The sequence below is a fragment of the Channa argus genome, chromosome 3 (assembly GCF_033026475.1).
Source record: "Channa argus isolate prfri chromosome 3, Channa argus male v1.0, whole genome shotgun sequence".
NCBI classification, from domain to species: Eukaryota; Metazoa; Chordata; class Actinopteri; order Anabantiformes; family Channidae; genus Channa; species Channa argus.
The window spans coordinates 6,735,406-7,000,335 of NC_090199.1; the positions used below are offsets into that span (position 1 = coordinate 6,735,406).

A 264,930-nucleotide genomic window follows, 5' to 3' on the forward strand; every position below is an offset into this window, starting at 1 on the left:
TAAACTTGTGGGAACATGCCTTTCCTCCTTTTTACTGTTTCTTCTTTGGGGTTAGGGTATGTTTGGAGTAAGGGTATGTTTGGGGTGGGGATGCATGTCTGTTGTTCTGTCATCTTCTCTGGCCTGCAGATGTTTGGTTATGACTGCAGCACAAAGCAGAGCAGCCGGAGGACTGGACGAAACATTTGGTGCTGGCTGCGTTTCTCTACACAGTCTTATTGATCTTGGCTCCAAATGGCAATGGGCGAATTCGAGCATTTCGCATGTTTGGACTCTGAGAGAGAAAGTTAGACTCTCGTAGGCAGCCAGAAGAACAGGCCTAGAAAAAACTACAACCCTGTTTCCAAATAGTATGTTAAATATCAACAGAGTTTTTATTTCATTTAAAAACTTGTCTTTTTTTAGTCAAACAATCTGTTTTGCTCAGGAAAAAAAAAAGGGTATTTTCAGTTTTATTATATATTAAAGTTTAAGTTGTCTAAATTAAGAAAAAGACGATCAAGCACTGTGTGTTTATCTACAGTGTAAATAAGTAGAACATTGAATTTTGATTGACTTGGTTTTTTTTATTTAAATTGCAGTTTTGCTTCACAGTGAGTTTCAGCTCTTGCTAACTAGTTAGCTACACACATTCTTGGAAGCTGATGATATGTCAAGTGTTTTGCAAAAACCTATTACAACACAGACAATATGAGTTTATCATAAATTGCAATAAAGGGGCAAAAAGAGACCAAATAGTTGCACAATTATCCAAAAGAGAGAACCAACACACCACAAAATACACACAAATGACAAATAAAGGCCTCGTTTGTAGTTGCCTTGCGTCTCTTACATGGAGGCCATGCAAAGGGGTGGGGGGTGGGGGGGACATTTTTACTTGTTTGCTCTTTTTACCAGTTTTTTATAATAAATCATGTGACTCACTTCTCATGTTCAATTTCCATCCCCAAAGCAAATTACGACTTTCATCATTTAGACCATTATTTCATTCATTGAATTCCCAATTATACTGTTCAGCTGAGTTTAGATATCATCAACACGTGTGTTGTGTTATGAATTCGAAACTTAGCTGCAGTTACTTAACGAGGACACAAGGTGGCTGTGACGTGTAAGAGGGGGAGAAGGAGCTTTTCAAGGCCTGTGATAATGATGCAGTGTCACACATCTGTCAGGATAATGATGTTGGACGTCCAGCAGTGATTGTTTATATTTGGTTTATGGCTAATTGCTACTTATGCACAGTGCATTTATGTAACAACCGAATTCCAATCTATCGGATTAGTTATTTTTAGATGAGTTTCTCAGGTGTGAACAGAAGAACTGGTATGTGACACACACAAAAAAATCATCCTCCTCGTCTCAGATTCTTAGCGTCTGTACGTCTGCCAGAAAGCTGAAGATGGGGAAAAAGGTTCATGTTTCAATATGACAATGAACCCAAACAAAAAGCCGAACTGGTCATACAGTGGCTGAAGGTGAAAAGGTGAATGTCCTGTCGCCTAGTCAGAGCCCAGACTTGAATGCTACTGAAAAGACCACTAGTGGTCACCATCCAATTAGACTGAGCTTGAACGGTTCTGTAAGGAGGAGGTCAAACATTACTCAGTGTAGAAGTGCAAAGTTGGTAGAGACATTTATAAACTGACTCGAGGCTGTAATTAAAGGGAAAACTGGTTCAAAAAGTATTAACACATGGGGAGGGGATCAGTAAAAAAAAATTGTTCCAGTTTTTTTATTCTGGTCAATTTTCAGAGCTGTTGCTGTTTTTTTTTTTTGTTGTTGTTGTTGTTGTTTGTTTGTTTTTTTATCCACTTGTCTGTTATAATCTGCATTCAGTAAATCAGACTGGAACAATTCAGTTTTGCTGTTTATTTCAAAGTGTTGCATTGCAGAGCCCACAACAATGGAAAGAATATTAGAGTGGAAATCTGTCTATTGACACTAAATATGATATATAACATATGACAAAGGAAGGAAGCTGCTTGCTGCTCGCTGCTTGCTCACCTCCACCGGTCTGCGAGCATTTTCTTTTCAGCCTTTAACTCTGAGTATATTTGGAATAAAAGCAAGGAAGGAAATGAACAACAAAATCCCTGAACTTAAGCTGACAGGCTGATGAACTAAAGAAACTAAACATGAAACTTGGACAGGAGGATTAAAGTGTCCGAAAATAAACCACAAAAACCTGATCTCATAGAATGTCAACCGGGATCAGTGAAACAAAGGATCTGAACATGAACTCAGAAGAAACCAAGGCGAGTGATACTAAGGCTCTGAGTCAAAGTGTGAGTATGAATGCAAAAGCTAGGAAATAGCATTGCATAGCATTAAAGATTTTATTGCTTAGCATCTCAGGTATGTTCATCTTTCAATATTCATATTGATTGAAAACCAAACGTATACAATATTTGTGATAAATAAAGGAAAAGAACGACACATATTGTGTTATTACTGTTATTTTGTGATTAGAAAGCAATATATTTACATTTGCTAATGAAAGCTGCCCAATGTTTTATTGTTGCTTTTCTTGCTCTTTTCTTTTCTCTCTCCACTTTCCACTCAACCCAACCCGTCAAGGCAGATGGCTGCTCACCCTGAGCCTGGTTCTGCTGCACGTTTCTTACGTTAAAGGGAGTTTTTCCTCTCCACTGCTACCTATGGCTTGTTCAAGGAGGGATTGTTGGGTTCTCTCTATGCATCTTTATAGTCGTGACTTTATTCTGTAAAGTGCCTTTAGTTGAATTTGTTGTGAATTGACGCTGTATAAATAAAGTTGAATTGAATGTGAAAAAAGGATGTTGTATTAAGAACTTGACACCCTGTAGACCACAACCCATGTAAAAACTGCACACATGCACAGATTATCTTTGACATTCTCTTCTCAGAAAACGTTGTACCAGATATCAGACCCTAACTGATTCATATCTCTGTGACTCGTGCAAATATAACATTTAGAAAAATTCCTATCTAAAATTATTTTTTGATTAGCTATAGAGACGTGTGTAGTGGTTTTTTTATACGGGAACTGGTGCAAGGAAAAAATTGTTCTTTGTACTGTACTAAGTCTTGTGTTTTGACATGAACCTTTTTAAAAGTGTTTCTGTGCACTTTGGCCGACGAAGTTGCTACTCAATCAACAAATGCTTTGAATTAATCTTAATGTGGAGAGGAGCTGTCAAAGTCTTCTGAGACCAAGCCTCACTCAACAGCATAAGTGTTCGTGAGTGAGGCTCGTCCTTCCGAGCAATCAGAGAACAGCGTCCGTTTCTGCTTGATTCTTAGTTATTGTAATTTCATTGAGGACGACTAACTGAAGGGCTGTGGAGAACAAAGAGTAAAGCAAAGCTGTATTAGAGCCGAGGGGGCTCATTCTGACTGTCGAGCTAGTGCTAGTAGCAAAAGGAGCTTTTTACTTCAAGGATAAACATTTAACGCACACACGGTTTCATGCATGTACCTAAAGTGCAGAGTCTTTCTGAAGTACAGTCAAAATTCAGAAAACAGTCTACGTGAAAATATAAAGGAGCTATAAAGGAAAGAGATAAATGTGTTTGGGTTTTTTTTTGTGACTCTTGTATTAGTATACAGATTACATTCCAGGCCTCCTGCTTTTTTTTTGTTTCTGCACTAAAAACCAACCGCAGATAAAACTGGTGACTTCTGTGTTCACCCTGAAAATACTGACATAATTATGCAACACTTCAATACTTCTGTCAAACTTTCAAAATGACAAAAAAGTAAGAAAAAAAAAATATATATATATATATATATATACAATGAGATAAAAATAATGACACCCTGTAAACTTTAGATTTAACGTTTTAAAAAGTGATATATGTTATTTAAATATATGTTTTCTGTAAGTCTGTTAATGCACTTGTGTTAATCTCAAAAAGAGGAAGGAAGACTTTGATGTGATATCTTCACGGTATTTGTCTATCATTTTGATAATTCTTTCCTCTTCAGCATTCGCCTTGGCTTTTTAGAAAGACTGTTGTTCGTTTGGTGGTGAGGTTTATTTTTAATATTTTAAAAATTGCTTTTATGCAGTTGCTGTGAAAAAGCAGATGCAATCAATTAATTAATTTTATGAGTAGAAACTAAAGGACCACAAGAGCCATGTTTCCAGAAACTGGATGCATCTTTATGGGTTTCATTCTCTACATGTCAGGTACGAACAATTGTAAGTATCTTATTTTTTACAACACTAAGTTATACACACATGTGTAACAGGTATCAAACAAAAATTCAATTGTCAGATGTAAATTAGAATAAAAATAATTCAAAACTCAGGGAATGAAAACAATTTTTTACACATGTAGGACTCAAATTACACAATTGTGTAATTGTAGGATTAGTATGTATCCTAATATTTACACATCAGACTATATGATTAATGTCTAATAACATCTTTCATTCAAGGGGTTTATGGACAATATGGACCGGGAGTGAACAGCATCTGTGCTTTAAAAGGTTTATCAGTGGATCTGCCCTGCTCCCGTAAACTTACTTCAAACCCAAAATGGTACATTCGACACAGCAATGACGATTATGTCTGGAAAGAGCTGTATGCAGATGGAGAGAATACACTATATAATTTGACTGAAGAGAGTAACTTCACTTTAAGGATCAACAACCTGAGTGAAAGTGATACTAAATTTTACTGCTGCAAAGAAAATACAGATGACGATTTTTACTGCAAGTCCAAAAGAACTGAGCTCTATGTTACAGGTACAGACACTGCCATTTATTTATCGTTATTATTGTTGACTAGCATCAGCTAATGGATTATTGTTTTAAACACGCAATCATCTCAGACCTGCAGGTGAAGGTGATTCCCACCACAGAGAATCAGACAGTAACACTGATGTGCAGCACCAGCTGTGCTCTGACTGAAACACCTGCAGCCTACATCTGGTACAAGAACAGAGAGTTTCTCTATGAGGACTGGTCTCCCTGGTACCAAGAGCTGGTCCACAGTGAGGAAGGAGTCACATACTCCTGTGCTATCAAAGGCTACGAGGATCTCAGAGCACCTGACGTCTCAGTGGGTGAGGGGTGATATCACAAAATCTTTGGCTTCATATGTTGCACATGTAGGAAACACTTAACAACACTCAACCAGAACTAAATTGTATTTAATGTTCAACATTTATTTTAAACCAGATTCTGTCTCATCAACCTGCTTCACTGTGACCTACGCTAAAGGGAGAATGTGTTCTTATCAGCAGAAATCAGAGGATGAATCCTGCTCCATCACATATCCTACAGGTTCAGTCTTTACAAACCTCCACAGATACACATACACACCACACACATCACAGAAAATAAAACATGTTTTTGTCGTCTCCCAACAGAAGTATATGTCGTAGAGACTCCTATAGGGACGTCCTTAAAGCTGAGCTGCAACAGCAGCTGTCTCATGGTTGACCCTCAAACTGCCTATAGGTGGCACTGGAACAAAGAATTATTGACTGTTTGTGAGAAGCAAGACATAATAAGTTTTGATACTCATTCTGAAACCGTCTCCTGTGCTGTAAAGGGTCATGAAGACCTGTTCTCAGATGAAATCTGTGAGTATGAACCATCTTATGGGTGTTTTTAACTTATAGAACAGGGCACTTGTATCATTAGTATACATGATTATAGGGGAGTAAGAAACCTTTGAATAATATTCATACCAGTGAAGGTGGATAACAGACAACAGATCAGCATCTGGTGTTTTTACTCATTTTCTTTTTACTTTGACAGCAAATGACAGAAGTGATAGAAACTGAGGAGCGAGGTCATTTACTAAAGGTCACCTGGTTAATTACATGGCCAGCATGTTAAAAGCTCTGGAGTTCCCAGTTAATAAATAAAGTCAAATCCAAGGTCTCCGATGTCCATTAAACTTATCATATGTGCTTAGACAAGTGTTGGTGTTCGACTTGCTGGATTTGTAAAGATTGTACAGCTGTAACTAAAAGGTTCCACTCTGAATTTCAGGCACTGATAACAACTCATGTTGGACGGTGAATTATCCCAGCAGGAGAATCTGTGCTCTGGAAGGTTCATCTGTGAACATTTCAAGTAATTACTATGTCAATGGCCAGAACACCAGAACTAAAAAATGGCATAAAATAAAGAGACATGGTGAGGTCACAGATGGAGGTTTGACTGAGGATGATAATAGAGTGGAGAAATATGATAACATGAAAGACGAGCACACGCTGACAATACATGAGCTGAAGAAGAGCGACTCAGGAGAATATGCATTTGTGTTCAACAACTTTGAAGTCTGGAAACCATTTCATGTACCTGGGGTGATTTTATTAGTCACAGGTAATTCGTATTCTTAAATAAGCGAATATGTTTTTTTAAAGAAAGAATTAGTTTTGTTCACCATATTCCTGCAGGTGATAATCACTAATGTCAGTGCAAGACAGTTTAAGGCTGCTTCACTTTTCATGAGATAGCACTTGGATCATACTGATGTATTTTTGTATGAACACAATCTGATATTATTTATGATATAAAACTCAGTTTTCAAAATGTGCCTGACACTTGCTCAAATGCATTCGGCATTTTGCTTTGGTTGATTTAAATTCCCATGTATCTTATATGATCTCTAAAATAAATTATATTCAATTTAAGCACATAAATGCTTAAATGATGTCTAACCATCTTTCAGGCCTGAAAGTGACAATGGCTCCTTCTGCAGAGGTGACAGAAGGTCAGAGAGTCACACTGACCTGCAGCACCAGCTGTCCTCTGACTGACAACAACATCTACATTTGGTACTTGAACGGTCGACGTCTGACGCTGCCAGAGAGCCCAAACAAACACCTGATTCTAGACCCAGTCGGCTTTCAGCATGCAGGGAACTACTCCTGTGTGGTCCCAACTCCCCAAAACATCAGTTCATCTGAGGAGAACCTCACTGTCAATGGTGAGTGTGTGCTGTTACATTCGAATTGAATAGTTGTCAAATTTCACCCAGGCTGTAATCAGAGTCTCCTTTCACGTAAAAATGCACATATGACTTTTCAGCTAAATAGATTCTATAACTAACTGTATTTAACTTGTAACTCACATCACACATCGACCTCTTTCCAGCTCGAGATAAATCCGTACTGATAATGAATGCAGTAAGGCTGACTTTGCTGTCATTTCTACTTCCTGGTGCTCCATTAATACTCTGTCTGTGGATGAGGTAATTGTTTTAATTTTTATAGTTATATTCAAAGTCTTCTTGATTTTAGACATTAATTTGCATAATATGAATAAAATCCAGGAAGAAAAAAAGTCTGACCTCCACTGTTGTACGAACTGGACAGGTGAGTACAAAACTTTATATGTGGAGATTGGTGTGTGTGTGTGTGTGTGTGTGTCCTCTCAGTCATCTGTTTTCTCTGTCCTGAAGATGGAGATGCTGTATGAGACAATCGCTCTCCCCCCCAAGGATCCTGAAGCAAAGGCAGGACCAGCAGGGCAGCAGGAAAACACAACTGGCAGAGCAAAGATGTAAACATTTAACCTCATCCTTTGTTTCATTTACTTCCTGTTTCATAGGAGCCAGTTCAGTTTTCACACGTATTCACACATTCACAGTCCCGGAGCCACTGACAGAAAAGAAAGATCCCCGAGTTTTAAAATGGTTTTTAGGGACCACAAGTAGATTTTGACCTGATGACCTCAATGCTCTAGAGGAACCATAAGGAGTCAGCAGGTCAGAGACGTAATCAGGAGTCTTGTCATGAAGGGCTCTATAAGTGAGCACCAGAAAGTTTTTATTCAATTCTATATTTTAATGCTAACCAGTGAAGAGAATATAAAACCGGTGTGATGTGGACTCTTCTACTGGTTCCTGTTAACAGCGTCACTGCTGAGTTTTGAACAATCTGAAGGCAATTTCTAACATGTTTGTTAAGACACGTAAAGAGCGAATTACAATAGTCCAAATGGTTGTTCTCGATTGTCCTTAGGTTTGAATGAATTATTGTCTGTCTCTCTGTCAGCTCTGTGATAGACTGGAAACCTGTCCAAGGTCTTTATGCTTCTCACCCAATAAAGCAGAATACAGAATGGATGTATTTCAAATGTAATGAATTCATATTCTTGTTTTTCTGTTGTTGTTTTTTTGATATAGACTGTGATGTGATCACAGGTCTTTTTATATATTTTTAATACACAGGGAAAAGTTTGTACAAGCACATTTGCTTAAGTCTATATTCAATTGTATTATTGTGTGTGTTTTACTATTATTTCTTTTTTCTGCAAAAACATTAAAGACTAAATAACAACAAGCTGATTTCTATATTAACCTTTTTTCAGAACCAAAACAAACCTATGAATAAAATAAATTGTCATATGTGACATGCAAAACATTCAAGGTTACAAGGTTGAATCATATACTTGAATCGTAGTCAAGTTTATGATTCAAGTATAATTTGCCATTGATGGTCAGAAACATTAGGGATTTCTACAGTTTCTAAAGTCTTTCTTGCAGCAGAACATGTCGGCTAAGACAGGACTTAGAAATTAGGCTCCACACGTCATCAAAATACGCAGACAATGCAAATGCTGTGAAATCAAATGCCAGAGACTACCAACTTCTCCTCCTGCAAAACAATAACTGCCTTGAAGAGACTCTCATTGCCAAAAGGGAGTGTGGCTTTAAATTGTGACTGAATGTATAAAACCCATTCAAACTTACAAATCAAACAAATGTTAAACATTTTAAATACTTTAGAACATAAACTCCACAATATTCCCAATGTATGTGTTACAGATACAAAGCACATTCTCAGGGTTTGTCTTTAAATCCATAGTGTTTTTCCAATCTAAGCCAACCTGTGTGCAGTAAAACTGGCTTTCGTTTTGTCTTCACCAGATTCACTTCCTAGTTTGGACTTTTATTTTGTAGCTCCTTTCCCCACTTCCTGCTCCGTAGTTAATTCCGCCATCTTCACCAGTCATTATCAACTCTGATTATTTTCACCTGTTCATTTGTCTATTTGTAGCCAGCTCTCTCCACAGACCCTGGCCAGGTTCTCGGCCTTCCTTCCTGCTGTGTGTCCAGTTCCTGATTCTAGGTCAAGGACTCTGTTAGGTGATTTCTTTGGTCTGAGGTTCGGTTTATTGTGTTCCCTGATGTAGTACGCACAGTTTGACTAATCGTTTATTCCTGTTTTTGGTTTGTGTGTACGCTCTCTGTGTCGGCTCTCCCCTAGTAGTTGTATTTGTCTTATTTTGAGTCTTAGGTAGTCGGGTCTGTCTTTGGTTACATCCCTTAAGTCAATATGTGTAGTAAACCGGTTACTCCTGAACCTGTTCCTAGGTTGGCTGACACACCGCCTGTTCCTGTCCTATTGTAGCTCCAGACGCCGGCCCCCTGCCCGGCCCCCTGAGGGCTTCATCCTGCGGTCTCCAGTACTTCCTCTGGCTCCCTTCCTCAGCCTGCCTGCCTGAACCCCCTTATTTCCTTCTCAGGGTTTCTCATCTGGACTGTCTGCTTCCACCCATAGATTTGCCCAAGCCCGCCTCCAGACCCCGTCCACCCAACTCTGTCCCTTCCGTCAAGATGTGCAGTAGGGCCCAGTTTTGGGGTTTTGGTTACATTGTCTGTACTGTTTTTCCTTCTAGCAGTAACTGTTGGACTTCTTCCCCCTCCTGCTGTTTATTATAAAGTTTACTTTGTCTGTTATAGTCCCTCTCTCCGTGGTTGCATTTGGGTCTAACTTTAATACAAATCCTGAGAGTGGTAGAGGATGACTCCTCTCATGTCACTTTGGACACTTTAGACACATATTGGAGCGGCCCATGTCCAACCCCCATTGCTCACAAGTGACTCAGACCTGTGTATTTCTTTTCATATAATTATTTGATTAATATGTGATGTCCAACAATGTGACCACAGTTGTCATATTGGAGGTTACGTGTTTTCTTTTAGCTTCTCACCTCTTTGTGCATGTGCTCATTGCCTGTTGACATTAGCCAGGTAAGCGTATTGCGTCACTTCCTGTTTCTGCACACTCTTGGGTTTCTACCCCAGGACTGTTTACTGATTAATTGCAGCTCTTATTTTACTTAAATAAGTGATTTCTTCACACAAGAATTAATACTTGAGTCGTAACATTGTGTATCACACAAGCACCTGCTCTTGTAAAACATAACCAGCTAAAGTTTACAAAATTCCACATTTCACCTTTTATTAGCTTCGTTAGCTTAGCAGCTATCCGTTAGCAATGGCTTCTCTGTCTCGCTCTGTCTCTCCTTCTCTCACTTGCTCGGTGTGTCTCATGTTCCGTTTTTCCTCTGCCTCCTTAATAATGGTATATTTAATAAGTGTTACCGAGCAGCCGGGAAGCCAGTCCGGCTGGGTGACGGTTCGTAAGAGATCTAATGCTAAACAGACACCCAAGGTTCACCACCAATTGGCAGCTCTATAGTCTGAAACGTGAAGTTAGACTCCAGCGGCCGTAGTCAAATGTCTTCCTGGGGCCAGAGCGGGCGACGTTGAATCATATTTGAAACTCCTGGCTAAACATAAACGTAAATACAGTAAGATTATTATTCACGTGGGAGTTAATGACGCCTGATTACGCAAATCGGAGGTCACTAAAATGAATGTTGAATCGGTGTGTAACTTTGCCAAAACAATGTCGGACTCCGTAATTTTCTATGGACCCCTGCCAAATCTGACCAGTGACGACATGTACACCCGCATGTCGTCATTCAACCGCTGGCTGTCTAGGTGGTGTCCAGCAAACGATGTGGGCTACATAGACAATTGGAAACGTTTTTGGGGAAAACGTAGGCTGATTAGGAGAGATGGCATCCATCCTACTTCAGATGGTGCAGCTTTCTTATCCAGAAATATGGCTGGTTTTATTAGACAACCAAAAGCAGGACGATCCAGAGTTGAGCCTAGGATGCAGAGATCCAGTCCTACACGCCTCTCTGCCGTATCCTTACAACCGTCACCCCCCCACAACTCCCACATACATACAGAGACTGCGTCTGTTCCCCGACCAACTAAATTACATAAACTAAAAACGACAACGAGAGGAGTTACTAATGATAACCTAATAAGTTAAAACTACTCCTCTTAACAAAACCCCAAAACTATGAAATGTGGATTATTAAATATCAGATTTCTCTCTTCTAAATCTCTGTTAGTAAATGACTTGATAAATGATCATCAAGTCGATTTATTTTGTCTCAACTTGGTTGCAGCAGGAAGAATATGTCAGTTTAAATGAGTCAACCCCCCCAAGTCATATTAATTATCATGTTCCTAGAAGCACAGGCAGAGGTGGACGAGTTGCAGCAATCTTCCATTCTAGCTTATCAATAAACCCTAAACCTCAACATAGTTATAACTCATTTGAGAGCCTTACTCTTGACCTTTCACACCCAAACTGGAAAACTCAAAAACCACTATTTGTTATCATGTACCGTCCTCCAGTCCCTTACTCAGAGATTTTGATTGAATTTTCTGATTTTTCTATCTGATTTAGTGCTTAGTACAGATAAAGTCATTATAGTGGGTGACTTTAACATTCATGTAGATGCTGACAGTAACTGCCTGAGCACTGCGTTTAATTCATTATTAGATTTAACTTTTTTTTTCCCAAAATGTAAATAAACCCACTCACTGTTTTAGTCACACGTCAGACCTGATGGAATTGAAGCGGATAATTTAACAATATTTCCGCTCAACTATCTCTCTCTGCTAGAATCATCGGTAAGGCCCCAATCCCTGTTAGACTGCTTTTTACCCATAGATCTCTCTGAGCTACCTTCAATTATTACCTCATCTAAACCAACAACCTGTCTGCTAGACCCTATTCCAACTAAGCTGCTCAAGGAAGCTTTACCTTTAATAGAAACGTTCATATTAGATATCATCAATCTATATTGAGAAACCTGATTTGTACCACAGGCCTATAAGGGAGCTGTAATTAAACCACTACTTAAAAATCCCTGTCTTGACCTTTTAGGCAATTACAGACCAATATCTAATCTCCCCTTTATTTCTAAAATAATTGAAAAAGTAGTTGCAAAACTATTATTTGATCACCTTTTATAGGAATAATTTGTATGAAGACTTTAAGTCAGGGTTTAGAGATCATCCTAGTACAGAAGCTGCACTGGTAAAAGTCACCAACGATCTTCTCATGGCCTCAGATAATGGACTCGTCTCTATACTTGTTTTGTTAAATCTTAGTGCTGCATTCGACAGTATTGATCACAACATTTTATTACAGAGACTGGAACATGAAATTGGGATTAAAGGAACTGCACTAGGTTGGTTTAAATCTTATGTATCTGATAGATTTCAATTTGTTAATGATGAATCCTCCATGCACACAAAGGTTAGCTATGGAGTTCCACAAGGCTCTGTGTTAGGACCAATACTTTTTACTTTATATATGTCTCCTTTAGGCAACATTATTAGAAAACACTATGCTGATGATACCCAGCTATATTTATCTATGGAACCAGATAAAAATAATCAGTTAATAAAGCTTCAAGCAGCACTACAAGGGATAAAGTCCAGGATGTTTTTTACTTCTAAACTCAGACAAAACTGAAGTCAAAGTATTTGGGCCCACAAATATATTGTTACTCTAGATGGCATAAGTCTGGCCTCCAGTACTACTGCAAGGAACCTTGGAGTTATTTTTGACCAGGATTTGTCCTTTACCTCACATATAAAACAAATCTCTAGAACAGCCTTCTTCCACCTACGGAACATTGCCAAAATTAGGAGCATTCTGTCTCAAAGTGATGCTGAAAAACTGGTCCATGCATTTGTTACTTCTAGGTTGGACTACTGTAATTCCCTACTTTCAGGATGCCCCAGTAACTCACTAAAGAGCCTGCAATGAATCCAAAATGCTGCAGCAAGACTGCTGACTGGATCTAGCAAGAGATCATATTTCACCTTCACTAGCTTCTCTCCATTGGCTTCCCATTAAATCTAGAATAGAATTTAAAACCCTGCTTCTTACATATAAAGCTCTGAATGGTCAGGCTCCATCATATATAGAAGACCTCATAGCACCATATCATCCCAGTAGACCACTTCCATCTTAGAATGCAGACCTTCTTGTGGTTCCCAGAAATTCCAAAGGTAGAATTAGAGGCAGAACCTTTAGCTATCAAGCTCCTCTACTGTGGAACCAGCTCCCAGTTCGGATTTGGAAAGCAAACACCCTCTCTACTTTTAAGTCCAGGCTTAAAACCTTCCTCTTTAATAAAGCATATAGTTTATTATAGTTTTGCTGCCATAGGCTTAGACTGCTGGGGGACCCACCACCCCGATGCATTGAGCTCCTTTCCTCCTCTTGACCCTCTCTTTCCTCTCATCCCACAATTGTCACAACTGTATGTCATTAACTCTGTGTGTTTTCTCCCATAGTTGTCTTCGTCCTTCTGTCTCCCTCTCTCTCCCTTTCTGCAGGTGTCCCTGGCTTTAAAGCTGTGTGTCTTCCCGCGTACAGCTACTGGTTCTACCAACCTGCCCGTTGTTTTTTTTGTTGCTCTTTTCTTTTCTCTCTCCATTTTCCACTCGCCCCAACCGGTCAAGGCAGATGGCTGCTCACCCTGAGCCTGGTTCTGCTGGAGGTTTCTTCCGTTAAAGGGAGTTTTCCCTCTCCACTGTTGCCTATGACTTGCTCCAGGGGGAATTGTTGGGTTCTCTCTATACATCTTTATAATCTTGACTTTATTCTGTAAAGTGACCTGAGATGACTTTGTTGTGAATTGGTGCTATATAAATAAAGTTGAATTGAATTGAATTAGTCAGTCAGTGTTGGCATCTCGTAGGTTGGCAGAAATTAAAACCAAAACTGTCAACAACAGAAACAGAGCTAAATAGGTAGATGGTGAAGACTTGTTCGATTTATAGAGTGAAGCTTCTGTTGGAGCTGGAAAACCTCAGAACCAAGCAGTTTTTGAAGAAATGTGCACAACTTGACTTTTGCACATGTGAAGTTGTTGTAATTGTACACACACGACTTACTTTTCAGGTTAATTCATTCACATTCATGTCAGTTTAAGACAACAACTGTGTGCTCAATAAAGCTGGATACAAGTCCATTACAAACAGGAACTTTTAACAAAAACAGGTTGTGGCCAGCAAAACAATCAGAATGAAGCATTATATCAGTTATTGGAAATGTAGCCTTAGATCTGTTTGTCATGTTACTTTGCATGTAAGTTGTAATATTACCAATGGTGCACTTTACAGTTTTCCCTTTCATTCACCAATACACACACTGAGAAAATTTACAAAGTGCCCTTTATTTCTGTTTGGTCCGGTTGATATAGAGCCAGTAGTAAACAGATGATTCTCATATTAGAGTGTTAGAAGTGAGACGACATCCAAAGTTTTTCTTTATTTAATTATATTTTTCTGCACTGAAAACCAACCACAGATAAGACTTTTGACTGCTCTGCTGTTGTCCTCACAACACGGACAATATTGTGTAACGGTTTAAAAAATTTTTAAATGGTCAAAATGGCAAAAAGTTTTTTAACAATGTGTGACAATGAAATAAAAGCAAAGACAGCCTGTAGATTGAGATGTTACATTTCAAAACATAATATTAAATGTTAAATGTCTGTAAGTCTGTTAATGCACTTGTGTTAATCTCAAAAAGAGGAAGGAAGACTTTGATGTGATATCTTCACGGTATTTGTCTATCATTTTGATAATTCTTTCCTCTTCAGCATTCGCCTTGGCTTTTTAGAAAGACTGTTGTTGGTTTGGTGGTGAGGTTTATTTTTAATATTTTAAAAATTGCTTTTATGCAGTTGCTGTGAAAAAGCAGTTGCAATCAATTCATTAATTTTATGAGTAAAAACTAAATGACCACAAGAGCCATGTTTCCAGAAACTGGATGCATCTTTATGGGTTTCATTCTCTACATGTCAGGTATGAAGAATTGTAAGTATCTTATATTTACAACACTGAGTTATACACACGAGTAACAGGTATCAAACAAGAATTCAATTTTCATATATAAATTAGAATAAAAATAATTAAAAACTCAGGGAATGAAAACAATTTTTTACACATGTAGGATTCAAATTTTGTTAAACTACTGTTTGTTGATTAAAGAAAGAATATATTTGACGCCTGGTGGTTTGAAAATTGAGGTGGGATATGGGAACATTTTATTGCTTACAATGCAGTTTGCGGTGTGGGGCCACGTAGCTGTAGACAGTGTGCCATGCTCACCCCTGTCCACCACATGTAGGATTAGTACGTATCCTAATATTTACATATCAGACTATATGATTAATGTCTAATAACATCTTTCATTAAAGGGGTTTATGGACAATATGGACCAATGTATCCGGGCGTGAACAGCATCTGTGCTTTAAAAGGTTTATCAGTGGATCTGCCCTGCTCCCGTAAACTGACTTCAAACCCAAAATGGTACATTCGACACAGCAATAACACCGATTATGTCTGGAAAGAGCTGTATGCAGATGGAGAGAATACAGTATATAATTTGACTGAAGAGAGTAACTTCACTTTAAGGATCAACAATCTGAGTGAAAGTGATACTAAATTTTACTGCTGCAAAGAAAATACAGATGCCAGTTATTACTGCGATTCCAAAAGAACTGAGCTCTATGTTACAGGTACAGACACTGCCATTTATTTATCGTTATTATTGTTGACTAGCATCAGCTAATGGATTATTGTTTTAAACACGCAATCATCTCAGACCTGCAGGTGAAGGTGATTCCCACCACAGAGAATCAGACAGTAACACTGATGTGCAGCACCAGCTGTGCTCTGACTGAAACACCTGCAGCCTACATCTGGTACAAGAACAGAGAGTTTCTCTATGAGGACTGGTCTCCCTGGTACCAAGAGCTGGTCCACAGTGAGGAAGGAGTCACATACTCCTGTGCTATCAAAGGCTACGAGGATCTCAGAGCACCTGACGTCTCAGTGGGTGAGGGGTGATATCACAAAATCTTTGGCTTCATATGTTGCACATGTAGGAAACACTTAACAACAGTCAACCAGAACTACATTGTATTTAATGTTCAACATTTATTTTAAACCAGATTCTGTCTCATCAACCTGCTTCACTGTGACCTACGCTAAAGGGAGAATGTGTTCTTATCAGCAGAAATCAGAGGATGAATCCTGCTCCATCACATATCCTACAGGTTCAGTCTTTACAAACCTCCACAGATACACATACACACCACACACATCACAGAAAATAAAACATGTTTTTGTCGTCTCCCAACAGAAGTATATGTCATAGAGACTCCTATAGGGACGTCCTTAAAGCTGAGCTGCAACAGCAGCTGTCTCATGGTTGACCCTCAAACTGCCTATAGGTGGCACTGGAACAAAAAAATATTTACTGACTGTGAGAAGCAAGACATGATGAGTTTTTGTAGTCAATCTGAAACCGTCTCCTGTGCTGTAAAGGGTCATGAAGACCTGTTTTCAGATGAAATCTGTGAGTATGAACCAGCTTATGGGTGTTTTTAACTTATAGAACAAGGCACTTGTATCATTAGTATACATGATTATAGGGGAGTAAGAAACCTTTGAATAATATTCATACCAGTGAAGGTGGATAACAGACAACAGATCAGCATCTGGTGTTTTTACTCATTTTCTTTTTACTTTGACAGCAAACGACAGAAGTGATAGAAATTGAGGAGCGAGGTCATTTACTAAAGGTCACCTGGTTAATTACATGGCCAGCATGTTAAAAACTCTGGAGTTCCCAGTTAATAAATAAAGTCAAATCCAAGGTCTCCGATGTCCATTAGACTTATCATATGTGTTGGTGTTCGACTTGCTGGATTTGTAAAGATTGTACAGCTGTAACTAAAAGGTTCCACTCTGAATTTCAGGCACTGATAACACATTTTGTTGGATGGTGAATTATCCCAGCAGGAGAATCTGTACTCTTGAAGGTTCATCTGTGAACATTTCAAGTGATTACTATTTCAATGGCTGGAGGAACACACCTAAAAAATGGCATAAAATAAAGAGACATGGTGAGGTCACAGATGGAGGTTTGACTGAGGATGATAATAGGGTGGAGAAATATGACAACATGAAAGACGAGCACACGCTGACAATACATGAGCTGAAGAAGAGCGACTCAGGAGAATATGCATTTGTGTTCAACATCTTTGAAGTCTGGACACCATTTCATGTACCTGGGGTGATTTTATTAGTCACAGGTAATTCGTATTCTTAAATAAGTGAATATGTTTTTTTAAAGAAAGAATTAGTTTTATTTACCATATTCCTGCAGATGATAATCACTAATGTCAGTGCAAGACAATTTAAGGCTGCTTCACTTTTCATGAGATAGCACTTGGATCATACTGATGTATTTTTATTGGAAAAACTTGTAATATTTAATATTTGCTGTTTATTTTCATGTCTGAAATGTTACCTGTTAGATGACATTATATGAACACAATCTGATATTATTTATGATATAAAACTCAGTTTTCAAAATGTGCCTGACACTTGCTCAAATGCATTCGGCATTTTGCTTTGGTTGATTTAAATTCCCATGTATCTTATATGATCTCTAAAATAAATTGTATTCAATTTAAGCACATAAATGCTTAAATGATGTCTAACCATCTTTCAGGCCTGAAAGTGACAATGGCTCCTTCTGCAGAGGTGACAGAAGGTCAGAGAGTCACACTGACCTGCAGCACCAGCTGTCCTCTGACTGACAACAACATCTACATTTGGTACTTGAACGGTCGACGTCTGACGCTGCCAGAGAGCCCAAACAAACACCTGATTCTAGACCCAGTCGGCTTTCAGCATGCAGGGAACTACTCCTGTGTGGTCCCAACTCCCCAAAACATCAGTTCATCTGAGGAGAACCTCACTGTCAATGGTGAGTGTGTGCTGTTACATTCGAATTGAATAGTTGTCAAATTTCACCCAGGCTGTAATCAGAGTCTCCTTTCACGTAAAAATGCACATATGACTTTTCAGCTAAATAGATTCTATAACTAACTGTATTTAACTTGTAACTCACATCACACATCGACCTCTTTCCAGCTCGAGAGGCATCAGTACGGATAATGAATGCAGTAAGGCTGACTTTGCTGTCATTTCTACTTCCTGGTGCTCCATTAATACTCTGTCTGTGGATGAGGTAATTGTTTTCATTTTTATAGTTATATTCAATGTCTTCTTGATTTTAGACATTAATTTGCATTATATGAATAAAATCCAGGAAGAAGAAAAGTCTGACCTCCACTGTTGCACAAACTGGACAGGTGAGAACAAAACTTTATATGTGGAAACTGGTGTGTATGTGTGTGCGTGTGTGTGTGTGTGTGAAAATGTCTGTCTTTTTAATTTAGATTTAAGTTGGAAAGACACGACTGGCATATCAATATTCAGTTTTCACACATATTCACACATTCACGGTCTCGGAGCCACTGACTGAAAAGAAAGATCCCCGAGTTTTAAAATGGTTTTTAGGGACCACAAGTAGATTTTGACCTGATGACCTCAATGCTCTAGAGGAGCCATAAGGAGTCAGCAGGTCAGCGATGTAATCAGGAGTCTTGTCATGAAGGGCTCTATAAGTGAGCACCAGAATTTTATAATCAATTCTATATTTGATTGGTAACCAGGAAAGAGAATATAAAACCGGTGTGATGTGGGCTCTTCTACTGGTTCCTGTTAACAGCGTCACTGCTGAGTTTTGAACAATCTGAAGGCAATTTATAACATGTTTGTTAAGATAAGTAAAGAGCGAATTACAATAGTCCAAATGAGATGAGATAAAAGCTGATCATCTCTAAAACTACAGCGGAAAACATTTTCCTCACTTAGAGATTTTCTGTACATGATAAAAGCAGCTTTTGAGTGTCTGACCTAAATTTTGATTTTAGGAAATGGACTGATCAAATACAAATCCGAGGTTCCTGAGGCTCGACTGAACGGAGGAGCCCAAAGACCCGAGTTGTCGCCTGATCTGAGTCTTTTCTCTGTGGACCTTTCATGTTTTCCCAGGGCCTTTTAGGGTTTCCTCCAGTTTCTCCCACAATCCGAACACATCCCCCTTGATTGGTTGTTCTCAATTGTCCTTAGGTTTGAATGAATTATTGTCTGTCTCTCTGTCAGCTCTGTGATAGACTGGAAATCTGTCCAAGGTCTTTATCATATTCTTGTTTTTCTGTTGTTGTTTTTTTGATATAGACTGTGATGTGATCACAGGTCATAAAGTCTTTTTATATATTTTTAATACACAGGGAAAAGTTTGTACAAGCACATTTGCTTAAGTCTATATTCGATTGTATTATTCTGTGTGTTTTACTATTATATCTTCATTCTGCAAAAACATTAAAGACTAAATAACAACAATTTTGAGGTTTTGGTTAAACTCTATGTCTCTCTGGAGCCCCTTACCAGGTTAGCCACTTTATGGAAGCGTGATCCAGACTTTGGCCTTCTTTAGGGGAAGTTTACTCCCAGCCCAGTCACTTCATTTCAGCCTGCTAACCTTCGGTCTGCTCCTGAGCCCATCACCGACATGTACTCTGTCCCTGGTCTTGAGCATGTTTCTGGGGTGGCTGGTGCCCCCATTTTCCTGTGTCAATTCCTTGTTCAACCACAGTCCACGACTTACTTTTCAGGTTAATTCATTCACATTCATGTCAGTTTAAGACAACAACTGTGTGCTCAATAAAGCTGGATACAAGTCCATTACAAACAGGAACCTTTAACAAAAACAGGTTGTGGCCAGCAAAACAATCAGAATGAAGCATTATATCATTTATTGAAAATGTAGCCTTAGATCTGTTTGTCATGTTACTTTGCATGTAAGTTGTAATATTACCAATGGTGCACTTTACAGTTTTCCCTTTCATTCACCAATACACACACTGAGAAAATTTACAAAGTGCCCTTTATTTCTGTTTGGTCCGGTTGATATAGAGCCAGTAGTAAACAGATGATTCTCATATTAGAGTGTTAGAAGTGAGACGACATCCAAAGTTTTTTTCTGCACTAAAAACCCACCGCAGATAAGACTTTTGACTGCTCTGCCGTTGTCCTCACAACACCGACAATATTGTGCAACGGTTTAATATATTTTCAAAATGCCAAAAAGTTTTTTAATAATGTGTGACAATGAGATAAAAGCAAAGACAGCCTGTAGATTGAGATGTTATATTTCAAAACATAATATTAAATGTTTTCTGTAAGTCTGTTAATGCACTTGTGTTAATCTCAAAAAGAGGAAGGAAGACTTTGATGTCATATCTTCACGGTATTTGTCTATCACTTAGATAATTCTTTCCTCTTCAGCATTCGCCTTGGCTTTTTAGAAAGACTGTTGTTGGTTTGGTGGTGAGGTTTATTTTTAATATTTTAAAAATTGCTTTTATGCAGTTGCTGTGAAAAAGCAGTTGCAATCAATTCATTAATTTTATGAGTAAAAACTAAATGACCACAAGAGCCATGTTTCCAGAAACTGGATGCATCTTTATGGGTTTCATTCTCTACAATCACAGGTACGAACAATTGTAAGTATCTTATTTTTTACAACACTAAGTTATACACACATGTGTAACAGGTATCAAACAAAAATTCAAGTGTCAGATATAAATTAGAATAAAAATAATTAAAAACTCAGGGAATGAAAACAATTTTTTACACATGTAGGATTCAAATTGTGTTAAACTACTGTTTGTTGATTAAAGAAAGAATATATTTGACGCCTGGTGGTTTGAAAATTGAGGTGGGATATGGAAACATTTTATTGCTTACAATGCAGTTTGCGGTGTGGGGCCACGTAGCTGTAGACAGTGTGCCATGCTCACCCCTGTCCACCACATGTAGGATTAGTACGTATCCTAATATTTACATATCAGACTATATGATTAATGTCTAATAACATCTTTCATGAAAGGGGTTTATGGACAATATGGACCAATGTATCCGGGCGTGAACAGCATCTGTGCTTTAAAAGGTTTATCAGTGGATCTGCCCTGCTCCCGTAAACTGGCTTCAAGCCCAAAATGGTACATTCGACACAGCAATGACGATTATGTCTGGAAAGAGCTGTATGCAGATGGAGAGAATACACTATATAATTTGACTGAAGAGAGTAAGTTCACTTTAAGGATCAACAACCTGAGTGAAAGTGATACTAAATTTTACTGCTGCAAAGAAAATACAGATGACGATTATTACTGCAAGTCCAAAAGAACTGAGCTCTATGTTACAGGTACAGACACTGCCATTTTTTATCGTTATTATTGTTGACTAGCATCAGCTAATGGATTATTGTTTTAAACACGCAATCATCTCAGACCTGCAGGTGAAGGTGATTCCCACCACAGAGAATCAGACAGTAACACTGATGTGCAGCACCAGCTGTGCTCTGACTGAAACACCTGCAGCCTACATCTGGTACAAGAACAGAGAGTTTCTCTATGAGGACTGGTCTCCTTGGTACCAAGAGCTGGTCCAGAGTGAGGAAGGAGTCACATACTCCTGTGCTATGTAAGGCTACGAGGATCTCAGAGCCCCTGACGTCTCAGTGGGTGAGGAGTGATATCACAAAATCTTTGGCTTCATATGTTGCACATGTAGGAAACACTTAACAACAGTCAACCAGAACTACATTGTATTTAATGTTCAAGATTTAATTTAAAACAGATTCTGTCTCATCAACCTGCTTCACTGTGACCTACGCTAAAGGGAGAATGTGTTCTTATCAGCAGAAATCAGAGGATGAATCCTGCTCCATCACATATCCTACAGGTTCAGTCTTTACAAACCTCCACAAATACACATACACACCACACACATCACAGAAAATAAAACATGTTTTTGTCGTCTCCCAACAGAAGTATATGTCGTAGAGACTCCTATAGGGACGTCCTTAAAGCTGAGCTGCAACAGCAGCTGTCTCATGGTTGACCCTCAAACTGCCTATAGGTGGCACTGGAACAAAGAATTATTGACTGTTTGTGAGAATCAAGACATAATAAGTTTTGATACTCATTCTGAAACCATCTCCTGTGCTGTAAAGGGTCATGAAGACCTGTTCTCAGATGAAATCTGTGAGTATGAACCATCTTATGGGTGTTTTTAACTTATAGAACAGGGCACTTGTATCATTAGTATACATGATTATAGGGGAGTAAGAAAGCTTTGAATAATATTCATACCAGTGAAGGTGGATAACAGACAACAGATCAGCATCTGGTGTTTTGCGTGAGGTCATTTACTAAAGGTCACCTGGTTAATTACATGGCCAGCATGTTAAAAACTCTGGAGTTCCCAGTTAATAAATAAAGTCAAATCCAAGGTCTCCGATGTCCATTAAACTTATCATATGTGCTTAGACAAGTGTTGGTGTTCGACTTGCTGGATTTGTAAAGATTGTACAGCTGTAACTAAAAGGTTCCACTCTGAATTTCAGGCACTGATAACAACTCATGTTGGACGGTGAATTATCCCAGCAGGAGAATCTGTGCTCTGGAAGGTTCATCTGTGAACATTTCAAGTAATTACTATGTCAATGGCCAGAACACCAGAACTAAAAAATGGCATAAAATAAAGAGACATGGTGAGGTCACAGATGGAGGTTTGACTGAGGATGATAATAGAGTGGAGAAATATGACAACATGAAAGACGAGCACACGCTGACAATACATGAGCTGAAGAAGAGCGACTCAGGAGAATATGCATTTGTGTTCAACAACTTTGAAGTCTGGAGACCATTTCATGTACCTGGGGTGATTTTATTAGTCACAGGTAATTCGTATTCTTAAATAAGCGAATATGTTTTTTTAAAGAAAGAATTAGTTTTGTTCACCATATTCCTGCAGATGATAATCACTAATGTCAGTGCAAGACAGTTTAAGGCTGCTTCACTTTTCATGAGATAGCACTTGGATCATACTGATGTATTTTTGTATGAACACAATCTGATATTATTTATGATATAAAACTCAGTTTTCAAAATGTGCCTGACACTTGCTCAAATGCATTCGGCATTTTGCTTTGGTTGATTTAAATTCCCATGTATCTTATATGATCTCTAAAATAAATTGTATTCAATTTAAGCACATAAATGCTTAAATGATGTCTAACCATCTTTCAGGCCTGAAAGTGACAATGGCTCCTTCTGCAGAGGTGACAGAAGGTCAGAGAGTCACACTGACCTGCAGCACCAGCTGTCCTCTGACTGACAACAACATCTACATTTGGTACTTGAACGGTCGACGTCTGACGCTGCCAGAGAGCCCAAACAAACACCTGATTCTAGACCCAGTCGGCTTTCAGCATGCAGGGAACTACTCCTGTGTGGTCCCAACTCCCCAAAACATCAGTTCATCTGAGGAGAACCTCACTGTCAATGGTGAGTGTGTGCTGTTACATTCGAATTGAATAGTTGTCAAATTTCACCCAGGCTGTAATCAGAGTCTCCTTTCACGTAAAAATGCACATATGACTTTTCAGCTAAATAGATTCTATAACTAACTGTATTTAACTTGTAACTCACATCACACATCGACCTCTTTCCAGCTCGAGAGGCATCAGTACGGATAATGAATGCAGTAAGGCTGACTTTGCTGTCATTTCTACTTCCTGGTGCTCCATTAATACTCTATCTGTGGATGAGGTAATTGTTTTAATTTTTATAGTTATATTCAATGTCTTCTTGATTTTAGACATTAATTTGCATTATATGAATAAAATCCAGGAAGAAGAAAAGTCTGACCTCCACTGTTGTACGAACTGGACAGGTGAGTACAAAACTTTATATGTGGAGACTGGTGTGTGTGTGTGTGTGTGTGTGTGTGTGTGTGTGTGTGTGTGTGTGTGTGTGTGTGTGTGTGTGTGTGTGTGTGTGTGTCCGCTCAGTCATCTGTTTTCTCTGTGCTGAAAGTGGACATGCTGAATGAGACGATCGCTCTCCAGCCCACGAATCCTGAAGCAAAGGCAGAACCAGCAGGGCAGCAGGAAGACATTTTGTAATGACTGTTTTGGCTTTCAGTCCAGGACAAAATGTCTGTCTTTTTAATTTAGATTCAAGTTGGAAAGACACGACTGGCACATCAAAAGCAGATCTAAACATTTCTCCTCATTCTTTGTGTCATTTACTTCCTGTCTTATAGCAGCCACTGGGGGTGGACAGCTTTCACACGTTCACACACTTAAACGTGCTTTTTTTTTTTTTTTTTAGTCTGACACATGAAGGACTAGAAAGTATAATTTTCTTGTTATATTTTATATGCTTAAGCAACATATATATTTATAGGTCATATTTTTGTTGTTTCATAATATAAACAATAATATTTGGCTTCTCTATTTATGTATTGTAATAATGGATTTACACAATCTATAACACCTTAGGGCAGAAAGTTTAAATGGGGAAGCAATGTTTTTGTTTTATCATTGTTTCATTGTCTTTTTCACGGCCCTTCGTGATAATCAAATCACGACTGTGGTGCAGGAGGTAGAGCGGTCGTCTACCAATCCCCCAGTTGCTGGTTTGATCCCCATCTCCTCCGGTACACGTCGAAGTCTCCTTGAGCAAGACACTGAACCCTAACTTAGTTCCTCCGGGTGAACAAAGACCAGCTGCTATGCTCCTCCATAGGTGTGTGTGTGTGTCTGTGTGTGATTGTGAGTGTGAATGGGTGAATGAGAGGCAACGTAAAGAGCCTTGGGTACCAATACGTAGAAAAGTGCTTTATCAGTGCAGACCATTTACCATTTAAATGATACACACTGATACACCACAAATGAAACAGAAAGCAATCATTATAGCAATACTGCAAATTTAGATTTATTTATTATTTTGTCCTTTCGGCTTATCTCATTGTCCACATGTTGATTTGGCACAGTTTTTACGCCGGATGCCCTTCCTGACGCAACCCTCTCCAGTTTCTACCGGGCTTGGACCGGCACTGCACAGTTGGGGAGGGGAAAGGGCTGTTGGGGTTTTGGTGTCTTGCCCAGATACACTTCGACCTACAGTGGGGATCAAACCACTGACTCTATGGTCCGTGAGCTACAGCCGCCCCATCATGATGTAAAATAGCAAAGAGGAAAAAAGACTGGCAACATTAATTTTTTGGCTATAAAAAGAAGTTGCTATCAAAGTAATACTGCGTCTTCTACTTTTTCAACTACAATCAAAACATGTAAAAGGTTAAAAGGTCTCTTCTCATATTCTGACTCGGATTATGGAAGAGCTGTAGGGCCTGAAAGATTATGGTTTTTCAAAGAATGCTAAAAAAAGAGCAAAACGTTGGGTGGGTTTGGGCAGAGAAAATAATTTACATAAACCCTTATATATCATGCAATTTTGATGATGAGTTTGATTTACCCATTTATATTTGTTTACTCTTTTATTTTTGATTACTTATGGTTAACTGGTTTTATTAAGTTTTAGTTCTTAAAATAATAAATGTTTTGTGCTATTAATAAAGAGTGATGAGTTCCTCTCTTTCCTACACAGAAGCAAACAGCATGCTGTATGTTAGTAAATCATCTGTAAATCCCAATGTAAGGCCAACAAATGCCCTTATTCACTGCTCTTATTATTTTTGGCAAAAACATTCATCAGAATAAACTGACTGTGGTTTACGACCACAATTCAGTTTGTCCTCTAGACATGTCTTTCACATGTCCTGTGTAACAGCTGTGCTTTAAAAGTCTCCTTTTATACGACGACCCCTGCTGACCGATTTTTTCCATTGGAAAACCATGTAATGTGACACCACTGATTTTTCTTTTGAGCATCCACGAATGGAATGAAAATCAGCACTTTTACTTATTTTTACTTTTGATTATATTTTAACAAAAAAAAAACAACAAAAAAAAAACAGCATTTATAGAAAAAAAATGAAATAGGTATATAGGTAATAGGTTTTTTTAATTGAATTTAATTTTATTTCTATTTTTATTTTACTTTACTGTATGACATTTAGTGTGGACGGCAAAGTAAGAATTTCATTGTGCAGGGAAACTGTCTGTCTGTGTATATGACAATAAACACTTTGAATTGAATTGAAATAAAAGAAAGAATTAGATCTAGCTTTTGAGCTATTTGTTATTTTCTTTATGGATAACAAAGTGATAACAAGCCAAAGAGACACTTAATTACATGCTTGGTTCATAAAGAAATACCAAGAGAAAAAAAAAAATCCTATTTCAATATAGAAATAGTGGGCTAGAATATGCGTCCATGTTACGTGCGAAGTGATGGCGGTGGTCACGTGACATCCGGTCGCTTACGCTGTTGCTGCTTTAAAGAAGGACTCTCGAGGCGTAGCTGTAGTAACCTCCGCAGCAGCTATCGAGGCTTCTTTTATTCGGATCTTCTCAGAAGAGCGTTATAAAACTATATAATGGACGGCAGAAGCTACGGTTCTGGTAAATACGCACAGGCTGTAAGATATCGCACTGTAGCTATGTGGCCTTGACGTTACTTGTCGTGTAGATATTTTTATTTTATTTTTATTTATTTTTTTACAGCTGCGGTTATTAATTCGTTTTCTGCTCAGCCTTAATGCATTGTGTGACTGGGAAATGTAGCTATCTCTGGACTGTTAGCTAGCTAGCTAGCTAGCTTAGACGCTTAGCCTTTGAGCATCAGCAACCATCCATTGCTAAATGTACGTCAAACACGCAACGTTATTCTTGGCAAGCACTGGCTAGCGCTATCTGTTAATTGCCTTCTTGTCCAGCTTACTTTCGTAATGAATGCATTTTAGAGGAAGCTAAACTGCTTAATTGCACCCAGGATCCTCCAGCTGACGGTCATGAAACAGCGCTAACCTTAGCACTCTTTGCCCACTCTGCTACCTTAGAAGGCCGTGCGGCCTATTGTTGGGGTGCTGCAAGGCGTGGATCAGATGGATGCTTTGCCCCATAGTTGAGTGGTTGTGTTGACGTTGAGACGGTGTTGGATTAACCTTCCTAACCTTGACTTCTGGCTCTTTTCACAAACGTGTTTTTTTTTTTTTACAACCAATCTTTGACACTACCATGCCAATAATAGGCTATCGCTACTGTTGTAGTCTTTTTCAAAGTTGCAAACTATAATTTATGCTAAAATGCCTAAAACGTTATACGGTTCGTTGTGTAAAAGCCGAAGTCGAATAATTGGGACCAGACAAGTTTGCGTTGACGATTTTACTGCTTGGGTGATGAAAAGAAATCAACACAGCCCGACGAGCTCTTCAGTGACCAAATGTCTGATCTAGATCTTTTATAACTTCTTATGCTTGCAATGTTCTTATAACAATGTGTTTTCGTCTCTCGTAGGTTACTCCAGCTGGGGAGGTGGAGGGTCAGGCAGCAGAGGTAAATGAGGCGATGAGTGAATACACTCCATGCTCGGACACAGGGTGGTAGCACTGGGCAATAGTGATAAAATTCGATAGCACTGTTTGTGTTATGGGTCTTATTTCTAACTTAACCTTATTTAACATGCTAATGCATTCACCAGATAATTAGTTTAATATCACAATAGCTGAACTTTTATAAAAAAAATGTATTTTATTTGTGCTAAAACTATGCAAAGGTAATTTAATTATATATTTTTTTAATTTAAAAAAGTTATCTCTAAGAAGGTAGGAAAGGACATGATGGTGGTCTTAATTTTTCACCTATCTAGGTTCAGGTAGCTTTGACCTTTTTGGGGGAAGTTATAAGGACTCGGTGTCTGGACTTGGGGGCTATGGAGGAGGAGGAGGAGGTGGCCACATGAAGAGAGGTCTGTCCGGTGCATCCCTGCTCTCATCTACAGGAACCCATGCAGATGCAGTCATTGCCAAGATTAACCAGCGCCTGGACATGCTCACGCAGTTGGAGGGGGGGTTGAAAGGGGCTCGGGGTGACAGGTAATAGCTTTTCTTTTCCTGCACCATGGTGTCTTCATCAGATATGACAACCACACATCCATGTATCTTAAGGCATTGCATGTAGTGCCTCTCATTTTCCAAGTTAAGTTACATGTTATAAAGTTTGAGTGATACCACTTGCATGGGCTGTATCTAAGCAGTTCAATGTGGCTTGTATTTAAATTCAGCACAAAGGGGAATTTCAGTAAGTTCCTCGATTCACATTTTGCAGTGCTGGTGGTATCTAGAAGTCTGAAATTTTGCTGTGAATTAGGACCCTGAAGCAGCCTTGTAACAGAATGTGTGTTGTGTAAAACATGCAAAGCACTAAAGCTTTGCCAGTCAGTGTGTTTGGAAACGACGCAGTTTTAGGATGATGACGTTGCTATAGTAAATTTAAGCTGTAAAAATCAGCTTCGGTTTAAAGAAAGAAGTATGTATACATTAATTTATTTTTTGGGACGTAAAGATTGCTGCACACAAGTTGCATTTGAATGCCTCAACACTCTGGGAAACTTTGATTGCTCCTTGTTAGTCACGTGGTTTGTGTGATTTGCTGGGAAGAAAATGTTGTCATCCCTTACAAAGCTTAGACACTGAAAATGCATGGCCTCTTTTATAGACCCAACTTTCTCATTTATTGCAGATTAAGGTGCTTGCACATGAAGCCAGTCCATCTTTACATGTCACGTCTTGACTCTTTGTTTATTTGTTCATAGACTTTGGTTCTCATTCTCCATGTGACCTAACCCTGTGTTCTGGCTTTAGGTTACACAGATGAGTTTTCACGTGTTGCTTGATACTGCTTTATCAAGCTGAAATGTTACGTAAAAGATAAAGGTTACCTGCAGTACTTTTAAAAATACCTTTTTTACTCTTGCGGGTGGGGGAGCCCAATTTACATTTATCCCCTTCCCTCAGAATTCAGTGTAATTCAGCCACCTTTCAGGATATTTCACCTCCTGCACCTGTCTCAGGGCATTGCTGGTTCTGACAGACTTTTTCTGGTCTGGGCAGGCTTTCACAGCCTATCCTTTAACATAGGATAGTGGTTGAGAAACTGCATTTCCCTTTTCTGCGGAGTACTGTCTGACCTCCCACAGAAAATGTGGTTGGATTGAAGTTTTTGTAAACTTAAAAGAAAAACAATATTGTAACAGAGCACAAGCAGAGCATTTACTTGTTTTGGATCAACATTGTCTGCTCTAATGTGGTTTATGAAATGAAGCTGGGAGTGACAAGAAAATATGGAGAAAGCAAGACCATGGAGGAGAAGGAATAGCAGGTGGAGAAATCCAAACCTGATACCCTCCCTGCCTACCTTGCTCTCTGCTTTTCTCTATCAATCCTCTCCCTCCCTCCCGCAGGTTTGACCAGTATGAGTCATTCGACTCGCGCACCTCTGCTTTCACCTCCTCCCGAGATCTCTACAGATCTGGCGGCAGTAGCTATGGTTATGGCGATGGCCGTGGGGATACCATGCTGATGGGTCAGCGAGGAGGCTCAGGCTTCGGAGGGGGAATTGGGCTAGGAGGAGGAGGAGGCTTTGATAGTCCTTCCTCTTCCTATGGAGTCGCTAAAATGCGACAGAATATGAGGGAGTCCTTCAACAGTGGCCAGGGAGGAGGTTCTGGAGGTGGAGGATGGGCTGGAGCTGGCCGACGTTCCCCCAGAAGGGGTGGAAGTGCCGGGGGTCGAGGAGCTGGAGGAGGGTTTGGAAGTCGCAGGTCTGATCCCACTCCATTAGGCGGAGGTGGGCGGGGAGGTGGTAGCGGTGGCCAGTCCCTCCGCGGCCACTCTCCAGGAGGTGGTAGAGGCAAGCTCCCATCTCTCCTGTCCAACCGCATGTACCCTGAGAGTGGGGGCTTCCATCAGGGTTCCACCCAAGGGCCTCACGACTTTCCTGGGAGGCATTTTGGAGGGGGCCCACGGGCTGGCCGCCAGCGGGGCCGCAAGAGACCCCTCAACAAAGTAAGTACCTCCAGCCAAATAAGACCTCCTCAGACATTGGGCAAAACTTTAAGCCCTTTCTGGTTCCCTCCTTTAGCACCCTCAAGAAACTGGCAAGTCAGCCTTAAGTGCTAATACCTGCTATGTGCCATCTAAAGCAGTTTGTCATAAAAAAACCAAAAAAAAATCCCCGACACACATCTGACACATCACTTGTTTTTTTTAACTCCGCCCTGCTCTGATTTAATATGGTCACAAATTCCTCATGGAACTGCCATTTTTGTACAGTAAAGCTAGGTGACACTTCTCCCTTCCCGATGTATTATTATTATTTTTTTTTTTTTTGTTTAGTTGTGGGGATGGTGAGTTCACATTGTGGATTTTAGTTTGTCGTTTCCCTTTTCTTTTGCCCCACCACCTGGATAGTGTACCGATAAATCTTACACTGCTGTTGAGGAAATGCCCTGCGAAAGAAGACTTTAAGTGTGACAATTGTCTTCGACAAGCATGACGTCTAGAATTCAGGAGCAGGCAGCTGTGGTTGTTTGTCTTTGGTGAGAAATGAGATGTATTTGGGAATGCACAATTGTTTCTGTTGACTGTAGCAGGTCAAACCACAGCGTGATGTCCAAAAGAAGAGAAAACAGACACTTACCGCAGCTGACGAGCCAGAGTCAAAGATAAACAAGACGGAGAGTGTGGGGCCAGAGGCTACCCAAGGTACTTCATAGTTTCTGTGTTTTATGTATTTGTTTTAGACATTACTTGGCAGATGAGGTTTCTATTTCTGCCCTGGTCTTATGTTTATATATGTTTTTCATAGAGCAAACTGAGAAAAATGGCGATGACACTGAGCCAAAGACTGCAGCTGTGGTGAGCATATTTTGCTTATTTGACAAGAACACCGTAATGAAGTATTTTTGCAACATCAGTTGAATCACTTTGAATAATTGATTTTGTGTTTTAAATAAACCTTAATGAAATTGGCGAGATTAAACTGGAACACTGATTTTTGCATAAATGCATTTAAACAACACTATCAATAAATAAACACTATTATAAACTAAACACATTTTTTTTGCTTTACAGGATACAAAACCTGCTGAAGATGGAGATAACGGTAAGCTCAGCTGCAGTTGCTCCTCATAGTCTTTTTATTATTTTTTTTCTCTGGGTATATGTTGTTGATCAGCATCATTTATCTTGTATCACAACTTTGTCCTTAAAATCCTGAAGTTCCTAACTTCTGCTCTTGCTCTTTTTAGCTGCAACCAAACAGGAGGAGAAGAAGCAGCCACAGGGCAAACAGCCCCTAACCCAGGGCCAGGACAAGCACCCGAAAATGAGGAAGAGGAGGGGCTTCCTGGAGCGGTGAGAGGATAAGCCAAATCCCCCCAACACTTGCATTAGAATTTACTATACATTTCTCTTTAGCTCGTTTCTTTTCATTCTCATCTATTTTTCCTACCCTTTTCTCCTTATTCACAAGATTGCAGTGATTTATTTTATCTTTTATTTATTTTTTATCATGCATGATTTTGGCACGTTTATAATTTCCAGTTATTAATTCACATTGATTTTCATCTCACTGTTCCTTTTGTTATGGGCTGTAGCATTATCTCTCTCTCTCTCTCTCTCTCTCTCTCTCTCTCTCTCTCTCTCTCTGTCTCTCTCTCTCAGGGTTATGTTTGCATGCTCTGTGTGCAAATTTCGTTCGTTCTACAAAGAGGAAATGGAAGCTCATCTTGAGAGTCGCTTTCACAAGGACCACTTTAAGTTCCTTTCCAGCCAGCTTTCCAAGCCCACTACAGACTTCCTACAGGTGAGATTTGTTGCTAATTGCATTTACAGCCACAGCTGTTCTAATATGAACATATACACAGGATGTTTTCTATCATTTCAAGAGGAGGATAAAATTACAAATCACAATATTGTAAAATTTGCTTATTGTAAATTTTAGAACTTTATTTGTTCATTCCGTATTTAAAAGGACGGGCTGCTTAACTCCTAATAAAACTGCTATTTAGAGCAGATTATGCACCAGAAATTACACTTAAATGAGTACAAACCAAAGTTTTCTACATTGTGCAGCTTGAACTAGAGCTAATGTGAGACTTCAAAATCAGTTGTCTTTGCTCTGCCCAGCTTTCCCTCTCCTCCTCTGAAACAGCTTTGCTTCAGTCTTTGCGCTGCACAGTACTCAGGCAGTTGTCTTTATTAAATAACAAATAAAAATGCTAAACTTACTGAAAAGGAAGAAATTGTTGCTTCTTTCTGATTGGGCGAACCTCCCTCAAAAAAACTATGAATATCTTTGCACTGCACTGCCAGTGCTGTTCAGGTGAGTCTGTCAAAACTGACCTCTCCACATTAACATTAAGCTTTGTTAAAAAAATAAATAAATAAATAAAAGGAAAATGTTACTAATACAGTGATATCTGATGTTTGTGTATATGTAGCAGAATGAATGTGCAGTTAAATGAGGTCAAAAAGGTGTTGTTTTTTATAGGAGTACTTGCAGAATAAGTTCAAAAAGACAGAGCAAAGGGTCAGCCAGTTGGAAAACCACAGTGCTGCCATCTGCCAAGTGTATAAAGAGCAGGACTTGACCAGAGGTAAGAAACAGTGGTTGTGTTTATGCCCACAAGCCTGAAAAGGAGAAGTGGTTGTTAATTACACATTCCTCACATCTGTAGATCTTGGTATGGAGCACTTCATGAGGAAGGTGGAAGCTGCACACTGTGCAGCTTGCGACCTCTTTATTCCCATGCAGCCCCACCTGATACAGAAACACATAAAGTCCGCTGACCACAACTACAACCGCAAGGTAGGACCGATAATTCTTGTGTAAAATAAACAAACTAAATGTACTGATATGATTTTTGCAGACCTATTTATGACATTGCGCTGTTCTTTTGTGATTCAAGGGTATGATGGAGCAGTCCAAGAGAGCCTGTCTGTCAGTTGCTCGTAGTATCCTCAACCACAAACTCATTGGCAAGAAGCTGGAGAGTTATCTCAAGGTATACTCTTTGCTTTGCAAACATGAATATAAGAAACAATTATGTATTTTCTAAAATTGTCCCAGATACTGCTAATAAAATGGTAGTAAGAATAATTTTAATATTTTAAAACTGTTATTTTATGTTATAACATCCGCAACTAAGTGCATTTTAAATGACGACATGCATGTACAAGTTACATCAGGTAACTGTTGTGTAACTGGTGTGTGTGTGTGTGTGTGTGTGTGGTTCCAAGTAAGAAATGGGCTTTTGAAGTCAGAATTCAGGACTAATTGTGTACGTCTTGGGGGTTGTAATCAGCTTTTCCCAATTGTGTAAGACTGGACAAGGAGTGTAGTGAAAGGAGACATTATTGCATGGAGTGAAGCCTTTTCTTATATAAATCACATTGGCTCAAAGTTTGACTTGAGTGAGACTGAATTATTATGTATGCTTGTATCATTTTTAGTTTAATATTTTAACTGATTGATCTTGAATGCATGAGGTCACATACAATCATCTTTCATTGTCAGGGTGAAAACCCATTCACTGGTAACCAAGATGACCAGGATCCAGAAGACTCCATGGTGATGGAATGTTCAGAGGTGGAGTTGACTGGTGAAACAGCCGACAGCCAGGCGGAGTCAGCCGAGGCAGCGGCTCAGGATGAGCCAGTGGCTGAGGGAGGAACAGGCCAAGAGGCAGTGGAAGGCAAGACAACGGAGGGGGAAAAGATGGAGGAGGAGGAGCACCGAGTGGGGGAAGAGGAAGAGCAGGGGAACCCGGAAGAGGAGGAAGGTTTTGAAGTTGGAGAGGAGGAGGAAGAGGGCTATGTGGTGCATGATGAAATTGGTGAAGAGGGATTACAGGGTGATCTGGACGAGGGGGATGAAGGAGTAGAAGCAGCAGAGGTTGAAGAAGACAAGAATCATGAATCATGAACGACTTTTTCCATTGCGGGGTCCATGTGATTGATTCCCATGATCCCATTAAACCCACTTTCATTGACAGACATATTACAAAATGTACATCCCTGCTTCCACCATTTTTCACTATCTAATGACTCTAAGCTTCTAATTTTAGTTTTTGTTCCAGAAATAGTTTGATGAGCTCTTGGGGAAATACTTATTTGCTTACTTAGATTAGATTGAGAACATTGTAAAACAAAATGGTTGAAATGGTAAACTGTCTTGTTTCTGCATGCATTCTTGAGGTTTTAATAGGCTCTTTATTTTTTATTTTTCCCACCCAGTTTCTGGTTTTTGACAGTAGGCTATTTTGATTTTCTGCGTTAGAAACGTATTCTTGAGTTGTATCAGTTTTCTTATTTAAAAACTCAAAGCAAATGTATTTCCTAATGTGTCAAACTACCTTCTGATATTTTTTTGTGCCTTTTTCTTTTTTTTTTTTAAGATTCTTATTTGAGATCTAAATCATTTGCATTTGTCATAAGTGTTGTGAAGTTATTTAACTTTGTTTCTTAGTTTACACAATGCTATAGAATTGTTTCAGTATTGATGAGGCCGAATAGATTATTTTCCCAAGTTTTGGTAAAATATAGAAAGGGGTGGACTTTTTATTCTACAGTTGGAAAAAACTATTATAGGTCTGTGTCTAGAATAAGCATGAGTTCTTCAGAATGGATATGAGACATGTAAATGTTTTCACTCTAAATAAGAAATGTGTTGAATAAATCATTGCTGCAATGTCTTCTGTTCTTAAACTGTCAATTGCTTACTAAAGTAAAGGCAGGAAAAGTTTAATACAGCAGCACGATTCTTAAATTCATAAATCAGCTGGAAGTATCGCCAGTTTGGATGACTGGCCACCTTAGTGTTGACAGCTTGGTGTAGTAATTCTTTCTATCGCCATAACAGCGGCGCTGTTCTCCACACTGATGCAGTTTAATTCTAGGCACAGGAGCCCGTTAATTGGAAACGTGGTGTCTTCAGTCTCCAAGGTTTGGCCGTTGCCATTGTTTTTTTTTTTTTTTTTTTTAACCGGTAGATAATATTTTTAGTAATTTCTGTAATAAAACATGGTAGCCACATGTAAGATTTTTGCTCCACTACAACCAAACACGCAAACGTAAACCCCATACATGCAGTGTAATAAACTGGGCTAACAACAAAATATGTTAATTTTGTTGTTTGTACAAAGTGATAAGTGACACAATACCTGCAAAACTACCAAAAAAGATTCATAAAATTACCAAAAACAGACGAGTAAAAGACTCGTAAAGACTGTATCCATGGGGACACAATTTCATTGCCTACAACAACACTTGTTTGTTGAAGTGGAAGACAAAGAACGTGTAATGAGTTAAACTGTTTTACACAATTATTTACTTATGCAATATTTATTCAAGAAAGCCAGATAAGCACCGACCTGCGTGTTGCATCGACAGTGAAATCATTACAAACTATTGCGTGATGTGACCCGGAGGAGGGGTGGAGTCGGAAGGGGACATTTCGTCTGACAACCCTTCGGCTTGCCTCCGTGCGTCTGACGTCATCAGCGTCAAACGGGACTGTTTGTTCTGGATTTGGGGCGAGGAAGGTCTGCGAGCGCTGACAACCGACTGAAGAAGGTAAAAATAAGATTTTACGCCTATGTGGAAATGACAGCGGTATATCAAACGAAAGCATACAATCCCCGTGGTCCGGTAAAAGGTTTACAACCTGCATCGGTGACGTATTTCGCGCGCTGTCAGTGTGCGCGTCGGCAAGCGGGGCATGAGCTGTCTTCGCAGGCCTTGCACCGGTTCGGACTATGGTTCGGATACACAAGATAGAGACATTGTGGCTCTTAGATTAGCGATATTATATGTTCATGTGCATATTCTGTGTTGTATCTCTCTTCCTCCATTATTCTTGTTAAGGTCCGTTTTGTGGTATTGGACACCCCGTGCCGATAGTGTCCATGTTAGCTGCAGGTCGGTAACATGCTAGCTAGTTAGCTGCTAGGCTGTTTGTTTGTAGCACCGTAGGCCGTATTGGTGACATAACGTACGTCCTCTTGGCTGCGTAGTTTACGCTCAGTGGCGCGGAAACGCAATTGAAGTGTGACGTTCGTCATTTCGAGAATAGCAATCCCGACCAAGTCGTATTCTGAAAGTCGGTTTACGTGCGGAGCTGTCAGTTGCTCACGGTGGATATGGCGGCGTACTGACATGGAAGGTTAGCAAGCCGAAGGTGTTCTAGGGTAAAATGTTTCCGTGTTTGCAGTTGATAAGTAACGTTGTTCATCGCTTTCAGCTTCACTTGCTTTGACGATTTATTTGGACAGGTTTAAAGTGCCTCATACGAAATACTAGCGTTAGCAAAATGGCTGATACATATTGCGGAATGTTTCATTCCAGGGTGAAATTACGAGTAGCTTAGTCGCTACGCTGTCTTTTATTCACACAAACTGCAAAGGGGATTGTCCCAGTGTGTTATTTACATTATTATGTGAATGCAGTTACATGCTGCCTTGACTAGATTGTCAAGATGTTTTACAAACATTCAATACATGTGTTAACTTGCATAAGCTTGAAGTAAAAAAATAAAAATCTGCATGGATGTGAAACTTGGAAGTCATTAGGGTAAAATAATAAAATGTCAGTTCACACTCCACTAAGCATTTTTCACTGATTGATTGTCTCACTTCCAAAACAGTACCTAAGAGTAATATTGAAAGGCATATAGAAACCGCTGGGGTTCAGTCTGTTCATCCATAACAGCTCTTACAGTGTAGTAGTAACCCTATCATTGAAAGGTAGCTGGACATACGGTCACATAAGGAAAAATGATCAATGGTCCACATTAAAGATCTTAGAAAAAGATCTTAAAGCTTATTGTACCATCAACTCATTGGGAAAAAGAATGGACCAATAGATTTTCTAAACATGGACTGTAATGCACGCATGTGGCCTTTTTTAGTCCCGCAACACATATTTGCACCATAATTAAAAACAACATGTCCATATGCATGTTATACTTGCAGAGCAGATGCATAAATGGCTGTAGAAATCGCAAACAGAGAATAAAACCTTTATTAAGACATTAGGACTGTGCTTATAGGCATTATAGTATAGTCATTTGGAAGGCTCAGTTCACTTGGACAGTTAAGTTAATTTCAGGGAAAGAAAAACAGTCTTACAAAGGCGCAGCTTTAAATGAACTGGTTAGAAAACGAGGAGAACATGACGTCAAAGTACCATCACATGGGGCATGACATTAAGCTTTCAACCACTTGCCCTTTGCACAAGTAGCTGATAGATGTTTTACATGCCTGATGGCCAAACTTACTTTACCAAAATGGAAAATGTAGGCGTATTAAAGATACATTTAATAAATAGGGATTTGGACAGCTATTTTATTAACATAGAATTGCGAGGTAATCCATGATCTCAATTCTAATTCTTCAAATTAATTAAGTCAAACTTAATGTTATGGGTCAGCTAGTAGAAAGGGTCGTCCACTAAAATAGGGGTCCTAAAAAAGTATAGTGTGTTGTTTAGTTTTCTTACCAATTTGAATTTTTCTTTAGCTTATTTCATAGTGAACCTTTTACCAGTCCAAAGATCAGGTAACAATGTTAATATAATTTACCCTTCTCATATTTTTTCTGAAGGCCATTTATGAACTTTCGTAGTTTTTAAGTTTTGGTAGAGTTGACAAAGCTTTCAATCTGAAGATCTGCTGTCCTTGGTCATCAATTCTCCTCACATCAAGACAAGATGATAAGTCTTACTTAATTCACTAGTTAGAACACTAGTGAATCACTAGTTAGTGATATTTAAAGTAATTTTAATGTCATACACTGTGTATTATTAATGCTGGCAAAATTCTGGTTACAACTCATTAACTTTAACTGGGGCACAGCTATACCTGTGTGGCATTTTAATTGAAAATTGTCTTCTTAAGGAAAATGTTCATTCAGCGTTTTTAACTGCAGCAGTGTTTTGTCTTGTCAGAAGGGTTCTAAAGTTATGGCCCCCTCATTCCTTTTAAATAGGGAGGCAAAAACTTTACAACCACAATTTCTTTTAATGCACTCCAGTACGACTCCACTACCTACTATGGCCTCAGTAATAAACAGAGAGTAGAATTATCACCTTTCTGACTGTTTCTACTTCAAAAAGGAGAAATTCTAACATTGTAGGAGTATTATTCGTAGCAGAGCTGCTGTATTGTGTTGCATTAGATTGTACAGGTGTATCTAATAAAGGGGCCAGAGACACTATATTACAATAGTGCGGGATGACGAATTCTTATCATTGGGAGGAATTGCAGGCCTACCCAGTAGAGTATCTGATAGTTGGGAATAACCTTGTGGTATATTGACCCCAAGTTGCATTTGGCATCCATGTCTCTATCACAGGTGTGACACTGTGACCTCTGAGTGTGTTTTGCTTTCCTCTTCCCCCCCACCCCAATATTTAACTGTGACTAACCTTCCGTGTTCCACCAGGAAATCGCAGCATCACCAACTGAGATATGATCACACAATTTGATTAGACCACAGCTGGACAGCAACCAACATGTAAGTCCCTAGAAAACTGGTAAAAGTAGAAATTTTCAACTGCATATTCTAATGTTATTGCCAAAACAGTTATAATTTTTCCCTTTCACTTGCTTACTCTCCATATAAGTGTTTTGCAGTACATCTGTAAAATGCTATATGCATTAATGCACAAATTATGTTATGACACTATTTATTTCATGTCAGTAGTTCTGATTGGTCATAATCTAATTCCTTATTTTAAAAACATTCCTAGACTTTGTGCTAATAAAGACAGTACCAGATATTAACTGCAAACTCCGAAATTTGAACATGGTAACATAATGGATCTTCTGGCCTATAATGTCCGAAGTGAAATTCCAGATATCGGACTGTAAGTAACAGACAGCACGATCACAGTGAATGATCACTACTTCTACTACTTCTTACCTATCACAGCATTTCCTGAGCGGTCTTTGTTGCAGCTACAATGCTATATATAAAGATGTGTTGATGTGTTTGTTTCTTGAGAGTAAGATCTACTCTCCCAGGTTTTTCTCTCACAAACTGATGCCATTAAAAGTCAAGGTACAATGTAGCGCAAAATAATTGAGACAGGGATTGGTACAAATAGCTTGATACTCAGTTGATGTGATTCAGATTGGGGAAACAACGCTGGAAGTTTAGTTGGATTGGGTTTCACTAATGAGTGGAGTAATGCAAGCGGCAGCGCTGGTGATGTTTTTGTTGATTATCCTTCCAGTGAGTCAAGTGAGGAGTGTAATGGCCTGAGGGGGATTCCCTCTGGTCACACCTGCCCTTGCCAGGTCCAATCTGCCTAACCTGTGTGGTCAGTCACTGCAACCCTGCACTGCGATGGGAGACGGACTGGAGGCCGGCAGCAGCCAAAACCCACCCTCGGCACCCCCACCTCTTCCCTTCAACCCTCCACCCCCTGAAACATGGAATCCCTCCAGGCCCAAGCGACAAACCAACCAGCTACAGGTAGACATTTTTCTTTTTGTTCGCACACATAAACTGTTTGTTGTAGTGGGACTATAGTTTACGGTTTTTATGATTTTTCTCTTTTTTCAGTACCTGCTAAAAGTGGTGTTGAAGACATTATGGAAGCACCAATTTGCATGGCCATTTCACGCTCCTGTCGATGCCATCAAGCTCAATTTGCCTGTAAGTTGTGTGTGTGTGTTTACATGTTTTTAATACAATTAAAGAATGAAAGAAATATAAGATTCAAAGCACACTGAGGCTTGTAACTGCAGCCACCCAGATATGCCGGTGGACAGGCAGCTCAGCAGCAACATATGCATTGTTATGCTGTTTCCCTTTTAGTTGTACAGGCATGCCAGTGACATATCCACCACATGTCTACATGACAGGCTAATTTACAGATGTAGTTAATTTTAATATTTTATATGGCTGTAAAATCAATCAAACTTTATTTATGAATATGGCTATTGGCTTGTTTTAAATGGAAATATGTCCATGTTATATTTTTGTTATAATTTAGGTTTTTGATGATTATCATGTCCTTTCTAACCGATATAATTGATTCAGAGGAATATTCTGTTGTATATGCAGTCAGGAGAAACAGCCAGTCAGAAAAGGAACATCCCAGAGGGCTTTCATTGAGGCTCCCTATAAGACATACAGGAGAGATTGTTTGTGTGCAATGAGTGCATCATATTAATACTCATGTTGTTTTACTTGATCTTTACAAATAAATAAAGGTTCATCATATCTTATCTTACATAATAAAAATTCTTCAAGTCTTGTGTTGGGTGACAAATGAATAACCAAAAATCTTCACACCACATTTGCAGTGACTGTGACCTTTGAGACTCCAAATCTAATCACTCTACATTTGAGTGCAGCTACGTTATTCTTCATAATTTTTACAATATATAAAATCAGAACATTATTTGTAATCTTTATCAGTATTGCCCATATGGTCTCAGATAGTGTGGAACAACATATAGTTTATTGTATTTTTAATTGTGTTTTTTCTGGTGTAGACAGAAAGTAATATGTGGCCAGGGGGGAGTAGGAGAACAAACTGCTGTCTCTAACAGCTGAGCCCCTGCTGCCCCCTACCACACAGCCATAAATCCAGTTTATCATTCTTGATTGGAAATGTAATAACTCATTAACCAGCCAACATTTGAAATGTTTACTCTTTCAATGGAAAATTAATCCATATGTTCCCATAATCAATTCCATAATCCACCTAATTTGACTCCAGATAAGCTACACACAGACAAATACCAAATATACATCTCAAATTCACTTTGCAGGTCACAGGTGCCAGTTTTCCATAAAACATCTGCCAGGGCCCAGAATTAATAGTATCCTGTTATCTTGGGGATGGTAAAGTTAACATGCAACAAAAAAAGGCAAGAGTAAATTATCAAAACACGATTTAACAATTTTCAATGTGCAGAACAGAGCTAGTTTAAGCTCTGCCTGCTGTCTCCCATACTCCGCTATGTGTCAACCACACCACGCTTGTTGGCTAACTTTAGCCGTAGTTCATGCTTTTGAACTGTAGTGCTTTATACAGACAGAAGATTCTATTATTTAGCCTTATGCTCACTAATGTACTAAATTGGGTGAATAGAATTCTAGCATTTCTAGCACCGGGATGTAGGCAGTTTAAGCATTTAAGATGTTGTCTGTGTGTTTATAGAGCTAGTATTCCAGTTCCTCAGATGTAGATAGAGAAACTGGTTACAGTTGGAAGTAGGTTATTTCTCTTAAGGGCAGGAAAAGCATAAAACTGCTTAAGTCTCTATCTTAACACCAAGTCTGATTCATTAAAGATTAACCTATAGTTGTGAATACAAGTGATCAAGAAATCTGCTGAATGCCAAAAAACATTCCTAAACTGGTATTTTAGTTTTTTGCAGTGTTCAAACCCAATAAAATCAACTGTTTACTGTGTATTCAAGGCGTGTGTATTTAAAACTCTAGCGTATGTCAATCATAGGGTTTGGATTTATAGTGTCATTTTGCAGGGATGGGTTCATTGACCAAGCCGTAACCCAACTAATGATTAAAGGAAGCAGGCTGTAGGCTAGTGAAGTAAAGTGGTAGTAGTTAGAAGCTTTTATTCAGACATAACCTCACAAAATATAGAAAAGCTTTAATTGTGAGTTAATGACATTATGTGGGCTGCTGTAACAAAATATAATTGTATTATACAGTAAAATGTAAACAAAAACATGTAATTTGGGTCAAGATTTGGATAATTAAAAGTGTGACTAGACAGTTGAAGAATTTGAAGAGTTTTTTTGTATTATTTCAAGCAGTGGCTGATACTTGACACATTTTTTTATATTGTGTCCTATGTTGTGATTTTTGTTTTTTTGTTTTTTTTCTCAGATTTATTCAGATACCGTAAGAATCTAACACTCTCCACATGTTCTTCTCCCTAAGGACTACTATAAGATTATCCACAGTCCTATGGATATGGGCACCATAAAAAAGCGTCTGGAAAACAACTACTACTGGAATGCCCAGGAGTGTATCCAAGACTTTAACACAATGTTCACAAACTGCTACATCTACAACAAGGTCAGCCACTGACCACTAGTCCTTGTCACATGTGACTGCCATGAACTTGTAGGTGTTAATATAAAGGAAGATATTGTCCTACTCAGTTCTTTTAATCACTTTAGTAAGGAAGGCCTGTGTACAAGGAGCTTATTCTATCTAAATATGTGCATGGGTGTGTTTGTTTAGCCTGGAGATGATATTGTCCTAATGGCCGAGGCATTGGAAAAGCTCTTTCTTCAGAAGATCACAGAAATGCCACAGGAGGAGATCGAAATAGCTGTGCTCACCAAGGGACGGCGTGGAGGCAGACGGGAGTCAGGTATAAGTTGATGACTTTATATGGATGTTATGTGGGTCTGATTCTGTTTTTGTGGCCTTAAGCTCCTGTCCCTCAGGTATCACAGGCTGCTAAATGTCTTGTTACTTTCTTATGTCCATGAGTCAATTCAAGTGAAAACTAACAAGTTTACTTTTTATATATAGTATTAACATTGTCAGTACTGGTTCCCCCTCTTCATTAGCCACAGCTATTGTTTATTAATGTGAAATATTTAGTTTTCATTGCTTGGTGCTTGTTTTCTGTTCCATCGTTAGGCTTCATAATGCATCGACTGGTTTGGCAGAACAAAAATGTGGTTTTATCGTTTGCCTGATCTTCTTGTATTTATATTCTGTGTTCCAGCACTGATCACAAAGTCAGACTCAGGCCAAGACTCTTCATCCCCTTCAACTACCCCACATACCCGAGGCTTCTCGCCCCCTTCAACTACCCCACATACCCGAGGCTTCTCGCCCCCTTCAACTACCCCACATACCCGAGGCTTCTCGCCCCCTTCTACTACGCCACAAACACGAGGCTTCTCGCCCCCTTCAGCTACCACACATACCCGAGGCTTCTCGTCCCCTCCAACCACCCCACAGACCCGTGCTGTGCCCATTCCTCAAGCCCCCGCTGCTTTACCCCTGACCCAGCCTCCACCTCCTCCACGTGTGCCTCCTACACCCACCTCCCACGCACCTCATCTGGGATCCCCATTTCCCCTGTCAACTCCAGATGTCCTGGCCCAAGGCATGACCTCTGTTCCCCCTCCAGTTCCAACACACCCAGGCATCCTTCCCACCCCAATGCTGCAGAGCTCCCCCGCACTCATAAAGGTAGGACATGTGCAAATTTAACTGCAGTTCGTACAATACACAAGCAGGTTAGATGTCATTGTCTAACCTCAGATTTTTCATGCTACCAACAGCCAAGGAAGAGCCAGAAGAGGAAAGCAGACACCACCACACCCACAGCCAATGACCAGCTAAGTGAATCGTCTCCCGTCTCTGCAGAGGCTCGGCCGCGCCGAGACAGCAGTCGTCCATTAAAGCAACCCAAAAGAGACTCATCACAGCCGGATTCCCAGCATAATCTGGGAGCCAGCTTAGAGACGGGAGGGACGGCAACGCCGAAACGTCAGGAGCAGCTGCGTTCCTGTGCGCGCCTTGTGAAAGAGATGCTGTCCAAGAAACACGTAGCATACGCCTGGCCTTTTTACAAGCCAGTTGATGCAAAGGCTCTAGGCCTCCATGATTACCATGATATCATCAAGCACCCCATGGATCTCAGCACGATCAAGGTTATTTCGCTAAGCTTGTATGTTGTGATCTACATGTATGTGTAATTTGTAATGACATAATAACATTCAGTCCTTTGTCAGATGCTGTTATTGAAAGCGACTTACAAGTGAGGTACAAAGCAAGCAAAAATAATAGGTAACAATAACAAGAATCTGATTGGCCAATCATCTTGTCCCACCATATGGTAATTTTCAGCTTTCACTACTTTAATTTATGGATCATTTTTGTGGTTTGTGCAATACTGAGCCCTTTCTCAGTAGTCCACTGCTTGTGTTTAGTCTCGATAACAAAGAACAACATAAACGTATGAATCTGGATCACTTTTTGAATAACAGCACATTTGTCTGTCTCCTTCAGAAAAAGCTGGACAACAGACAGTACAGAGATGCTCAAGAGTTTGCAGCAGATGTCAGGTTGATGTTCTCCAACTGTTACAAGTACAATCCTCCAGACCATGATGTGGTTGCCATGGCGCACAAATTACAGGTATTCAACACGTCTTGCACACCGTCAAACATATCACCGTAAGCTGGTCACATAAGGATACATTAGGTGACCAGTGGTATGTTGACACCGCTGTAAATATGAAAGGGAGCAAATCCCTGCCGCCAGCTTCTAAAATCTGGTTCTTCCCAGAAGATGGAGGTGATTACAGTAGCGGATTAATGTTCATTCTTATGGAATGAGACGTTCAAAAGTCACATATGCCTGTACTGGGAGGATGTCAGCATTTGTTTGATTATATGGTCATGTGCTGTTACACGGTTGCATTGTAGATCCAGTATCATAGACAAACAATCTTGTAACTGTGTGAACTTATTCAGGACATTCAAAGCACAAGAGAAATATGCTCCTTGAAAATCTTTCACTCTCAGTTTCTCAGACTTATATCTATCCAAACAGGACGTTTTTGAAATGCGTTTTGCCAAAATGCCTGATGAGCCAGAGGAGCCCACCTCAGTTCCCACTCCTTCATCGGCCCCCCACCCTGCCCCCTCCACTCGACAAGCCGCACCTCCTTCTGTTGTTTCTGAAAATGACAGCTCCAGTTCCTCAGAATCAGAGTCCTCTGCATGCGATTCGGAACAAGAAAGGAAACAGCGACTCGCCGAGTTACAGGAACAGGTTAGGGGATCATAAATGAGGGGGGAGGGAGAATTATGAAACACAACTGGGCAATGTAGAATAACTTTACTGGACATAGGTAATTGCTAAAATACAGAGGTCATTGCAGGTTGTTGTCTATTCATCTCGGACCACATTTGTGTTTCTGTGTCTTCCAGCTTAAAGCTGTCCATGAGCAGCTGGCTGCACTGTCCCAGCCGCAGCCGAGCAAGCCCAAGAAGAAAGAAAGGGAGAAGAAAGAGAAGAAGAAAGAAAAGCACAAGAAGAAGATAGGAACAGAAGAACTTGTGGAGACCCCTCCCACTGCGATGCTTCAGGCATCTAAGAAAATCAAGAGTAGCAAGGAGCAAATCATTGCAAAGAAGGACAGGAAGAAGCCTGGGTAAGTTTTACTGAGGCAATATGATGGCGATTTATTGTTTCTGTGTTAACTGAAACTAATCCAATTCCTGTTAATCACAGTAAGAAAGAAGGAGTTAAAAACAGCCGCCCAGCTGTGCCCCCTCCGCCTGGGCCCATCCCTCTTGTGCCCTCGGCCTCTCTTGAAGCAGAGGATGACATAGGTATGAAGGCGTTAGAGATGCTGTGCATAATCTTGTACTTGACAGTGGCTTTAACAATCAGCCAGTATCAACTAGTGTTTTCCTCTTCAGATGTATTTGGGGGAACGTCTGCTGATAGATGCAAGCCGATGTCTTATGAAGAGAAGCGGCAGCTGAGCCTGGACATCAACAAGTTGCCCGGCGACAAACTGGGCCGCGTTGTGCACATAATCCAAACTCGCGAACCTTCACTGAAGAACTCCAATCCAGATGAAATCGAGATAGACTTTGAGACGCTGAAGCCCTCCACACTGAGGGAGCTGGAGAAATACGTTTCCAGCTGCCTCAGGAAAAAGAAGAAGCCGTCAGGTAGGACGTTCGTGTGCGCCCAACTGTTCTTTGAAGGGGTAGTTTAATTCCATGGCTCTCGTACATCAGACTGTCTCAAATGAGCCATGAAATGTCTTCAAGTCTAGTTACACAGTCCAGTTACTTCCTGTCTTACACCTTCCAGAATTCAACAAACTGCTTGTTTGTAAGGATGTTAAGGAAATCAACATACGCTGTATTAGATCACTGCATACAACCGTTGAGACAGTCGTAGTACTTCTTGCATTCATTGTATTTAAACATCAGCTCAATTACTTGCATATAATTCACTTAGTCTTCCTTCTCTTTTTTTTTTTGGTAATACTCTAGTGGGGCATGAGCTGTCGGTGCATCAATGTCTGAATCTTGTAGGTGTGTCTGTTGCAGTAGACAAGCCTCAGGAAATGACTGATGTGACAAAAATGAAGACGGGATCTTCATCTTCAGGCAGCAGCGATTCTTCTGACAGTGAAGACTCTGAAAATGGTAGGTTGCACGTGCTGTTTGCCAACATATCATCTGGATAACAAATAGCTGTTTATCTGCGTATTGTCTCCCTGTTTTAATATTCCAATCAGTTTTTTTTTTCCTGCCTTCAGGGCTGGTCCCCAAGCAGCAGAAGACCTCGTCTAACAAAGAAAGCAAAAGGGTACACCACCAGCCCCTCAGTAGCGGAGCTGGCCCAGTTGTCCTTCAACCTCAGCCTCAAGTGGTCCAGACCAAACTACCATTTGTCTCGCATCCCCCTGTCCCAGTTTCTGTCCCATCTCTGGACACATCCCAGCTATTGACATCAGGATTTGATCCACTGGCCCACTTCATGAACCCACACCTAACACAGACGAACTCTGAGCCCAGTCCTGCAGTTACTACTCCTGGTGCCCCTGTGGCATCTGGCCTCCTCAACACAAACCCACCCAGCTGCCAGCCACCCACTGAGACACACCCCTTTTTAAACCAACATCCAATCGTACCTTCACCAGGTCTGTACTCTTCAATAACTTTGCTTCTTGTTTATAGTCAGAATAGCACAAAGTGTGGGAAGGTTAACTGCAACTGGTAACATACCGGTGACATACGTGAATAAAACAGCGAATCCTCACGCTACTGAAAAATAAACCAACAAATATTGAGCATTTTTAATAGCCTGCAAAAGATTTGGATCCATGTGATTTTTATCAAACTAAACTCGAATTTGATACATTTTGGGGCATTTATTCGATTAAAGCTATAAAATCTATATAGTTTGCCATTCTTACACTGCATTCAAATAGCATACAAATAAAACAAATGATAATTAAAAGATGTAACTTAGCAAACAAGGGCCATTGAGCCCACGGTTCAGTGCCTTTTAAAAAGAAATTTGTTTCAGTATTTGGGTCAGTACAAATATGCAATAGCAACAACAGTTTCCATAATAGAACAATTTGGAAAAATGACGTGTATTTCCTTGCCTCATTTCTTTTTTCCCATTTACCCCCTTCATTCTCTCTCATTTCCAGCGATCCACAATGCTCTTCCCCAGCAGCCATCAAGACCCAGCAACCGGGCAGCACCACTTCCTCCCAAACCTTCACAGCCTCCCCCGTCCTCGCTCCCCTCTCTGCCTCCACCCTCCTCACCCCAGCTTCAGCCCTCGCTTCCACTGACACTCCCTCAGCCTGTCCCCCGCCCTCGTGTCCCTTCACCCACATCGCACGGCATCTTGGGTACCCTCTCGGCACAGCCTCCCCAGGCACTGCTGGAAGACGACGAAGAACCAACGCCCAACAAGCCTGACACCTCGCCTCTCGGTCATGTGCACACCTTCCTGCAGTCGCTCCAGGCTCGACCCACCCTGCAGACACAGCCGCTGCACTTGCACAGTCACTCGCCTGTGCAGGGCGCCACTCAGCTGTTGCCATCCATGCTCACGCAAACAATGGTGACATCCACTCCCACTCTTTCACAGAGACATAGCTCAGGCCACGTGCACATGCAGCAGCCGTTCCCTCATATGCACACGTCAACATCCCAGCAGCAGAAGGGGGTGGCTCTGCAGCAGAAGGTACAGCAGATGCAGCAACATCAACAACAGCCATCACCACGAAGTAAAGCAGAGCCTTACTCAGCAGGTGAGTGAGGTGTATTTATACTGATGACAGTGGTTTCCAAACGGATCCGTCTGGGTTCAGCGTAAATTTGTTGGTCCAAAATGATCGACGCAGTCAAAAGAAAATTTATGATTGTGTTTAATTGACTTTTTTTGCATTAACTTTTCTGACTTATTTTTCTGTAAAATTGTTTGTTTGAAGTTTCTATAAATAATGTATAATCACACAGTATTTGGCAGCATGTAGAAGCTCATGAAAATAGTTGTTTTTTGGTTTTTTTTCTCAGAATGACATTTTCCCCAGTAGTTACAGAGAGTAATAAAACAGCTGCTGTGCTAAAAACCTAATTTACTAATACCACTGCTTTCATTTGTAGAACACACTGTTTTTGCCCTGTTTTGTTTGTCTTCAGTTGAACGTAAAACAATTTCAGTGTCTTCTGTGTTATACATGCATTTGTCCATTCTGTGGTGCTAGATGGCTTCTTCACAAAAGGTCAACAAGACCTGCAAGATGGGAGAATTAATTACCAGCACTCACGACTGAAGAGGCTTCTTTTTTGTCAGAAACTGCAGTCCTTTTCTGGAATTACCTTTAGTTTACAAATAGATTTTATGAAGTCTTGTGCAGTTACATGTGCGGTAGGTAAATTTGTTAAATTAAGTCATTTTGCAACATCTTTTTTTTTTTTTTTCCTCCCCTGGTTTTAGGTTGCCTGCAAGACAGCCCTCCTCCCCTAATGATGCACTCTCCTCAGATGCCTCAGTTCCATCCAATGGGACAGCAATCACCTTCACAGAATAAGAAACACGTGAGTGATCCATGAATGTTTTTGTGCTCTGTGTATATGTCTAGTGTCTGCATGCTTATTTGGAGCCAGTTAATTGTTAGAAACCTACAAGTGTAACAAAGAAATTTCATACATATTTTTTTTAATTTTTATTATTGATAATAATATGTCAATGTACTTTTTGTCTTTTTGTAGGAGCAGAGGTCCAACCTGGTGGGGGTCAAGGAAGAGAAACCTTCCCAGTCTCCAGTCCTGCCCCCGTCACCTTTCAGTCCTGCCTTGCATCAGGATGCACACAAACCTGACAACAAACACAGTTAGTACAGTGTTTTTTTTTTTTGTTTTTTGTTTTTAATCAAAGCTAAATCAAAAATGATTACATGTAAAAAATTATACCTCAGGAAATGGTCATAGGCATAGGAAGCAGTATTGCTCAACCCCCTGTCCAGAAGCTGCAACTTACACTTAATCATTAATCATGTGACTGCCAGGATTAGATCTGAAGTCAATGGATGCTTCTCGCCCTGGTTCCCGCCTTCCAGACTCCCCAGCACCACTCTGCTCCCTGCAAGACAACAAAATCAAGCAAGAGCCCAAAACCCCTATTGCCCCTAAGAAGACACAGGTGTGTGTATAAACTTTCAGTTCCTCTATCTGCATTTTCATTGAAGGAGCCATTGTTTAACTTTAGCTGCAGTGTGTAGTTCTACCCTCTAGAAATGTCCCCAGTCTGGTGTTAGTACTTCCTGAAGGTTCAGGAACAATCGAAAAGGGCCTGCAGTGCTCAGTGTTATATTCTGATCAGATACATCCCAGCATTCTACATTTGTCAAGTCACTTGGGTCTGAGCAGTGGAGGCTGTTTTACTTGCTACAATAACTGTGTAACTGTTTTATTGAATCATACAGCTTTTGCTCTCTGTTTCTTTAACATTTTATATATTTTTTTGCCCTTTACCCACTTGCTTGTTTTTTTTTTTTCTTTTCTTCCTCCAGGATGTGAAGTTAAAGAATATGGGTTCTTGGGCCAGTCTGGCTCAGAGGTCCCAGTCCACGCCGGCCTCTGCCGTGCGCTCTTCCAGCGACAGCTTTGAACAGTTCAGACGGGCTGCGAGGGAAAAAGAGGAGAGAGAGAGACAGCTGAGAGCACAGGCTGAACAGGCCAGGAGAGAGCAAGAAAAACTTCGGTAGGCGAGAGGAAGAGTGAAATGTGTCATTATTAGGAAAAGCAAAGCACAACGGAATGGCTGTCATAGACTTTAATGAAATGTAACATTTCTGTTACTACTCAGCAGTATATAAAGTCATTAAAATCCTCTCCACCCTTAATAGCGTCAGCACAGGGATGTGCACATGTATCCCTTAATAATTATAATTCGGTAATTATACATTATGCCGTGTCTACACAAAATGTATAGCACGAGCACCACATCAGCACGGCAGTAGCAGCAGCTTTGTTGCTGCATATGTGCGTCGAGTACAGTACGAAATTGTAGGTTGTATGCATATCTCATGCACAGTTACTGTGATCACAAGCATAAATGCAGAAAAATAGGTTTGAAGCATAAAAATATGGTTCTGATTGGGTATGGTTTAAAAAATCAAAAAAGTAATACCAGTACAGATATGTTGACTATCAGTTCCTGAACGATTTACATTTTTTAAATTCATTTCAACAGAAAAGAACTACAAATTATAAAATTTTGAGTTTTATTTTTAGCATGTTTTTCCACTAAAAACCTCATAAAGCTGGGTTTACCTACTAAACTGACAACTGAGGGAACATTTGGGAACAGTCGGATAACTCCTGAATAATTGCTAAGAATCTGACGTTATCACAGAGTATTGACTATTTAAGTTTGCACTTTTTTTTATGGTACTGAGTTACTTAAAGAAATTTTAAGATGTTGATGTTTGAAATGTTTTAATTCTTTTTATTTTAAGGAGTAACTGAACCTGACAGTTTGAAAATCTCTTATTGGTTGAATTTAAAACAAAACAAAATAGTTAACATAACCTGTCTTCTCCCCTTTCAGCCGCGATGACGAGGACACAATAGAACAAGCTCGTCGAGCGCAAGACGAAGTCCGCCGTCGCCAGGAGCAACAGTCAGTGCTTGCTCCAACGCCTCCAGCTTCTACCCCGCCCACTCACTCCCCACAGGCTCCACCCACACAGCAACAAGCCGCCCCCACGCCCTCCTCAGCCACACAGAACGCTCTTGATCAGCAGAGGGAGATGGCACGCCGGCGTGAGCAGGAGAGGCGCAGGAGAGAGGCAGTACGTGTGAAAGTGTTAAGAAGAAACAATGACCCCTGTGGGTTTTTGGCAACAGGCGATAACTGTCTTTGTGTCTCTCTCTCCTCTTCCGCAGATGGCAGACACCATTGACATCAACTTCCAGAGTGACCTGATGGCCATTTTTGAAGAGAATCTTTTTTGAGAGAGAAAGAAAGATGATGATAGGAGTCAGAGGATGACACATAGACACATAAGCAAATTTACAAAAATGCTTATAATGCTCTGATACACACAGTCGCTGCTCACAGATGCACACGTACACCCACACACAGACGAAACTGTCCCTTTCTCTCAGTAGTTGCAACATCTGGATTGTGTCGTGTGAAAGGCTACAGATACGTTTTGGTGTCTGGCTTGTTGTTTACGGTGGTTGGTTCCTGGTCTCTAGGGATGACAGGTGGAATATAGGCACTGACATTATCACGTAGGTGTCTCCTCGAAGGATTACACAAAAAGCAGAATGAAAAAAAAAAGAGGAGACAGCAGTTTTTACGTAACAAAGAAATAATGACAGTGATGAGGATGTAATTTAAGAAATTAAGTGAAAACAAGAAAACCTTATCTAATGTGTGAGAGGGGGAAAAGGAGGTTTAAAAGGTGAACAAATTACAAACAGACAGATCACTTTGATTTAGTTCTTTTTGTGTTTCCTCTGTCTCCTAATCTTGTCTCTTTATTATTTTATTTAAAGTCAGTTAACTGGGAAGGGTGGGCTGGTGTGGTCGTGTTTGTCAGGTTCAGCTGTCATCTGAGAGTCGGTTGTTTTCTCAGGACACAATGAGAACGAAGCTCCCCAGCCACATTCACACACTTTTTCTAAGACATCCTTCCTCCCTGCACTTCCTGCTACCTCTCTGTCGGAATAGTCACAAGAGACTTGAGTGATGCTCGGTCTGTGTGGAGATTTAACAGGAGGAGGCAGCAAGGAAGGAACGATGGCATTGTTAAAGTTTCAGTGTGTGTCCTTTGCCTTAGCATTCTGGCCTGTAAACTAATGATCAACACCCTACAAATTATACATATTATATATAAATAGATACACGAATATATATATTATATACGCCGAAAGTCCGTAAAAAAAAAAAAATGAACGTGAGAGGGATTTGGATTGCGGGGAGCAAAGCTCGTCTGTGTTCATCTCTGAGCTCTGGTTTTGATTTTGTAGAATTTACTGTAAAGAAGAAAAAAAACTTTTTTATGATTCTATTGGGAGGATTGTTTTGTCTGTCTTATTCTCTCATACCTTTTCTGTTTTATTGTTTTGTTTTTTTTCTCAATTCTATGCCAAAACTGATCTTTTGAGTGCTGAAGTTCATTCACATTTTTTACATGTACAATGCATTTTCTTTTCACTTTATATTAAAGGCTGTGTTTTTATTGCTATTTAATTTTCCCTTACTCCCTTTTAAATCTGAAGTTATGCAGCAGTTTGGCTCTGCAATAGTTCGAAGAGGCGGTTCCAAAATCCTTATATGTCAATACTTCATTAGACCCCCCGGCATTCTGTAGTTGTTCAGTATCTGCACTTAACAGTTTCATTTCAATCCTTTTTTTTTTTTTTTTTAATTTTCTCATTGTTTCTTTCCTCATGTACATGTTTTTTGTCTTTCATAGCTGTCTTGTCCACCAGTATCTTCTTCACTGCTTCTACAGACTGTATAATAGGCTCTTGTTTGTCATTCTGTTAGTTTTTATTTTTGAAAAGTTTTCATTGTCCATGGTAACAATTTTGGGATGTCGTGTGCCACTGTGTTTTTTTTTTTTTTTTTTTTTTCTGGATGACGGAGGTTTTCCGTGTTTCTATAGCTTGGCCCAGAGATCCATGCGTGTTTTCAATTCTATACTCACTTTTATAAATATTTCAATAATTTCCTTTCCCATTTCATACTTGTTTTGCGTTTATTTGATTTTATTTTTGCTTTCTTCAATTTAGTCTATCCAGAACAACCTGTTGGTATGTTGGTGACGAGGCACTGAGGTCAATAGATTCATCTTGTTCGGATTATGGAGTAAAACATCTTTTTTTAAGAAAAGTATTAAATAATATTTAAAAACTAATGTTTTGATGCTCATGTCTTCTTTTTTGTCCGCTGTGAGTTATTCATACTCAACAGATACATGATGGAGCTCTGATTGGGTGGAGAAAAAAAAAAGGAAGCTGCCATTACGGTTTGGTTTACCATTCAGTTACTTAACTTTTATGGTCAAAAGAATGTAGTAACCTCATCTTATTGTTGAGGTTTTGGAATGCCAACTTTGGGGAAGGAAAGGCCCTTTCCTGTTTTAACTTGACAATGCCCCAAATGCACAAAGTAGGTCCATAACCAAATGGTTTTTATCAGTTGAGTGTGAAAGACCTTCACTGCACAAAGCCCTGACCTCAACCCCATTCAGCGTCTTTGGGATGAACTGGAACACCAGCTGCGCAATAGGCTTTCATCTCCCAACTGCTTACATCTCCATTATTCTTGTGGCTGAATACGAGCAAATCCTTCCCCCTTTTTAAAATAAAATGGTAAATGGCCACTTTTATCCAAAGCGCTTTACAATGTTGATTCCCATTCTCTCTCTCTCACACACACACACACACACACACACACACACACACACACCAATGGCAGTGGCTGCCATGCAAAGGTGCTCACCTGGACCACCAGGAGCAAGTTGGGGTTCAGTGTCTTGCCCATTTACACTGCAAGCTGCACCGTACCTCTATGTTACTGTATGTCACTACAACATTAAAAACACCAGCTGGTGTTGGTGATATGATTGGTGTCTGCAAGCAGAATATACTTAAGCCACATTTTAGAAAACAATCTGCCAGTTACCAACAATTATTGCTGCTGTTTAAAAATAATTTTAAAAAACATACTGAACAAGGGCAATAAATTAAAAACTCATAATATTGCACAGAAAGTAGGTTGAAAACCAGAAACACTATGAGATACAGTAAGTGTATTTAGTTTATAAAATATAAAAGTAAATAAATTAATAGTATATATAAAATGTTTTAAATCAAAAGCAAGGCTAAAAAGGGGGACGGGGGGTTACTTTGCGCTTAAAGACATTAACACTTTCTGTTCTAAGCTACTCCGGCAGATTGTTGAAACAACTGAAAGACTCGTGGTGGAGGATCTGAGAGCACAGACTGGTTCGTACACTCGAAGCACGTCACCAAAGTAGGCAGTTGCCAGGCCATGAAGTGCTTCAAAAACAAGTAAAAATAATTTTCAAATCACGGAAGTTAACAGGCAACCAGCGTAAGGACTTTAAAACAGCTGTAATGCATTTCCTCTACTGTCATCAGAACAAACCGTGTCATCACCATAGCTGGTAACAAGTTAAGAAGTCGTGGTCCTAAAATTGATCCCTGGGGAACCCCCTAAGTTATGTTAGAGGTTTTAAGTATCTTTTCATCAGTTTCAACAAAGAACTGTATCAAAAGCAGTGCTCAGAAGCAGCAGTACCAAAAAAAAAACCTGACTGAAACATTTCTAATTTGTTGTATGTATATGTGTATAAACTAGTTTCTCTAATGTGTGACTTCAAATTTTGAAGATTGTTAATTATAGCCACTGGGTGTGGATGGATCTGAGCTGGGTTTGTTTTTTTTTTGTTGGCTTTTTTTAAAAGCAGGTTTAACAAGTGCAGTTTTAAGAGCTGTAGGGAAAAAATAATCCAGTTGACAATAGTTAACACCTCATTAGGCAAAGACTTTAAAAAGCATTTTTATTTTTTTTTTTAAAGGAAGTGGGAATTGTGTTTCTGTAATGGGGGTCTATGTGTTGCTAATGTCAGAAACTGCTGTTTTCATTTGCAAATGGTCTGCAAGCCCCTGAGATTTAAGACCATCTGCCTGGTTGCTATTGAAAGGGTTTACAATGTTATCTATTGTGTTAAAAAGCATTTCCCTGTTAAACTGCACTTGAAAAATTATTATTAATCAATCTGAACTATTTTATTGCAATTATATCTTTACTTTTCTTGTGAGGCCTGTCCGAATTTTTACTGATCTAAATCTGTTATTAAAGGTATCTAAAGGTGTAAACTAATACTACTACATTGCAAACAAGACCACTGCACAGGATGTAGCAGAGGATGTTGTGGTTGAGACTAGTGCAAACCAGGAAAGTAGCAGCACGACGATGTAGACATTGTCAGTCACATAATTCTCAGATCCAAAGTTGACATCACTGCTTTGCATTTTAAGACCTTGACCCTCAAGCACCACACATCTGTTGCCTTGGCACACACACACACACACACACACTGCTATCAAAACTGTCCATAACGTTGTTTTCACTGTATCCTAAACCGTGTGTGCTGTAGCCTTGAGCAGTCTGATAAAGCAACGAGAAACAAGCTGTTGTGAGGATCTTATCCAGCAAGCAGAAAACTGTTTCCTGTCCATTCCCTCTGACTTTCAAATGAGTGCCTTTGTGGTCTTACAGAGCATTTAACTTGTTAAAATCAAATCCAGGGCCGGACAGAAACCACACTGCATTTTCAAAAGCCCTACTTGGAGGTGAGTGAAACTAAATGTAGGGAAGCTGCCAAGCAGATGGCTGAATTTATCAGGTGAGAGGAAGAGAAAACATAAAGATAAAGAACTCTGGTGATATAATGCACTGCTTCTTCCAGATAAGGGGGAAGTTTTACAGGAGAAAGAGAGCATAGCTAAGGAGGGGTTGAGGACGAGGACACGGAGGACACAGCAATGTGTGGGAATTTAGGGCTGCGGCCGAATGTGGGGAAAAGCAGAAGCTGCGAGAATTAGTGGGTTAAATAATAAAGAAGTGAAATCTGTGCGGTGAGTGTGCAGAAGCGCATTAGGCGGAGGGGTGTTGAGAGGTGAGTGAATGGCAGAAAAGGAATGAGAACCATTAGTTGCAGCTCCATGTGGCAACAGATACTAGAAAGCTGTGTGTATGTGTTTGTGGAGCAGTCACGTGATTCCCCTTATGGGGCAGAGAAGCTCTTAGCATTCCAGTTTGTTCCCAGACCATGATAGGAGACGTGTACGCTTCCATTTATTGGTGTTAAAGCACCGTGTTGGAGCTCGTGGACGTGGAAAGGAACTCGAGTAGTTTTACATTTGTTCTTTCTTTTTTACTTCACTAATTGTCACCGTAAAACTCAGGTTTGTCTTGAGTTGAATCCAGCTCTGCTTTATGCAGCTACAACAGCACAATGCACCAACATGGTTGCATCAGTATCAGTACTGGCAATATTAAATAATATACCACTCACAGGCAAGATTTCATATTTGTTACCATGTCACCCAGGGGTGCGACTGTGGATCAGGAGGTAGAGCAGAAGTCTACCAATCCCTGGGCTGTTGGTTTGATTCCCAGTTCCTCCTGTCACACGTCGAAGTGTCCTTGAGCAAGACACTGAACCGCAATTGAGCAGCTCCCCCCACCGGTGTGTGTGAACGAGAAGCAGTGTTTTTGGACGACACCTATCGCACAGACAATCAACCTAACCCAGGATGCCGCCTGACAAAGATCAGATTAGAGTAGAAAGCTTTAAATTGTTAGAATTGAGCACATCTACATGTGACAGCGAAATTTGTTCTCTGTAATTCTTCTTTATCACTGTCGACCTTTGAACGTGTCCACTGGACACTGGTGACGTCCGAGCGTCTTGCAGCTAAACAACAAGAGTAGGTGCTCTGTGACTTTGTCGCTGTTTCCTACTCCAGGAATTGAGTGTATAGGTAAAGTAGTTAAAAGCCAGTTCTCCAACCTTAAAGCCATCGCTTCCTGTATGATCGGCTTTTCATTACTTACTGAAATATGAAGACTTGTCTGAGTCCGGCCACCTCAGCAGTACAGAACATGGTATATAGTATTTTTAAGATCAGTGGTTTCCAACAAACTTGTAGCTTGTGGGTCTTTAAAATAAGCTACACTACAGTACTGCATTCCTCTCCAACCTCTCATCATAGCTTGCACTTCAACCCAAAACTGATCTCCCCTTTTCAAACGCTTTGAGCAACTTCTAGAAAGGAGTCAGACAATCCGTTTGGTGTATAATGCAATATATTTAATCTGCATACTGAATCCTTAAGGTTTTATTTAGCACTGGTGTATGAGCATATTTGCACTGCTAATGGGTTTGTTTAAACCTGCATTCACATGAGGGCCGGGCAACAAGCTGTAAAATCAACAGTGACATTATTGGCAAACTGTGTATTGCTGATAAGGTGAACACGCAAGTGAGCAGGAGCTTATTTACACGTTACACAAGTTCCACAGTGACTTTTTTTTTTTTTTTTTTTTAACTACTGTAGTTATGGTTTTGGTTTCGATCAACTCCCGAGGGAAATATCTGGCTCTTTACCTGCTGACTGCTCCGCAAACTGTGCCTAGCAGCAGTTTGGTGATATGTGCAAGTAGAGTACAGTGGGTTTACTGAAGCTTTAAAACGGTGACGAGAGCTGTGGGCTATAAAGGCAGCTGAAAGATACTAAAATCCTGTATGACATTTCGGGAAAATGTGAAGTTGAAGAAACTGAAACTTTATGCATTTGTACTGAGGCCTTCGTACTGACGTCTCTTTAGCTCGAGCCATTGATGAATTGCAGCATCTGCTCAGCATTATGTGTTTGATGTCATCCTTTACAAATGAAAAATGTGTGCATTTGTGCTTGAGGGGTGGAGGGGAGTTCCAAACGTTCAGTCCCACATGGCAACAGCTTGTACTGCCCGTACAGTATGACTTCCCCTGTGCAGATTGAGTAAGAACCACTGCTGTCTTCCCGTTAAGGCATTACGAGTGGCGGGGGGTGGAAATGGGTGATGAAGGCCATCCCTGGGACATCAAGGCCCTCCCCAAATCGATGCCAGATGACAGTAAGCAATTCCATGTGTGATTTATGCACACACAAACACACAGTCCCAATTCAGCCTTAAATGCGTTGCACAAGAGCCCCTATAATTCTGACTAAGACACCCACTTGCTGACGAATTCTGCTCCTTACATGCAGCTCGGTGCGGGATCTTGCTGTTTTACTGTATGTTGCATGTTGCTTGCAGGAAGCGAGCTGGCAGCCTCTCAGTTGCTGACTAGGCCTTCCCTCTCTGTCTCTGTCACCACACTGCACACACCAAATGCTCACGCCCTGCACAGTAAATCACCCCGAAGCGCTTCTGCTTTTCCACCATTATTGTCCTCGGCATCCACACGACCTTTCCTTCCCCTCGTTTTTGTCTGTCCCGCTGTAAAATATAGCTTCCTTTTGAGTTCGACTTGTTTAGCAACGGGAGGACTGTCCTTTGAAGTTTTGATCCATGACTCTTCCATTCTAATCAGCTCATCCACGGGTCCAAGTGAACGTTTGTGCCAGATCGAAGGAAATTCCCACAAGCCATGTATGTGATATCACGTTCACAAGAAAGAGATGGATGTAAGGTCACAGTGACCTTGATTGCGACCTGTCAGCAACAGAATCTAATCAGTCTTGAGTCCTGTTGCACACTTGTCCCACATGTTAAGACATTTCCTCAGCGTCTTCCTGTGATATTGTGTTCACAAGAACGGGATGGACAGACGGTATGACGGACATGCGAGCTGACAGTTCTCATTCGCAAGACGTTCTTGTAATCTTGATACTGTTCCAATTTAAAGTTTCCCATCTGGCCATTTATAGATCAAATAAAAGGAAGTGTGCTCTTCAGGATGCTTTGGTAGCTTACTTGTGTGGACTGAGGTAGCCAAGAATCCCAGAATGCATTGCGTCCCAATCCGAAGGCCTACGCAGAGTTTTGATATTCTACCTTTTTAGAATGATAATTTGTGGTCAGTTTATCCAAAATCCAGAAGCAGTGCAGTGTAAACTGAATTTCGTTCAGGCCTAGATACATCCAGCAAGTTTATCCTTTACATAGTCACTGCTTGTTTTTTCAATTTGTATAATAGTTGAGATTATGATGATCACACTTAGCTGCCACTGTCACCCAGATAAGTAATCCTCCCGTCGTCAGAGTCCCGACTCCAAGTTCAAACTTATCAAGTACGAACTTGGCATACTTCTTTGTCCTCTAACCACCTTGCAAATGGACGAGACAGATGGACAGACAACCCAAAAAACATCTTTGGCCACAGCTGTTGTCAGCACTAAGACAGTGGGTTAAAATTCTGATAAATGGTTATTAGCTATCTTGCTGAGCGTTAGAGGTCATTCTCATGTGGAAACAATAAATATGAAGATAGCTTACTTTAGGGACGAGACTGGAAGACAGAAAAGTGGGAACCCCGCCTCCACCCAGTATCTAGCTGCACTGTCCTTTGTGATAACTGCTCAGCCACATCTGATTCTGATTCTTTGTTGGACATCAAATGCTGTTGGCTTTTGGTTGCATAAATTAGGATCTTCCATATTCAGGCCTTGAACACTGGACAGTTTGTCGCCGCTAGTTGTAGACAAGTGATAAAATTAGTATGTCGGAAGATTTTTGTTTGATTGAAGAACAAATGACCTATGAACAAATGGTCTTGAATTACTAAAATATCGTTAGATACAGGATTTACACAGCCTATTATTGAGTTTCTCCTTCTTTCCCCTCTCTTGAACGTAGCCTGCTGTCTTTAATATTTCAAATTAAGTTCACTTTCCTTTCACCGAACATTAATGTCCGCTGTTTAATGTTCAAGATGTTATTTCCTCCTTATCCTTCCCTGTCGTTTCTCAGCTCGTTGTCTTCATACACGCTGCCTTCTGATAGGCCTCTTGAGTCCCATAAACTTTATTGCAGCAATCTCAAGTGCAAACAGCTCATCTGTAGTCCTCTACCAAATTATGCGACGAGATCAACGATAACTGGATACAGCATTGCTTAAATATGTTTCTGCCGTGCGTCGTTATTTCGGTCAGCATCTGTACTCTATCCTCTAAAGCCGTGAACTTGGCTCCCTGAGGCTCTCGTGCCTTCAGCTTGTAAATAAAAGATGAGCCTGACAGCCTATTGTTGGGTGGTGTTCTTGTCATTATTGTGCAACGCTGGAGGCAGAGTTGATAGTGTCGAGTGCGAGAATGAGGTCAGCGTCGAAAAGGTTTTAAAATGATTCAGCGTTATTACCAACTGAAGAATGAGGAGTCATTACACTAAAAATATCTCTATGTGGTTTTAATACTGTATTTGTGCATCGTTTCTGCTTTCACAAATAACAGCATTCTTCAGATGGTTCCTTAAAGGTCAACAACACCGGTTTTCCACTTGCTTCCTGTAGCGATTGTTTGGAGAACATGTGTTAATTCATTTAAACTTCCTTTGCTATAAAAATAGCATACACCTACCATCGGCTACCATTTCCTATTTTAAAATGCATCTCTGGTGTTAGCTTAAAAAAATTATTTATTTATTTTTTAATCTTCAAAAGTTCAGATTATGAGGAGCTCTGGAAGACCAGGTCAGCCGAGACCATAACCTTTGCGTTATGAGAAACAACACATCATCTGAACTAAAAAAACAATTACTCCTGATGATGTCACCTGGAGGTGTTTATCAGCTAGACGATATTATAGTGCAGCAAAATACTAAGTCAATACTCTGTGACGTTGCCATTTTTTTTTTTTTTATTGCAGCAGTAAATCCTCAAACAACAGGAACCAGAGTTCAAATTCATACCAAGGACAGAGAGTGACTCTATGGGACGTCACTCTGTGTTACTTGTTGGAAAGGACGAGACGATTTTTTTAAAAAGAAGATGGGGGTCACTCATCTACTGAGCTGTCATGACAGCAGCACTGACCTATGCTGTGACAAGGCTTTTCAGAATCCTGAAAACAGCCTCCAAATCACCAGCAAGGCGAAAAGGCAGGGGGATCCTCATATTATGGTGCAGGAAAACAAATATTCAGCTGCAGGGGGGACATGCAAAACAAGTTCTCCTTGCAACGTGTCAAGGAGACATCACACGCTGTTTTTGAGAACATGTCTAACCTGAGACCACATTAAACCATGAAATGAATCAGTTAACCGAGGGGGAGGGCGTTATTAACACTGAGGGGCCCACTCCCATTGGCTGTCAAGCCTCCTCGTCGGGGGGGGGGGGGAGCAGGGGCGGACACCAAGAGCTCAGGTTGGGAGAAACAGCGAAGAGGAAACAGCTCAAATCAGCGCCTTTGTGACAGTGAGGCTGCAGACGCCGGAGCAGCAGCAGCAGCAATAGTGGTGGAGGAGGGACGTGCCGCGCCCTTTCTGCTCCTCGCAAACAACGCAGGTCGTTGCGCACAGGTAACAGCAGCACAAAGCACCGGAAATAAGGAAACGGTTCAAGCGCAGGTGACGGGAATAATCGACTTCAGCTTGTGGGACGTGGATGTGAAAGCTGGAAAAGAACCGCTAGTAGAAACAAAGGACAACCACTGTTTGTTTTTTGTTTTTTTTGTTGGAGTCGCTCTGTTGCGTTTGGTGTCACTTTGCGTCGGACGCGTGAACTCAGGTACAAGAGCGCGTTATTACCCAAGTGGACGAGGACTCAGATCTGGAGATACTGGATAAACGTGTTCACACACACAAGCAAAAAGGAAAAAGGTGAGTCCACGGAGTCCTGTGTGGTGCTTTACTATTATTTCTCTCTCTTGTGTAAAACGCTAGTGAATCTGAAAATGTGCGCTGTGGGGAAAGTTTGTAGTCGGTGCGTGTGCTCCTCCGGGTGGAGGTCGGAGATCCTATCACAATGTAAAGGCATCTGCACCACCTCACAGCGGTGTGTCGGGAGTGTGGACCGCTTCAGCTCCGTCAGCACGATCCTGCTCTGTGTCATACAAGTGAAACCACCTCGTGAAGAAACCCGCGCCCTTTGACCCGTGTTCTACTAAGAGGCGTTATCTTTCTTCCACTTTCCTTCAACAATGTGTTCCGTCCTCCCGTTGCTGGGTGTAACCGCAACGCACGGTCCGCCGCGAGTGGCACAAACACGGGGTTCACCGAAGTGATCCAGTTTCGACGAAGACCGTGTTTATAGACTTGAATTCAGCGTAGGCGGCTGTCACTTGTTTAATTACCTGAAAGCAATAAATCCCTGTACAGTAAACCCGCTGTCTCACACACACACACACACGGCGGTGACTCCGGTCTCTGGCTGTGGAAAAAGTTCAAATCTGCCCCAAGTCCGGCTGCGAGTCCTGACTTGATCCTGAACTGTTCAAAAAGGTGAACATTCATTATAGTGGAGTTCAGTCTAAAACACCCTCATTTGTTTTGGCATTTACATAATAAAGTAAACAATGGAGTAACTATGTAAACGTGCCTTAACTTTATGAACATTATATCAATTAAAAATCTTTTATATCTATAAGGGAATTTAAAAATTCAACTGCAATGCTATAAAACAATTTCTTTTTGTGGTACAGACCATAATGTGTCTGGAGCAGAGATGTTTTCAACATCTGAAGTGGAACTTGAATGTCTGGTTGGGTTTGTAATTCTTCTTGACTTTTGTTTTTGATCACGTAATTCCTGGTTTGAAATCAAAGTGTGATGGCGTTGACTGTTTCCCGATGGGCAGGGTTCTGGTTTCACTGTTTGTTTGTTTTTTGTTTTGTTTTTTCAAAAAGAAAAACATGTTTGTGTTGGTCACAAAATATCTTAGGTATTTTTGTACCAATAACATGTGTAATTTTATATCCGTCCGTTTTGTACAGTTAGGAATAAAAATGTGTTTGTTTAATGCAGCCAACAGCCCCAAACCAAAGATATTTACAAGGATGTGAAATTAAGTAAATCAATACATTTCCACATTTGAGATGCTGGAATTGAACAATGTTATTTTTATTTATTTTTTTTCTTGATAAGTGGGTCAGAACTGATCATTTTCCGTTCACTGGGACAGTTGAGTTAAAGCTGCGTATGAACAGATGAGAAGCTTTGTCAAAGGGCAAAGTAAAAATGCTTAACGTTAACTCACCTGTAACTTTATGCAGTGAATCTAAATCATTTGGAGGCGAGCATCAGAAAACCCAGAAGCTGGCTATTACTGAGAAACTGGACCATCGCAAAAGAACACAAAAGTCTTGGCACTTGTTTCCAAATGGGTGAAGTTACTCAGAGGTGGCGGCTAAGATTCTGAGAACGGACAGAACTTGTGTGTACAAACGGCTTTGCAGAATGTTCAGATCACTTTGGCTCTTTTTCTACTAGTCACCTTGTCCCCCATGGATTTGACAGACGCAAATGAATTAAAAACAATCTCTAATTATAGTGTTTCTGGTGTATTATAGCTACAAACTGCCTGGTTTCTATTCATAAGCAGTTCCGTGTAGTTTGCAGCACTGGGCGCAGTCAGGTATCCTGTTTTTCCTGGCAGGTCGTCCACATTGGTTTCCCTGTGCGATAACAGAGGAAGTGCCTGTGCATGAATCTGTGTGATTAAATGGTTAAAGGTAATCATTATGCAGATGACACCAAGTCAGTCCCACTGGTTGCCTGTCCAGACCTCACAGCTGGAAGGACGCGCTTTAGAGAGACCCTTAATTGAGACGGCTGTGCTCAGAATGGAGGCTCCCGAGGAGTTTGGCAGAAAGTGCGTGTGTTTACCTGGAATCTCAGCTCACAAACATAATCGACTAGTTTCAACGCGCTTGCCGATGCCTCTGATGCAGCTTGGGTCTGTGTTTGTGCGGCACAGTGCAAGTTTGCCCTCCAAAGCAGGGCTTGCTGAAGTCAATGTGCTAGGACTGCTCTTAAAGAGAGATGGGAGGAGGGAGAACGGAGTCGGGCGTGGCCGCTCTGCTAAACACCAGTTTGCATTCAAACTGGTGTTTTACTGCTGCAGCCCAGGTCTTTCACACACAAACAGAGACACATGATGCATGAAAACACACATTCGTGCAAGTGTGGTCCCCCAGGAGCCACACAGAGTAAAAGTACCACACTGGCCTGGAGTGTACCCAAAGGTTTGGGAATTGGACATGTATCTCTAAATCCAATGCAAATGCAGAGTAAACAGCAAAGGCTAAGCTAACAGACGGTCGGCTTTAGGATTTCATGGACGGACATGAGACCAGTACCAATCTCTTCCTCCAACTCTCCACCAGAAAGCAAATACACTTTTTTAAAAATGTTGGGCTTCTGTTTTAAGTGGGTCGAAATGTCATTTTCTCTCAGCTCTGTTAAGGTCATATGGTCAGGAAGTACATTTCAAATGTGTCTTTTAGTTGTTGTTGTTGTTTAAGACGGATTTTCAATACGAGGATTGATTTTTGAGAATGTTTTGAACCTCGATCCTGCCTAATTTCCTGATCAGCTAAACAGACCACCTAAGAAATTTGGCTGTGCACTTTCGGTCGGCATCTGGTTGTCGCTTCATTTTTCATCACGCACATACAGTGATGTAGTTCATGAATTCTTTCTTTTCTAAATGTCAAACTTCAAACGTTACAATACTTCTTTTGAAGTTGTGAGCTCTGGTTTGGGCTCCACCTCCTGAAAGAAATATCTGGCTATTTAGCTGCTAAAGGCTTAAATGAAATCACCAGCTAATCACAGATTGAACAGTTGGTTCATCCAACGTAGCTGGAAATGGATGTAATGAGAGGACGATGTCTCTGGGGGGGTTTGCGAAACTAATTTAGTTCTTGGTGGTTCCACATTCTGTGACTGCAGCTATGAATTTCTGCAACCTGTAGGCACGTAGTCTTTGTCTGCTTCCATCTCTATGATTAGAAATTGTGGGGACCTCAGGCTGAAATAACTAAAGGTGCAGGCGTTATATTTAGTTTTTGAAAACTGACATCAAATTGCTGCGTGTGTGTGTCTGCGTGTGCATGCACACAGATGTTCAACGCAACTATTGTGTAGTGTAGCCAATGCTTAAATAGAAGTTTTACACTTATCGTGTTTGTTTTTCTGCTCCGTTAATAGACCTGTTTATGTTACTGTTGAAAATGGTAATAGCTTTTCCGAGAAATTCCATCTTTTGGCACCAATATTTTCTCAATTAGGCAATAAATGATCAACAACACAGATCCAGACTTTATTCTGTTCCAGCAGATGTTCCTGATTTCAACTCAAAATGTATCAGACTTTTGGCACATCATCTTTGACTTTTTTTCCTTCAATGACAGATTTTATTTTATTTTTATTTTTTTTATATTAATTTAAACCACCTTGCATGGAAAAAGGGTTTGGTGCAAGTGAACAGAAATGTTTCAGATTTATTTGCGTTGCATAAACACAGGGTAGTAATCCTGCACCTGCTGATGAGATTTAAAGACACTTGGACATGCAAATAGTCAACCTGAAAGCTGCGAGGTCACCGAAAAGTCACGATGTCTTGACTGTGTGCACATATCTTTGATCTAGAAAAACATCTAAAGTGTAGGAGCACGAATGACAGTTTAAGCCGTGACGTTTTCAAGAGGAAATGGTAGACGACCACTAAGAACAGAAAGTTTTCTTTCACTTCTCTGCACATGAAGCACAACTGCGTGTTTGCGTTTTTAAATCAGTCTACACATTTGCAAGCACATACACGAATTTATTTATTGATTTTTGTTTTTTTTGTTTTTTTTTTTTTTTAATTTTTGTATGGTTTCCTGTTGAGCTAAAACCTCTTCTTGTGTTAATGTTTTACATGATTTACTGCTCTCTTGTACTTCTCAGCTGGTTCACAATGTTTCCTAATCAAATCCTTTTTCTTATCGTAGATAAGTTGTGTCTCATAGGTTTTTTTTTTTTGGTTTTTTTTTTTCAGTTTTCACATTTCTCTTCGCACACCCTTGGTAGGATAGTGGGTCACTGAGGTTTTGTGTGTGTGTGTGTTCTGCATGTTTGGATTGAGATTGAGTTACATAGCTGGATTGTGTAATTGTGAGGTGTGTCTCTGCTGTGAGGGAGCTGCTCTGCTGTTTCCATTGTTGAGAGCGTTGAACTTGGAGTTGACTGCACTGTTTTGGTGTCGCCGTGCTGCGCTGGCTTTCACTGGGAAATGAGGGTGTGGGTGTCTGTGTATGTGTGACAACAGTGCTGTAGAGTCAAAATGCACCATGTGACCTGTGCTAGTTTACTGTAAATGGAGGATTAAAGCCGGTTGTTGTTGTTGTTGGCCACATTTTGAACGTGTGTCTTGAAGCGAAGGCTGCGTTCTGCCCTAAGCTGTGGTTGCTTTTAATTACAGCATCAGTCAAACAGCCTTGCGTTTTTCCTGTTGCGACTTGTGGAGGCTGTGTAGATGTTTGTCATTGAGCTCAGTAGATAATAATACGATAATGTTCACATCTCATTCTAATCAAGGTTGTCTGGTTTAAGTAGCTCCAAATTCTGCGGGATTGTGCTTTCCTGTTGTTTAAAATTGAGGCAAAGCTAAGTCACGTGGCGCTGGTGATTTGCAGATCGATCTAAAGCTCGATAAACAGCACAAATGGTGGCGGCAGCGTTTGCGATGTTCTTTTTATTAGTCTGATTAAATACAAGTGCAGACTCAAATGTAACACAGAAATTCTTGTGTCGCACTTTGAGAAATGGCATTGTTCCCTGATTTAAAGTGATGTCTGTGTTTGCCTCTTTAACTTTCACACTTTCTCACTTCGCCATTTAGATTTATTTTTAAATGGATAAATTGCCTTTTTATGCATCGGCCGACATCGATTAACCTAAAGGGAACACTGAAATATTTAGGACCTTTTTTATTGGTTAGGTGGATCTTTGACTCCTGCAGTTTCTCCCATTCTTTTTTTTTTTTTTTTTTTTTTTTTTTGTAGATCCTCGAGCTCCATCAGGTTGGATGGGGGTCGTCTGTAAATGGTCATAAAAGTCTCTACGTTGACGTTTTGTGGGGTTTGTCCTGGCTTTGGCTGTGAAAAGGCGAGCGGTATGATAACCAGCTGGCCATCAGTGACTGCTGTAAAGGTCTGATGGATGAAGTGCTGCTGTGATATTTGTTGTTCTGGCAGGTTCTTCATCTCTGCAGAACATTTCTGAAGTTTAGTTTGTGACCCTTGGTTTCTTGATCAAGATCTGTCCCCCCCACCGTTAATCAGTTTGGCTGCATGGCAACCTTCAGGGAGAGTCCTTCTGGTCCAGGCTAAATCCATTTGACGGTTATTGAAACCAATGTCCTCCTGGGAACACCACAAGCTGTAGGAGTGGTTTTGTGCCATTTCCCTGGTCTGTTCATCACGAGGCTGTTCCTTTCTGAATACAGCTACAAAGTATCAACTCATAAACAAGCTGACTTGACTTGTCAGATCATTAGATAAATTGTTGTAAAGGTCAGCGGAAAGTTCTTTGAGGGAACTTTTTGTATTGACGTGGGTGTGTGTGTGGGTGTGTGTGTGTGTGTGTGCCTTCTAACCTTGGTTAAACTGGTTCAGTTTGCTGCTGATGGACTTCCGTCAAGTTCTTAACTCATTTCAGAGAAAATGCAAGCAAATGGAATCCACGCCACCAAAATTTGAGCTGCCACCACAAAAGGTGTCAATACTTTTTGTACACGAGTAACGAGTCAGCTTTACTTGTGTATTTTATTTTTGTAAAATTTAAAAGTGTGTGTGTGTGTGTGTGTCCAAGAGGTTACACAAACTCATTAAGAGTTTTTCCATCTGCAACACTAGCGTTTCATGATATGTCAATACTGATGTCTAATAATAAAATATTGTAATCCTTGTTATGATTGTTGTTTACATTCAGCCCGCTGTGCTTTTCCATGTTGCATAAATATTCACACTGTAAATTACACACTGTACATTTGTAATATTTCCACTGTATAACTTGGAACAAGGTAAGTCGTGTTCCAACAGTAGTTCTGCAGTCGGTGACTGTGACTAAAGTGCTGGCACATTGTCTTCCTTTTTGAAAATACCTAATTTTGTTTGTTTTTATGTTTTTGGGTTTGAAGAAGTTTGACTGGACAGCTGTATGGGCAGCCCGACATCAAACAGGATCTCTCCAGCCCTCACCTGATGGCATGCCCATCAACTCCGTCCCACCATCGAGGCTGACTCTGAATGCCGCCCTAGTCCATCCCTCCCGCTCCCTGACTGCAGCGGCGCTCTCCCCTCCGTCCTCTTCATCTCTTCTCTCAGCCCACATCCCAAAAAGATCCCAAGATGGTCGCGGTAACTGACAAAGGGAAATGCTACTGGAACGAAACCATCAAATATTTCTATGAGGCCAGTGGCAAGAACATTAGCGACCACTGGAGCAAGCGGGACTATGTGATCGTCTCCCTGGGCATGACTGTTTGCTTCATAGTCATCTTTTCCAACCTTTTGGTGATGGGGGCCATTGTGAAAAACAGACGCTTTCATTATCCCATCTACTACCTTCTCGGTAATCTGGCCGTGGCAGACCTCTTTGCAGGTACACTTGTTTTATTAATGTAGCATCTGCTTTTACAAATTATCTTCATACACATCAAACAAAGGGCCTATTCAAGCTGAACTGGAACATTGTTTGTATTTTTTTGTTAATGAAATTTTAGTGTGTAAGAGACCTGTTTCGTTTGGCTGAGGTTTAACTGCAGTTGGGTTTTGGAGTACAGGTACAAAAAGCATTTAAGTGATGGAACAGGCAGGTTTTATGCAGTTTCACAGTACAGATGTGCTGCAGCCAGTGACCAGTAGCTGGAATTAACAAATGATATGAGTCGCTTCGTTAAGGCTTGATGACACTCTGTCCATCTTCAGACATTCAGTATTCACCTGTACGTGACAAAATGTTTGCTTGCATTTTAGACAGATACAAATGTTTTTTTTTTTTTTTTTTTGGTAGTGTCTCATTTAAATTCTTCTTCCCAGGTGTCTCCTACCTACACTTGATGTTTCATACTGGTCCCTGGACCATTAAGCTGTCCGTGCCACAGTGGTTTGTGCGACAGGGGCTGATCGACACCAGTCTAACAGCCTCGGTCCTCAACCTCCTGGCTGTGGCGGTTGAGCGTCACCAAACCATCTTCAACATGCAGCTGCACAGCAACATGAGCACCCGGCGGGTTTTCATCATCATAGTCTTCATCTGGTTGGTGGCAATAATCATGGGCCTGATTCCCACAATGGGCTGGAGCTGTGTGTGCAACCTGGAAAGCTGCTCCACCATGGCGCCGCTGTACAGCCGCAGCTACCTGGTGTTCTGGGCCGTCCTCAACCTGCTGACCTTCTCCATCATGGTGGCCGTCTACACCCGCATCTTCCTCTACGTGAGGCACAAGAGCAAGCAGATGTCGCAGCACACCTCCCAGATGAGACACAGGGAGACGGTGTTCAACCTGATGAAGACGGTCTCCATGATCCTGGGTGAGCGCGCACACACACACACACACACACACACACACACACACACACACACACACACACACACACAATTGCTTAAAGGTTCCTAAGAATGCAACAATCTGAATGAAAGGACTTGTGTAAACCTTAACAATGTGATCAGCTGTTAAATTTTATGCGTGTAAACACCTGATCTGATCGTTTTCTGTCACGTTGGGATGGCATGATGACTTTCTTTGTTATTCTTGATGAGCTTGAACTCCTCTTGCATTATTTCCTAATGAAGATGAGCAGCTGAAACCCACATGCCGTTTGTTCGTCTCGGCCGTTGCCTTGAAGCCAGTGATGTTTCCGGCAGATGAAACACTTCAGGCTTGTTTAAAGAAAATAAATTTAAAAAAAAATCCCATTTTCTTCAAGTGCTTAGAAAGTACGGTGGAATCTCTAATCGGAGTGAATTCAATTTGATTTAAGGAATTTTGACCAAATGACCACAGAGTATGTTGCATGTTGTTTTTTTTCTACTGCACTTGGACTTTTCCTAAAAGAGTATTTAATAAGAGAACTCTGTTAACCAAGCTTTATATGACATATAATGACATGGCATAAATGTATTTCTTTCCTTTTGACTATGATTTATTTTAACAACTATCTGCTTACGATATGAATCTGATAATCAGAATCTCATTTAGATTTTTCTCTCAATTATTATTATTTTTTTTATTACGCACTTTACTAAAGGAACCAAAGAATCTCACTCGCTGTCAGCTGCTTTTAATTCATTTATTAATATTATTTTAGTCCTCAGACGTTTGGCAGCGCTGGATTCTTGAATTAATATTTCTAAATGTATGCACTTGGTATGTCTGACCTGACCTCACAATGACCTCGGTAGTTCTGGAGCGATAACCTCCAACTGTTTGGGGTCATTAAATCACATAGTCTGCTCCTTTTTCAAAGCATCTGGTTAAACTTGGTAAAGACTGCACAGGATCACCCTTGATACACCTTTTCACCTTTTCTCTTTAATAGTGAAGAACTGTCATCAAACAATAGACCTTTTCACACACACAAGCTAAACTCTCATTCGTGTCTCCAGGATTGTGCAGTGTGATCAGTTTGGCCGACAGTAGTGTCGTGTTGTGCATGGAAATATTGGAATCATCACTTTCCACTTCAACCCCACAAAGAAAGAAAGATAAAACAGTGAAATGTCTCCTTGTAAGACAAAGTGCTGACCTTTTTTGGGGGGGGAGGGGGGGGTAAGCAGCATGACCTGAACTAGCACAGACCTTCCACTACATTTACACAGTGCTCATTTAATTGTACAGGATATAATGGCTCCAAACAGGAAAATCCTAATTTTCACAGACCAAACTAACACGACCGCAGACACTGAAAAGCTGGGAAGGCACTAACAAGCTGCCATCCACGCTTCACGTTTAGCTTGTCTGTACTTGTTGAAGCGGCCTTTACCTCTGCGACACACACACACACACTCCTTTCCTCCTCCTCCTCCTCTTCCTCCCACCGATTCCTCTTGTTTTCAGATGAACTAGCCGTGCTCCCTTCACTCCTCTAGCCTCCCCTGCTTCTGCCCTCACATTTTGAACTTTTGATTAAATTCCTCACAGTTTTACACACACACACACACACACAAAAACATTGCACATCTTTTTTATCCGTTGCTCAGCGCCCAGGATTCGGCACCTTTGGCATGTGAGGAGGACAAGGAAACCCCTGAGCATGTCCTGACAGGGAGTGACATGGCTGCGTTGACTGTGACAGAGAACCGGCCATAAAACGCTACTGAGAGTGTGTGTGTGGGGTGTGGTGGGGGGGGTGTGGGGGTGTGTGTGTGTGTGTGGGGGGGCTGTTATCACACAGTTCTGAGAACTGACTTTCACCTTGAAGGAACATTTTTTTTTTTCACTGCAAACTGAGGGCACACTGGTTTAGTCCTCATGGTTATAAATTGTCATTCGAGTGTTAGAGCGGATGTGGGTTTCAGACGTGCTATTTCAGGTCGAACGTATAGTTGAGATTATGGTGAAGGGCTGAGGAATGCACTACACATTGAGGGTGTTACCACAATATGTTCACATTCCCTCTGTAGCTTGTAGTGTATGTGTGCATATATTAGTGCTGAACGTGCTGTGAACGTGTGTACATAATGAATTCCTGAGCTGCATAATCGACTATTATGATAATGAAATCTGAGCATCCAGACTAAACTCGGTGCACATGCTAAAATGGTGTGTGTGTGTGTGTGCGTGCACACGGGCATGTGCGTTGTCCACAGAGGAATGTACAGTACATTCCCTCTTTCCCTTATCAACCTCCTACTTTGTCACATTCTTTACAGATGTTAATGTTCCTTCCATTGAGTAACTGCTGTTTTTTTTTTGTTTTTTTTATATCTGCAACTGCGACATTAATTTCCAGTGTTCTTGCAACTCTTCTAATGACTGCACATGACCTTGATATCCCCTCCCTCTCCTCCCATCGCCCTGTTGTTCCTCCCTCTGCAGGCTGCTTTGTGATTTGCTGGACGCCCGGCCTGGTCTTGCTGCTCCTCGATGGCGTGGGCTGTAAGAAGTGCATGGTGTTGCTCTACGAAAAGTACTTCCTGGTGCTGGCTGAGGTCAACTCCTTCTTCAACCCCATCATCTACTCCTTCAGGGACAACGACATGAGGAGGACCTTCAAGCAGATCCTGTGCTACCCGTTCCGCGGGGAGGGCGACCAACAGGGGAACTCCGGAGTTCAATTTAAAACCCTGGAGCAAGAGGTACTGTCTGAGAGCAATGGAGGCACCGTCCGCAGTGACAAACAAAACAACCACTCGCACTAAGTACAAGTGATAACGAAAGCAAGAAGCGACACAGACTTGTAGACAGATGATTATCTGCTCACCATATACAGCACGGCCAAGAGTCAAAAGCTTTAAAATTATGCAATGATAAACTGACAACCTGGTCGACTTGACGGCGTAATGCTATGTTTAAATGCAACTCGTTATTTTAAAATTGAAAAGAAATATTGTTCTGATTGAAAAACCAACAATGCAACATGCTTAACTTTTTGTTTCTTTCTTTTCTTTTTCTTTTTTTTAAAAACCTATTTGAAGGATGCCTTCAATTTTCTATTTAATCATATTTCCATCACCACACAGACACTAAAAGCCACAGTAGCAGCCTCTGTTCATCTTATTGTCCAAGAAAGGATTAAATGAAATTAAATTGGCCACATTGTTGGTTTTTAGTGCCTGGATGGTGATTGTTGAAAATATGACTAACGAAGACAATGTCAGTTATCCTTCTAAAGCAGCATCAAGTTAAATTGTGACTGGCATTGCTCGCAGTGATGAAGCTACAGACAAATATCACGAGTCTCCAGCTTCTTTAGAGATTTATAAGTGGGTCCAGCTCACAGTTTAGCTGTGCTGTGTGCATTTGCTTTGCTCTTGCTGTTGTGTTTTTTTTTTTTTTTTTTTTTTTTAATTTGCTGTATTGTTTTTTTTTTGTTTGTTTGTTTTTTTTGTTTCTTTTATTTGCTGCTAAAAGAGCAGTGTAAATATTGGACTTGCTGTCTCCACGTAAGAGCTAAAGTTGCTCAAAACTGCTGGATGTGTACACGAGCAGCTGTTTGTGAAGCCATATGAACTTAAAGGCAGCCAGATGCTAATGTGGGGATTTATGGTATAAATTAAATTACTGGTTCATATTTTATAGCCAGACAGCAAATGGTCAGTCGGCGTCAAAGTGAGTACAGTTAAAGTTGTATTTTTTTTTTTTTTCCTTTTTTACGCCGCGAGAACAAACGTAAACAAATCTATTGTACTTTTAGGTGCTCGGAGAGTCCACGATTGCCAAGTGTAACAATGTGGAACATTAAACCTCTAAATCCAAATGGCCCTGCAGTATCACAGTGTTGAGCGATGCCAGAGAATAATCTTCTGACTTTAGAGATGTTTCAAATGGTCAACAGCTCTGTTGTTGACGTCACCGTCAGTCTGTCATCTGTGTGGATCCTTCTTTCCATTTCCGTTTTTTTAAGGGATTTCTATTAGTACATGCAAATTTAGCGGCTTTGATTTTGAAAAGTAACGGTGCAACGGAGACATTTGAAACACATCTCGCATGCAAACGCATCACGTTGTCGCTTTATCAGTTTGTGTTTGCACAACCATAAGCTCGCTCTCACCCCCCCTTTTGCTGTTTTGTGCGCGCTCTCTCATTATCTTGCTCTGTGGTCTCCCATGTTTGCCAATTCATTTCAGGCTTGTCTGATCACTGGCTACTACCTGTTTTTGCTCGATCAGTTCTCCACCAAACATAGTCAGCATTGGTGACTTCATGCATGCAGAAGTGCACAAATATGCAGTCATTCTGTGTTGATGTCAAACTTCTCATGTGGCAAAATATAGCTAGACGTCGAGCAGAGCGACCCTTGATCAAACTTAAATCTAAAATTAGCTTTTAATGGTCAGTTTCTTATGGTTTTAACAGGGTTATTACCAGTTTCCTTATGCAGTCACTTTTACTTGGTGCAACATTTTCTGTGTGTGTGTGTGTGTGTGTGTGTGTGTGTATGTGGTCTCTTTTTGTGGATTTGTGTACATGCAGATCTTGTCTGTTATTGAGGTCAGACGTTGGTTAAGTAAAGCTGAATGAAGATGATTAATCCAGTGCATTCGTTTCCGCTCTGTGCTGCTACAGGAGAATAAACCGTGATTCATGCAATTTAAGTTTTAAATGTTTGGCATTTATGGATAATCATGAATGATATACCTACTATAAGGGAATTCCATTACAAAAAGCTATTAAAGGGATGACAGTATATTTTCTTTCAGATTTTAAATGATCTAAATACTGATACTTTCATTATAGCCCAACTGTTTCTTGTTTTGAAAGTTCAGAAACCTTTTTTATATTATTTTTGTACAAACGTGTCGCAACAAATATGAATAAATGCATACATTTGCCTGCACCTGTGAGTTCTTTGGTCACGTCTGTCTGCTGCCTGTTTCGCCCGCTTGTCTTGTGATAACTGGTGAAATTAGCATTTGGATTCATGTCAAGATGTGTGGAAACACCGACTTTGGTATAAACATGTTTTTCATTTCGTTTTCTATCAGCTGGTTTTGCTCTCTTTACTAGTTTGAACATGACTAACCTGTTTTCTCCTCGTTCTTTTTCCACTTCCTGCCTCCGCTGCTCCTATCCCCATTCCTGATATTATTCAAAAAAAAAAAAAAAAATGTTTGTTCCCCCCTGTTCCTGATTCTTTTCCTCATTTCAAACCTCGCCTCATACTTTTTGTCTGTCTCTCCACCTCTGTCTGTAGAACTGTAAGTCTCGTAAGGCTCCGCTGACAGAGATGAGCAATGGAGAGCTTATCACCCACAGAGGCTCAGAAGACATGCCTGCGTCTTCAGAAAACTGGAGTTAACTTGCCTTCTGTCCCGCAGAAGACATGCATATACACACAGTCAGAAGATCTGTGTTTGCATAAACAAGACATAAAACCGGCCTCTCTTCAGCCCGTAAACTGCTGCGACAGGGTCAAAAACTGTTTATTCTGTAAGGAAACATCGGATCTTACGTCCTCTGCCAGTGGACAAAGGCTAGTGTCTGATAAAGCTGAGTTGCTCGTTAGACAAAGACGAACTGATTCCTTCCAATGTCAGGTGACCAACATGATGGTGGAGGCATCCACAGAAGGCTCCTCTGCTCTCCATCACTGACCTGCAGCAGACCTGGGGAAGAACATTTGTCATCGGTGGGTTATTTACACCACTCGGGGATGTAGGCGAGCTTGTTTCATGCTTGGATATAAACAACCTGCCAGTGTTTGTCCTTAGAGGGAAGAAGCAGCAGTCAAGTGTGGGGGGGGGGGAAGGGTACTGAGCAAGCAGTGCTGTTAGCAGTGGGTGAAATAAGTGACTGTGTGTGAACGGAAACATCAGAAATGTGTCCTTGATGGAGAGTCAGCAAGTAATAAGGCCACAAATGGTTTAAGTGTGTGTGTGTGTGTGTGTGTGTGTGTGGCAGCTGAAACTAATGTAGTTTAATACAACAGTTCTCCATTCATCTTTTAGTTTTCAAGTTGTGTTGATTCGACTGTGCAAACCTCCTGTTGAACGTAACTTAAAGAGCTGTGTGTCGGTTACACTACTTTAACTGATGTACCCGGGTCACAAACCAAATCTTTTTTTAAAATTATTATAAAATTTGAGTTGGCACCTCCATTAACTCTGAAGGGAGCGTTTATGATTAAACTGCATTAGCTTTCACTGAGTCAAAGTCAGAGGCCACTTGTCACCACAATAGAAAGTGGTTATACGTGACGGGTTTTTCTTTTTTAAATAGTTCACCTGTGGTTTATTGCTTAGTTGTTGGCTTGTTAAAAAAAAAAAAAAAAAAAAAAAAGAGATTGTGTAACTGTCTTAGTGTTCTTACAGGCCAAAATCCACCTGAGGACTGACGCTGCTGCTGCTGCTGCTTTTTACTCAAACGGCTTAAGCAACTTCGAGTGGCATGAATGTTACTGCATTTATTGGATTGTTTCATTTTTAGAATTAAAAGGAATAAACTGAAGACCTGATTGATTATTGCACTGAAAGAGCCCTTTTTAACAGGCTATGTGAGTAACTGCAGTTGTGATACAACTTTTTAAGTCAGAAACCCTGCGGGCCGTTATCGGCTTATATATTAGGTGAATGTTAGGATTAACCAAAGGGCTAAGTACGCTGAAGGGGAACGGACACAAACCAAATGGACTGTTTCAAATCTGTCTTGTTCACTGCTAATCCAAATGAAAGTCTCAGTTAGAATTTATGACTCTGTTTTGAAGTTTTGCTGTAAAGATTTAAAGCCATTGAATGTGTTGGACCTTTTTTAACTTTCACAATGTGGGAAAAGATGCAGATTTATTCATTTGCATCCCATCACAATTTACTTTTGTTTGTATCGTAAATGTCAAAGTACACAATATGTATATATTTTAATACTATAAGCTGTACTTTGCTTGAGATTTTACTATATTTTGTCATCACTCTGTCACTGCTGTGTTTGCATGTACAGGAAATTGTGCCGGAATGACCCGACATTTCTTTGCAAAGTGGGAGTGATTGAAAACTTTTTATTTATGCTCATGTTATGGTACAGTATTTGTCCTCAGGGCCAACCCCAGACAGAGAAATAAACATTTTTTTTATTAGAATCCAGAGAAATGTTGTCCCTTTGTGTTGGGCACGAGTGTGTGTGCATGTGAGATCAGTGATGTGAAGCTTCGTGATAAATAGTTTGCTGCTGCTTATTGATACTGTTGAGCGAAATGACACCAGGTTGTTTCTTGGAAAGAATCTTTATTGCTGTAAAAACTTAAATTATAATTTTTTTCTTTTTTTTTTTCTATGGTTTCCCAGTCCGATTCAAGCTTCTTTCTCCCCAGACTTTCCATTTGCTTTTGATCCTGTGGGGCGAATGGATTTCAAGATGTCGTTGAGTTTCTTTTTAGGCACCCGTGTCTCAGCTTTTCCACTGATTTCCTCCTTGTCTTCCTTTGTTTCCTTCAGGCTCACAGGAACAACTTTAGTAGATTCCTTAGAGAATTTCTTTTTTATCTGCTCTCCTATTTTTCCCAGCCCTCCTCCATCTTTCTCCTCTGTCGGCGGAGCAGTCTGAATGGAGTCCTTCCTTACGTTACCAAGAGAGAGTGTTTTCAGCGAGATCGGCGCTTTCTTGTCTGTTGTCAGCGAGGATCTCTTCTGGGAAGGCTTTTTCTTTCTCAGGTTATTCCGGTTCACTTTATCCAGAGGCAGAAGACTCTTCTTCTTGGGTTTCTTACTGGGTAGCGCCCTCCTCAGGTGTTTCCAGGCTTTGTTCAGAGGTGACTTCTTCTTTTTCTTTCGCCATAAAAAGATTCTTTTAAAGGAGGAGCCGCCCATATTCGGTTGTACCTATAAGAGGGGAAGAACATAATCGACCTGAACCTGAGGATTGTTCTGGAACAAAGTTTTTTTTATTTTATTTTATTATTTTTTTTTTTTTTGTCTTTTCCACAGCTGAAGGACCCATGAAAAGTACACCATAGGTCTATGAACAGATTTTTTATTTTTTTCATTTTATTTATTTATTTAAAATTGAGGAAGATGATTTTAAAATGTAAAATGAGAATTCTACCATATAAATATCAGGTACATGCGTTTTTCTTTAAATATCAGTGCTCTAAATTCACACTTGTTGCGATTACATTTCACAACTGTAAGCTACGAATGAAACCTAAACTATGGCCATAACTTTTATATAAAATCATATTCAGTACTAGAATAAATGCATCAGAAAACACAATGAAATGAAATCAGAAATGGCAAAAGTTCACCACAAACCAAACAAGACATATGACTTACATTTTTCTAACACTCAAAATAATAATTACCAACACCTAAAAGCTGCTTGGAAAATATTACAGCATTTTTTTTCTGTTTTATCTATGGAAAATATCTATATCTATCTATCTCTCTATAGATAGATATCTAACGAGATATATAGATAAATATCTTTTCAATTTCACAACTTAAAAAGACCTTGGAAGTAACAAAGTTTATGAATACCAAAATAAAACGATACAATTTCATGTAAAAACTAGAACCTGGTTAAATAGCATGAGGACAAACCATACTGTTAATATTAAAAGAAATACGAGTCTCGAGGACTTTTATTACAAATCAGTAAAAGGCTACAGACGAAGAAAAACATAAGGTTTAAGCTCACATCAAGGTTCGTACTAAATTCAGTATTAGAAGTTAATTTCCACCCAAAACGGACTAAACACAAGCTAAACCCCAATGTGAGCGACGAGCTGAAGTTTACATGTGCTCATGTACACAAACACACAGAAGAGTACATACACACCTTGTGTCCTCGGAGCTTAGTTTGTTGTCGACTTCGCTGAGATCCAGCCTAAATAAAAGAACCTCGTGGTAACGTTTGCCATCCTGTAAATGGCAAATGGATTAGATCAGAAAGCATGTTAACGCTAAGCCATTTATTTATTTATTTCCGTGATTCTTTAAGGTCAGTCAGCAAACTGGAAAAACCAAACAGGTTCTGTTGCATTCTCCCTGGGTGGCACTGAAAGTGTTTGCTGGATGAAATACACACCAATGTTTACTTCTTAAAGTCGGAGGACATGCACGACTGTGTATATGGAAAATCATTTCAAAGACGTAATGTAAACAATATCTCCAAATGTAGGTAATTGTTGCACAGCAGTCAAAGCATCGAAGTTACTATAAACATTACCAATTCAAGTGTTGCTAAAAGTTAAGACGCCCGATACCTGAAATCGAAGCAGCCAAACTAAAATCCATTATTTGATTATTTACACTTGAGCCTTTCTGGATATGAGATATACACTATATTGCCAAAAGTATCCGCTCACCTGCCTTTAGACCCATATGAACTTTAGTGACACCCCATTCTTAATCCATAGGGTTTAATATGAAATACTTAATACACAGTGCTCGCAGTCTTCGCTCTAATTCATCCCAAAGGTGTTTTATCGGGTTGAGGTCAGGACTCTGGGCCAGTGAAGTTCTTCCACACCAAACTCACTCATCCATGTCTTTATGGACCTTGCTTTGTGCACCTGAATTCATTTATTTGGATGGGTGAGCAAATACTTTTGGCAATATAGTGTAGGTCCACAAGAAGTGCTGATCACAAGCAGACCAGAGGGCCCTGTTACCTTTCCATCGCTCATCGCTGAAAAAGGGCTTTATAGCTACATTCTGATTATATTGTTCTGTGGCTGGATCAAGTCAATATTTAGCATGATGACAAATTTCTGTTGTACACGCTTTAGTTAATACATGAGCTGAGATTCTTTTTGTTTGTTTGTGATAAATTCAGGAATATTTTCAATAACTTTACTATAAGAAACTGCCTGTAGAATTTACAGTAATTACCTGGAAACAAAGTCTTGCAAAGTTTGCACGTAATTATTGTAAGAAGAATTATACAACTGGATATACAGCATTTACAATTACAGGAATATGTTGCTTACTTACAGAAATGACTAATGAATTGCAATCTACTGTCCTACTTTATCTTGTGTTCTATTAAAATGCGAGAAATTACCTGGCAGCTAAAGTTGCCAGTAAATTGTTGCTAATAGTTCACAAAAAAATATGTTAATTTTTGCTTCTCACATTAGCAGCTTTTACAACATAATCATCCAGTGTAATCTGAAATCAACACTGCAAAAAAAAAGTCCTCATACATTGTACAGTGTATGAATTATTCCCAAAGCCATTAGACTCCACTTGCCTGAAGAGAAAGGGGGCACGAAGATTGACTGACTGTTGTTTTTGTCTTGTGCACTTTGCCGTCTTGGAACCACTGGTTGCATTTGTTTCCAGTGAAATATCTAAAAATTATGACAAAAATGATCACAGCTATTCTACATGACAGCAAAATCCATACGCGTATACAAGACATTTGCCCTGAACAAACTGAAAATTGGCCCTGTCCAAGCTAAAGCAGGAAGTAGCTCTGCAACAAAGAAATGTGGAGTTTTTAAGAGTTAAAGGGATAAACTGACTTTTGTGTCACAAGACTGTATGAGTTACTAACAATAGTGATGTAGTTTTATCAACCTAAACTCTGGTTGGACATTTCTCAGCCAGCCTCAGCTCGCATGGACGACAGCAGCATCAAACAACGTCACCATTTGGTAACCATTCCTTAATATGTTGTTGTCGAAGTTTGCTGCTGCTGCTGCTGATGATGTGGAAATGTTGGGAATTTTCTAACCACATTACTTCTTTGAAACTGTTCTAAGGCTCCCTAATATCCAAATGAACACACCTACCCATATATAAAGCTTCGTGCAGACCTCGTACAAATGTTAGAACAAGTCCATTTCAGCTCGATTCAATTCAAAATCTTTCAATTCAAAACCCTAAATGAGCAGAGTTTCACAGTTTATCTTCATGTTAAAATCAAATGTGTCACATATTTTATAGCTGGTTCAATGTTAGGGTTGGATTTGGTTTGTTTCTGCAATGAGTGAATTCGACATGAACTTTTTTCCCTGTCTCTTCACTCTGAGATATGAAACGTCTCCGTTTTAAATATGACGGCACATAAAGCTGGACTTTAACACCCAGTGTGGACACAGGTCAGGACACTAAAGCACTAAACTGTCTAACTGCAACTGAAATACAAATCCTTTTTCAACCTACAGGCCCGAGTCATAACCTAGGAGCTAATGGCTGCTTCATTTGCTCAAAGCACTTGTGAAGATGAAATGCATTCTGGGAGTATATGCAATACACTCAACCATCCATTGGGCATTTGGTCATTTGAACTCTTGAGTTTAAGTTTTGAAACTGAAGTGAAAAACACTTTTCTCAGTTTGTAATAAATCACAGCTTCAGTATTTCTATTTATTTAGTTTAATATCGTGTGTGTTGCTAAATTAGCAGAGATCTGAAAATGTTACGGAAGCTTTACGGTGACATTTAGTTTTTGTAACCTGCTCTTGGTCGAACCTGCTCCCGGACACACACCTGTTCAATTCCATTCTGTTGTTCTTCAGTCCTTTAGTCGAGTTGTAGCTAAAGAAAGTGGTTTTCCAACTACAAATGACTGTGACCATAAATGTAAATTTTTTTTTTTTTTTTAAACACAGACTCTGGTTCAGGCTCAGTCCTGTATAAGCGCACATGGTGCAATCGCATTTACAGGTGACTTCACAGTGTCCCTAATGCGGTGGAGTCGGTGCCTTGCTCATGGGCGCCCCTAGCTGGAGGAAGTGCACAGAGTTCTGCTCCAAAAGTGCTTCTGTTTCTATAAATGTGGGTTTTTATATAATGAATGTGAGGCTTGTCATTGCTGCTGCTGCTGCTGCAGCTTTTCTATGTGGAGCTAACAAAGCGATTCTTCTGAGACATCATCAGTGGTGAACATGTGACGTCCAAAGGGGCGTGGAGCCGGTTGATGACATAAGTGAGGTAAGTTATTCTCCATATAGGATTTTATGAGTCATGTACTGGTCTAATTATGGACCACATTTTCACCAAAATTCATTCATTCATCCATGACAACTTTATGTCATCTCCATCGCTTGTTTCAGGCTCTCTGCATCCCAGGGTCCTCCTCCATCCTCCCCCTCCCTCCTCCATCCGTCCTCCATCCTCCATCCCTCCTCCTCACACTTCCCCGGTGCTGCTGCTGCTGCTGCTGCTGCTGGGGCTGTCGCTGCCTCGGTGTCTTCCGTGCGGCACAGCGCGGCCATGGTGGACTCTCCCGTGAAGAAGAGCCTCTCGGTGCCGGAGATCAAACCGCTGGACCAGTACGACTTCCACCGGGCCAAGGTCTGCGCCAGCGTCCGGTGGCTGCTGTCGAAATCGTACGGCTCTGCAGGTAGACTCTGTTCAAATCAGCCAGACGCTGCTTGGGTGGGGCGCTTAATAATTTATCCCTCTACATATGGAGCTCAGAGTTAGACGTTTCGCGTTTTATTTGGCGTCAAGGGGAACCTCCAGCATCCATCAGGCCCAGCCTGCCTCCCTACGAACCGCTGCTCGGATTGCTGATTGTTAGTCTAGTGCTCCTTGGTTTGTGCCAGGCTGTGCGGATTTAAATCCGCATATTAGGCTACTGAAGACGGGTTTCAGCCATTAATTGACGCGAATGTGAGGCTTGTCAGAAGGGGTCTCCCCAGTGGTGCGTGATGCATGAAGGAGCTGGATTCTGTCATCGCTGCAGTGCAACAAAGCCTTTTGTCAGAGCCTCCACCGTGGAGTTTTTTTTTTTTTTTCCCCATGCAGCCAAATATTCCCAGGAAACAGTGAATGTGTTGATGGAAACCGGCAGGAAACAGATGTAGCTGATGTGTATGTGTGGGCCGCCTGAAAATGGGTCAAGACCGCATATTTGTGTCAGTGTTACGGACCCACGTTGGGCTGTAACGGGTGGCAGGATAGTGAAGGTGACACACTAGGTCTAATGAGACAATGGAGTCTTCTGGGGGATTTGGGGGACACAGATGCACAAATTCACTCAAAAACCTTTAACTCAAGATCTTAAAAAAAAAACGGGGATAGTTTGTCACATCCAAAACTTTTATTTTCAAATTAGACACAAGCAAAGTAGCAAATCTTGCAGGAGACAGACGGAAACAACTCATTATATACTGTTACTCCAACTATCCTGTTCCAGCCAATCGTCAGCTGTGTGTTGGATGTAACCCAAACTCCCATAGTTGCCCTTTATCTAATAATCCATGATTTGTTTGTAATACGTTTAGACAGAGTTTCGTGTCCGATTTGTGCAGCCTGAGAGTCAGTGGGACATGGGGGGGAAAGATGAGCTGGAAACCTCTCAGCAGGGAGCCTTCATGGGTATCTGTCAACTGGAAAATGCCCAGTGGGTGTCTCATTGAATTTTAATGGGAGCCCAGAAGAAAATGGCACTAAGAAAATGCCACACACACACACACACGCACACACTCCTGATTCTGCTGAGCTTTGTTACCTGAGGTGGCAAAAAAAAATATTATAAAATCACTAAACTTGGTCTATGACATTTCTTCCTCTCAACAATGAAAATGGAGGATTTTGCGATGTAATGGGTCTTTACCCAGTCAAATGAGACATTAATTTCATAAACTTAATTGCCTGAGCCATCTGTTAAATAAGTTGTGTCCTGACCAAGATCGTAGCATAGAAGCAAAGGGAAAATTCAAGGATCACAAATTGGAGAGAAAATTTACAAATGACAAATGAATAGCAAGAGACAAGTCGTGCAAGAGACAAGTAAAGAAATGCAGTAGATTAAAATTCCTGAAGACAAATGTAAAATAGATGACATTTGAATTTTAACACACTCTCTCGCTGTGATAATTTCCCCAGTCTTCTTCAAAGAGTCATAAAAACTTCCTTTGTTTTTACTCTCACTGCTGTTTTTTTTATATCAGAAATGACAAAACAACTTAAAAAAAAAAAAACTTTTTTGTCTCTTTTTCATTTTTGTTTTAGCAAAAATAGTAAACATTCTCAAATTTAATAGTTTCAAACATGAGGACTTGCTTCTTCTCTTTACTATAACAATATGAGCATAAACTGAACATGTTGGCAAAAAACAAGAATCTCAAGACTCAAACCTGGACTCTGGGAAATTCGAATGAGCATGTTTCTCTGCACTCTGTCATATTAAAGACCAAAACAAAAGTAAATAACCAGCTGACTGAGTGATAATTATAAAAGTTGTGTATGTGAAGATTTGGGGTTTTCTAGTGTCTGATCCTGATCCGAACCCACAGTTTGTGACCCTGTCGTGCTGCTTTAGCTCTTCAGGGCCATTTCTGTGTCTTCTCCATTTAATCGGTGTTGTGTTAAATGTGTTAGCTGGGTCCTGCTCTGCAGTCCAGTCTCATTCCCTCTGCTGCGATGGAGACACACTGGCCACTTTCCATTTCCACTGTTCCCATAGTGACGGCAATTCGAGTTCCTCCCAGTGCTGCAGAGTGTGAAAGGCGAGGATTTAACCTCAAACAGTGTGTGTGTGTGTTCAAACTGCCGTTTATGATGGATTCATTGTCATTGTGTGTGTCTGTCCCCTCCTCTTGAGCACCACAGGGAAAAGACGGGAGCAAAGAAGGAGAAACGGTTACATAAGGGCCTGACAACAGTAGGTTACAGACAGCAAAGAAAAGGAGTTGTGGCCTCAATATGGGAGAGTGTTAGATGTGTGTGGACAGATGAAGGAGTGTAGAAGTGGAAAAGAAATGGTGAATGTTTAAAGGAAGAGAGAGGATTGACTGAAAGTGTAAAAGCTGTAGGGACTGTTATTCCTCTTCACAAGTCCCGTCCAATTTAGAGATTATCCCTCAGACATCCAGAGGCTGCAGAGATGGAATATAGGTCAGTCAGGAAAGTGTGTGTACTGTCTATGAAATGATCCACTCATCGTGCTCACACACACACACACACTGTCACCTCCTTCACTTTTGTCTTGTAGTTACCTTGTTGTCTCCTGCAGAACAGATAACACAGTGGTGCTGCAGACTCTTGGCAGGGCCCTGCTCGGCCTTTCTGACCTCTTCCACATGGGACAATGTGGTGGCAAAGTAATTCATTGCACTGGAGTTCACAGCAGTCGTCTCTCACTCTCTCTTTCTCAGAGAACAATGCAGGGATGCTGACTCACTTTCCCCCCCATCTCTCGCGTCTACACGGAGGCGAGGAATCTCTCAATCGACACCATAAATTTCATGTTTGGGGTTTTTTTTTTTTTACATGCGGCAGCTCAGAGAAGACTTTCAGTGGAAGCGCAAGTGTTGCCACTCAGTAATTATCTCCACAATAAGCTTTAGTGGACTCCCTGAACCTGCACCATTCACTGAAATATTAATACCGAGCTCTTGGAGTAAACGAGCATGTGGGGGTTTTTTTGTTTCCTTCTGCAGTCACGCTTGCAGCCGTCATGCCAACCAAATCCACCGCTAACATGCTGGTGCTAAACAGTTTTCCCCTTGATCGGCAGCTTTTTTTCAGCGTGTACGCATGCAAACACTGATGGGGATGTCGTTAGTTCTGACATGCATTTAAAATTTTATTTTATTTTCCTTTAAAACCAAACGACCTCACGGCGGATTGAAAAAGCCCTGGACACAACTGACTGATCACAGCCATGTTGCCAGCTTTTGGTTAAACTCTTACTCAATGTTTTTTAATTATTTACTTTTTTTCTCCTCTTTCTTTCTAAAGAAAATGTTCCAGTGGAGTTGCGGGAACCATTGTACAAGGACCAATATGAAGAAGAGCATCTCAAACCAGGCATCTCCAAGCTGCTTGTCTCCCCAGAGATTTACTGCAGGGTTCAAGCCCTGCTGGCCCAAGCACACGGGGGCTCTTTGCCACCATCACAGGGGTCCCTGGCTGACAACTCCGCCTTGCTGCAGTTCCTCATCAAGAGAGGTTTTGCTCCAAAGGTTCAGGATGTCGATGTCACTGAGGAGGACCTCAGCAGAGTCCCCATTAAGACGGTACCAGTTTTTATTTTACACGTAACCTCCAGGGCTTCATTTGCACTGTTGGGGGAAAAAAGTTTAAATTCTTGATTAAAGAAAAATGCTTGTTCATTTACTATCAGTTAGCATTTACTTAAAAGAAAGAAGTGTCGCAAGCAAAATCAACCCAAGTTGAACTAAAGAAGGCCGTGAAACATGACAACCACGAGAAAATGAAGAAAGGAAACAAGGCAGGAGAAAGAGCGCGAAAGGCCAAGGACTAAACATGAAGAAAAGGAAGACAAACAACAGTGTATAAGTGGCCTTTAAGGAGCTTAATATATGTTGAATGTAAAGTTATTCTCCGTTGTAAAAATCAGGATCCTGCACCTCTGAAAGAAAGACGCACAATGACAAAGGGAATTTGTTGGCAGCCGTGTGGTGTCTCTTTTTAAGAATGTTGCTTCCCTGTAGCAATTGTGTGTGAGACAATTGTCTCTGTGGTCACGACTAATCCCTCCATGCTTATCTGTAAACCCTAGAAGTGAATTCTGTGTCGCTGCATGAGAACACCACCTCCCAAAATGCCATTCCGAAAAGTATTTTGTAGATTTCATGCTTGATCAAATTTGAAACTGTCAAACTGTCCCTCCTGTGTTTGACGGATGCAGACGTCGCACCTCGCTGTCATAGACGCGCTGATGTCTCTGGCTGCTAAAGAGACGGTGGGCAACGTGAAGATGGCGGCGGAGGCAGAGCAGATGGGTGTCGGGGCACCGTGGGAGAACGCTCTGCTCTTCTGGGTCAACAGGGTGAGACCACAACACAGATGCCTCCGTGTATTTCTAAACACACGCGCTTGTTCTTCTTTTCAGTTTAAAACTTTGAAAATTTGTTTTTCTCATGAAATCAAACTGCACATAATATATAAACGTAATTCTGTTGAAATTCATGAACGGATCATAAAAGGTGGGGCCCTGGGCACAGACAGGCTTAAGGCCTCCCATCCGTCCTACAGTATTCATGATCCACAGTTTTTTGGTGGTTCTCCTTTTGTGTTTTTTTTTTGTTTGTTTGGTAAAACGACAGAAAATAAGCAATTAAACCTGGATCCGTGTTGTACGTTCAAGTGCTTTTCAACAGTGTTTTTAACATTTTCCTTAAAAAAAAACAAAAAAAACCCACTGGATGTAAAAAGTGCAAAGTTCTCCTTTAACACCAAAACCCACTGGTGCTTTAACAGCTGAACCAGAAATTGAGAAAAAGCACCGAAGAAGAGGAGCCCCCCAAGTCCCAGACGTGTACAGACCTGCAGCCTGCTCAGGAAATGGTGAAAAAAACACGCACCCACACACACACACATACACACACAGATCTCCACAGCCATGTTTATTTCCCACAAAGCAGCCAATTCTCATACTGCAACTGTTTTGACCTTTAACCTGTAGACGTTTTCTTCTCCCCCGGTTCGTCCTATGTCACCCAACGCTCTCATGCAGCCTCAGTCCACCCGCTGGTACTGGAAACTAGTTCCTGTAAGTGTATATTTCTTTCTTTCTCAGTCTGTGCTTCTGCTATGGCTGACGTTACTGTGCCTGCTGGATATGCCACACATACCTCTTATCTGTCCGGTTCTGAGAAGGGTCTCTGTTTATGACAGTTATGTCAGTTACATACGTGCTGACCTATTTACTGCTGATGTCATGTAACTGCTCGTTGTTAATAACTAGTGATGATTTGGACACTGATGGTGTTTCTGACTCACCTCGAGTCGTCAGTGTCATCTCAAACTGCACAGGTTACTTAAGTTGAGGGGGGAGAAGGAGATTTCAGAGGGGAGAGTTACCTTGTGGCCGATTATTAAAAATCCATGCACCCCTTTGTTTGTCCCCTTCCTCTCCTTCTCCTCCTGTCACTCCTCTCTCGCTGAGCAGTGCCATGTGACTGTGGTGTGGCGGTTCCCATGATGACCAGGCCCTTTTGTCATTTATGCTTGTTTCCCTCTCTCTGCCATCCTCCCCCCCCTCCCCCCCCACCCCCATCCCCCACCCCCATCCAGCATGCTATCGCTTTTTGTTTGAAGGAGTCGGGGAATAAACCACCAGTGGTAACGTATAACACCTTGCTCTTGTGTCACCCTCATCCTTTTCGTCATCCGTAGCGGCGCACTCGACCGACTGGCAGACTGACCAATCGCCACACCTCTCACATTTTTGTTGACCAATTACAGACGGACTGACTGCAAACTAATCACGAATCCAACCCCGAGGTTGGATGGACTCATTGCCTCGTAACGTTATATGACATTTGTTTATGTTTCACAGCCATGTTGTAGGAGACGTTAACACAGGTTGTTGCCATTTGGTTCCCCTGCAACAAGGCTGTGCTATTTATCATTTAGCACAATCAATGCACTTTGACCTGCGGCATTTTTTTTTAATGTGCACAGTAAAGAGTTAATGTAGTTTTTATCTGATCCGGCTGACAGTGTCACCTGTGCCTGCTTCTGCTGCATGAACAATGGAGGAAAACCTCCTCACATTTATTTAGAATCACATTTTCTATCCACTCGATACTGTGTAAGTTCAGCTGTTTGTAACGTTTGCTCTGCACGTTATATTTGGTGTGTGTGTGTGTGTGTCTCTGTGCAAATGTCTTTTGTTTTTTTTTCTTTTTATTGAGGCATCACTGGTCTTGGGCTTTGTTTATTGTTTATGTGGGGTTTTTTTTCTTCTTTGCAATTGTGCTAAAGTTTGGCTGGCTTCACACACGGAGTTGTTATATTTGTTGTCTGAAAGACCACAAACCCTGGCTGGTCTTCCATTTCTTTTGCTGATGCTCTACATAATGTAAACGTGTAATCTGTTTTCCTTTCTGCCATATGATCTGTCCTCTTTCCCTCACTTGCTGTTTATTGTCTTTGCACAACTCTTCCTCTTTATACCCTCTTCTTTCTCTTCTCCTTCCTTCCCTCTTCCTCCTTCACCAGATCCGCTATAGGAAGGACAAAGTGCAGTCTAAGCTGACTCCTACTTTCCCTCTGGTTTCTGCGGTCAAAGATCTGTCTAATGGCTGCGCTATAGCTGCTGCTGTGCACTACTACTGCCCCAGCTGGCTGCCTCTAGAGGGTACACACGTGCACACACTCTTTAGATGATCATTAGAGGAGTATGAGAGTATGCTTTCAAACTCTCAACAACTTAAACGATGGACTCAACATTAAAAAAGATGGTATCATTAAAAAATTTCATGTTCACTGAGCATTTATTACAATGTTGCTTATTACGATTTTTAAGAGAAGTTTTTATTATTCACTTTGTTTACAGCAGTGTTTGAATGCAATGATGCACTGTGATTTTGTAACTTTTTGCTAAAAGACTACACAGCACATGCACACCACATATTGTGTGCACGTACACTATCCCTGTTTCTGCTCCTTCCAGACGTGTGTCTGAAGGACACCATGTCAGTGGCTGACAGTCTCTACAACTTGCAGCTGATAAAGGAGTTTTGTGACGGCAGTTTACAGAGCTGCTGCCCCCTCAATGTGGAGGACCTGCTCTACGCTCCACCTGTTCTGCATGTAAGAAAAGCACATTAACTTGCTATGAGAGAAACAATTTACAGATTCTACTGCTGAAATCTAACCTTATGATTTAATAATTTATTTCCTCAGCTGAACATCATGAGCTTCATAGCGGAGCTGCTGGACTGGTTTGAGATTAAGAAGCCTGATTTTGTCCAGCCCATACAACCCATTGACCTCACAGGTCTGAGACTTACGATTTGTTTGTAGTGTATAGTTGTGATGTTGCTGCCGTGACTAGTGAAGTTCAGCCTGTGAAACTGCAGTGCTTCTGTGTCTCTCAGATGTCTCAGGGTTACTGGACTGTACATATCCTGTCAGTGGGAACAGCAACAGGTATTAAAAGCATCTTGTTAATATCACACATAACGTTTTTCGTTTACCTTTTTTTAAAAAAAAAAAAAAACATTTAGAATTTAATGTTTCATAGATTAATCGTAGTGTTAGACTGCAAAGGTGCTTGGGAAAAAAATGGAGATGCCATGTTATGATTTTCATAAAAAATGATCCTGTGCATTTAGTAAATCATCCCCGTAAAGAATCTAGTTTGTTTCATACAGTTACAGATTGTTTGTATTTAAAAAAAAGGAAGAATGAAAGCATTTTCCCGGTTGTCTCGTTTCAGTGGTTCTCCCTCCTTTATCTTCAAACAACCTTTTGTGCCCATCTCCTCCCCAGTGTCACCAGGTAGGACACAGAGCGCAGAAATGTGTCTATTTATAACAATTAACCCTTATGCAGTTTCATAGACTAATTTGTATTTACGTTTTCAGAGAAAAGTTGGACGAAGAAACAAATCAGGTAGATACACTGGGAAGCTGTCTGTGGTTTCTATAATAAGCGTTGTGTTGCATTCATGTTTTATCTTCATTTTTTTTAAATCTTCTTACTTTGGCTACTGTGCTCTCTGCTTTTCCATACTTGTCTGGCGCAACCTATCCATTTGTCCATCCTTCCATCATCACCCAGCAGTCGTCCTCTGTCAGCAGTGACTTTCAGCATCCCATTTGGGCTGGACAGTGATGTTGACATTGTCATGGGAAACCCAATAGATTCTGTGTTTCGATCTGTCAGCTCCGACAGCCTCACCAAGGGTATTCCTGCAATGGCCTCACCAATAACTTCAGCAGGTATGACTCGTGTCCCATACACCCCTCCAGAGGACCTCAGCCACCTGGTCAGCTCTTCAGCCCCATTGCAGCGGTCTTCTTGGGGCCCTTATGCACACACAGCGCCACTGGGAGAGTTGCCGACCATCGAGGAGGCGTTGCAGGTGGTCCACACGTCGAGCGGCAAAGATCGAAAGAAGGGAAGCGTGGCAGAGAAAGGTGGGAGAGGAATGTTGAGTGGAAGACAAGAGCCCAGGTTACGGCCTGAGGGAGCCCCTGCTGGCTTCTTCCTGCACTCCCCAGAGGAGGGTAATCCCCAGATGAGTAGTTCTGCTCCCAGTCGCTCTGGAGTCCTTCACCGACCCGTTGGAGGAGAAGGAGGTGACACTCAAAGTCAAGGAGCTGGACAGAGGAGGGAGAGACCAGGGAGGAAATCTGATATGTCACGTGATGATGACTCTGTACTAAGAGATGGGAGCGTTGACTCCTCCGAAGCATCAGATGATACTCCTAGAAACGCCCCTGGAAATATTCGACCGAGTAATGGTCGCCACGGAAACCATAGTACCAGCAACAGCCCTCGCATGACAAGTTTTGCTGAGCGGCGAGACAACAGAAAAAGACATCCTGCACATCCCGCGGAAGAAGCGGGGTCCACGCCAACCCCAACGACCCCAGGAACTCCACATACACCCTCTACCCCAGTAGGGACACCTGGGTGCCAGAGCAGCCCATGCCACAGAGGCCCTGAACCAGGCTCTGAAGCCTGGGAGTTGGGGGCCCGTCTTGAGGAAAAGCGCAAAAGCATTGAAGCCCAAAAAAGACGCATTGAAGCCATCTTTGCCAAGCATAGACAGAGACTTGGAAAAACTGCTTTCCTTCAGCTGAAAAGAGAGCAAGGGGAAGATAATCTCACCTTGGAAGAGCGCCTCACTCACATGGAGGAACAATTGGAACAGGAGGAAGAGAAAGAAAAGGAGAAAGAAAACGATAGCGAGAAGGAGAAGGAGAAGCCATCTGTTTCCAATCCTCCTCGGTTAGAGAAGCAGGTCACATTCTCTATTGAAGGCAAGAAAGGAGAAGAGAAAGTGAAACCAGGGGAATCTGCACTAGTGGAGTGCAATGAAGTGGTGCAGAAGCTGAGTGAGGCGCTGCAGTCACTGCAGAAGGACATGCAGAAACTTACAGAACAGCAACAGCAGCTCATGAGCAACCAAAGACCCAGAAATACACCCAAAAACACTCCAAAATCAATACCAAGAAGCAACACCAAAACCCCACCCAAAACCCCTCCACACACCCCAACAAAGACGCCACCAAGAACCCCAACCAAAACTCAGACAAAGACCACTAGTAAAGCGTGGGTGATTCATAATGGTCCCAGCACGTCCTCCGCCTCCTCTCCATCAAGACGCTCTCACATCCTTTCATCTACCTCTCCGAAAGCAATAATTTCTTCCTCCTGCCCTGCTCCTCGCACTAAGATCCACTCCTCTTCCAGTCCCCGGAGCCCCAAACACCACCCACGCTCTGAGCATCAACCTCACCCACGGCCTTCAGAACTCAAGTTCCCTCCACTCAATCGCGTCCTGACACCAACCCACAATGTGGACACCCTGCCCCACCTGCGGCGTGTGTCCCCCAGCAAGTGTCAGGTACAGACTTCCTCTACCTTTCGTATTGGGGGGACAGACACTCCTCAGGAGTCTCCTCAGTACACCCAGCAGCGACGGCCTGATGGGAGCACCTCAGACACAGGCTCCAGTGAGACACCCACCCAGTTCAGCCTGGAGTTGGAACAGGAAAACCTAGAGGGAGTTGGAGGGCTTCCAGAGTTAATGCGATCCAGACAAGATCGTCCAAGGGCTGCTGGTGGCAGCAGCTCTGGTGCTCCTTCAGAGTGCTCATTTGAGAGTGAGACTTTGTCCCTGTCAGCTGCTTACAGTGCAGGAGGTGAAGGGGGGAGAGGTGGAGGTGCAGGAAAGCACTGCAGTCTGACTGAGGTGTCACTGTTATCGCTTGGAGGGCCAGAGGGGGGCAGTGACGAACCAACTGATGAAGGGCAAGAGTTCTCCTCTGATTCTATGAGTGACCACACAGAATCTGCTGCAGAACCGGGTAGAAGACTTGCTGTTGAAGGCTTAGATCCTATCCAGCTGCTGGATCTGGCCACAGAAGGCAAGGACTTGCCAGAAACAAATGAATCCAGAGAAGAACAGACTGAAACACTGGAGTTAACTGGAGACCAGAATGAGCTGGAGACAAGAGGAGGAGTAGGATTCTTCTTTAAGGTGAGAGAATCGAGGGAAGGAAGAGATTGTTTTGCATGTATATGACTTCTGTCATGAGCTTCTGCTTGTGCGGTTATAGGGGGAGGTACATAGCGAGGGGGAGATGGCCCAACGTAGAGCTCTCCTGTTGGAAAGACAGCAGAAGAGAACTGAGGAGTTGAAGAAGAGGAGACAGTGGCATGAACAAGAAAGGGAAAACAGGTAATACCCACATTTGAAGTAGACTACGCCTCAGTGCTTCATTTTGTCACCAACCCAAATTTGGTTAATTTAATGTGAAATTCACAGAATTCCTTTGTGTTTCAGACCAGAATCCACAGACAAGAGAGTGGCATCTCCTTCTAATACACCCCCCGCAGGCACCAGCTCCCCTTCCCCCACACCACCTGCTACTCCCGCTCGTCGTGGAGATTTCACACGAGGAGAGTATGCACGGCGGCAACAGCTCCGGATCATGCAGGACTTGGACAAAGTGCTGCGGGAGAAATCATCCAACCATGGCCGATCTTTGGCTAAGAAAAGCCGCTCTCGGCCTCGCAGCATGACCAGGGAGGAAACGCAGCTGTCTCTGAGCCCAGCCAAGGGAACAACTGGTAAAGACGAACACAGGAAAAAGAGAAATCCCCAAATTAGGTGTGTCAACAATGTTTGGTGTTTTTAGATCATTTCTTTTTGTTTTTTTTCCTTCTTAGGACCTAAGTTGACGAAAGTCTACTCTCACTCTTCGCTCAACCTGGCAGCCACAGATGAGCCAGAAAAGAATGGAAGTGACTCCATTAAGAAACACAACAGGTACATTGCTTCATAGGTCCTTTGGTAGTTTATAACCCTTCCTTTCAAATTGGGGGCCTCCATGGGGTACTAGGGAGGCCCCAGCAAATTGAAGGGAAGGTAACGGATAATTCAAAAAAAGATTTAACAAAGCCTCATTTATCACATAGAGACGAAAACAACAGCTTTTTATTGTCATGGAGCACATGTAAAAATTGCACGAAATTCTCTATGCATTTGACCTAACCACCTGGGGGGTAGCAGTGGACACCCACAGGGGGGCACCCGGGGAGCTAGCGCTGAGTGTCTTGCTCAGGGACACACCTGGTGGGTGGGCTGGGATTTGATCCCGCTGACTTCTGCACCCCAAAAAACCTGTTAACTGCTTTGCAAAGCTGCTCTGCTTTGGAAATTTCGCTAGCTTTTTTAAAGCCAGACATCTTGTAAAAAAGGTGGCCCCAGATGTGAAACGTTCGTAAAACCACCGTTCGTGTACCACTTACCTCTTTTAGAGGTAGTTGTAGCCTAGTAAGCTTTTGTTGCTATTAGCGTGTCATAATTTCAGTACAGAAACAGATGTTGGCTCAACTTTCCAAGGCCATTAATCATAAATAAAGTAACAGTATTACAACAGTATCTCAAACGATGACGACGTTACAAACATGCGCATTAATTTGGCAGTTACACACTGCTAGTTTTGGATGATGGCTAATGTTTTTTCCATTTCGCAGCAGCCATCCTGATTCACCTTCACGATGTGTGACACCCAGTAGACCGGCCAATCAGAATGGAGATAAGGACTGGGAGAGTGGCTCCAATGGAACCTCACCTGCCCCCGAGTACACAGGTGCAGTTTTACACGGCCTGACACCTCTCAGGCATCACTGTGCACATCGGTTTGCACTGACAAGTGTTCCTGTGTTTGTAGGTCCAAAGCTCTTCAAAGAACCAAGCTTCAAGTCCAACAAATTTATCATTCACAACGCTCTGTCTCGCTGCTGCCTGGCTGGAAAGGTCAACGAAGCACAAAAAACCAAGATAGTTGAGGTAGAGGACTTGTTTTCTCCATAATCATTGAATTCTGCTGCAACCCATTGGTTTGCTCATAAATGATTATTACCAAAACACTAAAGTCATGTGTTGCCTTTTTCTTTTTCTTATTTCTACTGTCTGCTAACCTCAGGAGATGGAGAAGAGTCCCGCCAATCACTTCCTTATCCTCTTCCGGGATTCCAGCTGCCAGTTCAGGGGCATTTACACCATGAACCCCGACTCCCAGGAGCTCGTGCGACTGGCTGGCGTGGGCCCGCGGACAATTAGTTCCACGCAGGTGGAGTCCATCTACAAATACAGCTCAGACAGGAAACAGTTCAGTGCCATCCCCTCTAAAACCATGGGCATGAGCGTGGATGCCTTCACCATCCCTAGCCATCTTTGGCAGGGAGGGGGAGGAGCAGGAGGAGGAAGCAGGAGAGGAAGTATAACAAAAAAAGCAGTAATTTCCAAGTGAGGAACATCACATGTACATGCAATTAAAGAAAACACTGTAATGAAATGTGTAATTATAGTGAAACCTGCAGTCGAACGTGGAAAAACCTTATTCATTCGCACACAGATGCACTTCAGGCATTTGTGTGCATTCGTACACATTAGCAGTCTTGCCCTTGGGTTTTGCAAGAAATACTATATATAAATGATGTATTTGTATCCACCCCCCTTATGTGCATGTGAATGTGAACATTACAACATTATTGCCCTTCACAGAAGCAGAGAGCCACTCAGAGTGTACAGAGGAAGGTTTTGTAGAAAGTAGGAGGAATTACAATGCGTTAAAAGAGTCTCTTTGCTTATACTTACATTGTCTGAAGTGCAGACTTTCTTTTAGAGGAAAACGAAACTTTAGTAAGCTGTTGACTTTCACAATTACCGTCTGATCCCTTCCAGGTGGACTGAAACCCTGATGTTGAGTGCCAGTTTTTCTTTTTGACATGAAGCCAAACCACAAAGAAAATGCCTTCTCGTGTCAGAGTGACTGGCAGGACTTTTATTTTGTACGAACATCAAGTTTAACTCTACCTGCAACTGTCCATAGGTGGATTGAAGCAAATGTGTTTTGCGAAATTAAAAAAATAGCCATAACCATAGGGTGCAGAGGTGAACGTCTGTGTTTTTCCTGACTGAGTCAAATATCTGTAAGTTAGTGGCCTGTGGTTTTCAGAGGCGATTACCACATTATGAGCGTCGTCATTTGCAGTGAAGTGGCATGAACTGATTTTCAGAATAACATCTCTTTGAAAAACGTGTGGTTTGATCCAACTGCGTTGTATTAAGAGGCTAGAACAACTTTTGTACATGGAGGAGGACTTGACTTACTGTAGCGCTCCTGGTTGAGGGATGGGTTCTGATAGCCGGTTCCATTTCCACGTTGCAAAAATGCCTGAACGCTTCAAGAATTTAAATTTGGAACTGAATTTAGACCAAATGCTATCAAACACCATCCCTCTTCTTAGTAGAGTGCACGCAAATTAAATTGGTGTGTTTCAGACCAACGTGTTATGAAATAACAGACAGGATTAAACTCGACTTATCAAGTTCACTGGATCGGTCCTTTTTTTCACCCCCCCCACCCCATGCGAGATCATTCCCTCCATCTCTCCACACATTGGTTTGGTCTTTGGTCTGATGTCCCTCCCCCCTGACAACCTTGACAGACCTTGAGATTTGTTCACAACATTCAGCTATAGTTCGCAACAGTAGACTTGTGATCAACTTTGAATCTGGCCCGTAAACAGCAGTTCTCACCCAGCTTCTTTGTGAACTCTCTGCTGCTGATGTCTAAGACAGTGGCTGCCTCAGGAGCTCAGTCGACACTTCCAGTGACGCATGTCTTTGTGAATAATGTTCATGAATCTGCATTAGTATATTTTCTCGGCCACTTGGGGGCATCATAGGTTAAAACCATTGCCATTACCTCATAAGCATCTTCACCTCGAGAGCTTGCAGATCCTGCAGCCACACACCAAGAACTGGGGATGAAACTGAGGTCAACCAGGTCATTTTTCAAGACTGGACAAAGTTGAAAGCACACTAACTGCGTGGGCACTGCTGTCTACCACAGCCCTGACACTAAAGCAAGGAATTTTACACAGTAACTTGCTCAGACTGAGGTAATGAAAGCCACCAATCATGGTCCAAGTCCAAAACTACTTTGTTGAGGGTTTTTATTGCACCTTCCTCAGATCATACAGTGATGCATAGATAGAGAATGTAATACATTTACAGATAACTCTTATTGCATTGATTTGTTTGGCCATGATTCTTTGGGTAGAATTAAATTAGACTCAGGGTTTAATCTGCCTGTATATTCACTGCTTGGTGGCAAATAGTTCAAACAGCAAAATACCAGCGTCTCATGGCAAATAAATTAGATGTTAATATTGTGACAAAATGGATTTAGGGCCTTTTTTTTCCTACTTTATGCACTAGATTAAAAGTAGCCTGTGAAATTCAATGAAACATGTGTCAAATGCATTTCCTGGTTTTTGTTTTTTTTAAAACACCTGGAAAACCATTTTAAGGTACCTTATACTCGCAGCTAAATCATTATACTTCAGCTAAATGTTCTTTTTACCTTTTCCATTTTTACCACCAATTGTTACTGCTCTCTGCAATTCAGTCAGAATAAAGTGTATCACATCACGCCAGTCCTCATACCAAATACCGTGTGCAGGCAAAAACTTGCTCATCACAACTTTTGTCTGCAGCAGCCCTTTGACACAATAGCAGTAAATATGACAAGCGCTTGACACCTTAAAGGAATTAATGTGTTAACATTTTAACAGATGAGTTTGAACAAAGAGCTTTGAGCTTGTCAGACCCTCTAATTAATTCAGGACTCACGTTAATCTAATTACAGTAAGTGTATTATACCGTTTTGTTATTAATTTCATTCCACCTAGATTAATAATTGACTTTTGTGAGTTAAACTTATTGCAATTCAGAGATGCTAAGATTCTTATATTCAATTCAACTTTTTTTAATAGGGGGGATTGAGGGAAAGTCTAACAAGCCATTTTTTTTCTTAGAATCAAAGTTTATTGTAACATTAATTGAATTATGCAAGGCTGACATATCTATGTCGACTGATTAGCTGAAAATTGATTTAAAATAGAAATGCACAAATACTAGGACAAATGTTTAATCCATTCAGCGACACAGTTTTTGTACTTGGGTTAAAAGTTGCTCTAAAGATCCCAGTGAATATCAGTGACTATATTTATTATGATTCACCAACATGTGGCCACACACACACACTCTCTCTCTCATATTATATCAATTACACTAATTTCCTCTGCCCTACTAGATGCTAAGCTTTTTGGGTTAAAATGAGATTAAAATGTGTCCCTCTCTGGCTTTAGCTTAAGCAGTATGAGTCAACACAACAACACTGAATCCTAAGACATTCATCTAAATTATGCGATAACGTCAGGACGACAAAGTGTACAGACATTTTTGCGGATGCAGGAAGCAGTAGGTGCAATGCTGTGATAGAACATGTAGGTAAACACCAAGTGCTATAAGGAGGAGTTGCTGTAATACACAGGAATAGAGAGAAAAGGAGGAAGATAAGAGTATGTCCATCATCTGACACGCATTCACTCAACTTTCTGCCATATTGCCACCGTTTCTTTTCTATTGAGATTTAGTGTTATACCTGTAAAAGCTGCTTAAAGCAAACATGAAGGTTGTTAATGAGCATCTTCTGGCTCAACTATGGGATTGCTGTCAGCTTGTGTGTCCACAGAGCTGTGGGCTGTGCTGTTCCACAGGGTAGCGTCAGACTGGGGCTCCAGGGACGGACCCTCGGAGACGGGATCAGAGGAGTTTGCTGTCGGGCCCAGCGGCATATGTGCGGAGGTGGTGGGAAGGCTGGAAATGACTTCAGCCGGCAGGTGGGATGAAGGGGGAGTGTCAGACAGGAGGAGAGCAGGGGTTTCAGAAGGCGCTGGTGAAGAGGAGTTGGTTGTCGCGTTCAAGGAGAGGTTGGAGGGCGTGAGAAAGGGAGAATCAGAGAGCATGTGTGGAGGAGGCTCAGATGGAGAGTCTGTGGGTGAGACGGCCGGTGTCTGCCTGGGTGTGTGCGCAGGTGTCGGTTCCCGTGGATCTGTGCAAACCGGCTCCCCGTCGGCCACGTACCACACCTCGTTGTGCCTGTTCAACAGCTTCAAGGGACTGGACACAAACACACACACACACAGAAGCAAAGAGCAATAACTTCTAAAATACTTAAATTACTTGTCGAAAAAGTTTCCCCCAAAGAAAGAATGTACTTAGAAAGTGTGCAGCATTGCTGGATGTTTGTACCTGTCGTAGCCAACTCCATAGTGGTAGCTGTGGTTATAGGGAGCTTGCACTCGTTCCAGCTCTTTAATCAGCAGGTGAGCGTGAAGCCTGGAGGTGACTGACAGCATCCAGCCTCCATAGCTCCTCACATACACGTCCATCTCCGGCATCTCGGTGAAATACAGCTGTGAAACATCAGCCAACAACGTAAATGAAACGAAGTGCAAGTCATTTTACTGTGCACTACACGACCATCTGACAGTCACCAATTACATTATGCAAACTTTAAATGGGTGGACTAAAGGTCCTTTGGGACAGGGTGTGTTCATAATAAAAAGGAAAAAATGATTTCAGGCTGAGGGAGAGGAGCCCCAGGCCCCAACTGCACTAAAAAGATCCCTGTTGATCACAGCGCAGACCTCAATGATCCACTTTGACACAAGACACTGGAGGACGGAAGCATTTGACCTCATGACGGACAAAGAGCAGCTGCCTCACATTGGACCTAAAGGCTCCTCTGCCACCTCACCTTGTCGTTGACTGGTGCGGGCGGGTTTTCCTGATGAGCTTCTGACAGCGGGAAGCTGAGCGTGTAGATAGCCGGCTCCCACATTTTGGTCTCCTCTGGGATCTTAACGAGGACGGGGGCGGCCATCTCCATCTGGACGCCTGCTCACAAAGCACACACATGCAGAAATAAAACAAACAACACAAACAGAAATAATCGATTTCCCCCCCCCCTCTCCTGTCCTGTCTCGACCTCCTTCGTTGGCTCCAGAGATGTACTGGAAAAGTCTCCTGAAAGCCATGGCTGCACCCACTCCCATGAAATAGGCTTCTGCGTCTGTTGACACCCAACGAGTGGGGCTGTAGTGTCGCACCTGAACACAGGAAGAGAAGGAAACGTGTAATGAAAGTTTTTTTTAATTAATAAGTCACACTGTGTGTGTGTGTGTGCGTGTGCGTGTGTGTGTTCACTGACCTCATATTCATCTGTTTTGCAGACAAGATCATACAAAAGACACTCATTTGACTCCGTGCAGAAGCTGCTGTTGGTACTCGGTCTACAATATAATAAAAATAATTTTTAATTTCCCATCAACGCTATATGGCCAAATGTATGTGGACATTCCTGTCGTATTTGTTAGTCTGCACCCGTTCGGACTTGATCCTTTAGGTTCCTCCGTTCAATTTGATGTTAATTTTGATGCCCAATGCTTTTTTTAGACAATAGCGTGCAGCAGTCGTTTTTTTCAACTTAAAATCCCCCAAGCACAAAACATTTTGCATAAGTACTGATATTGGAAATTGTTTCTGACAGTGACATAAGAGTCTGTACCTTTGTTCACGGCAGTTCATGTAATAGCTGACCCAACATTTCCCTCTAACACAAATGCCCAGGAAGTTGTCGGAACTGTGAACGTCTGCATGAAATTTGCTGACTATCAAGTAGATATTTAGATAAATCACTGAATAAATGTGTTTCATCAACTAGTGGGCGTTTGCACCCAAGCGTTAGACAGACTGTTCAACATTGCTAGCGTAGTGCCAACATGGGGTGCACAAAACTACTGGGCCTGTTGCAGATGTGCACTGCTGTGACCTTTCTCAAACCTTCCTCAAGGCTGCTACAGATATTAGCAGCAGCAGCAGCAGCAGCAAAAAGCACAAGGACAACCTTTGTTTTTAGCATTGACCTTGGAACAGGTAGAAGCCCCTTTCTAGGTAACAAAACCTCATTTATATAGACTGGGAGGACAATGTAATGCTTTGTTTGTTAAAATTGAAATCTGGTAAGTGTATGAGTTAAGGGCCTTCTTAGAGGAGCAGACTGCTGAAGCAGCAGATTTATGCCCATTGTTTCACAATGACGTGTTCAAGCACACATCACATGTAGTGGCTGCAACTAAGGTCTTAGCAGCTACATCTCAGCCACGGGTCTAAAACCCTTAAAGTGCGGGAGTGTAATTTACACATGGGTTGCAACATTCAGGTGTCCACATACATTTGGCCCCTGTAGTAAATCTATTCGGAAGTAATGAACTAACCCAACACTTCCTTCGGCTGAAACCGCTAGGGCCACAATTGCCAAGACTGGGATGAGAGCCCTGAGGAGGGACACACACAAATCACACACCTTCAATGTTAAAAACAACAGTGACGATCAGACAGTTTGCCACTTTGCATATGACGGAAACGTTGCCCAGAAGTTCCGCTTTAATGCAGTGGAGGCACGAATAAATCCACTTTGCCAGATTGTAGAAAAAGAACAGACACATTTACTGTAAAGTCGGAGACAGATGAGTTTAAATTTGTGATCGACTGTTTTCTGCGTGTGTGCGCGTTCCTGTTCCAATCAGCGCGTCAGCGTGGCGCATTCGGCGGTGCGCACTGCAGAGATGAAATGGGACACGTTCAAGCGACGCAAAGAGGGGAGAGGTGGGGTGTGTGTGTGTGTGTGTGTGTGTGTGTGTGTGTGTGTGTGTGTGTGTGTGTGTGTGTGTGTGTGGGGGGGGGGGGGGGGGGGGGGGGGGGGGGGGGGTTAGTTACTGCTGCATCATCAGGCTCTGTCTCTTCAAAAGCAAAGGCGTTTTGAGGTCATGGAGACAAAGCGCTCAGAATGAGGAAAACCTGCGTGACATTTGAAATGTAGCCAAACGCCTGGATGAGGAGCGTTAGAGAGAAATTTAACGTCATTTAAAAGGGGGATTAAATGCTTCAAAATACAAACACCAGTACGGGTTTAAATACATCTAGAGCTGTTGTAATGTGTTGACACTTGTCAGGGCATCCGCTGAATGACTGCGTGAAAAGATCATTTTTCCATGAACGCACAGCCGATCGACGATGACGCGAATAAAACTTTACCTGTCCATGACGTCGCAGAGTCGCTACAAATAAGCTTCAGCTATACTCCCAACATTTTCTGAAAACAAATACAATTTACCGGATGTGATATCCATTTAAACTAAATTATTTAGGAGCGGATACTCACATTGTCCCGGCCCAGTGTGTGTCCTTTCCACCTGCCAGGGGGGAGCGCAGGGAGGAGGCGAGTGATGGAGACTGCAGTCTGCTGCACGGTGGATGCGAACTGCAGACTGCGGTGAAGAGCAGCGTCCGCCTGTAGCTCACGGGAGGGAGGGAGGGATGGATGGAGGGAGGAGCTGAGCTGGGACCGGACCGCAAACTACTGGACCGACACTGGACACATGACGCGCCCGTTATCGCCCAGAGTTCACCTCTAGAACTGCAGCAGTGAGAAGCAGTCCGCCATCAGTAGTTTATTCTTACTGCACGAACATGAGAGGATGAAGGTGAAGGAGTCCCAGCTTTGACCCCCGTGTTTTGTTCTGGGGAGGCTGGTTCAGATAATGTATTTAACATTTTTGCTGACTCTCAGCTGTATTGGGGAGGTTTCGAAGTGTTTACGGGTCACCAGCATTTGTCTATATGTTAAATAGGCCTTTGACTAAAAACGAAGCAATGAAAAAAAGTATTTATCACACCACGCACCAGGAATCGTTCCATCTTTTCTCAACTTAACAGTGCAACAAAATTGGCTATTTAAAAAAAAAAAAAAATTTATATATCGCCTTGCTAGAGATTTGAGAAATCGAACTCCCTGTTCTTGACATCACACTGTTTGAACTTTGGCACAGTAAAGGTTTATGCAACTCCATGTTGCTTAAAGCAGGAAGCTGACAGAGGTGTATGGAAGCCAGTGGCTGCCTGCATATATTGTAGGATCACTAGAGTAGTAACCTAAAAGGGACATAAAAAATGTAATATAAATGGCTGTAATGTAACATTTGGCTGCATATGGGATTTGTAGTGACACCTGAAACATAAATACTCAAAAATGGTCCTTCATGCCGTTTCTGGTACAATATTTGTGAATGTATAGCAGTGCTTAAACTAAAGGCCAAATGTCACTTATAGGAATATGTATGAAGTTTTTGCTTCTTGAATGAATAATCATGTGTGAAAGGAGCTGTGGACCAAATTGACTTTACTTTAAAAAAAAAATGACAAAGATTTCTGTTGTACAGCAGATTTAAAACATTAAAAACTAGCTGACTCAGCATAGAAGGTAGAGCTCTGCGGTTCTGAAGGAGCTTTGATTACGAATATTAATAATGTAGTGGAGGTTTGAGGTAACTTTTTGGGTGGAAATCGTGTGTGTGTGTGTGTGTGTGTGTGTGTGTGTGTGTGTACATTTAGAAGATAACTGACCAATGACTGCTCTTCTAATACCTTCTCCTTTATGGGAACGCAAAATTAAAGTTGTCTGTATCACATTTTCAAAAACATAAAAACCAAACAGAAGCAAGACACAAAGTGTATGCATGCATGCACACACACACACACACACAAGCTTCTTCTGAAACCTTTCCAGAACACAAGCTTTATTGTGACAGTTCCCACAGACACCAAACAGCCCTCTGTAACAAGCACAAAACCTTGGATCAGCTGGTTTACTGATAGTTGTCGCTTGTCCTCCCAGGTCCCTGACACGCAGTCTGTAAACACCGTGCAGCTCTGTCGTCTCTCTAATGGAGCATCTGTGGTCAAATCTCAGTAGTCGTTTATAGATTCCTCACATTTATTCCTCCTCTCTATTACAGAAATCCAAAAAATGGAATTCAAGCAGAACCTGTGTCATTAACCTCTGAAGATCTGTCTATAAAGCCTCTGTGCAGATCTTAAGAAACCTGTTATGATCCTTCATTTGTATCAACAGTCTTCTTCGGTAAACTATTTACAAATGTCCATCTATCCTGTCCAGCTGCACGTTTGTTTTTCCATAAACCGATATATCCTAAATAGTTAATAAAATAAGCTTCACATCAAGAGCAAAAAGGTAAAAAACAAAAGCAGGTGAATTCAAAAGCGATCAGTTAGGTCACTTCTGTGCCCGGTTTCGCCGCCGCATGGCCGAAAAAAGAAAAACAAAGACAAAATAAAGCCATTGATGGCATAAAAAGTGGGGCCATTGTTGTGGTTTTGTGACAGTGATCCAAAAACCTGTTGATCTCATTGACAGGCCCACATGTCACCAACCGGTCTGAATTCACAGAGATGTGAGTGGACCCCAACCTTTAAAGCACTAAATTACAGCAGCAGTCCAAAGAGAAGACTGGGAGAACTCTGGCCTCTCCAACATAAACAATAATACTGAAATTTCTGAACATTTCCATAGGCAGTAAGTAAATAAATATATTGAAATATACAACACTGCACATCCATATATTTCAATATACTAATCAAATATGTGTGTGGTGGGACTACGCATGTTGACCAATGAGACATTACTGACCCTGAATAGTGGGAAATAGAAACATCTTAAAATTGTTAAATTGTCTAAATTTTAAATATATACTGATTAGCCTTTTACCTGAGTGTGGGCTATTGTGTTGTCTCACATTCACACACACCTGTACTCACAACACAGAAAAAAGGTTCAACCGTGAGGCTTGGAGAAGTACCATGTTTTAAACAGCCGATAGAAACACACCCGAAAGAAAGTCCTTCTTAAAAATCTTTGGACAGACAGGAAGGAATGAGAGAGAGAGGGAAGGAGAGGGAAATGAAAACTGTAAAGATTATTGGAAGTCCTTTCCGTATCTCCACCTATCCTTGTGGGACAAGCCTCGGACCTTATAGAGTTTCTGGGTGGAGTGTTTTGTGAAAACAGTGAGCATCCAACAAAGTTGGGCTTTTTTTTCTCATTTTTTTTCTTTTTTGCATAGCCAGGCAGTGGGCACGGCCACTGCAATCATGTAGAGAGTTTTAAAAGGAAAGCTTTCGCTGAGGGAGGGGAGCCTTGGTCCATGTGCTCCCCCTTTGTACCAGCTGGCCGGGGGACGGTTTAGCGGGTCCCTCCCGACGATGCAGCTCCAGACTCACAAGGTGGACTCTTTCTGGCGCTCCCGTCCGTTCAATGTTTTCTTTACTTTAGAAATACCCTCCAGTGCACCTGACTCAGTCACCCTGCAGACAAAAAAACACAAGAGCAACCATCAGTTTAAATGGTCTTTTTCCAGTTACAGTGGTATCTCAGATATATATCCCTACAATCTGGAAAATACAAAATTGTTTTGAAGTATTGCGAAAACATTTTACACTCCGCTGGGATTCGGTGATAAAAGCAGAAGCTCACAACGCCTCGGAAACACGTTTATCCAATCAAGTGCAATGTACAGAAAATGAACTTACAGGCAGATGAAAATGTTACAACTGTGTGGACCAATTAGGAGACTAAAATGTTTTAAATAATACATGAAACATAGAGAATTCCTAGTATTTCATCCAATGCACAGGCAGGTATCCCTGGCAAAAACTAAAATTATAGCATAGCCTTATATAAAACAAGGAAGGTGTTTAAGATGCTTACACTTCATCCATCTCTACATCTTCCTCGTCTTGGGGTAGTTGGAGGTAGGGGTTATTGGACGCTGGTCGGAACTTGTAACCCGTCAGCACAAAAAAGATCAGAGTAGACACCTCAACCAGAAACTATAAAGAAACAACATTGAAGTATGTGCTAAATGTTAGAGGGCAGAAAAAGTATTCAGCTAAAATTAACAAACAAACTCTGATCTGATAATCAGAGTGTGTGTGTATATATTATATATGATAATTATTATAATATTATTACTTATTTGTTATTACTGCTACTACTAACATAAATCTTCATATTTTTGCTGTAATTGATTGAGTTAAAAGGTGATAGATACTTAAACAAAAGCTTCTAAGAGTGATCACTATTTACTAAGCATTAAAAAGGGCGTTGATATACACACAATGATAAAACTGTCAGCCATAAATGCCCAGTCAGTGCTGAGTCAGAGAAAGATAGAATTATTAAATAGTGCTTGTTTGCAAAACTCAAAGTAATAGATTATGTAGACTGCTGTCTTACCTCATAGCACCACTGCCACTGGAAGGGCATCGTGACCTTGAGTAGAATGGCTATGATTCTCGTAAAGTAGATGTAACACACGATCTAAAGAAGCAGTCAAAAATAACACGAATCACACAGTTGGACAACAGAAGCATTTTTGATCCATAGCTTAAGGTTTGTGAAACCCAAGCGCCCCAACAGTGTAAAGATCGACATAAACAGAAAGGTAAAGTACAGTTAAGTGAAAAACACTGCATCCCCTAACAATGAAACAAAGATGGTTGTGAGAGCCACAAAAAACAATAGGATCAGGAAAACAGCTTTCAGAGGACCTTAAAATAAAATTGGCAAAGCTTTACAAAACTCACGAGGGCTATAAATTTGTTTTAGAAACATTGAGGGATACTAGGATCAACTGTGAAGACCATCAATTAAAATGGAAGAAATATGGGAGAGGGAGGAGAAACTATCAGAGAACCTTTCATAAAGAGGGGTTCCATTTCTATACAGGCCTCGATCACGGTGTTACCTCTGATGAAAGAATGTTCAATAAATGTTTTGCACTCAATGGATGTATGTGTGGCTGTGTGCTAAGCTTTTGTTCTGCTTCTGCAACAGTAACTCTGCTGAATGAGAAGTTGAGACGCCTGCCAAACACAGTGACTCAGTGTAATTTAATCCAAGAATTATACTTTCTTTTACAATTTGATGAGCATGTGCTTTAACAACTTTAGACTTATTAGACTTTCAATATTGTTTTGAACTAACTGACAATTTAATGCATGGATGGTCAATGACACATGAAAAAAAAACAAACAAACAAAAAAAAAACTGCTGAGCTGGACTCCTTACCATTACGTAGTAATGCCGGAAGAGCTTGAGCTTCTCTAAATTCATGGCAGCTGAAAGAGACGTGGACCAAAGTTCATTAAGTCACGAATCTACGCAAATCAAAGAGCTTTTGACGACTAACTTGTCAAGTTTCTCACCTTTGCCATCGGTGCTTGAGGCCTCTTGAAGATGACGGATAGACCTATAGGATAGTTGTGTGTGAGAACAATGGCTGCATATGCAAAAAAGCTAAAACAATCAATCAGCTGACTGACAGAAGCTTAATCTGCAACCATTTAAGTGACGAAAGCACGACTAAAGTCCTACTACACTGAACCAAAATACCACAATCAGAAAAAGGTTGGCTGGGCTGTCGCCTGGGCTAAACACATTTACTGGGGGTCTTTAAAAACAGCACGCTAGACAATCCACACACTGACCAAACAACAGGGAAAAGGATGGCTCCACAGCAGATAAGGTCAACCAGAAAGAGGATCTCCTTCCATAGATAGTATTCACTGGAGCCTTCCTCTGTAGACTCGATGATGATGTAGGCAACATTAGCCAGGACCTGGAGGGGTGACAGACGAGCAGGTCACCACAACTGATTCACTTAGCGTGAATAATCAAACACACAACTATTGTTTCCCGTGTGCACCCACCTGCAGAGGGATAACAATCATAAAGATCTTCTTCTCTTTGTCAGACAGGATGTACTTAACAAAAGCCCAACCAGTGCCAATCAGTGCCAGTGTGATGAACAAGAGAGCCCCTTTCAGCCTGGAAAGCACATCAATACAAACTCTAGTAACTATTAAAACACAAAAGAGACCCCCGCATGTCCTGGAGATATTGCACTTACAGATGTGTAATATAATACATGACAGCCCAGCCTTCGATAGGATGGCCCTCGGTGTTGATGAAGTGATAGTTGATCTAGGAGAGAAAGAGAGAGGCTTCATTAAAGATACCAGGCGAGCAGCGCAAAGAGAAAACACAGACACGATAAAAGCTGAACACAAACAGGGGATATTAGAACAGTCTGCTGTGCTGTTATGCTGCACTTACACTGTGAAAGACCAGTGAGGTGGACTTGGTGAAGGCCAGTGCTGCCATCAGCCAGTGGATCTTAAACACACTGTACCTGCAAACAAGCGTCCAGGTAAAGCAGCTAAAATATTTACCAATCACAAACCAGCAAACCACTCACGTCATAGTCAGTACGATTACTATTATTATTACACACAGACTACACTTCGATTCTGAAGTGTATCGTCTACTGGAGCGTCCAGGATTTTTCGATTGCAAAAAAAAAAATCTAACCAATACTTGTGATTTTTGCTAAAGTTTGTAATTTTGTTCAAGCCAGAGCAGCTGATGACAGCTCTCCGATATTTATTTCTGCCTAAAAGTGAAAATGGCGTACGAAGGCAAGTAATAATGCAGAAGGAACTTATGTCAGTATGCCGGGTTACCTGTGCTTCATGAGCGTGTACACCCAAACCAAGGCGGCAGTGAAGAAGACGCCAGCCATACAAATGTAGAGGCGAGACAGAGGAATTTCTGCTGCAGACAGGTAGCCAGCTGGATTCTTCTCCGTCACTTCCACCTGTAGAGGACACACTTAGCTTAACACGTGCACACACGTGAGCATAAATGTGCCAATGTGAAACACAGCACACTTACAGTGAAGGAGTAGGGCAGCTTCTGTGCGGGTACCCTGTTCTTACAGTAATGAAACTTGAGGCTGTACAGACCCTGTGCCTGTGAGCCAACATCCATGTGGAACTGTGGTGGACAAACAGACGACATCAGATCACAGTAAACCCAGTCAGATTCAGTTTTGCATCACATATAAAGCTTAGGAATGATACGCAATACTTTAGCGGAATACTTACGCTGAAGTTGTAGGAATCGTTTTTTTTTTCCAAAGCCAAAGTCAGATGCTTGACATTCGCCAGCTAAAAGCAATTATTGATTAGTAACCGATTTCATTAATAGATCACACGGACAGAAACAGACACAAAAACATCGCTTACATAGAATCTAATTACCTCAATTTTCTTGAGTTCTGCAGGCGGAACTTTGTTTTCATTTGTCTGATCCACTTCATTCTTATTCTGGTTTGATTCATCTTCTGTCTTGTCTGCTTTTCCCGCCTCTGTTTCTTTTGGTTTATTCTCTCCTGCATTATCAGCAGAATTATTAGAAGCAGCCGTGGTTTTCCTCTCATCTATACGACACAAATACAGGTGCAAGATGTTTAGCATTCAAACAACAGTCTGCTTAAAATTATTCTTTTCACACTGGTGAAATGCTGAATCATGTTGTAATGGCTACAAGCACTGACCTTTAGGTGACTCAGTCTTTAACCTTACTGTCAGTGCATTATCTTGCGTTCCCATAATCTTCACATTGACACTACAAAAACACATTACAAAGTCAACCTTCAAATTAGGCTGTCGAGGCCTAGTTGTACCCACTTCTAGTCCCGATGAGACATACACACCTGAGGGTGCTAACATCGAAAAGAAAAAAAATGAGAGGCTCATCGTTGGTTGACTGTGGGAGGTTGAGTGGGCATGTTTGGGTCTCTTCTGCCTGGAGGGGAGAATATCAACAATTTGACATATTAGTTCCTCCGAAAGTAGCCAGGTGTAATTTGAAACATTTATAATTTTTTTTTTAAACTTACTGTGTAGGATAAGACTCCATTCAAACGTGACCTGGAGAGGCTGAAACCAACCTAAACAGATTGTTACAAAAAGGTGGTCAGCCATAGGTTAACATGATTTCTGGTGTGTGTGTGTGTGTGTGTGTGTGTGTGTGTGTGTGTGTGTGTGTATATACACACATACATACACACACACACACACAGTGACATGTGTTAAAGCAGGTGTACAGACTACGTCCATGTGACTCATGTGTTTCATTATGGATGTTAACAGTAGTACATTTAATTTAAAAGATATGTTATTTATGGTAAGTACTGGGTTGAGAGCTTACAGTGGTTTGAATTGTGCCATTTGTTCGAATGTAACCAAAAGTCTAAACTAAACAGTAGGAGTGGTAACTGGTTACAAAGCAATACTGTGGATTCCATTAAGATCATGTTAATTATGTTAATTAGTGTAAAGTGCTTGTTGGTTGTGGACACTAAAATCGCTGGTGCCTGATTTGCTTGCTCCCTGACACTCACCAGTGGTCATCAACTTCAGTTTAGATTGAACACACATGATCCAGGTAATCAACATTGGATTGGACAGCGGTGGTTGGAAAACAAACAGGCCCTGGGCTCTTTAGGACTAGAGCTGTACTCAATAACTGAAAATCGAGGATTTAGATTGAATAGATATGGATTTACTTAAATTAACTGCACAGCATTAACAAGCATGTTTTGAATTGATGCTGTACAATTAAACTACAGTTGAATGGGTAACAACAAGGGGGGGAAAAAAAAAGATACAAAATCAAACCAAAAATATATTTCAAATGTATATGTGTATTATCCTGGAAGTTCAGTTTAAGCAAAGAGGACATAAAAATGGCATTTAAATGTAATAACATTAACCATAGACAGCAGCTGGGGAAATGTGACTGTGTGCTGGACAATTTAATAAGAATGTGTAGCTGAATGCATTACTCTTCTCCACAGGGTCGACAGTTTAATCCCTAGCTCCTCTTTTCTACATGTCGCAGTGCCCTTAAAGAAAACGCTATACCCCGAGTTACTCCCGGTTCTGTGTGTGTCTGTGTTCCTTGCGCTTAAGTGGCTTTGGTTAAAAACTGCTGCCAAACGACTTAAAATTAATTTACAATAATGTTAGGATTAAGACATTTCATACGTAACAAAATGCAGCATAGCAGTGCAAAAGGAAAAACATTTTATGATGTTTAAAACAGAAACGCTGCATGTATAACTTAACAACTGATATTTTCCATTGATGACACATGGGAAATTGCTGATATAAGTGACAACAGTCCAAGTTTGTATGTCCGACCATTGTAATGGATGACAAAAGGATTAGGTACAACCCTACACAAAGCCTCCGCTACCTCCACGTGGAAGTGGTTTATTAACAGAACCATTGGGTGGAGTTTCCACTGGTTTCCACCAGCATCCATTAGTTAAAATTACATTTGCACTGAAAACACCACAGGTCAAATTACTCCGAATAGTGTCAAATCATAAAATGGAAGTTATTTGATTTCTTCATTTAAGTGTAGCTTTATGCAGTTTGAGCTTTACAATCAGAAAATGCAGCAAATCCAGCTCTGGGTCATGTAGATTTGCCCTACACAAACCAGAAGAGTCAGTCTCAACTTTTTTTTAAAAAATATGCTACTCAGCTACTCACCAAGTCAAAGAGCTAAAGGCAGGACAACCCGCATGTTCAGCCAAACCCCTCAACTTCCAAAATACAGCAACACATTTCGATCCCACCACTGTTTATATTTCTGCACTGCCAAAAACACAAAAGTGTCTGTACCTAAGCTGCAAACTACACTAGTATTTCCTGTTACTAGTGTTTGATTTACATATACAATGATAAACTTGTATTACATAATATCTGGATGATAACTTGTTTAGACAGTTGCTTATATTCACCTGCTACTGCATGCACATTTTCCCAATGCAGGCATAGACATTTCTTTTGCACTGTAACTGAACTTTTGAGTATTTATGTCAATCAGGCTGTTTATGTGGGATCAAATCCAATTAAACAGCAATATTCTATTTGGCCTAAACAACACCCAGTGGCTTATTTGTGTCCAGGATGTCAAGGTTTCTGGACAACAGTGGAGTTCTTTGGCACAGAGAATGTGATTAGAATCAGACTTTGGTTGCACATGCAGTATGTAAAGCAATAGATTAACTATTGGTTGAATTACAGTTGCAACACAAAGAAATGGCAACATTTATAATGTCCTGCTTTTCTTCATATATCGGTTATGAAATGTGATCTAATCTTCCCTAACTTCACAAATATCAACAAACAATATTTCTAAGCTGATAAAACAGTCGAGATCATTTATGCCTTTATTTACCACACCCATTACACACACAGAGTGATGGTGGAAGAGGTAATGGCAACACCAGGCCTCTGATGTCACTAAATGTCAACTGGAGTCAGCAAAGCTGGACGTGTGGTTTAGAACTACATCAAAACGCAAACAGTGTTAGCACGCTCCATGCAAGTAGCATTGGCTGATGTAAACCATGACTCTCAGAGGTTCAAGAGTTGCTGATTTGCATGCAGTTGGAAAAGATTACAAAGGCTTTATATATTTTTAAGTCCACAGTCAGACATGTTTAGAAATAGACATAATATGGGACTGAGGCTACTCTCCATGGAGGTGGGTTCGCAGCCAAGATCATATCAAAAGCACAACCCAGAATTCTCAAGAATTGGCAGGGCATGGTATTCATAGTGGGACACCACAAACGAAGCCACTGGTCTCAAAAACATTACAGCAAAATTGAACTCTGAAAATAAAATAAAAACCAAATAAAGTAAAAAAACATCTTGACACTGCATTACACTACTGGGAAAGTGTCTTGTGAACAGATGAAATGGTTTGTTTTTGGAATTGTTTGGGAAGAACACACAGGACTATGTGGGAAACAAAAACAGAACTGCACACCAACATCACCCAACTGGTGACGTATTATAGAGGGAGCGTGATACTTTGTGGCCGCTCTGCTGCCTCTAGACCTGTGCTGCTTGCCGTTGCGGAAGGTACAATTTATTTCAACGTTTACCAAGGTATCCTACAAGATAATATCAGGGTGGCTGTCTGCGAGCTGAAGCTCAGAAGAAGCTGGGTGATTCAGTAGGTCAATGACCCTAAACACTCTGGTACATTTACTCCAGAATGGCTTCGAAGACACAACATTCTTCTCTAGGGAATAATTGTCCAACATTGTGCAGGTATAATCCACCACTACAGGAACTGATTGTTGAGGTTATTGCTGACAAAGGTGGTCCAAACAGTTGGTAAAACATTGTTGCTGTTACTGTGGCTGCTCTCCTCCCCATCCCTTTGTATGCTTAATGGGTGTGTTAACTGAAGAATATGAAAGATAATAACAGTTTATGCTTTTTCATCTTAGAATTACTGTGTTGGTTTAGGTTTTTGACTCTAGTGAAGCTCAGATCACATCTCGTGATCATATTGTGCAGAAAATCTGGTAATTGCAAATGTGTTGATTTGGTCTGACAATAGAAAACCATCACGAGCCTGTTAAATTTATTACAGCTATCCTATAATAAAGTCTACTTTTATGATGTTTAACCTTTGTTGAAACTGTCATAGTTGGGTTAGTTCAGGTTTGCATTTAACAAAAAGGAAATTGTTGATGGTGGATTTCCTCAAAGGTGTGTCTGGTTTTCCAAATGGAAATTACTTTCAAATGCAGTCTAATGCAACAAGGCCAACTACTTTAACAAAATCTCATCCTACACTACTTTGTAACGGTAGAATATGTCATTTGCAATGGATGGTATAATTGTACAGAGGATGTGTTGACACTGAGTGTCAATGTATTTACAGTTTACATTTAGTCTTTTTCAAATATTAACCATGTCAAGCACATCTTACAGGATATATGCTGTAGTTCACTGGATTTTCTGGCAGGCGCAGGGAAAGCAGGTTGACATCCAGAGACCCATTAGCATAGAAACCAAAGTTGTTGAGGTCGACAGCAAACCGAGTTTCATTCTAGGAGAAAGAGTAAAAGCTCAAGTTCACAAGCAGAAGTGCACAAATATCAAATGAACAACAACAAATCCAAATAGGACAAAAAAAAAAAAAAACAGTTCACACAGTCACACAAATTAAATATAAAGACATGATGCTGCCGTTTGTAAAATGCTTAATGATTTTTATATGCTGTTGCATTTTTAAAAAATAAACTTGGGTAAAGGGTTACTTTTGTAAAACTACTGCAAATGTATAACAGAGAAAACATTTCTTTGAATATGCAAACATCACTAAAACATAATCCCTTATTTCTTTGCAGTCAGGTTATGCAGTCAGTGTTTCCAAAACAAATCCAAGGTTGTATCATCCCCCAAGTCCTCACAGCAAGCAAGTGACATCATGAGAGATTTTTTTATCGCAGACATTTTGTTTGAGATTGTTTATGATGTTTTGAAGACAAGCACCAAACTTTTTTTAAAATTTTGGACACCCAAGGGAAACCATTCTCCAACAGTGAATAACATATTGGATATGGAAAATGTTTTTCCAGGAAGATGGATCTGCTCTAATTGTTCCAGGGGAAAGGTTTCAACGTCGTTCCTTTACAAAAATGACTAAATCGATTAATCGCCAAATAACTTCGGCTCTGACTTTTAAAATTGTGGGGCTGTAGTGTAAATTAAGTCTTTCATCTTTAGTCGTAGCTCACAAACTAATAGCTTCCTACCACATACACGAGTTGTGACACCATGGATGACTGACAGTCAACAAAGCTAATTAAACCTCACTGGCTAGCGAACAAAACGCCGTCTCACAACCAGTGTTACAAACTCTTTAGCTCCCAAAGCTAACATCAGTTTGATTGGAACCTGTCATCTTACCTTCAGGGTGAGCTTGTGTATCCTTGCTTTGCACCCAGCCAGGAGTAATACGAGTAAATATCCTGCCACAACACAGCCTCTGTGTGTCACAGCCATCACCAGACGGCACTTTCAGACCTGCTAACGGCAACTAACTGCTTAATGTTAGCCAGCGACGATCCTTCCAGATGGCTACGGGGCGAGCAAGCTAGCAGCCTTAACACTAAACGCGTTGAGTCACGGTAACGATAATCATTGAATTTAACGTGTCCACTCTTTAAACGTGATCTAATAATAACCATTTATTTTTAGATATTTCATCGCGTAAATTTAAAGCTAGCTTGGAGAAGGTGAGCTCTCGCTTCCTGGTCTCGAATAAAGAACCAACGAGGAAGGTTTGGACATCGACGTCACTCACTCTCGGCTGGCGCCTATCGGACTGACATGGGGTCATCAGGCAAAACCGAGTTGCAAAAGCAGCAAACGCAGACGAGGCGTGATATTTAGAAGATCTATATTCCAAACTCGCAGGTTTGTTTTTTTTAATCGCGCAGTAACAGTTTTCACTTGAAGGTCTCGACTCTACCTTCTGCTAACTCTCCAAGATTTGGTCACATGGTTCGCGTTCACGTGATGGTCCGTCCACGTCAGATGAACTCTCCGGGTTGCCATGTCAAATCAAAGCTATCCAACATGTGTGATACGTGGAACCATATTTACATTTTGTGATTGAAAATGTGTTTTAATGTTTAAAAAAAAAACAAGTTGTAACTTTTGTTTAAAACTCAATAGTAAATACTACACTAATACACTTTTTACTATTTTATTTAAAAAAAAATGAAAATTTTCACTTTTTAGATATTGTTTTTCGGATTTTAAATTCGAATTACTTTAATACTGTAGGGGTTTGTAGTTTAATCACATTCTGAAAAGTAGCTACAAAAAAAGCATTGCCAAAACGAAAATGCACTGTGAACACTGAAATAACTAATTTCCTGAAAGAACACAAGCTTTAACTAGTTAAAGCTGAAAGAGGACAAAGCTGAAGAATAGCTGAAGAGTCTGGCCATTCATTTAAATAAAAAAATAATTGCTGAAAAAGCTGAATATTTTCAAAAGTATAGAAGATATTAAGAAGCAGCACACGTGTCCTTAATAAGCTAGCGTTTTGAAGTTTGAACGGTGTTTCTAGCTGAATGTAGGCTAATAATAATAAAGATTAGGAGAAAGATTAGGATAACAGTGACTGCTGGAAGCGTTCAGAGAATCAGATTAGGTTGAAGCATAAGTAAGATTGGAAATATGGAGAAATCACAGTAGAAAACCTCAAACTTGTAAATGCACCACGTTATTTTACAACACTGTTTATCAGTGGCTAGTAAATCATTTACCACAGCACATGTCGTCCAAGTTGACCTCTGAAAAATGAAATGTAGAAAATGTTTGAACACTGATTAATATCTGATTTTTTGAGCAAAAATACCCAATGTACTGGTACCAGCTTCTCAAACATGAATATGTTGGAGATATGTTCACATTACGGAGGTGGCCCTCTATATGTTAATTCTTTTTACTGTATTTGTTTTTTTGTTTGAAATCTGCGTTTGGAAATGACAAACAATGACAAACTACCACCACAGCAAATCCCTTAAGAAGCTTTTGAGCCTAATTAGATAGTATTAGTATTACTTTTAATGCCTGTATTTATCTCGGCACAGATTATACAATTTCATGTTGATTTCAAAGTTTAATAACATGTAAAACAATTCAACATTAGATTTCCTTCAACAACGGATTTGGTTGCTGTGTATTTATGTGCATATTACAGTAACTGATACAGAAGGTCCCTTGGATGTCACAGAAACAGCCCATATTGTGGCAGTATAAGTCAAAAAAAGAGGGGAGTAGAAACGTGTTGGCTATTTTGTGCAGCTGCTGATGAAACACCTCTATTTGTCCGTAAGTAACAATAATTGATAAAACAAATACAACTATTTAGGGGGAAAATGCCTGTCAAAGTAAAGTCGACCGAGTCATTAAAATCGGCATGAGATGACATAGACTTTCTCAAGCTGTGAACTGATAACTATATGTTTATTGCAGCAGCAGAGTAACTTTAGTAGGCACAATTGGTGTCACATCAATGTGACTGCAGCGCCACCTGCTGACCGGTGGTGATGGCAAGCAACTTCAAATGTAGTTGCTGCTGATTGGAGACATTTTAAAGATGTCCCAGCAGAAAAACGATGTGTAAAAGCTAAAATTATTGACAGCTAAATAAAAACTCTTTCAGGGTCCTGGTGTTGTGCGTGCTGGCTCAGTCTCATTGGCCACTCAGACACTTGAAACATAAATGTTTAACAACCATTAAATGTAGAGGAGAGTGCAGTAAGGTGTGCCAGTGGGTAAGTGGACCCCCTCTATCTGGGCATCTGTGCACATTATTTATCATATGACCATTCAGAAAACAGCCATCCTGTCTAACTTGCCGTGAAGGAGGATAGTACGTAGGACAAGTGCTTTGGGGATTTGGTTTAAGTTAGCCAAAGGCTATGGGGTAAATTTAACCACAAGGCGCCTAAGTTACTGTTGCATTAACTGGTACTTTTACAGTCTCCCAGTTTCTCCTCCGAATGCGTTTCAATTAGATCCAAGATGTAATAAAGTAATAATAAAGAGAATAACAGTAGGGTGTCTGTACTTTATAAGTATCTTTTTAAAGGACTAAAACTAAGTTTCACCTGCTAGGATATTGTGCTTGGACTGTTGTGATCCTGCATGTGACCTTCACCTCCAGTCCCTTAATACTAATAATGAATGATTCAGACTGTTTGGCGTCTTAGGCTTCAAGTGGTGTTTTCATGAAAACATTTTACTTATATAAAAAAGGTACCAAAAAGGGAGAATGATTAGGCACTGAGTGGCGTGTTGAAGAAGCTTCCTCATCCTCAGAAAATTGGAGGATGGAAGAAGTCTTGGTAAACAGTTTGTTAACAAATGCATATCCATGTTTAAACGTAGAAGATAAAATGGTCAGTTTAATCCCACCAACTCGGATCAGCTTCCCCCCAACGTGGAGCTGGTTGAGCCAAAGGGATACTTTCTTTTGACTTGTCATAATTTTAGGTACCTTCGTTATAGACACATTCTTATAATTTCTTTTAATAGGAGACAACCTATTTTTTCCTTAACTAGAAGTAAAAAGTCATGCATCGTACCCCACTCTCCCCTGCACTGCGTAACGTGTCAAAAACAGCCAACTGGACAAAGTGTGAAGCTTCCCCAAGACTCTAAATCTTACGGCCTCCAAAGGATCCTGTGGTTGCTGTCGGGTTTGTGGTCATTCAATCTATTTCCGTTTAAATCAACGGTAGCATAATCAGCACCTCATTGTGAGTTGAAGTTTATATTCAGTGATCCACAGCTGCTACCAGAGATCATTGGGGCGATGACCACCCCTCCTTCCTGAGCCGACATTGTGGGAGGAGCTGTGAAGGCAGGTGTGGAGGCTGCGGCGACAGTTAGTCCCTTAATAGCTGAAGAGAGACATACGCAGAGAATTAGTAAAGACTGACTTGTGTTACACTAAAAGGTGAGTTTAAGAAACTCATCGTTCACTGCACCTGCATATGCCTTCTGTAACTTCTCAGCACCATCGAGGTTGGGTACCTTCTTCAAGATCTCCACTGTAATATTCACGGCCCACTCTTCCGGATAGCTTTTCGTCATCTTTTTGACGGTGTCCAGCCGAGTTGCCTTCTCCAGAAAGGACGTAGGAATAGGTTTGTAGCCATCAAAGACATTCATAGCGAGGTAAAATTTAAACTTCTCAAAGTCAGCCTCCAAGAGGTCTTCAAGAGACGTTAAGAGCAACTCTGGAACCTGCATCTCTGTTCACTGAAAAAACAGAAGACAGAGAATTTAGAGTTACCATTTAACCTTACGTGCAAGTCTTTGAACTGTGGGAAACCGGGGTATTCTGAGTAATATTCGGGATATTATTTTTTCAATCAATTGATGGAATTTGTAGTCAAACGGAAATTTGACAAAATGTCCACCACAGTTTCCAAGAGTGCAAGAGTATGACATATTTCAATCTGTGTGGTCTCTGCAGGCCTTTACCAGACAGCAAGTGATCCTGATGAATCAAAGAGATGCTCCAGTCTTTTATAGCAAAGTTGGGCGGCGGAGGTTGATTAAAAGAAATGGAGGCTGATGTGTCCTGAACCAGTGAATTCCATAATGCCCCAGACTCATAAATCGGGGTTATTTTCTTTTTAAAAAAGTTTAATACAAGTATTACTGCACATGCTTACAGAGCCTGAATAGTACTCTGCATGATAAAGACGAGTAAAGTGAACTTCAGAGGTGAAGAACTACCATTTACAAATGTACTATTTACTTGAAGAGCTGACACAGAATTTCCCACAACTTCTCCTAATAAGTCAAACAAATAGCAAATATGGAAGACATCAGTAACACATGTCTTAAATGGAACCAGGCCATCATCGGCAGCGTGCTTACGCACGTCAGGAAGCCTGGAGGTCCGGCTTCAAAACACCGGCTGCAACTGCAAGTTCGTGTGTTCAAGCACATAGACCCGAAGCAAAGTTAAGTTTGCCTCGTAATGAACTAACGGTGTCTTACCGTGTGAGGACAGGCAGATGTGGCGACGACGGACAATGCAAAAGAAAATGGGGGCTGCTGTACGTTAAGATGCAGTATAGTTTCGATTTCACAAGGAATGTGATACAAAGCACAGCTGAATTAATGTGATGCAATACACTGGAAAAGTTGCGTAAGGGTTTTCTTTTCTTTTAACTTGAAGCCACCCATTAAGATAAGTAGGCGGACAGGTAGATAGATGCTGTATTTAATGACTTTATTAATAGCAAATCATTTACTGACACGTCATACATAACTTGTACTCATAAACAAACGGTGGGGTTGCCAGGTTGGGGACAATACTTCTTTACGTCTAAATTACAAGTTCGCAGTTGTATATGTTTTTTACATAGTATATGTGAAATATAAATGTGATAAAACTTACTAATACATAACTTTTTAATAAAATGCTCATGTTTCATCGCTTGAAATGACCTCATTTAGATTAGGTTGGTGTCAGTACAGTAACATAACTTATACATACTTATGAAATATGATCCCCTGTTGCATGATATTGGAATTTCTGTTATTAGAGGCTGCTGTAGTAAACAGGATATGCTGCGCTGCAAACGCCTGTTCAGAATTGCTGATCACGTCAAAATCGATAGAACAAAAAAAAAAAAAAACACATGAAAAAGTCCTGCCCAATCCAATTCAACTTCCCCACAGTATAACCACATGCATCCCGTGTTAATTACGAGAAAGAAAGTGATTCTCCAGCCATTTAATACTGCACTTTTGTAAAACTGTAAAAGATATCAGTCGCAGATGTTGTTTTGGTTTTGTTGTTCTCAAATGTTTATCCACAGAAGAAAATATGGAACCGTTTTTAAAGGGCATATAAATTAACACACTGCACGAGGATGTTCCACAACCTGTCAACTCAGTGCCTATAATTTCTTAAGCTTAGTAAGTTGATTAGAAACATTAATAAATAAATGATTTACAGCATAAGCATAGAGATTTAGTGGTGCAGAAATCTTTAAAACATGACTGGAGTCACATCTGGATACTTATCAAGATAAACTGGAGTTGGCCATTAAGGGGAAAGTTAAAGGAAACTCAAGTTAAAGTACCTTTTCTTTTAAGGTTTCAGATAGCGTCAAGATTTTTTTCTACAAAGTCAAACACCCACTGCTTGCAGTAACAGGTGCACAAACACAAAGAAATCGTCACTGTAACCTAATTTTCCCTCAAATTTAACCGTCGACTGGGAAAGTACAAATTCAATGCCAACAACAGCCTCATATCATTAAGAGTCACCATCACTCACCAAGTCACCAACAGCCTGCAGATGATTATCTAAAGAGAATAGCACGATTTGTACTTTTGTTTTCAACAGGAAGTTTACTAAACGTTCAGAGCACAGATTTAAAAAAAGACACTGGAGAGTTTTTCCCCAGTGTCTTTTTTAAATCTGTGTCTCATTTGAGCAATTTAAAACCTAACTTTTGTGTCTTAAACGTCTGGGATCCAAATAAATAACACTACAAAAAATAGGCTATATATTACGTTTAATATTCATCCTGCGAGTAACGCTTAGGGCCTACTTTTTGTAGTTGTAGTGCAGCTGGATGTCTTCTAACTGAGCCAATGTTTACATTATTGCTACTAGTAATCATCATCTGATAAACTGCTGTGGATCCAAATATTTTCTCCAAAGAAAATTAGTAGAAATGCAGGTTACTTTAAGACCGAAATGGCACGAGGCATCCTGCATAAGGTGTCTTGGCTTCCAAACAACCCGACCTCAACACGATTGGAATCCGTTTAGGTTTTCATGACGAGACAGAACATACGAAAACTGTGGCAAACCTGTCTTTCACATACGACAGGGGGGACATGCAGACCTCACACAGAAATGCCACAGCCGGCAGGTAGATTTGAACCTGAGACTTTCTAGCTTTCTGTGAGGCACCACCACCGTACTGCCCAGGGATTTGTGATATTTTCCAAATACGGTGAGGCATCGTTTTTGTCCGGAAAGAAACAGTTTTACTGACATGATGGGGAAGTGAAAAACATTTCAACAGTATACTGTGGACCATAATGTCTGCTCTGTGATGGCACATACAATAGTCACTGAAATTCTGAAAAGGTGCTCCCTCAAACACCTACACACACACACCCATCCTTGCCCTCTGTATTGCACACTACTGCATTATTCTTGGTCCTCCCTTCCTTCCTGTCTTGATATACCAACAGAGAACGCCCACAGTGGCTTCCAGAGGCCAAAGCAAATTAATTGCCTGATCATCGGCTTCAGACAAGCATACGCCCCCCGCCCCCCAAAGAAACACATGGACTCACACCCACACTCTCATAAAAACTCAGCGTAAACAGCCTTTTTCTCAGAAGTCTCGGCCCGTTTTCATAGCCAGAATCACACAGTGAGCTACGTTTGTTAGAAAGAGACCTATCAGCAGCTGAAGATGTTTGCCCCTGGATGGTCAGTCATACCTCTGCTGTTTCATCTGTTCGACTGCGGTAAGTGAAATGACAGCCACGTAAGCGCATTGGCAGGGTGTGAGAACATTTTTTTAAAAAATGCTACAGTTCTAGGTGGAAACAATCAGATGATTTAGTCTTGTTTTATTAAATGAAGTTGTCTGGGCTTGCGAGGTATCACAGAAACTTCTGTATTGTGGGGTGTATAGAACAGGTCCTCGTCACAGGTCGTGATGGTCAGTCAGGTGTTTTTCTCCAGTTTTTACACACACACAAAAGCATAGATTAAAAAGAGCAGGGATTTAGGGTCTGTCAACAGAGGGTGTCCTATGTGATAAGGTTTGTGAATCCCTCTCCGGCAAATTTGTAATTTGTTAATCTGAATCTCGCGAGAGAAAAATACGAAAATGTATCATTGAGGGGCGGTAAAATTTTCATTTGTTTTTATTCACTTTATGCATCATCTCGCAAGTTGTAATTTATCTTATAATCCTCACGGGGAACAGCTGGCATTAATGCCATGTAATCTCAACTCTATTACATTTCAGGGGGCAATACTGTACTTAACTATGCTTATTTGTCTGCTGAAGGTACAAAAAAGTCAAAGATCATGTAATAAAATTAAAGCGTGGTTATATTTGAAATTTTTCTATGCTGCAACAGTAATAATCAAAAACTAACCCCTAACATATACAAATATTATCTTCCGAAAGCAACTATGCTTCATAAGGATCATTACAATATGGATCATTTAAGTATATTTAAGAAATTTAAGAAATTATAATCGTTCTTTTTTATTGTAGTGGAGTACTTTTACATTTCAGTAACAGTTTTAATGAAGTCATTCAATTATGACTGTTTGATCATCAACTAACAGACGAAACCCAAGAGACATAAGTCGGTTGATATCTTGGAAAACATAACCATATATCCTGACAGCTTCCAACACACACACACACACACACACCCCACCACCCCCCCCCCCACACACACACACACCAGTGAGCTACTGTGGGTGAGATCATCTGGTAGGCAGGAGAACCCCAGGATTAAGTGAAACAATGGTCACAGAAAAGAAGAGCAAGTTCTTATGACTTGGGCAGGGTGTCCTTCCTTCCTCAGAGGAACACACTGGGTGTATGCACTGTGGTACCAAACAATGGTTGACAATAGATCAGCTAAAAACAGCATTATTTCATGAAATGGCAAAACTCAATTGACCCCTGCCTGTGTTATGTTAAGACAGAGGGAAATGACTCCTAAGTTCACGCAAATGCTAATACTAAGAAAAAGGCATGATGTACAGTGTAAGGAAATACATTTAACCACCACACAGTTGTGACACTTTGCTTAGCTGGACAAATTTCATATGGGGTCAGATTCTCTACATCCTGTTGACCTTAATGTTTTACTTTAGAAAGAAGCTTGTACAGATAAGACGACTCAAAGCTACAAACAGTACATATGTAGACGTATTTATTCATACATATTTAAGTGACTGGGTGTTTTCTTTCCTTTCTCACGCCGACTGCTCCTGTGACCTCAGTTAACACGTCCCCTTTTCCCAGCTACACACCTGCTCCACCTCTTCCATTGCAAATTTCACCTCCCACACCCTCTTCAACAATCCTCCCATCTCTGCCTTTTTCTTCACTCGATACCCTAAACCCCAGCCCTCCGTTCACCAGCAACTCTGGAGAGTCCGGAACAAGTGACCAGTGCCCTCTGGTGATATCACCCTCCAGGCTGGTGGTCAGGTATGGAAGTAATAACTGAATATTTAAGTGTATTTCTATTTGTCATGACTAACTGTAAATTATCTCGTCATAGGTTTGAAGATCCAGTCAGAGTTAACTGCATGTTAACTGTGACTGTGCAGGGGTTTGCAATGCTAGGTTGGGAAGTCTCTCTGGTAGGGGACATGTTTCATTCTCTTATCAAATGTCATGTCACATCATGTGCATTACTGAACCCCCATACAATCACACGTGCTGCCTCTTTAATTGCACATTGATTAAAGGTCACATGGTCTCGCTCCTCCTGACGATGGAGGATGAAGCTTTCATCGTTTCCTAAAAGTACTTCAAATTTGAGATCATTAGACAACGAAATACTTTTCCACTTCATCAAAGTGCATTGTTTCTGCACTGTGGAGATTTAAGTTGCATTCATGGATGCAGCAACAAACAGCAGTTTTCAGATGTACCTGAGCCCTTGCAGTGATTTTTACTAGAGAATCTTTTTTTTTTTTTTTTTTTTTTTTTCAGTTTTGCCTGAGGAAGCCATTTAACAGTGGCCCATCGCTTTGCTCACATGGATTGTTCAGAATACTTTAGTGGTGTTTTAATAAAGAAAGCCCTGAAATCTTTGCAATTTTACATTGACAAATGTTATTCTCAAGGTATCAAACTCACATTTTCAGAAATAAGTTTCCAATGATTTGTAAATCATTGCGTTGTCTTTTAATTTACATTTCAAACCACACTTCTTTTCTACAATTGGGGACTTGTGGAACACCATCTATTGTCGTCCCCAAATAACTTTAATTTCACTAGCTTTGTGATTTTTGAATTTGCACATTCCTAGGGGAACCCTGGGTACACTTATGAACATTTTCTGGTCTGGAGTGTGAACAAGACGACTGAATGGAACATCAAGGCTGTATGCTTTTCACTACTTGAGACGACAGGGCAATGCCAACGTAACCTTTCTGTGGTAGTGTACAGTGAGTAATCATGTCTTTCCAATATAGTAAAACCTATATAAAGCTTTTTTTTTTTTTTTTTAAATCTCTGGTTTACGTCAATCTGTCTCCACAGAGCCTCCAGACCGTGTGTTGCTTAGCTTAGGCAATCACACTGGCCCAATGTTGGAGGGACATCAGTACACACTGCAGTGTGCTGTTCATGGCGTGGCTCCTGCTGAAAACCTCATTGTGACTTTCTACAGAGAACAAACAATACTTGGTCAACTACGGTCAAATACCACAACAAAAGAACCAGTGACTGAGATCTTTAGTCTGGACATCACCCCCAGTAAAGACGATGATACACTTCAGTACTGGTGTGAAGCCAAATTAGAACTAGGACCTGAGGGACCACAGCACCCTCCAGTGGTGAAATCGCAAAAAGTCACTGCTTCAATCCACTGTAAGTAAAACTGTTAAAAGCTTTAGCGACACCCCACCACCCTTTTCTTTCCCTCTCTTTTCTCAATCCACTTCTTTCCTAGTGTAGAACACATCTGTTCCATCCCCATTTGTGATGTTTCTTCCTCAGTTGGCCCAGAGCTCACTTGCTCTACAAAACTACAGGTGACAGAGGGAGGCCATCTCAGCTGTGAAGTGAGAGGAAACCCTCAACCAGCAGTCATCTGGTTTAGGGATGGGAAGGTGGTTGCCCTGCCCAGTCACTTGAGCAGACAGGATACTGGAAGATATTCCGTCTGGGCAAAAGGACCTCTTAAACAGAGAAACTTCACAGTGGAGGTGGAGGTTCTTCCTGTCAGTGGTAGGTTTAAGATGAACGTTGCATTTAATCACTGAATTCTGAGTAATAGGAAATGTAGGCAAGCCTGAAACCTGCAAACCAGACATTTACAACTTGAGTGTTTCTTAGAAATACCCATTTGTTCTGTAATATTGAAATAAATGAAGAAGCAGCATAAAGTCATCTCATTGGAATAATTTGCCTCTTCCTAGGAACTGCAAACAACTGTAATAGACATTTTGTCCCGGCTGTCCTGCTTATTCAGGGGATTCTCTGGCTGGAAAACTCGTAAACACCAACAACTTGATCTGTGATATGTCTTTCATTGCTGTTTTGTAAGAAAATTTCAACACTCAAGTCTCTTTTGAAGCAGATAAACATCTGAGCTTCTGCCCAGGTACAGTGTTTAAACTTCAGTGTTTGTGTACTACAATCTGGAGGAAAAGCTGCTTCACTCTTCTACAATTTAAGAGCAAACATCCTTTTGGCACAAGTCTGTAACAGTGGTATGGTTTCTTCTAAACCTTTTTTTAATCCTAACTAAGTTTCTAAGTTTCGTTCTTCTATAAACATGTTCAATATTCTTTAGTAAGTCATGTTGTCCACGCTCATTACTATTAGACTGTTAATAGTGAAAGTTTACCATTAGAAGATTCCAGGGACTAAAGGAAACTACAGGAAGGTTTTTGAATGCAGAAACCAATTTAGCTTTTTTTTTTTATCCGTGTCTTCATGTCTGAGAAACATTAAAAACCCATCAGTGCGTCGCTCACATCTTTAGTACTAGGTTTCTTGTAATGAAGTAACAAAAAGTACAGCTTCACAAACTGACATACGCTACTTCCAAACTGTTGATGTTGCTGTTAATTGCAAAATGGGTTTAGAACATGTAGTTTATTTTTTATTTTTTTATTTAAATTAATTCAAAATTTTAACAACCTTTTTCAAAATCACATAAAGAGTTACTGTCTTAAATTACCCAAGTAGCTTTGTGGATGTGGGATGTCACTTAACTAAATTGGTTAAGGTGCCATTTCGCCCTCCATGTTTCAAAAACACCGGTTCTTCCTGCCCAGTTTCCATTACATACCTCATATCTTAGAGGACATGCAGTATATTCAATAAAGTTAAAAATGACAAACAGTGCATGGCCAAACATCTTCACCTCAGAGCTTGTGGCTGTAATCAGTTTAATGGTAGATTAAGTTTTGCTTGAGTGGCCTGTTAGAATCCTGTTTCAGATGTCTAGTCCAGCTCCAAGAATACCGCTTCCATCTAGAAGACGCAAGAGAAAAAATAAAAAATTGAAACATTTAGCACATTACCATATAGTTACTCAAAGCTTCCTTCTCATCTATACAATATTAAACTGATTGTTGTAGGAAAAGCACAAGGTCAGCAAATGCAAATGAGACATTTCGATAGATAGAAATAAAAGTATGAAAAGTAAATTATTCAACAAACTGATTATTAAACAGAGCAATAGAGCATATTTTGTGGTATACCTCATGTTATTCAGCCACACATGTACTTCTGTTGCATTTATGTCATTAAAACCGAGGTCTGATATTAATTTCACTCAGATAAGTTGAATTACCTAAAAACTGTGTGAATGTCAGTTGTAAGAAATATCCCTAGTGTGGCCATCAGAGCCATCTCTGCATTGTCTTGGATATTTTTTTTAAATAAAAATCTATACATTATTTCCAAGGTCAACAATGAGCTTTTAGCTTATTCCTGAGCAGTCGTCAACATCTTGATCATCATCATAAGCAGAAAGCAAATCCACGAGTTAAGCTTATGCATCTTAAGGTTTTCATTTGCCAACCTGGGATTTTGGACCAACAAAACATTTTCTATTATGGGGTATGTAGGACTGTAGAGCCTCCACTAGAGTGCCCCTTTAAACTCTTAGATTGTAAGATAACCAATATTTTAACAACAAAAAGAAACCAAATAAGACTCACTGGTTGTAAATGTCCACTGAGAACCATCACTGTATGGCAATGTCATCATCATCATCAGAAATTGTCTGCACATAGCCTGCATCCATATTCCTGGCAAACTCTCCACCCTGTGGTAGCTGGGCCAAGACCATCTGACAAGCCCCCCTCACTGGGAAAGCAACTGGGCTGGAATGAGGGGGCGGGGGAGGAAAAGGAGGACTTTTGGTGTCCAACCCAAAGCGCCAGTGCTGAACTGAACGTTTGTATTTGGCAACAGCTGCTGCTAGGAGCTCCTGGGAAACACTGAAAGGTTGCTCCTGAGCAAGCGCTTGGTCAGCAAGGAGATCCAGAAGTGAATGAGGGGGAGCAGATGTGGCAATGACCGGGGGTTTTGCCAACTCTGCAGATGCAAAGGAAACAGGATCCCCTCCTTCTTTAAACTCCTCTCTTTTCAAAGCAGCGCCTTCCTTACTTGCGGAACCAAATGATTTGGAGATATCTGAGCCTACAATGAAGACATCTTTATCTTCAGAGGTTTCTGATTTTAATGGTGGAGTTCCCTGGACCACATCTGACACTGTGGAAACACCACTGATGGAGGATTGCTTCTTATCAGATCTGGTCTTTACTCTGAACACACACATTAGATTTATTGATAATCTTGTCAACATCTTGGACATGAATAACAACATTTTAAACCCTTAAAAGTTTCAACAAATTAATGCCATTAAGGAAACAGACTTGTATTTATTATTACTTACGACAATGAAGTGAAGATGCCTAATAATTTCCTGGTCTCCCTTATAAGCACTCTTTAAAAAAAAAAAAAAAAAAAGGTCAATGTCAACTTTTTTGATTGAAAGTGCAACAAAGGACCAAACGGTACCTAGATTGCATCCATCCTTTTGGCCAAAGCGGTTTGACCTCATTATCAAGCACCGTCTTGAGGTAATCCTCCATCTCTTGGACACCTTTTCTTTCTTTTGTACATCTTTCCATTTTTGGCCTTAATACATTGCACAGGCATTCCCTGAATGAGAGGGAGAAAAGGTCAAATTACTCAACCAAATGGTTCCCATTGTTTCTGCTCCCACATAATTTGCTATAATTAGGAATGAAAAAAAAAACCCCAAACAAAGACTGATGTGTCTTATCAGACCTGATCTCCTCATTCCATTTAAACAACTTTTTAGGACCTCCTCTCCTCCCGACTTTCTCCTCCACGTTGTCCCCCGTGACAGCATTGCTCTCTTTCCCCTCCTCCATTGCCCTGTCATGGACATAGGGAAGTCAAAAATATACAATCATATTAGTACATAATAGATTGTGTGTCTCCTCCTCACTCACCACCATGACTATGTTGTATATTAAAGAACTTACCTTGAAGCCTTGACTTGTTCATATGCTTGGCAGTTTTCATGGTAACATGCAATCTGTTCTGGCATAGCTCTGCCGATGGCCTCCTTGAGTTTCTGCATGGAGTCTTCTAAATTTGGGGGTTCCTCCTTGTTAAGGTCAGATTCCAGAAGTGAGGGACATGCAAATATGAAGTTTGAACAACCCATAATGGCTTAATAAAAAAAAAACACAACTCAAACATTAAGCGCACTCACTATGTGCGCAAGCAGCAGTTTCTTTACACGTTTGAGCAGCGTGTCTCTGCTGCACGGCAAGAAAGACGACAGGTGCGTGTACACCTTGGAGCGCACCTGCCCACCCTGTTCCCGACACTGCAACTCAATACTGGGTCAAGAAACAGAGGCAAACTAGATGATTTAAACCATTTGTAAGGTTACTATGCACAGTTAAGCCAGAAAGATCACTGTTAAATAGAATAGATATGATCAGATTTATGTTTGACAATAGCAAAGAAGAGGTTAGGGCAGAAATACTTATTCTGTTAAGAGAACACACACCACGTGGAGTTAAATTCCAGTGTTTGCATGCAATCTAACATATCTTTAAAAACAATGTCACTTTGCACCGTTTGAGTTGGGTAACTCACTCTAGCAGTATGGAGTTGATTTCTAGAGTGAAGAACTTGAGTTTTGACTCTCCCTCTAAGGTCTTGGCAGCCTGAAAACAAGATGTATGTGACCTTCGCATCCATCCTGTACAAGGCCCATTTACTCGCACACAATTCACAGGTAATAAATCTGTTATCACATGTGCACGTCTTCACTTCGGCATATGAAAATGACAACAACCTCACCGCCATGAGTTTTCTAACGCTCCCCTCCAAACCTGGGGAAAGTCCCTCTGGCACAAGGACACACTGCTGAGTTGAGGTGGCTTCTGACAGGAGATTGTTTTGCTCTGGATGAGTCATAGAAATCTGTAAATTATTCTTTGCGTTTTGTGTTGGGGCTTTGGCAGAGAGCTTTAGCGGGTTCTGATCATTTGTTGGTAGGAAAAGTGCATCTGTGCTCGATTGAAGATGTGGTTTTGGCAACAAAGCCTCGTCACTAGCATCTAATAAAGAGTCTAAGTCAATATCAAAATCCACTGTGCTTGCAGCTTGAATAAGGGCGTGGTCATTTGTAGATCCGATTAAATTGAGGAGCGGGTCGCTCAACCCTGAGCCTCCACCGCCAGCTGCGTCTGCTGGGCACAGAGGGATTGTGGGTAGTAACACAGCAGCCTTTTGACTTGCTTTCTCCATTTTCTGGCGTTCCTTCTCTTTCTCTCTTTGAAACTTTTTCAGCATGCTGGTGACACTTAAGGTGCCAAGAGTCCTTTTCTTCTTTTTCTTCTTCAGTTCATCTTTTGGTCCAACTTCAGATGCAGTGCTGCAAGATCAAACAGTTGTGAGTGCATCAATTTGTAAAGTCAAATTAAGGCAAGGACAATGCTAAAGATACAACTCTCAAGGTTAAACTAAAAAAAAAAAAACAGACAACAAAAGAAGCACATGGTCAGACTCACGTCAACTTAGAATCCACATCGTTTTTCATCTCTTCATTTACTCTGCACCTCTTTTTCTTTTCGTCATTGAATTTACGTTTCTAAAAATTTATGGTAGAATGTGTTATTAGAATAACCAGGGTTCATTAAACGTGAGCCATATCGGTATAAATTATGAAAATACCCATTTAGGATGCTCCAGATAATGCTACACTTACCTTTGATCGCTTGTGCGTTTTCTCTGTTGTAAAGTCCTCCGTCTCTGTCTCAGCTTCAGAAGCCTGGCGGAACTGCAGCACCCCTGAATTCACGTAAAAGCCACCAAATTTGGTCGTGATGGATGCTGGCACAAACTCGTCGTACTACCGGGAGCAGCCAGAAGCAACATTACGACAGATTTCAATCAATTAGGCAAAGATAAAAAGGAGTGGACACATGACTAAGCGGAAATTCTAGTCTGGAATTTATTTTGTCAAAATAAATTCTTAAATATTGTATATGAATAAATTATTGCTTATAGTTTAGAACAAGTGAGAAAATTCAAATACAGTCAACACTGACTCACAGCTTCAGAGTTGTCGATGAAAGAATCCTCATCATCATAACCATATCCAATGTCTATCAAGTCCTGAATACGGTCCTTTTTCTTAGGTTTGCCACCCTAAAACAAGAGGATACACTATTTTCCTTTTGTATACAGTTCTACTTTGCTAAACGTTTTATTCTGAGATATTGTACAATATAAAATAAAACAAGTGATCAAGGTTTGTAAAAGGCTAATTACATGTCTCCCCTCCAGCTTCCTTGCAATTGCAGCAAGCTCATCATTCTCCCTTTTTTTTTCTTCGTCAAATCTGCTTGGTGGGGCTTGATCTCTTGTGTGGTTGATCTATAAAATAAAGTCTCATATCGGCCACTCGTTTTACAGAAACATACCAGGCAGGACGTCCTGTTCTGTCTTCTGAAACATGCTTGTAAAATGATGTCTCTAAACCTAATTCTTGAAAACAATGAGAGAACTATTAGTAAAACCGTGCGTTTAACTTAAAAACAGTTTGAAGAGAAAACCTAAACAGTTTAGGCAACATACAGCAGTGCAGCACATCAACACAATGGCAAAAACAACAAAGATGACTCTTTAATAACTTGACTTAGGAAAATGTCAGGTAAATAAAATTGGCAAAGTCAGCCAGAGTTTGACCTAAAGATTCCTGTTCAAAGGATTAATTTATTATAATGAGGCATGAATTCTCCATTTTATTTTTATTTTTTTGGACATCTCTGCTTATCCCCTGAGTTCAGGGTCGCCACAGTGGATCATTATCCGCATGTTGATTCGGCAATTTCTACCGGGCTTAGACCAGCACTGCAAAGTGAATGGGCGGTTAGGGGTTCAGGGTCTTGCGCACAGACACTTCGACTTATAGCCGGGTACGGGGATCGAACCACTGACCCTGTGGTCTGCGGACGACTGCCTTTACCGACTCAGGCATGATATTGATGTGAAGTGCATACAACTAAAGGCAGTACTGTAAATATAATCAGGAAATCGCTTTGCATCTTTAAAACACTAATGAAAAATAATATTGATTTTCAGCTTACTTTTAACTAAATTAACTGCACTTCCTCACCAGACATCAGACTAAAATCATCAAACCCACCTTGTTGTCAATCAGCTCATTGTAGCTGAACTCCGGAAAGCTCCGCTCATCGGGCTCAAACAATGCGAGAACCAGTCGGACTGTGTCGCTCTCAGCAGGTGCGTCTGAGCAGTGGTCGTTCACCTGAAAAACCCCTGGCGAAAGTTTTTGGACGGTTGATTGCTTTTCAGTGGATGGATGCAAGTCGGACGACAGAGGGGTCAACTGGACTCTCCGAGGTTCTGCCATCACAACAGACAGCTCAGCACAAACACAGGTTCGGTCCGCGGCTTGGTCTGAACCCAGCTTGAAGGCTTTCATCAAGCAGAAGTGGATGCAGGTGTGCGCCGTCACTCAGAGCTGCGTCACTCCGCACTGACCCCCCCCCCCCTCCAAAAAAACACAGTGGCTAGCCTTAAAATATGGCCACACATTTCTCTTTGATTTCAAAACATAAGCTGGACTTTTCTAAATTCATGAACACACACACGATAATATAAATCACGTATTTTAAATGTGAAAGGATGCGGTAGAACACGCTTAGAATAATGTTAACGCGGACTTACTCGTGTCCGACAAACTTCAAGGGCAAACACTTCAAAGGCGGTTATGTGATGTCATTGATGACATCATCGCCACGCCTATGCATACATTTCTCAATCTACACAGCCCCTCAAGACACAGCGACCACCGGGAACCGTCAGTTTAGCCTAAAATTCGCAACTCGGGAGCCAGGTAGCCCAAGGAACAATAATGAAAATCTGCACATCTAAACTTTATTAATTTTACAGTTAAAATGAGACATGGCCGTTTATGTGCACACGTCTAGCGACTGGCAACAACTCTAAGCTAAGCTAACGGGCCGTGGTAGACGTATGTAAGCTATAAGCTACAGATAGTAGAGTGCTATGGATCTTCTCCATGGTTAAAATATGTAACTTATTAGAGTGTTAGGAATATTTAGCTACTTCAATAAATAAGACTAAATCTGAAAATACTTGGCTGCAAAAGCCCTTATTTTGTAATATGAAAAACAGCAAAAGGGGCCTATTCCAGCTGTCAATGGATATGTGTAGTGGTTAGCTACAATTCAATTAGTAATTAATATTAGTTACATTAGATTCATTATTAATTAAATTAAAAATGTAATTCTGATCAAATAAGAATTGTAAAATTTGTTGTCTACCTTAAATGTAAGGGTAGAAGAAAAAACTAGCGTTCAAAAAATGAAGTGCAAACCCTTTAAAATTGTTATGTTCTTTGTTACTTTCTACCACTGATCTTCTCGTGTAACTAATTCTTTGCCTGGAAAAGAATAAGATTTTTCAAAGTAAATGTCTGTACTATATAAGTTACTATTACTATTTTATCATTACTATATAAGTCTGCACTTATATAGTGCTTATCTGCCTTATTGGTACTCAAAGCACTGCTTTACATTTATGTATTCACAAGGACAGTAGCTGATAAAAGTAATGCTGTCCTGACCACAAGGACCAACTCGAGGTTCTATTTCCTGACTTACAACGACCACGATGAACTGTTTCTTTAAACAGTATCTGAATGCATTCAAAAAAATTAGTAACCACTGCACTTAATACACAACCTCAAATTGTTGTAGTATGCTGAATTTTTATTTTTAAATTCTTCCTGGATTTTTGCATATAAAATAGTTGTCATAGGCATTTGGGTTATTTCTGGTAGTGTAGTGAAGATGGAAGCAAACCACAAACTTATAAAAGCTTCAGTTACTAAACAGTTTTAATGCATGTTTTTTAACATCTTAAATATAATTACAATACCAAAAGAAAAAAAAATATACTCTAGGCAACATGTATCTGTGCTTGACATAAAAATTAAATTTGCTTCTTTCGTCATAATCCAGTATTTTCCAAGATTTCAGCAGCTACTGGCACAAATTGACATTGCACTGTGCATTTATATCCACATGGGGGCGCTAGATACATTTGGATGAGCAGAGCCTAGGGTCCAATATGAATAGACTTGACCCACCACACACATTTAGCTGACTCTCACAGTGGGCCCATATTCTGCCTGACAGTGAAAAAGAGATATATATTCAGAAACTATTACAATTTTAGTTTCAATTGCAGGTCATTAACTCACAACCAGCTTTTAACAGCTTTATGGACATTTTCAGCTAGTTGCAGCCTAATCGTAGCGATTTTTGCATACTAGACTAAAAACTTTATCAGGCGTCACAACAATTGACTAACTTATGTTGAGTTAATAGCTCAAATTGCAAAATACAAAACAGATAGATAAACAAACCTTCAAGTCAAGGACAAGCCACACTTCCAAATTGCATATGTCTCATCATGTCAGGTCGCTACTACTTTAAAGGCGAAGATTTAAGAACAGTTTGTTAAAGCGCAGTTTATTTAGAGGGTCAAAAAGACAATCATATCTAGACAGTCGTGTAAATTCATGGCCGCTTTCATGCAGCCTGCACTTGATTTGCAGTGAATTGACTTTGACAATTACAGTAGCAGGATAATTGCAATCTGTCACCATGCATTCCATGTTAGCATATCACAAAATAACCAGTCTGAGTGTGATTCACTCCACACACATGTCCCTCATCTGCATAACACACACAGTAGCCCACTTTGTAATTAGAAATGAATTTCACGGTGCAAAGCTTTTAATGCAAATAATATGGATATTTTTCCCTCTGACCAACAGAATAGAGTGCACGTTTGTGTGTGTGTGTGTGTGTGTGTGTGTGAGAGAGAGACAGAGAAAGGGATCAGATTGTGGCCAAGCTTTGTTTGACTAGCATCCTCTCACAAACGAGTTAATGGAATGGAAGTTATTTGCCACCCTGTGCTGACAATGCGAGGTTGAACAGGAGAGTTTATTTTTTTAGGAAATGCGTGAGTAAATGTGCTGGTGACAATGAACTAAAATACACAGCAGCAGGACAAAGGCAGACAGATGGAGCCGGCAGGGATAGCCTCAGTCTGTGTGTGTGTGTGTGTGTGTGTGGTGGTCTGGGTGACAGGGACCCCATCAGTGCAAGATCAGAGTGGGGAAATTGGAGGACAATGTTGAAAGCGGGGTGTGGGGGATAATTTAAACTGATTGGGGAGGCGGTGTCCCAGAGGTGCATAATTCACCCATTCATTAACTAGACCAAACAAGAGCCAATATTAATTAACTCGTTCCTCGTGCCGAGGCACCCTGAGAAGCTTGTGCTTTGTTGTCAATTGGCCACAACAGTTCTTGGAAGTGAAAGCTTTAATATCAGAGCTGACAGGCCAGAGTGTGAAGGGGGTGGGGGGGGGCATTAAACACAGAGTCATTGTGTTCCTGAGTGTAGTTTTTTCATCCTTTTAAATAGAAAAGTAGTTATAATCATTATTGTTAGCAAATAACTAAGTAGCCTACTTGAGTAGCAAACACATTTGACCAGTACCTACTTTACTTATGTCCACTTACTACAACTATATACATCTACTGCAATTTATTCCAGATGCACATGCTTTTTACATTCATTTGATGTACACAGTACTTCTGCGATTATTTTTTACACTTTAAACAAGATGCAGCGTTCATCTATATATATAGTAAAATCCCTTAAAAAAATTGTTTACTGGCGCAATAATACTCAATCTAATCTGCACAATATGAGGCATATTATTAATATTTGTAAATGTTAAGTCTACTAATAATATTTTAAACTTTTACCTTAGTAAACATTTCAGTGCAACACCTTTAGTTTTGTTTTTACTTTGTGGAATAATGTTTTTTTTTTTTTTTATTCAGTAAAGCATTTTATAGCACGTTACTACAGCCATTACTAATTATAGTAATAATGGTCAACATAACCCCATGACAGGAAGTGGAATACAAGATTTAGGCATATGCAATACTTAGGCCAAGTAATTTTGAGGTATTTGTATTCAAGGCTGGAAATAAAACCTGCTGGTAACCCAGCCTGCCCCTGCAAAAATCCCCAGGCTGTGAGGAAATCATATGGTAGTTTAATGACTTTTAAAATTTTAGGCAATTATAGTTAATTATTGATGTAGTAAATACAAAAGTAAATATTGTACTTAAGATCAGTTATTTGAGCAGCTCTATTTATTTATACTTGGTACATCTACTTGAGATATCAGAGAAAACTAGAAAAAGCATTTGCAAAAAGAAAATGCACCGTGAATGCTCCAAAAAAAAATCAATTTTATTATTTAAATACTAAAAATTTAAAAAGTATCAAAAACGCTTTTATCTTAAAAGTGTGTTTGCTGTCTGTGTGTGTGTGCCAGCTGATCACGACCTGATTCAGGTGTATCAGTTACCAAGGCAACCCTGAAAGGATTTCCCAAGCAAAGCTGAAAAGATCTGAACTTGAAAAAAGTATCAAAAAGGTTTTTATTTTGAAAGTGTGTTTTATGTCTGTGTATGCGGTTGTGTGTGTGTGTGTGTGTCCACACAACCACTGACTTCACCACAAACTCATTTTACCATTTAAATGAAGACAATTTGAAAAAAGTATGAAAGAGGCTTTTATTGTGAAAGTGTTTTTCCTGTGTTTGTGTGTGTGTGGTAAATTGTTTGGACACAGCCCTGAGGCTGGTCACATGACCAGATTCAGCTGTCCATTACCATGGCAACATCAGCTTTCAATCTGCTGGGTCACTCACTTTTGCTGAAGACAGGTTATATACTGCTCAGACTTTGCATCACAAAATGTGAAAATTATTAGTCAGAGTAAGATAATTTAATAAACTGTGAGCGGCAGAAGGCTTCACCAAACGCAGTGATATACTTTATTTGCAGATAATAAAATGAAGGCAGGGCGGTGATTTTAAATGATGTGAGGAGAATTTCTGGACCTCCGTTATAACGGGGTCCGATGGAAGTTTCAGACGACACTCTCTCTGCTTCTTACCAAACACTGATAGAACCGTAAGTCCTGTCACTATGAGAGTTACATTTCCGGAAAGAACACAAAAATACCTACGTACAAAGCTAGAAGTTAGCGTGTGTGTGATGTCACCCACTCTAACTGGTTATTTAAAAACTGTAAAAGATATTAAAAAGCTAAAAAAGACAAAGCTGAAGGTTCTCTGTATTTATTTGAATTGAAAAAAGCTGAATGTTATGAAAAGTATAGAAAATATAAATAATCTGAATAGCAGTGATAATGTCCTGAAAAGCTGAACATTTTGAAGTTTGAACGTGTTCGCTGAAAGTATGCTAAAGTAGTTAAGTCCAAAAAAACGTACAGAAATGGAAGTCATAATAATAATAATAATAATAATAATTAGAATAACATGAAGCATTCACAGTAGAATATTGTGCTTTTGAGATACTTTCTTTTACCACCAAAGAATACCAAATTCTTATCAAAGAATATATAAATTATTGTAAAATGACCCCACCATTAATTATTTACTAATTAATATAGCAATAAAAGTAAATAAAGAAAAACTCTTACTTAATGACCACTGTACTTTTGACAGTTAAAGTATCTCAAATTTCTGTAACACTGCTTTTGTACGTGTGTAAAAACCATAATTAGCAACATTTTTTAGTATTTTTGCTCTATAAAATAATTTCATGTTTCAATAGGTTTCATGTGAAAACCTATTTGCCACCTACAAAAATACAGAACAATTACAATACACTGTACATAACATACAATGCCTGATATTCTTAGAAGAATATAAAATAAACTGTAACTACACACACACCCATTCACATGCACACACACACACACACACACACACACACACACACCTTGAGGGAATCCTTTCCCTGTCGTCCACTGGGCGTCGCTCCTCCACTGATCCACACTCTGCTGTCAGGCCCCGCTAACTTTGATTAAGGTTTAAATTGGCTGAATTTAATGAACGCTGCCTAATTAGGCAGGATAACAGCTTTAATTGATAAGTAATTATCTGCCACAAATTGTTATTAATTCTCCAGCTTTGTCTTATAGTGTACCGACTCTAAACCCTCCCCCCTCCTGCCCTCCTCCCCTGCAGCATTTTGTATTTATGTAAGCAAGCAGTGGTAAACAATTAGGCATATGTTGGGTTGGGATATTCTGGAGAGTATCGCCGGGCTGTGGCTTCGTGGACTGGCAGTTTATGGGAAATTATTTGCTCTCACTGACTAATATCTTTGAGCAGCAATTGCATAAACTATCCCGTCATTTTGGCTGTGTGCCATCGCATGCACACTGTCATGACTGTTAGGACGGTGCTTTGAGTGCATTATCATTTCTTCAATCCCCCCAGGCCCCCCCCCCCCCACCTCGGGTTATTATGCAATCACAGTACTTAAAAAGAAAATTGCAGCATCCATGATTATCCACAGTTAGATGTTTTACTATGTAATATAACATAATAGCTGTATGGTAGAGGGATTGTAGATGCATACCTGTAGTTATTCAGCTGTGAACGAACGACTGGGGATTGTGCTGTTGACAAATGCAATTGATGTGCAACTAAATGTGAAACACCAACATTTTAAAGACATTCTTGAAGGTCAGCCAGGTTTCATCTTAAAAGAAAGACACGACGATGCCTGCAGCACGGTTTTCTTAAAGAGAGGCTTCAAGAATCTCATTGCTGTGCCTGTTACACTTCAGTCAGGTGCAACTTTTGGTTAAAACTCTGGAGTTGTGACACTTTGACCAAGCTTTTTGTCATGGTTCTTTTGAAAACACTACATTTTCTCTTAAGTAATTATGAGATGCAGAGGCCCAAATGTCCTTGGACACAAATAAATCCTCAAAAACCACGTGGGTGCAGTGGGGCCACTGACTATAAACAATAAAGCTATTTCTATGAGAAAATGTGGAACGATTTATCGTGAATCTTAGATGAATATGTAAACAGTGTGTCATTGTCTGCTCAGCTCAGGCCCATTGATTTTATCATTCCTTTGAGCTGTGGTGTGGCTTTGGTGTATCTACATGAGCTACAGGCAAGGTTGGCCCATAGATTTAGTGTAAGGAGGGCAATACTGAGATATATCAATGGGGCTCAGGTCAACTTAACAAAACATGGCAACCCCAACATATAATATGTAGCTTCCAACCTGTCCTTTAACCTTAATGCCCGTAGAGGTTGTGTGTGTCTCTACCTTTACGTTGATAAAGGGGCTGTTGAAATCGCACCCATTTCGGCACCAGGCAACCAAATGGGTAAATAATGTTGCTTACAATGACGCACAAATGGCAAACTGTTTCTCACTGGGTTCTTTTTTTCACCCTAAAAACTCAAACACCCTGGATTAAAACCGAGCAGACATAGCAGTTTGGTTTAGGCTGGGGACACAGACATCAGTAACTCTAAACATGGTTAGGTGTTGGTTTTGCCTCAGTTTTGGTTTTGTCTCCCTTGTCAAAATGCCAGCTAACTGTGTTATGTTTGCTACAGCCTCCACGGGTTTCGGCACAGTAATAAGTTAATGTTGGTTTTTTCCTCCACCTTGTACAAACAACCTAAATAGTTGTGCATTACAGGAGGACGCGTAACTTCATATTCTCTAATAGCAATGCCTTAATTTATTGCATGTCATAATAAAGAGCATACATTAAATTTCTGTTTTTACTTTTACGTTGCATTTGCATTTAGTTATTGGGCAGATGTTTTTATCCAAAGCAACTTACAACTTACATATCTCCTTTAATATTCCTTGGAATTGGACAAATGCCAAACTTGCGATTCAGTTTCTTGCCCAAGGACACTTCGACAAGTGGCTGGGAGGAACTGGGGATGGACCCTCTAATCCTGCGATTCATAGACAACTGCTCAACCAAGAGAGCCAGAGCCGCACCGATAATGACCCACCCCTGACCTCTTAGTGATGTATTTACACATCTCTTTCAGGAGTCATTATGCGTGAATTAACAGACTCCCTCTGAGGAAATCAACAATAACTGGGATAACACGCAGTCTTCAAGTAATCTACCTGAACCTATGTGTTTGTTTGCTCTTACACTACATTAATACACGGTTTTGGGTGCGAAGGCTTGATATTTAAAATCCATGTGACACAATTATGCAATAGGAACAACAGTGTTGCAATATTGGAATAGTAATGGGAACATGCAGAGGTGAGAAGAGATAAAAAATGAAGCAGTCAAAGAGAACATCTTTGTTTCATTCCGCATCAGACTTTTAATTTCAGTGCGCACAGGTCTCTGTGACTGAGTCATTTATTAAAAGTGATTTAAATTAGATCTGCATGAACTTGCTTCCTAATTAAAACATCTTTCCTCATTTACAGAGCGGCTTTAAGCTGAGGTCTTTGGGAGGGAGGGGAGGGCTCTCTCTTGCCTTCCACCCCTCCACCACTTCTATCCCAGCAGATGGTTTTGTTGGGCTCCAGTAGCCAGCCAGTGGCCGAATAGGCTGATCCATTCTTCCTCCGTGCCCATCAGATCTGAGCATTTGTTTTAACGCTCCCCGCCCCAACCCCTTCGCTTTCACACACATGCACGCGCACGTGCCCCGAATGATCAAGAGATGCAAAGGAAAAAATTGATTGGGCTGCTAAAATGTGTATGCAAATACTTCCAGCTAGTGCATGAAAAATTGGCGTCACCATTTTTCAAATTATATTATTACTATATTTTGAAAATGTTAATTTGCATAGCGGATTTCCCTGCGGGGTAGGGGGGTTAATTAGGTCTATTTCCGTGCGGCTTGTGCCAAGACAGCCAAGGAAAAAAGGGGGGAGGGCAGAAGAAAGAAAGAGAGGGATGGAGAGAGGGAGATCCAAGTCGCTGACAACAATTAAAATGGCATTTTGGACTCTTTCAAGCATTGAAATTTTTTGGCATATTAAGTACATTTTAGAAAAAGGTGATAAGTCAGTTTTAATTGAAATGGAATTATCGCTCTAGAGGAAAGTTGGCTTTGGTTACACTCATTTTAAATATATGTACACACATTTAATCTGTCAAACATGAGGTGCATTAAAGAAAAGAACTTCAAAATCAATCACTGTTTGCATTTCCCCCCCAAATATTCTGTCAGAGGCGCAATTATGTTCATAATTAGATGGAGGAAAAGTTTCTAATTGCGTGGAGAGTGGAGGCTAAAATGCAATCGCCTGGAAATGGGTTCTCTACCTCACTAAATTATCAAAGCTTCTATTATGTGTCATGAAAAGATTTGTGGGAAAAAAAACATCAGTACATTAAATCCTTTCCCTTTTAATTGGAATTGCATCTAGTTTCCTGGTTTAAGGCTGCACAAAGCTCTGCAGGATCAAAAACCCAAGACCCAACAATTAATTTAGATTAGACTCTTAATTATCAATCAATCAACTAAATAATGACTGACTTCATTGCAGATGGTTAAAAATTTACTTGCACACAGTAATTGAGTAATTAACTCACTACTGCTTCACCTTAGTTTGCTAATTAAAAAAATAAGCATGACTTGATTCCTCCTCTCGAGAGGCATTGACAGGTAGGTGGCTCTTTCTTATTCTTCTGTGTAGTAACATATGTGATCAGTTTTATGAGCCATGTCTGCGGTGGGGGTGGGGCGGCGGGGGGGAGGGACTGTGAGGTTTCTTGGTCTCCCGGGGAATTTCTTCTGAACGCTTAGGCATGGCGTTTCCACATGCTTGCCACTGCAGGTAAAAGGCCTACATTTGTTGTGCTGTGCATCCCCACAGGACAAGCAACCGCAAATGATGAACAGTTAACAAATCGCTGTATGTTGTTCTTTTGCAGGCTGAACGTTTTCCGGATAAATATGCAGCCTTGCCAAAGGTCATGTCCAAAATTATTTTAAAAATTAAAAATTCTATTCTAGGATGAATCTGAAATGCATTCCCCACTTCATGTCTCATTTTAACTTTGCTTAGACATTGATAGTTAGTAAGATCAAAATGAATCTATTTCCAATATGTGCTATTGGGTGCAAAGTCCATACATGTAGTGGTGGTTTAGAAGTTAGCGGTGGGGCTGCAAAGATTTCTGGACAGAGAGAGCTGAAATAGGGGATGAAGAAAAAGGCTAAAGGCTTTAATGCTTGTTAACTCTCCTTCATTGCCCACAGATTATATGCTTTTGAGCAAACATTAACACCTTGAACAGGTCCGATTTAGCTGTTTAGTAGGCAGAGAGAGATTGTGCTGCACAGCCATCTACAGCAAAGTAATTTACCCAGAGCAAAGCACTTGTCTGTGGCCTAGTCTGCAGGCCATAAGTGGTTAACGACTGATAGGTGGCACAATAGATCAGGTACATTGCACAGGTAGAGGGCTGCGTTGAGCCAAAGGCCCTCAGCAAAGACACCATGCTAACACCCTGATGTTTGTGAGGTTTAATGCTTGTTAATTAGTACTAAACACACAGCTAAAGCAGCTAATGCCGTTCACTTTGCAGCCTTTTAGTCATAAGCCTAGAAAATAAACAAAATAGAAAATATGTCTGACTTATTTTCTATTATGTTTTGTTTCTTTTTTTAACCATGTGTTAGTACTAGAAGACCAGGGATGAGCAAACTCTTTAAGACTCGTCCTGGGACAACCATGTATGTCTTGTGCACAATTTAATGGTAATCCATCCAACAGCTGTAGAGATGCACCACAAACAAAATAATTACTTCATCATTTGAGTCACCTGCGCTGTTGTCATCATTTCCTTTTGTCCTTTTGTATATGCATAAATATGAAATCAAAAAAAAGTTCATTTTGCCTCTAAGGTGTATATGATCACAGATGGCTGCTTGTCCTGGTCCCAAGCCCAGCACCCAAATGACTGGTTTGTGGAAAACCAGAAAAAGAAATGCATAAAAGAGGAGGTCAGAGAAGGTGTCAGCTGGATGTTGCGTGTCATGTTTTTGTGCAGTGATGACATGAACGTGTGTCTAATTACAGACTCAAAATACCTGATGTCATGCAGGCGTCACATCACGTTGTTTGGGGATTCCTGCTACTGCACACAGGACAAGTTCTGACATCATTTTGTTTTTTCAAAATACATTTGTCCTGAAGACATGCTCAGTTCTTAAACACGAGAGCTCATGATCACAATGATTTGTTTTTGTCTGGGTTTTTCTTAAGTGCGGGTTTGGTTGCATTGCCTGCAAAAAGAAATAAGGGAGGGGGAGAGGGGCTGGAGGCAAGGCAAGCCGAACCATGGCCTGTATGTGAGGCGCCCATCTTATTATCAAGTTAATTAAAGCTAGCATCTGACAATGTCACTCGTGCCCAGTAAAAAGGGAGGAGGAAGGAAGAAAAGCAAATTTAAATGCTGCGGTCTCTTAGGACCTCATGTCAAGGGCTGCTTTTCATCGAGCACTGCATGTGTTTGGCTCACACTGCCACTGGGAAAGTGTCTGTGTGTGTGTTGGGGGGGGGGGCTTTTCTAAGCAAATGACAAGAAGGCATTGTATTTTGATGTCCAAAAAAAAAAAAAAAATGGCAGCGGGAAAATAAATACTCATCAGAAAGAGCAGCAGAGAAATAAAAAGGGTATAGAGAGAGCAAAAGAGAGCTAGAGACGGGGTGACATCAAAAGCTCCTCTCAAGCTCTTCAAAGTTGCACTAAGATTGAGGAAAGGGGGTTTTTATAACAGCTCGACAACCAGCCAACATTAAAGAGTCCATTTAAAAACTAGACACTGAAATGCAGAAAGCCGGCTGGTGTGTGGACTCAGGGTCAAGTAATGGAGGGATTATATGGTTCTTCATAATAATATTAATTAAACAATTTACATGCTAATAAGGTAACAATTATCGGAGCTTCTGGTGAAAGATTCAGGTTATTACAACACGCCAATCCCAGGGCTGCGGGTCACAGGCAGAACAGCAGAGAGAAATCTCAACTCAAATTAACATTCTGTCAGCTCCAGAAATTGGATAAATAAAGTCGAATTAATTCACAGTAATGGAAGAGGGAGGGGGAGGCACTTATTCAACCAGCTCTGATTACCATTCAGTATTCACCAGCACGCGGGTGGCTTTCTGTCAAGAAATTTAACACAAAATGAAGCAGTCACCACCTCGGGCGAGATTTGGCCCTGGCGACACCGTTTACAATTTGTATGTATAATCTTTCTCTCTTCTTCTCTCGCTTCCCCACAGATGTCCACCTGGACCTCCAGTTGCTTCTGGCCTCTGCCATGAGTGCAAATTTCAAAACTTCTCATTTTTTCAACGCAGTCCAATTAGACAAGACCCTTAGCTCGACAAGATAAATTGAAATATTAATTGCAGTTATCTTTTTTTTTTTTTTTTTTTTTAAACCTCCGAACGGACACGACATTGCTTAAAATGTTCGTCGTGTTGTATTCGGATTTGCTATAACGAGGATTGAGAGGCACTAGAAAAAAGCAGTGGCCACTGTGAGTCGGGGATGTGAGCCAGTCGGTTCACCATAAATGTGTTGAATTATAGAAAATCCCGATTTATCACCTCGCACCAATATTTGGTGATATTTGGGTAATATCGGCTTTGATATCGGCTGCCTTCAGCCTCGGGTGTACTGATAATAAGCACAACACCAAACAAATATTGTGTAATGTGAATATTAGATCTGCATGTCAGCACGAAATGTTGAAGTTTAGCACAAATCTCTTTTTCGCCATTTTCAAACCCATTTACTACCAAAAACATATAAATACTTTTCCTGACAACTATCGATATAGTTGTCACAATTTACATAAGAGATGTAGAGCGTTTCCTGTGACATCAGAATTAGGGTGGTGCTAGATTGTAGAATGTAGGCAAACGCAACTTTCAAATTCAAACTAAGGAAAATACGATAAATTTAATCAAACGGAATTTGAAGGCTAAAAATTCTCTGAGGTGCAGTTACCCTATAAATAAGTAGTCAATTAATTCAAAATGCATTGCAACATTTGAGTTTTTCTGTAATTACTGATAAAAGTTGTAATTAATGTTATATCCAGTGACACATAATGGATAAAACCAGTGATTTGGTTTTCCTATTGTTTTTTGAAAAGCTACTGAAATTGTCGTGTCGAACCCTCTGAAGCTAAACAGTAATTCAGCATCTGTGGGTTTTTGAATCCCGAATGGTACCGACATTTACACCCCAGACACAGAAGTACATCCCTGTCAGCTGATGTTGTATACTTGTACAACATACCCAACAGCTCAAATTATTCAGATTCTTCATCAGTGGTTCCTGTTTGGCCCCGTCTTGTGTTGTTTCTGTGAACCTACTATGGAGAACACAAACGTGTTAGAGCCCGTATTTTCTCTGAACAAGAAAAGACGTAGAAAGAAAACCTGCTTGTTCTTCTTAATAACGAGCTGTTATTGGCTTCCAGGTGGGGAAACGTGCTACAGCTGAGCCTGAGTACTTTGTTTAAGTTATGCTTCCGTCCACACATGGAAACGTCTACGCTGACCTAAACAGAAAAGGGAGATATGTCGTAAAGGCCCCAACGCGCACTACTCCCAAATCTTAACGGTGCATTGTGCGGAGGTGCACCTCGACGAACCGATTGTTTAACATCCTGGAGTCTGGAGATGGAATTGAGACAGAAAGGAAACAAAAACAAAACGAAAAAATATATAAAGAAACAGAAAGAGAGGTGGAGCAGCTAGAGGAGCCTTTAAGCAGGTGAGGTTAGAAGATGTAAAGACAACTTGTTCTCTCTCTCTCTCTATTCAACAATTTGTTTACTCTGAGGTAACTGTACTCTCCACTTCCTGCTGAAGTCTACTTCTTCGGTAAATCCTGGTTTGCTCAATGCAACACTGCCCCTTTTGGGCAATACATGCAAACAATTTGAACTCAACCCACCCATCTTTTCTACTGTGCAGAAAACAGACGTACAGTTCCAGCTTTTTCCACGCACCTATTTGAAAATGTGACCTGCTATTGTGATGTTAGCTACAGCAGCTGGAGATTTTAGTAAGACAGTTGGATTGGCTCTTTATCTAGTCCCTAAAGCCGTTGCTGTGGTGACACACCTTTATGATTTCTGCTGGGGCAGGGTTCTGAAAGCCTAACTGAGGGGAGTTGCAAACTTGCTAGGCCGAGGTAAACTCGCCTTGTCAATTAGTTAATAAGCTGAAAGAGCTCCGCTCTTTCAAATGTTAGTGATTTTATATTATTTCTGTCTGTGCAAGGTTTACGTAACCTTGCTTGGTGGACACCATCAAATTACACAAGTTGCAGAGGTAGTACTGATAATAGTAATAGACTCTAGGGTAAATACTCATAGTTAAACTAGTGCAAAAAGCCACCCAATGAGGGCCTGTAACACTGCTTACACAGTTATGGCTGAATGGAGAAAGTGTGTGTGTGTGTGTGTGTGTGTGTGTGTGTGTGTGTGTGTGTGTGTGTGTGTGTGTGTGTGTGTGTGTGTGTGTAAGTACTGCATTTTCTGAAACGTCAGATCATGTAGGCTACAGCCCAGTTTACAACTAAACATCTGTGTAAGCTGTTCAGGTGAAAAATCGAAATAATGGTGCAGTGTTTGGCTTTGGTAACACATGGGATATAGAGAATTAGTGTGTGTGTGTGTGTGTGTGTGTGTGTGTGTGTGTGTTTGGGTAGGGGAGGTGCCTGGGAGATGGAGGGATGCTTGTAGTTTAAAATGCGATGTGACAGCTCAGGAAAAGGGGGGATGATAAAGGCGCTGTTATTGGATCAATCTGGCCCTGAATGCCCCTGTAAAACACTTACACACATGATGCAGGAGCACGCAGACACACACACACACACGAGAGAGGTAAAAAGGAAAGAGAGAGGACGTCTCTAGTCATTGCATCTAAAACGTCAGTGTTTTACCACTTTTACCACCATTTGTTGAGGTGTATGTGCTCTTTTTAATGGCTTTATTCGTGCTTATTAATTAATTTACCGTGCTTTAGTTACAAGTCAATGATAACAAGGAGTTGCCAGGTTGTGGAAAATCCAGCAAAACACTTATACCTATCTTTTCAGCTTGCTTCAATTTGCAAGGCAGACTTCTCTAGTGGACTGTTTGACTAATGCATTTGGGGTTTTGCCCTTTCTCATAAGTCCAAATGTTGCGTATAAATGTGAGTATAACACTAATAAGAGGTCTTGGGTTTCTTGGTTTCTTTAATGCTATTAGCAAAAGTTTGTCACCTGCAGTCACAAATGTTAATAAGTTTTTCATAAATAGGTTTGGGTGCTGATGACCAGCAGCGCCTTTTTCGGAGTATTACTGGAGAAGCCTCACTAATTAATTAAAAAGAGCTAGAAAGACGAGCCAAGTGTTGTACTTGAGGCACGGACGGATCAGGACACAGCAGGCCCCTGGGCTCAGACAAGTAAAAGGCCCCACACCCCTCCTGACAAATGAGCACCCGCACTCTTAAAGAGACACAAAATAATCCCAAACCATGGATCCATGCTGCATGTGGATGATTTGGGTCTCTTTCTGTTGGTTTGGCACCCCCTGGTTTTTATTTTGGGTTTGTGTGGTCATTTGGTGCGTTTGTGGTTTTGCTTTTTGTTTTGTGGTGGGTTTTTTTTTATTTATGTATTTATTTTTTTGACTCTGATGGCTTGGTTGGCTAATCGTTTCACATTTTGTCTTGGTTAGTTTGTAGCTCATTGTGGTTGTTTAGTGTGTACCCAGGGTCCCATAGGCCTGTTAAGTATTCACCCATGGGTGGAGGATGATTTTCCACAACCAGCCTTGTTTTGTTAATCATACGTATAAGATCTATAAAACGTTAATGAATAGTGAATTAACCATCACAAAATAATAATAATAATAATAATCCAGTAATAACATAGCCTACGACTTTTAGGATTGGTGTACTTTCAGAGATTGCTGTTTCTTATAAAACATGCGGGATGTCTGGAGTTGACCTATCAATCACGTTCGTCTTCATTTTTTGGGAATTAAAGGGCCGCGCCAGGTGTAACTAGCGATCGATCCGCTTTAAAAACTAAACCAAAAACAATAAAAAACGCCCTCTTTTTCCTCTCGCTCTGCCTTCCGATACTCCATTAACCACGTCTCTGACGTCACACGGCGATTAACGTTTCTTATTGGTCCCGCGAGCAGATGGAGGAGCCCTAATGAGCTGGCTCGCGCGGGGAGCAGGAGCAGGGTTGACATCTCGGCTCGAGCGTAAACGTGAAGTACCTCGACGAGCCCGGTCTCCGCAGCTTCACTGTACTGAACGCGCCGTGGCGGCAGGAGACGGCCGTCTGCCTGGGTTTCCTTCTCTCCCCCCTCCGCCGCTTCTTCCTCCTCTCCCTGACTTTTTTGACTGCATGTTCAGCCACACTGCCTCCCTCTGCATCTTCACTTCGGCCCCGCCGCAGCCCGGGCGAGCATGGACAGTCGGGTACTCGAGCATCCTCACGCCCAGTTCGGAGGCTCCTTGGGCGCGCTGGTGGGCTTCCCGTACACGCTCGGTCCCCATCACCACCACCACCACCACCAGCACGTCTACGAGATCGCCAGCGGACACCAGCTGCAGTCCGCGGCCGCCGTGCCCTTCTCTATAGACGGATTACTTAACGGCTCCTGCTCGGCCTCGGTGGTCAGCTCCAACCCGCTCCTGTCGTCCGACAGCCAGCCGTTCAAACTCTCAGGTAGGCCTGGCTCTTTTTGTCTCATGTCTCATCAATAGACTCGTGTGGACTAATCCTGTTCAGTAAAGTTTTTACTGAATGAAGTTTTTATGATTGTTGAATAAATAATACATGTAAAGTGGAGCCTTTTTAAGATCACGCCTGTTATACTTTTACCGGATCTATACGCTATAATAAAAGTAACACTGTCATTTAGAGTGAAGAAACTAATATTTGCTGCTGGTTCGTGGGTCAAAACAATCAAACAGAGCATCAAATACAACAAGAGCGTTTTTATTAAAGCCCCACAAATTTATGGCGTGAAGTGGATTATCAGAGTTCACAAGTAACACAGATATTTTAAAAAGAAAAGAGTGAGAGGGGCGAGATTTGGAACAGTTGTTTAAGCAAATTCTGCCATGACGGTCTTACAGTGTGAACCTCTCTATCCTCACACACACACACACACACACACACACACACACACACACACACACACACCACTGCAGATTCTGGAGACCTGGATAAGGATAGTCCCGGTTGTAAACGGAGACGCACGAGGACGAATTTCACCGGGTGGCAGCTGGAGGAGCTGGAGAAGGCTTTCAACGAGAGTCACTATCCAGATGTGTTCATGCGGGAGGCGCTCGCGCTCAGGCTTGACCTCGTGGAGTCCAGGGTTCAGGTAAACACAAGAATAAATAAGTCACATTTTTATTTTTTAGGAAACATAAATCAGTTTATGAGTTAGAGCTGCGCTTTTCCTTCCAGATTTTTATTTTATTTTCTTTTTTGTAGTCGTTGCTCTGATCCCCCCAATAAATGTCATGCTTACGTCCATGTCGAAATTCAGGAAATATTGGATTATAAGAAAATATCGATGGGGCATTTGTTTTGGTCTACGAAGGCCTACACATACTGAGATAGCCGTTTGTCAATTATCAAAGCATCAATAAAGGTCTCTTTTGAATTATGCATGGAGACGACCGATTGATTTATGAGTTAATAAAAACAAGCTTGCTGAGGGGTGAAAATTTGGATTCTTAATTTACAGTTTTTAATAAGTAATTATGATATTGTATTCAGAAATTAGAAATCTATTTTATTTTTTATAATTTAAAGTGGTTCGCTATTATTTATTGATTTATTATTAGAGTTTTAATAATAGCAATAATAATAATAAGAATACTAATACATAAATAAAAAGAATGCAAATACAAATACCACTGCTAATGATGATACTAGCAGTAAGACGCAGAAAAACTATTGTTTTTTTATAGACAAAAACTCAACGTGATTTATTTTTTTAACAGTCTGAAGGAACATAACTCAAAACACAGTTAAAATGACGCTGCCACCTTTTCCATTTCAGAGCGATTTAAAATAGTCGAAATAGTCTCTTCCACCACCCAAAATAATAATGATAGCCTCACAATAAGGACTTGGTGTAGGGCTCTGTTATTTGTTATCTGTGTCATAGCAGCCGATCTATTAATGATGTTGTGTGTCATCTTTGCGGGTATCCATGTATTTGTAAGCACTCCACTACATTTGGGATGCATGGCTGGATCGAGTAAAAGCGGGACAGAGGCAGAGCTCGCCGGTGCTTTTGCTCGGGGATTTCGCTCCTAAACCTCAGATTATTGTTCCCTCAAGCTGCTTAACGCTCCTTTATCGCCAGGTTTGCGTGGCAAAGATATAAGCAACATTACCAATTCATAAGGAGCGCCATTGTCGCACATGATGCTGCTGCCCCGTCCTCATTATGCAATGTTCGCGGATTGTGCACGCTAAACTCCCGGCGTTATCAGCGCCAAACACGCGGCCCTGAGCGCGCCCAGAGGCCGGGCAGTGAGAGCTCTCAGGCGGGGAGAGCTCCCTGTCTTGCCTCGGTGCAGAAGGAGAGCCGAGGGTTGCCGTTGCAAGTGTTAAGCCCCATGTGAGCCGAGGGCTGCGTGTGGAAGAATATACAGGGGGCAGGATATGGCTAATTCGGACTGGTGGAGTTACCCCTTACACAGGGTCTTTGGTAATTAACAGGGACACATCTGTGCATCTGCTGGTCCACCGTTGTGACGTGTTAACCTAATGAAGCTACTGTTAAGATGTTTAAAGCTGCAGTAAATAGCGAAATAGAAATGCAAATGCCAATCATTTCACTTATTCCAGAACATTTAAGGGTTTTTCCAGATGTTTGGGTTTGTAGGCCATCTAGTTTTGATAACTGCTTGTCATGGCAGGTGGGAGGTCTGCTGTTGTCTAGACACACAATGCCAATGACATTTTGTTTAACATATAGAAATATGTTTTTTTGAACAGGGACTAAACATTTTTCACACTTTACACCTCAGTCTAGACAAGCCCTTGATCATTATCAGAGTTTAGTCAAATCAGCTGCACTGTCAAAGTTCGTTTTGAATGTGTCTTGCAATACTAGCCCTGTGTAAAAAAAACAAAATAAAAACATACATAAGTTATTTATAATGATTATAGTCCCTATTCTCTCCAACAATTATTTTGTTTGTCTATTAATTGATCCTATTTTTGATCATTTAGTCCGTACAAGGTCTGAAAATAGAGAACAACACAAAAGAAGAAGAACAAAAACAACCAGGTGACAGCATTTTTGGTGCAAAAATATGATTTTTAATTGGCAATAGAATAAGACAGCTACAGCACACCCTCAAATTAGAAATACAAAAACAAGCCTGTATTTGTCAACAGTCTTTGGCATTTGTCGCCGTGAAAAGATCTGTATGTCTGATCAAAACTATGCAAGTCATTTATGGATGATGAATTTTGCTAGAAAATGGCGACAAAGCACCACAATCCAATGAGCCCAAACATGGTGTTTGACAGGTGTTGACATAGAATAATTATAACTCTCAGGCAAAATTCCTCTCAGTGTGCCAGTGTGTGTATTTCATGTGTGTGTTTATGTGTGCATAGGTTTGGTTCCAAAACCGCCGTGCTAAATGGAGAAAAAAGGAGAACACAAAGAAAGGGCCAGGGCGGCCTGCTCACAACTCCCACCCGACCACGTGCAGCGGCGAACCCATGGATCCCGAGGAGATAGCGCGCAGGGAGCAAGAGCGAGCTGAGAAGAAGAAACGGAAACAGGAGAGGAAGCTGCTGAAGTCGCAGAACAAACTTCTCGCAGGCGAAAGCTACCACACGCCTGGAGGTTCGGAGAGCGACAGCGGGGTCTCACAGTTCATGGACAACGAGCAGCAGCCTTCAAGCGTTAATGGGATTATTCACATTGAACTGCCAGCAACAAAAAGTGCAGGAGGACACCAAACTGAATCCAGCTGTGACCAAACAAGACACGACTTCAGCCAACTAGAAAACCACCAAAACCAAAGAACCACAGGAGAACCGGAGCAGGTTTCTCCAGGCAGCACGCACAGCTCCAGCCCTGGAGGCCCGAGATCGTCCACCCTGCAGAAAAGAAATCCGTTCAGTGTGGAGAGCCTCCTGTCTGATGCCACGCCTCGACGGAAATCTCAGCTGGACCTTCCCTCGCTGCCCAGTCAGAGGACGCTGGTGGGTAAAGGTCACTTCTTGCTTTACCCCATTACGCATCAGCCACTGGGCTTTCTAGTGCCCCAAACGGCCCTGAAGACCACACCGGGTCAGGACAACATTAACAGACTCAGCCTGGAACAGAGGTGTGCGCCAAGCGAGGGGAGTCCTGCTCCCTCTGACCTCTGCAGCTTTGTGACTAAGCCTCTAAACTCGGATCCTATGGAGAATAACACGCAGCATCACCACAATCACATTAGCAATAGGTTGGGTGGAACAGACACAGACGACTGTGGTGGTGACTGCAGCGATGGAAGATTCCCCGTTTCTCCTCCACCCAACAGCGTGGCTCAGACAGCTCTGGCCAGGCTGATCTCCACACAGTCCAGCGACAGCGAGGAGCGGAGTCTGAAAGTTCAAACGGAGGCGACGGCGAACGGCTGCCAAGTTGCCGAGCTGTGCTCAAAAGAGAAGGGTGCAAGAGAGGAGCGAGCGTCTCCAGACCTCTCCGAGTGTCTCAAGGCAAACACAGACTGTCAAGAAACACCCGGAACAGATGGAGAGGATGTCGATATGGACTAACACTTGCAAGGAGCAAACATAAACAAAGGACCAGGAACACTGCTCAGACTATTCAAACATTCCCAAAGCTCTGATGAGACACTCTAAAACATATCAGGAATCAGGAGACTTAATTCTCATCTATTTTTTAATCATAAAGTGTGATCAATCCAGATGGCCCCCCAAAAGCTGCGGCAATCTCCGTATTTGGGCTTTAGGCCGAAGCATCTTTAGAAGCAGGTTTTTTTTTCCCCCTCTCTTTTTTGTGTAAAAAAACAAAAAACAAAAACAAAAAAATAACCAACAGATCTAGGCTACAATGAACATCTCACACAACCAAAATCCTCAGATATTGTAAAAAAAACAAACAAACAAACAAAAACAAAACAGAAAATGATATTTATATGTAAACATTTTGATAAATAAAGTTATTGTTTAAATTGAATCACTGTCTTTCCAGGGCCATATTGAGAGGGGTGGGCAGGAGGCGCTTTGCTGCGTGGCAGAACCTTTGGATCATGGCGGCTTGAGTTTTGTCATGTTACAGCAGATGAATCCCCCCTTTTTTCTCTGTGTAGTGAGCCGGAGCTGGGGCTCAAGTCCGTCTGGCTGTTTGTATTTATTGCTTTAACAAATTTATTCATTTGAAAGGCCGAGCTGGAATGAGGTTAGTGGCCGCGGGCTATAGGACCCTGCGCCTCCTGCTGAGTTTTGATATGAAAGTAATTATTTTCCCACTGGCTGCTGCGGGTCTCGAGGCAGTTTTTTCCCCCCTCCTCCTTTCAGCCCAAAGGGTTATTAGACATTACCGATTTCTAGTGATATAGAATCACATAAACTTCCTACAATAATAGAATTAGCATGAAAGGCAGGGGTGTCAAATTGAAATGGGAAAATAATAGCCGCGCCAGCTGCACCGTGTATGTGTGCGTGCGTGCGCGCAAGCGCAAGTGCGCATGGCTTATTGAGCGCGGGGAGGCGGAGGATGAGATGGTGGTAGATTCGTGGGGCGGAATTTTCATGAGCTGCCTCGGTTGTCAGACGGCCCTTGTAGTCGGCTATATTAAGATAGATGTTCGATGATATCCCTCATTGTTCTGTCGCTTATATTGATGTTGCTGCGTTATCGCCCTATTGATCATGTGTCGCACATAATAGGACAGGCGCGCGCCCGGCAGCCTGCCTTTTTCTTTTCTTTTTCTTTCTTTCTTTCTTTTTTTTTTTTTTTAACAAAAGCGCCTGGGCCCCTCGTCATTTGTTCTAATAGGACTGTGAGTCCCTCGGGGGGAGACAGATAAAGATATAAGGCAGCACGAGAGAGGGAGAGAGGAGAGAGGAGGCGAGTGATGTGCCAGACTTGCATTAATAATTTTTTTGACCAATTCTTGGCAGAAAAAGTAAGAAGGAGAAAGGTGGGCGAGAGTGAAGAATGGCAGCATTACATATGTTTGGACGCACGTGGGAAGACCAGTTCTCCTAGGTGTGCGCCGAAGTGTGCGCGCTGAGCGTGCGCGCGCCCCCGTTTAGGAAAGGCTGTGTTTAGCTTATGAAGTGTAAACGCCACCAAGTCCCTGGAAACTGAAATCCCAATTATTAAAACCATTAATTCTGGCGAGCCAGTGCACGGAGGAGCCGTGTTGACAGCCCGGCTAAATATCCCTGATCCCTCCCGGTCACCTCGCCTTTATTTGCAAATAAATTGAAGGGGATCTGAGGGACAGAGGTTTACTTTGCTGCGCCGACCTAAAATGAATTTCCGTGCCTGAGTCCCTTTAATAATACTTAAATAATTTTCGCTCAGTGACTCTGCTATTTGCGCTGAAGGAAGCTGGGGGGTGGGGGGGGGGGCTTATAGGAAAATAATTAGACAAGAGAACGAGGAGGGAGCCAGAGAGAAAAACAGCACGACGAGGACGGGTTAAGACCGAAGCTGAACACTAAATTCCCAGACAGCTAAAATCAATGAAAGTAATAACCCTATTATTTAATTCATAAGGACATTATTTCCCCACAAGGCCCGAGGAAACGTCCCCTTCGACCGAAACAATCACATTAAATCGTTCATTCCGCGTGTGCTGTGTAAATTTCTACTTATATTCTCTCTCTGTTTGGAGGTGGAAACGCTTTACTAAAATCGTTCCGTTTCAAGAGTGTGATTAATTAGAAAATACAGGTTTGATTCAACCCCCCCCCCCCCAAGCAAAGACCTTTATTTGGGAGTTTAGGGCGAGAGTCTTTAAATGAGTCGAATAAATTGCAAGAATAACTACACAAACTGGTTAAGACACACAGGCTTAAAACATATAGACACAAAGTGTAGGCCTCATTATTAAAAACGATATTTACTCATCTCACCATGTCGCAGTATGTTTATCTGGGCCTGTCAATTTATTAAAGGCGTTATAAATAGGCAAGTTAATGTGCGATTGTAGCCTTAATTAATTTGGAGATGGTTAAATGGACTTTGATAAGTCCTCCGGTGCGTTTTAGCTCTGGCTATATAATTACAACACCGTGTGAAGTTGAGAACTTTTGTACAATGTTAAGTATTTTCTCTTCAAAAATGAATTTCCAGGATTGTGAATGAATGTTAATGAGCCGCACTTTTACCTGTCAAAACAAGAAAAATCATTTATCTTTGGTGTTACAGCAGTGAGACATTGGATGAACTCTGAGGCGAAGGGCGCTGAAAGAGGGGTGGTGGGGTGGGGTGGGGGGTAGTGAGATATAGGAGGGGGGGGGTTGGGGGTTGTTGGTGGCACCAGCACAAACGACCAATCGATCAAGCCGAGCCTGGACCGAGCAGGCCCTCCTGCTGTGTCCGTGCCGCTCATGCATCACACTTTATGAATTCAATTTCGACCGGGAGAAATTTTCAATTTGAACGCGCGATCATTACGGCGTGGGGGAATAGCGTAAATTGTTTTTGCTCTATTATGCATTCGGACGCCATCATTTTTCTTTCTAATTACCGAGGTGTCAGTGCGGCCTGTCACCCGGGCGCTGATTTTCAATTTAACTGATCATCATACATTCATTTTCCCATTTGATAAATCTGCTATCTAGACGCGCCCGCCATGCCCGGAATATTAAGCGGCGCTGGGGCGCAGTAATAGGGGGATGTGTATGCGGCAATGAGCGCGGATCAGCCAGCTAATTTAGCACCTTCCACATTCCCCGTCTCCATCCCCCATTTCCAATTCTCGAGAGGAGGCAAGGAGTAGAGAGGAAAGGCTGCCTAACCTCCAACAGATGAAAAAAAAAAAAAAAAAAAAGAACCCTGCAGGTTGGACAGAATCAGAAATAATGTCCGGGAAGAAGAGAGGCTCCTCCAATCCGCGTTGTGTTTCTTACGCATTTCAGACGCACCGTTAATGAACACTAATTTAGTTCATGCACACATATTATTTTTATTTAATAGAAACAAATTTGCACGCTTAATTATCGACGCGTGCACATCCAGGGACCTATTACAACCCGCCCCTCACACTCCTCCCAGACTCCAAGTAAATTAGCAGCTTTTGTCATTAGGTTCAGGCACCTTTGATCCGGTCTGGATGGGCCTTCAGCCAACAGCCAACCTCTGTTAAAGCACTTGACTCTGAAAGCGCTGATATGGTGATTTATATTAGGCCCTTAACCGCATGTTTAGGCCTAGTACAACAACAACATGGTGCCTCTTGATGAAATAGGTCAACCTGTTAATTATAGGCGACAATATTCATTTCTAACAGTTATCATTATTTTTTGTTTCTTTGTTATGGAAGCAATGGTTGCAGAAAATCTCAGACCTAAAGTGGATTCCAGGAAGCTCAAGATCTACTTGTTAACTTTTCCTGGAGCTGTCAACCCATCAACTGTAAATCACTTTAAAACGGGGCCTTCTACTGCTTCCAGTTGCAAGACTAAAATGTCTCGTTGTTTTTTAGCAAGAAAGTGAGAGATTTGACAGACTGAACAAAAATTAGGCGAGCGTTTCACCAAATAATACGTTTACTTCTTACTCAAATCTAATTGGTAAAAGTTTTTCAAACTTTTCGTTTTTCACACCAATTACTCCTCCTGCACACCGAGAATCAAAATTCAGTCAAAAGCAAACAGAGTAACAGAGCAATTTAATGAAGAAAAAAAAAAATTCTGTCCAATTCACAAACACTGAGGTGGTTAATTTTTATGTGTGGGGTTCTGTCTGGGTTAAAGGCTTGAAAACGTTGCTTATCATCGATTTTAACTGATTCATGAGCACTGATTTAAACATTATCCAGACAAATCAGAGCTAAATATAAATGAAATTTCATATGTTTGGGCTTAACTTCATTACACTTAAATGCAGCTTTACCCCTGTCAGACAAGTCTGATCTGATTTTTGCTCTTGGGCTTTTATAAGTTTGTCCATAAGATGATTAAGGAGTTAAATCTCTCTGAGGTTCAAATGTCACTGTACATTTCTTTGTGAATGACTTTGTTTTGTTTTTGTTGGCCAGAAAGAGCATATATCTATTAATTTATAGCCCAAATAACATGCAGAGATAAAATATTTTGTTTATCTGGTGGTTATAACGCGGCGAGGCATTGCCACTTTCTTTCTTCAGAAATTAAATGCAAAAGTAAGATTTAGAACACATGGGCTGCATTCAGGGGAACCACTGGCTCATCAAACAACGAGGGAGCGAAGCCACTGTCAACAAACACACCGGTTCAAGTGCACTTAATGGTTATTATTTAAAAAAAAACACAAGAAAGAAGGGAAAACCTTTCTAGATGCTGACTGGACTGCACATCTCCCAATAAGCCCACCTTGTTTAAGTGCCAATAGTCAGGTGATGTGTGTGTGTGTGTGTGTGTGTGCGTGTTTAATGAAGGTTTATGGGCACAAAGCAGCTTTGGGTTTGTCGTGTTCTTTGTTTCATTAGCCCGGTGGTTGTAATAAATGCCAACGAGCCAATGGGATAGATTTTAATTAAGTCAGTGAGAGATGAGTGGAGTGAGAAAGAAAGCGGGGCAGGGCGGGGAGATGGAAGTGGAGGGGAGAGGAGTGAGGGATGGGGGCCAGCTTTTCAATAAATCGGTTCGCTCAGGGGTTAGTCGGTGATTTCCTCGGCAAAGTGCTGGGGCCGAGCAGGACGCGCAGTAATTTGGTTGATAAATCAGCAGCGTTAGGGGCATGAAGCTCGCCGTTCGGCCGGTTGGTTCTGCCTGTGATTTATGTGTTACCCGGGGGTCGTACACAAGCCCATGACAGTCCAGGATGAATTAACCAGGAGCCAGCGCGCTCCTAATGAGCGGGTATTATTTCGCACATACCCCTCCTTTAAAAAAAAAAAAAAAGTGTGAAGAACGAGCCTGGCATACGACCCTTCTCCTCCTCCTCCTCCTCCTCCTCCTCCCCCCCCTCAACCCCCCTCCACTGTGCCATCCCCGAGGTGTCGCATTGATTCAGCATCAGAGAGTTAAACACACGCACATAGAGACATAGCATGTTATTTATCTCCACCACATGGGAGACAAATTGTTCAATAGAGGCCTGGCACCAAATGATGAGGGTCAACTGAAGCATAGAAGTGACAGACAAGATTCAAACTATTTCATCACCTATTGATAATCAATAGTAACTTTATATTTCCCATGGCTTTATATTAGATTGCTTGGCCAGAGTGCCACAAAAAATAAAATACTCCTCACTGCACGAAGGGAACCGGGGGGATGCTCAGACCTTAACTACAAGTAACAGTACTGTAATCCATTAAACACCTGCACCGAAACTGTCTGGCTTAAAGGAAGAAGTATCCATACGTGAAACTGTCAACGCTTTACTTAATGTGTGTACTGTTACACACATTAAGATAACACTGCAGTAGTGAAAGAAATTGGCAGAATGGCCCTTTAAAAATGGGAAAAACTGACTTGTTTTCCTCCAGCGTGGCTCGCTGGAGTCCGCGTCGGGACCCCACAGCAGTAATAGTCGAGATAAATGGTGATTTATTGCGCCCCAGTAAAAGCTTTTCAATTGTGTGAAAAGGTCAGCTATGCTTTCTCGGTTGCCAGAGGAGAACATCAGAACCCACGCAACAATCAGTGCTAATTGTTTTTGTATGCACTCACTGTCTTTATGCTAAAGATCTGGCCTGATTATGTACGTGTACTTCCTCATAGGACACCACACATCATCAATAATTTAAATAAAGACCCCTCTATTATAGTAATGACGGAGGTTTCATAGCATGGTTTTGGAACCCAGCTCACTGCTCTCCAACAAGTGATACCGGTTATAGGTTGAGTCTGCAAGTAAGACCACAGCCCTGGCAGCCAACTACCATCGCCTTTACCTGTGCGATTGCCGAGCATTCACACATCTGGGTGTCGAATCAGCAAGTAGATTTGCGAGGACCAACATCTGCAAGGGGAAGGAAGACAAATACAACCACGGTAAAACAAAAACAAGCTGTGATATTACAGGTCCTTCCACTTCAAAAATGGATGTGTGTCACGCCAACACCTCCGGAAAGTACGCATTTGCAGCTGCTCACTAACAAACTGTCTCTCCTGTGGGGGCATGATATTTCCTTTGGTGCAGCTGCATAAAGGCAGGGAACATGTGCGTTTAAGGGTCCATGTTATTTATGGGGTCACAGTCAACCAAACACTTTATACACTGCGTTTTCACTGTACCCACTCCTGTTTGTACTGTTGTATTAGCAGGTTATACAATGTGCTTTCACGTGACCTGCTCCTGGTCGACCCTTTTAGGCAGCTCCACAAACTGTTTGTGTTCAAGCATTAATGGTGGAAGTTCATGCCTCCTCAGAGTCCCACAGCTCAGTGGGCCAACAGCTGTTTTTGTGCTGTCAACAAATGAAAGTGGTCACGCGGCCTTACCATGATCTGTGCCACGTTCTCAACTCCAAACCTTAATCAATACTTGGCATTAATGGGATTGTGGTAGAAATATGCATCTGTGTACTATCCTCTTCCCCCATTTCCTTCCTGACTAAGCACACAACTCCCAAACAGTCACTCTTGTGAAATCTGACCAACTTTGCCCAGTGCCTCCAGCGGTTCCTAAAAATGGAAGAAGAGGAAGCCCAGTCCAGAAAATGCTTGTCTCCACAAGAAAATTATATGCATTCATTCTTATTATGGGAGGTAACATTACTATTATTTATAAAGAGGTTTGGGCACGAACACATTTTAATTTCACACTATTGTTCTAGGGACATTTTGCTCAGTTCTCTCAGCCTCAAAGGATTGTTGAGGGTTTAGACTTGATTTTAGGGTTAAATATTTTATGAATGTCAGCCTCAAGGGCTAAGGAAAGACTGAGTTGACATGAAAACTCCCTTGGATGAATCATCAGCAATAAGTTGAAAAAGAAAAAAGGATTACAACAAAAGTGTAATTATTAAAAAGTCAAAAAGGCACCAGAGTGGGCGTACATGAAACCTTTAAGAAGTAACTGCTAATGCCATTGAGCACTGAGATCACAAAACCTAAAGTTGAGTTGCCCACACCACTAATTGTGGGCTGGGAACTTAATAATTCAGGAGTTTGAGTAGCAATCACTTGAATCGCAGCTGAACTCAACTCGGACGAAAGAGAAGCCTCTACATACAGTAAATGCCGAAGATGGAAAACGTATTTGCGCTTGAAAATGTACTGGGGGTAAAATGACGACTGATGTATTTCATTCATATTGAATAAAGTCCTTTTTACTTCGGATGTCGTGTCACGAGTGGCAGATGTGAAACTGTTACTTTACTAAGTTTATGGTATGTGGGCCTTTAAGTTAATGAAATCCTACCTGACGCTATAATATCGGTGCTGCTAATACCTGTCAGAAAAGTTAAATTACTACTAAGTACAGACATACAAAATAAAAAATCCATTGAAAATGTCACTTGCTTATTGATTTTACAAACAAATTATTTTTATGACTTTAATCCAAGCATGTTCCAAACTCACGGAAATGACCTTTTTTTTTTTTTTAATCAGTTTTTTAAAGCTCTAGTGAAAAGCAATTCTTAGGCTATAAATGTTTGTTTGTAGCCTAACTATGGTCACATGGCTCCAGTGTCGCCACAGGATAACGCTTCAAAGTTGCGATTGGATTCAAAAGCTTTTCTCCATGACCGTCTCAACTCAGTTTCTCTTATATACAGGGCTAAAACCACAAGGCTGTAAATGCCAACCAGTGAGTAGATTCATTTCTGTGTTCGGCATGACGACAACCAGTCTGGGAAATGCAGGGGGTTTCGAGAAGGTCCTCAGACGCAAGTTGCCTCTGCATGTCGAGCGCATACAGGTAATTATTGTGCATGAATTTAATGTTCGATCAGCAATTTACAATGCACATCAATGACACCAACGACACCATCCCATGCTGATTTTTCCAGGCAACCCAGGAAATTATTCTTTATTAACTGGAGATCTGTCCTACTTGTCCTGCCCATTTCTGATTACCTGGGTCTGGTGTGTTCAGTCAGTCAGAAGCTGGAACATATCAGTGCACTTAGTCTTTCCATGCTCCACCCTTATTTAAGAGGTTTTAATCTTTAATAATAAGCAGTGATAGATAAGAAAACAAGGAGGACAGTGAGCCTTAAGGACCAGGGTTGAGGAATGTCTCGTTATAAATAAACTAGAACAATTGGTGAGAACCAGTGGTGGAAAAAGGCAGAAATATGGCTCCTCATGGTCAAAGCTGTCATCGTCTCTTTATGCTAAAACACGAAAATCTCACAACTTTGTGCTTAGAAAATGTTACTAAAAAAAAACAACTAGGCCGAGGAAACCAGAAGTGCAACACATGCTAACAGAGCTCCAGGTTTTCCACTATCCACTGGATAATCGAGATTGCCATCATTATAAATGATATGATCAGGATAACACACGCGTGATATTTAGGCCCTGATAGGTCCCTGGTATCAGTATGAAAGCATTAAATCACTCACAAGAAATAGTAATGTGCCTTTAATATGTAATATGACTTCAGCGTTTGTCAAAATAAACACACACATATGCAGTTATTAGACCTTTTTGGTTCAGACATATGGATTCAACGCGGCAAAGGAGACTAAATAAACACCAGCTCACACTAGATCTGACTTGTTCCTCACATACAGTGACTCTACAGTATGATTTCCAGCAATCTAAGGGTTCCTGGACAGAAGATTTGAGGTGGTTTATTTTCATGTGATTCATGCAGGAAGCACTTCATTTAGTGGCCGCTGCTTTTCTAACCTGCACTCAGCAACAGTGGTTAAACACATTTCAGATGAAAGCCATTATGCAACTAATTGGTAAGACGATAAGTGCGATTTCATTCAGTTTGTATTCAGAACGACAAAATGTATTAGTTAATACTAAACTGTATTTGCACTTCACTTTAAAACGTGATATGAAATGGGGTTTTTTTTTTAAGAGTCATGTCAGTTCCTTACAAAGCCTTTTTGCATTTTTCTTTAGGAGGCAGAATTTTCCTTTGAGGTAAACAAAAAACCGAATATGAACAATGAATAGAGAATGTAAAGCAACATTACACCCTGCTAACAGTTTGGGGGTGTGGGCGCCATTTTGTGAGAATACACCTGCCTTCCTGTTGTCAAGCTGGGGGGCTGTGTTCCCACTTTTGTGGTGATACTCAAAAGCCTTTATTATTAATAGGTCAGTGGAGGAGTGATGCTCCGCTGTATGAGTACGACCGTACTTGAATAATCAGATCTTGAACCGACAACCGAATGTTCCGGGTTCGCATCCCATTCTCTCTGTGTGGAGTTTGCATGTTCTCCGAGTGCCTGCGGTGGTTTCCTCCTACATCCAAACACACGCATGTTAGGTTAACTGGTAAACGGTCCAGGGTGGACCCCACCTCTAACCTACATTCATTGTAGAATATTCATATTGTATTACGCTGCAAAAGATCTCAGGTAGAACTCACAGTGTAACTCGTTAATACCCAGTTACATCAATGTCAACATATGTTTGACTAAAACTGCAGCGATTCATTCAATCCCCCAAAGCTTTGTAAAAGTAAGTTCTTACAGAAACATGGGTTGATGGTAACATTTGCAAAAAAGGGAAGCACTAGTCTACGAGGGCAATGTTTTCAAAAAAGGATATTGGATGGTTTCATAATGTGTCTGTCTGTCTGTTATTAGTTCCTCTGCTTTCATTTAGGGATTGATTAAATTCTTGATTTAATTTCCTCTAGCATGCGCCGTGTAAAATAGTTTTTCTGCAGAAGTATTGTCATTTCTGTACGTTGTAAAATCTGGAGGAACAGGATAGTCGTGTAACCCAATCTCAGAGGGCGGTAATCCTTAAATTTCTGAAGGTTTTTAAACAGGCAGCTAAAGCCACCCATAAGTAGAGTCTCCAGATTCTATTGTTTGTAAATCTGCCAGTTGGAAAACATCGTGGATGTCTATAGAAATTACAGACGACTCGAAATCTCATCAACACAGAGAGCAGGACAAACAGAGAGATTTGCTTACACCATGTGGAAAAGGCTGCATGCACTGAAGGAGCGGGGCCATTTCCATATTTCCAAAAAGGCAGAAAAATCTATTAAACCAAAGAATTAAATACTTCATCTGCCAGATCCCAGCGTACACGTGCCAAGAGTTTGTATTATAAACGCACCGGTAGCTGAAACTTTTGTTTTACTCGCGTGCGCTAATCTCCACCCTCTCCTGCTCCCACTATAATTTTGTTAGACTTCTTCATATTTATTTAATAAATGCCCCGAATGCAAATTGTAACTTTGTGTGTTGAGAATTAATGGGAAAAGCCCTAACTGTTAAATCGTAAAATTTGAATTACAAAGTTCCCATGTAATGCATATCAAACATTTATTAAAGCCACGCAGAATAATTGAATTGTTCTGCTGGTCTAGGTCTGATTTGTTTGACTAAATTCTTTGGCTGTTGAAGATTTCCTGCAAATTCTATTAAAGACACAGGTATCTTTTGTGTATTTGTGCATCTTCAATACATATCAAAATGTATTTTATCTTGCCTTTCCATTCTTCTCCCTATCTAAGCCCCAGCTCTGTCACTGCTTATCCACATCTCCACTGCTTATCTGCATTGAGCCCCTCAGTGAGATTTCAACCACTGTGACATGCAGTGAAAGCAGAGGCTGTCAGTCAGCTGTGCCAGAAAGATTGAAATCAGAGAAGGAAAGAAGGGGGAAAGAACAAACCGAAGGGATGAGAGGGAAAAGAAAAAAAAAAAGGCAAAGTTAATATAATTTCCTTTTTGACCCCTTGTGACTAAAAAAACAGCCTTGATATACGGTAAGCTTATAGAACGTGAATGCATTAATTCAGCTTCTTCGCCTCATGTAAATGTCAGCTTGTGTATCCTTGCAAAAGAAAAATACAAACACATCTGGGAGAAGGTCTGCTCTCACTTATTGGGCTGGTTATTAAGCACAGCTTATAATGTCAGATTCCCATATACACACACTATGAAAGCAAAGCATGTGTCCTGCATCCATACACACACACACACACACACACACACAGCGACACACTCGCAGAGAGCAGCCTGGGAGGAACTTTGTGTTTTAGTAAGCTAAGTTTCACACATTGACTGGAGGTGTCCTTGCTTTCTACTGGTGTAATTATCACTCCGGTAAACGTGTTTCATTAGGAAAGCTTCTCCTTCAGACACATTACTCACAGAGGGTTGGACACAGACACCCTGGACAACACACACTCACACACATTCACACACACACACACCATATCCAGTCTTTAATTCTTCACCCCTTTTTCTTATCCCCAGTTTGATCTATTTTTCTGGACCTATTCACACGTCTTTTTGTTCATCGTCCACATCGTGCTGATCCGCTGACTTCTGACACTCAAAGATCCTTCTTCTTTTTTACCTGTCAGCTATTAAAGCTGCCAGTGTTCTGTAAAACTGCCACCAACCAATTAAAATCGATATTTTTTTTAACCTGTCTGCGGAATAGTGCACCTAAAAGTGGTTATTCAACTTTCACGTCAGCTGAAAGTAAGTGTTCAATTTTTCCTTGGTTTCGAGCCCTCCACCATCTTCCTTTCCTTCCTGTATCCCACCCATCAGCCGTCAATCTGTTCCTCCCTCCGCCTCCTCCACCATTCACTTCCCCCGCTGCCTTCTCTTTTGCTCGGGAGGCCTGCAGGTCTGCACGTTAATGAGTCGTGAAGTGTGAAAACTTCCTGAGAGTCAACCAGAACGAAATGTCATTTCCAGATGTGAGTCTACAAACGTCTGCATGTTCACTTGAGATGAGTTAAGAGAGGTATGGGTGGAGCTGATCTCGGGGATGAGCGGGTGGTGAAAACAAAGTTGGACACAGGGGTAGTGCAATAAAAAGACAGGAGGATTAAAAGTGATTTGAAATCAGAAACATATGGAAACAGGAGCTGAAGAGCTGAAGAATCAAACGCAAGACAATTAGAGCCCGTTTCACACACTAAGGGTCGTCGCACCAGTGTTGATTTTGTGCATTTAGTATAATGTCGCCCTGGAGATTGTTACTGCTTTACAGTCATTAAAATGTCGTTTCTCTGTTGTCAGCACCTGGGAGACCTCGTAACGGTTCAACATCGAAACGTTGTTTTAAGGAAAGATGCTGGGGGATCGGTGGTAGAGCATTGGGTTGGGATGCGGAAGGCCACGGGTTCAAAACCCACCCTGCCCAGCCACGCTCCGCTGTGGCGACCTCCTTGATCTTTAGGGGGGGTCGTGGTGGCTCATTGGTCCAGCATTGGGTTGGGATACAGAAGATTTCAGGGCCCGTTTGCTTGCACAAACTTGATAGAAATTCACACACAACTCAAAAATGGCCTAGACAAAATTATTGGAACCCTTAACTTGGTAGCACCCTGTTTGGTAAAATTAACTGGAAGCAATCGCCACGAACGAGTTTCTTACACCTCTCTACAGGAATTTGGGACCACTCTTCTTTTGCAAACTTCAAATTTGAATGATGCCTTCTCCCAGCTCTCCACAGGTGGTATATGGGATTCAGATCTGGACTAATTGGTGGCCATTTTTGAACTCTCCAGCGCTTTGTTTGTAACCATTTCTCGGTGCTTTTTGAAGTGTGTTTCGGGTCATTGTCCTGCTGGAAGACTCATGACCTCTGGTGGACATGCAGCTTCCTGAGACTGGCCACGACGTTGCGCCCCAAATTTTAGCAATTCAACCCCAAAACATCTTTGAAACTCCACCAGGTTTGACTGTAGGGACGGTGTTCTCGTCTTTGAAGGCCTTATTTCTTTTTCTGTAAGCGGTGCCATGATGTCCTTTACCAAAAAGCTCTACTTTTGTCTTATCTGTCCACAGTACATTCTCCCAGAAGGGTTGTGGTTTGGTCACATAAGTTCTGGCAAACTCCAGTCTTGCTTCTTTATGCCTTTGTGTCAGCAGTGGTGTCCTCCTGGGTCTGTCTCCTACCATAGCTTCCCTTTTCATTCAGATGGCGATGGATAGTACGAGCTGACACTGTTGTGCCCTGTGTCTGCACATCAGCTTGAATTTGTTTGGATGTTAAATCAGGATTCTTTATCCAACATCCAACAATCCTTTGTTGTAATTTTTCATTAATTGTGCTCTTCCGTCCACGTCCAGGGAGGTTAGCTACAGTGCCCATGAGCTGTAAAACTTTTGATATTTTGCACAGTGGTCACAGGAACATGAAGATCTCTGGAGATGGACTTGCAGCCTTGAGATTGTCCATGTTTTCCCACCATTTTGTTTCTCAAATCCACATAAATACAAATTACAGGAGATTCACATGCTTGAAAAGCAATTATTTCTTACAAATTTGACAAGGTGACAATAATTTTTGAGTCCATTTTTGAGTTCTGTGTAAATTCTGTATCAAGTTTGACTTTTCTTCTTTGTTTTTTTTTTGTGTTGTTCCAGTAAAAACAATAGCAATGAGCACAAGAACACCAACACAATTGGAATAGGAACAGTTTTCTGAGAGAAGGGACTGGATACTCGCTCGTATTTCACAGGAGGAGAGTCTCCAAATACAGTTTTGTGAGAGGATGTAATTGCAACCCGATTACATTTTCTCTATACATGATGAAGATATGTCAACGTAAGTAACATATTCATATTTACAGTTTAGTTGCATAGTAACATCATTTTACGAGACAAGATTGTGTCTTTCCACCTGTCCACTTGCACCTTGTCCCTACGTGGATTTTGTTGCTCTAATATCTCTTTCTCCATCTAACTTCTGCTCCTGTCATAATTGCTACACTTGCTGCAAGCTGCCCAAGGATCTTAATGACATTGCTGTCGTTTACCATGTCACGCTATTGATAAAATTAAAAAAAAAAAAAAACAAGATTGAGCAAAGTCGTAGGATTCATCCCTTTAAAACCACACATTTCACAGTGATCTATTGAAAATCTGTTGAAATATTTATTTTTGGGCCAAAGTGGCAGACATTTCCATCACTACAACCATAGAACTAGCTTGGCTAAATAATACTTGCTGCCAAATAAAAAGCAAACATCTGCAAGAATGTGTGTCGCATTTGTGAGTCAATGTGTGCATGTGTCCATAATCTGGCGTAAATAATGACATCTCTGTCCCCCGTCTTCTCCGGTGCCAACTCCACTAATTATTTATTCTTGGACGCCGTGAGGGTGTCAAAGCTCACACTCCCGTCTCTGAAAAAACACGCTTCATTAATGCCAGCTTGGAGGGGTATTGTTGCGTGTTTGTATATTGTCATATTTAAAATTAACCTATCATTACTAATTTACAACTTTGTCATCTTACAGTCATCTGCTCAGCAAAAATGAAAAATAAAAATGTGTATTCTTATTCAAATCTGATTATTTTTTAGCACCATATTTGTCATGAAAACATTACTGTATATTTTAGCACTTGCTTTGAATAGTTTTCACAAAGACTAGGTAAATATTACTAATGAAATCTTCCGTACTAAACTCACCTCCACTAAAAATGAGATGAAGGCTGAAAATCTAGTCATACAATGCAATAACTGCTTGATCAGACACTAACTCACAACCTAAAAATGCTTCATGTTTTTCTGTACATCTCCAAATGTGTGTCCTGGGACGCTCTGAGCCCAGCTCTGCCTGTGGGGAGTTGGTAATTGTTCTTAATTCAGTACAAAAGATGTGTACATGGTATCGAATGTCTGCCGATAAGGAAATAAGTCCATGCTGCAGATTTTGGAGCCTTAAAACAGATGTGTCTTTCAGTTGGCCCCACTGAAACAAAGTAGTAAATAAAGACATCCAGTCTTATTTATGTAGTTTACCATAAATCCCATCAGTCATAGCCTCTTAGAACCTGGCATCCACATTCGTATACATCACATTTTGGGTTATATTTCCATAGTAGTTAATTCTACTTAACTGAGACCTCTTGGCCACGTATATGGACCCTTACGCAAATTAGAGCTTGGGTCTTAAGAGGATAGTAATATTTTAAACACATGATAATTGTTGTGGGAACACATTTACATCACTGGAAGCCAACAGGCCAACTCAGTAAAGTTGTAACAACAGATTTCTGCAAGGATGCTGTAAATCAAAATAACTGCCGGGTTAAAAGAAAACCCGCAGTTGGAAAATGGGAATTTTTTTTTAAACAGTGTAACGCACAGCCCCTCAGGTCTGGCATTACAGGCCCCTGCTATAAATTAGAAGGTTGCTAAACGTACTAATGTAGCATATCTGACTGTTCAGAAAAGTCTGACTTTACACGAGGCATCGACGCGCATGTTTCTGCTAAATTGAAATGTTTCGAGGAGACATAGGCAGTGATGACGCTGTTGCCATCTCAGTGCTATTGTTGCAACACATTCTTTGTAATTGCTCCACACATACTGTTGAAACTAATTAATTAAAAAGTGTTGAATGCTCAAAAAGCGTGCCAGTTAGTAACATCAAGCTTTCAGAGGATCACCTAGTTTCTACTGGCAAATTGAACACAATAACTAGCACATACTGTATCAACCCCTTTCGGCGGATACAAACACCACTGGAGCGGGTTGGATTCAAGCTGCCTCGAATTAAAGCAATTATAACAGGTGGACGCCAACATCGATCGACTGGAGACAAACGACAATACATTGATCGTGGAAGAGGGGCTTTAACAGTAAATAATTCAAAGCCATCAGTGAAAGTTTTCCCCACCATCTGTTTTTCATTTGGGTCAACAAATGACGTTTAGGACAACACCCTCCCTGTTAGCGAGTTTGCAATTATGAATAAAGGTTTGTGTTTGAACATTGGGGGGGGGGGGGAGATTTAAGAGACTCAACACGATCGTCGGTGAGTGTGATTGAGCTGCTGGGGTTTATGAGAGAAAATAAGTTGAAAACAGGACAGAATCAATACCATTTACCCAATAGCCTCGTAGCATGTGCGTGCACACAGTGTGTGTGTATGTGCGAGCGGGTCCGTGTGTGTTTACCTCAAGTGTGACTGCATTTAACGTGTCAAGTTGGGGAAAAACAACCAATTGCCTCTTAGCACACGCTTTATTGACCAGTGGAACACACACACGCCCACACAAACACACACACACACACACACACACACACACAATGGAGGCATATTGACTGGTTGAAGGGAGAAACTTTAAGGCAATTAGAGCAGTGTACTTTCTGCCAGAAACCCACTATGATCCTTTTCACTGCAGTTAGCCAACTACCCCTAAAGTGTGACTAATATTACGTCAATGGAAGAAAGTAAAACAAGCCACTTCGTTGAGCACAGCTGCGGTATCGCTACCATTATCACAACTGCGAGATAACAGAAAACCACAGCTTTACAAACTGTGAAACGCGCAACACACACTGAATCTTGGTCAAGTAGTTTTTCTACACTGGGAATGCCGATCAGCTGCGTGGTGGTTTGGCACCTTGTTAATGTGCTGTTGGGAAGTTATACGTTTACCCAAGCGAAATGTTTAGAACTGTAGTAGAACTCACATGTTCTCATTGGGCTGTAGCAACCACACAGGCCAATAACCGTGAGACAAGTAAGGACCATAATGTGATTAAGTGATTCGTTTTGTTTTATAAAATATATTTCACAGCATTTGTCTATTGTAATGGCTTTTGTCAACACCGTCTCCTAAAAATTATGTTTTTCCGCAAGTAACTAGGAGACACAATTAGGTTATTGTAGGGAAGTAATAAGAATGAACATACAGAGTGAATCATTGTGTCCTGATGCGACATTATTTTTGAATGAATGACACACTGCTTTTATCGAGGGAAAGCGAGGTTAGTTTCCGGCATGAAAACCACTTTGTGGATTTGTTTAAAGGAATTAAACATGTTTAAATGTGGAGTTACTGTTGCACAGCTTCTATTAAGGCAGCTCTTGATCTGCCTACACAGCCTAAACACAACCATAAAATGCTTTAGTCACACAAACTGGACATTTTATTGCAAGAGATATTTCAGTAGAAATGAAAGGATATTTTACTAGATCAGATATTTTTGCAGACAAATACGTTGTCTGCTAACATTTTATTAATATGTCCAATTTTTGTTACATGTCAACATAATACTTTTCTGTGGTGGGTGTAATTACGACCTTCTGGAAAATGTAATCGCGTGTGCAGTTTAGTTTAATAGAAACGTATTTTTTGATACATGATTGCTATTGTGAATAGTGGGATGGAAAGGCTTTGCTACTAGCAGGGCGGGACCCCCTGCAGAATGCCAGCACCTCTACTTCCCGTGGCTATGATCTCGGGTCTGCTCTGTTGCAACTCTCTCTAGACTCTGGAGACTTTTTCTGAACCGTCCCCAAAATGTTCTCGACAGTCTATGTATGAATGTGCTTTGGGTCAGCACTCACACTGTACGTCGTTAGCTCAGGACATCATTAGCTTTGACAACCGAGGGTGGAGCTTAAAGACACAGGAGCTGCAAATAATTGTAGAGACCTGAAAATAATTAACTGCGTTAAGAAAAATAAGCAGGCTTTTGAAATTGTTAATCATCGAAAACTCTCAGTTCAGCCCCAGAAAAACAAAACAAAACCAAAAAAAAGCCAAACTATATTTATATAGTTATATTTATATGTATTTAATGTAACTTTTTGTGGTATATGGGCAATTTCCTCTGATGACTATTTAAATGAAACTGACCCCTTCTTTTAGTTCAAGTAGTTAATAGTCAATGATTGAGACCGACAGGACACTCAATACCTGAATTATAACCCTTGTACGGCACTTATTAACTCTGAAAGTCCTCCGTCCCTTTAATACAGGATTTTCATGCATTGTTACAGAGTTTAACACTGCAAGACTAACTGAGCTCCCCTTAAAACTTAAAGACTTACAGGTGTGAACTGTCCATCCATCCATTATCTCTACTACTAATCCTGTAGAAAGTCGCGGGAGCCAATCCCAGCTGACATTTGGCAGGTCACTATTACAAATTAGGCTACAGGTTACTTTGGGTTCATTTAAGTTGAGTGGGAATTTGGACTTTTGTTTTTTTTATAAATAATGGAAATTGGTGAGGCAACATAAACACAGTTCAAAGTTGTTTGATGTGCTGCCGTGTACTACAGTAGTTTTTGGTTTCCATGACATTCAACAGGTAATGTTAGTTTGCCTTTTAACTTGAACCACTTTCACACTACTGATTGAAAAGGCATTTAAATTATTTATACGGAGAATGAATTCATGGCTTTTAGGTTGTTTTACATCTTAAACGGGACATTTACCACAAGTGAAAAGGTAAATCCAAGTCACATACGGTAACTTAGTAATACAGGGGAGAACTTCACTTTAGGAAACCTCTTATTTCCTCATCCCTCCTACTTTTTTATAGCACAATATAATTAAATAATTCTGTGTCAAGTCAACAACAAAAGGCTTGTCTGATTTGGTTCATAACCTCATATTAAAGCTGCAAACAAGACACTACAAGTCCATTAATTTCTGATTTGGTCCAGCAACTGACGCGTGGGAGGTCAGAAGGTTAACAAGCTCGTCGGCTGAGCAAAGTTTTGTAGTCGCTGGGCATCAACAGCCAATTTATGGCTCTTTGTTTCTGTGATTATAGTTTATGGATGTGGATTTTGCCAATTCAGACTTAAACAAAGTGTTTTTATTTCTTCGGAAGTCTTGAGAAAACTTCAAAGAAGCTTTCATGGAATTTAATTACACTTAGTCTAAACCCAGCTTGTTAGTAAAAGTTGTATCATTGTGTAAGTCTGTACTACAGCTTTAAAAATAAACTTTCCTCAAACACTATGCTGTTAAAAAATAAAAATAAAAAATTAAATAGTCAGCTCTCACACCAGTTAGAACTGGTCAGAGCAGAGCCACCCATCAACCAGGTTGCTGACATTCTGGATGTGGGGTAGAGACAAACAAAAATCAAAAGGGGGTCCGTGATCAAATATAGAACAATTCTGGGTGCTTGACATAAAACAGTTTGGGGGCTCTTAATGTGGAGTGCTACTAGTGGTACACAATCATGTCTCATCCTCTTTCATTTCCATCTCTCCATCTGTCAAAGCGTTCAAGTAGCTTCATGTTACTCAACGATGTTAGAAATGCTGTGTGTGGACACACAAACACGGGGAGGCAGAGGGAGAGATGGACGCAGTCAGACAGCTACATACAAATACAAGCGCTTATTGCTGTAATCCTATCAGACAGGGCTTGCTGGCCTCACGCAGCCTGTGAGAGGTCAAAATGCACGGAAAGCGAAATGGGAAGAGGTGAGAACGCTCATAGCGTCTCCTCAGATTCTGATGCTGAATCCATTTGCACGATATGTGTGCTCTGTTTATGAACCTGCCTTAGAAAATTCAATTTATATAGCTTTCATTTTTATTTTCCAGTGACATTGCTGTGAAAAGCATAGCCGATGTCTGGATTGTGTTCACATGCAACGTTGATGCGCTGGTCGAGGTGCAAAGTGCAGGGGTTTGACACAATTTGGCATCTATTAATCCAAACTATGACCTTTCCCTCACCTTAGCAAAGTGCTGAGAGACTGAATATAATCGTAGGTAGCCGCCTTGCAGGTGTCTGCCTCCACCAACCTGTCAAGTTGCAGTTTACATGCATGTTTTGTCCAGAAGCATATTCTAATAAGTCCTTCCATAAGTATAAAAAGAATCTGAAATTCGCTTTAAGATTTTGCATCAGCATGAATGGTCCAGACATGAATGGTCCAGACATGAGACCGCAGTGACTTCTGACTACGAGAATATAACCAGTTAACCTTCCAAGTGGAGTCTTGTGCTTGTGTTTTCACATCGTGAAATGCCTCCAGCCACGACGCAAAAATTAAAAAAAGGGTGTTGATATTATTCTGCAGATCAGATTCATTGGCAAATGTTGAAGTTTGAATATTTAATTTTTCTAATCATGTCTAAAATGTAGTCTGATCACTTTTACATTTCCTTCCAAATGTTCCACTGTTGCAAAACACTTATTTAACTGTAATTTATAGGAGATGTGAAATGTTCAGATTAGAAATTCATCAAATTTAATAGAAATGGGAAGAGATGAAAAATAAAATGAAATGCAATTAGTAAACACCGATTGTTTGGAGAAACAAGTGACAATAAATATTTGGAGGGTTTTCCGGTGGGTCTCTGCAAGATCTGCTCATTTGAGTATGGACCTGTTTGCACAGGTAAGGCAGCACTCATGACCTCAGAGCATAGGCCTCGAACTCATCACCCAACACATAACATCAACTTCATATTCTCTGTAGTTTACTGTGTCTTTTGCACAATATTAGGTGTAACATGGTAATGAGAAAGCCAGAGGTGATGGGGTAGGTAACAGTTATAATAAGGAACAAATGAACCCACGATGTTTGCTCATCGACGATAATTATGAATATTATTCACTTTTTGTTTTTAAATAGAGAGGTGACCTTGAAGTGAATCTTCTCTTTAAATAAATGTAAATACCAAAAAGGAGGAAGTGTTTTAAAATGTACAGTCTGACATCCACAACATTTCTGCATGTGTGTTGCTACATTTTGCATTTACTCATTAACCCACAAACATAAAATAAAAGCAAACAAGTTAAACAGTAGTTTCCCGTCGCTCTCGCCCTCTTTCTTGTCGTCTCTTCTCCTTCTTCTGTGTATAACGCGTGTTCCAGGGGGAGTACTCGGTTCGGCTTGTGTTTTATAAACATGTGAGAACGCCCACAGCTCCCATGTGTAGGCGGATCCCTGTGCCCTCACGGTGACTCTGCAGACATCTCTATATCAACACAGTGCAAACAGCTCCGGAGCACGCACACACCGGGACGCACGCTTGTCAGCGCCATCGGAAACTGCACACGCATGCTAGCATAAACATGTTATTGTCACATGTGTACACACACACACACACACACAGTAACCTGCCAGTCGTCAAGAGGAAAGAACAGGCAACTGAGACATGGAAGTGCAGGAAAACATTTCATCCTTATTACCCTGTTATTCTTTCTTTCACTCACACACACACACACATTGCATTTCTGTATTTAGGCATTATCATTCTCACCTTTTCTCATATTTCCTTCTCACAAGGGACTTCTATCCTCCCTCCCTCCCTCCCTCCCTCCTCAACTTAATCTCTCTCTCGGTCTCTCTCCCGTTTCCCTTCCTCACTCTTTTCCCCCCTCAAGGTGTCTAAGCTGTGAGACATTTAATCGCTGCGGTAACTGTTTCATATCTGGAACAGAAATCAAATAATGCCAGATGATTTACTCCCCCTAGCAACCAGGGAGCACAGCCCTAGCAACCGACCCAGCCAGCAGGCCAGACCTAATCAGGTTGAAAATATTTCAATTATTGTGTTGATTTGGTAAAGCTGCAAATTACAGCCTGCGACTCACTGTGTAATTAAACCATGTATACAGGGTTCTTTTTTTTTTTATGTAAAAATAGTATATATACAAATTCCTACATGGTATCAAGATGCAGAGTTTGGAAAATGAGGAGGTAACAACTCAAAAACCTAAACATTATTATACTGTGATTATTGTGTAATTAAGGGGCATCGATTCTAAAATGATTATGTTAAACTGTTGTTGAACTACGTGGTGCTATTACAGACAACCGAGCAAAAAATCTAAGTTTCTGCGTTCACTTTGCAAAATCACCACTAAAACCACCACCAATTGAAAGTGTATTGCACAGGACAGACTCATCTGCGAGTCACTTCGCCAGGAAACCTTGATGGCGGATGATTGTTTTGTAACAACGTGGTGCTCTCGACACCCCCTCATGCGTGCCCGCCCTCCAAGGCGCACTGATGTGGAAAACAAATGTATCTTTTGAGCTTTACCTGTGTTTCCATTGACAGGAAATACTACAAATGGGAGATAATAATAAATAATAATCTTGTTACCATATAACTACGAGTATGTATTTGTGAGTACTGTGAAGCTACATTATTAATACAAAAACGTAACCTGTAAATACAGTTTTATCCAGTTTACATGGCAGCTCTTGGATATGTGACCTCCTTGATGCTAGGATGGGTGAGTAGGAGTATAAAAATCAGCCTGCTGCATTTATTAATCTAAATAGCAGAGGATAATATGGAGGGTGGTCGCAAACAAACTGTGCCGTGTCATAGAAGTGATCAAGTGCTATTACAACGGCTGCTGTTATGATGGAGACATTAGAAGGATACAATAACACATGGTCATTCTGGCTTGGATAGTGTAACAGTTGGCATGTTGTGAGTGTGTGTGTGTGTGTGCACGCGTGTGTGTGTGTGTGTGAATGTACATGTAAGACAGACGACAGAGTTGGCAAGGCACAAACGACAGGATAGCCAAAGAGCGGGGACAGGATCCAAACTCCAGGGTGCCAAAGGCCCAAATCAAGCTTTTCTCCTCACTCTATCAAACACAATCATGCCACGCTTGTTTGTGGTTGTGTTGGAGCTTTGGAGAAAGTGCAAGTGTTTTTGGATGTGTGTGTGTGTGTTTGGATGTGGGGAAACGGCTGCAGAAAGGGGAGCTTTATTGAAGGTTTTCCTAGTCAATCAATAAGTGCATGTGTGTGTGTGTGTGTTTCTATAATTAGGCCTATAAAGTGAACTGCATCTTGGTTCACTGCAAACTAGTGCTGCGAGGATTAGTTCATCAGTTAGTAATTAGCAAATTAACAGCAATGTGGCAGTTTATCAAACCTGATTACTGAAGCTTTTGGAGCAGAGAAAGGCCTCAAATGAAAGACGCTGGAGGTAAATGACACACACGCTGTCACCCAAAGGCCGGTTTCTCGTAAAATGTCCAAGCATCATCCTAGTGATAGTAAAATAGCTATTGATCATCACACAATGTCTTTTTAGACATATTTCTAACTACTTTTCACCCTTAGACACAACATGACAGAGAGTTTTCGCACTGCTTCGTTCTGCTTCGCTCCAGCAATACTTGCCACGGTCATAACTATAAAACAGTCCCTACTGTTACTGTCCCCACAAACCACATGCTCCCGTTTCCTCCTGGTTTCATGACGCCGAATTCCAAGTTGTTCAGTGCAACCATTTCTTTACACATCCAGCAGATATGAAGCAACCCTGCCATCACATTGGTTTCCCCATATTCAGTCTGTTTTTCTTGTTTTTTGGTCTCCATCAACTCTTGAGGGAAATACAAGACCTAGTCATCACCAACAGACATAGTTTGCTACCTGTGAAATGTGTCTGTCTGCTGTTTGGGGATGAGCAGGTGAGTTTTTTGACCCTTCGCTCTGGAAACAGCTGCATGCTGTGGCCGACACAATGAGACATGGCACAAGTATACAAGAGTATAAACAACCACTTTCACATAAAATTATGAATATAAATATATATTACAATATAATATATTAACAGTTTGTTTGTAGCATCATAAATGTGCAGATTTGCTGCATTTCTCTATGATACACATTAGTCCAATTGAATATAGTGAAATACAAACAAAAGACACTCAAAGCTGCCACGTAAGGCTCTTGTTAAATTTCTGGCAGGGGTTGTACTTTTCTGTAGAGTTAAAAATAAAGCAAACACTCCAACCTGATCTGTTTTTTCAACCTAGAAAAATGGTAATTAGCTGGTAATTAGCCTTTGAGGACGAGACGAGTCCCCTTCGCATGCGCCTATAGGCGAATGCCAACGAGGAGATGGTGACGTAACGGAAAGAGACGTACAAACTACGAGACGGACGTGGAAGAAAGAGGGGAAAAACTCGACAGAAGGAGAGAATGAAGACTAAATGACATGTATGTAAGAAATGGATGTAAAAATGGGCTTTTGAGAGATTATGAATTTACATATCTTAATAGAGAATTGCATGCTATGGCTCTCCACCAAAAAAAAAAAAAAAAAAAAAAACCTAAACCGGCTGCACAACTTCAGAATTAGAAAATGAATGTGACTCGATTTGTGTGTGTGTGTGTGTGCTATGAGTGATTTTAGCTGGTTTGTGTGAAATATAACACACATGTACTGTATTTTTAAGGGCCGCTCTTCTCTCAAGTTGTTATCTATGATCACAATTGTTTGAGTGATCTCATACTAAATGTCATTTTTTTTTGGTAAGCACTTTGAAGAGCTTTTCACTCAAAACTCCGAGGCAAGAGACGGGTTCAGCATCGACCCGGCTTGTTTTCGCCAACAGAGGACTTTTTGTTCGGAAAAGCATTCAACAATTCGCTTAACATTTTAAAAAAGTGGCACATCATTTTAAAAAGTAACATCGATAAATCACAATGAAGAGAGTTGAAGAGGTTACGCGGTTCCAGACCTCTCGAACGCCACCCACATGCTCAAACGTGGTCAATGATTCAAAAAAGGTTTGGTGCCGCTCTGGTAAACGTTCACTTTCCTGCTGGGAGAAGTAACCAGCACATTCCCCGCATGTAAAAACAAACAAAGCAGTCAGTTTACCTTGTTAACTCTACATTATTACAGAAAGCTGTTGTCTTAGACATGGCTCTAACAGTAGAAGCGTTATTTGTATAACTAGAAAAAACACCAGGTGACCTGCCGAGACCCAAGTACGGGCTGATAATGACAACTCAATTGCGTGCAACTCAACATTCATAGCATGTTAATGCTCGAATCCGCTGGAGAAGTTACATCTGGCACTGAAATCTGTTAAGGGCCCCGATGCAATGTGGGCATTTTCAATTTCAGGCAAAGGAAGTCAAAATTCACCTGCTGCAATATTTTGACAAGCAAAAAGAGGAAAGATTTGAGCATCTTGTCATACAATTATCCACCAGCTAATTGCTTTACTAGAAACATCACATGCTAAAGGCTAAAAGCCATCCTACACAAGTGAAAACGACATCCCAGCTGCTGGTTTTCAGATTCTTTGGGGAAAACTGATGCCCGTCGCAAAACCAAAAATCAATTCAGTCAACACACTGGCCTCAGCTGCTACTCTGCTTTCATTGAGGGTGAAACATTGTAATGGACAAGGCCCTTTGCAAGTTGTACATGTAGAAGTTCAGCATTTTTTAAAAAAATTTTTATTCCTCCACTGCACTTTTCATCACACTATTAATTTGACAAATAGCACAATCAGCAAGTGGGGAAGAAATGCAGAACCATGAGTTGAAGAAAGAGATAAAGGGCCGTGAAGAGATAGAGCTTTATGTCAGGAGGCTTTCGCTGGATAATGGAGAGGTCAAAAAGAGAATAAAGTGTTGATGAGGGGAAAGAAAAGACTGGGAAAAGACTCTTCTGCCAATCAGTGCCATAATCACACTTTTCCAATTTCCTCTTTATGTTACAAAGACTACCACCCAGCCATAGGTAAGACTGCCTCTGCATTTAAGTGTATGAGTGTGTGAGGGAGAGAGCAAGAAGGAGAGGGAGTGTGTGTGTGTGTGTGTGTGTGTGTTTCAGTTGAAAGGGCAGCTAGGCGTAAAATTGAGTCCAGATTCATTAGGTTCTGTGAGCTGAGCTGCAGTTGGTTTAAGTGATACATTTCCTCTGGAAGTGGAGGTGTGGAGCTGTGTGGGCGGATGGGTGTTGTGAGGGGAGTCAGTCGTACGTTACAGGCCTCTCTCTGTTTCAAACATGTGCACACACACACAAACACACACATATGCACATGCACACACCGAGTATCAGACAATTTAGAGGCCTTTATTCTATTTTCTCCCTTCTCTGTCTCAATGGTGAGTGACACTGTAAATCTGAGCCAATTTCCTCCTCTAATCATCATTAAAAAGCGCAAATTACTCCACTCTCCATTAAACACTCCCACATGCCTGCTGCTATTACCAGCTCTGCAGCCTTTTCCATACGTGCCAGACTGAGGCCAGCCTTGTGCGTAGCTTTATTCTAACCCTGCTTTATTCATGAGGTAAGCACAGACACCAGCATATGTCAACAAACGGAAAGCGACACGCTGGACTGTGTTTTACCAAGCAGCAGGATTCAACGTTTCAATCTTGCATCCTTCAAAACACAAAACATCTTGTTGAATAAAGATTGTTGTGCCTTTTTTGAATGCAAACGAGTGCCTCACAGTAGACTGGGATTTCACCCGCGAGGGCACGTTTACAGAAAAACAACCTAACTTATCGTTATACTGAAGCTGGCTCCACAACTGACTCTTTATAATCAAAAAATGGGAACAAAAATGATTTAGTACAATAAAAACTCTGAAGCATTGAGGTTCATAGATAATGTCTTAATGTATAATTTCTCGTAGATACATTGTACGGTAAGAGAATTCGAGGGGTTTCATAACACTGAATATTGAAATATCAGTCATTATCCAACCCATGATTATGGTTCAGTAGGTCACCTACTGCCTACTGGTATAAGTGTGAAAAAACCTTGGGAAAATTGACAACTGTAATACTTCTGACAAGTGTCAGCGTGGAATTTGCTGACTTAATTTAGAGCTGACAAAGTCGTTTTAGGGAGGAGGTCTTGACAAAACAGCCCTTTGAAACAGGAGACACCCGTTTGTGTCCCGCTTGATCAATTTTATTTTATTTATTGTTAAGTTAGTCAGTGTTGCTTCTGCATTTCAACCCACATCACAAGCCGTTAGCGGCCATAACCGTCTTCTACTCAGCACACTCTGCAGTCTTGCTCCCAATAGACACACATTCTGTTAAACCTTTATGCGGCTTTCTATGCACGCACTAAATGAATCTCCCCTATATGCAGTGCCAAGCCGTACCGAATGGGTCAGAGGTCGGCAGCAATGGGGGAAAAAAAAAAAAGCGTGCTTTAAAAAGGGGTGAGCGATAGACTTAAACCATCTCGCATGATTTGATGATATTACAATATCACCTCACTATCATGACCTCACCATCCCAGAAATTGCCTTTTTGAAACTGTGGACAATTTGTTTGCTACATTAACACATTTACATAATGTTTTATTGATGTGCGTTGTATCAAATTCCTGACTGCACCTTGGAAACACACAGATGCTCACAGCTCCATATCCACGGTGTAATTGTTTGTTCTCCTAATGCTCTGTAATTACAGTAAATATATGCAGAATTCTTATTATTAAAAGAACCAAAGGTCAGGACTGTATTTTGACAAGCGTGTCTTCACACTCTCTTGACGCCAAACAACAAGATGATGATACAAGATGAGAATACTGTGTATAGATGGGAGCCAAATAACATCTGTATATCTAAACAATGTAAAAATGTACATGTAAATAGTTAATTAAGCATTTACTTACACTTTGGTAGTGACACCCGCTAAAAAAATGGTTTATACGCAATATATTACTTAATTTAGTAATTATCAATATTATTTTATATTATGTAAATGCCGTTAGCGATAACAATAAAGCATTTATAAAATTTTTTAAGTTAAGTTAACTCTACTAATGCTATTATATTGTATTTCTTACAGTTATTATAAAGTGTTACCTAATACTTTGTTATATTTTGTGACTTTTTAAATGAATAATGCTTGGTAAGTCTAGTTTATCTGCTCTATTTTGGGTTTTGTGTCACTTAATCTTGTCATAGTTATTGTGGCTCAGTCGTCTGACACATAAAAAGTAGAAAATCTGCATGTTAGCTGCAAACTGTCAGAAATTCTCCCAAATGCATAACGTAAGTCCAAAGTGTGTTTTATAAGACACCAAATAGGAACAGGAAGACTTCACCTGTCTACAAACAATTTCTTCAACTTCAGGAAGTGTCGATAGCTGACAGGCATAGTTTTAGGGCTGGCTTGCAGTGGAGGATGATGGGATTTCGTTATTGAATATAGTACGTGTGACAGTCTCATTTCTTGCCCTTGGCCTGAGTACAGAGCAGCAATATTCTCACCCACAAAATTCATTTCAGATTGACATTGTGGCTCCGAATATAGCTCCTGCATTTTATTGGCGATCCCAGACTGAAATATTAACATCTTGGGAAGTGGAAGGTCTTTTACAGATGCTAACAGGAAACAAAGTCAGCCCAGTGTCTTTCGGCCTGATGCACACTTACGTCCTAATCAGCTCTTCTCTTGTGATTTTGGAGAGAGAGGGGGAGCTCAGTGGGTTGCTGCAAATGGTTTCCTTGGTCATCCACTTGTGCTACTGGTCTGAATATTAATAGCTTTCAGTTAGTGGGTCCCTGCAGAGCTCTGTACAAACTTCCAGTTTCATTCGCCTTTCTTCAGGCACATAATATATAAGACGACGCCCGAACAAGCGTCGCAATAAACAAAGCTGATTGATGAAATGGTTAAAACTACAATCAATTCAACATGGATTACAGTTTAAAATGCACACTTAGGATTCTGCACCTTGCTTGGTGTATTTTTCAATCTTTTGACTCTGGTTGAGTGTGTGTGTGTGTGTGTGTGTGTGTGTGGACTTTCTCAGAGCAGATGGATAATTGACTCAGACATGTGCCATATTGGATGCTGAGGTGTTAAAGACACACCTCCACTCTCAGTCACTGACACATTAACTCCTTAAGGGGAAGACATAAAGAAGCACTTAACACTTAATGGAGAGAACCCTGGTGAGCAGAGTGCAGCTGTCCCTCCATCAGCTCGCATTTGTTTTCTTTCACAGTTTGTTTGTTTATGGGTGTGTTTTGACACCTGCAGCAGACGTGCAGGGTCGTGAGAAAGGTTTGGGAAGAGGATATGGTCATGTTAAGAAACTCTCCAGGGAACTTTCACCCTTGAGGGCCTGCTATGATCTGCATGGCACAGGTCACGTGAGTGACAGGGTTTGCGAGCAAGCAATGACGCAGACCGTGGGTTTGATGTTTCAGTTGCTTCCTAATATGCCCTTTCATATTGTCAGTTACAAAATGAATTTGCCGTTTGAGTTACGAGCCTTATAGACTTAAAGTTTCTTTAAAGAAAGTTTGAAGTAAGTTTTCTGGGCGAGTGGCCATTAGAGGCGGTCTTCTCGGGTTTCAGCACTTGTCCCAAAACTTATTTTCAAGTGACAAGTGATTATGACAGGAGCAAAGGAGAGAGCGAGGCGGCGAAACTGGAGATGGACATGGTCAGCACCGGGCGGATGGATCAACACGCTGTCCAACAAAACGTACCTACAGCCACAATAAAAGATCAATTCCATTTTGGGCTGATAATGTGCCTGGCTGAAAATTAATGGATGACAAAAGTTATTGCAGTTAGAGGGGGGGATTTAAATGTGTGCACTAAACTTTATGGGAAAAGCTATTTTTCAGGCCTGGAGAATGTAACAGTGGTGGATTAATAACTTTCTTAAAGTACAGACTTTGTGTCATTGGAACACACACTAAATGGTAGATGAAATTGTGAACCCTCATGGCCATCAGCCCATACATCACCATCACCCCATTCTTTGCGATTTTGGCAACTAATTTATACTCGTGCTTCATCCAAATCCAATCTTACGTGTCGATAGCTCATCTTGTTTGTGTGTATGTCCAATTTACGATCAATCTCCTGCTGTGCCACATGTGCGAAAGAACAACTGTGGATACTGTTCGGACCAGATTCTCCACACACTGTGCAGAGTTCACGTGAGAGCGTCTACGGGGAGCTGTTCCATGTTCACAGCGCTACTCGCCATCTGGACCTAACTGAGGTTCTTGATGACTCTTTCAACTCTTATTCAAATGGCTTCTTTGTATAAGAGGTGAAACGTCCTCAAGAACTTTAAGCAAGTCACGTGTCCAGTAAGTAGCACTTTTGGGTAACACAATGACCCGGAGGAGTGATACTATATCCATAGTCATGTTCAAAATGATGCACAAACACTACTTGGTCAGTCTTGGTAAAATTGAAATTGTGACTTTTTTGGGGAACATATTCATAAGACACAGGACTATTTCATTTAATGCAGAAAGTTTCATAGAACTTTTTAAAGACAACTGCGTAATTCATCCACTTACAGCAGTAGGCAACCTGCTAAGACTATCAGAAAGCAGCCAGCACTGACACCTTTCATCTGTCATGTGATTCTGTGCATCGCAGGTCCCATAGCGGCCCCTGAGAGTCGCCCATTGGAGACCAGCACAATGTGCTTAAGTATGTTTGTGCAACACAAGTCGGGTTAAGAGAAGATTAGGAAGTTCTAATCTCTTCCAGGTTGGTGGCAAGGCCCAGTGTGTGTTTGCGCGGTCTCAGTGCAATGATAACAGCTAGCACTAGATAAGCAGGAGCTGGTCCCTGTGGTAGGTCTAGATGGGCGTTGTTAAAAAACAGCGGTTGAGGTTTGTGTGTGTGGGTGCATAGGTACTAAAGCAAACAGCGGATACAGCATCCGAAGCTCACAAACGCATGTCAGAGAGAAGCAACATGACACACACACACACACACGCACGCATACATGTAGGTGATGTGAGAAGAATGACTTGTTTCTCCCCGCTCCTCTCTGTCTCCCTCCTCATCTTACTCTTTACATCCCCTCCTTCTTCAACCTGTAATCACTCCCCTCTGAATCCTCCGTATATAATTCAGTAGCAATTCTGTTCCTCTATTCCCTCTGTCCCCTGTCCTCACATGGAGACACTATGAGATATGACATTTCATTTGGGTTTCTCGCCACCCAGCGCCCTCGCTCCGAGATATAAATAAATATTTCATTAGCAGGCTGAGAGGAAGAGGAAATAAAGATGCACACACAAACGTGCGAGCTGCAAAGACGGGGAACAGCAATATAAACCCATTTACACATTCATGCTCACATACAGGCCTCCGTCATTACACAAGCAGTCACACACATAGAATACACACATGTAGGACGAGTGCAAACATACTTATGTAGGGTGTGATAATGCAATCTCAGAGCTAGAAATACATGAGCTAGATAAGTAATGAAGATAATACATCTCCCTCTGTACCTCCTATCATCCCGCCTCTCTCATTAGACTTCTTTATCATCTCCCTCCTTCCTTCACTTGCTTTCTCCCTCAATCTCTCCCAGGTCTTACCTAGAGACTCCCGGCTTTATTGTCTTAATTAAAACAGAGCCTGTTTAATTATTTTAATCCACACTACTGCACAACAGGGACTCCTGAGGAGAGGGAGTGTGGCAGGAAAGAGGGAGGAGGTAGAGGGGATTTGGGTGGGGGCTGGGGTGGGGGTGGTGGGGGGGGGGGGGGGGGGGGGGGGGCTGACATTTCAAATTAAGCTCTTCAAGTTCAAAAGCAAGAGTTCTTATCGCTTTTCCTCTCATTCATTTTCCAATTTCTACCCTCTTCTCCTTCCATCTCCTCACAAGTCTGGCCCCGTTCTCACTGATCTCCTCGTCCATCGCTGCTCCCCATCCTCCTCCTCCTCCTCCCTCTCTCTCTCTCTCTCTCTCTCTCTCTCCATGTCCTTCCTCACTGCTACTGCTACACACTGTTCTTTTTTTTTCCTCCTGCCTCTCTTCTTCCTCTTCGCTACCTTTGAGAGATTAGCAGTTTGAAGAACAGCCCTGTCGAGAGCCTTTTTCAAGTCCAGGACATCAAAAGAATGTGTTATTAGTACAATACCACGTACAGTCATGTGTGCATCTTAAAAAAAAAAAGCTTTTTTTTATATACTTTCTTATCTTACACACCCACATGCATACAGATACCCTCACATAGCAAACTATAATTCATACTTGAGTGTGCAATCACACCAAGGATGCTTTGAGTGGTTTGTTTGAGCTCTGGCGTGTTTGTGTGTAGTTTAGTTTGCCGCGGCTGGCGAGAACAATGCAGCCCAAACCCAGGGTGAAGAGTGACTGTGGTGGGGTTATGTTCGCAGTAATCCGCACAGATTTAAAACAGCACCTGCTTCTCTTCATTTTGGCCTTGCATTCAAGCTGAACTCATTTTCTGTGAGCTTTTCCTTGTCTAAATAACAAGTTCGCCGTTTGTCTTCGTGTGTCTTCCAAGTCTGCCTGGAATCAGTTCCTATAGCCTCAGGTAGCAAACAAAATGTAGCTGTTGTGATTAATATGTGCTTTTGTTTAAACCGTGAGAAGATTAGTTCGAGCAATGAAGAAAGCCGGGACTGTAGGGCCTTCACTAAGTAATAATGACCTACAAGCATTAAATTCAGCTTTTAAAGAAACTAAACCGGGATGTCTTTGCATTGGGAGTGAGATGAAGCAGGCTACTTATAAGTTCCAGCGTTCACTAGTAGGCTAGTAACTGTAAAAGACAAAGGATTGATTAGAGCTGTGCAGGTTATGTAATCTGATGTTTTCAGTTTCATTTCTGCATCACTCATGTCATGATAGTAACATCCTACAGCAGTCTTGTCTGTCACTGGCTTTTTACGAATAAACCACTGATACCACTGATAAAATGTCCAGAAAGCTGGAAATAATGAGCCGCAGGAATCACATAGCAAGGACAAAACTGAGTCTGATGTCATCATGCATGTAAAAGCATAAAAGTCTGCTTTATATCAACCCAGGTAACTCAAAGTAAGAATTTAAAACTACAATGTGTCCACTAGGAAAAAGTACTACAATCTATACCACTGACTCTTTAAAGTGGGCTAATCATTCTTTGAATGTATCTGAAATTGTAACTTACTCTTTGACAAGTCAAATAATGGACATTGTGGAAATGGCAAGTGCAAGTGTTAAACGCAAACAAGTGTCGTTCTACAAATCAGACTTAGTCAGTCTCCATCAGAGAGAGTGGGAGACAGTCTGAAGAACGTTTTTCCCTGTGGACCAGGAAGTGAGGAAGGAGGGAAGTAGGGAGGAGGAGGCTGAGAGGCGAGGGGAGGGAGGGAGGACCAGACATGGATAGGAAATGGCAAAGATGGAGGTGCAAGAGCAGCAGAGAGAATACATTACATAATTTGTGCTCCCTCTACCGCCCTTCTTCCTATTTGCTGTCTGATTAGTCTGACCTTGAATCATCCGCAGATCAGGCTGCTCCTGTTGAACTCTGGGTAATGAACCCAGCGTTTACAAATAGAGAAATAAACACCTGGCTCCCTGGGAATGGTAATAAGCTCTCTCCCTCTGTATCTTCATCTCTGCCCCGTGCCCATTCGCATTTGCTCTGTCCTCCTCCCTTTGTCATTTGCTATCTCGTTACTCTTCGCCCTCCCTCTCTTCCTCCCTCCTCCCTCTGTTTCAGCAGGGAGTCTAAACTCTCCAGATTTCCAGTTTACCTTCTGATTAAGGAGTGAGTTGAGCGTTTCTACTCCCTCTGTCTCCCTCCTTCGTTCCATCCCTCATTCATGTGCTGCCACAGTAACTAGCCTATTATCTGACAGTTCCACTCCACTGACCTGCCCAATAACAGCTTTCCCTGTAAATGCCCCAGAGAGGGAGAGAAAAAGGCACAGGAAGGGGAAAAAAAAGGAAGTCTGTGTGTGTGTGTGTGTGTGTGTGTGTGTGTGTGAGATTGGACGTGTGTGCGTGTGCATCACCGAATAAACCCTGGAGATTTCCCCGCGTTATAAACATTTACGGCGGGCTAACAGATCATCTCCGAGATCCGGGATTGGCCTGACTCCCCGTTCCCCCGGTGAATTGAAAGCCCAAGATTAGTGAGATGATAGCTTTTCAGATTGGCGAGGAAACACCGAAATGAGTTTCACCGAGTGAGTTTATGGAGGTTAGATTGGAGCAGTTAAGCGGCGGATAAATAGATGGTTCTCTCATTGTCTCTTCACCAGTATAGTGGCTAAATCTATTACCCATCAACGACCTGTTTCAGCAGACAGGTGAGAGATGTTTGAGCAATGTAAAAACATTTGAGGAGAGCTGATGAATGTGAGAGGAGAAGCAGGACAAGAGGGTTTCATAATCGTAATACAATTTGATGATATTACTGTAAAGCCATTGATAAAACGCATATGTGTATTTAAATATTTGCACATTATTCACACTGAGGCGCCTGTGAAGCTTGTTGCATGCATTTTGCAGCAGACGCCACAAGCACCCGCACACAACTACACACCTCCACGATGTGAATTTGACCGCACTGTGGACCCTTCAGTGCCTCTCAAAATTGAAAACATTGCAGTTTAAAGCTGCACCAACTCTGCACACCTCCTCTTTGATATGTGTCTCATGAGTCTGTTGGAACCAAGGCACAACCATGTGTTTTTCTGACTCCTTCCCAAATGCTCACATAACCAAAGTATTAGTAAAGAAAATAAAAGAAGGTAGAACCTATACTGTACCGTATGAGGCCGGCATGCAAAAAATGTCAATAAAAAATAAAAAAAGGGTTTGTTGCTGTCTCCTTTTGGAACAGCTCTGGCAGGACTGTGCACATGGATGTGCCTTAGGGAGTACAAGTAGCAATGCTTACCTGCTAACTTATCTCTAGGAATTGCTGACGTGTTAATGTTTAGCTGAAATACTTTCTCCATTTTAGCTTGTTAATTAGCATTAACAGCACACAAATAGCCAACGGGAGTGTCTCTTGTTTCACAGGTACTAGTCGGAAACCAATTGGACAAATTAATCTAATGATGGTCCTGCATCACTTAAGGAATCATCATATTCATTAGCGTTTATCCTGTGGGCAACATGAATGTGTTTATCAAACATCAGGCGGATCAATCCAAAAGTGGATGAGCTATTTTATTAAAGGGCACACGTGTTATTGTGGCACTAGAAGAAACATCAAAATGACCCAAGTCAAAATGATTCTCCTCCTGAACCACAAATGCGTGTTAAAAAGCGATACAAAACATATACAAGTACCATAGAATTTTATTATTTTAGGTGGCAAAACCTTGTGCTCTACGCTGTGTAACATACAATTTTATAGATCTAAAGAAGCACTGGCCTTTGCCCTACAGCACTACTACAATACACAAACCGTACATACACCATGCACGAAGACACACACATCTAATCCTTCTCCGCGAATTAACTGCATCACAAGTCCTTGTCGCATTAGAAAGTTGATAAATTACATTTGATAAAAGTGTCTTCTATAGACCGGGTCCATGTAGTGTCTACGCAGCCCATCAAAGCCACGGAGTTTGAAAGGAAACACTTTTGAAGAGGAATTTAATGAGTCCATTTAGTAATGATTAAATAGAATGACAGCCAAATGATGAGGAGTCAGTTTTAATAAGAGCTATCTTCCTAATCCCTCAGTCTGTAAATATCTGCTCCCGCGGCCTCAAAAGTCCACATAGGGCCGGATTTAAAGTTTAACAATGGTTCTGCAGTTGGATGAGAGAAATGGCCTGGTTAGTAAAGAAGTATGGTATGTAGTCATGGATTTGAAGCCTGGTTATAGGTTTACATTAAAACAAAGTGAAATTCTGCTGATGTTGTTTTTAGGTACCAGTCAATAGAATAGACACTATTCTGGAAAAACACTATTCTGGTTCACCCACAATTTACACTCACCAAGTCGGAGCCTGATACCTCAACAGAAACGCCAATGTCTTCATGCAGCATTAAGATGCAAAGCGGTAAAACTTGGTAGCTGAGTTAAGGCTTGTAGCTGAGTCTGTGGTGGAGGACATGTGGACAATACAACGGTGAAATCCCCCTCCAGAAAGCTCATTGGCCACGGTTAAGTCAAGTTAATTCAGTCAAAACGTGACGAGGAGAGTTATCATCTGGCTGCCTGCTTGGGTGAAGGTAAATTTGTACATTCATGAAGCTGCTTGAGGTTCGGGCTTTGTCAGGAGAACACATGGATGTTTCGATAGTTTGTGTAAGCACATGAGTGGACGATGCTGAGCCATCACATAAAGCTGGAGAAATGTCTCCGATATTTAGCAGGTAATTAGCTAACAGAGACTTAACGGTTTAACTTTACATTAGATCAATTTATACTTTATAGGGACACTGTGAGCAAAAATAACTTAAAAGCAAAAAGCTACTTTAGGAAGTAATATTTTACCTTTTACAGTAATATGAAATACATTACATGTGACTTCCTCAACACTGTTCAGAATACAATAAGGTGAGCAAAACAAACTATTACAGTGGCCAAAACATTGAGAGGCTGTTGTCAAAGATGGCAATAAAACCAAGCAATGTGATAATCAAAGTTCTAACTGATGCCCGGTAAGTTCTTTGGCAACTTGTAAAACTGGTCAGCAAACTACTACACGTGCATGTTAAACACATGAAAGCGTGTTAAAGAACACCAGAAAGCATGTTTCCCTGTAGCCTCCACAGTACCAGCAGTTAGATACAGGACAATCAATTATTGTAATGCAGGCCCCTCCCTCCACTGTACCATGACGATTTCACTTAAGGTTACTGTTGTTTTAAAGCTGGGAAGGTTTTAGCAGTGTGTGTGTGTGTTTGTTAGCGCGCACGTGCGTGTGGACAGAGAAGGAAGCGACTGAGAGCAGAGAGCATGATGTCTGGGATGTTTTTGAGACGCTCTGAGATGAAAAGGTGAGAAGGGCCACAGGAATGGTTTCCCATGATCCCGCTTGACCCGACCTGGGCCGAGCTAGTCTCGGGTGGTGGTGGTGGTAGTGGTAGTGGTGGGGTGTGTGTGTGTGTGTGTGTGTTGGTGGTGTTAGTTTTTAGTCTGGCTCACTGCTGTAAACAGTCTCTCATAGGCAGAGGTGACAAAGCACCTTTTTGAGGGCAAATTCCTGAAAAGTTCTTTCATACATTTCTAAAAATTGGCTGTTTTTTGTTTTTTAGCTTTAGCTCAAAAGGGAAATTGAGAAAGTGTTATTTGCTACCCTGAGTATTATGGTATTAAGAAGAAAAAGAAACCCAAGACTACAGTATTTAAAGATTTTTGAACTTGTATTTTCCCCCCATCTATGCATCTTTTCAAATTTAGGAACTCAAAATATAATAAGTGTTAATTAAAGCAGCCTTTTGCATCTCTTTTATAATTATTACCAAAGTGCAAAGGCCTATTGTGAATGTATTGCAGTCATTAACAACTAAAGATCAGCTATTTGTTAGGAAATTAGAAGCAATGTTTTCACAAAATCATATAAAAAAAATATGACTGTAAAATAAGATGTTACCCATCACTGTAATAAATTACGACTGGAATGATGTCAGGTCCACAACAACAACACCGTATCATGTGCCAAAAAAACCAAAACAACATCACACGATTATCAAATCTGATCTGTCTGCTTACGGGTGCACGTCTGAGTGTGTTAAAGAGGCAATGATGAAGCAGTGAGCATAATAAACCCTGAACCAATCACATATCAGTTTCATCAGGGGAGTTTCCAACACCCCTCACTCTAATTGGCTATCATGTAATCCGGTATCCCTAAAGACCTCACTGTCTTTCTATCCATCCATTACTTTCTCCTGCCCTCGCTAATATTGCGAGGCTTTTCACCCTACTTCCCCAAACCCTCCTCCTCTCCCTTCTTTCCTTTCACTTATTTATCTTTTAACTTAATCGTTCATTTCTCCATTTTCATTTTATTTTTAAATCTACACATCTTCCTCCTGTAAATGAAAAACTTAACACCCTCCACCTTTACCTCTTGAGATCTACACTTCCCACGCTTTTATCCACTCTCACCCTCTTTTTCTCCCCCGTCTTGTCCCTATATCAGTTTCCCCCAAGTTCTTTCTCTCCATCTTCTCCCCCATTTCTCCCCTCTCTCTCTTTAGGGGGAGTCATTGAGTGTGTAATCGCTTGGTTACGGTGTGTCAGTCTGCGTCTGAACCCACCATCTGTCCTCTGGGCTTCCGTCTGGGACTGCAGACACAAACACACACACACACACACACACACACACACACACACACACTACAAATATACAGACTCACGCAGTGGAGCCAAGCTCATTCACACCACAATATGATGACAGCTGTATCACCCACCTATTGACATGAGCTGTCAGAGGGGCAGTGACTAACATAACACATTATGACATATTCCACACACCCAGGTGGTGACTACAGGGCACATACTGTTCATTGTTATGGGTTATAATTGTTCCACCATTATGACTGATCCTCTTTTCATCCAAAGTGTAAGACTTGTACCTAAGACAGTAGGAACTGAGGATTTGTAAAGAAGCTTTACAATTGTATTTGCCAAATCATAAAAGTGGAAGTTATATTTCCGTAATCCTCATAAAACAATGCATCAGTGGAAGTTCGTTCAACCACTTAAAATAACCAAACACACAAAGGCAGCACCCTGGTTTACATTCTTTACACACCAGACGTGTAACAATGAACGTATTGTCATCGATGCGGTTTTCACTTGTTAAAAAAAAAAAATCTGTTGCTTTTTGGTCCCTTTTTTCCCAAATTCATCCTTTTGTTTAGGCAATTTACCTCTTTCGAGAACAATGTAGCACCGATTCACAACAAAGTCATCTCAAGGCACTTTACACAATAAAGTCCAGATTATACAAGTATGTAGAGGCAACCCAACAAATCGTCCTTGAGCAAGCCGTGAAGTGGAACAGTGAAGAGGAACGACTCCTTTTAATGGAAGAAACCTCCAGCAGATCCAGGCATAACTGCAAAAACTTGTTAGAAATTGGTACAACCTGTTCATATGGAGCTGCATGTGCCTTAGATTTGTTCATTAGCATAATCAAATGGCCTGCATTGCCCTATAAGGCTGCCTGTTTGGTTTTGGAAAGCCGCATTCCCAAAAAATAGTCCTCAGCAAAACCCATTTTTTCCTTGCTGAGATTTGTTGCCTTGTTTTCTTAAACAGAAATATAAGTTTGTCATCTTGCCAATTTATTTTACCAAGCCTGCTTCAGATTATCTTTCATTGCTGTGAACATACAACTTGTGAACCTTTTCTTTAAGGCACAGTCACTGGACACTTAGCCAACTTGCTGTCAATACGATGCCATATTTCTTAAGAAGCTGAACGAGCAGGATTTGGTATAAGTTTATTCTCCAGCAGAGCAGGTACAACACAGTTAACACTGTATGACTTCTAACGTTTTTCTTTCTGTAACCTCATAGTTTAACACCATGGTTAGCACAAAACTTTGTTACCTTAACCTAACCAGAGTCAACAGGAGGTGTAGTGAATAAATTAGCCACATGACTCGTTTTGTGAATAATTACACAGATCATTTCAATAAGAAAGGGTACGTTTTGTTATTTATGATTGTTGAGTTTCATCCATACATCAAGCATCCACACATTACGTTTGCCTAACTTCATGTTTCCAACACCACATGTTAATAAGTGTGAATTATATCAGTAGTACTTGCAAATAAATAAGAACTTGTGATGGGTGTATTTTCTTACCTGTTTGCAGGATTTGAGGCAAAAAATTGTGCCCAGGATTTCATGTCAATTTATACTTCCTGGTTCTACCATGTTGGATAAACAGAGGGGGTGTGACAAAATGTGTTTTCTGATAATTCCTTGCATACAGTATTTGATCATTAATTCCCACTCACATGCAGGTGCAGCCAGTCATGATTAGGATATAGTATATGAGGTCTTGGTCATCGACTTAAAAATAGTTCTGCTTCACATTCACATTCCTGTCTCCCTGTAAATGAAAAGGTGGACAAAAAACTGAAAGAAGCAATTAAAAAAAAAAAAATGAAAAAGACACTGTCAAAAGCGTAGGGACAAAAGCGTAAATGAAAATGGATAAATGGCTCAGGTTAGAAATGGACAACAAAAGAATGACAAACACAATGAAAGAAAGTGTTGTTATGAAAAAAAAATTAAGGGAACTAACAAGGAAACAATGTTTTGTAACAATAAGCACATACAGAAACATGGACAGAAAAAAGTAGAACACATTGTAGTAACATAGAGAAAGTCTATCCACCCATTATCTGTAATGGCTTGTCCTGTTAAGGGTCGCGGGGGGGGGGGGGGGGGGGTCAGATAATGATGCTTTCTAAGGCATCAAATTGTGTCATTTTGTACATGCTTTGGCGCATCATGGTGATGCCGCAGGTACCCTTTGGGGTTACTATTGGACGTTCCAGGACCCTCATAAGAAAACAACTTCAGGGTAACGTTACGTTAGGAGACAACATGGGATGGGGTAGAAAAACTTCTTCTTTTCATTTTGGCTGTTCCCTTGCAGGGGTCACCACAGCGAATGATCTACCTCCAAGTTTAGTTACAAGATAAATATAATTATAACAAAATGCTACAAACTGTGACAATGGCACACACGTATTTCTTTACTATAGTAACCACGTGCGCCACATTGTGTTACAATCATTATTAGCACGCACAATGTCTCGCACTAGAGTAAAACCCCTTTCCTGTGGAAAAGTCTCGTGCCTTGTTGTACCATCCACCATCCCGTCCAACTCCCTACAAGACTTTTTCACTTCATATACTACACCATCGCTTTAGGTGTCAAATATGGAAATGTCAGGGTTTCCAATGTACTTCACCGAAAGCGCTGAGCTACTATCACAGATGCAAACAGGTACCCTATGCAACAACAAGTAATGCACAAGAGACCAAATAAAGCAACACTTTTTGATGCTTCGGAAATAAGAAGGGTCTGGCCTATCCCAGCTGTCATTGTACGGGGCGGGGTACACCCTGGGCTGCTAGTGTATCGGAGGGCCAACATGCCTGTCATGGACTACCTGAAGGAAACCTACACAAGCAGGGACATGCAAACTCCACACAGATACTACTACTACTCTCCTTTCGGCTTTATCCCGTGAGTTCGGGGTCGCCACAGCGGATCATTGTCCACATGTTGATTTGGCACAGTTTTTACGCCGGATGCCCTTCCTGACGCAACCCTCCCCAATTTCTACCGGGCTTGGACCGGCACTGCATCGCTGGGGAGGGGGAATTGGGCTGTTAGGGGTTCAGGGTCTTGCCCAGGGACACTTCGACATATAGCCAGGGATCGAACCACTCACCCTGTGGTCCGTAAGCAACTGCCTTTACCAACTGAGCTATAGCCGCCCCTTAACTCAAACAAACTCCACACAGATGGTCACTACAATTAAAAACATCCCCCCCAAAAAATGCATCACAGTGTTTTTTATAAAAACAGCCATCACAACAATCACAAAAAGATTGGTAAAATCTTGGAGGGACTGATTAATGGAAAATAGAATACAAGAATGCAGACAGCAAGGGAGGCTAATTTTTTCAACAGACTGAACTTTGAGTCAGGGATACATTTTTACATAAATTAAATTAAGGATGAGGAGGAAGAGGATATGTTGTAGTGGCAGAGAAGTAGAAGTGGACTCCAATCACTTAGCGAGGCTCACCAGGGCAGCTAAACATCCAATAATCACTCCACACAGAAACGAGCTGGGACCAGTGAGATGCTGAGAGGCAGAGGCGGGTTTAAGATGGTCACCACACTTTGACATTTGAAGCTTTGTTTAATACTTTCAGTAATTTCCCCTCCCCGCCTCTGTCTACCTCGTAACTGAGTGAGAAATTACCAGCTGACAGGTTCATCGACAGAAAACCCAATGGACATCATCTTGCTGCACACGTGTGTGTGGTGACTGTGTGTTTAAGATTAGAAGAGACAGCAGTTGCGCTTCAGTGGACAATCATGAGTGATCGTCACCCCTGTTGCATCTATTAACCTTTGGTGTGTGCATGTGTGTGTGTTTGAAGATACAGCAACAAAAAAAAAAAGCGACACTGCTGTTATGACAAAAGTAAAAGTACAAAAGAGAAGTAAAAGCATCAAGAGAAAACAATAAAGTTCTGCCTGCTGCATTGTGAGGCAGACTGAGAATAGAGAATGTGCATAACAAACCAATTCTCCCTCATCACAGCTACGCGGGAGTAAATGGCATCGGTGCATGAAATAGTCTATTATGATAAGAATTAAAATAGTCTATCAAGATCTGATCTAAAATAGTGTGTTGTGATAAGAACTGAACAATCAAAGTGTGAATATGGTACATAATCACATCCTCTGATAGGTCCCCCAGGTTTCACATATGCTGAAAAGCCTGCCAGCGAGGCCCGTTTAAAACTGTTACAGTGCAGCTTTGATCACATCAGATGGGAATAAAGGCATAACTTCTACTGTTCAGTCAGTTTGTGCTACTTTTAGCACAAAAAACAGTGAGGCCATGGGAGTAAAGAGTGGAACGACGCGCAGAAAAAGTCTCTATATCTGAAATAAGTAGGTTATTCCAAAATCAACCTAAATGGACAGTATATTATGATACCATTTAATATTATTATTGGTAGTAGTAGAAGTAGTAGTATTATCGTTTTCTGCTCATCATTCCTCTAAATGTTCCAAACACTCATGGGGTGACAAAAAAATTCCAGATGCCTGATGTTTCCAGCAAAGCTCCGAAGCTTAGTGGAACCTGCTAAGTTCCAGATATTAATGGACAGTATGTGTGTGAGTGCTGGGCTGCCAGCATTCGATCACGCCAAGGCATGCGGTCATGTCATCGGACAACAAAGCCATTTGGCAGTGGGGACTCAGCATTTTCGTTCTGAAATCAGAAAAGTTTTGAACAGTGCTGCAGAGCTTGTTTAGGGGGCGAGGGACAATGCTGTCTACATGGAAGCGGTCAGTGTCAAACCTGAGGAATAATTTATGGATCCAATCTGACATTCACTTTAAATGAAAACTAAATCGCTAAGATTTAAGAAATACCTGAAAAAAATCAGTGTTGATGTGGTACTGATGACAGCATCAGAGTGCTGGCAAAAACTAGCTGGTCCTTGCAACTTCTTGGTAAAAGACTTTGTGTGATCAGGGCTCAATCAAGGATTGGTCGACTTCACTTAACCCCCTGGTTCAAACATGCCAGAGGCCGTTCATTCAGGGGAACTGCTGGGGTACAGCTTAGTACAGAATTTATACCTTTTCATCGAGAAAGCCAGCATGAGTTCACCGGACACAGCCTTAACAGCTACTCTTTCCCGGACACAGGCCCCAGTCTCGAGGTGAACCCATCCAGGGTGCCGCAAGTGGATGATTCTGTGCAGAGCTGTAAGCTCATCCAGCTACCAGGGCGCTGAGGTGGAACAGGCAAACTGGTCAGCCTGGCCTTCGCAAAGGAAGGAGAACCCTCTCCATCCATCCCATCATCTTCTCCAGACATGTTTGTGCCACTGCACTGGACCCCTCATGCCACCTCTGCCATTCCAGATTGAGGGATCTGAGCCTGTCTCTTGGCTCTTCGATCAGTAGGCTATCACCTATCCCTTAGGTCAGACAGACCCATGTACAAGTGCTATTTCCACTTTGGCATCCAAAGTTACTACCAACAAGACCTGCGTCAGCAGTAATTCCACCCAGGCCTGTGAGCTAGACTTTCCTGCAAACCACGGCAACCCTCCTTCTCATGGCACCTTAGCCCCCAGTCCTTCTGTTGCCAGAAGTGTCCTGGTATGGGCCGGGTGCTCCAGGGCAAGTTTATTATTACGCCGTGGTCCTTCTACTTTTACTTCCTCCACCACTGTAAAAAAAACATGACCTGTGAGCTGCTTGGTAAAATTCACAGGTTGAAAAAACATAAACACGATGAAGTTTTTCTGAGGAGGACCCCCACAGACAAAAGGAGAGCGCATGAGAGCTGCTGGGTAATTTACGCTGGCATTGCATTCGTGTTATGCTGACGATTTTTGTGAGAGACGTATTAGATATGTGTGTGAGAGCGCCTGTTCGTGTGTGTATGATAGATGGCCTCTCTAGCTCTGACAGATGCTGTAGAATCAGTCAGCCACGCCAGCCCGGCTGGTTACCGGGGGCAACCCTGTAAATCTGACATTATGGGCTGTTGACAGGAGAAACGGTTGTTATCATAACCCGCAGTGAGTTACACGAAACACACACATCGTTCAGGTTTGCAGCGGGACAGGAATATAGCATTACACACACACACACACACACACACACACACAGATGGACTGAAAGTGAGAGTATGAAGTATTTGGAGATAATTTGGATTTACAGCTCAGCAGCATATGAAGGTATGGGAAGTGTGTGATACAACTGTGTGTGTGTGTTGGGGGGACAATGTCTGTATGTTTTATATCTCTGTAAGAAGGATGTGATAGAGTGAAGTGATGAGTGTGGGAAACCTTGCAATGAGCAGGTCACAGGAAACAAGATATCTTACCTGGCCCTGTCTAATCCTCACCATGAAATCATCTATCTCTCACACACACAGACACACACACATGCGGTTGAAATACGTCCAGTTTCATTTTAACAAACATTTTTCTAACCAAACAATTCTATCTTTCTTTCTGAGCCTCTTTCTGTTCTTTTCCTCTTTTTCCATCTCTGTCTGGGTGTTCCAGCAGTAATGGTGTGTGCTGTGGGAGCAGCAGGAATGACCATTACCATCCACGGATCACTGGCAAACGACTGCACACGGTGGACCATGATGAGAGAGGGAGAGGAAAAGATTCGGGAGAGGAGGTCAAAAAGGTACCAGAGAGAAAAAAAAAAACGAAAAACAAAGGGGAGAAAGGAGAAAAGATGGCAGCAAAGGAGTAATTGTAGAGTATTCACGATGACGAAGGATTTCTAAGTAGTAGCTACGTTAAACCGCGTTGATGGATTTGATGCATATATAATCGCACACGCATACTCGCTGCATTTGTTCTAGTTTTGACAGGACTTGGAAGCAAACGTGTCCAAACTTGCTTCAAAACCAGAATTATGGGTACTAAAATAAGGAAAGATTTGTGGATGCGGCCTCAGTTGGTTCGGGAATTCAAGCTGGCATCCAAAGTTTCATATTTTACCTATTTAGTTCGCTTCACTGATGAGATGAAGAGAACATTTATAACAGCAGTCTTATTTAAAAAAAGTTATTAATAAAAAATAAAAAAAATCATAACTTTGTCACTTAATAATGAGCCAATAGACCTGCAGTGAGGAATGAGGTAATACAATATTTCATCAAGTCTGAACATGCAAATAAATGGATTTTCATCTGGAGGTTTGTGCAGCTCTGTTCCTGAAGATAAGTGGTGGTTACATGGGCTTTCAGAAAGTCCATCAGATGACATCACAATGCGCAGCTAAGGGCGTTTTCACACCCACCTCGTTTAATCATACTAGTCTGGTGTTTTCCCCTTTTTGGGACTTGTAACCAACACAACCACACTGAGACCCTTTGCTGGAAGGGCTTTCGTTCTGGTCCAAGACAAACCTTAGAGGGGCCGTTTGTCAGTCCCTCCAGGAATACTCGGACATCTTTGTGGGAGGGGGGGTTACAGCCTGAAAATGCCCGATTTTGCAACAGCTTTTCTAAAGAATTGTGAGGCAGGTTCTAATGTTTTATGTAACAGACAGAATTTACGGGGGATTAGTTGCATTAATTGTTGCGACCGCAACATCGTGGATTTTCTGCTGAGACAGGTTTGTAGCGTGAACGTGATCCAAGCGTGATTTGACCCAACTGTTGACAACTCCTCTGCTTAATTAATTGTTAAGCAGTGCTGTATATTCTTTTTTTTTCAGCATCTGATGCCATGTTTTGCTTAGTTTATTGCCCAGATAATCACCACGGTTATGAACAAACGCTGATTATGCAGCTGTTTCATCATCCATAGTTACTTTTCACTCAATATCCACAGACATGGAAGATGATTCCTGTGTTCACTTTTTTGTCACGCGATCCGTTTGACCAGTGAGCAGACATGAATATTCTTGCATGACCCCTCGTGATGCCCTTTGGTTCTCTTGGATGTTTCTGTGTTTGAAAAGAAACTGAACCAAGGGGAAAATGGATTAAGTTCACAAACCGGTTCACTGATTTTAGCGGAGCAAACAAACTGTGGGTTTGAAAACAACCTAAAACTGCAACTATTTTGCCAGACGATACTGCATTTTTTTTGGAACAGCCCCACAGACTGGCATAACACTCAAACACATAAGCGGGCTGAACTTAGCAAGAAGCTGCAGCTTACACTGGATTTCAGTGATACCCTCATGAAGCATCTGGCAAAAAAACGCGAATGAAATATTTTTACCATTCACCTGATGACATTAAAATAATGGCATCATCACTTTCCCGACTTAAAACAGTTGTAAAATGATGTTAGTTCCGTTCTATTATTAAACTGTATATAGTATTAGTATAGACTTTTTTTTTTTTAATTTCTGGCACTTTTTTACACCTTTGTGTTCCTTTTTTGACCTGACTTAAGAGACTGTTCACGATTTCCAAAGTACACATGCAGTTGCATGTACTTAAAAAAGTGACAGCAAAGCTTTTCTTAACTGTCTCCTTGTTTTATAAACCACCTTAAGACTAATAAATCTATTACTCACCCACGCTCTCTGGATCAAACTTCATCCTACTCTGCTGCATTTTTTTTTCATGTCGATTAAAGGAGAAGATCAAAACAATTTACTCCCATTCTCTAGTGCAGAAATACGATGCTTTGTACGCTCTGACATACATTTATTTAGCAAACCTAATCAGTTTATAGATGCACTTTAAAGATAGGATTGACATTTATGTTTTTTTTTTTATTAATTAAAAAATAAAAAAGACCATTTAACCTAACAGGTTTTTTTACAATCTCGTTTTTATTAATTGTTATTAATCATCTATCAAGCATTAACCATTAAAGTCATTGGCTACTACTTAAAAGCTGTGCGGAAAGAAAGAAAGTAAAAAAGAGAACAAAACAAAATAAATGAAAGAGGTATAACACACCTCCTCTCAGACCAGAGTAATGAGAAAACTGTGCAGTTCAGGGTCTTGTGTGAGCCGTGGCAGTATGGCAGGTTATAGCGGTGCTGACCTTTCTGTTGTAACACCCCCAGTATAAAGGGAAGTGCCACACAAAGAGCTCTATTAACAGAGAAACCAGATATAATGGGGAAACAAGATGGGCCTTTAATGGGGACAGGCAGGGCTGTCAGCATGCATAATGTAACAGTCATGTTAAAACAACACTGGGCTCCATGTGCTCCCCCTTTAAACACACGCACACACACACACACACACACACACCCACACAGGACCAAGCCAATATAAGAGACCCAAGTTATTAATTCACACACTGGTCTTCATCTATGAAATATTCTCCATGCACAGCACACATTTCTCTTGCAAGGATGGGAATCATTGTTGTGTGTAATTTCGAAGACAATGTTCGGAGGGATTATCAAAGAAGTAAGGGGGGGAGATAAGAAAGCGGCAGATGAAGAGGGCGCAGGGACGAGAAAAAAGGGACGTAGACGGGGATAGAGTGAACGGAGGAGGTGGTGAGAATACGGAGATGAGGACGGAGAGAGGAGGGGAAAGATTACGCTTTCTCTCTGTTTGTCGAGCTATCGTTCCCTCTCCCCTTCTCTCTCCTCCCCTCTCCCCCCTCCCTCGTTCCTTCTTTCTCTGTATTAGCATGATAAAGATGTGGTGGAATAGGGCAGCCGGCAGGTCTTTGGACATGGAGACAATGCTATCGCCAAAACAGGCGTCTACAGCAGGGGAACAGCCACCAAGGGACTATACACCAACAACACACACACACACACACACAGTTGCATACATGAACACACACACTCATGTACCAACTGATACAAAGCCACGTAGACAGACAAACATGTTAACAAACAGAGTGGATTATGGTGCCCCGGAGGATTTGAACAATACGAGGTAACATACTATCAAAGACAGCAGAGACTCCAAACTGAAAGACACAGACAGATGGTAACGTAGTAAACACATGCAGCAGGAATGTATTTTTAATGTTGTCCCTGATCTTTTGTTTGACCACATTTTGGGCATGTTGAAAACTTATTAGGCTGGACTCAGCCGGACTTAAGCATCCCAGTTAGGTCAGATGAACTTCATAAAGCCCAAATATCAGACTGAAGAGACCAAAAATAGAATCGTTTTCATTGGAGAAGTGCAGTGATTGAAAAAGAGAGAAAATTGCCAGATCATTGCTGTTTAATTGTCAACTAATGACCTCAGTTCTGCAACCAAAAATACAATGAATCAGCAGCGGAGTACTTTAATTAAAGTAGTTTTTTGCTAATTAGTACTACTTTCTATCTATCATTTACTTAGTAGCTTCAGTTGTTTTTCTAATAACAAAGTGCCCCCAAAAAAGATCATCTCTTTCACATTATTCATTTCAACTAAGTATCAAATGAACTTACTCGATGCATCAGTTATAATAATCCACTAAAATAATGTGACACCTTTGCTACTTTACTGTGAGAACATCTTGATAATGTAACTATCACCTTAAATGCACAAATTAAATTATTTACTATTTCTTTTACAGTGTTTGTATTGTTACCTTTGCTTCAATAAAGGATCTTATTCCACTAGTCGAGGGATTTATCATAAACTATTTTATTCATTTTAATATAACCGAAATATACATGAACTTACTAGATTATTTATACGCTGAATTTATTATGCTGTTTCAGTGGGACTTCTGATGGTTTATAGTTGTTTTCAATGAAAATGCTGTGACTAATTAAGTGAATCTTGGAATTTACAGGCAATATTAGTAATAAAAGGCCTTTTTTTTGTGGGTTACATTTAGATTTGTTATAGCAGGAAAAGCAGAGGTGGAACTAATGAAACTAACACCCCTTAAGTGTCTTAATAAAGCATGGTGAGCCAGTATGCATAATATCATAATATCAGAGTGTTGGAACCTAAATGGGATGCCTTTATTAAATTTCTGATATTCATTATTCATTTCTGATATGAGATGTCAAGATGTCTGTTGTGGAAAAAGGCCCAAATGTAGGCATAAGAAAAGTTGAGGACTTTTCCCCCATTTGTTCGGTGCTGAGTAACTTCTGCATAAATGCAGTGTGAGTGTAATGTAGTTCTACAGAGACAATACTGTGTTTTGTTAGTTTTCTAGTTATCTTTATATGACCATCTCTTATTTATCTTTTTTTTATTTTTTATAAAGAAATGTTAATGTGTATATGTATATGTCATATGTGACCTGTTTTTTTAGGCCCTTCACATTCTTCTTGACAGTAAAGAAAGACAAATATTGGAAACATTACATTTTTACTTTAATAAAGACAAATATATTTAGTTTCAACAATTAGCTTTTGTTGTTAGTTGACATTTAAAGTGTTAGAGCTGCACTCAGCAGCCTAACAATTTGTCTGTAAAGGCTTAGAATTAGGTCTTTTTGGTTCTGCTCAAAGAAATGTCTGTTTTGCTTTTTCTCCTTTTACTATCATGAACATCTCCACCCTATTACTCTCTTTCCTCTGTATCTGTGTCACGCTGGGAACATCAATAACCAGTGAATCAATAAGCACCTTGTGAGGACAATCAGTGAGATGCACATGCGCACACCCAACTGATCTGGAAAGTTCCCCACATCTGACCCCAGAGCCACAGACCCCGCAGGACGTCGGACCAGCCCACCTGCAGCGCTCCGAACCAGCGCTTAACTCTCAACTCACCTCCCCTTGTTTTTGTCAGAATAACTAAATATCAAGGTTCGTTCTGATTATAAACACAAACACACACATTTACAACAATCACACACTGTGACACTCGCATGCAGACACACAGAACTATACAATAAGCAGCAACATGGATCATGGTGAGTTCATGAGCCTGTGTGTGTGTGTGTGTGTGTGTGTCATTCAACCATAACACACACACATCCACGTGCGCGTTCTGTAAAAGCATACAGAACTGTACAAACACTGCAAACACACGAGGGGGAACGAACACACAGAAGAAAATTCCATCTCATGATTTCAAAGGCCCCATTCAGTGACAGTCACCATTGATTTTCAGTCTGGGGCTCCGTCAGTTCTCAACAAAATGACAATTATGTTCATGGTTTTTTAGCTTTTATCATGCAGCAGTTTGGTGTCTTTACACATAGCAACAGCTCCTGTATAAGATGTTGCGCTTAATAATAGTAGCCATCAACAAAATGCTTTAAATCCAAAGCAAGTTCCTCTGACACTAATATCGCACCATCCCTAGTAACAGACAAAACGATTAGTCTTGTTTGTTCTTTTACCTGTGCACAAATAATCTACCACATCTGCACAAATGTCCTCCTCGGGTGACTAATCAACCCTCAGAAAATAATCCTGAAGCCAAATTAGAGCTGAAGCAAAAATGTCAAATAAGGGCAATAGAGCAGAAAATAATAAAAAATACTCATTTTCCACATTCAGCGCTGAGAGAGATGAATGATACTTGTCTGGTGCCGCGTGTCTGCCTGGAATCGCTAAGAGATGGTTATAAAAAGTGGGTGAAGCAGCAGAAGGTGAGCTGAGTTGTTAAATAAACTCTACACTAATGTTATAATAACCGGGAATTATTGCCGGTCTTTGATGAGAAATGAACCACCCACGTCTTTGATGAGGAATGAACCACCCAAAAAAATATCACATTTAAAAAGTGCTTCTGAAATGTGTCATTTTAAGAGTTAATGTTAGATTCTCCTTGTTTTAGCTTATTAATTTATCTACGTGATTTAGATTGAAGAAGAAGAAGGTTGAATAATATTATAATACTACAATAAACACCATAAAAAGGCACAAAATTTTGATGTTTCATTTTCAGCAGTGTTTGCCATGTTTGACGTGCAATCTGGAGCATATTCGAACAAAAAACAAGGGATATAGACAAAAAATTATGAGGTATCTTTGGCAGAGATAAAGTTCTTAAGTATCAGTTTTCTTTTTATTGAGTAAATTATTTACATTGAATTGTTTTAGTATAGTTACATTGAGAATAGTTAAAATTAAAAAAGCACAAAATAGAAAGTGCTGCACAGGATAATGTAATTTAAAATAAACTTTGGTCCGAAAGTAGCTTATTTTGCAGGATGCAAAGGCCACAAAATAATAACATTGGCTGATCTTATGTTTGGTTCTGTCCACAAGTGTACTTGTCTATATATTTAACTGCCTTTATATACATATATATACTGTATATATGTGTGTGTGTGGAATAATTAATGAAGTAACGCTGGAGAAAAGCATCTGTGGAAAGAATCAAATGCTTGGTAATGAAAACAAGACCTGTGCTGTTCCCTCTTGTAAACTGTGTTTCTGTTTGGCTCTGGGTGAAGGTCGGTTGGAGCCTTCAGCTGGGAGGCAATGCGACTTATGTGCTGCTGGATTATTCTTCCCTGCAGAGAGAGAGGGATGTGTTTCCATTGGTTTTTCTGAAAGGACCAGTAAATTATGGATAATATTATGAAATTGATCTGTGCTTATTTTTGGGTGTACTTGTTCGGCTTGTTGAATGAAGCCTTTAATAAAATATATACTTTGTGAATGTATATGCATCATATGCATATATGAATCAGGGCCATAGGCATAAAGACAGCCATTACAATTATAGTTAAATCCAGATTTAAAACAGGACATAAATGCGTTAACAGTCTTGTAAGTCTGCGCTATAGTGGAGGATTTGTAATAAATCACTGAATAAAATGGAATTTTTCACTCTCAAGAAGTTGATATGCATTATTATATAATGATATTTGATCTTTAAATCAGTTACTGATGTGTTCAATGTGTAGTTAAGCTTGTAACACACGGTAAAATACAATTTTTAGAATTTTCTTCTGTGTAATTTTAGCAAATATGTGAGAAACAGGATTATTTTCTTTAGTTTTTTTATTATTTAAAAAAGATTGTATTCATTGAATGTTTAAATGAACCGTCTGCTGACTTTAAATGTACAATACATATATTTTTAATTTGAACCCAGATTTTTCTTTCTGATGAATTAAATTAAAAATACTTTCTGTATACTTTCTGTACTTTTTAATAATACTGTATTCATAGAGAATGGTATTTTCACTACATACAAACAAGAAAAAGATGAAAGTATTTTACCACCTTGCTACAGTTTAATGTGCTGTCAGCACTCATGTGTCACATAAAGAAGCAGAGTGTTTATTGTCATGTACTGAACAGGGCACACACACCTGTCCGTAAGTCAGTCAAAGCTGCAGGCGAAGCTCTCCTAGAGGGTGGTTATGATGATTGACAGGCTGAGGATAGTGTCAGTCATCCCACAGTGTCTCCATTAGATGATGTCACTGTGCTGCCTGCCGCCTTGCTGATGCAGCAGATACAGAGAGAGTGAAAGGCAGCCCAAGGGTTTGTTACAAAAGAAGATGGAACACAATGAGCAGAGCAGCAGCACAGGTGGCATTCGAGGCCAAGTCAGGCATGATGTCGGGTGGAATGGATGGAGACCGTCAACCCTGGAGCAGAGAGGTAGCCAACTGGGTTGACGGCAGAGATTGACCCAGGCACAGACTCTGAAACTGACGAGGCATCAGGTGATGAAGATGAGTCAGAAACAGGCTCCGGTACATTTGAAACCAGCCCAGTAGATAGACTGGACCTTGGTCGGGTTACTGAACACTTGCGGCTGTCCATCACTGGGTAGTTGAAGGGAACAAATGCCGCATTTTCTTCGGAGAAGTCCAACTCTTAAATATGCCGGACAATACCCCAGAAACTGTTGGTGCTGGAGTTAAGACGGTTCAGGGTCTGGAGCAAACCTGGAGGCTGCTAGATGTGGTACTAACCCAACTAATGAAAGAACTGACTGCTGGTTAGCTGACCTGGTGATAGCCAGATTTAAAGTTAGCTCAGGAACCAACATGAGGTCACTGACCTTATTGCTTCACCATACAGTAAATTCAAATGCTATGATCTGAGAAAAACTGCTGTAAACAAGTGCTGTAAATGTGCTGGGAGCTGATTAGGCAATGGGCAGGTAAATTAAGAACAGGTGTGCAGGTGAGCAGGACAGAGAAACAAGACTGGGAACGGAGGAAAAGACCAGGGACACCTAATGGCTGGACGAGCGACGACAGAAAACCAGACAGGAGCTGAGACACCGAGGTGTCTTTCTTTCTTCCTCTGCCTCTCATTTTAGTACATGGTCTACACTTCTATAGCTCTTTATTCAGGTCACACACATATTTGAACCCTATAAAGTGAATTAATAGCCGATATTAGTTGAAAATTACATTAGAGTTAAGCACTGATGAAATGCACAGGCTCACACATAAAAAAAAACCCTCCCTGCTCTTTGTTTTTTGGACTTTTGTGTCTCACTACATTTTCCCTCTTCCTTGAATCAGCCCTGCACTCCACACGGAGGTGTGTGTTTATGTGCGAACAGGAAAAAAAGGTATTAAAGTGTGATAATTGGAGATCTCACCCCCAACACCTGTCATAGACCATTCATCACAGAGTGTTCCCCCTGTGCGCACACACACACACACACACACACACACAACACAAACATATAAACATGCAACTGAAGTCCCAGAGCTGAGTAGATATCAGACAGGCATTACAGCTGTCATTATCACATGTAAAGAGGTTTGCATGCATACACACACAAACACACACACACACACACACTCAGATAAGGATAAGTATGTCGGGTAAGAAGGCTTTTTTTTTCCTTCGGAGACATGGGGAATGGCAGGCTGCTGGAAAAACACTAACAAATAAAGTCGCACATCTCTCAGCTTACTGTTCGCACTGTACGCATAGCCATTAAACACACACATGCAGCACAAACAAACTGCTGTTGCCAATCTGAAACGCAACCTTAATCCATCTTTTATCCTTCCACCCATCTCCCCCTTTTTCCCTTCAATCCTCCTCTCAGGATCTTCTCCAACTCCCCCCCCCTCCATCTTTCTTCGTCTCCTCTCTGTCTCTCCCTCTCTGCTCGTTTTGTGTCAACGTATCTATTTCACATGGCTTTTGGAAATGGAATTGTTGCCTCAGTCGGATGCAGTTTGTGTGTGTGGAGCAAGGCCACCTATTTCATCTGCAGCAGAACCCTAAAAATGCATAATCTTCGCCAGCGCAGGACTTTCAGGAGCATGATTCATCCTGAAATGCACCAAATTCCACGAAGTGAAGCTTATGGGTAATATGAAATAAATGTATTTTTAGATGGTCGGTGAACTTTAATTTCCAGTTTAAATGATATTATGTTTGAATATTTCAAGGCAATTTCCCAGTGCATTCAGTGAGATATATTGCAAAGCAAATTGTTTCATTTATTGCACACATTTCACGTTCAGAAGTGTCTGCCCTAATTAAGCATCACTTAGCTGAAGATCGAACATTATTAGAGCGTTACTACTTTTAATTCTCAGGTGGTCTCATTCTGCATTATACTTGCATGCTGCGGTCGAATAAAGAGGTCTGACCTCACCTACAATATGCTAATATCCCATGTAGTTTCACGTTTCTTGTCTAAAAACAATAGGGTTCTCTCTCTTCCCCCCTTTCTCTCCTGGGATGGGGCCCTTCTGACAACAATTTACCTGACCTCTGAACTTTGTGTTCGCCAATCGTGTGACCACATGACCACGAACACAAATGCAGTCCCAATTGAAAATGAGAAAAAGAAAAAAGAAAAAAAAAGAAAAAAAATGTAGTCTTCCATGCAAGTGAAGGACACCATCTAAAAACGGGAAGGGAAAATATAAGGAAGAGTAGGGGAAAGAGTTGTTGGTTGCACATGTGAATGAAGAAAGATAAAGAAACAGCTGTTTTTTAGTTTCCCTGTGAGGACATAATTAAATGTTTCCACCTGGGGAGCAATAAGTCTGTCTCTCAGTAAAAAGTGTTTCCTAAAAAGAAACGATTTAATATGAAACACTGATGTATTTTATACATTATAAATTATACATTATAACACATTGCATTCAGTTCAGTTTTATTTATATACTGTAGCACCAATTCTCAGTAGAAATCACCTCAAGGTACTTTAAACAGTTAGGTCGAGACCTTACAGAGTTGTAGAGAAAACCCAACAAATCCCCCTTCAGCAGGCACCAGGTGGATGAAAATGGGACGGAGAGCAACGTGAAGTAACGGACAAAACACTGGACAGGTTGCTATGGCCAGCGGCTGCACACTGCTCCAAAGCCAGGGATGCCTGCAGGAAGTGTCCGAGGCAACAAACATCATAACAGCAGTAGGCTTTTTAACATGTCAGTGCCGCTTTTTTTACTTTTTAAAAACGTTCTCCAAACATCTTTCACCTGTGGAGACAATATCGTATAAAATACAAGACAAGACAAAGTATGACAGGATATGACTGACACAATGCTTCAATGGCAGGACAGTTGTAGACTGTGTCCAGATGCACAATACATTTTAAATTTTAATAAATACTTTTTAGCCACTGTAAATAATGGTCAGTTTTGGGAAGAATTAATATCCACAGCATGTTCAGTCACTAAATTTCATTTAAATATATACATACATATAATTTCATACGCAGTGTAGAAAAGTGGAGCCATTAAAGATTTTAAGTGATGGAATGAAAATCAAATATTTCCTGTGTTCAATGTGAAGAAGAAATTTATTTAAGAAAAGATGACACAATATGATTTGTTATTGTATTTTATATCACTTTGTTATTATGGTATATTATTATTATTATTATTATTGTTGTTGTTGTTGTTGTGTTTGTTATTATTATTATTATTATTATTATTATTATTATTATTATTATTATTATTATTATTATTATAGTAGATTATTAATTTCTGTTAGGTCACAAAAAGATACAACCACCTGAACTGCTGACTATAATTAAAATTTTTCACATTACTCTGCGTCTTGTTACTTGGTTGAACATTGGTAAAATAAGATGCAATATTATTTGATGAGATACAACACGACAAAGGGCCACAATTAAGCTACATTGAGGAACTTAAGCTACTGTAGTGCTAACGCTGAATCCACCTAAAGCAGCGTTGTTTCGCTCCTTATGCTCCACCACACTGTGCACAGCTAGCTGTCCTTGTGAAATGACAATAAAGACCATTATCATTCAGAAGTAAAACTATTGAAATGTCTCAAATTTTCTGAGTGGTCAGGAGGATCACAGCGCGCTCCGACAGCACCTCTCCGTTAAAGTAGCGTAGAGTAGCTTTAATTTCTATTATGTTAAGCTGCACGTGACGCTTTGTTACATTACACTATGCTACACTGTTAACTATAACTTGGCAGATGACAGCATGTTACATTTCTGTGTGTTTAGCTAATTTATGTTACATTAGCTCCTGTTTGTGCTAATATCTTTTATTTGACGTTATACGATTTGCATATTTACAATATAACAAAAAGTCCCATTAATATTTTGGTCCAGCATATTTTGTTTTGCTTTCTCTTAATGTTACAATATCATGTTGCACTACAGTGTTTTTGGAAACGATACTAGAGGATACGGATGATTACGTAATTCTTAGACTGGACATGATGTAAACTGGGTAAAGAATCAAAGAGACACATCAAGGTTTGATGCAGGATTTGACATAATACAGCAAATTAGAATATGTTTGGAAAAGATGGCAAAGCGCGAACCGCGACATAACGTGACACATTTTGGTTGTGATATTTATCTTTTTGCGGACGATCATTTCCTGCAGCAGTGCTGCTGTTGGATGCTACTAACTGAGCCCACACGTGATTTTCCGCGTCCTGCACGGAGCTGTCATGTCGGGCAGCAGGGTCCTCCTATTGCTTCCCCTCGTCTCTCATCCTCTCCGCTGAAGGGGAGAGGTCACCGAGACTTCGGAAGCGTCCTGTGTGGTGTTAGAGGCCAATGTTATACTCCCCGGCGGGATATCGCCACACACACAAACACACATGTAACTACACACAAATTCTCTAACCTGACTGGTCGGTCGGTCTGCTTGGGGGAACTAATTGTTTTTAGATGAGGCAACTTGAGGAGAGGCTCCGGAAGGGAGGACAGGAGCAAAGGACTAAGGGAGTAGAGTAAGAAAGCAGAGGGCTATAAATTAACGATGTGCCGGATATTCAGTTTCCACATGGGCTCTGGTGAGAAAAACTGCAGACACTTTATCTTTTGTGTGTCTCTAGGTGCCCCCTTAACTGGGCCACACACACACTTCAGCCCAAAAAGTATTGTGATGCATTTTCTAAAGTGTCCAGTTGTCCATCTAGTGAAATTTCAATGATACCCACATGTAAGAGCCACTCCGCAAAACAAACCACTCAATAAGCTGGAGGTAATGGAGACTGCAGGTCAGGCTTCACGGCAATATCATTACAATACACACACTCACACACACGCACACACTGTCCCATTGTCTGGGCAGTACTTATTAGTGCCCATGCTAACAGAGTTTGTCCATAAGTGACCTTAATTAAGTGGCTAGCACCATTAGCTGCAGAGCAAGGAGGCTAAGAGCAATCCATCTGCATGTGAATGTGCGTTTTTATGATAATGGCTTTGTTGAGGTGTGTACTGGAATACTAACGACCGGCTGCGTGCAACCCAAAATGGATAAATAGGCAGTTGAAGTTGAGCGTTGAAGAGGGGATGGTTTAGATAAGTTACTCATTGTAAAAAAGACAAAAACAGGGAGCAATACCGAGGGCTGCTTTAAATGCAGGTTAGCCCCATTTACAAGCACAAATGCACTCGCACACATGTACACACACAGCACTCAGCATTTTAAGCGCCGTTCAGTTTGCCCTGTCGTTGTTCATTAGTTATGAAAACAAGGATCTGAGTCTAATCTCATCACGTTTTCAGGCACCAAATAGCTGTGTCCTTCAAACTGTAATGTTGTCAAAAAAGCAACGTAAAGACACTAACACGGCACATTTCTTCTTAGTCTAATTTGGGCTGTAAATAACAATACGTTTTTGTTCCGTGATTTGTGTGTTATCTGAATTTAAAGTCCTCTGGCGTAACGTTTTGGATCCATCTTCATCATCCGTGTTTTGGTTTGTTGACGATGTTGCTGTTGCTAATGGATTCTCGCCCTGCTCACTCGGATGGCTGCTAAACTGGGGTCACGGGGTCAAAGGTCGCCACTTTTCCTTTGATGTCACCCCGACATCCTGGGAGGAAGAGGAAACGGAGGAGGAAGAGGATTCTTCATGGATTAATGCTAAAAGATGCAAACATGCAGCCATTTGTATCTTTGGACAAAGACGGGAGACACTCTGGTAAAGTTCTCACCATGTTTATATAGATAGTCTCAACATTTTCCCCACTCACACTGAAAAAATAGCTCTTACACACACACACACTTTTAAATGTAATTCTGGACCAAGCTTTGGTGTAAATGAAAAAAATGTGAAAAAAATATTTACGGAATATATACGGAAGAGGTTGAAAAAAAAGTCTAAAATCAAAACCATTCTGACCTTTGTTCTGACTTTATACTTAGAATTTGGAGTCAGAAATCAGATACATTTTTATGGTCTTTATCCTCTTCGTTATAATGAAGATGCATAAAGGTTATTGTATAACTCACAGAGAAGCCTGCGGGATGTAGCATGGAAGCTCAAATTATTACAGACCAAACCCTGCACATGTAGTAGATTTATAAAGAATATAGAACATTACGTTCATAATAGCCAAAATTATTAATCAATTTCTCCAATGAGTGAAGATGAATTATTTATAATATACCAATAAACTGACAAATTAAACTACAGTATAATTACATAATGATCTATGACAAATCTTGTTGATTTAGAAAGTTGTATGAGGTTAATGATGATACGATGATTATTACACCAGTTCACAATTGCCTGAAACTGCTCTTAAAACAGTTAATTTATAATAGATTATGGAAAAAATAATACTTTCTGATGATCTTGTTTATTATTTTGGGGTTTACTATGTTCACCACATTAGTTTAGCATGTTAGCATGCTAACATTTGCTAATAGTTGTACAAAGAATTGTTTTGTTGAAGTACTTTGACATGAAAGAACAATGGTGTACTGTAAAGAATGTAGTATATTCAATGACAGTCAAAGATCAACATCATAGCCAGATGCCTAAAATAAAAATTTCATGTTGACTGTTCATAAATAAAGCTCTCTCTTAAACAAAACAAATATTACATGACAGCATCATGTTTATATTTGCATTGAAATGAAAACATTTTATTGATGAGGCTGACGTTTGGTCAAAAACACCGAAATGTACAAGAACCAACAGGCCTTTTAGAGGCAGGAAAAAAACAAAGCAAGCGAGCGTGAACTTTGTCAGTGAAGGGTTATGATGGGACGGAGGTTGAAAGGTGTGCAATGTGTTTTTCTCGTCACGGAGCTCCTCTCAGCAGAGGCCTCTAAACACAGACGCACTGTTGCTTTAACTGCTTAAACAACCTCTCTGCAGTACTTAGCACACGATCTCGCGTCACCTCTCACCTTCTTCCTAAAACTGATTCAACATATTTAAATTCATTAGTGGAGCAATATTAGAAGAAAAAAAAACCTCAAAGTGCTTTACATTGCACAAAAAACAGATGCACAGGGGTTCACACACACACACACACACACACACACACACGCACACACACCTAAGTGGGGCAGATTATATTCTCTCCAGGACTTGACTTGCATTAAAGTTTAAATGTGTTCAATTTGGACGGCCCCAATATTAGAGTGGAGTATCATTACCCACCTTATTGGATGAGTCTGAGCAGAATAGATTTCTACTGATGAGATGAAGAGGCCTCGGGCACACAGAACAAGCACACACACACACACGCACACAAACCTTCACACACAGACAGACATGTGAATGGGCTAAATTGTGATCTCTGCTGCTATTTGTGCACTTCTGCACATTGAAGCAACTTTTTATATATTTACACATGAAACATGATATATGCTACTAAAAGACAAGAGTAGCCAAATTATGTATAAATATACCCTTTTCGTAAAACGAAACAAAAAAAAAAAGGATTTGCAGCTTGATCGTTTGAGAGTTAGGGTTACAAACATCTTCCTAGGTTGACGTCTTCATTGATAGATGACTTTAGCCTTCGTTTATTGGTCAGGGGGATTAGGCCCAGTCAGAACTTTAGCGGGGACAATATCTCTGCCCTGCTGCCATGTCTTTTGTGAGTGGACATCACACAGGGACACTAGACATGTAACCTCAAATAGGTTAAAGACTTGACTTGTATTCTCCTTGTACATGACTCAGACTTATAACAATAACTGATGAATATTAACCCTTAAAGTGAAGAAGCAATGAACAATTGTGTTCACGAATTGGGAAGTTTTTTACAACAATCCTTTAATCCTCAATTTATCTTAGAATTTCTTACGATTATACTGTAGCCAGCACAGTGGCGGAGTGGACAGCTCTGCAGCCTCACACCCAGAGGGTCCCCGGTCGAAACTCAGGTAGCTGCTGCCTTTCTGTCCGGAGTTTGCATGTAGTTTTATGTAAAGCCCCCTGTCTCCAGTTTGCTGTACCCTGCGTGTTGAATGGCCTGTGGTAGCAACTACAGTTACCATACAGTCAACACTGAATGAGATCTTTCTTTATTCCGGTGACTGCTGAGACTGGTGACCTTTCTATTTTTAACAATTTTATTGCAGCTGGTGAACTTCGCATGCGCGACATTTAAGGTGGAATTACGGAAACCCAAATTATTTACACATCACAGAGCCCCGTAGTGTGTTTGGCTGATTTTTTTGGACAATAACAAAGATTCGTGGCATCAACGATTGACAACTAAGAAAACGTGAATAGAGAATATTCATCGTAAGGTGAATTTGGACAATAAGATTAATTTCGAAACTGAACGAAGTTCATTAACCTACTCTAAACCTTAACAGATGCACGGTATACAATTTAAAAGGCGTTAACCCTGTTGGAACAGTCTTGTTAAGATTCATGAACATCTCATTTACTATCTAGCATCAGTATCTGCTCGCTCTTTCCCTAAAATCTCTGTTTTGTCTGTCCTGCTCTTTCACTTTCACAGATCCACTATTTATGGGTTTAATGAGATGAGGTGTTGCACCATAATGTCATTGTTTCTGTGTGTGCACATGTTTCTGATGTCGACTCGTTACTTGCTGGTACTGCTCCACTATTCAAAAGTGCAACACAAGTTTATCAGAGAGCCTAATACACTACTCTGGCCTGATAAATTAAGCATCAGAGCTTCGTATATAAGATTGATATTTTTATTTTGTTTAATTCAACTTGGCTTTTGGGGACATTTTTGGAAACTTAAATATACTCAGTCACTTAATTATGGTTATGGTTAGAGTTATATTTATATTCGGCAGGATAAGGACTAAGGTGATGGTTGTGAGTGCAAAAATTAGTCGTCTCAAACACCTTCTAGTGAACATTTCCCAGCTGTTCTAGTGGTCATAAAAATAAAAACACAAAGTAAATTGCAACAAATAGCTTCAGAGGTGATGCAAAAAAAAATTACGCTCTCACTGACGAGGCAAACAAAGGCCCATAAGATGGTCAACAGCCTGTCATTAAACACCCCAAAGAAAACACAAACACACTTGTAAGTGAACAGCACTGTAAACCTGACTGCAAAGTCAATACAATGAAGTGCAGTATATTCGTTAAGCGCACATTTGGGTGTTTACACTATCTTGCAATCAGTCGTCTAACAGTTCAGTCAATTGCACTTTACACGGTTAGATCTTTATACAACTGCATACAGCCGTGTGACTGTTGACAGAGGTGTCATAAAGTGTGAGCAGCAGCCGGGAGAATTAACACGTCCAAACCAAAACAGGGCAACATAAGCAAGTCAGCATTGTCCACAACCATCCAATAAAATATGATTGTACGGCATAAATTATCCCACGGCCAATCAGGATAAACTGCATGTCGGGTCTTCATCAAGAAAACAAGAAGAGAACACTGGCAGGAAAAAGTGAATCGGACTGAAACAACATTCAGAAAGGTTTTAACTACAACACCAAGTCAACAATTCCAAATTTACCACTTGGTTTGGATGCACATACATATGGCTTAGTAGGTATCTACTCCACCTGCTTACATGCACAATAGGTCATTATCGTGAACAAGCAAGATCCGGGCCTTCATCTGCTATAACTTGTAAGGCTTAAATAAGGCCTAAGGTTGGGTTAGGCATGAAAATGTAGCCCCACCATCATTATCAATTAATCTTCTACTACACTGACTATTAATATGAGTAACAACCATAAAGTTGTTTTCTCCTGAAACAAGTTATGCAAACAACATGTCAGGATATGTTTAAGTGTATTGAATCCTTGTGTGACTATATTTAAAATGCATGCATTTCAGATAGAACTATAGCCTTGGAAATGGGAATCACTATCAGAGAAACACACACTGACAGATCAGTAGGGACTGGATAATACAGGGAGGAAGCCTTTACTGCGACGGAAAAATGAATCGTTCTCAGCCGTCGCTTTTTATCCACTTAGGACGGCAATGAAGCCTCTTCACCCTCCACCGCTGGTTTCGTCCTTCCCTCCTCCACTGTCTCGCACTCCACCTTTCAAAATATCTTCTTCCTTTTTTTTTCCATTTGTTCCTCCCTATACTCTCCGTCCATCCTCCTCCCCCTCACTATTATCTTTTAGTCTCCCATTCCCCACTCCTCCTCCGACTCTGTCTTTCCTACTTCTTTCATTTGTTCTCCACTCTTTCGTCCCCTCTCCTCATTTTGAGCGAAATAGATTTTCAATTACGTGCTGAGTGCCTGGAAGCTTCTATATTTCCCAACCTGACCCCAATACAGCTGAAGTGACACCCCACGCACAGGAAATACACACAAATGCACACACACACACACGCACACATCTGATACACTTCCATCTCCACTTACAACCTAATGGAGTGGAGGAGAGGCTGGAGAATGTCTTCAGTGTCCCGACAAGCCCAGTAAACTACCTGATACACACACAACTCCAAGGAAAATGAAACACCGTAGAAGTCAAATGTACACTCTAAACATCAATATAGGCTCGAAATAAATGAGCTGTTATGAAGCACTATCCATCCACTTCTAAACACAAAAGTGTTTTTACTGTTTTGGACAGCCGTGCTCACAGGCAGGGCAGAAACCTGTCATCACAGCGATGAGCGAGATGCAGTCAGATTAAATAAATAGTACCAATGGGTATAAAGCTTCCTCTGCAAAGAAAAGAACTCATTTGCAACAGCTGTTGATATGATTTGTATATTTGGCATGTTGAAAATACAGCACTGAATAGAAAACATACTCTTGGTGCGGTACAGTCACAGTGTGAAGTCGGACTTTAATTTTCAGATTTCCTTTGTGGAAATCTGTGGAAAAGCCCGATGTTATTCCTCACAAATCTGAAAAGTTTGTTTGACGCGCACCAAAAGAAAATCGGCAGATATTTATTTCAGAAAGTTACATAGTCTAATATCTGCAACACTCTCAACCATTTCCAAACACAATTAACGAAGAAATATGCCAGTTTTTGGGTCTGAAAGCGGTTCGATAGTAAAGTCACAGCTATGAAGCAGTGACAAAGAACAAATGCTGCGTTGTGTCAAGTAGTACAGCTGCTGTCAAGTGGCAACAATAAGTGACAGCTGACATTTTTTTCTATTACGACAAGTTGATTTAATCATCTTCAGACACCTCCCTTGTTAGAGCTAATTCAGAATGCAAGACAACACTTTAAATACAGCTGCTTTATAAAGCTGGCTCGCTTACAACGCACACACACACACACACACACACACGTGCAGATTTCATTAAGCAGTTCGCGCCTCTTAAACATGGCCTCTCCTGGGTGTCACTGAATGGTTTTCCGTATTAAACAGAGCTAGAGGTCAGAGGTCAACAGCCTAAAACCTTATCTGTGATGCACCATGGCCAACCTTATTACTGAAGGCTTAGAGAACAAATACACACACGGAGGCCAGCATAAATGCATATATTGTTCACGCACGCACAGCGAGCCTTCCACATTAGGAGGGCTGGAGGTGCGATGATGGCCTCAGGGCATGTTCAGCATGTGGAGCGGCACACGCCAGCCACACACACACACACACACACACACACACAGTGGGTTTCCCTTCGTTTTCGTACTACCACATTTTTGCTGTAAACCGGGGCGGGATACTGCACGGGCTCCCAACATAAAAGGCTCCGGTTATGGATGGTGAGAGTCTATTAAAACAGCTCATTCCTTCAACGGAGCTCCGACATGACCTTTACAGCCACAATGAGAAAAAAGATGAAAAAAACCAAAGAATCGCCTAAGGAGAAGAGCACATCAAAATGTTCTCCTAATTTTTGAAATCATTGTGAAATGAACGTCGTAATGAGCATACAAAGAATGAACAGAGGTCATTTGTGAGAGCGAAATGTCACAATTCACGTTCAAAATGAGGACACAATTGGGACTGAAATGGCAAAAGTCACTAATGACAAAGTAGAATTTCTGTGAGATTTGTGAAAGATCACATCCCAAAAATGCAGAAACAGTATAACAACGTCACTATAGTTAACGTTTGTTTGTTTGTTTGTTTGTTTGTAGCACAGGAACAAATGCCAAAAACACTAAAGTATGATGGTTTAACAGCTGATCTTGCTCATCACAATCACCTAAGAAAGAAAACTCATCTCTCTAAATGTGAGGAAATAGTTTTCAAAGGATTCTGATGTGGGAACAAATCTAAGCATCAGCATTAACTGTGCTGCACAGTTGTGAAATGTGTGTGTGTGTGTGTGTGGGCGTGGTGCTGCTTTGTTAAGGCCTGAATGAGTTGTTGATGGGTACAGCAGCTTGGGTCTCTCAGGGGATGGATGGGGAGATTGGGGAGGGGGGGAATGGGTAAGTTGATAATTGCAGGGGAACTTGGACTCAGTCTGTCCATGTGTAACCCTCCCTCCCAGCCTCCCCCCAACACACACATACACACCAGCTCTCCCTTTGAAGGGGAGGTCCCTTGATTAGGCCACTTAAACACAGTGTCCCCCCTCTCTTTGTCTGTCTTTGTCTCTGTGCGTCTGTCACCCACAACTCTCCCTTTCCAAGTCCAGCTCCACAACTTCCTCTCTGTACACTTTTATTTTCATTCATTTTCTCTCTTGTCCACCTCTTATTTACTCCCATCCTTTCCTCCCCTTAAGACCTGTGTGTGTGTGTGTGTGTGTGTGTGTGTGTGTGTGTGTTGAGGGGTGGAGTAGGGATCCACTCAGGTCTCAGCTGCCATTGTGTGTGAGGGTGAATTACATGCTGTAGCAGAGTGTTGACAGGAGCAGCTGGACATCAGTGGGCCGTAGCACCAGGGTTTGTGTGTGTGTGTGTGTGTGTGTGTGTGTGCACGTGTGGTGTGTATCACCGTAGACCACAACCCAACACAGAGCTGACACCTTCTGGCCTGCAAGGGCAAAAACATCCTGTAAACACTAAAGGATGAGTTCTTTTTTCTTTTCTTTCTCATCTTATGTTGACTATTGTCAGTCAAAATGTATTTCGGGAAAGAAACCTGCAAAATCAAAATGTAAATGTTTTATAAATATTGTTTTCACTTCTTATTATTGACTTCAGTCAGTACAGTCAGTACTTTTATATAGATCCAAAAAGTATTCCATGTGAAACACATATGTTTTGCATATCTTCACACAAAAATCAAACTGGTTTAGATGTTACATGTGTATTTAAAGACATTTCAGTCAATCTGGATCACATTTAAGATTTTTTTTTCATATTCAGGTTTTTATTTGCTTATGACGTATTTACTAAAGTGTGGATGTTTTCATATGTATCATTGTAGTGTATATGAAAAAAATAAAATATATAAATAACATATTTTCTTCGTATTTTAGTGGAATATTTGATTTTGATGCAGCAATTTCCATAACACCCGACAATTTTTCAATAAAAGTAACTTAGACAGTTAATTTGGGATATTATGGTATTTTGGGTAATAGACTGTCTCTTAAAGCTAAAGTGCATTGCCTTTGTTTTAATACAACAAGCGATAAAAATCTAAACGGCTTAAAATATTTAAAATTAGACGCCGAATTGATTTTGAGAACAATTAAAGACAGAAGAGTTTAATAAAGAGGGCTCTGTGAAAATATTAAAATTTGAGAACAGACGATAGGGAAGGAAACCAAGGAAAGCAACAAAAAAGGAGACTAAATGAGAGCAGAGGAGCGGCGGAGTAATGAGTGTGGAGGAGCGTGCTGCTCTCTGGCTGGTCGTGAGGCCAGAGACAGAGTTTTGTCACTGCAATCTCACACTCTGCTTCTGTAATGACTCGCCTGCAGGCACAAATGATTTCCTCCACTGGTGTTACTATTGCTGGAGCCACCACAAATTCAGGAGAGAAAGGTTTAGGTGGGGTGGGCATGGTGGGACGGGAGGCGGACGGGGGTTGCTTCAAGGAGCAGAAAGTGTGGAATTGGGAGGGGGAGGTAAAACAACAAAATAATGACCTCTCTCATCATTTATCTTGCATGGATCTCTACATTTATTCCAGTTTATTTGAATAGGTTTGCTTGTGCTGCCTCGGCGAGCCACAATCTAATGTTCTGTTTGTCCAGTTGGGCTCGATGTAGCCATGGTCAAGCTGCGGTCACACACACGATTTTCCATCCACGAACCTTAAAAATAACACCTCCCTCTGTTTCCACCCACCTCTCCTTGGCTCCCTCCCTTTCTTCCCCCCCCCCCCTCCTGCTCAGGGACATGCCATAAAGACATCATCACCATCATCATCATCATCCCTGTTTGAGGGCAGATGAAGAAAAAAACAGCAATGACACGATGATCTATTTGCCAGCGACTTCGCTGTGAATCAGCGTGCGGACGAATTGACACAACAGACAAAATATGGAGGATAATGAAGCGAAAAGCAAATAGTGACCTCAGCTCTCACTTGTTAGGCTTCTTGTTTTGTAGTAACAGTTCAGTTTAGGGCAGAGCTCTTCTTTGAATCAGCTGACATTCTCCTCTCCCTCCTTCTTCTGCTGGTGCATTGCTGATTTTTCTTTTCTTTTGTTTCAACACCACCACCCTGCACGTGAGGCACGAACCCAATATGGACTTGCTAATCAAAACCCTGATGTAGTGGCCAAGTCTTTAAGACTTATTCTAATGTATTTTTTTTGTACCTATTATCAACACTTTCCATTCTAAAAATCATTGTAGAGATCCCACAGCTGCTTTAAATGAATGACTTTGAACTTAACGAATTCGGAATCAATTATCTGAGTTTTAAATGTGTAAAATCAAACTAAGTTAATTGAACTTCAGACAAGTTGTTAAATAAACCTAAATTATTAAGTTGAAACAGCAACTGTTCAGTGACGGAAACATTTCTGTTTTACTAGCCCAATTCAAAAAAAGGATTTACAAACCTCATCAACCCATATTTTATTCACAATAGAAAGTAAACAACATATCAGATGATGAAACTGAGACATTTTTATCATTTCATGAAAAATATTAGCTAATTTAAAATTGAATAGAATTTAATCTATTAGTATTAAATAGAATTTAAATTTAATCTATCATCCCCTCGTCTTTTAACAACTGTCTGTAAACCTCTGGGAAGTGAGGAGACCAGTTTGTAGAGTTTCAGAAGAGGAATGTTGTCCCGTTCTTGTCTGATGCAGGATTCTAGCTTCCCAACAGTCTTGGGCCTTTGTTGCTGGATTTTGTGTTTTATGATGCGCCAAAAGTTTTCTATTGGTTCTAGGGGGATGCTACACAATGGTCACGTTTTACACCTCCCAACTTTTTTGTATTTACTTTTTTTCAGTTTGAAGGGTCACTTTATTCTTTTCACATAAAGAACCTTGTACTGGTGCATCCGCCCCAGTGATTCTCGTTGTTTTTCATTTTTAGGGGAACCAGTGATTATGATGTAATCTATGTTTTAAAGACAAACAGCAAATCTTCCATCACAGATGTTTTTTTTTTCACCAAAACAAAATACGATTTTCTCGGGAAATCACATTGTACGTTGTTATTGCAAAAACTTAGTGATGACTTGAGGGACCTTTCAAAGGCAAATTGATTTAACTCAATTCAAGTTACAAGAAAACTCAAAATAACCTCATTAAAAAACTAACAATTTGATAAAATGTATCAAACTTACACATTTTTATTCCACTAAACTGCTGCTGACATTGCATGAATAGAGGAATGTGTTAATGCTGCTGCCCAATTACCTACAGATTTCTATTTAAATACATATATATTCAAATATTCATTGCTAGTGTGAACTGGTGTGGGATCAGTGCTATAGAAAAGAAAGTACTGAAATGTGGACAAGTACATTTCAGTTCTTGTATGGACATTTGACATAAGGACAAAATGCCTCTAATAATATTTCACCTCACAGATCGAACTATTACATCGATCATTGGGACAGTTCACCCTCTGCTGAAAGGCCAGCAAAGTATGTGGTAAACACAATAGCTGATGCTGTTTTCCCCTCATTTATGTCAGATATTTACTGTCTATAGCTCCAGCATATGATTTGGCAGGTGGGCTGGGAGGGATGGAGACAGAGTGGAAGGGTGGGGTGGGCGGTGGGGGTGTGCAGAGAGAGGGGGGGGGGGGGCAGCATATACATCACTTCATCCTTAATTAGCTGTCATCAGCTCTTCTCCTCAGAGGAACCAGAGCCTAATAATTAATGATCAAACTCTAAAGTAAAGCCACTCTCATCCTCTCCCTTTCTTTCTCTCTCTCTCTCTCTCTCTCTGTCTCTCTCTCTCTTGTCCCCTATCACAGGAAAATAATTAAAGAAAGGAGATAACGGTTGATTTGGTTAAAGAGTAATGAAATCTGACTAGAGGAAAAGTAGTGCTGGTTTCACAGCAAGCCAACGTGGGATTTTGTAGATTAAATAAATGACTCATCGAAAACCAACAGAAATGAGGTAAGAGGCATTTCTCCACGCTGAGGTTACCACGGTAACCTGCACTCCCTGCCCTCCAGATTATTATTGCTTGTTCGATGTAAAGAGAGCCCTGAGCATCCTCTTTATTAGTCCAGTCTGCGACACACAAGGCCAGGATTAACATCCCCGCTGCATCATCAGATGCTGTGAGGAAGATTCATTTTTACAAGGCGAGAACATGCCAGGAAAGGCATAGCAATGTTTTAACAAAGCCTGTGTGCCTGCGTAGACAAGAGTAGCTAATTAGAGAGGAACACAGTGTAAGTGGGCATATGTGCACTGGGGGACCAGTCAGCCAACACACGACAGGAAAGCGCCGTGGGGGGACGTAGGCAGGCAGGCGACTGACCAGCTCCTGAGCCAACACGGAGCCGCCATGGAGGCATGTTATGGTCTCAGCGCCCCAAGCCCCTGGCACGTTCTGCTTAAGCCCTGTTTGTAGAGGTGGGGAGGGGTGGAAACTGCAGGCTTTACAGACCCCACCACAACCTGTCCCCTCTCCAAGACTGGACCCACTCCGAGATGTGTTTGTGTGTACGCTTCTTCTTAAGCTGCTCTTAAGTGCTTTAATTGGATTATCCTTAATGAGTAAACAAACAACTACAGCAGCAAGATAATAAGCAAATGAATAAACATGTCAGGAAGAAGCACTTTGCTATTTTCCCTCCTCATTTGTTTTTTTCACTCCTTTTTCACCCCTTTTTACTCATCTCTTGACTCATTTAGTTCCTCTAATTATCCAGATTAAGAATGATTCAAAAACGGCTGCTAGAAAGGAGTGTGTGCGTGTGTGTGTGTGCGTGTGTGTGTGTGTGTGTGTGTCACACTCGAATGAGAAAGGCGGTCTTAAGTGGCAGCTTTGAAGTCCGTGATGAACCTGCGATTAGTGCTGTGATTCACTGACAAGAGAAAGAAAAGGAGGCAAAAAATGACAGAGCTCTGAGGAGACGGAGAGCAAAAATAAACAAATGGAGAATTTTTAAATGACATCTGTGAATATTATTAGAACATTAATCTGCACTGATGACACAGATGCTTAAACCATCTCCTCCTGTTATTGTAGGAAAGAGAGATGAGGGGACAGGATGGGAGATGAGAGGAAAAAGAAATAGAGAGGAGAGAAAACCCAGCAGAAAAGGAAGAAAGCTAGGAAGGAAGGAAGCAAAGGGGAGAGTAGGCAAGTGGTGAGGAGAGAAACAGAGGAGAAAAGAATAAAGTTATAGAAAAGAAGGTCAACCTAAAAGGGGATGGGATAGAAAAGAGGAGGTAGAACAGTAAAAGAGAGAAGATTAGTGAAGAAGGAGATAGAGGAGAAGTGAAAGGAGAGAAAAGTAGGAGAAGGGAAGTAAGTGAAAAGAGAAAGTAAAAAATGAATGAATCAGAACAGGAGAAAATAAGTGAAGGGTCGTGAAGAAGAGAGCGGGCAAAAATTAAGGATGAAGGACACAAGGAAGAGAGGAGAGGAGAGGAAAGAAGTCGAGTGAGTAGGAGGAAGTGTGGAAAGCAAAGAAACAAAACAAAAAAGCAAAAGAAATGAGAAGATGGAGAAAATAGGACAGGAGAAGAGGAGCCAGGAAAGGAAATAAAGGTGAGGTAGAACAGAGTTGAGAAGAGCACCAAGTAAAAGAGAGAAAATGAGGAGGGGGGGGGGGTATAGGTGAGGAGAGACAATAACAGAAAAGATAGGATGAGGAGAGGACAGGAGAGTAAAATGAATAGGGGAGACGGGGTAAGATGGACAGAGATAACATAGTAAAGGGGGGAGAGGAAATGAGAGGAGAAGGAAGAGGAGAAAACAGAAGGTGAGAGGAAGCGGAAGGCTTGGAGAGGAGGAAGCACGAGAATAGAGAGGGAATCAGAGAAGAAAGCGGTAAGGAAAGGAAAGGAGAGTACAAAAGGAGGGAGAGAGGCTGAAGTACTTTTAATTCCAATTTATGGCACAATAAAAAGGACCATTTCCTAAAAAATCTATACAGAAAATCTAAGCTAAATCATTTAATCACTTTCTCTGCCCTAATTGCAGCCATATGCAATTTTAAAGGCTGTTCTACCTTCAAATGGTTCCCCAGAGGAACAAAGGGGTTAATTGCTGCAGCTGGTGATGTAGCTCGTTGGCGCTAAAGAGGTGAGGATTCTCTCTCTGTCGATCACTTTGTCTCTGCTCTTCTCCTGTGGGAGCAGCTGTCGAACACAGTGTTAAAGAGACAGACTGAGACTCCTTTAAATGATCATTTGTGATTTATTGCAATTTGGCAACATGAACGGGTGAGAAGGGTGAAACGTGGTCTGTAAACACAAGGAGCTTTGAACAAGCTTCCACGCTAGCTGAAATCCTTAGAAAGTGCAAAAAATATCTGTCACAATTTCCAAAGTGGCCCCGTCACCGTTAAACTCATTTTAGGAAGTGAACACGTGATTGTCCTCATCAGTCTTGTAATACTGTTAGTGTACAAGCTGAGGCAGGTTCAATTTAGCTCCAAACTAGGGCTGCACACACAGTTAATAACACAGCAGCCTTTGTTACGACAGACAGCAGTGGAAGATTACTGAACGGGCCTACAGGAGACAGGGCCAGGGGCACGAGGTCAGCGGGACCCACGGGCCAGAGCTTTGGAAATCACTCTCCGTGCTTCTCTTTTAAAAGAACTGACCAGGAAGTAATGTACAACAACAAAAACAGACAAACGTAGACAAATGTCCAAAATATGCACAAAAAAAAAAACAAAAAAGCAACTGAAAATACACACAATTAGACACTAAACTTCTAAACACAATACAAAAGGTTTTTTTTTTCAGGGAAAGAAGTATTTAGCTTAAAGCTACAGCTTTTTTCAAAGCTAATCTTATTGTGAAGAGGTTCGGTCGACAGCTTCCTGTGTCGGACTCACTGAACCGCGCCGGCAGAAGTGCAGTCTTTGGCCCCTAAACTTTTTTTGAGCAAGGATCGTCGATTAGTAAGTAATTAGTGATTCTCTTTCATTTTTTTCCGTGACGATGAGTTGTTGTGCGAAGCAGGGACGGGGAGGCCTGATTATGAGCCTCATGCTGACACTACAAATACTGTTGAATAAAAAAATACTGTTCAAAATGCACTTGGTTAAAATATGCAAGTTTGAGTGTCGAAATACACTTTAAGTGCATTAAAAGTTACTAAAATTACACAGCAAGAAAACCTAAGCTGTAGTAAATTTGAATTATGCTTCAAACAGCACAACAACAAGACAAAAAGTAGCAAGATATGCAGCAGATATCTTACTACTTATCAGTACCGTCCGTGTCAAAACTGAAAATGTGGACAGCATTTTTATCCAGTGGTGTAGGTTTGGCTGGACTGATCCAAACAGGTGGAGAGGACAGGGGGGTGGAAACACAGGAAGCAGCGATACAGTGGACAGGAGGGGGGAGAAGGCTTGTGAGGTACGTGAAGGTCAGCGAAAGTCACCCAGCAGAGAAGACAATCCGAGAACGGAGACACTTCTCGAGGTGGAGGTCCCGAATGCCCCGAGGCCTCCGTTCTCACGACTGATTACAAGGCAAACAGAGACAGATGAGGCAGCAGTGGGGAGGACGGACAGCGGTGAAAATAGATAGAGATTACACGGTTAGACGCAGGGTGAACAAAGAGCAGGAAGGAGCAGGAAGTACAATGTCAGAGAGAGAGAGACCAAGGGTTGAACCCGCCTCAGCTGTGAGGGGCACCTGTTCACGGTTGGACCACCTCCTCCCGCCAGCCTTAATCAAATTTACCACAGAGACAGACTGTGACGACACCCCCCTCTAACGAGAAACCCACTGTGTGTTACATCCAAATAATCCCTACCTCTAGCCAGGCTCACACTGCGCGCCACTTCCAAAGGTGTCCCACCTCCATCTACACACCCACGCCAGGTTGTACTGAAATAATCCGCTCTCCAAACTCTAATTAACTGGCCGTAAATCTTGGGTTTGTACTGAGTGAGAACACGTAAACATTTAATATCTATCGACTATGTGGCGTTTTGTGGAGTCTGTTCTGATAACAGCTATTACTGTACATCATAGGTTGCACCATCTGCAACCCTGTCAACATGCAGAGAAAACAATCTGCCCCCTGAAAGTTATAATTTCAGGAACATGAATTCGGGGCCGGTTTTCACTGTTTTCAGTATCACATCCATACGGATGGGCGCTAAAGTTTGCATTGCAATGGCATCAACGCAACACCTAAGATTAGAACAATCACAAGTAACAAATTATCAGTGCAAAAGTTTGCATCCCCCTTGACAAATTTAATAAACATGCATTTTAACGAATTTCTGATGAAACGATATTTGTACGGCCTGAATGCACGTTAAATACTAGGTTGATGAAAAAAGTAAAATGAGGTTTTAATCACTTTGCTTTTCTTTTTTAGATATATGACAAATGATTAGAATTAATGGAAGTAACAGTGGAAGAAAGTTTATTAAATATGATATTAGTGTAAACTGGGTTTCTTGTGAAAAATGATGTGGAAGTGCACCAATGTCATGTTTATATTTGGAATTTTCTTGCTCTTGTGTTCTGAGGTTGTGTAAGCTGTGAAGGTGCATGTGAATTGTCAGGAGCCAAACCTTTAATCAGTCTCAGTGCCAACTCAAACCTTAGAGGAAAACATTGTTCATGTTACTAAAATTACAAAAATGTCTTTAATGATTCCATATTAAAACCGAAAATGCAGCCTCGATTAGCTTGTTTGTCTGGACCGAAAAAAAGGATAAAAAGAAAAAACTTGTTGGCCCGAGTCACACGGCTCCACTAGATGACACGTTTCCTCATTTTAAACCACGTCAACATTTTCTCACACTTGCACAGTTATGTCAGAGCATCGTACCAAGTAACGGTGATTCAGAGCATTTTTTCATTTTAGTTTCAATTTAATTTTGGTTTTAGTGTCTAAATTAATACTATTAATGATCCTTCAGACACTAACGCATCTGCCAGTGCCACTGTGTGTCATTCTCTGAGAGGGGTCAGTTGTCCTGCTGAAAATGCCTGTTCATCCTCTTTCCTCCTCCTTTAATGTTATCTGGCCCCCTTCCACCTTCACTCTTCTTCCTTATTTGCTTCACAACAGAGTCTACTACTCATGGCGGCCGACAAAATGTATGAATAGCATTTTTCCTGTAGATATGATCCCGTCCCTCATCCCTCTTCCCCTCTCCATCTCCTCTTCCTATCTTCGTGTCTCATTCAATCTGTCGCTCCCTCTCCTCCCACTCTCTCTTATAAGAGAGAGAGGTGTCAGTTTCAGTGAAACAACTTAATTCTGATGTCAATGAATTAATTAGATGTGTTAATGAGCTAGCGACAGCTAACCCAAATTAAATTAATACCGTAATGGCCTCAGACAGCGAGAATTAGCTCCCATTTCAGTAAACGCTTTCTGGAGTGTACACAGCCGCCAAGGATACACACACACACACACACACACACACAGCTCAAACAACATCCATCCCCCCGAGCAGATCACCATCCAGATGTAATTAACTGACTAATTACAGGAGCTCTCACTGACTCCCCCTCCCCTCGCTGTATCTCTCCTCTCTCTCTCTAACACTTCAGCTGTCTGCCTCTCTACTTACTCATCCTTTGTAATTTGACCCTTTGGAGACACGAGTCTGGGTGATTTCTTTGCAGTTTAGTGCCCGACTTCTTCTCATGGTTGTTTTGGTTTGCTCATTCTTCACCTGCACATGGGCCTAAAGAAGCAGTAAGGTGCTGTTTAACATCTAGTCGTCAGTGTAGCTGTGCTCTTACTTCCTCCCGCTCGTCTTGTCATCACACTTAAAGTCTCATTACACACAACAGGCCCGACTCAAAGGCTGTTTAGTCGCCATTAGTTCTAATAGTGACTCCTCCACTGTTGCCACACTCCAGAAAACCTGCTGATGGGAAGAAGTGCCACCAGACTACTAATATGATCTCAGAGGCACAAAATGGCTGCTGTCGCTGCCTGAATGGCCGCGTGGGGAGGAAAACGGTGTCACGGGTTGGAGGGTTTCAATATTTGGTGTTAATGGTTCTTTTCTACTAGCTCTATGTTTTCTTTCTTTCTTTTCGTGCCAAATGCTCATGGGGATTTGTAAGCAGCAACAAATCATTTTAATAACCGAATCAATCTTTAAACTCATAAGTAAAACAGGAATGCGTCTTCAGTTAAGGCTTAGGTTATGAACAAATCTGTGGGGAGGGTGTTTGTCCGACCCCAGCAGGACATTTGTTTTTCTGTGAAGTTGGTTTTGCTTCATCAGGAAAATCCCCCTCAAATGGTCTGTTCAGTCATCGACCTTCTGAAAACATATTGTTTATTAATAATACCAACACATTACCAATGGCACATGTTACCGGTATAGTGGGAGAACATTCATTGTTTCTAACACTGATAACTGTACAGCAGGACCTTTTATTTATCGCTCGCTCCCTTCTTACTAAGTTATGTCTTTGTTGTAGCGGCTAATAAAGTGTGACACACTGACTGGGGTCTCACTGCAAGAAGCTGATAACAATATGCATCAGCGAAACAGATTTCAAAATAGTCACACATGTTAGCAGCACGCGTACAAGCTGCAAACTGAGTTGCATGCTTTGTGAACATACTATGGTTCTGCTTTTTCTTTAAATGATTGTGTTTCTTAAAAAACGGATGTGCAATGAAACTGAGAAGCAGCATCAACACCGAGATGTTGCAACATATCAGTACAACACGCGAGTACATCATCAAAACACCAGCGGCGCCTCGCTAGCTCACCTAGAAAACTGGCTACTTTTCCCCATTATCCACGGGCTTAATTGTCTGTTGCAAATACTGCATTCATTTCTGAAGACATGTACGAAAAACAGCGTCTTGAGGTGACACAGTGTATGCAAGTGAAGATCTAGTGAAAAGCAAGTTGTTTTTATTTATAAGGTTTTAGTGTCAATAAATTGTCCTTTTTACAACTAATACGGTTATTACCAACAATAGAAAGCCCTATAATCAAATATAGATTTCTAAACAGGCCTACCACACCCAGGTCAGGGGGCCCTGATCCTTTTTTAAAGTCCCTGCACCATAAAGGCACAGAAACATAATTGACCAAAAAATAAGAATAAAATGACCCAAAGTGGACACAAACCAAATTTCGGCACAAAATGGCCCAACAGACAAGAAAATAGACACAGAATGACCATAAAGACACAAAAAAATGACTCATGAGTTAAACAACACATGAAAAAGCACAAAATAATCTCAGGGTAACTAAAAATACATGACAGCCTCAGTTGTTGAGTGTCTTCTAGTGTCGGGGTCTCGTGCAGGATGGATGTGAGGCCTTTTGCATGACTGTGCCCAGTGGCCCATTTTCTCTTATTTCGTCCATGCTCATAATGTGTCACAGGTTTCATTTTCCTTAACCAAAGGAGCAGAGGCAGTAGTACTGTATTTTATGAAAGAAGATGCTGGGAGTAAACCGTTCTACTATCTTGTTATCTATACGTGTCATCAGCGTTTGTGTCTCTCCCTTACTTTGCAGTCTCTCTCACCTGGTTGTGCTGTGAACTGGCTGTGAACAACATTGAACAGGTTATAATCCACTCAGAGACCTCGTGACAGTGTGTTTCTGCTCTATGCAAGTACAAGAAGACTGTCTGTGTGTGTGTGTGTGTGTGTGTGTGTGTGTGTGTGTGTGTGTGTGTACAGTGGGCCTATCTGCCTTAGCATGAGCGTTTTCCTAGGGTGAGACTCTGCAGGGAGTGAGCTTCTCTCACAAACACCATCTGTCAACAACAGGCTCACCTGCTAGCAAGCATTTAGCTCAAGAACCATCTCGCCTGCTTGTTCTCTCTCTCATGCACACACACAGACAAACACACACACACACACACACACGTAACTATACAACTCAGCAATGTCAAAGCAGAAGATAATGTAATTTCCCACTTAGTCGACTTGACAATCTCACCTGCTTTGCAGCCTCGCTGATCTCCAAAGATCAAACACGGATGTGTGTGTGCGTGTGTGTGTGTGTGTGTGTGTGTGTGTGTGTGTTTGAAAGACGGGGTGATGGAGACATGCTAAAGGGATTTAAAGAAAAAAAGCACAAAACAGAAGATTTGACACCTTGCCTGAATATGAAAATTGTTGGCAATATGCATAGTGGAGATCGACTGAGGGGTGTGTGTGTGTGTGTGTGAGAGAGATGAAGAAGGGGTGGGGGTCTATTACACCTGAGGTGTCTGACTAAATTAACTTCTCATCATCACTAATTAGCCCCTTGTTCCTCTGTTCCCTCTAGGTGAGTTCTAACTATATTATTGTGTTTGTACCAGTGTCATGTGTGTGGATGAGGGTGCGTTTCATCTTCACCGTTAAACTTGGGAAAAGACACTGTCTGTTTACTCTTTTCTTTCTAGTCTTTTTAAGGTAGTATCCCCCGAACAAATCCACACAAAATCACTATTTAGATGTTCTGTTATATATTCATTTCCTTCAGTTTAAAAGAGCAAATTGTAACATGAGCATGCGGAATAGGGTGAAAGCATGTTCGACTATTTCAAGGTTGCAGTGCCCATTTTTACCCAAATTGCACATTGACTTCAGTCTGAGCAGCTTCCCTGTATCTATTTAAATAAACCAACTTTTTTGTTATTAGTCTGCTTACAGGTCAAGTGACAGGAAAAAGCTTGTTTAAATGAAATGCTAGACATGTACATGAGACCCAAAAATAAAGTCTAAGTCGGAAGTTTATATATTATAGATATGCACCGATCCACCTGTCCAGTTTAATGAAATCCAATACAGCGGCACTGCCATGAATTCTACTTTTACAATGTTAAAATCTCTCAGTTTTTAAGCCTAAACTATCAGAAAGGTGATAATTCTACTCTGTTTATTATTGAAGGCAAAGTGGGTTGTGGAGTTCACCTGCATTATAAGAAGAGGTGGTTCTAACATTAGAACCACTGGATGGATCAAATTGCTCAGGTGGTCATAATGTAATGGCCTGATCAGTGTGTATAATTATTTTATAGAGAAAATGAATTATAGAGAATATAAAATTGACTTTCCTATGCAACTTAATTGCAAACACATTTGTTTTTTTGGTGAATGTGATCAGTGGATGATTGTGTTCCTCTGTAATATTTGTATGTATGAACATGTACATTTGGTAACAGTAAGCAAAGTTCAACTTCGAGTGTTGGCGAATGCAAAGTTATGTCACGACATCTTAGCCTTTGGAGGACATGGGCGTTATCTTGTTACCTACGCTCTGTTTACAGGACATTTCTGTAAACTCACAAGCAGGAAACTTTAAGGACGGAGGTTTACGTTTACGTATTTGCTACCTTTGGTGTATCAGTGCCTGATGCCAAACGACACATTCACACTGTATGTCCCGGCTTCCTCACCAGCACACTGTGAATGGAGAATAATCTGATTATTCAAATAGATGTTAATTAAAGCCATTTTTTTTCGAAAGATGGCTTTATTCGGTTGGATAAAAGCGAGTCATCTCTGAAGGTTCCTCTAATTCCACAAAAGAATCTGCTTGGACATAAAAAGAACAGCTCTGTCAGTTTTTTATTGTTTTGTGTTTCTGGTTTTTGTTACATTTTTATTTGCGCCCATTGCCTTTTGTCTTCCTTCGCTGCTCTTCTGGTGGGACATAATTTGCAGAGGAACAATGGCGGCGGATGAATAACCTGATATAATACATATTCATGGCACTGGAGAAGCAGTTGTGTTGATCCACTTGTTTGAGACACAACAAAGGTAGCTTCCGCTCCTGTTATCCTCTCTGCTCCCAATCCCTCCTCTGTGCCTCCTTCAATAGTTTTCCTGTTCGTTCCTTCTTAATTATCGGTTGAAATCCCCTCTCTGTTTAAACCTTTGTCCTTTTCCCACGTGGAGCCTATAAACAGACAAGAGCAGCGGCTGCTTTCTGAAGGAGGAAAGACACTTCTCAGCGTAATCTCCCTGCTGCTCACACAGAAGAAGCATCTCCACTACTTTGAAGCAATACTGAAAGTGTTTCAGTGTTTTACATTTTACCTGTAACATGCAAACAACCTTAAAACATCACGCATTCGACACAATACGGTCTCCTGGACGCGTGAACCTGATACTGTGAATCGCAGACAGGAGAAGCCTCGGCTGCCTCATTGCTAGAACAATTGTAATTATAATAACATTGTCTGATAATCCTTCTAAATAGGAGCCAGGAACTAAATCGGTTTGATGACGATGGTGCTCCGCTTAGTTGCCTTTCACCGGTTTGTACGGTAATCCTCATTAACAAAACACAAATCCTGCCTCCGTGTTGCCATGTAATGCCCCCACCCCCCCCTTTTGCCATAAGAACTTCACCAAACGCATCGCCCCACTTTGGCACACTCAAAATCCCATCGGCTCTTAACACAGTGTATTTGGTCTTTACACTGACAGAGGATGGATTCAGCAAAGTTTACCAAGTTGTTAACAACACCAAGCGACGCTGTAAATGTTTGTACATCAGGAATTTTGGCTCTCGTGTTCTCAAATTAGGTCTATAAAAAGTTAAAATCTGTGTGGAACAATGGCTCGAGGAAGCTCTCCTGTTGTCGCTTGGTTTTCAGCAGCTGTCGAGATGAATAAAAAGTGGATTTGAATGTATCTGTTGGACCCAAATACCTGTAGTAAAACTACTCAGAGGGAGTGTGTTCACGGTGTTTTGTGACATCTGCACCAATAAGCAGCAGATAAAAATGTTTGTGTGCAGCAAATGCGACATCTGCAAGACAAACTTCAAAAGACATCCGCAGTTTCATGGTTGTTATATATAAACGCCAAAGGGAAAGTTTTTCGGCTCTCAGCTGGTGCATGTGTTACAGTACTGCACCGTAAGGTCAACGTCTGGTTTGCAAAGCCCAGTCCCAATCATGAAGAAGCAGAAGGGCGTGTAAATGCTCTTTTAAGAGAGAGAAAGGAAATATTACAACTACAATATTGTACAACTACTTACATAAACTGTACCTGAGACCCTAGAAGACCATAAAAACCCTATCTTCTGAATTAGCTTCTTACTAAGAGGGTCCCTTTATCAACATAGTCCTGTCAAAGTTTGAAAGTATTTGTTTACTGTAGTTATGTGACTTGTAGTTCTTTTTTCATTATCTGTTCTGTTTACTGGTTTGAAGTGGAAAACGGGACACGTACAGTCGTCCTATCCATCCATCCACCCACCCATTATCTGTAACTGATTATTCTGCTGAGGGTCATGGAGCCTACCCCAGCTGTCATTAGGTGAGACGGAGGGTGCACCCTGTCCCGGCCTTCAGTCTATTTCACTTTCTAGCGGTGAGGCGGCAGCTAACCACTCCACCACTGTGGTGCCGCGGTCCGATTTGTCCCCAGGCATCGTAAATGTGTGTGCAGGTCAGGATAAATGTGGGGAAATGGGCCCATTGGCACAGAATTGGGATGTGCCCCACAGATTTGTTTGACGATGTTTTTCTGTGTCTCTTTCGGGATATTTTTATTCCAGTTTTGATGTTAGCTATTGGTTATTTGAAGTTCATTTTTTGATTGTGTCTGTTTTTATATTATATTATTGCTATGTGTTATATTTTCTATCGAATTGTGGCTGACACTCATACATACAATCGCACCTCCATGTCTACAACCGGTCGATTTTCTTTCACTTAACTTATAAAGGCATTGTCCACCTTCTCCCCTTTTGAGCCATCAGGCCGTTTTGCTGCCTACATTAGCTGGTTCACTTAGTATCTAAGGGGCGGTTGTGAATTTGGCCAAAGTCCTGATTGTTATTCTATATATGAATCATCAAACATAACCTTTGTAATATAGAACCTTCTTCTTAATTTTTCCTCCATAACAACCAACACAAACTTCTCTAGGAACTACTTTAGGGCAAGAAAATCTCTCATCTCATCTGACTGGTTTCCAGGCTAAACAAAGTGCCTCTGACCCGCGTAGACCTGAGGCTCCTCACCCACAATTCCTTTCGTTCTAATGATTAAAATAACAGGCAGGACGAGAGCTGTGATTCGCCAGCCCTCTTCAATTAGTGTTGTGTTAATTAAAGAGCATCATCAGGTTCTCGTTAGTAATTAAACACCCGAGTGTGATTACTTAACTCAGCAGGACTCCTGACAAATCATCTGCCCCCTGATCCCTCAGATGAGTGTATATATATATGTGTGTGTGTTTGTGTGTGTGTGTGTGCGTATGTGTCTCAATGTGTTCTGTGTGTGCATCTGAAATTTTGCAATGCTAAGGCGCCGGCAATGGGAACAGATTCTCCCGCTCGCGCTGCATATTAATGCTGCAATGAACACTGCATATGCAAAGCTGCAAGGACGTGTGTGTGTGTGTGTGTGTGTGTGTGTGTTTGTGTGTGTGTGTGTGTTTGTGTGTCAGATTAAAGGGGGTTTTTTGTTCACTTGCTGATGAGGTGTCTGAAGTAAGTTAATTGCCTATCAAGAGAGCATGCCAGCTCTGCCTCGTGTGTGTGTTTGCGTGTGTGTGTGTGTGTGTGTGTGTGTGTGTGTGTGTGTGTGTGTGTGTGTGTGTGTGTGTACTTGTATTTGTGTATTTGTCGGGGCTTCTGCACGCAATGCCTATGTCATTTCATAAGCTAATTGCCTATCAGAGGACCACTCAGGTCTGGGCCTTAAACTGGAATCAAGTTTGGTTTACATGCATTTAATGGCAAAAGAATACATCTATGTCCAATAATATGAATGCATCTTTTCTTATGAGGTAAATGAGTACATTTATCACCCCTGACCCATTTCATTGTTAATTTGGACTATAGCGAATTATTACAATTTAAACTAAATAGCAGATTAAAACCACAGGACCACAGGAGTCCTAACAAACAACAGAAGGCCTTCAAAGCAATCTGTAAACCGAAGCCTGATCTTGAATGGGAAGAACAAGAACTGGCTGTTGAGCACATGAGTCCGAGTCATTCTGTCGGAATCAACCAATCCACCCAACTTTAATTATACTGTACCAAACGAGGGCATTAAAATGGAAAACACTGATATTAATGCACAAACAAATTCAATAAAACATAAAGCTGGAGGTTAGCTTAGCTTATACTGTCTTAGCTATGTTGTATCCCTTAAGTTCAGAAAGAAATTATGATTACTGTATTTAAGACAGAACTTTCTTTGTGTGTGTGTGTGCACACTATCAACAACTGTCTTGGCTAGTTCTGCAGCTGCTTGGACTAATTTAATCTTGGATTTAAAAGTCCTCACGGTTGAGGGAGGATTCTGAAAGTTTTAAATGCTTAAAAACACAGTGAAGATATAGAATTTAGTCATTTTAAAGCACCTGAGGGAAACCACCATCATCCTAATCCATCATTGTCATCCACAATGTCAGATCTTTAATGCATTGTAATAATAACACATATACATAAAATACATATCAACATTAAACAAACCGTTAAGTAAAATGTGTAACAATACATCTCTACTTTGATTAAGTACATTTTAAATACTCTACATTTACGTATCAACTTTTAAAGTGCGGTTGCGTTATTTTACCCTAAAACTAAATGAGAGAACTCCCCACACAGCCCGTATGTGTGTGTGTTTATCTGTGTGTATAATTTCAGCAGTGTATTTTACCTCCACGGGACTGAGATGCTAATTAAGATGAATCCACCTCTAGTCTCTCCTGGTCCCGCCCCTCTCTGACATTCATCAGTTTTATGCAAATGAGCGTGTGCAAAAATCCCATCTCAGGCCACACAGATCACTGCTACCACCATCCCATCTGACTCATAGTAATATATAGCATTTAATAAAACTGTGTATACACACACACACAGAAAAAAAAAAATCAATATCCATGATTTAATAATGAAGTGTACTGATCCAACTGGTTTCACAGGCCTTATTTCTGGCCACAAGAGCTTCTCCACGACAACAGGCACCAGAATAACAGATCTTCTGCGAGTGTGCTAATTGAATGCGTGCGTGCGTGCATGTGCGTGGACATGGAATGAATAAATGGGTAGGACATTCTTCATTTCAGGGAAGATGAAGTAGGATTTAATAAACTTGCTAAAACACACACACACACACACACACACACACACACACACAGATACCCTCAGCAGGTGAGCCAAGCTGAGTTGACACTTTGTCAGCACAGTGTAATTTGACATAATGAATGCAAGCATCGTTACTGCCGTTAATTGGCCAGACTAATTATACTCCGAGGGCGTCATTAGAGAGAACCTGCCGCTCCAACTGTACGTGTGTATTTGTGTGTGATCGTCTGTGGACAAGTGTGTTTACGAGTCTGTTTGGGGCAGACAGTGGAAAGACGGCAGGAAAACTGTGGAGGTGGGTTGAGCTCAAGAAGGGGTGAAGAAGGGTGAAGAGGAGCGGTGCAGGTGGTCAGGACTGATGGAGTGAGATGAGATGGGGGTGGGGTGAGGGTTGGTGAGTAGGGGCCAAGTTTAGGCAGGGAGGTGAGTTAGATTTCAAGCCAGGAAGAGGTGACTGAGTAAGGCACGATGTCTGAGAAGTGAGAATGGGATGAAGCTAAATGTCAAAAGAGGCATCATGGGAAGCGTGTCAGCATGTTTCCTCAAAGTCAGGTTACTTGTAGTTCTATACACTGAGGCTCCATTCATGCGCCATATTTAATAGTTTAATTTAAACTTAAACTTTCAATCTGCATAACAGTAAGACAGGGAGTGGACAGAATCCTGAAGATGAATCCTGAATCCTAGTAAATGTTCTGCCTATTAGAGTAATTATAGCAGATAAGAAGAAATATGACTTTTAAAAACTCTTGCAACTACTAAGTTGTGGTTAAATTTATTATGTTTACTGATGTGGAATGAGTAAAGAAATGCAAATATCTACATGTTCAGGGAAGTAGGTACATTCATGATTATTATTGCCAATATTGTGATGGGCAAAAATGTGATTCTGCTAAATGTCATCTGCTCCTGGAACAGATCTTTGCAAACTGGTGCAAGTTTGTTCAGGTAAATACTCAACAAGGTATAAGCAACAAGGTATATATTTATATATTACTACTAGTTTGTGCAATTCTGTTAAATGGATTTAACCGTGCAAACAAGTTAAGTGTTTCAAAAATGTTCATTTTTTTTAAATAAAAATCTGCAAAAGAAATTTTGAATAAAAACATATTTTTGTCCACTGCCTTTTGCAACTATTAGGAGAACACTATTTGAGATAAACCTCCTGAGGCACAAATAAAGGGTTAAGTGTATGAGGGTTGACCCAAGTAAGAGAAGAAATAGAGAAGGAGCTAGAGAGAAGGGAGTGTTCTAAATAAAGGTTTATTAAAGATCACAAAGTATGGAAAACAGGTAACTAAGAATCACTCCAGAAGGGAGGACAGAACTAATCAAAACACAAACAAGAAACTAAGAGAGTGGAGAGGGGATGGAGGGGGCCTGGAGGTGGGCTTGGGCAAGTCCATAGATGGAGGCTTATGGCTCATGGCAAGAGGTCATGGAAGAAGAGGGTCTGGTGGATGATATAGGTCAGTGACTCAGAGACAGGTCTCTTAAGAACCTCTAAAGGTGTAGCTAGAGCCTGGTGACGAAGGCTGGGCACCTCCGGAGGTGGGGCTGGAGGCCAGCAACAACAGCGGAAGCCCTCCGCTGCGGGAGGCCGGAGGCAGAGCAGGAGACCGGCGCCAACTGGGACCCTGGAGGTCGGCGACAGTGATTGAACCCCCTTCAGGGGTCGGGCTGGAGTTCAGCGTCTGAAGCTGAGGCCCTCCAGGGTCCAGGAAGGCTCAGGAATGGAGGCAGGAGCAGGTAGGTTGTCGGCCAACCCAGAGACAGGTGGGGTGTCAGACAGCTCTGGAACAGGTTCAGGAGCAGGCGGAATACTGGCTGACTCCGGAGCAGATAGGGTAACTGTCAGCTTGAGTTCTTAAATGCCAGTTTAGGTCTGGTGCTGGCCGTCTCAGGAGCTGGAACAGGGGAACGATCAACCCACCCAGGGATAGGTGAGGAAACAGTCTCCAGCTAATTCAGGACCCGATACAGGAGGAATATTGGCTGAGCCAGAGGCAGATCCAGAGACAGACAGGATGTCATTTGGGCCAGGCTGCTGTTGCGCCAGTCAGCTTCGGAACAGGACCAATTAGACTGTTGGCCAGCTTGGTAAGGGCATAAGGCAGGGCGACAGCCATCCAACGGGGCCAGCCTTTTAGGGGGCAGGTCCAAGGACAGGTTTGATGTCGGCCAACCTGTTGACAGGAGCAGGACCAGGATAGGCGTCGGCCGACCCGGAGACCAGGGGCAGAACTGACACCGGCTGACCCGAGGCAGGTGCGAGAACAGGACACTGTTCCTGAGTCATTCGACTCAGGGGGGCATCAACCGAGCCTGGGGCAAGAACAGAAGCAGAGAGTGCGTCAGCCAACCCAGGAACAAGAGCAGGCTCAGGAGTATCAGCCGAACCAGGGACGGGTTTAGGCAGGATGTCGGTTAAATCAGATATTGGTTCAGGGATTGGCAAAATGTTGGCGGGTTTGACTACTAAAGAGGTGTCGGCTGACTCAGAGACAGGGAGGACAGGAAAACAGGCGAGGAGTCCTGGACAGGAGGACATTGTGGCTCAAACCTGTTAAAACCTGCCAGGACCTGAGTTACCCCAGGTAAAAACCAAGATCTGGAGTTGCATATCTTTGGCGAGCCACAGCGCGCCTCAGGGTCTCTGGGAGTCTCCATGGTCTCTCAGAGGTTAACCAGTATTGATGGATAACGGGCTTTTGCTCGTTGATTTAAGTCCAGCACAGGTTTAGCTGGCAAGTCAGTTACAGGTGTGATGTTGGAAAGGGGCTTGTGATTGCAAGATTGAGGTCTGGGGGAGCTGGTGCGGCTGGACCTCTGATGTCTGGCTGGTCGTGTCCTAAGGCTGGTGGCGATAGCTAGCACTGGGACAGATAAGATGATGTATGTGATCTCGGGTTCACTGGGGGTCTGTGACTTGGCCTGAAGTTTGGATCTCTGAGGCTTGGATTTAGTTTTACGCCTGAGGCCCTTAAACTAATAAGGCTCCACTTTTCTCTTAATACAATTAATAATAATAATCGGGGTTCTCCAAAACATAAAACTGATAATCTGTCTGGGTTCTGTATTGAAGCCAAAACTTCCTCTCAAGTGTCACAAGGTCCAATTTGGCCAGATCCTGCAATCAGGGTTTAGTGTTTGAGGGTGGACACAAGTAAGAGACAGAGATGCGATTGAAAACCAGTAACTAAGAATCACTCCAGAAGTGAGGACAAAGCTAAGCCAGACACAAACAAGAAACTAAGAACTGAGTAATTGAAAAAACCTGGAGTCAGACTAACTAAACAATAACCTGGCTTGGAGAATAAGGAAAACTAAAAAAAGAGTGGAGCTGAGGGAACCAACAGCGTAAACTAGAAGGTCTAATGATAAGCAGGGAAATGGGAATAGGGGAGAATAGTAACAAAGGGAGACTTGAGCTGGAGGAAACAAACAGAGCCTCAGTTAAAGAAAAGAGAATCTAATGAAAACTAGAAACAAGCAGGGACGGGATATGAATGACTAGAGAAGTCAAACTCTGGAGTAATTGGGAAAACCTAGATACAGAAACAAAGCAGCCGATATAAATGTGACAAACTACGTACGTAGTTTTATATACCTATATATACAGTATTGTGCCTGTTGTCATGGTGAAGCTCTCATGGCCAGAAATAAGGCCTGTGAAACCAGAGTGGATCTGGAACCGATGTGTAACCAAGGAATAAAAAGCAGATCGAAAAAGCCCTGGAAAACACAATGAAATAAACCTCAGATCGAGTCCAAATAACGAGAGTCAAGTAGAACCAGAAGGCTGGGCAGAATAAACAGCAAGGATCTGGATGGGGGGGGCATCTAAATAGGCAGGGGAACAGGTTTAAAAAATAATGGCTGGTGATGAGTGGTGAAGCTGGAGGACTTAGCTGGGAAAAGTGTGGAAGGGCAACAAAATCAAAGTCCACAACAGGAAGTGGGACCAGATCCTGACATCTCCGGAATAACATAATGTGAATGCCTTAAACAGTTGACAAACAATGTTGAAAACATGATGGAAATGCACTTTTCATGTATGATTTCGAGGAAGATTGGAATCTTTTCATGAATCAGATACTTTGGTCCGCTGCCATTTTTAGTCCCTTGAGCAAAATTTGGTTTTTAGCAACACATCATGCACAAATAGAAAATGCATGTATTGTATTGAATGGAATGACCAAACACAAAACAGAAATATTCTCCCGATGATCATATATTATACATTACAAAAAGTAAGATACTTGTTGGGATGTTGCACACAGTCATTGCTGGGTTTTGATTTAAACCAAATAGAAACCAAATGGTCGCCATGTTCTCTGACCAATCCCAGCATTAGAGTTTTCTTTGCAACAACAAAGCAGCCGTTGAAAAGGCAAAACTGCTTCCAATTCTTCATCCACACAATACAGCACAATTTATGAATGAAAAAGCCAGAATGACAAAACAACGGGCTTGCAGTGAGCGTGCAGATGCCTTATGGCTGAAACAGCATCAGTGGAGTATTTACTTAGTTGGCCATTACAGCCGAGCAATTGGAGCAAATTCTCAGAAACATTATCGGCTCACAGTCTCCCGACAGAAAGGGTGGGGTGTGAGTCTGTGACGGGTAAAGCGTGTAATTTCCTAATTCTGATCTTGCAAGACAATCCGTCCTTATCAGTGTCTGATTCCCACATTGGAGAAAAAGTAGACAGAGAAGCTGCAGGCCATCACACACACACACACACACACTGCACAAAAGACAGAGGCATGAAATTACATAAAGAAAAGGGATACAGCTAGAAAGACTGAAAGACTAGTGAGAGAACAAACAGGCCTATCAAACGACCACAGACCCAGATAACAAGATAAGGCCTAATCAATCAATCCTTGCACACAGAGAGAGATTGTGCTAAGTGGCTCATGAGTCCTGCTGTAAATTAAATCTGCACACTCCTTCAAGTAAGACCGAATGGAGAGAGTGAGAGTTGCAGAGAAAAAAAAGAAAGAGAGAGGGGGGATAATAGGGGGTAATTTCATCATCGTGGCCCATGATGAAGCTTTTACATGGTGGTTTGAGAGGCCAAACTAAAAGGCTGGAGGTTTGGTGATATTGAATATGAGTGGTGTGTCATGATTAGATTTGCAATAGTATAGCCAGGAATTAGATTACAGGGTCTAATGCGAATATCTGAAAGGGTGTCAGAGTGTGTGTGTGTGTGTGTGTGTGTGTGTGTTTGAGTGTTTGAGTGTGCATGTCTCGAAATTTTCTTCCTGCAGGGGGGAAGCCAACAGATGAGCCTAACACACTGGGATTCACTTTAATTCACTCACTGCAGCGTTATACGTCCCCATCACCACTGTGCATCCTTTGTGTGTGTGTGTTATTTTAGCTCATGAGGACCAGACACCACCAAAAGTACTTAAACATAAAGCAAAGCAGTGCAACGGAGGAGCTGAAAAAAATGGGCGCGCGTACAGACCCGAAATAGAGCTGCCAGTGTTCCTCTGCATGATAAATCTTTCTTCTTGGTTTTCTGTCCTAAAGCCACAGTGCCAAAGTTTCATTTGGCGTAGCGTCATTTTTAGGTCATTGGAAAAACGTCTTCACAAGGCAATAATTAAGGCTATTCAAATGTTTTCTCTAACATCTACTTAGCATCAGACAAGTCCAGCTCTGAGTATTTATCCAGGAAAAATGGCGAGCCAGCATAACGCAGTGGAGACGGATGGAGACGGATGGTCCCAATGATGGACACATCAAGCTTGTGTGTTTCTTACTTGACTGACATAATCGCTAATAGAAGTGTATGACAACATAGCTGTTTTGCCATATTAAAGGGCGACATCACCTATTTTCAATTTGCTTTTTTATGGCTTTAGAGTGTAAATGTACACTGATCTAAAAATATTTCTCTGCCTTTAGCTGAAAAACGCCTCCAGATGACATCCACCGGAGGCGTTTTTTGCGACATTAGGAGTACAGATGATGTCACCTGGAAGAGCTCTGGAAAAGCAGTTTGACCAGGATCACAAACTTCTTAGTGAGATCAACGAGTTGAGTCAAGATTCCTCCAAATGATGTCATCTGGAGGCATTTTTTCGGCTAGACGTGGAGAGATTGGGAAGTCAGAGTGATGTTTATTGACATTTATTTACACGTACTAACCAAACTAGAACCAAAAGAACCAAGTTAAATATCAGGGACGGTGACCTTTAATGCGTATTTAAGTAAAAAAGTGAGACTTTGAGGCTTTATGAAGGATTAAAGCCTTTAATAAATGGCACCTTTGTCTGTCTTGCATGTGTGTCAAATTATAAATCATTAATAAAAATAGTTTATTAGCCAATGGTTTAATAACATTTGTGACGTTATGCGTAACAGGCTTTTCTGATTTTAAAAGCACAATGTATTTGTGTACAGTAGTTGGGTAGTTGGTCCCAAAAAGGAAGATACCACAACATTCCATTTGAATATCAGTAGTACTTACACATCTACTTACACATGAAACAGGTAATAAAGTCAAATAAATTACAGGACAACTTCATTAAACAGCACACTGCAAAAAAGGATTGTTGCCATCCAGTCTCCAAAAACAATACACTTTGCAGTAAATAGCTTTAAGTCTGTCTGTCACTCATTAAGAGCTTTTCTAACAGTTTTAAAAAGCAATTTAATTCAGGGACTCTAATAAATGATGTTAAATTATTCCACTGAATCGCTGCCCTGAGCACAACAGTTTTCTTACACCATTAGCTCAAGGTTAATGGCTTAATGTGCAAACACCTAGTAACTGTGGCCATTAGGCAAATGTAGAAGAGCCGAAATGTGCAGCAGTTGTAGAGGATGAGTAGAAGAAGAAGGAAATAGAAAAAGTACCAACTGACGCTTAGTAGTGTTTCCTACCTTACAACCAGCGTGAGCTAACACACACCCACACAAACACAATATTAATACATTCAGAGTATGAACAACCAACAAATCTGAATTATAAAAACACGCCCGAGACACCAAGCAAAGGCCTCATAACCAAAAACCGTATGAACGTACACAAATAGACGCGCACCCCAATAAAGATGTCTGAGTGTTGTTTGGCAATGAGGGCAGGAGGGAGATTCATGAGTTTTAATATGCAGAGCAATTGAAAAGTGGAAAACCAGATACACACACACACACACACTTTCCTACACTGAGACATCCGTTTCAGAGCTCCATACTCGCACAAATGCAAAGATGCACACAACTGTGTGAAGATGTTTTTATTTATTTTTTAATTTTTTTTTATTTGTATGGTGACAGACAGCAGCTAACACGCAACGCGTGTCTTCCCACAGAGACCACAGAGCCCTCACATCATTAACACCTCCTGCTGTGCACCACTGTGCTTCAACCGTCTGGGGACACAAAGCCAAGAGAGGGAAGGAACAAGAGACGAACACTTAGGACACAGACGAAAAGGTGCTATAAAAGTGCGTATTAATGCCTCTGTGTACGTGTGTGTGTGTGTGTCTCCCAAATGCCTCGATTCATCTGCTAATTAGTCAGGAGCAATTAAGTACACTTAAACTAATTGCACGCAGAGGCAGCCCAAACACACATCCAGGTAAACAAATAATCACAAACAGAGCAAATAACTCACTTTAACTGTATTGTTTAATAAAAGCAAAGCAAAAAGAAATAAAAAAAAGATTCCTCAAATAGAAACAGAAGAAAGGAGTAATTATCTGTGGAGAGTGTGGGTAAGGAGACAGAAAGGCAGACACAGAGGAAGAAAAGTGTAATAAGGAGCACGACAAAAACAGAGGAGAAAGAGATAATCATAAGTCCCGATGGACAGATTGAAGCAGAGTGGATTCTATCGCATGCCATCTCTCATTTATATGCTAATTTTACACTATTAACGCACAGTAGACGACGTCGAAAGAGAGGGAAGAGCGTCGAATAAATACCCGCTGATTGGTGTTTGTTCATTAGTGGCATTCGTGTTTTTTAAAGGAATAACGTGGCGAGCAACCCAGCCGGCTGCTGGGCCCGTGCAACCGAAGACAAACTGTGCCTCAAATCCACGTGATCCACGTTGAAGTGGATGTTTGAAACGAAATGAGGAAAATAAATAAAATAAAGCCAGAAAGAGAGATGTTATCAATGTAATTCAATTTGGATTAATGCTGCAAATCATCTCCTTTCATCCCTCCTCCCTCCCTGCCCTCCTTCACTTTTGCTCCTTTGTGATACTGATAGCCACTTGAGTGCCTCTCTCATTTTCTGCTCGGAGCTTTTGCCACAGCTGCTGCTGATCTCAGTTCAGCGCAGATAACAATGTGGTGAACGTGGTGCACGGACGCAAGTACGCGCAACTTCCCTGACCTTCAAATACACGCGTCGTGTTAAGGTGTCACAGCGACACACGCACGTTCTATGGTGGAAAGTGTATTTGATTAAAAAAAAAAAAAATGGTTTGATTTCAATGTTGATCCTGTTTTTTTTTTTTTGTTTGTTTGTTTTTTTAAATGCATCAGCTCTGTGAAGCATTTTAGCGTCTTTCAGCTCGGTGTTTTGGTTTCCAGGTTGCAGGTTTATTCTTTCTGGCTCTCAGAAAGCTTAGTTCACTTCGGATCCGCTCACTGTTGTATCTCGGAGCGCGTTGCTGGGGGTTGTTTTCTATATTCTTACACACCAATTGACTCCACCACAGCAGCAGGAACCTCGAACCTTAATTTTACCTATTAGTTCTTCCTTAGCACAGAAAAAACACAACTTTGAGCAGGGAACCATGGGCGCTCACATCATCGTAACTTGGGTTCGTCCAAAAGCATCAAACTCACAAACATAATCTCTAAAAGTGATTTTGTTTACTTCCAAACAGTTTTTCTACAGTGTTCAGTCATCTCAAGTTGGCAAAAACGTCATCTGAAGCTCATCACGGGTGTTCGACAATATAAAAGCATAAAAACATGCAATAAATGCGTCCAAACAATATTTTTAATAACATGCAAAAAATTTTTTAAATGTACCTTTAATTGTGAGATCATCACTTTTTGGCGACCTTTTGCATTTTGTACGTAAGAAATTAATATGAGATCATTTTAAAAGTGTCGCCCTCAAAATGTGGCTGGAAATATTTAGATAGATAGATGGTGTTTGTGATTCATTGCACATATATCCTTTCTGTCTTTCACATTACTCATTCGCAAAAGTATCCATCCATAGAGGAGCTTAATCTGTCTGCACACACACACACAAACACACACACAGGGACACACACGCTGATCGTTACCCTCCTGCCTTGTCACAGACACTTTGAGAAACACAAAGAGGGAGACCTCAACAAAAATCCTGAAATGATTTTCCCGTCTGTCACCACCGCCAAGGTGTGTGTGTGTGTGTGTGTGTGTGTGTGTACATTTTACTGTTAGGACCACATGCAAAGGGTTTCCACGGGCGGCATCCTGAGGTTCTCGCAGGGATCCCCCCACGGTTGGTGATTGCTTTTCCAGTGGTGTCGTCACAAAGACGCACTCATGGTCAACAGCAGTCTTTGTCAAAACTCAGCCATGGAAGCACAGACATAAAAACAAAAAACCAAATCAGAAAGCAGCCGTTCAATCAAAAACATTTTGTTGCACTGCGTGTCTCCAAGCAGAAGGCGACGCATCACTTTGCTATGGATTCCACACACATCAACCCCCCCCTCCCCTTTAAAATCGGCCTGCACTCTTACATCTGTCACCACGTTTACACATTTTGCCAGAGCAGAACATATTGTGCTGCAGCAACATGAAGACAACTTTTTATCCAACCACAGTCTAAATATCTACAGATGGATTTTTTTCAATAAAGCAGCATACAGAACAAAACAAGATTACAGCACTTTAAATGTTCTCATGTGGTCCGTTTTATGACCTCTCACTGGTTTATGAGAACCTCATGAAATCCATCAAACAACGCACTGTGGGTGAGGAAGACATACTCCCTCATAATCATACAATAAACCCTTTATGGGACAGATAGTTCTCAATAAACACTATATAATCAGACAATATGATTGTGTATATTTACATTTAGGCTCTAGTTTAGTTGTTTTATGTGATTATCTACCCATCAAATACTTAATATCTCTACAAACCATTTAGCAGCCTGGAGCAGTTTCTGAAATGTTACTGAAATTTAAAGCTTAAAGAAGGTTTCAAATGTGTTGATCACATTAATAGTTTTTGTTTTTCTTTCTTTTTGAAATTCTGTGGATGTGATCACTTGAAAAGACCACAAGTAGCGGCAGACTGCACTCGTTGGGTAAAGTTTTGATGTTGGGTCCGGGCTGCGAGCATTTTCACCCGTTCGCCCACCGAATCCGTCGGCCAGCTCCACCGCTGACGTTCACAGCTGCTGTTGCATTTCAGCCCGAAAGCGTTGAGCGGGGTTGTGGGTGAAGTCTCTGCACGGGTCGCTCAACAATCTGAAAAGTTACCCGACTCTTCCGTTGCCCACAGCTCTGTGGAGCATTTCAGCTCAAAGTTTTCGTATCACCTGAGGTTCCTGTGGTAAGACGTTGCAGTAAAGCTCTGTGCACCAAACAGCAGAGGATGCGGGTAACGAGCTGATGAGGGTAGTTTAGTGTTTAGCAGCTCCAGAGCCAGATACTTACTGATACTTACAGATACTAATTGGCAGAGACCATGTCTGTTGTTCCCTATGTGCTGGGTGTGGAAACAGGCAGCTGTCTGCTAACAAGTTGATGATAATATTGTACAGTCACGCAGCTGTAGGAGTAGACTGCTGGGGGACCCCCCCCCCCCCTCAATGAACTGAGCTCCTTTCCTCTTTTCATCCCTGTCTCCTCTCACCCCACATTTATTTGTCACCACTCTATAACATTAGCTTTGTGTCTTCTCTCTCCCATAGTTGTCTTTGTCCTTCTCTGTCCCTCTCTGCAGGTGTCCCCGGCTTCCTGTTTTCCAGTGTGCAGCTACTGGTGCTACCAACCTGCCCCATGTTTTGCTGTTTCTTCCTGTTGCTCTTTTCTTTTCTCTCTCCACTTTCCACATCACCCCAACTGGTCAAGGCAGATGGCTGCTCACCCTGAGCCTGGTTCTGCTGGAGGTTTCTCACGTTAAAGGGGAGTTTTTTTCCTCCCCACTGTTACCTAGGGCTCAAGGGGGAATTGTTGGGTTCTCTCTATACATCTTTACGGTCTTGACTTTATTCTGTAACGTGCCTTGGGATGACTTGGTTGTGAATTGGAGCTGTATAAATAAAGTTGAATTGAATTGATTTATATTGAAGCAACAATATGCAACTTTAAAATAACACTTGTGTTAAACTTGGGATCGACCCTCCCTGCTCTGCTACACTCCAACATGCTCTGCCCCGTGCTGCCAGTAGTTGTCGTTATGAAATTAAAATAAATGAGAATGCTCTAACTTACTAATGAAGCAGAAATAATCACAATTCTCTGGTGGGTTAGTCTTCATTAAAAACTTTTTAAAAGCACCACCAGTGCTGTTCGACTCTCAGGAAGCCTTGACAGCACCTCTACATTTTCATATCAGTGCTAAGGTACTAAAAAAAACATTCAAACAGAGTTACTCACTGTAATTTAAGGCCTTTGCAGCTTTGCACTGCACAGACAACTGGTTTATTATAACAAGAAAGTGTTTTAGCCAACAAAAGGTTATGAAGCAAATGAATGAAACGTAGCCAATGCAGGTTCATCAGCTCATCAGTTTACTGAGCTACTTTGCATCTACAACCATATTTTACACGCCCTTTCGTAAAATCTGTCATGTTTGTTAGGAAAGACAAACTGAAAGGGATATGGTGACTGGGAAATGAGCAGTGGGTCAAATTACAAACCCGGCTTCTCGTTTAATCTGTAAGAAATGAGATCGCGAAAAGCCTGTGAAACATCAATACCAACAGGTTGACTGTTTGCTAATCTTCAGTCTTTACTACGTTTCCATAAATGAAACGGATGTGAGCTGCAAATGGTTGAATCACATTATGTGAGAACAGTGTTGAGCCTCACGGAAACTCACTGAAAAGTGTGTGTGTGAATAAAACAGGAGGTCCCGCTGTGTTATGCAAATGAACCACCTCGAAGGTGTATTTACAGCCAGCGCCGAAACCCCCGGCGTCTCGCGTTATAAATGTACCTTACTGAGTCGACTTAAAGGCACATTTTCACCCCAAAAGATAAACATGTTCCGAAGTTAAGTGGAGACATGATTGATTCAGACACACACCGGTGCAGTGAAGCAACATTTTATCATGGTTGGAAGAAGGAATCAACAGACACTTTCACACATAACAACAGGAACAGATGTTGCCTTTAGAGAGGGAAAGATTACACCATTTTGTATTTTTCACACTAAAAAAAAAAAAAAACACAACTACAATCTAAAAAGTCAATTTCCCTGCTCTTTTCTTCCTTTTTTCCCCTTTGTATTATTTCAGTTTTTTCCTCTTTAACGGGTAAAAAAGTATATTCCAACAGAGAGAAATTGTTCTTAAGGTGGCATCAGTATGTGGTTGTGTGCTTTTGCTGCAGCTGTTTTACCAGGAGTTTTCCAATACTCGTGTGTGTACTCACTCCTTCTCCTTATCGTTATAAGATAAAATGATGCAGAAGAGGGGGAGGGTTCCGTTTTTTTGTTTGGTTTTTTTTGGTGAAAGTTCTTCAGCAAGTCACTGCACTTTTGAAAATGTTCCCTGTGAATGTAGAGTTTTCAAGAGAAAGAAATCGAGTTAAAAACGTAAAAGCATAATCAGCGTTTCATGTAAATCTCAGAAATCACAAAATGATACTGCAAAAGTAGGAACACGTGTAGAGGTCTTGTGCGTTTACTGTACTAATGGGGCGAAAAGTAACGGTGATTGGTGGGAAGACAAGAATTTAATATAGCAAATATTTTACTGAGAAAAATAATAGAACTAAAAAGGTGACCATCACACCTTTTTTGTCAACCCCTTGCAAGTAGTAGTAATATCTTCAATAAAACATGCATGCGTTCTCAAAATGCATTTGTCCTGAACAACAAACTGCTCGTTTGCTCAAACTTGGTTATTTAGTTGGTGCATCTGGTTGTGAAAGGCCTGGTGGAGCCAACAGCTTATAGAAAATACCATCTAAACAACAAAGAACTTGTGAGAATCTCATTCAGATATTAGTAATAGCAATAATGTTAATTCATTTGGCTTTTTTTTTTCCTGATATGCAGCAGCGTGCAGACGTGTTGATCAAAGACAGTAGATGCATTATGTAATGGTTTAAATGGAAAAAAAATGGGACTGCACTATGAAAGTCCGGCTAGTTTATCCTGCCTACTACGATGAGAATAGGTCAAAAATCTAAAGCTGAAAACGTCACTTTTGATTCAATATGACGATTAAAAATGTTCCAAACAATGTGTCTTGGATGAGCCATTAACCTGTTGTTTGCAAACTGCAAAGACCTGAAGGTTTTTCATGTTCTGCCGAGCTCCAGTGACATGGGAAGACTTGTGCTGCCTCCTAGTGGCTCAACATGGAAAATGCATCTTCAATGCAAACATTGATTAGGACAAAAGTGCATAAAATATTACACAATACACAACCAGAGTAGTGTCACGGCACGGATTATATTTACTATGGAAATTATGAATTGTTTTTATGAGTAGGCACAGTGATCTGTTAATGAGAAAGTAGGTTTAATAAAGCACATTTATTACAGTCACTTCTTCCAAATGCAACAGATTTACTCCATTTAATAATCACTGCTGTGACTTTCAATTTGTACAGGATTTACACACAAAAAAATAAAAATAAAAATACAAAAGCGGACAAGAGCATTGACATATATACAATGTTGGATTTAGTACTTTACCAACCAGTTCAGTTGAAATTTTCAGTTTGGCAGTGCACTAAAACACCAGTTTTTTTATGGGAGGGGGTGGTGGGGGTGGGGGGTTGTCCTTTCGGCTTATACTGCAACTTCAGGGTCGCCACAGCGGATCATTGTCCGCAAGTTGATTTGGCACAGTTTTTACGCCGGATCCCCTTCCTGACGCAACCCTCCCCAATTTCTACCGGGCTTGGACCAGCACCGCACAGCTGGGGAGGGGAATGGGCTGTTAAAGGGTCAGTGTCTTGCACAGAGACACTTACCCTGCGGTCCGTGGACGACTGCCGTACTAAGGCTTCAGTGCCTCTGAAAAAACACTCGTATTATGATACAGACATCATTAACTAAAACTACTAGAACAAGTACCAATCCAGATCCAATATGGACCACGTCTTAGCCTTTCCAAGACTCAAACATCTGATTTGCTTTCAGTTTTCATCTTTAGCTTTAGTGAAACATAGAGACTCTCTCATTAAGTACAACATCATCAGATAGGAAAGTGGGACAGCAAAAGGAAAAACCAAAAACATGAAAGCATGTCCACAAATGTGTTCCAACATCGAATAACAATTAAAGGATTGTAATCTGGCAAGTTAATACTAATGTTTAGAAAGGTTGTTCCAAGCCTTCGGTGCTTTAAAAACAAAGCCAAATCTACATGCAGCTCCCATCACAGGTTGCATATACATTCAGTTTATTTGCCTGATTGTTTCAACCAAAGCTGAACGTCATCACCATCAGGAAGGAACAATGTATGCAGGGCTGTTGCATTAGACTGCTGTAATATTACAGTCGCTTGCCGTACCTAATAAAGTGACAACTGGATGTGTAGTGTGAAGTAAAAATATCAAATAATGTACGCGGAAAAACTGGCTAATATTAGGAGAGAGAGATGAAAATAAAATGCAGCCACCAGTGTAGAAAAAGGCAATAAATATTGTAATCTCATGCTGTGTGTCCCAGACAGAAAACGACCACAGGTTCACAGAACGACCCTGATGTCAGTCAGAGTCACGACGAGGGTCTTGTAGCGTGAACAAAAACACGACCAGAGAGCAAGAGACAGACAGCTGTCTCACCTCTGCAATGGCTCTTCTTCTCCGTTAAGGCCTATTAGCATCAGCGTTACTGTTTACAACATTTCAATATGTCGAACAAGAAGATACAAGGAAGCAGCTGTGTGTGTCTGTGTGTGTGTGTCTGTGTGTGTATTAAGTTGACAGACTAAAGACTAGAAGGGGATTAAAACTAACAACTGGAGCACTGAACCCAATCACATCACGGCTGGTGAGTCATTAACCCCTCAACATTCTGTTCGTGTGTGTGTGTGGTAACGTCAGATGTTGAGTGATGCAGTCAACAGAGGGAAGAGCATTTTTCTATAAAGCGCCGAACATGACAGATTCGCACACACTCACTCACTCTCCATTTATCCACAGTTTCCCATAATTCACTGGCGTTAAGACTGCGGTGAGCGAGTGGCACAAACATCAGACAAAGCCTCAGCGGCAGGTTTTGAGGGTGGTCATCATGCCTCCTTCTTGTTCCCCCAGCCAAACAGCTTGGCCACCGGAGACTTTTTCTTGGTTTTGGGCTTCTTTATGTCTAAGAGAGGAACAAACGACCAATACAGTGATATTAATCTTAAAAAGTTCTGTTTTTGTGATGAGGTTACTAAAGATCTGTGTCATACTACAGTCCTGAATGGCTGATGGATCCCAGAATATTCAATCCCTGCTGATAGTACACAATCCTCTACTACCCAAATTATAGGCCAGAGAAAAAAAAAAAAATCTATTGCAGAAGCTGTGATTGCAGTTGCAGCACTGAGTGCACTTCAATTGACTTTAAGCAGGAGATGTGGAACAAGTCCTGGACCATCTTCGATCTGACTGCAGTCCAAATAATTCCCTTTTCACAATAAAACAATCGATATTTTACTCTCCGGCATTTTTCTTTTCTTCTTGGAAAGCTTTTATAGGCGCACTGCACACTTGGTTCCTGGCTGGTCTGTTCCATAGAAAGGGTTAAAAAAAAAGAAAAAAAGAAAAAAAAAAAGAAAAACGACTTTATCCGAGCTCCTAATGATGAAAAACTGGCTAAGTTTTTCAGCTAGAAGCAGAAACATATTTTAATATAGCGAAGTCAGGGGGCAGTTTAATTACCTCGATGTGCTTTTACACTCTCAACTAAAGCCATAGAAATCAAATTGAACATTGGTGAAGTTGCCCTTTGATATTTTAAAACAACACCTTTGGTACATTTTATTTCCTCCAAAAGTATCGGAACACGTGACGGACAGGTGTTTCTTGTTACACAGGTGTTGTCCAGTGAGACTTTGTTTCAAACAGTAAATAGCTCTAAATGACTACTCGTGGTTTTAGCCTTGGGTTCTATCTGTGGACCTTTTTTTTTTTTTTTTTTTTTTTAACCTGGTTACAAAAAGAGTGAGTCGTTGGAGAAAAGACAAGACGAGACAAAACCCCAAACGTCCATCTCCTGTCCATTCTTTTGATCCTAAACCCACATAAAAAATGAATTAGCCCTGCGGACTGCATATGCGACATTCTGTGTGAACTGCGTGTGATACATGTGCAAAGCAGCACCCGACTGTACACAGACTGTGTTTGAACTGTGAAACTTTGGCATTAACTTTATGAATACATTAAAGGGAAATGGCTGGTCTTTAAAAAACACACAGTCGACATTCACTCGCTGTAACATGACGACCTTTCACTGAAGTTCAATAAACCTCCTCAATTTCAGCCCTGCTTTCTCAGTCATGAATTGCAAATGAAGCCGGTTTTAACTCTGTTCTATAACAGGGTCAAATTAACCGGCTGCATTATCCATTTGTCTAATAGGAAACGCCACCGACAAAAACGGGGACGGGGCATTTTTGTTTGATGCTTTTTCCATTAGCAGTCATTAGATCAAACGAGATGAAAACATCGCCCGGTGGCACCCTTAAAAATGCGGCGCATTCGCACACTTCCATAAATCACAGCGAGAATTCCATCTACTTCAATTAGAGGCGTCCATGATGAAAATCCTCGATTGGACACTTTATAAGCCAAGCTGAGCTGCAGCGACACAGGGGTTGTGATAACAAATGAACGGAGCAGAGAGGGGGTCAGACGGACTGTGGAGGGGGTGGAGATACTCACTCAAATTCATCATCATCTTGTTTAGCTCTTGGTCCTCCTCTTCCTCCCTGAGAAAAACAAAACGGATGCACAAGAAGTGAGAAGACATTAAACAGCAGTTCAGACATGCATTTTCACATGCAGTGCAATGCAATTAGGAAGAACTCATTTTGGGGCTTTGCTCAGAGGGTCAGTGCAGTAGACAGGATCTGAACAGTTACTTTCAGAATAAATCAGATTTTCACAATAAGAGGTCTTCTAATCGTTTTTGTTCAAGGTGCAGCCCAAAGGTCAGTTATTCATTTCCCAGTGACATAAAGCGGAGAAGGAGAAACTTTTCACGCATCTGAGAAGCTGTAAAGAGTTTCAATTCTGGCTATTTGAATGCAGTGTTTAGCCAATAAGAGACTGAAGTCAATGATCAGCTCGGCCTGTTTGGCTCGAGCGGTTTAATAACGGGGACTAAGTATAAAAACCCTTTTCACCTGAGGTCCTGTAACCACCATTTACGTAACTTTGACTTTAATACACATGTGTAATCTGTCTAACAATGTACCTGAGCCTGTCCTCATCCAGACCCTCTATGATGGCGTTTCTGTCGTTGACGATCTCCATCAGTTTGGCCATCAGCTGCTCTTCTTTTTTCCGTTCCCAGGCAGTTTTCAGATGATCTACACACACGCACACACACACGTACGTCTAAGACCAATGTTCTGCTTCTGTTGTGCGTTGTGCTGAATGGGTTTCCCCCAGAAGCCCTCACCTGGTTTTTCCATCAGTCTCCGGAGCTCCTGCTCTACGTTGGGCTGCTCTTCCTCCAGGTCCTGGGTTTTTTGTCTACAGATAAGAACAACAGGAAGCCTTTTTTAAAAAAAATTGGATTCATTACTTTTGCCTAGATTTGCATGTCGTCAGAATGACTGCTGGACAAAGTGTTTTAATGCAGAGTGAGTTGCATTTTAAGCCACTGGAAAAAGGGAATAGGGGCATAAAGGGCACCGACTTAAGCTTATTGTGCAAAGGTGAACCCCAGTTTTCACAGGTACATTCCAAATTATTTCCACTTTGCCTTAAACTGCAACAATCATGTCACGTAAAAACAAAACAGGTTTATTTAATGAGGCAACGGTTGGCATCTATCAAACCATGATTCTCCCTAAAAAGCTTCTAAATGTTTTCTGGAACTGAACCAACATTCATACGACTGTGGACATGAGGACCTCTACCGGTGTCTTCCATTCAAAGTATTAAAACAATTTTTTAATAACTGGACTGCATTTATGCCTTTTAGCTTCATCATCCCTGTCACTTCTCTGTCCCTTGCAGCCAGTGACGGGTGAGCAGTCTTGTTCCAGGACGTCCTGCTGGGGGACGGAGGAGGGAAGACACTGGGAATTCAAACTGTCAACCTTCTGGCCATAAGTCTGTTTCGCTAATCGCTAAACAGTGGCACGGCCTTTTTTCTGAGTGTGTCCATGTGTCCGTGTGTGTGTGTGTGTGTGTGTGTACACTCACATGTAGACGAGTTCAGACTCCCGGCGCATGGCCACCTGCTTGTTCCTGATCAAGTTGAACCACTCAACCATGAGCACATCCATGAGAGACTCATCTTCGCCCTCTGACGGATGCACACACGCACATACACACACGCGCGCGCACACACACACACACACACTATTAGAGCTCAGATACACTCCCTCTCCAGCCTCCTGAAGAGGCAGCTCATATGTTTGCATGCGTGCGTTTATCTCACCCTCCTCGCTGCTGCGGAGCTTCGTCTCCAGCTCGACTCCTCTCTTCTCCAACTCGTTCAAATTATCTTCTATCTCCTGCAGCTCCCTCTCGATGTCTTCTTTGGGAATGTAGTCAGGCCTTGTCTACAGATGCAACACGTGGAAAAATGCATTTGGACAAACATAGAGACAGTAGCACAGGTGAACATGTTTAGGAGACCAAAAACAGTAAAACGGTATCAAATGGGTAAAAATGCTGATCGCATAAATAAATAATTGTGTTTTTTTTACGTCATTAGAATTTTGTAGGCCACTAATTAGCTGGTGAAAACAGATTCTCCAATCAATGAATATAGAAATTAGCATTTACTTGACCTTGAATTACTATTTTAATCGCTTACTTATCTTTCACTGGAATTTTTACTTATTCACTCCTCAATTTTTTTGGCAAATGTTTGTGACTAATATTTAGTGTCTTAGAGAAACAATTAACATGCAGTGCAATTAAAATGCAATGCATGCTTTTAAATAATTATGGAAATAAAAAACGATATGAAATGTTTTGCATCTGAGGCTCGGTACCTTGGAAATATTTGACTTGCTGCCATTTGCAGTCATGTCTTTCTGAACCTTCGGAAATCCTGAAAAGACGTAAAAAGCATAAAATAAATACAAAGACTTAAGACATTAACACAGAAAAGCCTAATTGGTCTGATTCGTAACTATGCGCTGATAACAAAGAGCATTTAAAGTGTATCACAGCAGTTTTCCTAAACATTAAAAAAAATGACAACATAGGATACGGTTTTCATACCCTCTGACTTGGTTGTTGGTGTGACAGAAATGATTGGGCTGGGAGCAACAGTGGAGGATGAAACTGGCCCAACAGAAATGTCCAACGTCTGTGACTTTCCAGCTCCATTAGCCGGTGGTTTAGTGGACTGTGAAGTACCAACAGGTCTAAGAAAGAAAGAGACGCACATTTAATGTCTTGTCACTGAATTTATCTTCCCACTCTTCTGGTCTCACTAAGGTCCTTGATTCATGAGAGCGAGATCCAAAGGTCATCTGGGGAAAGGAACTCTGAGCACCGAGCATATGTTGCACCACAGAGGACTCCGCTCAGTCTTGACACCATTTGGGGCTCACATGCGTGTGGCGGAAGAGGAGAGACTAAGAGCTCGGACTGCAAAGGATGGCCGAGCCATTTGGAAGAGCAGCAGGTACAGGCTTCCTGTGGCAGCGATGGCTGGAGAGATGAATGAAAGACTGGGGCAAAGAATGGATAGAGGGCATCGGGAGAGATACGGAGGAGCTCGTACGGTGAATGCACAATAATGAACATAAAGATTAAATGACAGGAACAAATTCAAACCACTAAAACAAGTCTTACTTTGTTTCTTTGGCGACAGGTTTGAGTCTCGTCCTCCAGTCCACAGGCGACTCCTTTTCTGATGCTGTCGAGGACAAACAAACATCGTTTCGGTACTCTAAAAGGTCAGTTCCTTCCTAATGCCAATGGGCTCGTGTTTTCTTTTATTAAGAAGAGCCATTTGCTAAAACCCGCAAGATCAAACATCCAGGGGAAGACAAATATTAAAAAAAAAGGTCCCTGTGATCACCAACTACGAAAAAGAGATACTTTACAAATGTACAGGGTTATGTAACAGGACCTTTTTTAAAATTTTGACAAGGTGCCACATGAGGCATCAATGAAGCCTCTGAATCATGCAAGTGTTATGACAACTGAACGTTACCAAGCACTTTGTATTTGCCAAGACAACAATCAAGACCGATGTCCAATCCAATGTTTTGTGGCCTTCTGTATGTTTGGACTAAGTCAAAATCTTTAATCAGGGCGTAACACTTGACTGATTTTATCTAAAGACAATTTGTCTGTTGATATAGTCACTGGCAAATGTGTAACTGCAGTAGTGCAAAGTCAAGCTGCGCAGTCGTTTGGTTTTAAACAGAATCACACCATGATGATGTGATATCAGGTTTTACTATTGTTCTACAAAGGTTTGGACTCTGGGTGAGTCTTTATCACAGAACCCTCAAAAGTACAGATTAATATTGAGATAACGCTGTCGTTTTAGTGCAGTGTTTGATCAACTAAACAAGCACCACCAGCCCCACTTCACATCCCACACTGTGGGATATACACAAACCAGATTTTCCCAAAGCGTTAAGTGGGTCACCTGACCTAAAAAACGAGAACTCCTCCCCAAATTTACTACATGATTTAAATACTGACAATAACTAAATCATTTTAAAAACATTTTCAACCAACGGTACATGAGCTTATTCACTTAGCAAATGTCATATTTAAAGGGTTTGTTAGTTGTCCATGGAGTCAAATCATGATCATAAAATGAGCTGGGAGGACGCTGATGACTCTTCAACCTCAAGTGAAAGGGCTTTCAGAGAAACCGTACACGCTACGGGAAACTACTCTGTAGAGTTCTGAAAGCGTGTAAGTGATGTAGACGTTTTGAGATCTACCTGAAATGTTGGCTGGTGCACTGACAGGCTTTGCGCCCCCCCTGTCCGGACTCTTGGCTTCGAGTCCACTCCTGCTGGCCGGGCTTGGAGGAGTGTTAGGGGCTTCCGGAGCCCGAAAGTCAGCCAGGAGTGACGGGTCAGCTTTCAGCTTCACTCTACCCTTGACAGCCCCCGTGTCCCTTTTCGGAGTCTCCTCTTGGGACTGAGGTCTGATTACAGGTGATAAAATATATTATTAAATGCCGTTGTTCCCCTTTTGAACTAAACCTGTGTGTGAGTCTGGATTACTTACTTGTCAGTCTTCTTCAGGGCTACGTTCGTCCACGGTGGCTTACTGTTGTTATTGTTGTTCTCCTTGGCCAGTTTGTTCGAGAGAAACGCTGCCGCTGATGCTTTTGCTTTATTACGGTCATTCTCCTCCTGTTTGGAACTCACCTTTCCGCCCCCAGCAGCCGGTTTCACTTGGCCCCAACCCTTATCCATATTTGTTTCCATTTTGCCAGCACCACCAACGTTAACAACCACAGTCTGAGCCTGACCTGTAGTGGTCTCCTGTGCCTTTCCAAACACTTTTGGCCCTTTATTCACATCTATGTTGATGACTGTAGTCTTCTTCTCTTCGTTATTAGTGGTGTTATCTGACTGGAGGAACTTGAGCCTGGCCTGCGATGTCTTCTCCGCTGTGATCGAGGTACGAGGCGCCGCAGTGGGCCTGGTTGCGATAGAGGTGGTTGTAGTGAAGGTAGTTGCACCAGTTGCCAGTGGAGCCGTAGGTTTGGGGACGAAAGCGGTCTGACTTTCTTTAGCAGTGGAAGAGAGACCTGTAGCAGGCCTGGAAGTTGGCGTTGTCGAAAAAGTGCTGGAGAAGCTTGAAGGGGTGCTGGATTTCTCCGTCGGCGATGTGGGCGCCAGTCTGGAGGGTGTTTGGATCGGAGCAGTTTTAACAAGGTCTGGTAGAGGAGTAAATTTGGCAATGGGGGTGTTTGTGGGTAAAGGTCTGAGAGGTGCAGTGGTGTTTGTAGGAGACTGTAACCTGAAAGACAGAAAGCACAAAACACATAGATCAACCTGACGTTGGAACAGAGAGAATACAATCTCTCAATCTACAAATTAAATGCTGCTTCCCGTGGCTTCGTTCTACTTAAATGGCATCAGCCGGAAGGCTCACGGTGAATAAGCAGGTTTATTTTGGAGCTTGGCCACTTAAGACTTTCTAGACAATTTTGTAGACACTTCTGAAACTGAACTGTAGCCAATGCAGATGCTCAGCTGCCATCTGTCCACAAAGACCAGTAAGGAGGGCATGGCTATCATCGAAACACTTCATCCTCCATCCTCCTCCTCATCACCAAAGCTCCTGTTGATGCTGTTGTAGCTTGAATCTTTCTTCTATATATGGTATAACTATGGTTGGACAAATTCTGGATTATGCCAGACGTGGATGTGTAATACCTTAGTGCCCCACCATAAGGGGGATAAATAAGAACACATACATTAGCAAATACCCCGGTTAATTCTAGAATTCAAAATTTATAATAAAATATCAAGTCATTGCACGCTAGAATAAATAACAATAAATAAACACAATAAATAATAAATAAATAACAAATCATCATTTCTATAAGGCAAATTCCTTTTATAATGTATCATTTAAAGGGTCATTTTAATTTTCACAAACTGTAAACATCAGTCACAAAACAACGTATGGTGTGAAGTAATTTCCAGTCGATTTTCATGGCCTTACTTTGCACAGTTCCTGTGATACAGCTTCCCATCCACCAGATGTCGCTGCACCAAATGAACGTGCTGGTTGCAGGCCACACATTTGTTACTCAGGGTGCCTGTCTGATGGGATTTCTCAATCACCACTTCCTAGAAGAGGGGAAGACATAATGAGGGAGGTGTCATCAAGTGGAAGTGATGACAGTGATCCATGACAAGGGACTAATTTCTGACTGATCAGAAGCAATGTTGGTTTTTTTCTGTGTTGTAATAGTTTAGTACGACCAAAAACAGATGATTGCGGTTGTTTAGGTCATCTTTGATGCGTTGGGCTTGATGAACTTCCACATTCCTCGTATGCGAAGGGATTCTGAAATTAATCTTTGTTTATATTTTCCACGCATCAAACACACATACTGTAACCATGGAAAGATTAGTTAACAGACCGACTGGGCACAGTCAGAGCCCAATCATATTTGCCAGAGATTGTTCATATTTGCTGCTGGAAAAAGTTCAATTAAAAGACACGAGATCCACAACAAAAACAAAAGGATGCAAAAATGATAAACAGCCTAAAACTATCTATGTCTCATGTATATCTCTGTAAATATCATATATCTAGGTCTTCTTGTCCCCTGTTTGGTTTGGCTCCGGTGTCGATCTCTTTTCTTTTTGTTTTGTTTTGGACATTATTATAACTATTTTGATTGTTTTGATCTTGTATTGTCTTCAGTACACCTTTGTTCAACTTTTTAATTATGTGTAAAAGCCTTTTTGAATTCCATTGATCTGTACGAAAGGTGCTTTATAAATAAAGTTTTGATTAATTAATTTACTTGAATTCCTAAACTAATGCAAAAAAACAAAAAAACACCAAGAGTGCATCCGACATTACAAAAAAAAACTGACATAAGGTGAATAAAAAGCCCAGGGGCCCCCGCTTTGTTCCATTATCTGCACATGGCTGTAACTGTGTGGCGTGTTCGAGCGGCAAGATTTACCTGTGTGGCGTTTCTCGTTTGTCTCGGCGAAGGTGAGGGTCTTGTGATGTTGGAGGAAGGAGGAGGGCTGTTTTCTCTGGCAGGCTTGGATGAGGGGAACACCTTAGACACCACCGGCTGATTCTTCTTCCCAGAAGGTTCATCTGTGGGGCCCTCAGCTGGACGCTTTATCCCTGCCATACCACCAACTGTGTGCAAATGCACACACACACACACACACACAAAGACGTACAGACAGGTCAAATGACGGACAGAGGAACCGGAAGGCAGAGACAGACGCAATGAGACACACAGATACTCACTCGGAGAGCGTCCGTGGAAGTAGTTGTAGTACTGAGAGACATATGTCAGGATACTGAGGCGATCAGGGACCTTGAGGGCCACCATGTCTTCTGCATCCAACAGCGCTGGAATCCCCAGTTCCTCCTCAGCAACCTTGAACGCCTGCAAAGAACATTGACTTTATCCAATAAAACAGAAGGAGCTCAGGGAGGAATTTTAGCATCTAGACAAGCCAATGACAGGAACACAACGATAAATCCAATAAAAGCAGACATTGTCAGTCAGCAGGACCTCAGAGAATTACTTCCATCTGTACCTTTGCCATCTGTTACTGAGATTTAAATTTTGCACAGATGTTCTTGGCAATGGTGGTGATGGTGAATGTACCAACTATTGCTAATATGTGCTACGTCCTTCACATTTTTCTCATACATCCGAGTGTCTGGCTGGACTTCACATCCCATATATAAAGGAAAGCGCTGAATTCCCACCAACTGTCAGCACAAGTCCAGTCAAGTCTGTGCCTGAAATGGGACCAAAACTTTGTATTTCCCAAGAAGAAAAATCACCACTGTCTTCTCTGTGACGTTGGACTGTTGGCTAGACGAATGTAGACATTTTTTGTCCTCTTCAAAATAAAAGTCTGTCGTCTGTTTTTGCCGCCGCACACCTTCAACCAATGGCCTAATTCTGAAAACAGTAAGTGAGTCAGGGATTTCCAACTGACATTCAGCAATTCCATGGATGCAGAACACAGCAAGCAGGAGCAGGCCAACGTGCAACAGTGCACCAGATTATCAAGAGAGTCCCTGTTTACTTTTCTGTGCACTATGACACTTCAATCTCTTTCCGCTTGTTGATTAACCAAACCTGTTTCAGCTTCGTTTCAATTACAATTCAGTTGCAATATGTATTTCACGCCTGCTATTCGATCACACTTTGGACTTTACAGAGCAGACGTATCAGATGTTGAGCTGTTGATTCCAATGAATTTAAGTAAAGAATGCAACAAAAGAGCCAAAACCAAAGTGGCCAGATTGAAGCATTCAGACTTTGGCAGTCCCTTCTCTCCTCTGTTATGTGTGAACACATTTCAATTTTGCAAAGTCCCTGTTGCCCAACATCAAGGGCTGTTGCTGCAATATCCAAAGCCAACATGCTGGAGCTATTTATGGCTGCAGGGTATTACTTTATTGATAGATCGTGTATGTGTTCATTTACTGACCATTTACGCCATAAAAATGTGAGAAACACTGCTAGTTTTGTCGGATCAACCCAAAACAAACACAGTCTGACAAACCAGCTATAACCCAAGAACAACTTACTGGTCATAATTTATCAGGGGGAAATAAAAAAAGATAGATAGACTGAAGATCAGGGAACACGGTTAAAAACCCAAAACCTTCAAGGATAATAATTCATTTTCCAACAGAGTGTGGAGAAAAGGCCCAAAACACGTGTGTGTACAATGCAAAACAGCTCAAGAGCACCACAAAGTGCATCATCCAAAATGATCAAGCAGCTGAATCAACCACTTTATTGTTACTGCTCTGTGTCGTCTGTTCACTTTGAGATTAAGATTTTTACTCTTGTTGTCGGATGTTGTTGTTTTTTTGCATTCATGTACAGTAGGTGTGGTTCTTGGTGTAAACAGAGAGCAGATGCCCCAAGACAAAGCTATTTCCACCTGGAATTAATTAGGTTCTTTGAAATTTGAATCTATTATTCGCCTTGACCCGAGTGAATCTAATAAACAGGCACTTGAATGTAGCGTACTCAAATAAGCAATGTGTTTAATGTTAAAAAAAAAAAAAGGTACTAAAATGTTTTACATTGTCAAACTACGGTATCATTTTGGTGTTGGTACCTAAATGCTGGTAGGCTGCCATCCAATGTAGGCTATTCTAGTATGGCTGGCTGTTTATTTTCTTGTCAATTAACTAATTGATTAATCAGCTTCGATTGATGAGTTAGATAATTCACTTATGTAAAAAAAACAAGCTTAGGAGGATACAGCCATGCTACTAGCGGCTCTGTGAGGTTGGACTTAGGCACAGTGGTGCTTTGAGCTATGTGCTGATGTCAAAATGTCCGAATGCGTTTAGCCTGTTAACATTTGCTAATTATAGCTCGACACAACGAACTGCTCGGGCTAAAAAGTTTCTGCAGGCAAATCTTTTCCAAAGGTATTGGAAAGGGTCAAAATTTGGCCGCTTGATGAAAAGTTTCACGCTCTGGTAAAGTAGCCGCATTCATCCTGACAAGAAGGAACCAGGCCTTGAGGCAATTTATCCAGGAATTGTTGACATATTTTATTAAAGGGGAGAAATGTCAATGGGCTGGTGGTGCTGGACAAAAAAAAAAAACAAGGGACTGTGTAATGTTTAGGAATTCATCCACTTGGGGCTGAGATAATGTGTCAAACAGATGCTGAGATGTTACAGTGGACTGACTGTCTTTAGCAGCCATGGAGACATGTCCCTGGCATGACTCGGTTATCTGAATAAACAGCATGAATCCGATTTCCTTTATCTTTTTTTTTTTTGGTCCCAGTCACAGGCCAAAGCGAGGAATGTAAACATATCTCACCAGTTTGTTGTTCTCATACACGTCTTCCTTCTTCAGGGAGTCAAAATTGCTGCAAGAGAGGAGAAAGAACATGAGCAACAAAACATGTGATTCCAACTTCCCGTCCTCATTTTTGGGTTTACAATCAGTGCAAAGCAAAACATGTGGTATTTAATCAGCCACAGGCCTTTTACAACAACATATATTAAGACCGTAACAGTGGGACTAATCTGGGACACCACCACCCCCCACGGCTGCATCATGGATCCCATACTCCAAAACTGAAACTAACCGACAGCTCTGCCTGCACTGAGCCGTGGAAGGGTCTATATTGAGTAAATTGGAGCTGAGCCTTTGACCAGTGTTGAGCGCTTTCAGCCCATGTAAACTCGAAATGTGCCTCCACGCTCCTCCGGCTGTTGGTAAGAACTGGAATGGGGACGGAACGGAGCAGCTGTGCGTCTTCTTGAAGCCGAAGCCCTGTCTGCCACATAATGACCCCTCATGAGCAAAACCAGACGCCTCTGTGTGAAACTGGCCGACGTTCAAGTAGAAATGGCGGAGTGGAGGTTTTGGATTAGGTAACATGAACAAATCTTACTCAGACTCTCTAGTGCCAAAACACTTTACAGCTGTAGAATCACAAACTATAATTCCCTGGTGGAAATTCCCATGTAGTTTTGAAAAAATGAAAGTACCAGGAAAGAACCTTTAAAAGATGAGGATAAGATGAAGTTCCTTGTGTGTGACTTTGGACGCACATTGACAAGGACATGTAGACAAAATGGAAACAGTGGAAATGTTTAGTCAGGGCACGGACAGATGCAAAACCTTTGGACATCAACTGATAATTCATCAAGCAATCTTAGAAAAGACTTGTAGCGTCACGAAAGTGAAAGTAGAAACCTTTGCTGCAATTCAAACAATATGAAGACAGCACCGCGGGCCTGGAAAGTTCCACAGCATGGTGACTTATAACAGGCTAAGATAATTCCTAGAAGATCTATTGTGATATTAATCAGTCGTGGCAGTAATGATTAGGGCTAGTCCAGAATCTGGATGGCATTCTTTCCTTTCTTTGTCCCGCAGATGCTCAACAGGCTAAAGCTAATTAAAGCATCTGATTATGGCACCATAAGGACAAAGACTCTCAATGTACAACTGCGTGAGATGAGATGAACAATACAGCTTTGTGATGCAAGTGTCATGTAAAACTGTCTCACTGGGATTTACGAGCGTTCAGCGAATATGAAATCGACGGTGGCTTCGGCCCAGTAATCAGATTTGTTCTTGCCTTTATTTATTTGGCCACATGGTCAAAACCTGACAATCAAGTTTCCGAGCAGAACCAAACAAAGCACTGTTGTTCCTGCTGTCTGCTCTTTAGTGTTTCACTTTTCTTTTTTTTTCTTTTTTTACTGAAAATCATGTCTCAACTCTGTTAAGGAAAGGTTCTCCATGAACTTTTGGTAGAATATAAAAGTTTATGTCCTTACTTTTGATTAAATGTCATGTGTAACTGCACACTTCACATTACACGATTCACAGAGGACAGAGACAAATGTCCTGTCACACACACGCCTCCACAGAGAAAGAAATTCCTGTGCAAATGTAAAAACGTGCATTCAGTGCTGCGGACCTCCTGGTGGCCAATGGGAAGGTAGATTGGCCCCCTTGAGTCCACAACTGAGCTCCATCCCTCTTGCTCCTGCTTTTCCCGCAGATCCATGTTCCCTTTCATTAAAACGCTTCTGAAGCCCACCATGAAGCTCAAAAGTAAAACAACCCCCTCCTGTCCCAACCCCAAACTGTCCATGTCACCAGCCTTCAGGCAGCTCTACATGAAACTTCCCTCAGTTCCTGGTTGTTGTCCAGTGCTCTGCGCAATACTTACATGAGATCGGATCTGTGTTTGTGGATGAGGGCGCAGAAAGCCAGACCATCCCTGAATGAGGTGGTCATGTTGGTGATGGACACATCTCGGTATCCCTCACACTGGATTCGGCACCACTGCTGCAGAGCCTTCACGGCCGCCATCCCGGAGCTCAGAAGCGCACACGAACCGCCGCTCGAGCCGAGTGTGAGCGCAGCCGCTCCGCTTTAGACTCGCCGAGCTCCCCTCCCCGCCTCCTACTCCTCCGCCTCCTTCTTCTCCCTCCTCCAGCGACAAACTTTCGAAACTTTCCACAGCAGCTTGGACTTGCTGGATCCGGGAAACTACAGACAGCAGGAGTGTGTTACTGTCAGGGAACCACCTTCTGTTTTCCGAGGAAAGATCAAGAAAGTGGACGAGACACCTGTGAAAGTTCGATGCGACGCGGCGTGGGCGGAGCTACGTGCCTGTGCGTTTAACTCTTCCTGTGTGTGTGTGTGTGTGTCACGGGCTCACATGTCACATTATATGAGGTAATAAAAAATCTTCCCAGTCCCCTTTTTACAGCCACCAGCAATAGAAAATTATAATACTAATTATTATCAATTATTATTATTATTATTATTATTATTATACAGGTCCCCCAAGCACATTGACCCGAGGTCAGTTACAGTTCAGACTTCCTGTCTGAACGTGTTTAGTTAAAAGAAACAAAATTGTGGAGCAACCATGAAGATGGAACAAGATGGACAATGAGCTAAAATGATCTAAAAGTGCCACAAAAGGTTCAAACACAGACACAAAAGCCCAAACATAAAGACCCAAATTACTAAAAAAAAATACACAAAAAAACAGGCAGAAATGACAAAGGACATACAGAAAACATTCAAAAACAAATGTAAAGTGACGCCAAACGCAGCATTAGTGACGATGGGGCCCATTTTCTCGTAATTCGTGATTGTTGCCTCAATGTTTTTTTCAGGGAAGTGTTCAAACTTCCATTGAGAAACGTCTGATTTTATTTGCCTTTGTTTTGGTTCCCATCAAGCTTGGGAGCCACTTTTGCAAGTGAAACCCGGCTGCAATTAGACAACAGACAAAACAATGTGCGTAATTATGGGACCTAAAGTCCTGCTGGTTGCCAGAGAGGAGTTGTCAGATGCGTAATTCCGTCCTTAAGACAGCAACGCGTGTTAGGTATTTAACGATTTTAAAGCGGTGCTATTTGAGTTACTGGCGGAAAAAGTGTCAAACCAGTTAACCAGGTGTGGTTGTTGCTTGTCCTGTCATGTCTTCAGGGTGTGGGCGCCGTCTGTTCACTGACATCTGCACACATGCTCTGTTCGTGTGCAGCAGGAGGAAAAACAAAGAGCACAGAAGCTTTTAGTCGTAACAATTCAAACCTATAAATACCTGTTTGCTTCACGCTATTTGTGGCTGTGGCATGTTTGTCTTACGAGCTGTCCTTTGAGGACAGCACGTGCAGCAGGAAAAGTCATGGTGTCAACCTCGAACGTCTGTCAAATCTCCTTCCGCCAGCTTCCACTTTGTTGATTTTTCCTTCACCAAATTCTTATCAATGATCAATCAATTAATTTCACAGTATTTCGTGTACTGGTGTTGCTATGGCAACGTGCTGACTATAATCATAACTAAAGCAAAGTTACTTTCAAGTTGCTTTGCGTTAACAATGGATTATATGACTACGTGTACAGTGAAAGGGAAACTCTCACCTCCGAACTGTCACCTGACTTCACTGGTTCACTCTCACCTCCCTCACACACTCCATCTCCAGCGGCTGCGGCTTTTCTCCACAGTGATAAACTCATTATACACTACTTGCCGAGCACCAAGTAACACACACCGATGGACGGTGAACACAGAGGAGCATTTATCTGCCTGAGACAAGGAATAAAACATGGACTTTTGGGAGACCAATCGTGCTAAATACTGTATTTAAATGCGGCCACATACACTACTCACAAAAAGTTCGGGATATTTGACTAAAATGCA

At 41.2% G+C, this 264,930-nt stretch overlaps 14 protein-coding genes and 1 long non-coding RNA gene across 40 annotated transcripts; 9 read left to right on the forward strand and 6 right to left on the reverse strand.

The window, feature by feature from the left end:
- Positions 1–3,959: 3,959 nt before the first annotated feature.
- On the forward strand, positions 3,960–8,235 carry LOC137123740 (B-cell receptor CD22-like). 2 transcript variants are annotated; one of them, XM_067497922.1, is made up of 10 exons: positions 3,960–4,183; positions 4,423–4,731; positions 4,818–5,051; positions 5,167–5,271; positions 5,358–5,573; positions 5,989–6,324; positions 6,674–6,931; positions 7,099–7,195; positions 7,277–7,319; positions 7,406–8,235. In XM_067497922.1, the coding sequence occupies exons 1-10, from the start codon at positions 4,120–4,122 to the stop codon at positions 7,508–7,510; spliced, it is 1,767 nt and encodes a 588-aa protein (XP_067354023.1). In that variant the 5' UTR covers positions 3,960–4,119; the 3' UTR covers positions 7,511–8,235. The 2 variants fall into 2 exon arrangements, with proteins under 2 accessions (XP_067354023.1, XP_067354024.1); XM_067497923.1 differs by having other exon boundaries at positions 3,960–4,171.
- A 6,401-nt stretch (positions 8,236–14,636) lies between these two features.
- Positions 14,637–19,427, forward strand: LOC137123742 (B-cell receptor CD22-like). 2 transcript variants are annotated; one of them, XM_067497924.1, is made up of 10 exons: positions 14,637–14,941; positions 15,325–15,645; positions 15,732–15,965; positions 16,081–16,185; positions 16,272–16,487; positions 16,891–17,226; positions 17,649–17,906; positions 18,074–18,170; positions 18,252–18,294; positions 18,919–19,427. In XM_067497924.1, exons 1-10 carry the CDS (start codon positions 14,863–14,865, stop codon positions 18,928–18,930), a joined length of 1,701 nt encoding a protein of 566 aa, XP_067354025.1. In that variant the 5' UTR covers positions 14,637–14,862; the 3' UTR covers positions 18,931–19,427. The 2 variants fall into 2 exon arrangements, with proteins under 2 accessions (XP_067354025.1, XP_067354026.1); XM_067497925.1 differs by having other exon boundaries at positions 14,637–14,929.
- A 1,518-nt stretch (positions 19,428–20,945) lies between these two features.
- On the forward strand, positions 20,946–24,243 carry LOC137124693 (uncharacterized). Its single transcript, XM_067499785.1, has 9 exons — positions 20,946–21,257; positions 21,343–21,576; positions 21,692–21,796; positions 21,883–22,098; positions 22,461–22,796; positions 23,146–23,403; positions 23,571–23,667; positions 23,749–23,791; positions 24,232–24,243. Exons 3-9 carry the CDS (start codon positions 21,739–21,741, stop codon positions 24,241–24,243), a joined length of 1,020 nt encoding a protein of 339 aa, XP_067355886.1. The 5' UTR covers positions 20,946–21,257; positions 21,343–21,576; positions 21,692–21,738.
- A 2,029-nt stretch (positions 24,244–26,272) lies between these two features.
- On the forward strand, positions 26,273–34,563 carry akap8l (A kinase (PRKA) anchor protein 8-like). Of its 2 annotated transcripts, none has more exons than XM_067497920.1 (13): positions 26,273–26,429; positions 27,324–27,362; positions 27,676–27,901; positions 29,269–29,872; positions 30,457–30,571; positions 30,675–30,724; positions 30,941–30,971; positions 31,117–31,222; positions 31,532–31,673; positions 32,361–32,466; positions 32,548–32,678; positions 32,779–32,874; positions 33,387–34,563. In XM_067497920.1, the coding sequence occupies exons 1-13, from the start codon at positions 26,405–26,407 to the stop codon at positions 33,792–33,794; spliced, it is 2,079 nt and encodes a 692-aa protein (XP_067354021.1). In that variant the 5' UTR covers positions 26,273–26,404; the 3' UTR covers positions 33,795–34,563. The 2 variants fall into 2 exon arrangements, with proteins under 2 accessions (XP_067354021.1, XP_067354022.1); XM_067497921.1 differs by having other exon boundaries at positions 30,460–30,571.
- Positions 34,564–35,292: 729 nt separating this feature from the next.
- On the forward strand, positions 35,293–52,810 carry LOC137123734 (bromodomain-containing protein 4-like). 9 transcript variants are annotated; one of them, XM_067497903.1, is made up of 22 exons: positions 35,294–35,443; positions 38,311–38,382; positions 39,104–39,345; positions 39,436–39,528; positions 41,794–41,931; positions 42,100–42,232; positions 42,596–43,068; positions 43,161–43,532; positions 43,891–44,019; positions 44,437–44,658; positions 44,817–45,040; positions 45,121–45,221; positions 45,312–45,569; positions 45,900–46,055; positions 46,148–46,552; positions 47,072–47,683; positions 48,373–48,473; positions 48,648–48,768; positions 48,944–49,077; positions 49,448–49,638; positions 50,488–50,731; positions 50,826–52,810. In XM_067497903.1, exons 3-22 carry the CDS (start codon positions 39,217–39,219, stop codon positions 50,892–50,894), a joined length of 4,305 nt encoding a protein of 1,434 aa, XP_067354004.1. In that variant the 5' UTR covers positions 35,294–35,443; positions 38,311–38,382; positions 39,104–39,216; the 3' UTR covers positions 50,895–52,810. The 9 variants fall into 9 exon arrangements, 8 of the variants coding, with proteins under 8 accessions (XP_067354011.1, XP_067354004.1, XP_067354005.1 ...); XM_067497904.1 differs by having other exon boundaries at positions 46,169–46,552; XM_067497905.1 differs by having other exon boundaries at positions 45,957–46,055.
- Positions 52,811–60,850: 8,040 nt separating this feature from the next.
- On the forward strand, positions 60,851–76,196 carry LOC137123748 (lysophosphatidic acid receptor 2-like). 2 transcript variants are annotated; one of them, XM_067497936.1, is made up of 5 exons: positions 60,851–61,293; positions 67,598–68,061; positions 68,499–68,993; positions 71,501–71,760; positions 74,319–76,196. In XM_067497936.1, the coding sequence occupies exons 2-5, from the start codon at positions 67,809–67,811 to the stop codon at positions 74,421–74,423; spliced, it is 1,113 nt and encodes a 370-aa protein (XP_067354037.1). In that variant the 5' UTR covers positions 60,851–61,293; positions 67,598–67,808; the 3' UTR covers positions 74,424–76,196. The 2 variants fall into 2 exon arrangements, with proteins under 2 accessions (XP_067354037.1, XP_067354038.1); XM_067497937.1 differs by having other exon boundaries at positions 60,854–60,993.
- Positions 76,197–76,324: 128 nt separating this feature from the next.
- Positions 76,325–79,468, reverse strand: LOC137123752 (uncharacterized). The gene is made up of 2 exons (XR_010913883.1): positions 77,891–79,468; positions 76,325–76,935 (listed from the first exon to the last, which is right to left on the reverse strand). It is a non-coding gene; the product is annotated as an uncharacterized lncRNA (long non-coding RNA).
- A 1,532-nt stretch (positions 79,469–81,000) lies between these two features.
- LOC137123732 (calmodulin-regulated spectrin-associated protein 3-like) lies at positions 81,001–95,348 on the forward strand. Of its 11 annotated transcripts, none has more exons than XM_067497893.1 (19): positions 81,001–81,406; positions 84,754–85,031; positions 85,667–85,807; positions 86,239–86,325; positions 86,444–86,530; positions 87,055–87,102; positions 87,985–88,123; positions 88,439–88,578; positions 88,672–88,765; positions 88,866–88,917; positions 89,207–89,268; positions 89,355–89,382; positions 89,551–91,981; positions 92,061–92,182; positions 92,288–92,574; positions 92,674–92,773; positions 93,487–93,599; positions 93,681–93,799; positions 93,936–95,348. In XM_067497893.1, the coding sequence occupies exons 1-19, from the start codon at positions 81,277–81,279 to the stop codon at positions 94,260–94,262; spliced, it is 4,785 nt and encodes a 1,594-aa protein (XP_067353994.1). In that variant the 5' UTR covers positions 81,001–81,276; the 3' UTR covers positions 94,263–95,348. The 11 variants fall into 11 exon arrangements, with proteins under 11 accessions (XP_067353994.1, XP_067353995.1, XP_067354002.1 ...); XM_067497894.1 differs by having other exon boundaries at positions 81,002–81,406; positions 92,061–92,171; positions 92,286–92,574; positions 93,484–93,599; XM_067497891.1 differs by having other exon boundaries at positions 81,005–81,406; positions 93,484–93,599.
- Positions 95,349–95,956: 608 nt separating this feature from the next.
- soul5l (heme-binding protein soul5, like) lies at positions 95,957–101,369 on the reverse strand. Its single transcript, XM_067497938.1, has 7 exons — positions 101,091–101,369; positions 100,144–100,203; positions 99,078–99,159; positions 98,856–98,976; positions 98,625–98,764; positions 98,117–98,280; positions 95,957–97,984 (listed from the first exon to the last, which is right to left on the reverse strand). Coding segments are annotated over exons 1-7 (1,053 nt in total). The 5' UTR covers positions 101,093–101,369; the 3' UTR covers positions 95,957–97,500.
- Positions 101,370–102,487: 1,118 nt separating this feature from the next.
- Positions 102,488–114,011, reverse strand: LOC137123743 (protein GPR108). Its single transcript, XM_067497927.1, has 18 exons — positions 113,420–114,011; positions 112,437–112,556; positions 108,529–108,579; positions 108,343–108,434; positions 108,184–108,254; positions 107,888–108,066; positions 107,732–107,794; positions 107,520–107,621; positions 107,309–107,442; positions 106,902–106,977; positions 106,696–106,769; positions 106,496–106,613; positions 106,274–106,404; positions 105,992–106,035; positions 105,855–105,904; positions 105,021–105,104; positions 104,493–104,614; positions 102,488–104,089 (listed from the first exon to the last, which is right to left on the reverse strand). Exons 1-18 carry the CDS (start codon positions 113,513–113,515, stop codon positions 104,002–104,004), a joined length of 1,695 nt encoding a protein of 564 aa, XP_067354028.1. The 5' UTR covers positions 113,516–114,011; the 3' UTR covers positions 102,488–104,001.
- Positions 114,012–115,072: 1,061 nt separating this feature from the next.
- Positions 115,073–119,394, reverse strand: LOC137123750 (pyrin domain-containing protein 1-like). Of its 3 annotated transcripts, XM_067497940.1 has the most exons (4): positions 118,046–118,235; positions 117,521–117,671; positions 117,022–117,295; positions 115,073–116,934 (listed from the first exon to the last, which is right to left on the reverse strand). In XM_067497940.1, exons 3-4 carry the CDS (start codon positions 117,284–117,286, stop codon positions 116,786–116,788), a joined length of 414 nt encoding a protein of 137 aa, XP_067354041.1. In that variant the 5' UTR covers positions 117,287–117,295; positions 117,521–117,671; positions 118,046–118,235; the 3' UTR covers positions 115,073–116,785. The 3 variants fall into 3 exon arrangements, with proteins under 3 accessions (XP_067354041.1, XP_067354042.1, XP_067354040.1); XM_067497941.1 differs by lacking the exons at positions 117,521–117,671; positions 118,046–118,235 and adding an exon at positions 119,337–119,394; XM_067497939.1 differs by lacking the exon at positions 117,521–117,671 and having other exon boundaries at positions 118,046–118,232.
- Positions 119,395–120,346: 952 nt separating this feature from the next.
- Positions 120,347–125,718, forward strand: LOC137123747 (hemicentin-1-like). 2 transcript variants are annotated; one of them, XM_067497933.1, is made up of 7 exons: positions 120,347–120,550; positions 122,058–122,268; positions 122,342–122,423; positions 123,098–123,236; positions 123,331–123,660; positions 123,790–124,020; positions 124,212–125,718. In XM_067497933.1, exons 1-7 carry the CDS (start codon positions 120,496–120,498, stop codon positions 124,289–124,291), a joined length of 1,128 nt encoding a protein of 375 aa, XP_067354034.1. In that variant the 5' UTR covers positions 120,347–120,495; the 3' UTR covers positions 124,292–125,718. The 2 variants fall into 2 exon arrangements, with proteins under 2 accessions (XP_067354034.1, XP_067354035.1); XM_067497934.1 differs by lacking the exon at positions 124,212–125,718 and having other exon boundaries at positions 123,825–123,996.
- Positions 125,719–125,992: 274 nt separating this feature from the next.
- LOC137123751 (ubinuclein-1-like) lies at positions 125,993–130,866 on the reverse strand. The gene is made up of 13 exons (XM_067497942.1): positions 130,511–130,866; positions 129,634–129,738; positions 129,415–129,510; positions 129,068–129,211; positions 128,871–128,950; positions 128,158–128,734; positions 127,951–128,021; positions 127,559–127,688; positions 127,326–127,450; positions 127,105–127,215; positions 126,832–126,975; positions 126,707–126,757; positions 125,993–126,575 (listed from the first exon to the last, which is right to left on the reverse strand). The coding sequence occupies exons 1-13, from the start codon at positions 130,808–130,810 to the stop codon at positions 125,993–125,995; spliced, it is 2,517 nt and encodes an 838-aa protein (XP_067354043.1). The 5' UTR covers positions 130,811–130,866.
- A 15,655-nt stretch (positions 130,867–146,521) lies between these two features.
- On the forward strand, positions 146,522–151,563 carry LOC137123744 (homeobox protein unc-4 homolog). The gene is made up of 3 exons (XM_067497928.1): positions 146,522–147,053; positions 147,542–147,717; positions 149,982–151,563. Exons 1-3 carry the CDS (start codon positions 146,792–146,794, stop codon positions 151,137–151,139), a joined length of 1,596 nt encoding a protein of 531 aa, XP_067354029.1. The 5' UTR covers positions 146,522–146,791; the 3' UTR covers positions 151,140–151,563.
- Positions 151,564–245,911: 94,348 nt separating this feature from the next.
- Positions 245,912–263,296, reverse strand: micall2b (mical-like 2b). The gene is made up of 16 exons (XM_067497916.1): positions 262,939–263,296; positions 261,066–261,114; positions 258,497–258,638; positions 258,195–258,382; positions 257,216–257,343; positions 255,764–256,504; positions 255,472–255,680; positions 254,360–254,423; positions 253,781–253,926; positions 253,549–253,607; positions 252,987–253,110; positions 252,749–252,851; positions 251,997–252,070; positions 251,790–251,904; positions 251,255–251,301; positions 245,912–249,692 (listed from the first exon to the last, which is right to left on the reverse strand). The coding sequence occupies exons 1-16, from the start codon at positions 263,079–263,081 to the stop codon at positions 249,616–249,618; spliced, it is 2,409 nt and encodes an 802-aa protein (XP_067354017.1). The 5' UTR covers positions 263,082–263,296; the 3' UTR covers positions 245,912–249,615.
- Between the last annotated feature and the right edge of the window lie 1,634 nt (positions 263,297–264,930).

Excerpts from the sequence above, each read along its gene's own strand:
- LOC137123748 (XM_067497936.1), top strand. The coding sequence starts at position 67,809 with ATGGTCGCGGTAACTGACAAAGGGAAATGCTACTGGAACGAAACCATC. Across the intron at positions 68,994-71,500 it reads GACGGTCTCCATGATCCTGG|GCTGCTTTGTGATTTGCTGG; the intron begins GTGAGCGCGCAC and ends CTCCCTCTGCAG. Across the intron at positions 71,761-74,318 it reads TTAAAACCCTGGAGCAAGAG|AACTGTAAGTCTCGTAAGGC; the intron begins GTACTGTCTGAG and ends CTCTGTCTGTAG.
- micall2b (XM_067497916.1), bottom strand. The coding sequence starts at position 263,081 with ATGGCGGCCGTGAAGGCTCTGCAGCAGTGGTGCCGAATCCAGTGTGAG. Across the intron at positions 256,505-257,215 it reads TATCACAGGAACTGTGCAAA|GTTACAGTCTCCTACAAACA; the intron begins GTAAGGCCATGA and ends TCTGTCTTTCAG. Across the intron at positions 253,608-253,780 it reads ACCAACAACCAAGTCAGAGG|GATTTCCGAAGGTTCAGAAA; the intron begins GTATGAAAACCG and ends ACGTCTTTTCAG.
- LOC137123750 (XM_067497941.1), bottom strand. The coding sequence starts at position 117,286 with ATGCAGGTTCCAGAGTTGCTCTTAACGTCTCTTGAAGACCTCTTGGAG. Across the intron at positions 116,935-117,021 it reads GTTACAGAAGGCATATGCAG|CTATTAAGGGACTAACTGTC; the intron begins GTGCAGTGAACG and ends GTCTCTCTTCAG.
- LOC137124693 (XM_067499785.1), top strand. The coding sequence starts at position 21,739 with ATGTGTTCTTATCAGCAGAAATCAGAGGATGAATCCTGCTCCATCACA. Across the intron at positions 22,797-23,145 it reads GGTGATTTTATTAGTCACAG|GCCTGAAAGTGACAATGGCT; the intron begins GTAATTCGTATT and ends ACCATCTTTCAG. Across the intron at positions 23,668-23,748 it reads ATACTCTATCTGTGGATGAG|GAAGAAGAAAAGTCTGACCT; the intron begins GTAATTGTTTTA and ends AATAAAATCCAG.
- soul5l (XM_067497938.1), bottom strand. Across the intron at positions 98,281-98,624 it reads CCGCACCAGTCAACGACAAG|CTGTATTTCACCGAGATGCC; the intron begins GTGAGGTGGCAG and ends GATGTTTCACAG. Across the intron at positions 97,985-98,116 it reads TATGGAGTTGGCTACGACAG|TCCCTTGAAGCTGTTGAACA; the intron begins GTACAAACATCC and ends GTTTGTGTCCAG.
- LOC137123740 (XM_067497922.1), top strand. The coding sequence starts at position 4,120 with ATGTTTCCAGAAACTGGATGCATCTTTATGGGTTTCATTCTCTACATG. Across the intron at positions 5,574-5,988 it reads CCTGTTCTCAGATGAAATCT|GCACTGATAACAACTCATGT; the intron begins GTGAGTATGAAC and ends TCTGAATTTCAG. Across the intron at positions 7,196-7,276 it reads ATACTCTGTCTGTGGATGAG|GAAGAAAAAAAGTCTGACCT; the intron begins GTAATTGTTTTA and ends AATAAAATCCAG.
- LOC137123734 (XM_067497903.1), top strand. The coding sequence starts at position 39,217 with ATGGGAGACGGACTGGAGGCCGGCAGCAGCCAAAACCCACCCTCGGCA. Across the intron at positions 44,659-44,816 it reads TCGCCGAGTTACAGGAACAG|CTTAAAGCTGTCCATGAGCA; the intron begins GTTAGGGGATCA and ends TGTGTCTTCCAG. Across the intron at positions 49,639-50,487 it reads AGAGAGCAAGAAAAACTTCG|CCGCGATGACGAGGACACAA; the intron begins GTAGGCGAGAGG and ends CTCCCCTTTCAG.
- LOC137123743 (XM_067497927.1), bottom strand. The coding sequence starts at position 113,515 with ATGGCTGTGACACACAGAGGCTGTGTTGTGGCAGGATATTTACTCGTA. Across the intron at positions 106,978-107,308 it reads TACACGCTCATGAAGCACAG|GTACAGTGTGTTTAAGATCC; the intron begins GTAACCCGGCAT and ends GCTTGTTTGCAG. Across the intron at positions 106,770-106,901 it reads CCTCACTGGTCTTTCACAGT|ATCAACTATCACTTCATCAA; the intron begins GTAAGTGCAGCA and ends TTTCTCTCCTAG.
- LOC137123747 (XM_067497933.1), top strand. The coding sequence starts at position 120,496 with ATGTTTGCCCCTGGATGGTCAGTCATACCTCTGCTGTTTCATCTGTTC. Across the intron at positions 120,551-122,057 it reads GTTTCATCTGTTCGACTGCG|TTAACACGTCCCCTTTTCCC; the intron begins GTAAGTGAAATG and ends CTGTGACCTCAG. Across the intron at positions 123,237-123,330 it reads CCTTTCTGTGGTAGTGTACA|AGCCTCCAGACCGTGTGTTG; the intron begins GTGAGTAATCAT and ends CTGTCTCCACAG.
- LOC137123742 (XM_067497924.1), top strand. The coding sequence starts at position 14,863 with ATGACCACAAGAGCCATGTTTCCAGAAACTGGATGCATCTTTATGGGT. Across the intron at positions 15,646-15,731 it reads AACTGAGCTCTATGTTACAG|ACCTGCAGGTGAAGGTGATT; the intron begins GTACAGACACTG and ends CAATCATCTCAG. Across the intron at positions 17,227-17,648 it reads GGTGATTTTATTAGTCACAG|GCCTGAAAGTGACAATGGCT; the intron begins GTAATTCGTATT and ends ACCATCTTTCAG.
- akap8l (XM_067497920.1), top strand. The coding sequence starts at position 26,405 with ATGGACGGCAGAAGCTACGGTTCTG. Across the intron at positions 26,430-27,323 it reads CGGCAGAAGCTACGGTTCTG|GTTACTCCAGCTGGGGAGGT; the intron begins GTAAATACGCAC and ends CGTCTCTCGTAG. Across the intron at positions 27,902-29,268 it reads AAAGGGGCTCGGGGTGACAG|GTTTGACCAGTATGAGTCAT; the intron begins GTAATAGCTTTT and ends TCCCTCCCGCAG.
- LOC137123732 (XM_067497891.1), top strand. The coding sequence starts at position 81,277 with ATGGTGGACTCTCCCGTGAAGAAGAGCCTCTCGGTGCCGGAGATCAAA. Across the intron at positions 92,774-93,483 it reads TCCATTAAGAAACACAACAG|CAGCCATCCTGATTCACCTT; the intron begins GTACATTGCTTC and ends TCCATTTCGCAG. Across the intron at positions 93,600-93,680 it reads ACCTGCCCCCGAGTACACAG|GTCCAAAGCTCTTCAAAGAA; the intron begins GTGCAGTTTTAC and ends CTGTGTTTGTAG.
- LOC137123751 (XM_067497942.1), bottom strand. The coding sequence starts at position 130,810 with ATGAAAGCCTTCAAGCTGGGTTCAGACCAAGCCGCGGACCGAACCTGT. Across the intron at positions 126,976-127,104 it reads AAATGGAATGAGGAGATCAG|GGAATGCCTGTGCAATGTAT; the intron begins GTCTGATAAGAC and ends CCTCTCATTCAG. Across the intron at positions 126,576-126,706 it reads GGCATCTTCACTTCATTGTC|AGTAAAGACCAGATCTGATA; the intron begins GTAAGTAATAAT and ends GTGTGTGTTCAG.
- LOC137123744 (XM_067497928.1), top strand. The coding sequence starts at position 146,792 with ATGGACAGTCGGGTACTCGAGCATCCTCACGCCCAGTTCGGAGGCTCC. Across the intron at positions 147,054-147,541 it reads CCAGCCGTTCAAACTCTCAG|ATTCTGGAGACCTGGATAAG; the intron begins GTAGGCCTGGCT and ends ACACCACTGCAG. Across the intron at positions 147,718-149,981 it reads TCGTGGAGTCCAGGGTTCAG|GTTTGGTTCCAAAACCGCCG; the intron begins GTAAACACAAGA and ends ATGTGTGCATAG.